Consider the following 288,358-nt stretch of genomic DNA (forward strand, 5'->3'; position numbering starts at 1 on the left):
GAATCGTGACAGGGCACTTTGGGACACCCCACCAGCAACAGCAATCACCCCCTAGTAGCTACCCGAGGCCAAGAGGTGCAGTGAGCAGAGCACTTGCACATGTGTGGGGATAGAGCAGCTGCGCATTGTCTGGCGTTCTAGCTGAGGTTTCAGCAGATCAATACTCTCTAAGATAACTGCGCTCCTCAGTCTGTATTTATCATAAATCTCGTCTTCAGTTTGTTGAAATAGTGTCTGCCTGGTTCGGTATATCCTCTCCTGTCTCTGTCTGTTCCTCCTCTGCTGGGCAGCCTGGACTCTCCTCCTCCATGCAGTCACATAAAGTGCAGCCATTTTGAGAAACCATGATGCCTTCTGGGTCTGATTTTCAACTTTGGTTCTGGTTACCACCTGTTTGGAATCAGTGCTAATCTGGGTGTGCAAAATGGGCTTTTTGCGACTACTCACAATTTGCAACTGCATTGTGCATTCGGTTTGTGATTTCTTAATTGTGAGTCATAATTTCAAGTCGCAATTTTTGTGAGTCGCTAATGGGTCGCAGCGCTATTTGGGACTCCAAAATGGCATTGGAACATATCATTTTGCTTTTTGCGAGGTCGCAAATAGCGCTGCGACCGATTTGCGACTCGCAAAACTTTCTTACATGTGGCCCTATATGTTTATGGGTAGTTAGAGCACAAACACATACTTCTTCATTGCGAAAGTATCTCATCCCTTTTTCCATGTCGGCATTCCATCTTTTTGCAAGGAGAGGGTGGGTGGGGATCCTGGGGTGCTGGGGTTTCATAAACTGCTTTTTTTAAATTTCAGTGATTAAGGGGGAATTTTTCCTTTTCCTTTGTTGAAGCCATGTTAGACCCAATAGCCGTAGGTTGGTCTTTCCCTAACTTTTTGCATGCCTTCCTCCATTTTACTTACCTTGTTTTTGCTGGCTTTAGGGCTCTAGGCACTTCACCACTTGTGACCAATGCTAAAGTGTTTGTGTTCTCTCTCCTAAACATGGTAATATTGGTTCATACCCAATTGGTATATGTTATTTACTTATAAGTCCCTAGTAAAGTGCACTACATGTGCACAGGGCCTGGTAAGGAAGTGCTACTACTGCGCCTGCTGCACTGAGTGTGCCATACACATAAGTAGCCCGTAATCATGTCTCAAGCCTGCTATTGTAAGGCCTGTCTGTGCAGTTTGCTGCCACTTCGATTTGGAATGTAAAACTACTTGCCAAGCCTGAAACTCTCCTTTTAATACATATACATCACCTCTATGGTGGCAACTAGGTAGCCCACAGGGAAAAGTTTAAGTTCTGCATATCCTGGTAGTGAAAAACTCCCAAATTAGTTTTCCACTACTGTGAGACCTTCTCCTCTCATATGTTAGCATTGGGAATTCCTGAATGTACTGTGACATTGTAATTCCTGATCAGAAAGGAGTAGCTGCATCATGTTTCATATCTTTAGAATGGTACTGATAAATCCTCTTCAATGGTAAAGGTGGATTGTTAGAAATGGAGTCTGGTTGGCAGTCATTTTGCACTCTGTCCAAGCAGGGACCCTCAGTCTAGTCAGGGTAAGGGAGTTACACTCCTAAGACAACCCCTGCTCACTCCCTGGGTAGCTTGGCACAAGCAGTCAGGCTTTCCTCAAAGGCAATGTTTACATTTTTAGTGCCAACACACACAGTAATATAGTGAAAACACTACAAGATGGACACCACACCAGTTTAGAAAAATAGGCAATATTTATCTAAATCAAACAAGACCAAAAAAAAAAAAAAAAACATAAATAGGTCAAGATTTGAATTTTCAAAGTAAAAAGAGTCTTATTCCATATAAAACAATAAAAAGGTTGATATTACACAAAGTACCTAGTTTGTGTCAAAAATAAAGCTGCATGGGCGAGCGTGCATCGGAAAAGTCAGCAGCCCGCAGGTGGAGCATCGATTTCAACCGTGAAGCGGATGGCGCATCGTTTTTTAGCCGCGTTGCAGGTGGTGCATCAAAATTTTACCCGCACGGTTTCTGTGTATGGACTTCAGTCACCACAGTGCAGGTCAGAAGTCTCAGCAGAGAGTCCAGGTACTGGCAGAGGAAGTCTTTGATGGTCCTGAGACTGCAAAACAGGAGGCAAGCTCTGTCCAAGCGCTTGGAGATTCTTCACAAGCAGGAATATACCACATAGCCCAGTCTTTGTCCTCTTTCAGGCAGAAGCATCAACTGCAGGTCAACCCAGCAAAGCACAGTCACAGGCAAAGGGGCAGTACCCCTCCTCCAGCTCTTCAGCTCTTCTCCTTGGCAGAGGTTCCTCTTGGTTCCAGAAGTAATCTGAAAATCTGGGGGTTGGCGTCCACTACTTGTACCCTTTTCTGCCTTTGAAGTAGGCAAACTTCAAAGGAAAGTCTCTGTTGTTCACAAGATCCTGCCTTGTCCAGGCCTGGCCCCAGACACACACCAGGGGGTAAGAGCCAGCAATGTGTGAGGGCAGGTGTAGTGAATCCTACTTCATTTTAATGGGATAACAGGAGTTAGCTTAGCCTTTGGCTTTCAGACTCGTGCCCCCGTCACCCAGTGACTTTTAACCTACTTAGCTTGCTCTGTCTTAGCACATTTAATTATTTATTTTTTCTAAAATGGCTGCCTTGTTTAGAGTTAGGCCACTTGTTATGAGTTACATTATTAGTGTCACCACGCTAAGGCGTCAAGAACAAGCACCAAAGACAAAGAAACAGTAGATGTTCACACTTAGGGATTTTCCCTCTCCATACTTTCGAGGGCTTGTTTATATTAATTGCCGTCCCAAGCATGTCTGTTATCTATTGTTTGGGAACACACCTACGTCAGGGGTTCTTGAAGATCTGTATAAATATATCGCACTTTAGACAGATAATCAGAGGGGTTCCCACCAGAGGGCATCGCCACCATCGCTGATATCGATGTTGCAGTCGTCTTGAAGCTGACCCAGTCTTCGTGTCCCTGCGGAGTCTGAGATAGAGACCTCATTCCAAGGTAACGAGGGTTGGGGGCTCCTCTCATGGACATGGCATTGGCAGATTAGGTTTAACAAACCCAGCACTCCTTTAGGTAGGAGGTTAGGCTTTTCACATTAGGGTATTAGGGCATATTACATCTCATATGTATTTTCTATGCATTGCAAAATGGTGGGGGTCTTTGTGATAATGACTTTTGTCTTTCTATTCTGTTACTTGCATTATTCATTATCCTAATCATTGCAGCCCATGCAACTTATGGCAAATTGCAGTTATGTTGAATAATAACTATTAAAACTTTACTACATCTTTGTCATTACCTGTGTTTGTATGAGAAACAAGATATCTGTGAGAAAGGGGTAATCTCTGCTTAATCACGACACTCCCTGAGATGTCTTACTCTCGAGTCCATGCGTAAAGGCTGCCACAAATCACCTTTTAATATTGTGTTTCTGGTGAGGTGCTGCTAGTGAGCCGGTAAGGTTGGGACAACAGTTGTGACTTCTTTTAGGAAAGATGTAGTTGCCTATAAACAAAAGTACTGTCATCCTTTAACCAGCAGTCTTGCCTGAAGCAAGAGTCCAAACTACGACACAGGGACAGCCCATTCAGGTGTAAGAGACCACTCTTCCCTCCACTCTAGCTCAGATGGCTCATCAGGATATGCAGTCTACACCCCAGCTCCCTTTGTGTCGCTGTCTAGAGGAGATTCACCTACAGCCCAACTGTCAATCTAACCCAGACAGGGAATACACAAGCAGGCAGAGTCACAGAATGGTTTAAGCAAGAAAATGCCCACTTTCTAAAAGTGGCATTTTCAAACTAACAATCTAAAAACCACCTTCACTAAAATATGTATTTTTAAATTGTGATTTCAGAGACCCCAGACTCCTTATCTCTATCTGCTCTCAAAGGGAAACTGCACTTTAAGGATATTTAAAGGCAGCCCCCATGTTAACCTATGCAAGATATAGGCCTTGCAACAGTGAAAACCGAATTTGGCAGTATTTCACTGTTAGGACATATTAAACACATCAGTACATACCCCACCTTTAACATACACTGCACCTTGCCCATGGGGCTACCTACGGCCTATCTTAGGGGTGGCTTACATGCATAAAAAGGGAAGGTTTGGGCTTGGCAAGTGGGTACACTTGCCAGGGCAAATTGGCAGGTTAGAACGGCACACACAGACACTGCAGTCGCAGGTCTGAGCCATGTTCACAGATCTACTCATGTGTGTGGCACAATCAGTGCTGCAGGCCCACTAGTAGCATTTGATTTACAGGCCCTAGGCACCTCTAGTGCACTTTACTAGGGACTTACTAGGAAACCAAATATGTCAATCAAGGAAAAGCCAATTGCACATACAATTTACACAGGGAAAACTTGCACTTTAGCACTGGTCAGCAGTGATAAAGTGCCCAGAGTACCAAAAATAGTAAAAAAAAGAGTCCAGCACACAGTTAAAACATGGGAAGCACAGGCAAAAAAAAATGGAAGAGGCCACGCCAAGGATGCAAGGTCTAACATGGATTTAAGAATTAACACGTTTAGAAAGTGGGTAGTTCTCTGCTATTACTGCTCTGTGTGCCTTACAGCCTGCCACCAATTCACATCTAGGGTGGGTGACAGCTACACATTGTGTATTCTCTCTAGACAGCAACCACCACAGGCAGGGTGGGTATGACAGAGAACTCACTTGCATTTATCTGCATTCTGACAGCTCTTCCTGGCAGAAAGAAAGAAATGACACTTATAACTAAATAGGGAAATCTTGCCCCCACACAAAGGGTTGATTACCCCTATTGATAATCTGGAGTTAGGGCTGAGAAGAAAGGACCTCTGTGCAATTCAAAGACCGTTCTTTGAATTCTGCCCCGCATCAAAGGCATAAGTCGGTATAAGTACTGGGTCTCTGACCCCACCAAATCAGACACTTCTGGACCTACAACTGGACTCTGTCAGAAGAAATGCTGTGCTGCAACAAAGACTGTTACTCTGGTGGACTGCTGACCTGGAAGGAATGCTATTATGCTGTACTGCCCTGCTGACTGCTGCTCTCTTACATTGCTGAAAGAGAGTTGGACTCTGCCATACACTACAAGTGATTTCCAAGGGTTTGTTGGCTTGCCTCCTGCTGCTTGAGACTCAGGGATATCAAAGTCTCTACACCTGTTCCTGTGCCTGGTTCACTGGAAGTGGACCCAGATACTTGCATCACGAAAATCAATGCATCTCCTGTCTGCGTGTAGCAGAACCGGCACATCAACCTGGTTGTGGAGTAGAATTGACGCATTGCTCTGGGAACCAACGCTTTGCCTTGAGGGCCTGATGCATCCGAACCGTTCTTTGCAAGCGTAGCAGCCTATAGAGATCAGCGCATGGAGAAACCTGGGGCATCGCCCTTCAGAACCAGCACATCGGAACTCCAGCACTTGTCTTCGGAACCGACACATCACCCTCACTGCGCTGGACAAATCGATGCATCTCACCACGCATCTTGCTGTTGCGACTAAGAAAGGCATTTTGTTCCACTGGGCCTGCATGGGTCTTGTAGCCCGCCTGCACTCCATTACAGTTGGCCTGAACTTTGACTTTGCCCCGGCCCAGCATGACTTGAAATAACCCCTAAAAGCGCTATTTGCCTCTAAGTGCTATTTTACATCTTTTCTCTGAAAAATTCATATTTCAATTGCTACATATTGAATGTTTGTCGTTCTGGTCTTATTTAATTATTAAATATTAATCTATTTTTGTAACCTGGTGTGGAGGCTTACCTTCTGGTAGCTTGGCACAGAGCAGGCAGGTTTAACTTAGAAAGAAATGTGTAAAGTATTTGTGAAATAATTCATAGAGTAATACAAAAATTACTCCACACCAGTTTAGGAAAATAGCTAATATTTATCTGAATAAAATAAGACCAAAACAACAATAATCCAATATGCACAAGTCAATATATCAATTTTTAAAGGTTTAAATAGGTCTTAATCCACAAGAATCAGTGGTTGTATCCTTTCAATACACAGTACCTGGGATGTGTCAAAAATAACGACGTAGAGGGCCACAGAGGAGGATATACGTCAGAAAGGAAATCGATGCATTGGTTGTTCTGGTGCAGCGCAGGCAATGCGTCATTTATTTCTGTGTGGCAAAGTGATAAAGTGATGCGTCAATTTACGGGAGCGCAGCCTTGGTTCCTAACTGTGATGCACGGATATTCTGACACCCAGGGACTATGCGTGCAAAATCCAAAGCACGCTGATAGGATGGAGCAGGAGCTGAGTTGATTCAGTAGATGTGGCGACTTTTCAGCTGCGAGGAAGGCACTGCATTCATTTTTTCAGGCATTGCATCGATTTTCAGATGTGCTGTATTTTCTCTCTTTGGTGACGTTTTTGATGGCCCTGAGATGTCAGAACAGGAGGCAAGATCAGTCCAAGCCCTTGGAGAGCACTTGTGGGGGAAGGCATAGTCATCCCAGCAGAGTCAGGGACCATCAGGCACCAGGAGAGCAGTCCTTCCAGCAAAGCAGTCAAGATGAGTCCTTTGGGCAGCACAGCAGTTCTTCTGACAGAGTCCAGTTGTAGCTCCAGACGTGTCTGGTTTGGTGGGGTCAGAGGCCCAATATATATACCCAAATGTGCCTTTGAAGTGGAAGAAACTTTAAAGAGTGGTTTTGAAGTGCAGAAGCTTCCCTTTCAACCCAGCCCTCTCTGCCAGGAGATCTGTGGCGGGTGATCAGTTCTTTGTGCAATGTCAGGCCACTAGCCTTTGAAGTGTAAGAGCACCTGTACCCTTCCTGCCCAGGAAGACCCATCAGTATGCAAATTAATGCAGATGCAGCTGAGAGTCCTGTGTTTATGGCTGTGTAGGTGGAATGCACAAGAGGAGCTGTCATCCATCCCAGACTACACGTGGATTGGAGACAGGCTGTAAGGCACAGATAGTAGTAAGTGCAGAAAAATGCCTACTTTCTGAAAGTGGAATTTCCGAAATAGTAATGGTAAATCCAACTTCACCAGTAAACAGGATTTATCACTACCATTCCAACCATACCAAACATGCCAATGCCACTCAGAAATTACCACTTAAAAGTATATAAAGGATTTTCCAGTGCTGGTCTATGAGAGGAGCAGGCTTCACAGTACTGAAAAACGTCTTTGGGAGTTTTTCACTACCAAGACTTGTAAAACGTATAAGTATATGTCCTATCTTTTACTTACATAGCATCCTGCCCTATGGGTTACCTAGGGCCTACCTTAGGGGTGGCATATATGTAATAAAATGGGATTTTAAAGTTTGGCATGTAGTCGAAGTGGTAGTGAAACTACACACACAGGCCTGGCAATGGCAGAACTGAGACATAGTGAAGGGGCTACTTATGTAGGTGGCACGATCAGTGCTGCAGGCTCACTAATAGCATTTAATTAACAGGCCCTGGGCATAGCTAGTGCACTTTGCTAGGGACTGATAGGTAAATTAAATATGCCATTTGGGTATGAGCCAATGTTACCATGTTTAGGGGAGACAGCACAAGCACTTTAGCACTGGTTAGCAGTGGTAAAGTCTGCAGTATCCGAAAGCAGCAAAAACAAGGTCAGAAAAATGGAGGTAGGCAGGCAAAAAGTCTGGGGGATGACCACCCTAAGGTTGTCAGAACTAATATGTGTGTCCCCCCAGCTGACAATGGTGAGAACTACCCAGCCCCTTGGGAGTTCTATTCACTAAGGCTGAACAATCTGGAGAGATCACTAGCATTGGCATGGTCTGTCCTGGGGCGATGTTCCTCCATAAAGTCCCTTCCCTGTATTCCCTGGAAGGAGATGGACCACCTCAACTACTTGGGATTTTCACCCCTTATCTGCATGAGCATCTGAGGGGTCTGTGGTCAATCTGAAATTGGAATTGAGTCTCAAACAATTAGGGTTGCAATTTATTCAGTGCCCAGACCACAGCAAAAGCTTCTCTCACAATGGCACTCCACCTCTGTTCTTCTGGAAGTAACCTTCTAGTAATCAGGGCTACTGGGTGGTCTAGGCCCTCCTCATTCAGCTGTGCTAATACGGCCTCTAGGTCATGCTCTGAAACATCTGTTTGCGCTATGAATTCCTTGAAGAAATCAGAGGCCCCGTGCACAGGTACTGTGCACATGGCTTTCTTGAGAGAGTCAAAGGCTTTCTGACAAGCCTCTGTCCAGATTACCAATCCCCTCCCTAGGACTGGTAATATGCAGAAGTCAACGCTATACTAAAGAAACCATTGGCAGACCCCAACGAACTCAACCAATACCAACCAAGAATTATCCTCACATCTGGAATGGAACTTCCTACTCAACTCCTCCCAATCCAGATTCCGCAGCAACCACAGCACCAAGATAGCCCTCAACCAGCTACCAATGACATCTGAGCCCTACTCGACAGAGTAGAAATTGCAGCTATGATCCTCCTAGACCTCATGGGCAGCCCTCAATACGGCTTCCCACCCCACACTCATCACAGGGCTGAAAAACATAGGCATCCAAGGAGTCGCATCCTGAAAGTTGCAAAAAAAACTCTGCGAAATTCCGCAGAACTCTGTGAAAGGGTGGAAGCACGCTTGTCCACCTCTTTGTGATACTTTTTCAGGCCAGTATTTTGCTCAGCGTAAACAGTGCCATACGATCCTCATGGGCACTGCCATTTTGTTTTGCCAGCTTTCTGTTCTCTGCATGACTCAATACTCCCCCAATCCCACTCATCCACCCGTCATCTACCTTATTTTTTATCAGTGTGTTTTTGTGTTTGTGTATTGTACATTTTATTTTTACTTTTTCCGTGTCTTTTTGTGCTTTTTTGTTTTCCCTTTCTACTTCCGTAGTTCTTATTTTCTGCTTCTCTGTTCTCTTACTTCGCTCCTTCCTAGTTCCTATTCCTTCCTATCCAGCGCCATGTTGGAAGAGCAGCAACAGGCAGGTGGTAGCACCAGTGCAGTTGCCACAAGCAACAAAGGGGTGCAGCCCGCCCCCTTTTTTATGAGGTGGAGGTGGCCCCACTTGTTTCTTATGGGCAGCGCCAACTCCTCTCCATGCTGGCAGCAGGCCTTGGAGGGTTACCCCCTGTGGGAACATTGGGGGTTATTCTAACTTTGGAGGAGGTGTTAATCCGTCCCAAAAGTGACGGAAAAGTGACGGATTTACCACCAGCCGTATTACGAGTCCATTATATCCTATGGAACTCGTAATACGGCTGGTGGTATATCCGTCACTTTACCGTCACTTTTGGGACGGATTAACACTCCTCCAAAGTTAGAATAACCCCCATTGTCTGCTGTGGGGGGGAATGCGCCGGTGTATGCGTGGGAGTGCTGGGATCCAGAGCACTACGCAGCAGCTGACGCACCACTGGACCAACGTACTCAATAGGAAACAGGACCTGCTCAGCCTGCTTGGCATCAAGTTTGTGGGGCTCATTGAGTAGTTATTTATTTTGTGTTCTAAAATGCTAATATTTATTTTTTCAAATAGCATGCTGCTCACGCGCAGAGTTATGTTTATGTTATGAATATTATGTGATGCAGTTTAAGCTAGCCATGTGCTTGACGCTACCTAATCGTAATTGTCAGTGCTTGCTTCGGCTGATTATTAAAGAAGTCATGCAGACTCCTCTGTCCTGTCACTGAGATGGTGGTAGTAGAAATATCAGTGAGTTAGTGTTCTCCGTGCCTTTCTTTATGTAGCTCATCCAGTTCCAATCTCCCAGTGATGTGCAGTATGCATGTATACATTGAAAAGGGAGGCTGAGTTGGACCTTTTAAGGAGTTTGGGAAGTAAAGATCATTTGTTGCTATGCATTAGTAGTTCAAAATGTAGTTTAGTAAATTAGGAATAGGGCTTAGGTTTAGGAAGTTAGGAATTCGTCAACTCAATACTAGTACTAGTACTGATTTATTAAAGCACAATGCACTTGTGTTTGACTGTTAAAATATTTTTGGGGAGATTAATTGTCTCACATATCTATTTTTTTGTCTTCTTTAGGTGGGTGAAGGAGGTAAAGGGGCTGCAATCATCGGTGCTGCAACAGTTAGAACTGCCACCACCACCCCCATCAGTGTGCCACAGCCGTGGCTGATAGTTCTGTTGGCCCCAGTAAGTCATGTTATTAATATATCCCTAACATTTATCTCTCCCCACTATAAGAATAGTTTGCTTTGTTTATTTTTCCATACTCTTCTTTATCTTGTTATCCCTGCATTATCCTTTTTTTCTAATTCATGTTTCTGTAGCTGACTTCCTACTGTTTTTAGTACTAGTATGTACCTTTATTCTGCTTTGTTAGTAAGCTTTCCTTCTCCCCTTATATATCTTGTGGTACTGTTGGACTAAGAGAACAGAGTTTTGGTACTCTACTGTGAAGAGTGCAGGTCCAAGGAGGCCATTATTCAATATACATGTTTGTTGAGAAGGCTTTTTTTTCTTGCTCATGCTAAAACAGTTAAAACAAGGGAGTGGCCAGGGTCATGGTGGATCCCTCCATGTTCTTTTTCTTTTTTTTTTTAATTACTTTATTGTCATTTAGAAAGTTATTACATACAATATGTCCGGAGCAATTAGGTATATGAAATATCGCATTATAATATTGACAACATTCTTTCATGACATTTTAGTAACTCTTAAACTGAAAAATTCCAGACCGAGTCACCCCTTATATATTATAGGATGCAGCTTCCTCCTGGCCGTGCCCTCCCTATTATTTGTGTCGTTGGAAATGTACCTCCTATTTTTCCCACCCCTTGTTTCAATCATTAATTATGTGGAAGCATTGATACATGGAAGTCTAGCTGGGTCTCAGAAGTAGTCTATGCATGAACCGAGGCTAGTTGTAGTGTGCTCTTGCCACCGTGGGTCTAAATGTAGTAATGTTTGGGTCATGCCCGCTCTGGCCTTCAATACCTCCTCTGCCCTCGCATCTGTCCTAGTTTTTCTCAGGTGTCCCTCCTCTGTAGCTGCCTATTCCAAGAGATCCTTTCTCCAGTCTATGGCTCTCAGGGGTGAGGGCTGGTCCAGCGTACGGCAATGCGTCATTTACCCACCTCTAAACCCAGGATCGTATAACGTCTAGTGAGTTTCCTTTTGTCGTTGACCGGCAGGTGGCACGATATATGTGTGTAATGAATCACCTTCGCCCCGCCATATGCACGGGTGTGGTCATAGTGCAGATCGGATCCAGTGCTTTAGGTAATGTAGGCCATAATTGGCAGGCTGTGGCAGATATTTTGGCATATTGAAGAAATGCCCCCTTCCTAAGTGAAAGCTCGTTTGTGCCTCCTGAAAGGACACAAAGCTGCCTTCAGGGTAGAGGCCTGCCAACATTATGCAGCTCTACTCCTCCCATTTATCCGTTGTCATCACTTGGGCTATACGCCTGAACTGAGGGATTATCCATGCATCTAACTCTAAGGCAAAGTAGACTCGTTTCAGGACTGTTCTTAAGGCCTATTAAATTCGGGAAGTGTTTGGGTATTCCTGTTCCCAGCAACAAGAGTTCACCTAGTTGGTGACTCCCCCGTGATCCCTCCAGGAGACGTCTCTCCCAGTTCCACTCCCCATCTAACCAGGGTATGGCATGTTGGAGGTGAGCTGCAAAGTAGTAGAGCTCCAGGTCTAGGACGCCCAATCCACCCCCAGCCCATTCTCGTTTCAGCTCCAGGCTGACCCAACATCTTTTACCCTGCCATAAAAGCTCTACTAAGATATTGCCCAGCTCTCGGAATACTCCCCTTGGAATTTCAAAGAAGGAGCCTTGCATTATGTAGAGACCTGTGGGCAAGAAGACTATCTTTACGAGTGCCACTTTCCCCATTAGGGACAACCCGACGGTGTTCCAAAAGTGCATGGAAGATCGCAGTCCCATCAGGACTCTCTCGCCCCCCCATGGTTGTGTTATCCTTCATTTATACAGTATACCAGCAGTTACCATGACAGTGCAGCACCATAGGAAAGTATGAGATCCCATTACATTTACCAACCAAGACCATGGCCCTCATTACGACCCTGGTGGCCGGCGGTACACCAGCGGTAACACCGCCAACAGGCTGGTGGTGTACTGCCAGTGGATTATGATTGTGGTGCATTAGCCACGGCCATACCGCTGGCCCCTTCAACAAACCGGCAGGCTTCCGCCTGGCAGTCATAATTCCCAGGGCAGCTGTGCAAGCACTGCTGCCCTGGGGATTATGAGTCCCAAACCGCCAGCCTGTCCATGGCAGAAAGGCTAGCGTTAAGGGGGACTCGGGTACCCATGGGGGCCCCTGCACTGCTCATGCACTTGGCATGGGCAGTGCAGGGGCCCCCAGGCACAGCCCTATAGCGCATTTCACTGCCCGAATTTCAGGCAGTGAAATGCGCGACGGGTGCTGCTGCACCGCTGCACGTCAACATTACCGCCGGCTCTATTATGAGCTGGCTGCAATGTTTGTGTGACTTTTCTGCTGGGCCAGCGGACGGAAACACTGTTTCCGTCCGCTGCCCCAGCAGAAAAGTCATAATAGGGAGCCACAAATACCGCCCGCACTGACAGTATAGTGGCACCCGCGGCTTCGCCGGTCTTCTAGTAAAACCACTGAAGTCGTAATGAGGGCCCATATGTTATTTATTGACCATTATTTCACTCCTTAATTGCACTTTAATGACTCACAGTAATCATAGTTCTGCCCCTCCTCCATGAAAAGTTTTTTGTTTGCTTGACCACCTGGCTTTTCTAACATTGTCAACCAACAGACCACCCAAAGTGATAGCTTTGATAGAAGATACTGCTAAATGAACTGTAGTGAGGTACTGCGGTTGTATTTTGTTAAGAATATAATAAGGGGAGCCATGTCTGGCATTTGAAATCAGATGTGTATTTTTTTTCTAGCCACGCAGACCACCAATGCCAGGGCTTGTGGCAGCATCAGTGCATCAGATGCTGCCAAAGTGGCGGTTCATGGGGGAGTCCAAGTGGTGCCAGGGATGGTTGGTGGTAAGTCACATTGCTTGCTTCTTGAAAAATTGCATATACTCACTGTATTTGTTAAGCGAGGCAGCTATCCCACCCATCATCAATCATCACCATCATGCCTGTGGAATTTTGCCATCTGTGACCTAACTGCAGCATGGTTCAATTTGTCACTGCAGCATTGGCTGTGCAATGTGCATCTTCTTCAGTTAATGTGGCATTTACAATGTTTTCAATGCATTACAAACCGAAAATAAGGTGTTTTCCCATTGCACACTCAGTCACTTCCTTGCACTTCACACATTTATTCTTTCCTAAGATTTGTCCCAGCCTACCAAAAAAAAAAAATGGATAAAAAAGTAAAATTATACTGTATAAATGCCAAATTAGGGGGTGCAGCTGCTTTCTTCTCAAAATGTACCGAAGTCCATCGTGGGTACCTGGCTGAAGCAGTCCGGTTAGGTAAAAAGGAGTATTGTGCTGCTTTCGCTTTTCATGCAGGAGAAGAGACGGCCTGTGGATTGAAAAACAGTAATGATATTGTAGAGTCAAGGAGAATGACAGAAGGTAAGCTATATGAGGAGTGTACCAAGAGACAGAGCAAGGACATAGGCTGCTGCAATCAATCACACATGAGTCATCCTGATTTAGAGTGAGATGTAGGAGCAATTTTACATTCAATACCAGACAAGTAGCTGCATATATCTGGCTGATCAGTCTCACAACTGCCATAACATTTACCCAAGTGCATCCATCATGTCTCCAGTTATAGCTCGCCCTGACCACAACCACATAATAGAGGAGTTTGACATTTATTTGGGCCAGCACAGTACTTAGCATTTCCCAAATCAATGCACCTTTCTCCAGTCCACAGGGCTGAATAGGCCTCTTCGAGTCATCATCGTGTTGGTTAGGTTTTCCTTTAAAGCAGATGACTTCTACCTTCTGACTGTTGAGGTAGTCCCGCCCAAAGTCACACTCTGAGTAACAAATCAGTCCGACTCCTGACCCACATGAGATTGAGAGCGAAAGACCTTTATTTTACTGTTGTGGATAAACAAGAGCTAAAGAATTGGAGTGTTTTGTGCAAATTTGTATTGGTTAACTAAACTGACTAGTCTGGTCTCTGAAGAACCAAAAAAAAGTACAGCAAGGAGTGGACCATGCAAGTAAATCTAACTAAGTGTGAAATGGCCAATCACCTTCAGCAAAATCAATCACCCATCAGCCCCCAAACATTGCAAACTGTCAAACTCAAGTTTACAAATTACTAGTTGAATACCCTCTTTCACTGTCTGCCATCACATAAATCATCAATCATCACCCACAGTCACTCAATAATACATAACTTATTGGTGCAAGAGTTCCCTGTTCCAGTCTAAGAATGGTGGTACACAACTGCATCTCCTTCTTTGATGGAAGCAACACATTGGCAATTTGACAGTCTTGTAAATGAAATAATCTTTACTGGGGGAAGCCCAGCCAGGAATGTAAAAAAAGGAAGGATCGGTAGGGGACAGAGGCAGGCATTGTCTCCCAAGTCCTTGAAGGGAATGGGGAGGCTTCTTCACTGTACACTGGTCCAACTCCAATCTGGCCATACATGTGCATAAAATGGTGGGGCTGCATAAATCAAACACAAACAAAATATATAATGTTCTACTAGTTATATTCATTATTTCTTTTGGCAAAGCAGTTTGATGGTAACCTGAAAGTTATATGGTGGCCTCCTCAGTCAGGGAACTACGGTTCATCCTCAAACAAAGGGGGCACGCCCAGAAGTTGATCTGGTAACACACTTAAATCTGACTAATTGCCATCATCTTCCTCCACCCCATGTGGTGTTTCCGGAACAGTGCAATTGTGTGGTATGAAATGTTGGTTCATTTTAATCATGGTCAATCTCTCCACATTTTGAGATGGGAGACTGGTTCTTCTGACTGTGACAACTGCCCCAGTTGCACTGAAAACGTGCTCAGCAGACCTGCTGCTGCTACCTCTACCTTTGCTGGGTCGAACTGAGAGTCTCCTGACTCTCAGTTTGAGGCCCTCCTCCATCCCACAGGCTCATCCCTGCACCTCATGCCTGGTGGTCTAGTGGCCTTCACAAGTAAGTATTTATTTTTCTCTGTCACTCTTTTACTCTTGCTTTTTCTGCCTTTTTCTCTATCATCTCTGGATTTTCCTCTATTCCTTTTTTCCTTTCTCCCCTCTTTCCTCTGTCCCCCTCACCCGCGAAGCACCTTTCCTGCCCTCCCACCTCCCAGCTGACTGCTTTCCCCACCCCCTCCCCTTCTTAATGGCAGCCGCGCACAGCGAGTGTGCCGCTCGCACGCCGAAGGTGCGTCAAAGGCAAGCCCGTCCACGCCTGGACCTTGCCCAGTGCCAGGAACCCCAGATCTCCGTAAAGCCACCCCTTGGACTGCCTCCGTAAAAACTCAGAGACCGCTGCAACTGGTGCACCATCTCCCCCAAGGACCTTTCACCTGCACGAACTGCAACTTCAGCGCCAGCCTCAACAAGCCGAAGGTACTCTCCGCACACAAAGATACCAACAGCCTCCACAACCCCATTAACTGCCTGGTCCTGAACATCTGCTCCCTCCACAAACATGCCACCGAACTCTGGGACTCGATCAACATCACCCAACAGGACATCGCCTTGCTTACTCACTCCTGGACCAACCCCACCTCGGGCCCAGACATCACCGTTGCCGTTCCTGACAGTTACAGCATCCTAAGGAGGGCCGACCCTCCTGCCCGGGTGGAGGACTCGCTATCATACATAAGTCCTCACTATGTGTCAAGGCTGTCCCAGAAGACCACTGCACCACCATGGAATACCTTCACTTCCTGGTCCACTCCAACCACAACTTCTCCATCCGCGGCACCCTGGTGTACAGGCCATCCGGACCCCGCCGATCTTTCATAGACAATGTCGTAGACATCGCTACCCCCCAGGCCCTGGCGTCAGTAGACTACCTCCTCCTCGGCGACCGGAACTTCCACCTCGAGGACCGCACCGACCCAAACACCACCACTCTACTCGACAACCTCACCACCCTCAGCCTCAGACAGCTGGTCTCCGCACACACACACATCGCAGGACACACACTGGACCCCATCTTCACCTCAAGCAACCAGATCACCATCGAGACCATCTCCACCAAAGACTGGACCGACCACTGCTGCATACACTTCACAAACACCGCACCTAGCAGCCGCACCCGCACCTCCTGGACCCCACTGGGAAATGGAACAAAATCACCAACGAGCAACTCACCTCATTGTTCACCAAATCCCTCCTACCCCCCTCCAATGACGCCAACACAGCAGCACGCAATCTCAATGCATGGATCACCAAATGCGCAGACACTCTAGCCCCTCTCCGGCTGACCTCAGCCAAACGCGTACCTAAGAAAGCCAGCTGGTTCACCACTGAACTCCAAGAATTAAAGCGTACCCACAGATGTATAGAGAAAAAATGGAGGAACAGCCAAACCAGCGAAGACCTCGCCTTATTCAGAGCCGCAACCGCCGACCACCGATGAAAAATCAAGAACGCAAGGAAGAACGCACTCTGGGAGTGCATCAACTGCTCCACACACAACTCTAAGGAACTCTTCTCAGTCATCAATGAGTTCACAGATCCCCCCTCCGAAGTCACCAACATCCCCCCGTCACAGGACCTCTGCAGCAAACTCACCTCCTTTTTCCACCACAAGATCCAGGACATCTACAACAGCATCCTGGCACTGGAACCTGTGACAGACCCGCCCCCCCCAGAACACACCCAGATTATTGATAGCTGGTCCACGCTCACCACAGAGGAAACAGTCAACATCTTGAACAGAACCCACTCGGAGCCCTCTTGGGCCCCTGCCCACACCACATACATCAGAGCCAGCACATCCATCACCCCCGACCTCCGTAACACAATCAACTGCTCCATCAACACGGGCCCCTTCCCGAGGACTGGAAACACACCGAAATACACCCTCTCCAGAAGAAACCTTTGGCCAACACATCAAAAGAATTTCTAGCCTATCTCGCTGCTACCCTACTCCGCCAAAGTACTATAGAAAGCAATCAACGCACAACTACGGAATTTCATTGAGGCCAACAACTCCCTGGACAGCGCCCAGTCCGGCTTCCGCAACAACCACAGCACGGAAACAGTCCTCCTGGCAGCCTCCGACAACATCCGATTACTCCTAGACTGCGCTCACACCACAGCACTCACACTCCTCGACCTCTCAGCAGCATTCAACATGGTCTCCCACAGCACTCTGCTCACCAGACTCCACAAAATAGGAATCCGCAGAAGAGCCCTGGAATGGATCTACTCCTTCCTCTCCGGGAGGACACAGAGGGTAAGACTCCCACCCTACACTTCCAGACCCACAGGAGTCAACTGCAGAGTCCCCCAAGGATCCTCACTGAGTCCCACACTGTTCAACATATACATGGCCGCTCTTGTTGCCAGCTTCAGAAACCACGGTATGAACATCGTGTCATATGCCGATGACACACAACTCATCATTTCCCTCCCCAAAGACCCGGACACGGCCAAAAGGAACTTCCACTCAGGGATGGAAGCCATTGCCACCAGGATGAGAGAAAGCTGCCTCAAGCTCACCTCTGACAAGACTGAGCTCATCATCTTCAGAAACGCCACTTCACCTTGGGACAACTCTTGCTGGCCCACATCCCTCCTCCCCCCCCGCACCGACTGAGCACGCCCGCAACTTAGGAATCATCCTCGACTCCTCTCTATCCATGACCCGCCAGGTAAACTCTGTCGCCTCCTCCTGCTGGCACACACTCCTCCTGCTGGCACACACTCCGCAAACTTTGGAAGATCTTCAGATGGATCCCAGCTGATTGTCGCAGGACAGTCACCCACGCCTTAGTCACTAGCAAGCTCAACTACGGCAACGCGCTCTATGCTGCCACCTCAACAAGGAACATCTAAAAACTTCAACTCATCCAGAACGCCGCTGTTAGACTCATTCTGGACCTGGACCTCCCTCACCGAGAACACATCTGTCAACACCTGAGGACCCTCCAGTGACGAGAAGTTAATCACCTTCAAGCTTCTCACCCATACGTACAAGGCCATACACAACAAAGGACCAGCCTACCTGCACCACCGCGTCTTCTTCCACATCCCCTCCAGATCCCTCCACTCCACCCAGATGGCACTAGCCACCACCTCTCGCATCCACAAAACCACCGCCGGAGGACGATCTTTCACCTACACTGCAGCAAAGAGCTGGAACAACCTCCCCCTGCACTTCAGACAATGCCCGTCGCTCACCATCTTAAGGGAGAACCTCAAGACATAGCTCTTCGGATGAGGCCTCCAATCCTCCTCCCCCTCTCATTGCCTTGAGACCCTTACGGGTGAGTAGTTGCGCTTTGCAAATACTGATTGATTGATTGATTGAGCAGACACACTGGCTACTGGACAAGCTAGATACTTTATTTCTAGCCTGCTGAGCTCTGGCCATTGGTGCATCTTTCCATGCCAGTAGACCAATGGGTTTAGATCTATATAGACCACTTTTGGGTCATCCAGATAGACCTAGAACATCCTCTGAATGGTCATCGGTGCTGCCACTTGCTCGCCCTCTTTTGCCTTCGCCTCTGCATTTTACTTAACCCTGCCACTTGAAATCAAGCCATTACAGGGGTTGGTTCCGATTCTTCTGTTGTTGTTGCCAGTGTTCTTGCTGCTGGTGTTGGCTGCTGTGAAACAACAGCACTGCCCTTTCTGGAGTTTGAAGGCTGCAAGCCAGAACATTTGCCATGGACTCTAACTTCCAGTCGTTCTTCCAGGTCTCCCTCTTGTTCAACAATCTACGTCTTGTATAGTGAAGCATCACATTGGAAGTAAATTGGGAAGTATTTTTTGTACAGTGGATTAAGTATTGTGGCATGATTTGGAGGACACAATGGCCCTCATTCCAACAATTGCAGTAAGTGCCGCCTACCTCCATGCTGACTGCTGCCAACACACCGTGACCATGGCGGTATACCGCTACGGGTATTATGACCCACACAGAGAAATCCGCCACTATACAGACACCCACACAAGTCTGCCAGACCAAAGGTCAGTGATAAACTGGCGGTACCAAAACCCACACTGTTGTGCCAATAGAAATACGCCCACAGCATCATGATCCACGAATCACCGCAGCGGTCATTCAACCGCGGTAAACCATTGGTGGTACACACCGCCACGCTCAAAATACACACACATACAAAACAACACCACATTGTACAATTCAAAATACACACACCTCACACACATATACACACCACACCCACACACCCACACCAATATAAAACACCCACCCACAATGCCTACAACCCTTTACGACCCAAACATTTTGGCAAGTGAGAGAGAGACAAGCCAGGAGCACCCACTGAATCTGAGCCACAAAACACCATCACCCATACACCATCCACGCACCTCACAGCACACACCCCAACACATCACCCCACACACCCTCACACATATCACTCACATTACACCCATGGCACTACAAAGACACCCCAGGTTCTCAGAGGAGGAGCTAAGGGTCATGTTGGAGCCGAGGTAGAGCCACAGCTATTCGGATCACAGGTGCTGCAGATGTCCATTGCTAGGAAGATGGAGCTATGGTGGAGAGTCGTGGATATGGTCAACGCTGTGGGATAGCATCTCAGAACAAGAGATGACTTCAGGAAGAGGTGGAATGACCTACTGAGGAAGGTGCGTTCGTTGGTAGCAAGACACCAGGTAGCTGTACAGAGGACTGGCGGTGGACCTCCACCTCCTCCCCCACAACTAACAACATGGAGGAGCAAGTCTTGGTGATCATACATCCTGAGGGCCTGGCAGGAGTAGCAGGAGGACTGGACTCTTATAAGTAAAATCTTTACTACTTTATTCTGCACCCTACCTGCATGCCATCACAAACAACAACCCCTACCCTCACCCCCATCACACCACCACCTCACATATACCCCACCATCACAACCCACCCATCCCGATACCAAGCCCTGCATACAACACCAATGCATGGACCCCCATCACAGACCTGCGTGGACACCCATCACCAAAGCATGCACACTAGTGACAATCACTTAGCCAAACCAAGCTCAACTCACACAAGCCAAAGCTGCCTTGCTAATAACAACCATAGAGGGAAACCTATCCATGCACAAGATGGCACACGCAGATACAAAAACACTGCATTTACGTCCCCACAGGACCCCCACTCAACGTCACCGGAGATGAGGTGCCAGCCACATCCAGTCCCCCCGAAGAGGCCCACAGTGATGACAGAAGCTCTGCACGCCTGGATCACGATGACCAACCTGGTCCATCAGGGACCTCTGGACAGTCAGTTACCCAGCCACAGTCACAACCCACCACAGAGCCTCTCCCTCAGGAAAAACCACCACAGCACCCACCCAGCGGGCCCATCCCTTAGTCCCCAGGACACGTCAATCAGCAGTGTGTCCACCACTACAGGGACCCCAGGCAACCCCACAAACACAGGACGACCAGGGACCTGGGTCAGTGGCAGTGGGCACACGGTTCAGGGGACAGAGGCACAGGACAACAGGGAAGCTGGTAGGACTGCTGTGTGATAGGGGGAGGACAGGCCCACGGAACCCACTCTCCACTAGGCACTTACCAACATCCTGGGAGCATACCACCATTCCCAGGAGACCATGGGCCAGATACTGGCCAAGCTGCAGAAGACCCAGTGGCTGCAGGTGGGACAGTACCTGGGGATCAGGGAGGACCTGAGGGACATCCACACCACCCTGGTCACCATTGCAGGGGTGCTGGCAGACATGGCCAACACCATGACGGAGGCAGTGGCACAACAACGGGCCCCTGACACTAGCCAAGCCAAAGAACAGCCCTCCACCTCTGCCGCCGCTAGTGGACAGGAGGCCCCGCCACAGGAACAACAGGCCACCAGCACCCCACCCCCTGCAGAAGGAGAACCACCTTGCAAACGGTCCCTGCGATCCAGGCAGAAGCCAGAGAACATTGCCAAGACCCTTGCCAGGAAATGAGAATCTCCTGATTGTCACCCTTCTGTCCCACTCTGTCACCCTGTCCACCTTGAACTGTCATTGCTCCACTTCCTATGCCCCGTGGACAATGCACCTGGGATACAAATAGAATGGACTCTATCCTGGACTTTCCTCCATCATCAACCCAGCCCATTTCAATACCCCCTACACTTATTAGCACATAAATAAACACCCTTGGAACAAATTCAAGTATTGAGTCTGTGAATTCTATGACAAATGTATTAGTTTCACAAACTGTAAACATTGCAATTCAAATGGACTGTAATATTTACATAGGTATGACCTGCAGTGGGCAGCAGTAAACACACCAGGAGCCAGAGTGGGGCACAGAAATATGAGAATAGAGATGCCAAAGGGTACAGTAAGTGGCCATAGAAATAGGGAAATCAGGCTGCCATGCTCAATGTCAAACACAAAACTGCAATGGAAGATTAAGTTACAGTGTCTTACCTGTGTGTCACTGGAAGTACTGTTGAATTAGTATACTTCTGTTGTCCACATCTTCTTCCTCTGCCTCCTGTTCGTCACTGTCCACAGGCTCCACCACTGCCACATGACCATCCCCAGGCTCATCCTCCTGCAGAAAAGGCACCTGGCGTCTCAAGGCCAGGTTGTGCAACATGCAACGATGATCTGGCACACCTTCTTGGGTGAGTAGTACAGGGATCCACCTGTCAGATGGAGGCACCGGAATCTGGCCTTCAGGAGGCCAAAGGTTCTCTCAATGATCCTCCTTGTTCGCCCATATGCCTCATTATAACGTTCCTCTGCCCTTGTCCTGGCATTCCTCACTGGGGTCAGTAGCCATGAGAGGTTGGGGTAACCAGAGACACCTGCAAATATTCGAGGGATACCTGTTAGCCACACACACTCACCCTTAGGGCCAAACCCACACCCATATACCTACATCAACTGGGTGGGGACCATGGGCTGACCTATTAGCCACACCCTGTGCCTCTGGAGTTGAGACATCACATGTGGAATGCTGCTATTCCTCAAGATAAAGGCATTATGCACAGAGCCAGGATACTTGGCATTGACATGGGAGATGTACTGGTCTGCCAAACACACCATCTGCACATTCAGAGAGTGAAAGCTTTTCCTATTTCTAAGCATTTGTTCATTTCTCCACGGGGGGCGACAAATGCAATATGTGTAACATCAATGGCACCAATGATGTTGGGGATATGTCCTAGTGCATATAAGTCAGCCTTCACTATGGCCAAATCCTCCACCTGGGGGAATATCATGTAGCTGCGCATGTCAGCACGTTTGAGAACATTGGCTGAGACATCCCTGATGCCATGGCAACTGTCGCTTGGAAGGAACCACTTGCCAGGAAATGGAGCACTGACAGGATCTGCACTAGAAGGGGGATACCAGTAGGCTGGCGGATAGCTGCAATCAGGTCTGGCTCCAATTGGGCACACAGTTCTTGGATTTTGGCCCTATCAAGTCTGTAGGTCAGGATAATGTGCCTGTCCTCCATTGTTGCCAGGTCCACCAGGGGTCTGTACACAGGGGTATGTCTCCATCTCCTATTCATCCTCAGCGGTTGAACTCTAGTGGTGAGCAGAAGGTCATATTCACACATATGTCAATATTAATATGCATTTCTTCATTTACAGAAACAGTATGTGAACTCGAGAGTCAGTTGATGTGCCAATGTCTGCTGTGACGCAGTTAGGTGCCATGGCCCCCTGAAATAGCGGCTGCCTGACCTGTGAGGAGAGACAAGTCGAAATGAGGTAATCCCGCTGGCATTGTGCGTCATTGAGGTCGGCGGTCGATGACCACCTCGCAGCATCGAATTCGTTATTATTGGGCCCTATTGGTTCGAGGAGCCAATGGCGATGTATGCCGGCGTAGCCGGTATGCACTACCACGGACGTGACCACCATTTTCTATCTGTTCACTCGCTACCTGACCTTCAACAGGAAAGGACATACACTACAAGTGCAGCTGTGGCCTGTGTCTAGAAGCAACAATGGTTTGAGTGTCTGGGGAAAGGGCCCACGCCTTCACTTCAGAGGAGTTGGAGAGACTAGTGGATGGTGTCCTACCCCAGTACACTTTACTCTGTGGTCCTCCAGACAAACAGGTGAGTACACTGTGAACATGATGCGTGGCCCATGAATGTATGGATTGCTGTGTGTGTAAGCCCGGTTGGTGGGTCTGAGGGGTCCTGGGCAGAGTGCTGCATGAATGGTGGGGAATGTATGTGCGTAAGGGGATGGGACGTATATGGTGGGCCAGGAGTATGGCAGTCCGGACGGTATGACTAATCCCTTTTCTGCTCTATTTTTGCTGCAGGTCAGCGCACATCAGAAAAAGGGTATTTGGCATGCCATCGTCAAGGAGGTGCGGACCCTGGGGATCTTTGACAGGCGGAGCACCCACTGCCGCAAACTGTGGGAGGAACTGCGCTGCTGGGCAAGGAAGACGGCGGAGGCCCAGCTGGGGCTGGCCTTCCAACGAGGAAGGGGTGTCCGTCGCACCCTGACCTCCCTGATGTTCCGCATCCTGGCAGTGGCCTATCCGGAGTCAGATGGGCGCTTGAAGGCATCACAGCAGCCACAAGGGGGTAAGTACAGATTCAGAATCATGACTTTGCATGCGTTAAGGTTTTACCTGGGTGGGGGATGTGGGCTGTGGGTGCCCCTAGGCCAGGGCGAACATTGCAGGGTATGTTCAATGATGGGCAAGATCGGATGCACTCCAATCCCAATAGTGTTAGTGGGCATGTACTACTGGGCAGGGTCCTGTGGGTTTCAGGTGTGCAGCTAATGGCGTTAGGCATTGTACCCCATGGGCTGGTGACTAGTATTGTAACTGGTAGTGCATGGCCTAGTGCATAGGGCTGTTCCCTGTGTGTTGTGTACGCCAACTGTAGTGTTGTTGCTGTCATTGACCACGTGTATCCTCTGTCTCTCCCCCCCCTTTTTGTCTTGTCACCTTGACCTTCTGTGCATTAGCATCATCTGGCAGAGGAGCAGAGGCACCGGCGACGGAAGGAGCTGCATCCCACATGGGCCTGGAGGCCGAATCCACCAACGGTGAGGGCACTAGTGGGTCGGAGGGCGAGGGGAGTACCACGACGGAGACAGGAGGAGACACTACCAACAGTGACTCCTCCTCCGATGGAAGCTCCTTGGCGGTGGCGGACACCTCTGTGCCCACCCCAACAACAGGTACAGCCGCCACTCCCATACCAGCAACGCACTCCCAGCAGCCCCTCAGCGTGTTTCCCGTGCCTGCTCACCCAGGAGGGTGGGCAACTCCTTTGCCCCAGGCACCTCAGGCCCTGCCCCAGTCAGCTCTGCTGCCTTCAGTGAGGAGGCTATTGACCTCCTGAGATCCCTCTCTGTTGGGCAGTCAACCATACTGAACGCCATCCAGGGTGTAGCAGGGCATTTGCAACAAACAAATGCATCCCTGGAGGGCATTCACTCTGGCGTGGTGGCCCAACAGAGAGCATTCCAGGCTCTGGCCTCTGCACTGATGGTAGCCATTGTCCCTGTCTCCAGCCTCCCCCCTCCAATTTCCTCTACCCAGTCCCAATCCCCTCAACCCCAGGCTATCCCAAGCACACCTTCAGACCAGCAATCACCCAAATCAACACACAGAAGTGGTTCAGGCAAACACAAGCACCACACTTCATCTCACAGGCACTCACACAAACACCATCCCCATGCAGACACATCAACATCCACTGCCTCCACTGTGTCCCCCTCCTCCTCTTCGTCCACCCCCTCCCAGTAGCGTCTCCACTCACACCTGCATGTACTACATCCTCACCTACTGCCTCCATCACCAGCACACCTATCATTACATGCCCCTTACTGGCAATCACCACCCCCACATCCATGCACATGTCCCCTGTGTCCTCTCCCACTGTGTCTGTGACCCCTCCTCCCAAAGTACACAAACGCCAGCACACACACACCCAATAGGCATCCACCTCACAACAGCATCCAGCCCATGCACCTGCACCCAAACACAGCAGACTGACACCTCCTACAACCACTCCCTCTTCCTCCACTCCCAAACCTTCACCCTCTTCCCACCCCAGTGTCCCTAAGAAGCTTTTCCTCGCCACCACTGACCTATTCCCTCCCCCCGTCCTTCACCTTTAGCCAGGGTGGCCAGGACCCAGCCCAGCACCTCAGCCACCCAGTTCATGGCCACTGTGGTTTCTGCAGCTGTGAGAGGCTCCAAGGAGGCACCCATCGGCCCAGCCAGTGTGCCAGCAACACCTGCCAAGGCCAAGAAGGGTCCACCACCTGGCAAGGGCAAGAAGGGGACAGCAGCCAGCAAGGGGAAGGAGGCACAACCAGCCAGCAAGGGCAAGTCAAAGACTCCAGCTGGCAGAGGCAAGGAGGCACCACCATCTGCCAAGAGCAGGAAGGGGCACAGAACACCAGCCATGGCACTTCAGCCGTCTGAGGCTGCAGGTGAAGGCCTGGAGGCTACCACCACAACTGCCAGCACCGCCACCTGCACCGTGGCCAGCACCGCAACTTGCACTGCAGCCAGCACCGCCACCTGCACCGCGGGCAGCACCGCCACCTGCACCGTGGCAAGGACCTCCACCTGCCCCGCCGCCAGCAGCACCACTGCCAGCATCAGCAGCCCCAGTGGGCAGCCATCCAAAGCTGCAGCTGAAGGCCTGGAGGCTACCACCACCACTGCCTGCACCGCCACCTGCAGCGCAACTGGCATACACTGAGCAGCCGTCACCACCGGAGAGCAGTGTGTAGTGGTGACTAGATGGGCTGCTGTGCGTCCTGGCCCCTGCAAAACCTGTCAATGTGACACCTAGGTGAGAGACTGTGACCCTGCACTCCAAAAGATCTGCATCACAGGGCTCACTGGCCCCTCCAGAACGAGTGGAAGAAGGCATCCACTCAGCCCTCCCTTGCCAGGATGAAGCACACTGGGCACAAGGCCCCATCCAGAACTAGTGGAAGAAGGCAGCACAAAGGTACTCTCGTAATAAAAAATGATTTATAAAAATGAGGTAGCACTCTCAGAAGTCCATGAAAATAAACAGGACATAAACAATAAAGGCGCTAGGACAGCAGTCCATTGTGTGGGTCTATGCCCATAACTTGCCTCTAAATGTCACTGCCAAAATAAACCTTCTCTGGAAGGGCCATCTATGTGGCAGAGTGCAGGCTCCCTAATGATGTCACTGGGAGGGGGGATATTTGGGTTTGAGAGTGGTGGGTTTGTGTTTGGAGGGGTGGGTTTGCATTTGGGAGGGGTGGGTAGGAATTTAGAAGATCTACTAAGATCTTGTCCAGCTCTCGGAATACTCCCCTTGGAATTTCAAAGTAGGAGCCTTGCATTATATAGAGACCTCTGGGCAAGAAGACTATCTTCACGAGTGCCACTTTCCCCATTAGGGACAACCCGACGGTGTTCCAAAAGCGCATGGAAGATCGCAGTCCCATCAGGACTCTCTCGGCCCCCCCATGGTTGTGTTATCATTCATTTATACAGTATACCAGCAGTTGCCATGCAGTGCAACTCCATAGGAAAGTATGAGATCCCATTACATTTACCGACCAAGACCATGGGCCTCATTACGACCCTGGCCGCCGGCGGTACACCAGCGGTAACACCGCCAACAGGCTGGTGGTGTACCGCCAGTGGATTATGACTGTGGTGCATTAGCCACGGCCATACCGCCAGCCCCTCCAACAAACCGCCAGGCTTCTGCCTGGTAGTCATAATCCCCATCTGCCAGCCTGTCCATGGCAGAAAGGCTGGCGGTAAGGGGGACTTGGGGTTCCCCTGGGGGCCCCTGCACTGCTCATGCACTTGGCATGGGCAGTGCAGGGGCCCCCAGGCACAGCCCTATAGCACCTTTCACTGTCTGAATTTCAGGCAGTGAAATGCGCGACCGGTGCTGCTGCACCAGCTGCACATCAACATTGCCGCAGGCTCTATTATGAGCCAGCTGCAATGTTGATGTGACTTTTCTGCTGGGCCAGCGGATGGAAACACTGTTTCCGTCCGCTGCCCCAGCAGAAAAGTCATAATAGGGAGCCACAAATACCGCCAGCACTGGCAGTATAGTGGCACCCGCGTCTTCGGTGGTCTTCTAGAAACACCGCCAAAGTCGTAATGAGGGCCCATATGTCATTTATTGACCATTATTTCACTCCTTCATTGCACTTTAATGACTCAGAGTAATCAAAGCTCTGCCCCTCCTCCATGAAAAGTTTTTTGCTTGCTTGACCACCTGGCTTTTCTAACATTGTCAACCAACAGACCACCCAAAGTGATAGCTTTGATAGAAGATACTGCTAAATGAACTGTAGTGAGGTACTGCGGTTGTATTTTGTTAAGAATACAATAAGGGGAGCCGTGTCTGGCATTTGAAATCAAATGTGTAAGTTTTTTTCTAGCCACGCAGACCACCAATGCCAGGGCTAGTGGCAGCATCAGTGCATCAGATGCTGCCAAAGAGGCGGTTCATGGGGGAGTCCAAGTGGTGCCAGGGATGGTTGGTGGTAAGTCACATTACTTGCTTCTTGACAAATTGAGTATACTCACTGTATTTGTTAAACGAGGCAGCTATCACACCCATCATCAATCATCACCATCATGCCTGTGGAATTTTGCCATCTGTGACCTAACTGCAGCATGGTTCAATTTGTTACTGCAGCGTTGGCTGTGCAATGTGCATCTTCTTCAGTTAATGTGGCATTTACAATGTTTTCAATGCATTACAAACCAAAAATAAGGTGTTTTTCCCATTCCACACTCAGTCACATCCTTGCACTTCACACATTTATTCTTTCATAAGATTTGTCCCAGCCTACCAAAAAAAAACAAAATCGTTAAAAAAGTAAAATGACACTGTATAAATGCCAAATTAGGGGGTGCAGCTGCATTCTTCTCAAAATATACCGAAGTCCATCTTGGGTACCTGGCTGAAGCAGTCCGGTTAGGTAAAAAGGAGTATTGTGCTGCTTTCGCTTTTCATGCAGGAGAAGAGACGGCCTGTGGATTGCAAAACAGTAATGATATTGTAGAGTCAAGGAGAATGACAGAAGGTAAGCTATATGAGGAGTGTACCAAAAGGCAGAGCAAGGACATAGGCTGCTGCAATCAATCACACATGAGTCATCATGATTTATAGTGAGATGTAGGAGCAATTTTACATTCAATACCAGACAAGTAGCTGCATATACCTGGCTGATCAGTCTCACAACTGCCATAACATTTACCCAAGTGCAACCATTATCTCTCCAGTTATAGCTCGCCCTGACTGCAACCACATAATAGAGGAGTTTGACATTTATTTGGGCCAGCACACTACTTAGCATTTCCCAAATCAATGCACCTTTCTCCAGTCCACAGGGCTGAGTAGGCCTCTTTGAGTCATCATCGTGTTGGTTAGGTTTTCCTTTAAAGCAGATGACTTCTACCTTCTGACTGTTGAGGTAGTCCTGCCCAAAGTCACCCTCTGAGTAACAAATCAGTCAGACTCCCGACCTACATGAGATTGAGAGCGAAAGACCTTTATTTTACTGTTGTGGATAAACAAGAGCTAAAGAATTGGAATGTTTTGTGCAAATTTGTATTGGTTAACTAAACTGACTAGTCTGGTCTCTGAAGAACCAAAAAAGTACAGCAAGGAGTGGACCATGCAAGTAAATCTAACTAAGTGTGAAATGGCCAATCACCTTCAGCAAAATCAATCACCCATCAGCCCCCAAACATTGCATATTATCAAATTCAAGTTTACAACTTACTAGTTGAATACCCTCTCTCACTGTCTACCACCACATAAATCATCACCCACAATCACTCAATACTACATAACTTATTGGTGCAAGAGTTACCTGTTCCAGTCTAAGAATGGTGGTACACAACTGCATCTCCTTCTTTGATGGAAGCAACACATTGGCAATTTGACAGTTTTGTAAATGAAATAATCTTTACTGGGTGAAGCCCTGCCAGGAATGTAAAAAAAGTAAGGATCGCTGGGGGACAGAGGCAGGCATTTTCTCCCAAGTCCTTGAAGGGAATGGGGAGGCTTCTTCACTGTACACTGGTCCAACTCCAATCCGGCCATACATGTGCATAAAATGGTGGGGATGCATAAATCAAACACAAACAAAATATATAATGTTCTACTAGTTATATTCACATTTTTTTTGGCAAAGCAGTTTGATGGTAACCTGAAAGTTATATGGTGGCCTCCTCAGTCAGGGAAGTACGGTTCATCCTCAAACAAAGGGGGCACGCCCAGAAGTTAATCAGGTAACACACTTAAATCTGACTAATTGCCATCATCTTCCTCCACCCCCTGTGGTGTTTCAGGAATGGTGCAATTGTGTGGTATGAAATGTTGGTTCATTTTAATCATGGTCAATCTCGCCACATTTTGAGATGGGAGACTGGTTCTTCTGACTGTGACACCCCAGTTGCACTGAACACATGCTCAGCAGACCTGCTGCTGCTGCCTCTACCTTTGCTGGGTCGAACTGAGAGTCTCCTGACTCTCAGTTCTCTCAGTTCGAGGCCCTCCTCCATCCCGCAGCCTCATCCCTGCACCTCATCCCTGGTGGTCTAGTGGCCATCACAAGTAAGTATTTCTTTCTCTCTGTCACTCTTTCACTCTTGCTTTTTCTGCCTTTTTCTCTATCATCTCTTTATTTTCCTCTATTCCTTTTTTCCTTTCTCCCCTCTTTCCTCTGCCCCCCTCCACTGCGAAGCACTTTTCCTGCAATCCCACCTCCCAGCTGACTGCTTTCCCCACCCTCTCCCCATCTTAATGGCAGCCGAGCACAGCGGGTGTGCCGCTCGCACCCCGAAGGTGCGCCAAAGGCAAGCCCGTCTGCGCCTGGACCTTGCCCAGTGCCAGGAACCCTGTATCTCCGTTAAGCCACCCCTTGGACTGCCTCCGTAACAACTCCGAGACCGCTGCAACTGCTGCACCATCTCCCCCAAGCACACCCACGGACCTTTCACCTGTACGAACTGCAACTTCAGCGCCAGCCTCAACAAGCCGAAGGTACTTTCCGCACATAAAGATACCAGCAACCTCCACAACCCCATTAACTGCCTGGTCCTGAACATCTGCTCCCTCCACAAACATGCCACCGAACTCTGGGACTTGATCAACACCACCCAACAGGACATCGCCTTCCTTACTCACACCTGGACCAACCCCACCTAGGGTCAAGACATCGCCGTTGCCGTTCCTGACGGTTACAGCATCCTAAGGAGGGTCAACCCTCCTGCCCGGTGGAGGACTCGCCATCATACATAAGTCCTCACTACGTGTCAAGGCCATCCCAGATGACCACTGCACCACCATGGAACACCTTCACTTCCTGGTCCACTCCAACCACAACTCCTCCATCCGCGGCACCCTGGTGTACAGGCCATCCGGACCCAGCCGAGCTTTCATAGACAATGTCGTAGACATCGCTACCCCCCAGGCCCTGGCGTCAGTAGACTACCTCCTCCTCTGCGACCTGAACTTCCACCTCGAGGACCGCACCGACCCAAACACCACCACTCTACTCGACAACCTTACCACCCCCGGCCTCAGACAGCTGGTCTCCGCACCCAGACACATCGCAGGACACACACTGGACCCCATCTTCACCTCAAGCAACCGGATCACCATTGAGACCATCTCCACCACAGACTGGACCGACCACTGCTGCATACACTTCACAATCACCACACCTCGCAGCCGCACCCGCACCTCCAGGACCCCCGTGGGAAATGGAACAAAATCACTAGAGCAACTCACCTCATTGTTCACCAAATCCCTCCTACGCCCCTCCGATGACGCCAACACAGCAGAACGCAATCTCAATGCAAGGATCACCAAATGTGCAGACACTCTAGCCCCTCTCCGGCTGACATCGGCCAAACACGTACCTAAGACAGCCAGCTGGTTCACCACTGAACTCCAAGAATTCAAGCGTACCCACTGACGTTTAGAGAAAAAATGGAGGAACAGCCAAACCAGCGAAGACCTCCCCTTATTCAGAGCCACAACCGCCGACCAGCGACGAAAGATCAAGAACGCAAGGAAGAACGCACTCTGGGAGTGCATCAACTGCTCCGCACACAACTCTAAGGAACTCTTCTCAGTCATCAACGAGTTCACAGATCCCCCCTCCGAAGTCACCAGCATCCCCCCGTCACAGGACCTCTGCAGCAAACTCACCTCCTTTTTCACCACAAGATCCATAACATCTACAACAGCATCCTGGTACTGAAACCTGTGACAGACCCGCCACCCAGAACACACCCAGATTATCCATAGCTGGTCCACGCTCACCACAGAGGAAACAGTCAACATCTTGAACAGAACCCACTCAGAGCCCTCTTGTGCCCCTGCCCACACCACATATATCAGAGCCAGCACATCCATCGCCCCCGAGCTCCGTAACACAATCAACTGCTCCATCAACACGGGCCCCTTCCCCGAGGACTGGAAACACAACGAAATACACCCTCTCCAGAAGAAACCTTTGGCCAACACATCAAAACTAAAGAATTTCCAGCCTATCTCGCTGCTACCCTACTCCGCCAAAGTACTAGAGAAAGCAATCAACGCACAACTACGGAATTTCATTGAGTCCAACAACTCCCTGGACAGCGCACAGTCCGGCTTCCGCAACAACCACAGCACGGAAACAATCCTCCTGGCAGCCTTCGACAACATCTGATTACTTCTAGACTGCGCTCACACCACAGCACTCACACTCCTCGACCTCTCAGCAGCATTCGACATGGTCTCCCACAGCACTCTGCTCACCAGACTCCAAAAAATAGGAATCTGCAGAAGAGCCCTGGAATGGGTCTACTCCTTCCTCTCCGGGAGGACACAGATGGTCAGTCTCCCACCCTACACCTCCAGACCCACAGGAGTCAATTGCAGAGTCCCCCAAGGATCCTCACTGAGTCCTACACTGTTCAACATATACATGGCCCCTCTTGTTGCCAGCTTCAGAAACCACGGTATGAACATCGTGTCATATGCCGATGACACACAACTCATCATTTCCTCACCAAAGACCCGGACACTGCCAAAATGAACTTCCACTCAGGAATGGAAGCCGTTGCCACCAGGATGAGAGAAAGCTGCATCAAGCTCACCTCTGACAAGACTGAGCTCATCATCTTTAGAAACGCCACTTCACCTTGGGACAACTCCTGCTGGCCCACATCCCTCAGCCCCCCTGCACTGACTGAGCACGCCCGCAACTTAGGAATCATCCTCGACTCCTCTCTATCCATAACCCGCCAGGTAGACTCTCTCGCCTCCTCCTGCTGGCACACACTCCACAAACTTTGGAAGATCTTCAGATGGATCCCAACTGATTGTCGCAGGACAGTAACCCACGCCTTAGTCACTAGCAAGCTCGACTACGGCAACGCGCTCTATGCTGGCACCTCAACTAGGAACATCATAAAAACTTAAACTCATCCAGAACGCCGCCGCCAGACTCATTCTGGACCTCCCTCACCGAGAACACATCTGTCAACACCCGAGGACCCTCCACTGACTACCGGTCGAGAAGTGAATCACCTTCAAGCTTCTCACCCATATGTACAAGGCCATACACAACACAGGACCAGCCTACCTGCACCACCGCGTCTTCTATCACATCCCCGCCAGATCCCTCCACTCCACACAGATGGCACTGGCCACCACCTCTCGCATCCACAACACCACAGCCGGAGGACGATCTTTCACCTACACTGCAGCAAAGAGCTGGAACAACCTCCCCCTGCACTTCAGACAAAGCCCGTCGCTCACCATCTTCAGGAAGAACATCAAGACATAGCTCTTCGGATGAGGCCTCCAATCCTCCTCCCTCTCTCAGCGCCTTGAGACCCTTACGGGTGAGTAGCAACGCTTTGCAAATACTGATTGATTGATTGATTGAGCAGGCACACTGGCTACTGGACAAGCTAGATACTTTATTGCTAGCCTGCTGAGCTCTGGCCATTGGTGCATCTTTCCATGCCAGTAGACCAATTGGTTTAGATCCATATAGACCACTTTTGGGTCATCCAGATAGACCTAGAACATCCTCTGAATGGTCATTGGTGCTGCCACTTGCTCACCCTCTTTTGCCTTCGCCTCTGCATTTTACTTAAGCCCTGCCACTTGAAATCAAGCCATTACAGGGGTTGGTTCCGATTCTTCTGTTGTTGTTGTTGCCAGTGTTCTTGCTGCTGGTGTTGGCTGCTGTGAAACAACAGCACTGCCCTTTCTGGAGTTTGAAGGCTGCAAGCCAGAACTTCTGCCATAGACTCTAACTTCCAGTCGTTCTTCCAGGTCACCCTCTTGTTCAACAATCTTTTTCTTGTATAGTGAAGCATCACATTGGAATGAAATTGGGAAGTATTTTTTGTACTGTGGATTAAGTATTGTGGCATGATTTGGAGGACACAATGGCTCTCATTACAACAATGGCGGTAAGTGCTGCCTACCGCCATGCTGACTGCAGCCAACACACCGTGACTGTGGCGGTATACCACTACGGGTATTATGACCTACACAGAGAAATCCGGCACTATACAGACACCGACACAAGTCTGCCAGACCAAAGGTCAGTGATAAACTGGCGGTACCAAAACCCACACCGTTGCGCCAACAGAAATACGCCCACAGCATCATGACCCACGAATCACTGCGGCGGTCATTCAACAGCGGTAAACCATTGGCGGTACACACCGCCACGCTCAAAATACACGCACACATACAAAACAACACCACATTGTACAATTCAAAATACACACATAACACACCACACCCACACACTCACACCAATATAAAACACACACCCACAATACCCACAACCCTTTACGACCCAAACATTTTGGCAAGTGAGAGAGAGACAAGCCAGGAGCACCCACTGAATCTGAGCCACAAAACACCATCACCAATACGCCATCCACGCACCTCACAGCACACACCCCAACACATCGCCCCACACACCCTCACACATATCACTCACATTACACCCATGGCACTACAAAGACACCCCAGGTTCTCAGAGCAGGAGCTAAGGATCATGGTGGAGCTGAGATAGAGCCACAGCTATTCGAATCACAGGTGCAGCAGATGTCCATTGCTAGGAAGATGGAGCTATGGCGGAGAGTCGTGGATAGGGTCAATGCTGTGGGATAGCACCTCAGAACAAGAGATGACTTCAGGAAGAGGTGGAACGACCTACGGGGGAAGGTGCGTTCCGTGGTAGCAAGACACCAGGTAGCTGTACAGAGGACTGGCGGTGGACCTCCACCTCCTCCACCACAACTAACAACATGGAGGAGCAAGTCTTGGTGATCATACATCCTGAGGGCCTGGCAGGAGTAGCAGGAGGACTGGACTCATTTAAGTCAAATATTTACTACTTTATCCCGCACCCTACCTGCATGCCATCACAAACAACAACCCCTACCCTCACCCCCATCACACCACCACCTCACATATACCCCATCATCACAACCCACCCATCCCAATACCAAGCCCTGCATGCAACACCAATGCATGGACCCCCATCACAGACCTGCATGGACACCCATCTCCAAAGCATGCACACTAGTGACAATCACTTAGCCAAACCAAGCTCAACTCACACAAGCCAAAGCTGCCTTGCTAATAACAACCATAGAGGGAAACCTATCCATGCACAAGATGGCACACGCAGATACAATAACACTGCATTTACGTCCCCACAGGACCCCCACTCAGCGTCACCAGAGATGAGGTGCCAGCCACATCCAGTCCCCCCCGAAGAGGCCCACAGTGATGACAGCAGCTCTGCATGCCTGGATCACAATGACCAACCTGGCCCATCAGGGACTTCTGGACAGTCAGTTACCCAGCCACAGTCCCAACCCACCACAGAGCCTCCCCCTCAGGAAAAACCACCACTGCACCCACCCAGCGGGCCCATCCCTCAGTTCCCAGGACACGTCAATCAGCAGTTTGTCCACCACTACAGGGACCCCAGGCAACCCCACAAACACAGGACGACCAGGGACCTGGGTCAGTGGCAGTGGGCTCACGGTTCAGGGGACAGAGGCACAGGACAACAGGGAAGCTGGGAGGACTGCTGTGCGACAGGGGGAGGACAGGCCTAGGGAACCCACTCTCCACTAGGCACTTACCAACATCTTGGGAGCATACCTCCATTCCCAGGTAACCATGGGCCACATACTGGCCAAGCTGCAGGAGACCCAGCGACTGCAGGTGGGACAGTACGTGTGGATCAGGCAGGACCTGTGGGACATCCACACCACCCTGGTCACCATTGCAGGGGTGCTGGCAGACATGGCCAACACCATGACGGAGGCAGTGGCACACCAACGGGCCCCTGACACTAGCCAAACCAAAAAACAGCCCTCCACCTCTGCCGCCGCTAGTGGACAGGAGGCCCCGCCACAGGAACAACAGGCCACCAGAACCCCACCCCCTGCAGAAGGAGAACCACCTCGCAAATGGTCCCTGCGAACCAGGTGGAAGCCAGAGAACATTGCCAAGACCCCTGCCAGGAAATAAGACTCTCCTGATTGTCACCCTTCTGTCCCACTCTGTCACCCTGTCCACCTTGAACTGTCATTGCTCCACTTCCTATGCCCCCTTGGACAATGCACCTGGGATAGAAATAGAATCGACTCTACCCTGGACTTTCCTCCATCAACAACCCAGCCCATTTCAATACCCCCTACACTTATTAGCACATAAGTAAACACCCTTGGAACAAATTCAAGTATTGAGTCTGTGATTTCTATGACAAGTGTATTAGTTTCACAAACTGTAAACATTGCAATTCAAATGTACTGTAATATTTACATAGGTATGACCTGCAGTGGGCAGCAGTAAACACACCAGGAGCCAGAGTGGGGCACAAAAATATGAAAATAGAGATGCCAAAGGGTACATTAAGTGGCCATAGAAATAGGGAAATCAGGCTGCCATGTTCAATGTCAAACACAAAACTGCAATGGAAGGTGAAGTTACAGTGTCTTACCTGTGTATCACTGGACGTACTGTTGAATTAATGTACTTCTGTTGTCCACATCTTCTTCCTCTGCCTCCTGTTCGTCACTGTCCACAGGCTCCACCGCTGCCACACAACCATCCCCAGGCTCATCGTCCTGCAGAAAAGGCACCTGGCGTCTCAAGGCCAGGTTGTGCAACATGCAACATGCAACATGCAACATGCAACGATGATCTGGCACACCTTCTTGGGTGAGTAGTTCAGGGATCCACCTGTCAGATGGAGGCACCGGAATCTGGCCTTCAGGAGGCCAAAGGTTCTCTCAATGATCCTCCTTGTTCGCCCATGTGCCTCATTATAACGTTCCTCTGCCCTGGCAGTCCTCACTGGGGTCAGTAGCCATGAGAGGTTGGGATAACCAGAGTCACATGCAAATATTCAAGGGATACCTGTTAGCCACACACTCACCCTTAGGGCCAAACCCACACCCATATACCCACACCAACTGGGTGGGGACCATGGGCTCACCTATTAGCCACACCCTGTGCCTCTGGAGTTGAGACATCACATATGGAATGCTGCTATTTCTAAAGATAAAGGCATTATGCACAGAGCCAGGATACTTGGCATTGACATGGGAGATGTACTGGTCTGCCAAACACACCATCTGCACATTCAGAGAGTGAAAGCTTTTCCTATTTCTAAGCATTTGTTCATTTCTCCGGGGGGGGGGTGCAAATGCAATGTGTACCATCAATGGCACCAATGATGTTGGGGATATGTCCTAGTGCATAAAAGTCAGCCTTCACTGTGGCCAAATCCTCCACCTGGGGGAATACCATGTAGTTGCGCATGTGTTTCAGCAGGGCAGACAACACTCTGGTCAGCACGTTTGAGAACATTGGCTGAGACATCCCTGATGCCATGGCCACTGTCGCTTGGAAGGAACCACTTGCCAGGAAATGGAGCACTGACATGATCTGCACTAGAGGGGGGATACCTGTGGGCTGGCGGATAGCTGAAATCAGGTCTGGCTCCAATTGGGCACACAGTTCTTGGATTGTGGCCCTATCAAGTCTGTAGGTCAGGATAATGTGCCTGTCCTCCATTGTCGCCAGGTCCACCAGGGGTCTGTACACTGGGGTTTGTCTCCATCTCCTATTCATCCTCAGCGGTTGAACTCTAGCGTGAAAAACGGTGAGCAGAGGGTCATATTCACACATATGTCAATATTAATATGCATTTCTTCATTTACAGAAACAGTATGTGAACTTGAGAGTCAGTTGATGTGCCAATGTCTTAGGTGCCATGGCCTGTGCCCCCCTGAAATGGTGGCTGCCTGATCTGTGAGGAGAGACAAGTGGAAATGAGGCTATCCCGCTGGCATTGTGAGCCATTGCGGTCGGCAGTCAATGACCGCCTCGCAACATCGTATTCGTTATCATTGGGCCCTATTGGTTTGAGGAGCCAATGGCAATGTATGCCGGCGTAGCCGGTATACACCGTTGCGGACGTGACCACCATTTTCTCTCTGTTCACTCACTTGCTACCTGACCTTCAACAGGAGAGGACATACACTACAAGTGCTGCTGTGACCTGTGTCTGGAAGCGACAATGGTTTGAGTGTCTGGGGAAAGGGCCCCCGCCTTCACTTCAGAGGAGTTGGAGAGTCTAATGGATGGGGTCCTACCCCAGTACACTTTACTCTGTTGTCCTCCAAACAAACAGGTGAGTACACTGTGAGCATGATGTTTGGCCCATGAATGTATGGATTGCTGTGTGTGTAAGCTCTGTGGGTGGGTCTGAGGGGTCCTGGGCAGAGTGCTGCATGTATGGTGGAGAATGTATGTGCGTAAGGGGATCGGAGGCATATGATGGGCCATGAGTATGGCAGTCCGGACGGTATGACTAATCCCTTTTCTGCTGTATTTTGTCTGCAGGTCAGCGCCCATCAGAAAAAGGATATTTGGCGTGCCATCACCAAGGAGGTGCAGACCCTGGGGGTGTTTGACAGGCGGAGCACCCACTGCCGCAAATGGTGGGAGGAACTGTGCGCTGGGCAAGGAAGACGGCGGAGGCCCAGCTGGGGCTGGCCTTCCAACGAGGAAGGGGTGCCCGTCGTACCCTGACCTCCCTGATGTTCTGCATCCTGGCGGTGGCCTATCAGGAATTGGATGGGCGCTTGAAGGCATTACAGCAGCCACAAGGGGGTGAGTACAGATTCAGAATCATGACTTTGCGTACGTTAAGGTTTGATCTGGGAGGGGGATGTTGGCTGTGGGTGCCCCTAGGCCAGGGCGAACATTGCAGGGTATGTTCAATGATGGGCAAGATCGGATGCACTCCAACCCCAATAGTGTTAGTGGGCATGTACTACTGGGCAGGGTCCTGTGGGTTTCAGGTGTGCAGCTAATGGCGTTAGGCATTGTACCCCATGGGCTGGTGACTAGTATTGTAACTGGTAGTGCATGGCCTAGTGCTTAGGGCTGTTCCCTGTGTGTTGTGTACGCCAATGGTAGTGTTGTTGCTGTCATTGACCACGTGTATCCTCTGTCTCTCCCCCCCTTTTTGTCTTGTCACCTTGTCCTTCTGTGCATTAGCATCATCTGGCAGAGGAGCAGAGGCACCGGTGACGGAAGGAGCTGCATCCCACATGGGCCTGGAGGACAAATCCACCGACAGTGAGGGCACTAGTGGGACGGAGGGCGAGGGGAGCACCACGATGGAGACAGGAGGGGACACTACCAACAGCGACTCCTCCTCCGATGGAAGCTCCTTGGCGGTGGTGGACACCTCTGTGCCCACCCCAACAACAGGTACAGCCGCCACCCCCATACCAGCACCGAACTCCCAGCAGCCCCTCAGCGTGTTTCCCGTTCCTGCTCACCCAGGAGGGTGGGCATCTTCTTCGCCCCAGGCACCTCAGGCCCTGCCCCAGTCAGCTCTGCTGCCCTCAGTGAGGAGGCTATTGACCTCCTGAGATCCCTCTCTGTTGGGCAGTCAACCATACTGAATGCCATCCAGGGTGTAGCAGGGCATTTGCAACAAACAAATGCATACCTGGAGGGCATTCACTCTGGCGTGGCGGCCCAACAGAGAGCATTCCAGGCTCTGGCCTCTACACTGATGGTAGCCATTGTCCCTGTCTCCAGCCTCCCCCCTCCAACTTCCTCTACTCAGTCCCAATCCCCTCAACCCCAGCCTGTCCCAAGCACACCTTCAGACCAGCAATCACCCAGATCAACACACAGAAGTGGTTCAGGCAAACACAAGCACCACACTTCATCTCACAGGCACTCACACAAGCACCATCCCCATGCAGACACACCAACATCCACTGCCTCCACTGTGTCCCCCTCCTCCTCTTCGTCTACCCCCTCCCAGTAGCGTCTCCACTCACACCTGCATGTACTACATCCTCATCCACTGCCTCCATCACCAGCACACCTATCACTACACGCCCCTTACTGGCAATCACCACCACCACATCCATGCACACGTCCCCTGTGTCCTCTCCCACTGTATCTGTGACCCCTCCTCCCAAAGTACACAAATGCCAGCACACACACACCCAATAGGCATCCACCTCACAACAGCATCCAGCCCATGCACCTGCACCCAAACACAGCAGACTGACACCTCCTACAACCACTCCCTCTTCCTCCACTCCCAAACCTTCAGCCTCTTCCCACCCCAGTGTCCCTAAGAAGCTTTTCCTTGCCACCACTGACCTATTCCCTCCCCTCCCGTCCTTCACCTCGGGCCAGGGTGGCCAGAACCCAGCCCAGCACCTCAGCCACCCAGTCCACGGCCACTGTGGTTTCTGCAGCTGTGAGAGGCTCCAAGGAGGCACCCATCAGCCCAGCCACTGTGCCAGCAAAACCTGCCAAGGCCAAGAAGGGTCCACCACCTGGCAAGGGCAAGAAGGGGACAGCAGCCAGCAAGGGAAGGAGGCACAACCAGCCAGCAAGGGCAAGTCAAAGACTCCATCTGGCAGATGCAAGGAGGCACCACCATCTGCCAAGAGCAGGAAGGGGCACAGAATACCAGCCATGGCACTTCAGCCGTCCCAGGCTGCAGGTGAAGGCCTGGAGGCTACCACCACTACAGCCAGCACTGCCACCTGCACCGTGGCCAGCACCGCCACCTGCCCCGTCACTAGCAGCACCACTGCCAGCAGCAGCAGCCCCAGTGGGCAGCCATCCAAGGCTGCAGGTGAAGGCCTGGAGGCTACCACCACCACTGCCTGCACCGCCACCTGCAGCGCAACTGGCATACACTGAGCAGCCGTCACCACCGGAGAGCAGAGTGTAGTGGTGACTACATGGGCTGCTGTGCATTCTGGCCCCCTGCAAAACCTGTCAATGTGACACCTAGGTGAGAGACTGTGACCCTGCACTTCAAAAGATCTGCATCACAGGGTGCAATGGCCCCTCCAGAACCAGTGGAAGAAGGCATCCACTCAGCCCCTCCTTGCCAGGATGAAGCACACTGGGCACAAGGCCCCCTCCAGAACCAGTGGAAGAAGGCATCCACTCAACCCCTCCTTGCCAGGATGAAGCACACTGGGCACAAGGCCCCCTCCAGAACCAATGGAAGAAGACATCCACTCTGCCCCTCCTTGCCAGGATGAAGCACACTGGGCACAAGGCCCCCTCCAGAACCAGTGGAAGAAGGCATCCTCTCAGCCCCTCGTTGCCAGGATGAAGCACACTGGGCACAAGGCCCCCTCAAGAACCAGTGGAAGAAGGCATCCACTCAGCCCCTTCTTGCCAGGATGAAACACACTGGGCACAAAGTCCCCTCCAGAACCAGTGGAAGAAGTCATCCACTAGAGAGACTGTGGGTGTGCACTCCCCAGGACCAACCATTGGGCAAACCACCCACTTGAGAGACTGAGGCTTTGCACTCCCAGGACCAGGCAGTGGGCAAACCACCCACTAGGGAGACTGTGGGCTTGCACTCCCCAGGACCAAATAGTAGGCAAACCACCCACTTGAGAGACTGGTGCCTTGCACTCCCAGGACCAAGCAGTGGGCACACCACCCACTTGAGAGTCTGTGGCCTTGCACTCCCCAGGACCAAGCAGTGGGCAAACCACCCACTTGAGAGATTGTGGCTTTGTGGCTTTGCACTCTCCAGGACCAAGCAGTGGGCATGGAGCCCCCTCCATGACCAGTGGCATTGTACCATCTTCCGGCTGTGGTGCCCACCCATTTCCCCGTCCCCCTGAGGTGCCTGTGTGTTTTCAACCTGATGCCCCTGCAGTGTTCTCTCCATATTGAGGCCTTGGCCTATGTGTTTTGGCCCAGTGGGCCACGGACATGTTTGAGTGGGCATTGTCCCTCCTTTTGTATCTATTGTATATATTGTACATACTGTTTTTTCTTTATGAACATATCTCTTAAAATTACTAATATTACACTCATTTTACTCCATTCCTTTTGTCCTTGCATTATTCCAGAGGATTAGGGGGTGTATATGTAATGTTGTTGCATGTGTTTGTGTGTGTAGTGTTGGGAGTGAGGGTGGGGGTGGGGGTGTTGCGTGTGTGTGCCACTCTCTTTTTCCTCCCCCTCCCCTGTGTGCTAGGTGCAGTACTCACCATGGTCTTTCTCGCTGGTGTTTATGTTCCTGGTGTATGAGAAGGTATACCAGCCTGGGGAACACCTGCAGTTCGGGCTCCATGGCATTGAGGTTCTTCCTTGAGTGTCGAGAGGTGAGTCGTTTCCCTTCTGTTTTCTGTTTCCGCTGTGCTTTTGATGACATTGGTACTGCCCCGGAAAAGCTGGCGGATGGGCGGGTTGTAATGCAGTGGGGGGTACATTGTCTTCCACCTGGCTGTTTGAGGTTACCGCTGCTCTGTTTGTTGCTACCACCGTAGCGATCGGAGTGTTAAAGTGGCTGCATGTGTTGGCTGTTTCCGCCGTGGTCATCATTTCCATTTTTGTTACCGCCGGCATGTTGGCGGTATTACTGCTGCTTTATCACCGACCGCCAGGGTTGTAATGAGGGCAAATGTCTCTTTGCAGCGTTGGATTAACAGTTAAGCAAAGGATTAAGCTCTCAACCAACTCAAGCGCTTCTCTCTTGCCATTCACAGGGCAAACCTTTGCAACACTTTTTTTAACTAGCCTTCTCGCAGATGCAACAACAGGATAGCTTGGCTCAGCATACTGTCCTTTTTGCTGGCTTCCCATATAAAAACCTCAAAAGGAAGAAGAATCTGTATCAAGCATTTGACTAGGCCCCATTTGTCCAAATCCATGGTCATGCTTTTCACAAGTGCATTCCCTCCTCATTGAAAGCCATCGTCATTAATTGGTTTGTATTGCTCAAACAAATGTTTCAATGTGTAATAGGTGAGTTACAGCGTGGTGGCACCTCCTATATGAGTGCTTTAACTTGTACTCATTACTCTGTTAGCATGCTGAATGATCCTCAACTGCTTCTGGGATTTAAAAGAATAGTTGAAATGAGTGCAGATGAGCACGCACATGGTCCTGCAATCAACCTTTTGACTGAAACGCTGTCCGACACCATGACATTCTGCGCACCTTATTTAGATGAGCATAGACAAAAGACTGCCGATGGCCCGCTGTCACCGCCAAGAATCTCTGCCCATGTCAAGAGCACCATAGGCTAAAGCGGCTGATGGCGGGACGCTAGTCCCTCTTTAACACCAAGCCAATCATGATATGCATTCCCATTGATGCACCTGTGGCAGCTAAACCTCCACACCAGAGTTTGGGATGGCTAAAAGGAAGAAACTTGCCTTTTTTCCACTTTCCTCATTTCTTGTCACCATGAACTAGATCATACAAGTCCTGCCATTGCTGCTGCTCCTGGAGCAAAAATAAAATAAAAACGTAATTTCCGGAACAGAAGTTAATTCAGTCATGCCTGTTATCCTCAGAATTATTGCTGTACAGAAGCACTGGACTTGTGCATGTGTAAAACTTTTTGGCAAACAACCCCATAAAGATGTGCAATTCCAATGTGTGTAATGTTGTACTTGTATCATAACACACCTCAAGATATAATTAGCACACACCAATCATGAACTGCCTTCATGGCAATGAACACCTACACAAAAGGTCACAGCAGTCACAAATAGAAATGTGTCCACACATGTCTGTGTAATAATTCCTCAATAAAATCAAAATCATTAACTGAAATAGTATACCTAATAGAAATTACACAATTCCATGATGATGTAGCAATTCCACTACAACATACTACAAGGGGGTGTACATAGAATGTACTACCAATCTTACCTTTAAACTTCAAACATGGCAGAGGTGTGTGATGGTCACATGTCCCCTTGGTGTGTGAAATATATCACAACCATTAGATGTCACTGAACTGTAAGGTGCCAGGTTCCCTGTGTAATGCATAGGTGCATATCAATGACACATCGTGTAAAAATAAACACACATGCATTCTCCATTCAGAATAACAGAAACACATTTAATTTTGGTGTAAGTGTCCAGTAACAAGATGAATGCTTGCACCAAAATAAACATGTGCATCACAAATGTACAACATTAGTGTATGCATTTGAAAGAAAATAACTAACATGCACAAACTGTGCTGGTCACTGTCACAAATGAGAGTAAGTGCATGGCACACACATTAGCAGAAATAACATTATCAGCAAACAATTAGAAACAACCATTAAATAAGGCCAGCACAAAGGTACTCTCATAATAAAAAATGATTTATAAAAATGAGGTAGCTCTCTCAGAAGTCCATGAAAATAAACAGGACATAAACAATAAAGGCGCTAGGACAGCAGTCCATTGTGTGGGTCTATGCCCATCACTTCCCTCTAAATGTCACTGCCAAAATAAACCTTCTCTGGAAGGGCCATCTATGTGGCAGAGTGCAGGCACCCTAATGATGTCACTGGGAGGAGGGATCCTTGGTTTGAGAGTGGTGGGTTTGTGTTTGGTGGGGTGGGTTTGCATTTGGGAGGGGTGGGTAGGAATTTAGAAGGGGTGGTTTGGAATATGGAAGGGGTGGAAAGATGTTTAGGAGGGATTGATTTACAGTTGGAAAGGGTAGGTTGGGATGTGGAAGGGGTGGTTTGGCATGTGTAAGGGGTGAAAAGACATTTGGGAGGAATGGTTTGGGATGTGGAAGGGATCAGGGCCAGGAAGAAGGTCTTCTTTGGGAAACTGGGTAGGATGATTGGCAGAGAGTTTGGATTGGGAGGTAGAGAGAGTGAAAGTGTCTGATGTGCATGTGTCTGTTGAAGGTGTGGGTGCCTGAGGGTCTGGTGTATGTGCTGTATGTTTTGCTTTGTGTTTCTTACTCAGTTCTGTTGGGTGGGTGGGTGAGTGTGGGTGTTTGTGTTCAGTATATGTGTGTGTGGATGTGCCTCTTGTGAAGGTGGTCTGTGTTGTTGTGGTGCCTGTGGATGTGCTGGTGGTGTGTGTGGGTGTTGATGCAGTAGTGGGTATGGTGTTTGCGGGCGTGCTGGTGGTGAATGTGGATGTCTGTGCCATGGTGGGTGTGGTGTCTACAGGTGTGCTGGTGGTTTGTGTGGGTGGGTGTGTGTGCGTGTCATAGTGGTTGTGGTGCCTGTGGGTATGCTTGTGGTAGTGGTGGTGGGGTGTATGGTGTCTGCATGTGTGTGTCTGTGTTTCTTGCTATGCCTGTGTGAGGATGTGCTGCTTGTGGTCATTGTATTAGGTGTGTGCAAATATCTGAGCGTACTTGGGATAGGGCTGGGTGGAGGGATTTTGGATTTGGAAGGGGTGGTAGCCTGGGCACGAGGTTGGGGTGGGTGGGAGTCAGTGCTTAAAGAGGAGGCCGGACCCTGGAATGATTGCTGTAGGCCAGACAGGCCAACGTGAAAGCCATCCAGGTAAGGCAGTATCTGGTTATTCTGGCCGGCCAATGCTGGATGGCATTCAGTAATGCAGTCTGGCCTATAGCGATAATCCTTAATAGATCTACAGCCTCCTGATTCAGCTCAGCCTAGGACACTGGGGCCATGAGGGTGCCTGCAGCAAAGGTGATGCCATCCCTTTTAGTTGGGGTGGCTATGGCCAACTGGGGTGGGAGCAAGAAGGATGGTGGAGATTGGAACTTGGGTGTAAGATGATGATGCAGGTGTAACAGTCTCTCCAGGGTCCACCACCACTAAACACTGATCTTCATTGGAAGCCTCAGAAGAAGATGTAGAGTCACTCATGGCCTCCGAACCAGTCCCCTCAACCTCCGTGCCATTGGCTCCCTCAGTGTCCATGGTGTCCAATCCCGAGCCACAGTGGCCAGCTTCCTCCCCACCACTGTGCCGCTGTCACCTTCGTCTTGTCCAGACGATGCTGAAAAAGCAGATACAACAGTTCAAGGGTATCTGTGCAAATACAATTAGATATGAACTTCAATCACATATTGGTTCTAGGAGTCTAGAAATTTCCAATGCTAGCACCTATATCGTGTATGCCTTTGGCTCTTATCCAGTTGTAGTCCCCTCCATGACAAAGGGCTTTCGACAGCATGAGTAAACACATGGGCCTTGAGACATTTCTAACTCGCTACAGAATGGGGATAAAATACATTCACATTTCCAAAAGAGCCATGTGTTGATCTGGAAATTGACTTCTCAAGATGGGATTCCACAACATCTATGTGAAGTAACCTTCCATTTGCAAACGTCCCTTTAAGAATCAAATTTCTCACCATCATTGATTTCTCATCTGGACAGAGATAAGAACACTAAAATCTTGTTTGGGAGACATGTAACTCACCAATGTGGACACACTCCTTTCTCTTGCAATCAATATAACTTGGCATACTATTTTATGTTATTTCACACAGACTGGCTTCCATGCATTTGTGAAGGTCTAAGGCATCATGTGAACCTGCCACTGTCCACATGAACTGACTAGAAATGTGCTGTACAAACAGGTTTCAAACATGTTCCAGATAAGAAATAATGCCACTGTACAAGTTTCCAGTCCTTTTCAAGCAGATGCTCATTATCATATCACCAACATACCATTGTCAAGTGTGATACATCAACTGCATCATAAATGCACAGTTTGCCATGTCACCAGTAATAGAGCCTACATTACCTACTCAATATGTGATGGAGCATCACACCTGACCCACTCATAAAATGGGGCATGTTTGGTCAAACTGTCCCTCATGACATAGAGGAAATGCAGTTAACTCTTTGTTCGCATGCAGCAATGTGTCTGCTCAAAACAGTACTTGACTTGTAATGAGGAATCTAGTGGCAACCTTTAGCACAGAGCAATGCACCAGACACAGCATAAGACACTGTCTGATTAACTTATACCTCCAGAAATCCTCATGTGTGTTGGATGTGTTTCAACCGTCATGTTGATGCCATACAACATTGCTGGAAATTAAAAAGGTTGAAAAACAAAAATAGCTACAGACAATAACTTAACAGCTTTGATGCAGCTATTGGGCCCTCAACTGCCCATCAAGCTCTGGGTAGGAGGGGTAAGGATGCAGGCCTTTAGCGGGGTCAGGCGTGGCGCACCCGCTTGGATTATTGGGAGGACTGCCCGAGCTCGCCTTCTGCAGACCTCCCACCTCTTCTGACAATGCAAGGTGCACCACTTATGGACCCCCAGGGTACACACCTTCTTAGCAATGACCTTCCATATGTCCTGCTTTTGATGGGAGTTGACCTGTATGGGTGATCGATAATACAAGAGAAGTTTTGAGTGATTTGGTTTGTCTGTAGTGCTGGGGCACAATTTTGTTGCATCACTCAGATGCACTCACCAAACAGTAAGTTCATAATTTCCTAAAACATTTAGAGGTTCCTGGAAAATACTGATTTGCAGTGATCGTTTGCGCACTCTCAATACTTTCTAGCTCCTCACTGTACCAATTCAGGCCCAAAACGTTATGAAGGCCAGGGCTATGGAACATGTCCTGTTGTGAGACTCACTCCTGATTAATCACAATCATTGTGAGCTACTAAAGGCTAAACAACCTATACAATCCTTGCACATAACCCCAAACATAGCTGCACTGGCTTTATACCTGAACTACTAAGAGTCAGAACCAATGGTTTGCATCCCATACTGTGACTAAGGGCAACTGTTTGTCATCGATGTCATGGATTTGGGCGATCTATGAACAACTGTGTGTGTAGGAATGGGACAAACTTGTATGAATGATTGAGTGCCTGTGGCATTTGAACTTGCAGCACAGGAAATTACTTTCTCTATATGTGACACAATGACATGTAAAAAACCATACAAAGCTTACTATTCCACAATGTGGTTTGCAATCCCACTTGACAGAACAGCATCAGACAACTCCATAACTTTAAATCATTTTCATCCACTTAACATCACTATTATTTTTAAATTGGTAAGGGGCCTACAGTTTGTTAGATGAAACTGGAATTGTGAGTTACATGGAAAGATATATCCTTTCAAGTCATTGTACATTTCCATGCACAGACATTTCTAACAGTGGCAAATAACAATCTGTCCCAAGCTAAATCTTTCAGTCCACTACACTCAAATCCCAACACCTCACCAGTGAAACAAAAGGGACAAATTAGGCTGTGGACAAAATATGAACCAGTTAGTTAGTCAAACATTTCCCAAGCCGATTTGCACCTGTTCCTGTCACCTGCTTTGCCTGGCATTGTGGCTCCCAGAGGTCAGTAACAGCAGCAAAAAACAAGGAGGTCTTGTTAGCTGCAGTCTTAGGAGGAAAGTGAGCTTTTTTTCAATAAGCCATGCACAAGTACACTGTGGACGCGATCCATAACGGTGATGGATACAGCCATTGGCTTTTGTGCATAGCCATCACACAGGTATGCATAAGGCAGGATCTGTCATGGACGGTACCACCCCTTACACTGTCAACTTCCGCAGACCGTCATCGGGAAGCCAATGTCCTGCTGGCAAGGTAAGGCAGCCACCATTTTAGGGTTTGAAGCTGTGAATTTTTCAATTGTTAGTGTGTCACCAGCACTGAAAATGGAGGCTAGTATATTTACAAATGTTTTATATGAATGACACTGTTCTTGGCAAGATATGACACAATAAAACGTGAACTGTGACTCTGCTTGACATCGATAGTGCTGCAGGAGAAGTAATACCTTCGTTGACGGTATTTAATAAACGTGTTTAGAAACAATTATGTGCAACTAATACATTTCAAATGGATTATTTGCACATAATTAAAAAAAAAAATGAAAAAATGAGGCTAGATGTATTATGACATTCCTAATGTTGCCAGGAGTTAAGACCAATACTTTAGATGTGAGTTGACCATCAAAGTATGGTGTGACCATTTAAGCTGATATTTTCTTTTCCATACATGCAGACCTTTGAACCCACACATTGGCATGTCACAACGGCCTCAGGTCTTCTAGCCCTTTCCAGAACTTGCCACCATGGAGGAAAGAGATGTAATAAAAAAATTGGCTAAATAGGTTAACTTTCCTGAATTTATCTCACCAGCAGGAGCCTGATCTCCTACCTCACAATAGGAAAACAAAAACAATGATACCAATAGTCAAACTGAAAGCAGTACTTCATTATGTGGCCACTGGCTCTTTTCAATACACTGTGGCAGTATCTGGGGGCATGTCCAAACCAACTTTCAGTGGGGTGCTACAGTCCTTGTTTCTTTGAGGAGATACATCAACAGCTACATCCAGTTCCCACAACAACAGGATTTAGCCACCGTGAAGGGAGAATTTTATGCTTTGGGTGGACTACCACGTGGTTAGAGCAACAGTTAGCACGCATATTGCCTTGGCGCCACCACATGTAAGTGAACAAGTCTACCACAATCGGAAGAACTTCCATTCCATCAATGTGCAAATTGTCTGCTTACTGGATTTATGCATCTCAAGTGTGTGTGTACCGGCTTTCCTGGGTCAACACATGACTCATTTGTACTACAAAACGCACCATACCCCTGCAGATGCCACAACCTGGACCTGAGAAGGCCTGGCATGTTAGTAAGTACCATATGACATGAGGATGGTTTGCTTTTATCCATGTTTAGGAAGGTACCATGGCTTGATATGATATTAATGTTTTGATATGTTGCTTCCATGTAGGAGACTCATCTTATCCTAACAGACCATGGTTGTTAGCGCCGCTGAGAAAGCCAACAATGCAAGGGGAAGTCCTCTTCAGTGAGGCCCATGGTAGAACATGGAGGCCAGTGGATCGGGCTTTTGGGCTCCTTAAGCCCAGGTTTAGGGGCCTGGACAAGACCCATAAAGCTTTCCTCTACCCACCTGATAAGGTGTGCCAAATCACGGTTGCCTGCTGCATGCTTCACAGCATCACCCTGTGACAGAACATCCCAATAATCGTAGAGGCGGGAGACCATGAAGAGCCACTGGGTGAGGATGTTGAAGTGCCCAGTGAAGATGACAGTGGTGAAGAAGAAGGAATTGAGCTATGTCAAGATGTGATTGACCACTTCTCCAACCTGAATGTACGTTTTGCTTTACATATTGTAATCTCCAATGCGAGTGCAACATGTGACATAGAGAACATATCAGTCTGCAATGGTAATTTGGTGGGGGTGGTCAATTCAGGAAAGTCTAAGGCAAAGATGTTAGTGGATTGGAGTTTCCCTACACTGACTACTGTGGTGATTGACATAGATTAAATTTGCTTCTGCTACATATGTGTGTCCTAACTTGTCATTTAAATCAATTTTAATATGTGAAATCATAAATTGTCCCTTGTTATTCTGTTTCAGGGTCCTTCGCCATGTCATCTTCATTTGGACATTTCAAAGTTGTGACATTTACAATGACATTTTGCTGTTGCAAAGTACAAGTGAATAAGTGTGGATCCTGTGACAGACACCTATTTGGGATGGACAGATCTTATACAGTGCTACTTGCACTGGGGTAGAATGGAAGATCAGGAGAATGTATTAGACCTGTTGTCTGTGTGATGGTGCCATCAAGGCAATATGTGCCACTTAACTTGCTCAAACCACATGTATATGTCAAGCCATAGCATACTGTTCTTCCTTCGCATTGGCTAAATCTTTAATTTGTGTTCAGTGGAGGTAGCTGTTGATGTGTCTCCTCATAGTTGCTAAAACTTTTTTAGTACACCACTGAATGGCGGTTGTGCCATTGCACTGGATACTGCCACAGTGTCCCCTAATGGTCATGTGGCCTCAATTTGTGCTACTGTTATGATGTAGACAATGGTGTTATTGACTATTGTGAGGTCAGAATGTATGGCTCTAACTGAGATCATGCAGCAATGCTAATTTGCAAAATTTATTTTGATCCCATGCACTATTCCATTTATTCCATGGTGTCAAGGTTGTGGAGCGTCCACCCCTGAATGGCACAGACTATTGCGGTGAAGGATTGTTTGTGAAATTCAGCTCAGATTTCATCTAAGACTTGTTACCTAAACATGTATGTTACCAATACATTTGGATTGTGCTTTGTTTTGTTTGAATGAAAAGGGAAATATGTTACGACTTTGTCAGATCTAATTTCACTTTGCAAATAATTTTTCAAAACATTTGACAAAATGATGGTAGAAGACAGACATGAAAAATGAAATGACACAATAAATGCTAAACAATCTTGTAATTTGTGTCCAAATCATTTATTTGCATGTCACAGAGGAAACGAAAGGTGTATTAAATAATGAGAAACATGAACTGAAAAAATAATTTCTATCATGGTGGATGAAAGTATAGTAGTAGAGTCAAAAACAGTTTGAAGTCCAATATACAAAATACAACTGTCCTCAAAAAAGGTCAATGTGTCCCTGAAAATGTCAACAGAGTGAATGCTATTCACAGCCTTGAGGAAATTAGCATCTGCATCTCTTGGAGGTGGTAGTGGGGATCTTGCCATCCTCTCCTGGTGGTTTGAATGACTGTCCCCTCTGGGGAGCAGGGGATACTGGTGCAGGGACTAGGTGAGAAGAGCAGGCTCCTCTTGTGGCATGGCCTCCCTGTCTGTGACTGGCAGTGGTATACGTAGGCCAGATATAAAAGGACCACAGAAAGGGGAAGATGGTATGGGAAAAGTCCTGCACATATGATGATAGATGTCAAAAAGCACCACAGTCAGAAAGCTCATTTTGTTGTTGTGAATACGTATTTCCAACATGAGCTCCCTCTTCACCTCCTTGATCTCTTGGAGATCATTGACAACCTGGCCCATCAACTCTTGAGACTGTTGTACTGCTCCCAAGACTTGGTCTATTGTGGTCTGGCTGATAAAGATATGAGTGGCCTCACTTTCCTGGCCCACTGATTCCCTCTAACGACACCTACTCCCACTACCCTGTGCCCTGAGGCAGTGTGCCCCATCCCAATTGGTCCTGGCACAACAGAGGCAGTGTTGTTGTCTCACTAGCAGCTGGGACAGTAAAGCACAATATTGGTGAAAGTTCCTCGTTACACAGGAAGTAGAGGTATCCGTTGGCTGAGGTGTAGTTGCTGTTGGGGTGGGAGGGTTAGGTGTGGGCCGAGTGCGACTTACTTGAGCTGTCTTGCCAGACAGACTAGATGGACCAGCTGGCTCCTGATCATCCGGACTTACAGGAGTGTGGTCCTCACTGAAGATTGCTCCTGGTCTGGAGTGGAGGTTTCTTGGATGGCAAACGGTGGTACATTTGCTTGGAGGGTTGGACTTGAGAAGGATGCAGATAATATGTAATTAATATCGAGTTTGTGTATCACATGTGTCTTTACCTATAAATGAGACAACCTAAAAAAGTAAAAACAGACTGATAGACTGATTAGGCCTTTGTGTGATTTTCATTGTTTTACACATGCAAGGCTGATTTATACAGATGCCAATTCCAGTGATTGAGGTGTCTTGAAATGCAAATGTGTTAATTCTGAATTATACATTACATGTAGTAGTCATCCAATCCAACACAGTGGTGAGTAGATTAGAGTACTGTACCATTCCAAGAGCTAGCAGGCTACAAAACATTTGAAAAACTGTGACTCAACTTAGTATTGAAACTGTCCTTGGTCATATTATATGGACAGTGCAAAGTAAATTGTGTGCAGATACTACTTCTATTTAGCATGCCACATCACATTGTAGGAAATCTTGGATTCAACAGACCATGAATTATGTGAGCATTGACATCACTTCATTGTAGCTATGAGAAGGTCTCAACCTGCTTGAGATACACAAGTGACATTTTCATCCATAGCATGACATGGTGACTGTCAAATGCACACATTTTTTATATGCATGCAGTTGTGGAAGTAAAGGAAAGTGGAGCAACATAACATTGCACTATTGTTTTTTGGATACAAAAGCAGGGCATCAGGGTAGTCGTAGTCATCTGTTGACACCATAGACAATACTTGTTTTAAAAGTGAGTTACACATATCTAGTTCAATGACTATAGTGGAGATGAACACACATTTACAACATGTACACACATGAGTATGATGTGCATAGGTGAAAATACCACTTAGAAACACTATGGTGGTCAATACAACCCTGGCCGTCGGTGTGAAAGCGGCAGTAAAACCGCCAACAGGCCGGCGGTAAAAAAAATGGAATCACGACCGTGGCAGAAACCGTCAACATAGACAGCTACTTTAACACTCCGACCGCCACGGCGGTACAAACAAACACTGCAGCGGTAACCGCCAACAGACAAGCGAAGGACAATGTACTGCCCACACTATTACAACCCACCAATCCAACACCTTTTCCGGGGCGGATTCACCGTGAACAAAAACACAGCGGAAACAGGACTTCGAAGGGAAAACCTCTACACACCCCACGAGGAACCAGGACGCCATGGAACCGGAACTCCAGATTCTCCCTGCCTTTATCTTCCTGTTCCTCTACCAGGAGCACGAACGCCGGCGGCGAAGACCACGGTGAGTACTGCACCTATGACACAGGGGAGGGGGAGGGAAAAAACAGTGACACACACATGCAACACCCCCACCCCCACCCTCACCCACTACAACACACACACTAATACATATTGATACATTATAGTTACACCCCCTAACCCCCCCTGGAAGAATGCAAGGACAAAATAACAAGGACAAAAGGAAATGAGTCGAATAATTGTGATATATTCAATTACATAAATCAAAAATATTTACAATATTTACAAATATATACATTTATACTATATACAATTATATACACCAAGAACACAAGTCCAAGGGATTCCACCATCATAGTCCGTGGATCTCTGAGCCCAAAAGGCCCACACTCAATACCCGAACAAGACTGAGAGAACACTGCAGGGGCATCAGATAGGAATAAAACAGGCACCTCAGGGGGAAGGGAAGGGTGGGCACCTCAGCCGGTTGAGTGCACGACGCCAGATCCACGAGGGGCCTAAATGCCCACTGTTCAATCCTGGGGAGTGCAAAGCCACAGTCTCTCAAGTCTCTACAGTGGGTGGCTTGCCCACTGTTCAATCCTGGGGAGTGCAAAGCCACAGTCTCTCAAGTCTCTACAGTGGGTGGGTTGCCCACTGTTCAATCCTGGGCAGTGCAAAGCCACAGTCTCTCAAGTCTCTACAGTGGGTGGTTTGCCCACTGTTCAGTCATGGGGAGTGCAGAGCCATAGTCTCTCAAGTCTCTACAGTGGGTGGGTTGCCCACTGTTCAATCCTGGGGAGTGCAAAGCCACAGTCTCTCAAGTGGATAACAGTCTCCACTGGTTCTGGAGGGGGCTTGGTGTCCAGAGTGCTTCATCCTGCCAAGGACTGAGGGAATGGATGTGATACTCCACTGGTTCTGGAGGGGGCTTGGTGCCCAGAGTGCTTCATCCTGCCCGTGGCGGACTCAGTAGCGTCGAAATCATTGGCGCTCACTGGCCTGCGGTGCTGCTGGCGGCGGTGTCCTGGGCAGCGGTTCAGCTGGTGGCGGTCTTGTCCTGGCCTGCGGTGCTGCTGGCGGCGGTGTCCTGGGCAGCGGTTCAGCTGGTGGTGGTCTTGTCCTGGCCTGCGGTGCTGCTGGCAGCGGTGTCCTGGGCAGCGGTTCAGCTGCTGGCGGTCTTGTCCTGGCCTGTGGTGCTTCTGGCGGCGATGTCCTGGGTAGCGGGGCTGCTGCTGGCCATCCTGTCTTGGGCAGCGTGGCTGATGCTGGTGGTCTTCTCTTGGGCAGCGGGCTGCTGCTGGCGGTCTTCTCTTGGGCCCCGCTGCCCAAGAGAAGACTACCAGCAGCAGCCCCGCTGCTGGCGGTCTTCTCCTGGGCAGTGTGGCTGCTGCTGGCGGTCTTCGCCTGGGCAGCTGGGCTGCTGGTGGTCTTGTCCGCCGTGCTGATCTTCCCAGACCTGCCGGTTTTAATGTGCCACTTCCCCACCTTGGATGGTGTCCCAGCTGTCTCCACACTCCCAACTGTACCCCTGGGAGCGCCTTTGGTGGCTGGTTTCTTTCCCCTCTCCCGCTGGGCACTGGCCAATTTTTTATGCTTGACAGGTGGGGGACTGTCCATGCTGTGGCTCCTTGCCACACTGGCTGCCCTGCTGCCTGGTGCACTCCATAATCCGGGGACTACTGGCACCACTGGTCCCGCCGATGTTGTGGCTGAGGTGCTAGGTTGGGACCTGGAGAGTCGGCCCTAGGAGACTGAAGGGGTGGGGGAGGTGTGGGAAAGAGGTCAAGGCTGGCCAGGAAAAGTTTCTTAGGAACACTGGGACGGATAGCTGGAGGGGGTTGGGAGTGGAGGAAGATATTGTGGTCGTAGGAGGTGTATGTTTGGTGACTTTGGGTGAAAGTGCATGGCTGGAGGCTGTCGTGAGGTGGATGGCTGTTGGGTGGGTGTGTGGCTGCGTTTGTGTACCTTGGGAGGTGGCCTCACAGACACACTGGGAGAGGACACAGGGGATGTGTGAATGGTAGTGGGGGTGGTGACTGCACGTGAGCGGGGTGTGGTGGTGGGTGTGCTGGTGATGGACGTAGTGGCTGAGGATGTAGTGCATGCAGGTGTGAGTGGAGACAAGACAGGGAGGGAGGAGGGAGATGAGGAGGAGGGGGACACAGTGGAGGCAGTGGATGTTGGTGTGTCTGCATGTGTCTGATGCTTGCGTGAGTGCCTGTGGGATGTGCGGTGCTTATATTTGCCAGAGCTTCCCTTTTGTGTTGAGGTGTATGCATGCTGGTCTGATGGTGTGCTTGGGATAGGCTGAGGAACAGGGGTGTGGGTCTGGGTGGAGGAAGTTGGAGGGGGGGCTAGAGACAGGGACAATGGCTGCCATCAGTGCTGAGGCCAGAGTCTGAAAAGCTCGCTGAAGGGCTGCCTGACCAGAGTAAATGCCCTCCAGGTGTGCATTGGTTTGTTGCAACTGCCTCTCTACACCCTGGATGGCATTCGAAATGGTAGAATGCCCAACAGTGAGGGACCTGAGGAGGTCAATGGCCTCCTCACTGAGGGCAGCAGGGGTGACTGGGGCAGGGCCTGAGGTGCCTGTGGCAAAGGTGATGCCCACCCTCCCCGGTGTGCGGGCACGGGGAAAACGCTGAGGGGCTGCTGGTAGGGGGGGTGGCGGCTGTACCTGTAGATGCTGGGGGCACAGATGGGGCCGCCACCGCAAGGGAGCTCGCATCAGAGGAGGAGTCCGTATCGCTGGTGTCAGCTCCTGTCCCCGCTGTGGAGCTCCCCTCGCCCTCCGTCCCACTGATGAATTCAGACTCCATAGTGTCCCCCTCCAGGGCCATGTGGGATGCAGCTCCCTCCTGCTCCGGTGTCACTGCTCCTCCGTCTGATGATGGTAATGCACACAAGAACAGGGAGACCACAAAAAGTGGGGGGGAGACAGAATAAAGACATGTTGAGTGCATGCAATACCGCTATCATTGGCGGACACGACAGACACAGAAGCCCCCTTCACTACGCCGCGCACTTGGAGTCCACTATTCAATCCCTGGGACATGGCTTACAAGGCAATGGCCGATTTCTGCACACATGGATTTCACAGGAGCCTGACTAGGTGTAGTTGGCACTGTACACAGGTGGGGTGCCACAGGGCCTGCGTGAAGAAGGGACCTTGCCTACTAAACTCGCCCTGGCCTACGGGAACCCACAGCCCACCTCCCCCACCCAGACACCTGCAATGCGCGCTGAAACAGCAGAATGAGAGTGTACTCACCCCCTTGTTGCTGTGTGATGCCCTCAAGTGCCCATCCAACTCCGGGTACGCCACCGCCAGGATCCTGAACATCAGGGGGGTCATGGTGCGACAGGCACCCTTCCCACGTTAGGAGGCCATCCCCAGCTGGGCCTCCGCCGTCTTCTTGCTCCAGCGGCGAATGTCCTCCCATCTTTTCCAGCAGTGGGTGCTCCGTCTGTGGTAGACCCCCAGGTCCGGACTTCCTTGGCGATGGCACGCCAAATGTCCTTCTTCTGGTGGGCACTGACCTACAGGAATTGTGCAGGGGAAAAAGAATAGTAATTACCAACTGCACCGTCACAGTCATTGGCCCGCATCCCTACCCTTGCCATGACGCACATGCACTCACCGTCGTTTCATACACGCCTCATTCTCCCCCCCCTATCTTTCATCCACCCCACTCCACACAGGCATCACCCATACAGCATGCTCAGAGTGTACTTACCTCTTTGTCTGGAGGACCGTAGAGTAGCGTGTACTGGGGGAGGAGCCCATCCACGAGTTTCTCCAACTCCTCCGATGTGAAGGCAGGGGCCCTTTCCCCAGACACACAAGCCATTGTCTCTTCCAGACTGAGGTCACAGCAGCACTTGCAGTGTAGGTCCTCTCCTGTCGAAGATCAGGTATCGAGTGATTGAACTGAGAGAAAATGGCGGTCACGTCCACGGCGGTGCGTACCGTCACCGCCGGCGTACACCATCATTGGCTCCTGGGACCCATAGGGTCCAATGTTAACCAATGCAGAATTGTGCTGCGGTCTTCAACCGCCTACCGCGACGGTGTACAACGCCAGCGCAGTTACCTCAAATCCCCTTGTCCCACCTTACATGTCAGGCAGCCGCCATTTCAGGAGGCCACATGGCATTTTTTTTTCACTGCGTCACACATACCTAGACCTTGCCTAAACACTCATACAGTCAAATTTCGATTTATTAATATTTTCAGAGTAAGCTGTGTTTACGTACCTCAGAGTTGGTTGACTCTCTGCTCGCTGTTCTCCTCCATTGCACCGTCCGCTGGGGCATGTGAGGAGATTGCGCATCCTCCGGTGTACACACCGCTGGTGGACATGTCGACAATGGAAGAGCGACATGTGATCATCATCTACAGGCTTGATCGTGCCACAATCCATGAACTGTGTGCCCAGTTGGAGCCAGATCTGATGTCAGCTATCCGCCATCCCACAGGAATCCCCCTCAAGTGCAGGTCCTGTCAGTACTCCATTTCCTAGCAATTGGGTCTTTTCAAACAACAGTGGCCATAGCATCAGGGATGTCCCAGCCTATGTTTTCCAAAGTGTTATCCAGAGTGTGGTCTGCCCTGCTGAAACACATGCGGAGCTACATCGTTTTCCCTCAGGTGGAGGATTTGCCTACAGTGAAAGGTGATTTCTATGTCCTGGGACATAGCCCCAACATCATAGGTGCCATTGATGGGACACATGTGGCCTTGGTCCCCCCCGCAGGAGTGAACAGGTGTACAGAAACCGGAAGAGTTACCATTCCATGAATGTGTAAGTGGTGTGTTTGGCAAACCAGTACATCTCCCATGTTGATGCCAAATTCCCTGGCTCAGTGCATGACGCTTACATCCTGCGGAATAGCAGCATACCTTATGTGATGGGGCAACTCCAGAGGCACCGGGTGTGGCTAATAGGTGAGGACAAGGACCCAATACAGTGGGAATAGTTGTCTGGGTCTGTGGATGTCCCTATGAGTTAGTGTGTGTCTAACAGTTGTCCCTCGCCATTTTCAGGAGACTCTGGTTACCCCAACCTGTCATGGCTACTGATCCCAGTGAGGAATCCCAGGACAAGGGCAGAGGAAAGCTACAATGAGGCCCATGGGCGAACTAGGAGGATTGTAGAGCGGACCTTCGGCCTCCTGAAGGCCAGGTTCCGGTGCCTCCATATGACAGGTGGTTCCCTATTCTACTCACCAAAGAAGGTGTGCCAGATCATTGTGGCCTGCTGTATGCCTCACAACTTGGCTTTGCGACGACAGGTGCCTTTTCTGCAGGAGGATGGTCCAGATGGAGGTGTTGTGGCAGCTGTGGAGCCTGTGGAAAGTGAAGACGAGGATGCAGAAGAAGAGGACATCGACAACAGGAACACGGTGATCCTGCAATACTTCCAGTGAGACACATGTAAGAAGACAACACTGCCTGCTACATCTAATTTAAATCTACTACCTCTCTACTGTCTGTCCTTTTCACCCAGTGTATGGTCACTGAGTTGTCACTTTCCCTTACGATTTCACAGATGTGGGTCCCACTGTGTGACATCTGCTTTGTTTCCTCATGGACTAGAGCTGGGTGACATAGGTATGTTGACATCACATTTGAAAGAGCATTTTGCCACTGTAATTGCTAATACACTATTTCGAAATCACAGACAGACTCCAGATTGTTTCGTGCTTTATGGTTGTTTATTTTAGTGCTCAATATTGGAGGGGATTGTAAAATGGTGAGGGGTGATGGTGGAGGAATGTTCATGACAGAGTCCAGTCTATTAGTCTCACAGGTGCATTGTCCAAAGGGGCATAGGAAGTGGAGCTAGTGCAGTTTAAGGATGGACAGGGTGACAAGGTGGGACAACAGGATGACAATCAGGGCGGTCTAATTTCTTGGCTGGGGTCTTGGCATCATTCTCTGTCTTTGTCCTGGATCTCAGGGACCGTTTGCGGGGTGGTTCTCCACCCGCAGGGGGTGGGGTGCTGGTGTGGTGGTCCTGTGACGGTGCCTCCTGTCCACTAGCGCAGGCGGAGGTGGTGGGCAGTTCATCATCCAGGCTAGGGTCAGGGGCCCCTTGTTGTGCCACAGTGTCCCTCCTGGTGTTGACGAGTTCCTTCAGCACCCCTACAATGGTGCCCAGGGTGGAATTGATGGATTTGAGTTCCTCCCTGAACCCCAGATCCTGTTCCTCCTGCAGCCCCTGGGTCTCCTGAAACTTGGCCAGTACCGTTGCCATCGTCTCCTGGGAATGGTGGTAGGCTCCCATGATGTTGGAGAGGGCCTTGTGGAGAATGGGTTCCCTGGGCATGTCCTCCCCCTGTCGCACAGCAGCCCTCTCAGTTTCCCTGTTTCCCTGGGCCTCTGTCCCCTGAACCATGTGCCCACTGCCACTGCCCCCAGGTCCCTGTCATTGTTGGGGTGGTGGGTTAGCCTGGGTTCCCTGTAGTGGTGGACACACTGCTGCTTGATGTGTCCTGGGGACAGAGGTATGGGCCCGCTGGGTGGGTGCTGTGCTGGTGTTTCCAGAGGGGGGAAGGTCTGTAGTCGCTTGTGCCAGTGTGAGGGGAACCAACTGTCCTGAGGTCCCAGATGGGCCGGGCTGGTCATCTAGATCCAGTTGGACAGAGCTGCTGTCATCACTGTAGGCCTCTTCTGTGGGTTTAGTGGACATGTCTGGACCCTCCTGTCCGGTGACATTGGGTAGGGGTCCTGCAGGGGTGAAAAAGCATGATTATTGCATCTGTGTGTGCCATGGTGTGCAATGGGTGGCTGACCGTGTACCCCAGTGCTTGCATTCCTGTGTAGGACCTTGTGTGAGGATGGCTTAGGGGGGTGTAGGGGTATGTGCAGTGCCCATGCTTTGGTGCTGGGTGTACATGCTTTGGTGCTGCATGCAGGGCTTGGGTTTGGGATGTGTGGTTTGTGATATTGGGACATGTGTGAGGAGTTGGAGTGATGGGGGTGCGGGCAAGGGTGAGGGTATGTGATGGCATGCAGGTAGGGTGGGGTATGAAGTAGTAAAGATTTGTCTTACCAGAGTCTATTCCTCCAGCTGCTCCTGCGAGGCCCTCAGGGTGCAGTTTAGCCAAGACCTGCTCCTCCCATGATGTTAGTTATGGGGGAGGAGGTGGGGGTCCGCCGGCAGTCCTCCGTATCATAATGTGGTGTCTGGAGACCACGGAACGCACATTCCCCCGTAGGTCGTTCCACCTCTTCCTGATGTCATCCCTATTTCATGGGTGCTGTCCCACTGCGTTGACCCTGTCCACAATTCTTCGCCATTGCTCCATCTTCCTAGCTATGGAGGTGTGCTGCACCTGTGATCCGAATAGCTGTGGCTCTACCCGGATGATTTCCTCCACCATGACCCTGAGCTCCTCCTCGGAGAACCTGGGGTGTCTTTGCGGTGCCATGGGGTGGTGTGGGTGACGTGTGGGGTGGTGTGTGTTGTGATGTGTGTGGTGATATTTAGAGGTGTTTTGTGTGAGGTTCATGGATGTTATGTGGGTGATGGTGTTGAGTGCCTGTGGATGCAAGTTTGTAGATAGTGGTGTCTCTCTCTGGCCTCCAGTCGCAATTGTGGTCATAGGGGTTTGTGGGTGATGTAGGTGTGTGTTTTATATTGTATTGGGTGTGTGGGAGTGGTGTGTGTATGTGTATCAGGTGTGTGTATTTTGATTTGTCCAGTGTGGATGTGTTTTGTAAATGTGTGTGTATTTTGTAAATGTGTGTGTACTGCCAATGGAATACTGCGGTTGAAAGACCGCCACGTGGATTCGTGGGTCGTGATAGTGTGAGCGTATTCTTGTTGGTGTGACGGTGTCGGTTTTGTTATCGACAGTTTATCACTGACTTTTGGTGTGGCGGACTTGTGTGGGTGTCTGGATTTTGGCGGATTCCGGGCTTTAGGTCATAATGGCCGTGGTGGAATTCCGTGGCCGCGGCGGTGTGTTGGCGGTCTTCTGCACGGCGGTAAGCGGCTTTTACTGCCAATGTTGTAATGACCCCCTATATCTGCCTTTGTAAATGGATAGACTTTTGTACCTGTTTTTGGGAGAACAACAACATATATTGATAGAAAGCAAGGGACTGAGCAAATGCAAGGGATGATTCATGGGGTACAACACACAATGTGACAAAACATATTGCACATTGTTAACAAGAGAGATAAACTATGATGCTAGTAATTGGTATGAAGCAAGATACTTTGTGGTGTCAAGTTTAGATATATCTGTTTTGCTAAGGGTGTTGAACCATTCTAAACATCTAACTTAAGAGCTGGACTCCATTTCTGATTATTGAGACATTGCTAAATTCAAGTTACCAGACTCCACTCCACCAGGGATTCCAGTCAAGCCTTCAGGGTGTAGGATCTGCAAGACCATTCACCTACACTTGCATACACACATTCACTCACACGCATCCATATTCACATTCACTTCAGCACTCATACACGCATTCAACTACACATGCACACACCCATCCAAACATGCATACATACACCCATCCAAAGACGCATGCATACACCCATTCCAACATGCATAAAAACACCCATCCAAACACATATACACACACCCATACATACACGCATACACACACCCATACATACACGCAGACAAAAACCCACTCACACACGCACACACAACACCCCCCGCCCTCCAACCCCCCTCTCCTGTCAGATGATCAACTTACCTGGCCCGGGGAGGAGGTAGTCCGGCAGGGAACAGGAAGGGGCGCTTCCCCCTCCTGCAGCACCCCGCCATTAGGACACCACCTCGCTGTATTATTGCACATAATATGGTGGGCGGTGTCCTTCTGGCGGGGCAGGTGGTGGAACCACCCCGGCACCTCCACCCACCAGCACAACTACTGATGGTTTTCCGGAAATCCAGCAGTACCTGTAATATGGTGGGTGAAAGACCGCCAGCGCTGCGGTCTTCTGGCGCCCGCGGCTTTGGCAGTTCTCAAAGAAGACTGCCAAAGTCATAACGACCACCATAGTGCCTAAAGTTCACAAGCACATCACAGGGCAACTATCACCTATACCTAATTTTAAATGTTTAATTGCACCAACTAAAAAAGTCACCAGCAATGCTTCTCCTGCCCTAGAAGATACCAAGATGGTGAAATACCTGAACATTTAACTATAACACATAATGAGGACTCTTTCCTTTTATATGACAACCTAAACAATGAGAAATTAATCCTAATATTCTCCACTGCAAATAACTTACTAAAACTAAACCATTGTCACACCCGGATAATGGATGGGACCATTAAAATGTGTCTCAAATTATTCATTCAGATATATACCATAGATGATGAATATCAAAACAGAACTATCCCTTTCATATACCCTCTACCACCAAATCAACAAAGCAGCGCTTACTACAAACTCTTAAACCACATGAAACATAAAATAACTACTACCCACAAACATAATCATAGAATTTGAACAAGCCACCATTCAGACCAATTAAATAAATTACCCTCACACAGCCATTCACAAATGCTACTATCATTTTGATCAAAGCATTTGGAGACATCGCCAACAATCTGCACTAAGTATAGAACATGCTACATATAGCTAATTTGCCTTTGACATTAAAAAAATGACAGCACTAGCCTAGTGCCCTGTCACAGAGGAAGTTAACCACTGCGATTTAGTAACTGGAAGCCCTTTCAACCAACAAAACAAAGACAAACTAAGCCCCCTAATGGATTATTTTGAAGACACTTGTGTTGGCAGATTGCATTGAGTCAGCCACAGACGCCAACACAAGTTACAAATATCATGGTGGAATGCCCACAACAGCACCTTGGCACAGGAAGCCAAAACAAACAACACAGTGGAATGATGCACAATGCCTTCCAATCCATACTAGAAAGAACCAAACCTACACTCTATAAATTAAGTATTGCAAAAACAGCACAACTACCAAAACTATGAATGGAGCAATCTGTTAACCATATAGCACCTAAACAAGCCAAAAGAATGTGTGACATGCTACAATTTAAAGTCAAACTCTTCATAAACAACAAAGGAGTTGATTACTTAGAAATAATAGCCAAAAGCACATTTTAAAATAAATAGTAACCTACAAAAGCCCCCCAAAAATGGTCACAAAATCTAAACCAAAAAGACAAATAATTTTATAAGAATTATTTTAGAAATTGGGTCTCTAGTGGGCAGAGATATACACCCTTGTCCAAGTAGCGACCACAATACTAGTCAGCATAAGTCACAACACCATCCAATTTTATCCTGTGCTCACCTTTATGGTGCTTGACACAGAGCAGGTAGGCTTAACTTAGAAGGCAATGTGTAAAGTATTTGTGCAACAACTCATACAGTAACACAGTACAAACACCACAAAAATACACCACACAGGCTTAGAAAAATAGATAATATTTATCTGAATAAAATAAGACTAAAAAAAATCATAAATCCAATATGCACAAGTTGAGATATCACTTTTTCAAGGTTTAAATGAGTCTCAATCATTAAGGAATCAGTGGTTATTTCCTTGTAAAACACAGTACCTGGGATGCATAAAAATGACAATGCACGGGGGCTGCAGAGGTGGTGATGCGTTGAAAAATAAGGCGCTGCATCGGATTTTCTGGTGCGGCACAGACTATGGCGGTCATTACAACATTGGCGGTAAAAGCCGCTTACCGCCGTGCAGAAGACCGCCAACACACCACAGCGGAATTCTGCCACGGCCATTATGACGCACTGCTCAGAATCTGCCAAAATTAAGACACCCACACAAGTCCGCCACACCAAAGGTCAGTGATAAACTGGCGAAAACAAAACCTCCACCGTCTCACCAACAGAAATACACCCACACTATCACGACACACGAATCCACGCAGTGGTCTTTCAACCGTGGTATTCCATTGCGGTACACACCGCCGCGTTTAAAATACACACACATTTACAAAACACAGCCACATTGGACAATTCGAAACACACACACCTGATACACATACACACACCACACCCACACACCCAATACAATATAAAACACACACCCACATCACCCACAAACCCCTACGACCAAAATCCCGAACGAAGGCCAGAGAGAGACACCACAAACAACTAGCAAGCATCCACAGGCACACAATACCATCACCCACAGAACTTCCACGCACTTCACACAACACACCACTAAATATCACCCCACACATCACTACATACACCACCCCACACATCACCCACACCACCCCATGGCACGGCAAAGACACCCCAGGTTCTCTGAGGAGGTGCTCAGGGTCATGGTGGAGGAAATCGTCTGGGTAGAGCCACAGCTATTCGGATCACAGGTGCAGCACACCTCCATAGCTAGGAAGATGGAGCTATGGCGCAGAATAGTGGACAGGTTCAACGCAGTGGGACAGCACCCAAGAAATCGGGATGACATCAGGAAGAGGTGGAACGACCTACGGGGGAAGGTGTGTTCCGTGGTCTCAAGACACCACCTTGCGGTTCAGCGGACTGGCGGCGGACCCCCACCTCCTCCCCCACAACTAACAACATGGGAGGAGCAGGTCTTGGCGATTCTGCATCCTGAGGGCCTCGCAGGAGTAGATGGAGGACTGGACTCTAGTAAGTCAAAGCTTTACTATTACAGACCCCACCCTACCTGCATGCCATCACATACCCTCACCCCATCACACCTACTCCTCACAAATGTTCCACTATCACAACCTACACATCCCAACACCAAGACCTGCATGCAACAACAAACCATGGACACCCATCACCAAAGCATGCCCACTGCACATACCCATACACCACCCTAAACCATCATCACACAAGGTCCTACACAGGAATGCAAGCACTGGGGTACACGGACACCCACCCATTGCACACCATGGCACACACAGATGTAATAAACATCCTTTTATACCCCTGCAGGACCCCTACCCAACGTCACCGGACAGGAGGGTCCACACATGTCCACACCACCAACAGAAGAGGCCCACAGTGATGACAGCAGCTCTGTCCAACTGGATCTAGATGACCAGCCCGGCCCATCAGGGACCTCTGGACAGTCGGTTCCCCTGACACAGTAACATGCCACCACAGAGCTTCCCCCCTCTGGAAACACCAGCACAGCACCTGCCCAGCGGGCCCATACCTCCGTCCCGAGGACACGTCAATCAGCAGTGTGTCCACCACTACAGGGAACCCAGGCTAGCCCACCACCCCAACAACAACAGGGACCTGGGGGCAGTGGTAGTGGGCACACGGTCCACGGGACGGAGGCCCAGGAACACAGGGGAACTGGGAGGGCTGCTGTGCGACAGGGGGAGGACAGGCCCAGGGAACCCACTCTCCACGAGGCCCTCTCCTCCATCATGGGAGCCTACCACCACTCCCAGGAGACGATGGCAACAGTACTGGCCAAGTTTCAGGAGACCCAGCGGCTGCAGGAGGAATAGTATTTGGGCTTCAGGGAGGAACTCAGAACCATCAATTCCACCCTGGGCACCATCGTAGAGGTGCTGAAGGAGGTACTCAAGACCAGGAGGGACACTGTGGCACAACAAGGGGCCCCTGACACTAGCATGGACGATGAACTGCCCATCACCTCCGCCGGCGCTAGTGGACAGGAGGCACCGCCACAGGACCACCACACCAGCACCCCACCCCCTGCAGAGGTAGAACCACCCCGCAAACGGTCCCTGAGATCCAGGACAAAGACAGAGAACGATGCCAAGACCCCTGCCAAGAAATGAGACCACCCTAAATGTCATCCTTCTGTCCCACTTTGTCACCCTGTCCATCCTTAAACTGCCCCAGCTCCACTTCCTATGCCCATTTGGGCAATGCACCTGTGACACTAATAGATTGGACTCTGCCATGGACATTCCTCCACCATCAACCCTCACCATTTTGCAACCCCCTCCAATATTGAGCACTTAAATAAACACCCTTGAAGCACAAAACAATCTGGAGTCAGTCTGTGATTTCGGAATAGTGTATTAGCAATTACTGTGGCAAAATGCTCTTTCAATTGTAATGTCAACATACCTATGTCACACAGCTGTAATCCATGAGGAATCAAAGCAGATGTCACACAGTGGGACCCACATCTGTGAAATCGTAAGGGAAAGTGACAACTCAGTGACCATACACTGGGTGAAAACGACATACAGTAGAGAGGTAGTAGTGTTAAAGTACATGTAGTAGGCAGGTTTGTATTCTTACCTGTGTCTCACTGGAAATATTGCTGGATCACCGAGTTCCTGTTGTCCATGTCCTCTTCTTCTGCTTCCTCGTCTTCACTGTCCACAGGCTCCACAGCTGCAACAACACCGCCATCTTGACCATCCTCCTGCAGAAAAGGCACCTGTCGTTGCAAAGCCAAGTTGTGAAGCGTACAGCAGGCCACAATGATCTGGCACACCTTCTTTGGTGAGTAGAATAGGGATCCACCTGTCATATGGAGGCACCTGAACCTGGCCTTCAGGAGGGCGAAGGTCCGCTCTATTATCCGCCGAGTTCGCCCATGGGCCTCATTGTAGCCTATCTCTGCCCTTGTCTTTGGATTCCTCACTGGGGTCAGTAGCCATGACAGGTTGGGGTAATCAGAGTCACCTGCAAATGGCGAGGGACAACTGTTAGACACGCACTAACCTGTAGGGATATCCCCAGACAACCATTCCCACTGACTTGCTTCCAGGTGCTCACCTAATAGCCACACACGGTGCTTCTGGAGTTGACCCATCACATAAGGGATGCTGCTATTCTGCAGGATGTAAGCGTCATGCACTGAGCCAGGGAATTTGACATTAACATGGGAGATGTACTGGTCGGCCAAACACACCATCTGCACATTCATGGAATGATAACTTTTCCAGTTTCTGTACACCTGTACACTCCTGCGGGGGAAGGGACAAAAGCCACATGGGTCCCATCAACGGCACCTATGATGTTGGGGATATGTCCCAGGGTATAGAAGTCCCCTTTCACTGTAGGCAAATCCTCCATCTGAGGGAAACCGATGTAGCTCTGCATGTGTTTCAGCAGGGCAGACAACACTGTGGACAACACGTTGGAAAACATAGGCTGGGACATCCCTGATGTTATGGCCACTGTTGTTTGAAATGACCCACTTGCAAGGAAATGGAGTACTGACAGCACCTGCACTTGAGGGGGGATTCCTGTGGGATGGTGGATAGCTGACATCAGGTCTGGCTCCAACTGGGCACACAGTTCCTGGATTGTGGCACGGTCAAGCCTGTAGGTGATGATCACATGTCTTTCCTCCATTGTCGACAGGTCCACCAGCGGTCTGTACACTGGAGGATGCCGCCATCTCCTCACATGTCCCAGCGGACGGTGCCTATGAAGGACAACAGTGACCACAGAGTCAAACAACTCAGAGGTACGTAAACACAGCTTACACCGAACACGAATCATAATCCGATATTTGGCCTGTATGTGTGTTGAGGCTAGGCCTAGGTATGTGTGACACAGTTAAAAATTAAGCCATGTGGGCCCCTGAAATGGCGGCTGTCTGACCTGTAATGTGGGACAATGGGATGTGAGGTAACGGCGTGGCGTTGTACACCGTCGCGGTAGGCGGTCGAAGACCGCAGCGCAATCCTGCATTGGTTAACATTGGACCCTATGGGTCCCAGGAGCCAATGACGATGTACGCCGGCGGTGACGGTACGCACCGCTACGGACGTGACCGGCATTTTCTATCTGTTCAATCACTCGATACCTGATCTTCGACAGGAGAGGACCTACACTGCAAGTCCTTCTGTGACCTCGGTCTGGAAGAGACAATGGCTCGTGCGACTGCGGAAAGGGCCCCTGCTTTCACATCGGAGGAGTTGGAGAAACTTGTGGATGGGGTTCTCCCCCAGTACACGCTACTCTACTGTCCTCCAGACAAACAGGTAAATACACTGGGAGCATGCTGTATGGGCTATGCCTGTGTGGAGTGGGGTGGATGAAAGATGGGGGGGGAGATTGAGGCGTGCATGAAACGACGTGAGTGCATGTGCATCATGGCAAGGGTAGGGATGGGGGCCAATGACTGTGACGGTGCATTTGGTAATAACTTTTCTTTTCCACCTGTACAATTCCTGTAGGTCAGCGCCCACCAGAAAAAAGTTATTTGGCGTGCCCTAGGCCAGGGCGAGTTTAGGAGGCAAGGTCCCCTTATGCTGGCAGAGCCTGTGGCACCCCACCCCACCTGTGTACAGTGCCAAGTACACCTAGTCAGGCTCCTGTGAAATAGATGTGCGCAGATGTCGTCCATAGCCTTGTAGGCCATGTCCCAGGGATTGAACAGTGGAGGCCAAGTGCTCGCGTAGTGCAGGGGGCTTCTGTGTCTGTCGTGCCCGCCAACGGAAGTGGTAATGCATGCACTCAAAATGTCTTTCTTCTGTCGTCCACCCACTTTTTGTGGTCTCCCTGTTCTTGTGTGAATTAGCATCTTCAGGCGGAGGAGCAGAGGCAATAGAGCAGGAGGGAGCTGCATCCCACATGGCCCTGGAGGGCGAGACAACGGAGCCGGAGTACACCAGTGGGACAGAGGGCGAGGGGAGCTCCACGGCGGGGACAGGAGCTGACACCAGTGACACGGACTCGTCCTCTGATGGGAGCTCCCTTGTGGTGGCGGCAACATCTGTGCCCCCGCATCTACAGGTACAGCCACCACCCCCCCTACCAGCAGTGCCCTCCCAGCAGCCCCTCAGCCTTTGCCCCGTGCCCGCTCACCCAGGAGGGTGTGCATCACCTTCGCCCCAGGCACTTCAGGCCCTGCCCCAGTCACCCCTGCTGCCCTCAGTGAGGAGGCCATTGACCTCCTCAGGTCCCTCACTATTGGGCAGTCTACCATTTTGAATGCCATCCAGGGTGTAGAAAGGCAGTTGCAACAAACAAATGCATTCCTGGAGGGCATTCATTCTGGTCAGGCGGCCCTTCAGTGAGCTTTTCAGACTCTGGACTCAGCACTGATGGCAGCCATTGTCCCTGTCTCTAGCCTCCCCCCTACAACTTCCTCCACCCATACCCAATCCCCTGTACCTCAGCCTATCCCAAGCACACCTTCAGACCAACATGCACACACCTCAACACACAAGGGAAGCTGAGGCAAACATAAGCACCACACATCCCACAGGCACTCACACAAGCATCACACACATGCAGACACACCAACATCCACTGCCTCCACTGTGTCCTCCTCCTTCTCGTCTCCCTCCTCCCTCCCAGTCTTGTCTACACTCACACCTGCAGGCACTACATCTACAGCCACTACTGCCATCACCAGCACACACACCACCACACCCCACTCACGTGCAGTCACCACCCCCACTGCCATTCACACTTCCCCTGTGTCCTCTCCCAGTGTGTCTGTGACGTCACCTCCCAAGATACACAAACGCAGGCACACACCCACCCAACAGCCATCCACCTCACAACAGCCTCCAGCGCATGCACCTTCACCCAAAGTCACCAAACCAACAACTCCTACAACCACAACCTCTTCCTCCACTCCAAAACCCCCTCCAGCTACCCATCCCAGTGTTTCCCAAAAACTTTTCCTGTCCAACCTTGACCTCTTTCCCACACCTCCCCCACCCCATCTGCCTCCTAGGGCCCGACTCTCCAGGTCCCAACTTAGCACCTCAGCCACAACATCTCCGGGACCAGTGGTGCCTGTAATCACCGGAATCTGGAGTGCACCGGCCACCAGGGCAGCCAGTGTGGCACGTAACCACAGCACGGACAGTCCCCCACCTGTGAAGCATCTAAAGTTGGCCAGTGCCCTGCGGGAGAGGGGGAAGACTCCAGCCACCAAAGTCGCTCACAGACGTACAGGTGGGAGTGTGGAGTCAGCTGCGACACCTTCCAAGGTGGGGAAGGGCCACAAGAAAGTCAGCAGGTCTGGGAAGAGCATCACGGCGGAGAAGACCGCCATCATCCCCACTGCCCAGGAGTCCACCGCCATCATCCCCGCTGCCAAGGAGCCCACCGTCAGCACCTGCCCTGCTGCCCAAGAGGCCACCACCAGCACCTGCCCTGCTGCCCAAGAGGCCACTGCCAGCACCAGCCCCGCTGGGCCAGAGAGGACCGCCAGCACCAACCCCACTGGGCCAGAGAGGACCGCTAGCACCAGCCCCGCTGGGCCAGACAGGACCGCCAGCACCAACCCCGCTGGGCCAGAGAGGACCACCAGCAACTGAGTCACTGCAAAGGACACCGCCGCCACAAGCACCGCGGAACAGGGCACTGCAGCCACAAGCACTGCTGAACAGGGCACCGCCGCCACAAGCACCACTGAACAGGGCACCGCCGCCACAAGCACCGCTGAACAGGGCACCGCCGCCACAAGCACCGCTGGCCCATGAGCGCAAAGGGCACTGATGCTACTGAGTCCATCACAAGCAGGATGAAGCACTCTGGGCACCATGCCCCCTCCAGAACCAGTGCAGAGATGCATCCACTACCTCAGTCCTTAGCAGGATGAACCACTCTGGGCACCATGCCCCCTCCAGAACCAGTGGGGATTTACATCCACTACCTCAGTCCTTAGCAGGATGAAGCAATTGGGCACCATGCCCCCTCCAGAACCAGTAGAGACTGTCATCCACTACCTCAGTCCTTAGCAGGATGAAGCACTCTGGGCACCATGCCCCCTCCAGAACCAGTGAAGACTGTCATCCACTTGTGAGACTGTGGCTTTGCACTCCCCAGGATGGAACAGTGGGCAACCCACCCACTGTAGAGACTTGAGAGACTGTGGCTTTGCACTCCCCAGTATTGAACAGTGGGCAACCCACCCACTGTAGGGACTTGAGAGACTGTGGCTTTGCACTCCCCAGGATGGAACAGTGGGCAACCCACCCACTGTAGAGACTTGAGAGACTGTGGCTTTGCACTCCCCAGGATGGAACAGTGGGCAACCCACCCACTGTAGAGACTTGAGAGACTGTGGCTTTGCACTCCCCAGGATGGAACAGTGGGCAACCCACGCACTGTAGAGACTTGAGAGACTGTGGCTTTGCACTCCCCAGGATGGAACAGTGGGCATGTGGCCCTCTCGTGGATTTGGCGTCGTGCACTCAACCGGCTGAGGTGCCCCCCCATTTCCCTCTCCCGGATGTGCCTGTTTTCTTGCTCTATGATGCCCCTGCAGTGTTCTCTCAGTCATTGTCGGGGATCTTGTGTGGGCCTCGCCCATACCGTGTGGGCCCAGTGTTAAACGGACTTCATTGGAGCACTACCTGGACTACTAAGCTTGGTTTATATTTTGTTTATAGTGTATATATCTATTTTTGCGTACTTGATTTTAATATATTACAATGGTTACAATAATTTTCTTTTGTCTTTGCATTCTTCCGGGGGGTTGGGGGGTGTAACTATAATGTATAATGCTGTATTAGTGTGTGTGTTGTCGTGGGTGAGGGTGGGGGTGGGGGTGTTGCGTGTGTGTGTCCCTGTTTTTTCCCTCCCCCCTCCCCTGTGTCGTAGGTGCAGTACTCATTCTTGTCTTCGCCTCCGGCATTCGTGCTCCTGGTAGAGGAGCAAGAAGATAAGGGCTGGCAGGACGTGCAGCTCTGGTTCCATGGCGTTCGGATTCCTCGTGGGGTGTGTAGAGGTGAGTGTTTTCCCTTCGAAGTCCTGTTTCCACCACGTTTTTGTCTGCGGTAAATCCGCCCCGGAAAAGGTGGCGGATTGGTAGGTTGTGATACTGTGGGTGGTACTTTGTCCTCCGCCTGTCTGTTGGCGGCGACCACCAAGCTGTTTGTTTGTACCGCCGTGGAGGTCGGAGTGTTAAAGTGGCTGTCTTTGTTGGCGGTTTCCGCCACAGTCGTAATTGCAATTTTTTTACCGCCGGCCTGTTGGCGGTCTTACCGTCGCTTTAACACCGTCCGCCAGGGTTGTAATGACCACCTATGTGTCATTTCTTTCCATGCTGCAAGATGATGTGTCGATTTTCAGGAGCGCAGCCTTGCTTCCTCACTGCAATGTGGGGATATTTTGACGCCCAGGGATGATACATTGAAAATTCTGGACGCTCTGGTAGAAAGGAGAAGATGCTTTGTTGATCTGGTTGGTGATGCAGTGAAATTTCAGCCACGAGGCAGGTGCTGCATCTATTTCCAGTTGTGAGTTTGGCACTGCGTTGTTCAGGTCGGCAGTGTGGCGATTTTTTCAGGCCCTGAGAATTCAGAAGCAGGAAGCAAGCTTAATCCAAGTCCTTAGAGAGCACTTGTGGAGGGCAACAGAGTCCTTTCAGCAGAGTCAGGATCACCAGGCAGCGGGACAACAAGCAGGAAAGCAGTCCTTCAGCAAAGCAGTCCAGATGAGTCCTTTGAGCAGCCAGGAAGTCTCTCTGACAGAGTCCAGGTGTATGTCCAGAAGTGTTTCATTTGGTGGGGTTAGAGACCCAGTATATATACCCAAAATTGCCTTTGAAGTGGGGGAAATGTCAATGAGTGATATTGAAGTGCACAGGTTCTCCTTTCAGCCCAGTCTGCCATGATCCCTGTGAGGGGTTACCAGTCTTTTGCATGAGGGCAGGGCACTGGCCTTTGAAGTGTAAGGGAAAGCCTCACCACCCTTCATGCTCAGGGAGACCCATTCAGTATGTTGATGAATGCAGATGTGACTGAGTGTCCTGTGTTGATTGTTGTCTGGGTGGAATGCACTAGGGGAGCTGTTAACCAGCACAGACCAGATGTGAATTGAAGACAGGGCTATAAGGCACAGAGGGTAGTAAGTGCAGAGAAATGCCCACTTTTTAAATAATATTAATATATAATAATATATAATAATAGTAATATTGAATCCAACTCCACCAGTTAGCAGGATTTTCTATTACCATTCCCGCAATACTAACCATGACAGGGCTACTCCTTCCAGATCAGAATCTACCACTTAAAAGTATATGAGGGCAGTTCTAATGCTAGTATATGAGAGGAGCAGGCCTCACATTAGTGGAAAACGGATTTGTGAGTTTTTCACTACCAGGACATGTAAAACGCATAAGTACATCTCCTGCCTTTTATCTACATAGCCCCTGCCCCTATGGGATACTTAGGGTGTACCTTATGGGTGACCTATATGTAGAAAAAGGGGAGTTTAAGGCTTGGCAAGTAGCTTTAAATGCCAAGTCGAAATGGCAGTGAAACTGCAAACACAGGCCTTGCAATGGCAGGCCTGAGACATGGTTAAGTGGCTACATATGTGGGTAGCACAATCAGTGCTGCAGGCCCACCAGTAGCATGTAATTTACAGGCTCAGGGCACAGGTAGTGCATTTTACTAGGGACTTACAGGTAAATTAAATATGCCAATTGGGTAGGAACCAATGTTATCATGTTTAGAGGAGAGAGCATATGCACTTTGGCACTGGTCAGCAGTGGTAACGAGTGCAGAGTCCTAAAACCAGCAAAAACAGATTCAGAAAAATGGAGGGAGGCAGGCAAAAAGTTGGGGGATGATCACTCTAAGGATGTCAGGTCTAGCACATACTATTTGATTACATCAGTCTAGACGTTAACTAGAACCCCAATATTAAATAAGACTGAGATAATGAAAAAAAACAATCTTAGAAACCTGAAGAAAGAAATCATAGCTAAATTGTATGGTTTATTACAAACCAAAAGAAATTTCCTTAAAAAACAGGTAACTCCCAATGGCCATTGGACACGTTCGTTGACAACACCCTGTAAAATAAACACGAAAACCTACCCACTAAACACATACCATTCCCAAAAATACCCATATGTAACACTTAATCATCATAAAATACATAACGTAACATATCATGGCATAAAGAAACAATACTAAAACAGTGTACAAAAAGTGCATATTAGTAAAAAACTCTGTTATTAATACAAATAAATGTTCGATAACCCACACTTTCCCCCATAGCCCCATAACCTCAAAACCCAATGAACAGCAGCACCTTACTGCAACCTGAATCCCAGGAAATAGACTAAGAATGACAGAAACGGAATACAAAATAAAAGGTAACAGTAAAAAGAAATGGCCTCTAAAGAATGAAACTAATAAAAGATGACCTTCATCTGCAAAGATTCCTATTAAGAAATTATAAAGTGCAACATTTAACAACCAATTTGCGATTCCTTAACATGAATGTACAACAATGGATTTAATAAAAGCACACCAACTTTTAACAAATGCAATTGTAATTTGGGAACTGATCTACATACTTGTAGGTTGGTTCTCAACAAACAGAATTAAAGGTTTGTCGCAATTCGACCTACCTTATTATTATACATGAAGTAGGTCATACGTTGTGTCCCCCTATGATTGGCTACATGCACTGGCATGGTGGCCTGTTGGGGTCAGCAGACCACCATGACTGTGATTGATTTAAATAAAGCAATCTTTATTTTTTTAACACAGTCCATTTTCCTTAACAAATGAAAAATTACACAAACCTTTTTCATGAGAAAACCAACTCCAGTTTAGACCAAATTGGAGAAATTGTTGAGCGTTGAAGGGTGACATTTACTATTTACACTCCAATCTATACAAATTTGAGAAGGTGTTGAAAACTAAAGGTGTGGCATTTGCTATTCCTATTCCAATCTATACCAATTTAGGGAAATGTTGGACACTAAAGGGGGGACTTTTGCTGTCCACACTCCAATTTATGCCAATCTGGGGAAGTGCTGGACGGTACAATGGTGAGATTTACTATTCCCACTCCAACTTATTCAAATCTGAGGAAGGTGTTGGACACCAATGGGGTTACATTTACTATTCCCACTCTAATAAAAAAATAGAGGAAAATGTTGGAGTCTAAAGGGGTGATATTGTCTGTTTCCACTCCATTCTCTACCAATTTGAGGAAGATGTTGGACACTAAAGGGGTGACAGTTACTATTCCCACTCAAATTTATGCCAATTGGAAGAAGGTGTTAGACACTAAAGGGATGACAGTTATTGTTCCCACTCCAATCTAAAACATTTTATGCAAGATACAAAAAACTAAAAAAAAACTACAAAATATATATTTACACAATCATTACTTCATACTCACACAAAATGTAGGATATATAAAATACAGTTTACTTTAAAAACACACTAACCAAAACTACAAACCAATATATTCATACTTAAACCTTTAAATATAAAATGTTAACACTATTAATCATGAAGATGTTTTTAAATTATTAACTACCGTTCATAAATGTTAAAAGATTTAAAAAAATCAAAAAAAAAATCCAACATTAACAATCATAAAATTAAAAAAATCTAGAACATAAATATTTTAAAAAGTTACCATTACAATATAATTCCCAACACAAAAATGTGAAAAATGTTTTATTAATAATGATTTTAAACAAATTAAAATTTTAATTTTTTATGGACATTTTTTAAAATAATAATTCACTTTCTAATACTTTTGAAATGTAATGTTTTTAATGTTATTTTATTATTTCCAATAAAGTAAATATTTTACAATTATAATGAATATATTTACAAAATAATAAAAATATATTATTTAAAACGTATTATGGTAACAAAACAAAGGTATCAATTTTATATTTTTAAGGTGCATATAATGAACAGAATTAACATTAAATTTAATTTGAAATATCTACTTTATAAAAACCTTCCTACACTTATCCTCAAAAAACCCAATGGCCCACTACTAAAAAGAATTATAAATCCATTCTTTTTATACATTACAACTAAGAACACACATTTCAACAGTCCCATTATGAATAATCTTACTAAAAACACAAATTAAAAAATATAATAAGGCGGTAGAATAAAACCCAATACAATAAATTACATACAGACTAATACTTAAAAATGATATTACATACAATGTTTTCTAAATCAATGTTTTTCACAACAAGATTAAAAACAACACTTAAAACAATATTGTTACCTTTGATATTCCTGTCGACAAACTTTTTGACATCCCAATACTCTTGACACAATGTTTTTACATAACAATATTTTTTTCTGATATTTTGTCCAAACACCCACTAAACAAAGACAAATCTAAAGTAATGGCTTGAACAAGTGAGGGAGTAGAGATGTCATAGGCACCTCTGAGTTATATTGGCAAAATACATTTATAATGTACCTCGGTATAGAACTCAATGATGATCTGAACAAATCCTTCAAAAATAGTGAACTAATTACATTAAAGAAAGTATTGCAGATAATGCAAAGCTGGTCCACACATTTTCAATGTTGGTAGGGGTGAATCGAAACTGTTGAAATTATGATCACTCCAATGATTAACTATTTGATCTCTATGATTCTGATCTCAGGCTCAAAAATCATCTTCTGCACATCAAATAATCTTTTTAACAAATTCCCTTGGAATATCAAAAGACCACCTATTTCTTTGAAAAAATTAAGACTACCCAAAAACCTGGGATGTGTCAGATTATGTCAGGAATAAGGCAATGCGCGGTCCAGGTCCCACCCGAAACTCCGCTGCACGGCTCTGTGGCGCTTTATGCACACCACTTGTCATCCCCTCTTGTTCCAAAGGTGGCCATCAGCGTCGTCTGCCCTGAGGCAAAGCTCATAGAGCTGCAGGTTCAAGACATTGGTGGACAAGATGCACTTGTCAGTGCTATTCCATGAAGGGACTACAATTCCCATGTTTTTAGAGGCAGCAGCCATCTTGGGGTGTGGCAGGCCTATAAAGCCCAGCCACACCCAAGCACGTTGCACACTATTTTGAAGACTTCAATGCAGTCAGACCTCGTGGGGGTTCCTCTGAAGAAGAGCAGATTTCCTGTATGGCAGATGGACAGCAAATCGGAGTACCTTTGTTTCCATGGTGAATTCAGATACGAGTACGCAGTACTCGTAGCGGTAAGGTCTAGATTTGCCAAATCTTGAAGGGAGTTGTACTTCCAAAAGGTAAAGTGCCCCTTAGCACAACGAGCAAAGCGTTTTCAGTTTTCAGAGTAAAGCCGCCTTAGCGCGACGATTAAAGCGCTTCAGAGCACAGAAGTAAAGCGCCTCTTAGTACAACGATTAAAGCGCTTCAGCCACATGAGGAAAGAATCCTTGGCACGGTAATTACAGCGCTTCAGTCCACATGAGTAAAGCGTCCTTGGCAAGTTAATTAAAGCGCTTCTGTCCACATGAGGAAAGCGGCCTTGGCACGGTAATTAAAGCGCTTCAGTCCACATGAGGAAAGCAGCCTTGGCACGGTAATTAAAGTGCTTCAGTCCACATGCGGAAAGCGGTCTTGGCACGGTAATTAAAGCGCTTCATTCGACATGAGTAAAGCACCCTTGGCACAACAATCAAAGTGCTTCAGTCCACATGAGTAAAGCGCCCCTTGGCACAACAATCAAAGCGCTTCAGTCCACATGAGTAAAGCGCCCCTTGGCACAACAATCAAAACGCTTCAGTCCACATGAGTAAATAAAGCGCCCCTTGGCACAACAATCAAAATGCTTCAGTCCACATGAGTAAAGCGCCCTTGGCACAGCAATCAAAGCACTTCAGTTCACATGAGTAAAGCGCCTTGGGCACAGCAATCAAAGCGCTCCAGTCTACATGAGTAACGCGCTCTTGGCGTGGCAATCAAAGCGCTTCAGTCCACATAAGGAAAGCGCCCTTGGCACAGCAATCAAAGCGCTTCAATCCACATGCATAAAAAGCCCTTGGCACAACAATCAAAGTGATCCAGGCCACATGAGTAAGGCTCCCTTTAGCATAACGAGCTGAGTGCTTCAGATGAAATAAATGAAAGCGCTATCTGGCATAAGGAACAAAGCGCTTCAAGTTCAATGAGTAAAAACTTTCCTGCCTTATAGTTGTGACTGTGAAAGTATTTTTGGAGATAAACGAATTATAGTTTTCATTGTTTTTCAGAAAGCATAATACGTGAAAAGCATATTTATTGCTTTGAGATTTTCTAGGTCATGATCAAAGGTTTATGTTATGAATGCATAGATGTTACAGGATTGATATTCAGAGTATGATCATAATCAAAAGCTCTTGCCATCTCTTGATTCTGAGGTTCTAGTTTGTTCTTGTTCCACGATTCAAAGAAAGGGTTTTGCCCTCACTTCAAAAGGGATCTCCATCTGATATCTCGGAGACGCATTTAGTCAAGAGTCTCTTGATGAGTTATACTGCTATGAATGAGTAAGTGCATATTTATTCTAACCTTTTCTTTTCAGATCTCTCTCCCTGCTGATCCCTACCCTAATTCCCTTATCCCCGACTGGCTTCATCTAACTCTGTGCTATAATAGCTTTCTGAGTTGGTGACGCCAGGAGGTGGGCCTTTTTTTCATCAACGTGCAGATCCTGAGGAAAGGACACTGTGACAGAATAGTGAGCCCACGAGTTTATACTTCTCTCTTGGTCTGTACGTGAGCTGTGCAAGATGGCCACCTTAGATACCCTTATGCAAGTAGTCACTCAGATGCAAAGGGATTTGACAGACTCAAAAAATGTTACAGCTGATTTAGTTACTAAAGTAACTCCATTAGAGAGTAAGGTGGATGGTTCTGAATCTGAGTCTCATCCTACGCCTTCCGCACCTACTAACATAGCTGTGAATGTGCCGACACAGATTCTTTTAGCTGCACCAGAGGTTTTCTGAGGACCCCAATAAGGTTCAAATTTTTCTCACACAGGTGGAACAACATTTTCCGTGTCGGCCCAGTGTCTTTCCAGACGTACAATCTAGAATTGCATTCCTTATATCATATCTGAATGGTGATGCAGCTACTTGGGCAGTGCCATTAGTCCGATTAGACAGTCCTCTTTTATATAACTGGCGTCGTTTTGTAGAAGAATTTGTAAAGGTATTTGACAGGCGCGCAATAACTATGTCTGCAGACAAAGAGTTACTAGAATTACATCAAGGAAATAAAGATTTGATAACATATTTGTCACACTTCAATCGGTTAATAGTGGAACCGCTTGGCCTGAGGAAAAAAGGTCAGCAGTATTTTATCAAGGGCTAAAAGATGAACTAAAAGGTGTATTGGCCCAAGTTGAACCACAACCGGAAACTTGCACTGATTTAATTAATCTGACCCTACGGATAGATCACAGACTCTCTGAAAGAAAAGGAGTAAGGAAAAAATGGGAAAAACCCAACTGGCGAATGGAAAGGTCCAGACACCTTCAATTGTCTTCAGATCCTATGATAGAACCAATGGATATCGGAACTGTTCGCCCATCATTGACCAAAGAAGAGAAAGACATGCGACGAAAAAATGTCAGTGTCTATATTGTGGAAAAAAGGGTCATTTGGTAAATGAATGTCAAAAGAAACCCAAAAGTAAAATTGATCCAACATTTGTGACAAAGAAAAAGATAGCGGTTGCTTTGGAAAATTCACAGGAAAACTAAAGTGCCCAAGAAAAAAACGAAGGGGACCTCTTGGGCAAATTGACAATCCCTTCAGTGTGCTCTTGCACAAATCGTTATGTCAAGCATTTTCGAATTTTTGTACAAATGACTGTGCAGGGAAAAAGACATAATGTACAAGTTCTAATTGATTCAGGGGCAACACGAAATTTTGTGGACCAACAAACTGCACTAGACTTGCATATACCCAGTGTCAAGAAGAAGGTTCCAGAAGTTGTTTATGCAGTTGATGGTAGTAAGTTGGCAGGAGGTCCCGTCACTAAACAAACCTCACGAATACAAATGATTTGCAAATATGATGAGAATCAGAACCACTGTGAGATAATTCGCTTTGATATAAGCCAAGCCCCCAATATGGTTTTATCTTAGGAATGCCATGGTTAATGTTACACAATCCATGCATAGAGTGGCACAACCAGGTTTTGCGTTTTTCTTCTTCCTCTTGTGCAAAAAAATGTTTTCAATCAAGTCGAAACAAAGAAGGAAATCTCCAACACTCTATTGCTACTGCAGTTGAGGAGGAAATTGATGTGCCATCACAGCAATCAAAATATACTGACATTTTCTGTAAAAAGAAAGTGAGCTCCTTACCACCTCACAGGCGGTACGATTGTCCGATCGACCTTGCACCTGGCGGCAATATACCAAATTGTAGAATCTATGCACTATCAGAGAAAAAAATCAAGTCCTACGAGAATACCTTGATCAATGTTTAGCCAACAAGCTAATTCGGCCATCACAATCTCTAGTGGCTTCTCCACTGTTTTTTGTACCTAAAGCTAATGGCAATTTTAGGCCTTGTTTTGACTTTAGAGTGATCAATAAGATCACAGCTAAAAATATGCATCCACTACCTCTCATACCAGTCTTGTTAGACCAGGTAAAATCTGCCGTTATTTATACCAAACTTGACTTACGAGGTGCTTATCACCTGGTTCGAGTTCGAGAGGGAGATGAGTGGAAAACAGCTTTTAAGGCTCGTTATGGCCTCTTTGAGTATCTAGTGATGCTGTTTGGTCTATATAATGCCCCAGCAGCCTTTCAATATTTCCTAAACGATGTTCTGAGAGAATATCTAGACATCTTTGTCATCGTTTATATTGATGATATATTGATTTATTCAAACTCTGAAGATATACATGAAGAACATGTTAAAAAGGTATTACAAACTCTACAAAAACATAATTTGTTTAGCAAATTAAGTAAATGTGAGTTCCATAACAAAGAAGTTGAATTTCTAGGAGTCATTTTAACACCTGACGGCATGCAAATGATTGAAAGAAAAATTCAAGCTGTATCCGAATGGCCCACATCAAGATTAGTACATGATATTCAATGTTTTTGGGTTTTGCACATTTTTATCGACGCTTCATCCATCACGTCTCCCAAAAGGTGGCACCAATCACCAAATTGATAAGGAAAAAGGCAGCCTTCAACTGGTCCCAAGAGACAGAGGAAGCATTTCAAGATTTGAAAAAGGCCTTTACTACCGCTCACATTCTAGCTCACCCCAATGTGGAGGAACTATTCATTGTGGAAGCCGATGCATCCGATGTTGCGGTTGGGGCCATCCTGTCCCAACGTCATCGAGAAACTGGACAATTACACCCAATAGCATATGCGTCAAGAAAATTGAATGAAGCGAAACAGAATTACACAACAGCAGAAAAAGAATTACTAGCAATTCGTAATGCTTTTAAAGAATGGAGACATTATCTATTGGGAGCAAAACACACCATAACTGTATATTATGATCACAGGAATTTACAATTTATGAGTTCTGCCAGACTAACTCCTAGACAACTAAGATGGATGTTATTCTTTACAGAATTTGATTTCATAGTGACTATTAGACCAGGAGTAGATAATCGTGTCTAGACAAGATTCTTCAATCACACATACTGAACAAAAACCCATGCCTATTATAACGCTTTCAAAAGTGTTGTGTTTAGCAGTAGCCGAGAAATTCTTTGATCTCATTCGCAATCATTTTCACATCACCAAGTGGCAAGAGTGGTTACAACAAGACACCAAAAGCTCCATTCAACAAGGCTTACCTCTACGTGAATCTCAAATATTCCTGCCTACTGTGGAGTTAAGAGAGACAGCTTTTCATTGGTTACACAGTAATCCTCTGGCAGGTCACCAGGTCCTCAAAAAACAATCGAACTCATGAAAAGGTAATTTTGGTGGCCTACATTAGTTCACGACCTTAAGCAAATGCTTCAATCATGTGAAGTATGTGCAAGATGTAAAAGGGAACATAGCAAGCCCAAAGGTCTACTGATACTTCTACCCGTTCCCAATCATCCATGGGAACATATCTCTATGGATTTTATTACTGGTCTTCCTCAAATAAAACAATTTACAACCATTCTAGTGGTGGTGGACAGTCTTGCCAAGTATGCTCACTTCATTGCCTGTAAAGGGCTCCCAACCTCTGACACCTTAGCAACTATCATCTTAGAAAATATAGTTCACCTTCACGGACTTCCAAGAGTTTTCCTCTCTGATAGAGAAACACAATTTTCTGCACGTTTTTGGCAACAATGGTGCAAGGCTTTACAAATTGATTCGACTTTATCTACTAGTTATCATCCACAAACGGATGGTCAAATAGAGAGACTAAACCAAACTCTGAAACAATATTTATGATGTTACGCAACAAAGTCTCCTAAAACCTGGCTGGGTCTTTTGTGGCTTGCAGAACTGGCTTATAATAACTCTCACCACTCTTCAATAAACTCAACTCCTTTCTATGGTTTATATGGGCGTCATCCGTACATTTTGCCAGTTACGTTACCTGCCTCTACTCAAACCACTCCAGCAGTCATGGACATGCTAACACACATGAAAAAAAGTACATTCACAATTGCAAACAAATCTTCATCAAGCTAAGAAAAAGTATAAAATGCAATATGACAACAAACACCAGCCTGGTCCTCAGTATACAAACAAAGATAGAGTTTAGTTATCCACAAAAAACTTTGTATTAAAAAATAAAAATATGTTTTATCCAAAATTCATAGGGCCCTATGAAGTACTACGACAAGTAAACCCAGTGACATATAAACTAAAATTACCATTGTCTTTGAAAATTCATCAGTTGTTTCACACTTCGCTTCTTAAACCTGCTTCGCCCTCAAACATCATACAACCTGCTCCTCTATTAATCCAAGGTCATTGGGAGTATGAGGTGTGATCTATTTTAAACTCTAGATATAGGGGGTCTTCCCTTTGGTACTTGGTGTCCTGGAAAGGATACAGACCGGAAAATGACTCTTGAGAATCTGCAAGACATGTTCATGCACCACGTTTGGTGCGACGATTTAACCTCCTCCATCCTTATAAACCGGGCCCTGGACCGCACTTGGGAGAGGGGTGTAATGTCAGGAATGAGGCCATGCACAGTCCAGGTCCCGCCCGAAACTCTGCTGCACGGCTCTGCAGCGCTTTATGCACACCACTTGTCATCCCCTCTTGTTCCAAAGGTGGCCATCAGCGTCGTCTGCCCTGTGGCAAAACTCATAGAGCTGCAGGTTCAGGACATTGGTGGACAAGATGCACTTATCAGTGCTATTCCATGAAGGGACTACAATTCACATGTTTTTAGAGGCAGCAGCCATCTTGGGATGTGGCAGGCCTATAAAGCCCAGCTACACCCAAGCACGTTGCTCACTATTTTGAAGGCTTCATTGCAGTCAGACCTCGTGGGGGTTCCTCTGAAGAAGAGCAGATTTCCTGCATGGCAGATGGACGGCAAATCGGAGTACCTTTATTTCCATGGTGAATTCAGATACGAGTAGGCCGTACTCGTAGAGGTACGGTCTAGATGAGCCAAATCTTGAAGGGAGTTGTTCTTCCAAAAGGTAAAGCGCCCCTTAGCACAACGAGCAAAGCGTTTTCAGTTTTCAGAGTAAAGCCGCCTTAGCGCGACGATTAAAGTGCTTCAGAGCACAAAAATAAAGCACCTCTTAGTACAACGATTAAAGCGCTTCATCCCACATGAGGAAAGTATCCTTGGCATGGTAATTACAACGCTTCAGTCCACATGAGTAAAGCGTCCTTGGCACGTTAATTAAAGCACTTCAGTCCACATGAGGAAAGCGGCCTTGGCACGGTAATTAAAGCACTTCAGCCCACATGAGGAAAGTATCCTTGGCACAGTAATTACAGCGCTTCAATCCACATGAGGAAAGCAGCCTTGGCACGGTAATTAAACCGCTTCAGTCCACATGAGGAAAGCGGCCTTGGCACAGTAATTAAAGCGCTTCAGTCCACATGCGGAAAGCGGTCTTGGCACAGTAATTAAAGCGCTTCAGTCCACATGAGTAAAGCGCCCTTGGCACAACAATCAAAGCGCTTCAGTCCACATGAGTAAAGCGCCCCTTGGCACAACAATCAAAGCGCTTCAGTCCACATGAATAAAGCGCCCCTTGGCACAGCAATCAAAGTGCTTCAGTCCACATGAGTGAAGCGCTCTTGGCGCGGCAATCAAATCGTTTCAGTCCACATAAGGAAAGCGCCCTTGGCACAGCAATCAAAGCGCTTCAATCCACATGCATAAAAAGTCCTTGGCACAACAATCAAAGTGTTCCAGGCCACATGAGTAAGGCGCCCCTTAGCATAATGAGCGGAGCGGAGCGCTTCAGATGAAACAAATGAAAGCGCTATCTGGCATAAGGAACAAAGCGCTTCAAGTTCAATGAGTAAAAACTTTCCTGCCTTATAGTTGTGAATGCAAAAGTATTTTTGGAGATAAAAAAATTATAGTTTTCATTGTTTTTTGGAAAGCATAATACGTGAAAAGCATATTTAATTATTTGAGATTTTCTATGTCATGATCAAAGGTTTATGTTCTGAATGCATAGATGTTACAGGATTGATATTCAGAGTATGATGATGGTCCAAAGCTCTTGCCATCTCTTGATTCTGAGGTTGTAGTTTGTTCTTGTTCCATGATTCAAAGAAGGGGTTTTGTCCTCACTTCAAAAGGGGTCTCCATCTGATATCTCGGAGACGCATTTAGTCAAGAGCCTATTGATGAGTTATACTCCTATGAATGAGTAAGTGCATATTTCTTCTAACCTTTTCTTTTCAGATCTCTCTCCCTGCTGATCCCTTCCCTAATTCCCTTCCCCCCGAATGGCTTCATCATAACTCTGTGCTACAATAGCTTTCTGAGTTGGTGACGCTGGAGCTGGGCCTTTTGTTCAGCAACGTGCAGATCCCGAGGAAAGGACACTGTGACAGATTAGTTGACTTCTTATTACATCACAAAGCCTTTATCTTCAAGCACAGTTCTAAATGGCTACTCCAACCAGACCAATAGCAACCAATATAGTTAGATGGAGAACCTCAGATTTTACAAAAGTCCAAGCTATTTTCTAAACTTCTTCTTACATGCATATCTGGTATTCCACTTCTTGGGATGGTTTCCGAGGAGGTGGTAGAACTGATGATGTCCTTGACGGTGATGGTGATTCCGCTACAGGGCTTTTATTGTTTGCCCTCTCTAGCAAACTAGCTGCGAGGTATAGCTGTAAGAATGTCAGGGGTCAATGCTGGGTTCAGGCAGCTCTCTGTGGGGTACAGCAGGTCTAATTGCGGTCCTGTAGTAGGTCCCAGACCTCTGTGATGTGTTTGATGAAAGAAGGGGTGCTTTGGAACATTCACAACAGTTTGCAGTGTTGTGCTGGTGAGTGTGAGGGTCAGGTGTTGGGTGCTTCGGTGCAGGGGTGGTGAGCAATGGTTGTTGGAGAGTGCATGAGAAACTACAGGTGGCACATGAGAATGTCCCTTCAGTGCTGTGTGGTGCAGCACAACAGCAGTGCAATGAGCGGCAGCTGGTATGAGGAGCATGGAGGTTCACAGCAGTGTAGCAGTGGGTGGAGGGAAGATCAGGGTTCCTGGCTTACCTTTTGTTTGCCAGCATCAGGCCTGCTGCATAAGTAAACTGAATCCTTGCTGCAACTGCTGTTCAGTGGATCCTACAAGGACCTACTTCTCTGGTGCCAAGAAGCTTTATAACCTATTGATGACCCCCAATAGATAGAGACACTTAAGGAAAATTCAAACATTTACCCCTATATTAGGGAGTTTGGGGCTGAATGTTAACACTATCCCTGAAGTTTCACATTTTAAGGGCTTATATTTTAATGCAAGATCCCTCCCCGGAAACTCCATGGAAATATGCCAAACTATCAATAGTGCCAAACCAGACTTAGGGCCTAATTTAGAACTCAGCGGACCGGTTACTCCATCACGATGGTGACAGATATCCGGTCCACTGAAATCAAAATTACCATAGAAGATAATGGGACTTAGATTTCAGCTGATGGGATATACATCGCTGTTGTGACAGAGTAACCCATCTGCTGAGTTCTAAATCAGGCCCTTAGTCTTCATCACTGAAACTTGGATTAGCAGCTGTGTGCTACCCGCGGTATCATTAGCAGTGCCAGCCAGATATAGGATTTTAAAGTGTGATAGAGAAAGCAGACAAGGAGGGGCATCACACTTATTTTTAAGGACTCTTACCTCTGCACAGTACAGTGCAAAACCCGATGGGAAACTGCGAGGTCCTGGTTTTCAAGCTTTCATATAACTCCTCTGTGTTACTAGGCAGAGCCATTCTTTATAGGCCACCTGGCTACAGCTCCCAGCTGGCAACTAAGTTATTTGTTTGGCTGTCCCCTTTGATTTTAAAATATGATCATTTTTTTGTAAATGGTGATTTTAACCTTCACTTTGAAAATACAGAAGACTCTTATGCAGAATGTTGGAGAGTGAGAAACAGATTCTACAGTTAAAGCAATGGATAAAGGCCCAACTCATAGGGCAGAGCATACACTAGATTTGATATTCTCCAATATTGATACAGTTAGGACTCACAACATTGACCCAATACACTGGTCAGATCACTTCCTCATCAATTTTTTTTATGCTGCTAGAGGGCAGGGCAACTACCTCAGCTCCACTCCAGTCCTGAAGAGACCCTAGAGGAAAATTGCTCCTGAGTCCTTTTTAAGTCATTCCTGTCCCCCAGAGTTCAGAGATAGCACTCCTCTTGAAATATATCTTGAATATTTTACCTCAGCCATGATTAGGGCATTTGATGAGTGTGCCCCTTGGAAGTTAGGAAACTCATCAATATCATCCACATCAGAGTATTGGTATTATAATTAACTTAGGCTAAAAAAGAAAAAAATTTAAAGCATTAGAGCACTTATGGCTGCCTTTCAACGGCATTGAAGATTGATTGGCTTACAGATCTGAGCTGAAGGCTTATCATAAACTGCTTAGGAAAGCAAAAAAAGAATACATTGTAAGGGGTTAGGAGGAAAGCAGTAGCTCTGCGAGAGAACTGTTTAAAATTGTAATGGAATTATCCCACACCATAAGTCTGAATCAAACAATTAATGCATCGGCCAATTGATGCAAAAATATGGCTTCCTTTTTAATAATAAAATCTATGCGACCTTTAAGGCCCAACCACTTTTAGAGATCTATTTCAAGCATTTTAGCCCGCACAAAAGAGCTGTGGCCCATTTCAGAAATTTTAAATTTTTTAATTCAGTTCAAGTTGAAAAAAACATATTAGAAGTGAAATCTGTATCTCTTTTATTCTTGTCCCCATTTCATCTTTTCTTGTTTGGCCTCTATATTAAGTAATTTCCTGACCCAGATCTTTAAATTTGTCTTTGATCAATGCTGAACATCCTGCTAGTTGGAAGAAGGCCCTGATTCTTCCTTTGGCAAAGAATGTAGGATGGATGTTTCCATCCTGCCTAACTATTGCCCAATCTCGCTATTACCTTATATTTCAATGGTATTTGAAAGGATAGTTAATGCACAGCTGACACATTTTTTGGAAAGTGGTAACTTATTGGATTCGACTCAAACAAGCTTTAGAGACAGAATTAATACTGAGTCTACTTTGTTGGCTCGGCTGGATAGCATTAGATAAGAAGTTGATCACAGGAAGGCTGTGATTGTGATCCTGTTGGATCTGTACTCAGTTTTTACATGGTATCGAATAGCCTTTTAATTAAGAGATTACATGAGACTGGTGCGCATTCAAAAACTCTGCAATGGCTTGGATCTTTCTTGAATAAAAGATCTCAGTCAGTTCAGATGGACTCTCTTAGGTCTAACCCAAAAAGTCCAAATGTGGGGTCCCTCAGGGCTCCCCTCTCAGCCCTACTTTGTCTAATGTCTATGTCACGTCCTTAGCCGGTCTCATCAAAGCTTAAATGTTTGAGATCTGCTCATATGAGATGATACCTGGCTCTTTATTTCTGTAGGGGAGAGACATAGGGAGACCAGGATAATCCCACGGGATGGAAGTAGTGACTTGGAAGCAATTGCATTGCTTAAACCTTAACATGGAGAAGATGGAGATTGTACTCTTTGGTGAAGCTCACGCTATTTGGGATGTTTTGTGGTACCCGTCGTCCCTGGGTACTGCACCAGAACCAAGGAGAGTAGCTAAGAACCTTGGATTTTTAAAAGGTAATTCTCTCTCCATGCAGGATCTGGTGAATGCCACCAGTGGTAAAGCTTTGGCATGCTCAGACTACTGGGAAAGCTCTTCTGCTGGATTCCAGTGGAAGGGTGAAGAACAGTTGTTCAGGCATTGATTATGAGCAGGCTGGATTATGGTAATAATTTATGTGTTTGAATGACTGATTTTCAGTTTACTTCTTTTACAATTCATTCAAAATGCAGCAGCCAGACTCATTTGTAATAGTGACCAAAACAGTTCAGCCACCCTCTGTTTGAATTCACTTCACTGGTGTTAATATCGTATCCATAAATGCACACGCCAACAAGACACCTTTATAGACAAACACATTTTCATACACATTCAAATCACCCCTGTTGGATTCCATTGTCATGAACTCTCCTTCAACCCCAGCAAGTTGGTCAGTGGTCAGGCAGGCTCTGTGGCCTAGGCCTGAAGGTTAATGACTGACACTTTGCTGACAGGCAAACACACAAGCTTAGATCAGATGCCACAGATAGGCAGCAACACTATAATGGTCCCCAGAGATTGGCCCCTATAAAGCACAAATGACCAGAGGGAAACATGGATTCCCAAAACGCCTTAAAGTTAGATGCCACATGTAGTTAGGTACACTTAGTCAATCAGGGCACAGCACACGCAGTGACCACGTTCCACTCAGGCCGTACATTTGGACATGTACTCACTGACCAACATAGTGTCCACGCCAGGTCGAGGCCCACCTGCATTCCCTATCTGCAAATCGTATCTAGGACTCATTGTCAAATGTTCACAATTTTTACCAGGGAAATAATGTTTTATGTGTTTATTGCTCCCAGAGAAATGCATAAAACGTGGTTTGTTTCAAAGTTCTATGAAAGACAGTCCTCAGACCCCAGTTCTGTAAGTGCTCTCCTGGCTGCCATGTTTAATTAAACAAACCGTTTCCTCTTTTGTCCGATACCTCCTGTCTTTTGTTTTTCAAGGTAAATTCGAGCAACATTGGCTTCCTGTATAGAAGAGAGCTAAATTAAAGCTGTTGTGCCATGTTCATAAGGCACTGCATGATTTTGGGCCTGCTATTCTGTGTGGCAGAGTGGCTTTTAAACAAGCTTCCATGAGCACTTAGCTCTGCAAGCATAGCACTGGGTAATGCTAAGCATATGAGGAAACCCAGAATGGGCGGCTGTACTTTCTCTTATCTAGCCGTCATACATTGGAATTCGCTGCCTATGGATCTTCATCTTACCTCGGGCCGCCTTAGGTTTCAATAGAGATTGAAGACCTGGATATTCCCTCTTTAACTGGTTGTGGGACAGGATTCAATGTTGCAACAGATCCAGCCCTCTAGGATGAGTGTTGTGCTCAACAAATACTATAGGTAGATAAATAAATAAATAAATAAATAAATTAGGAGGAGGGGAGAACAGAGGACAAGGGATAGGGCTGCGAGAGATGCTTGGGAGGAAAACAGCAGGAAAAGACTGGGAAGTGAAACAAAGAAAGAACGTGGAAAAAAACCGAAAAAGTAGCAAAATGGAAAGAAATCAGAAAAGAGAAAAAGTGCAAGGAGAAAAACAAGCAGAAAAGACCAAAGTGGCGGTGAGAAGCAAGCAGAATTTGAGTACGATTGGAAAAGAAAAAAACAGGCAGAAATAAGCAAGAGTCGCAAGCAGAATGGGGCTCGGGGAAGCTGACCATAGGGACCATAGGGAGGTCTGCCCCCGGGATAATTTGGGGATCATAGCAGTCAAGTGACTGCTAATGTTTTTGGGCTTGTTTGGGCTATAGTATGGCCCAGAGGTTTAAAATCTGGCAATTATAGGTAACCAGACACCACTTTATAGTGGTAACACGGTGGTTGGTATTAGGTCCCAGAGTAGTTTTTGGTGCATAAAGGATAGTGTTTTTTTTTTTCAAACATAAGCTTTATTCGGTCACATATAACCATCAAAGCATAGAAAAAGAAGAATCACAACAATCAAGAAAGTTTGTATACATAATGAATAAATCAATAAAAAATTTAAGAACAACAGTCACTAAAAGATAAAGTTTGTAAAAAAACGAGTATATGCAAGGAACTTGTTAACTGCACAAATTAATAATGGGGAAGTGTTTCTCATCAGCATTCTAAGTGCAACTTTACAGTGTCTTAAGCCCAGGTTCCTGCAAACTGGGTGAATCCATTTCCGCCAAGCCAGACCAGAGGCTGGGCAAATAAACATAAAATGTGCAACAGTTTTGGATGCACAATTGCGACTAGGGCATAAATCAAGTATAAGTGATGGTCGCCAATTACCGGTAAAAGACTTTAACGGTAAGCACCCATATCTAAAACGGGCATACAAACTTTTGCATAATAGATCAGGGATTAAATCCAGATAAGGTTCGAACTGAGGATACCATTTAAAATCAAGAAATTGTGTTGCCAATCGACCATGTAAGGTACATAAGAGGTAGTTATTCCTAAAATGGGACCAGTAAGCTGATTTCAAGTGTTGCTTCTGATCCCTCCCTAATTTGTGGGGATACTTCCAAAAGTCCCCAAGTCCCAAAGTATAAAACCACTTCGAAACAAACTTGAGCCAAGGAATAGACACTGCATTGGGTCTGCCTAAGATGTCTAGCAGGGATTCCTTTTAAACAGCAAGCTCAGGGGTAGTCCAAATGCGCGCCCAAAATAGTAAAGGTCTTAAAGCTATTACATCAGAGATACAGGAAAACCCAAAGTCCAGGAAAACCAGAATCAATGGTGTACTGCGAGGGCATGCAAGAAGAGTTCTTACAAAATTATTTTCACCTACAGACAATTTGCTAACATTAGAAGGTCCCCAGACCATAGGTCGCCACACCTTGGGCCTTTGCTAAATAAGTCTTGATAGCCGGAGAAACAGCTTTCACAGTGGTGGTATTGTAAAAGCGCAGGATGGCACCTGATCTATGCTGAAGAAGTGCAACGCTCTTGCCAATCTGGGCCTCCCACTGCATATTATTTGTAACTCTTACTCCAAGATAGTCTATTGAACGTACCTTACTTAAGGGAACCCCATCTAATGCAATAGTGCATCTCCTATCAGGGCCCATGCTTAATATCATCAATTTAGTTTTACTGGCTTTAAGTTCCAATCTATGGTCCACACAGAAAGCACTAAACCTGCCCACCAGGATCTGAAGACCCATAGGGGTTTTGGAAATGAAAAGGGAGTCGTCAGCAAATAATAAAATAGGAATATTTTGGTTATTCAAGGAGGGGGCATCATTTTGACAGGCAGACACAGCATGCACCACCTCGTTGATGAACAAGGTAAAAAGGGTAGGTGCAAGGACACATCCCTGTCGCACCCCCGCCGAATATCTATACGATCAGTTAACTCTCCCTGGCTGCCCCATCTCACCTGGAAGTAAATATTCTCATGCAGCCGTTGTATTAGGTGTACTTTATTCTCTGGGATGCCGATTTTATGCAAAACTTCCCATAACTTCCCTCTAGGGACTAGGCCAAAGGCAGATCTTAGATCCACAAAGGCAACATATAAAATTTGTTTTGCCAAGACAACATATTTCCAGAATAGGAGGGTCAACCTAAAAACCTGATCCATCGTACTAATTTTTGGATGAAAACCAGCCTGGAGAGGAGACAGTACTTGATTGTCATGAACCCAATCCAAAAGCCTATCCAGTAACTGCTTTGCAAATTCTTTTTGAAGGTTATCAATAAGGCTGATTGTCTGTAATTAGCGGGCGAACCCACATCGGCCTTTTTATTCATGGGAATTATTTCCGTCCCACGCCAAGTTTCAGGGATAGGACCTCCTGCTGCTATAGCATTTGATAACGTATTTACGTACCAGGACCAAATAACAGGTTCAGATGTGAACAAGTCCCCCGGTATCTTGTCAGGGCCTTGTGCCGTAGCTGATTTTAAGGAGTTAATTGCAGCTTAGATAGCGTTATTTAGTGCCCTTTGCCTGTCTAATTTTGAGTAAGATGATAGTGTGGAATGTTGGCTGACAAGAAAGTCTCTCAAGCGTTGCGACTATCAGGAGAGGCTGAGCAGCAGGGGTCATGGTGGCGCTAATTGCCTGTTCGCCACTGTGCCAGACCCCCGCAATAGCAGAAGAAGAGGTAAGGGAGCGCTCCAGACTACGGAGCGCAGTCCTGAAAGCACGGGTGGAAGGCTGGGGGGCAGAGCCGGTGTCTGGGTGGTCTGCTCGGCTGGAGTAGGCCGTCAGCATGTGAGGCACTAACAGAAAGTTTAGGGGACAGGGAGACTCATCTCTTTCATAAGCTCAGTGGTGGCCCGTGTGAGGCAGGAGTGGAGCGAGCGGTGGGGGTGGCCACGACAAACACATGCACCTATGCAGGAAAGGAGAATAGATTGAGCTATGTTGGGCCAGAAACCCTCAGGCAGCCGCAAGAGGGAAGCCAGTGTGGATGATGCAGGGAAGGGAGCACCTGAGGGCTAAGGAGGGCTCTAAAGAGGAGGAATACGAGATAGCCAAGCAACCTAAGGTCCCCTTGACAAAAGAGAATTGGATAGCAGCCTTTCTAATTTATGCCAGTGCTTTTAGTGTGAAAAACAGCCTGAGTGGTGTGAAGGGCTTTTTAACTATATGGACACAATATGAAAGGTGTAGAAAAATTATGGGGGCTATGCTTGGGCCCAATATGATGACAAGTTTCTGGCACATATGACACTGGATCCCAAGGTGGGGAAGTAGACTCAGACCTTTGGCACCATACAATTGACCCCTCCAAATTCGGCAAGACAATCTATACGGCCTGCTGGCTGCCTATTGTGTATTGGCCCCTTCAAGGTCGCCCCACCCAGGGAGGAGTGGGGGCAGCTGGCAAAGGACAGGGTGGGCAGATAGATGCCTGCTGGGATTTTTACGAGGGCTTATTTACCAGGAAGTATTGCAAGTTCTGTCATGAATGTTCACAATGTGCTGGCAGGAATGTCCTTGTCAATTGGCAAAGAACCAGGAGGACACTCCAGTAATTCATGGGGGCAGGGGCAGCAGCAACTCAAGGGGTGTCAAGGGGATGAGGACGTGTCTGAGATCTTGCCATGGTTTCCACCAAAGCCTGAGAACTCAAGGGCTGGACTTGTGAAGCTTTTGTTTCAGGATGTCCTTGATGACAGACTCTGTCCCTTTAAACAAAGGACTATCCCGTAAGTCAAGGGGCATGGCTGGAAGGTGAAAACTGGAACATCATAGAGGAGAAGAGTGAAAAACCTGATGAGGAAAGTCTTGAAGAGCCCCGGAGACTCACGTCAGAAGAGCAGATTCGCTGTTGGCGGATATCAGGGATGGAAGCGTTGCACCCTGGACAGGTGGACACGGATGGAGAAGATGTCCTAACCCACCAACCGAACGACGGAGTACCCCGCTGGTCGGACGCCATTGCCAGCTATGCTCCAGGAGGAGCATAGCTTTCACAGGTGAGTACGGGGGCACAAGTCTGGGGAGGGGTCAACAAACCATATAGTAAACCGCCTTAAAAAAAGCAGGTGGAGGGTGGCATCCCCACATTCACTTAATTTGCTTTTCGTTCTTTTTGCACATTTGTTTTTTCCCTTTCCTCATGGACACACCAGTCCTCTGCATGGGTTACAGGCCGGTGTGAAAGGGATCACAAGTGGCAAACTGACTGAAGGCTTTGAGCTCTGGGAAATTAGAAGTATTAGGTGTTGTTCACTAACTATCCTCACACAAATAACTAGGTGCGGGCAAGTATGAAGGCTTTCTCCCACAAAACGCCATAGGATATACTACGTGCCTTTTTTATCTTACACTGAGGAAACAGGCAGGCGTCAACCTTCAAATCTTACCTGAGAGGTGAAGAAGCAGGTGGAGGACCGGCCATTACCATAGTAGAGCTGACATATTTAAAGACCACTCATTTTACATACCTTAAATAAATCACCTCTGTGAAGAAGTGAAGAATCTCCAGTACCTCATTGCTCTAATACCTAGCAGCAATATAGCTATAAAGCTTACAAGGGGCCACCAGGCACTCAACAGCACTGTCAGGCATCCGGGTTCATGGGCAGATGAGGGGCCCAAGGGCCTAGGGCTGATACACCCATTAAACTAGATTGTTTGAAGCTTTGGCTGACACTCTACAATCAGAAGGACAATGGCAGGTTGTTGAGGGAGGGGTTTGCATGGGTGCTCTGATTGGGGTACCAAGGGCCGAGGGTGTGCAGGTGGGTGAATAATCTTAAATCAGTCAGCAACTTCTCACACATGGTAAAAGATAACTTGTCGAAGGTGATACAGGAGGGGAGGAGTGCCGGGTCATTTGAAGACTGGCCCATGGTGGATTTAAGTGTGTCCCCTATCAGTGTGGTTAAAAAAAAAAAAAAAAGGTCAGTTCAGGCTAATTCAACACCTGTTATGGCCAAAGCATGCCTCCGTTAATGATTTCATCCCTGAGGATCAGGCATAGGGAAAATATCCTTCAGTGGACGTGACTCTGGCCATAGTTGAGGAAGTAGGTCGAGGGGTGCATGCAGCAAATGGCAGCGTCAAGTCAGTTTTCCTCTTGCTCCCAGTCCACTCAGACAACTTTCAGCTGTTAGACATTCAATTCAAAGGCCAAATTTATGTTGCCAAAGCGCTACAAATGGGGTGCTCAATCTCATGTGCCCTATTTGAACATTTTAGTACATTCCGCCAATGAGTGTTTCCATGGTGCATGGGTCACACACATGTAACACATTGGGGGTCATTCTGACCCTGGCGGTCTTGGACCGCCAGGGCAAGAATGACGGAAGCACCACCAACAGGCTGGCGGTGCTTCATTCCCTATTCTGACCGCGGCGGTAAAGCCGCGGTCGCACCGCCGGGGCCGGCGGTTTCCCGCCGATTTTCCCCCGGCGGTGATAATCCGCCAGGGCAGCGCTGCAAGCAGCGCTGCCCTGGGGATTATGACCCCCTTACCCCCAGCCTGTCTCTGGCGGTTTACATCGCCAGGAAGAGGCTGGCGGTAAGGGGTGTCCTGGGGCCCCTGGGGGCCCCTGCACTGCCCATGCCACTGGCATGGGCAGTGCAGGGGCCCCCTAACAGGGCCCCGGCCTGCTTTTCACTGTCTGCATGGCAGACAGTGAAAAGCGCGACGGGTGCAACTGCACCCGTCGCACGGCCGCAACACCGCCGGCTCCATTAGGAGCCGGCTCCTGTGTTGCGGCCTCATTCCCGCTGCACCGGCGGGCGCAAACATGGTTAGTGCCCGCCGGCCCAGCGGGAATGTTGGAATGGGGGCCGCGTTATTGCGGCCGCATGGCGGCCGCATGGCGGTTCCAACCAAAGTTGGAATGACCCGCATTATCTTGGTGACTTTGTTTTAGTGGGGAAACCTGGTTCAAGAGACTACCAGCAGATGCTGTTACGTTTTCAGGAACTCATGAGGGATCTGGTGGTGCTGTTGGCTCCAGAGAAGACAGTCAGGCCCAATAAGGTATTGTCTTTCTTGGGCATTGAAATCGATCTGGGGGCAATAGAATCCTGCCTACCAGTAGAGAAAAAATAGACAATGCAATTGCTGTTGGATGCAATGTTAGCAAATGACAGTCAAGTAGGTGCTGTTGCGGCTTTTGAAATTTTAGCTGGAGGGTGGTGATGCAGGGAGGACATTTTTTAGGAGGTTGGGGATGTCATTGTCTGGCTCGCTGTTACAAATCACCATGTCAGATTGTCAGCAGGGACTAAGGAGGACTTGAGAATTTGGCACATGTTTTAAGAATTTTTTAAGAGAGTGCCGTTACTGCCCACATCTTTTAAGAATTTGTTTAACAGAGTACCGTTACTGGCAATGACAGAATTTGAGAGGGATGAACAGATCTACTCTGACATTGTGGGAGGGATAGGCTTTGGGCTCTCCTGGCAGGTAAAATGGTGTGCAGAGGAATGGCCCCCAGAATAAAAGTATGGAGCAGAGAATAGCCTTCTTAGAATTTTTTCTCCTTGTAGTGACTGGGTCATTGTGGGCGGAACAGTTAGCGCACAAGAAAGTTCTATTTCGCATTGACAACATGGCAGTGGTCCAGGTAGTGAACCAGCAATAAGCAAGGAATGCGTAAGTGTTGAAATTGCTGCAGGCTTTTGTATTTAAGTTTCTGAAATTTGACGTTATGTTTAAAGCACCACATGTACCAGGTGTGGACAATGATATTGTGGATGCTTTGACTCGTTCACAATTGGGTAGATTCCATGGACTGGCCACAGAGGCAACAGAGTCAAGAACGGGATGCTACAGGAGCTATGGACAGAAGGTGACAGAGGAGGCTACAGCTAGTGATAGAGTCAGTGGCCTTGTCGATGAGACAGGCTTATAGTCAGGCTTGGGTGGAGTTTTTAGATAGTGAATCTCAGAGGAGGAAGGATGCTTGGGCCCAGACAGAATGTGTGTTCAGTTCTTGTTGAGTTTGATTGAGAAAGGATAGTCCAGGGTCGTGATTGCAGGTAAACTAGCTGGCATTACCTTTATGGAGAAGCTTCTTTGGGACTACACCCCATCATTAGGGGAGCTGGGAAAGCGGATGTTGAAAAGGTGGGCCAGGGAGTCTGGTTGTGCAGGGGCAAAGAGAAAGCCCCTGACATGGGGCCTAATTTGTGAAGTGATCAAAAGACTAAGGCCCTCATTACAACCCTGGCGGACGGTGTTAAAGTGGCGGTAAAACCGCCAACAGGCCGGGGGTAAAAAAAATGGGATCACAACCATGGAGGAAACCGCCAACACAGACAGCCACTTTAACACTCCGACAACTGCTTGGTCCTGGGGAGTGCAAAGCCACAGTCTCTCAAGTAGGTGGTTTGCCCACTACTTGGTCCTGGGGAGTGCAAAGCCACAGTCTTGCAAGTCCCTCAAGTGGGTGATTTGCCCACTGCTTGGTCCTGGGGAGTGCAAAGCCAGTCTCTCAAATTCCTCAAGTGGGTGGTTTGCCCACTGCTCGGTCCTGGGGAGTGCAAGGCCACAGTCTCTCAAGTCTCTCAAGTGGGTGGTTTGCCCACTGCTTGGTCCTGGGGAGTGCAAAGCCACAGTCTTTCAAGTTCCTCAAGTGGGTGGTTTGCCCACTGCTTGGTCCTGGGGAGTGCAAGGCCACAGTCTCTCAAGTGGATGGCTTCTTCTACTGGTTCTGCATGGAGCTTGGTGCCCAGAGTGCTTCATCCTGCCAAGGATAGGGTGAGTGGATGCCTTAATCCACTGGTTCTAGAGGGGGCTTGGTGCCCAGAATGCTTCATCCTGCCGAGGATAAGGTGAGTGGATGCTTTAATCCTCTGGTTCTGGAGGGGGCATTGTGCCCAGAGTGCTACATCCTGCCAAGGAAAGGGTGAGTGGATGCCTTACTCCACTGGTTCTGGAGGGGGCTTGATGCTCAGTGATGCAGTACTTGGGGTGTGCCAGTACACATTCCCTCACCTGGGTGTCTGATGCACGAGATTTGCAGGGAACAGGTAGCATGATAGTTCATGGAGGCAGGGCTAGACTCTATCCTGTGGCAGCTAAGGCTGCTAAGTGGTGGTAGTGCGGGGCTGGTGGGGGTGCTGCCAGTGGTGGTAGGCTCCAGCCCGTCTCCTGCAGCCTCGGACGGCCGCCCACTGGGGCTGCTGCTGCTGGTAGTGGTCCCACTGTCAGCGGTGCAGGTGGCGGTGCTTGCAGCGGTGCTGCGGCGGGGCTGCTGGCCGTGCTGGCCGTGGTGCTTATGCCGGTGCTGCCAGTGGTGGACGGAGGCTCCAACCCTACTCCTGCAGCCTCGGACTGCTGCCCACTGGGGATGCTGCTGCTGACAGTAGTGGTGGCAGCGGCGGTGCAGGTGGTGGTGCAGGTGGCGGTGCAGGTGGCGGTGCTTGCAGCGGGGCTGCTGGCGGTGCTGCACGCGGTGCAGGTGGGGGGGCTGGCGGTTCTGCTGGTGGGCACCACGGCTTCACCAGCATCCTCCGTCGGTTGAAGTTCCTTGCCTTCAATTTTCTTCCCCTTCCTCACCTTGGCAGATGCTGTTGTGTCCTTGGCTCTGTCAGCTGGATGTTTGGAGGAGGCCTTGCTGGGTGGGTCGTGCTCCTTGCCCTTGCTGCATGCTGGCCACTTCTTCACCTTGGCAGGTGGTGGAATGGTTTGATCTTTTGCAGGGGTTGATGGTTCACTGGCTTTCCTGATGGGTGCCCCCTTTGAGCCTCTGGGAGTTGCAGGTTCCACATTGGACGGCGACTTGGTGGCTGAGGTGCTGGGCTGGGTTCTGGACACCCTGGCCCGAGGGGAAGGCTGGGGGGGGGTAGGGAACAGGTCAAAGTTTTCCAGGAAATGTTTTTTAGACAAACTGGGGTGGGAAGAGGGAGATGGTTTGGGAGTGGAGGAAGAGGGAGTGGTTGTAGGAGCTGTCTGTCTGCTGGGTTTGGGTGAAGGTGCATGGCTGGATGCTGTTGTGAGGTGGATGGCTGTTGGATGGGTGGGTTCTTGTGTTTGTGTACTTTGGGAGGAGGGGTCACAGACACACTGGGAGAGGACACAGGGGACGTGTGTATGGTTGTGGGGATGGTGACTGCTCGTGAGGGGTGTGTTCTGATGGGTGTGCTGGTGATGGAGGTACTGGATGAGGATGTAGTGCATGCAGGTGTGAGTGGAGATGCTACTGGGAGGGAGGTGGTTGATGAGGAAGAGGGGAACACAGTGGAGGCAGTGGATGCTGGTGTGTCTGTATGGGTATGGTGCTTGTGTGAGTGCCTGTGGGATGATGTGTGGTATTTGTGGTTGCCTGAGCCACTTCTGTGTGTTGATTTGGGTGATTGCTGGTCTGAAGGTGTGCTTGGGATAGGCTGGGGTTGAGGGGATTGGGACTGGGTAGAGGAAGTTGGAGGGGGGAGGCTAGACACAGGGATAACGGCTACCATCAGTGCTGAGGCCAAAGCCTGAAATGCTCCCTGTTGGGCTGCCACTCCAGAGTGAATGCCCTCCAGGTGTGCATTTATTTGTTGCAAATGCGTCTCGACATCCTGGATGGCATTCAGAATGGTTGACTGCCCAACAGTGAGGGATCTCAGGAGGTCAATAGCCTCCTGACTGAGGGCCGCAGGGCTGACTGGGGCAGGGCCTGAGGTGCCTGGGGCAAAGAAGATGCCCCCCTCCTGGGTGAGTGGGCACGGGAAACACGCTGAGGGGATGCTGGGAGGGCGGTGCTGGTAGGGGGGTGGCGGCTGTACCTGTTGATGGGGTGGGCACAGAGGTGTCCGCCAGGGAGCTTCCATCGGAGGATGAGTCGCTGTCTGTGGTCTCCCCTCCTGTCCCCGTCATGGTGCTCCCCTCGCCCTCTGTCCCACTGGTGCCCTCACCCTCAGTGGATTCAGATTCCAGGCCCATGTGGGATGCAGCTCCCTCCGTCGCCGGTGCCTCTGCTCCTCCGCCAGATGATGCTAATGCACACAAGGACAGGGTGACAAAACAAAAAAGGGGGGGAGAGACAGAGGATACACTTAGTCAATACCAGCAACAACACTACCGTTGGCGTACACAACTCACAGGGAACAGCCCTATGCAGTAGGCCATGCCCGACCAGTTACTGAGATAGTCACCAGCCCATGGGGTACAATGCCTAACGCCATCAGCTGCACCCCAGAAACCCAAAGGACCCTGTCCAGTAGAAGATGCCCACTTACACTATTGGGGTAGGTGTGCTTCACAGCCTGCCCAACAAGTGACCTACCCTGCCATCTTTGCCCTGGCCTAGGGTGACCCATGGCCCCCACCCCCACCCCGGTAACTCTTAACGCATGTACAGAAGGAGTCAGATTCAGTACCCCATTGTGGCTGCTGTGATGCCTTCAAGTGCCCATCCAACTCCGGATAGGCCACCGCCAGGATTCGGAACATCAGGGGTGTCATGGTGCGATGGGCACCCCTTCCTCGATGGGAGGCCAGCCCTAGCTGGGCCTCTGCCATCTTCTTTGCCTAGCAGTCGCAGGTCCTCCCAGCTCTTGCGACAGTGGGTGCTCCGCCTGTCAAAGACCCCCAGGGTCTGCACCTCCTTGGCGATGGCATGCCAAATACCCTTCTTCTGGTGGGCGCTGACCTGCTGAACAAATACAGCAGAAAAGGGAATTAATCACCTGTCCGGACCGTCACACTCATGGCCCACAAGATCCCTCCCATCCCCTGACGCACATACATTGACCACCTTACATGCAGAACTCTGACCAGTACGCCTCTGCCCCCTACATGTAGCTTACACACACAGCACTCCATACATTCATGGCCCACGCATCATCCTCACAATGTACTCACCTGTTTGTCTGGAGGAACGTAGAGTAACGTGTACTGGGGTAGGACCCCATCCACCAGTTTCTCCAACTTCTCCGCAGTGAAGGCAGGTGCCCTTTCCCAAGACACATGAGCCATTGTCGCTTCCAGACACAGGTCACAGCAGCACTTGCAGTGTAGGTCCTCTCCTGTTGATGGCCAGATAGCAAGTGAGTGGATATATAGAAAATAGTGGTCACGTCCGCGGTGGTGCGTACCGTGACCAACCGGCGTATATAGCCATTGGCTCCTGGAGCCCATAGGGCCCAATGATAACCAATGCGAAGTTGGGCGGCGGTCATCGACCGCCTACCGCAACGGCGCACAGCGCCAACGCAATTACCTCATTTCCACTTGTCACTCCTCACATGTCAGGCATCTGCCATTTCAGGGGGCCACAGGGCCTGGCACCTAACTGCGTCACAGCAGACATTGGCACAGCAACTGATTTTCTGATTCATATTTTGTTTCTGTAAAGTAAATAAATCAGCATTAGTGCAATAGATGTGGGAATAAGACCCTCTGCTCACCATTCTCTTCCATAGACTTCAACCGCTGAAGCAGAATATGAGATGGCGGCATCCTCCGGTGTACAGACCCCTGGTGGACCTTGCAACAATGGAGGACAGACACATTATCATTACCTACAGACTTGATCGTGCCACAATCTAGGAACTGTGTGCCCATTCGGAGCCAGACCTGATGTCAGCTATCCGGCAGCCCACTGGTATCCCCCCTCTAGTGCAAGTCCTGTCAGTGCTCCATTTCCTGGCAAGTGGTTCCTTCCAAACAACATTGGCCATGGCATCAGGGATGTCTCAGCCAATGTTCTCTAACATTTTGATCAGAGTGTTGTCCGCCCTGCTGAAACACATGCACAGCTACATCGTGTTCCCCCAGGTGGTAGATTTGGCCCAGTGAAAGCTGACTTTTATGCCCTGGGACATATCCCCAACATCATAGGTGCCATTGATGGTACACATGTGGCATTTGTCCCCCCGCAGAAATGAGCAAGTTTTCAGAAATAGGAAAAGCTATCACTCTATGAAAGTGCAGATGGTGTGTTTGGCGGACCAGTACATCTCCCATGTGAATGCCAAATACCCTGGCTCTGTGCATGATGCCTTTATCTTGAGGAATAGCAGCATCCCATATGTGATGGCCAACTCCAGAGGCACCGGGTGTGGCTAATAGGTGAGCCCAAGGTCCCCACACAGATTAAGTAGGTGTCTGGGTATGGGGTTGTCCCTAAGGGTGAGTGTGTGTCTAACAGGTATCCCTCAATATTTGCAGGAAACTCTGGTTACCCCAACCTCTCATGGCTACTGACCCCAGTGAGAAATGCCAGGACAAGGACAGAGGAACGTCACAATGAGGCACATGGATGTATAAGGTGGATTATAGAAAGGACCTTCGGCCTCCTGAAGGCCAGATTCCGGTGCCTCCATCTGACAGGTGGAGCCCTGTACTACTCACCCAAGAAGGTGTGCCAGATCATCGTTGCATGTTGCATGTTGCACAACCTGGCCTTGAGACGCCAGGTGCCTTTTCTGCAGGCGGATGAGCCTGGAGATGGTCTTGTGGCATGGGTGGAGCCTGTGGACAGTGAGGAAGAAGAGGCAGAGGAAGAAGATGTTGACATAATTCAGCAATACTTCCAGTGACACACAGGTAAGACATTGAACGTTCAATTTACATTTCAGTTAACTGTTGGACATTGTTCAAGGCAGCCTCTTACCCTATGTCTCTGGCCACTGACTGTACCCTTTGCCATCTCTATTTTCAGATCCTGTGCCCCACTCCGGCTCCTGCTATGTGTGCTGCTGCCCATCCAAAGGTCTCTAAAAAGTATATTTCACTGTACATTTGAGTTGCTATGCTTTGATTATGTTTTACTAATACATTTGTAAATCATTTGACAGACTTCAGATTTGTATTTGTTCCAAGGGTGTTTATTTAGGTGCTCATAAGTAGAGGGGGATGTGCAATGGGCTTGGGTAATGGTGGAGGAAGGTCTAGTTAGAGTCCAGTCTCTTGGTATCACAGGTGCATTGTCCAAGGGGGCATGGGAAGTGGAGCAATGGCAGTTCAAGGTGGACAGGGTAACAGAGTGGGACAGAAGGGTGACAATCAGGAGAGTCTTATTTCCTGGCGGGGTCTTGGCATTGTCTCTGTCTTCTGCCTGGATCGCAGGGAGCGTTTGCAGGGTGGTTCTCCTTCTGCAGGGGGTGGGGTGCTGGTGGCCTGTTGTTCCTGTGGCAGTGACTCATGTCCACTAGCGCCGGCGGAGGTGGAAGGCTGTTCATCAGCTTGGCTAGTGTCAGGGGCCTGTTGTTGTGCCACTGCCTCCCTCATGGTCTTGGCCATGTCAGCCAGCACCCCTGCAATGGTGACCAGGATGGTGTAGATGTTTGTTAGGTCATCCCTGATCCCCAGGTACTGTCCCTCCTGCAGCTACTGGGTCTCCTGCAGCTTGGCCAGTATCTGGCCCATGGTCTCCTGGGAATGGTGGTATGCTCCCAGGATGTTAGAGAGTGCATCGTGGAGAGTGGGTTCCCTGGGCCTGTCCTCCCCCTGTCGCACAGCAGTCCTCCCAGCTTCCCTGTTGTCCTGTGCCTCTGTCCCCTGATCCGTGTGCCCACTGCCACTGACCCGAAGTTCATGACCGTCCTGTGTTTGTGGGGTTTTCTGGGATCCCTGTAGTGGTGGACACACTGCTGATTGACGTGTCCTGGGGACAGAGGGATGGGCCCGCTGGGTGGGTGCTGTGCTGGTGTTTCCTGAGGGGGGAGGCTCTGTGGTGGTTTGGGACTGTGGCAGAGGAACCGACTGTCCAGAGGTTCCTGATGGGCCAGGTTGGTCATCCTGATCCAGGCGTGCAGAGCTGCTGTCGTCACTGTGGGCCTCTTTGGGGGGGGACTGGATGTAGCTGGGACCTCCTCTCCGATGACGTTGAGTAGGGGTCCTGAGGGGATGCAAATGCATTGTTAATGTATCTGTGTGTGCCCTCTTGTGCATGGGTGTGTTTCCCTTTATGGTTGTGTTTTCCCTGTCAGCTTGGCCTTGTGTTCATGGTGGTTTTGTGGACTGGGTGAGTCTCTGTGATGCACATGCTGTGGTGATGGGTGTCCATGCAGGTCTGTGATGGGTGTCCATGCATTGGTGTAACATGCAGGGCTTGGATTTGGGATGGATGGGTTGTGATAGTGCGGTATATGTGAGGTGGTGAGGTGATGGGGTGAGGGTAGGGGTAGGTGTTTGTGATGGCATGCTGGTAGGGTGGGGGGATAAAGTAGTTAAGATTTGACTTACCAGAGTCCAGTCCTCCTGGTACTCCTGCGAGGCCCTCAGGATGCATTATTGCCAAGACTTGCTCCTCCCGTGTTGTTAGTTGTGGGGGAGGAGGTGGGGGTCTACTGCCAGTCCTCTGCACAGCTACCTGGTGTCTAGAAACCACAGACCGCACCTTTCCCCATAGGTCGTTCCACCTCTTCCTGATGTCATTCCTTGTTCTTGAGTGCTGTCCCACGACGTTGACCCTGTCCACGATTCTCTGCCATAGCTCCATCTTCCTCGCAATGGACGTCTGCTGCACCTGTGATCCTAATAGCTGCGGCTCTACCCGGATGATTTCCGCCACCATGACCCTTAGCTCCTCCTCTGAAAACCTGGGGTTTCTTTGGGGTGCCATGGTTGTGGTGTGAGTATATGTGTGAGGGTGTGTTGTGTGAGTTGCGTGGATGGTGTATGGCTGATGGTGTTCTGTTCCTCTGATTGAGTGGGTGCTGCCTTGTGTCGCTCTCAGTTAGCAATATATTTTTTGTCATGCAAGGGGTTGTGGGTAATGTGGGTGTGTGTTTTGTATTGGATTGGGAGTGTTCTTGTGGTGTGTGTATGTGTGTCAGGTGTGTGTAGTTTGAATTGTCCAATGTGGTGGTGTTTTGTAAAGGTGTGTGTATTTTGAGCGCGGCGGTGTGTACCGCCAATGGTTTACCGCGGATGAAAGACCACCGCTGTGATTCGTGGGTCATGATACTGTGGGCGCATTCCTATTGGCGTAATGGTGTGGGTTTGGATATCGCCAGTTTATTACTGACCTTTGGTGTGGCGGGCTTGTGTGTGTGTCTGTATAGTGGCGGGTTTCTCAGTGTGGGTCATAATACCCGTGGCGGAATACCGCCAGGGTCACGGTATGCTGGCGGCCAACAGCACAGCGGTAGGTGGCATTTACCGCCAGGGTTGTAATGAGGGCCTAACTGGGATCTGCCAAGTGAGGATGAAAAGGTTTTGTTACAACCCTGATGACTTAGGTGTTTTTTGGGGAATTTTGAGTGTTTGAGCTCTTGGGGTGTTAAGGGTTTGGGGGTCCTTTTGGAGGAGGTAAGCCCGTGCGAGGCAGCCAAATAAGTTTGGCTACAAAAGTCAAAAATGGATCAGAGAGGTCAGGGTAGATCTGTCCTTCTGTGAAGGTACTCCGTGGTCAGTTTTTGCCAGGTAAAGTGGGCTACCTCCCTGAGGGCAAGGTCTTCATTTGCAGTAGGTAGTGTTTTTCGGCATATTGGCGGTAAGCCGGTGTTGGCATTTCATCTATTGGCTGTATTGAAGAAAGGTCTGCATATGTGAGAGTGGATGCAAAGGGCTATGGGACACGTTCGTTCTGCATAGAGATAGCAACAGAGGCGGGTAGATGGGATTGGAGTAGGGAATACATCACAGGCTTGGATAGATGGGCATCTGACTGTTTCCAGCATTATGTGAGGGGGAGATGAATTGTTCAATCATTTCCATCTTTCCAATTATTATTGTTGGTTCAGTTCAAGGCCCAGAGGTCATGGGATTATCGTTGTGGATAGTAGGGCATTCACTCCCAAAGAGGGCCGAAATACAGGCGTGATAGAACAGCCGCGGCTCAAATTGGGTCTTGACCCAAACATGTTTAAAGTTCACAGGCATGGCAGAGGGGGCATGAGATGGAAGGAACTTGTACCCTGTTTGAATCGGTTAATGATGGGAGGAAAGCGCCCTGATATATTAGTGGTTCATTTAAGTGACAATTATCTAGTGGCACTGTTGAGAGCGATGAAGTATAATTTAAGGGAGATACAAAGGCAGTGGTCGAGGGCCCACATTATGGGGTCAGAGTTCATACTGAGGAGAGTTTGGCATGGGGCCACTAAGCCAGCAGCTTCAAAGAAGGCGAGGAGGAAGATTAATAGAGTGATGAGGGCCTTTTACAGGGAGAGAGGTATCAGTAGAATTGAAGATGCAGACTTGAGGTATGATGAGTTGGAACTTTTTCGCAGTGACGGAATTCATCTTTCGTTCTATGGCTTGGATTTATATTTGTTGCAGGTATGGGAAGTAGTGGCTAGTGTATTGAACGTGCTTTAGTGATCAGTGGGAAAAAGAGGGGTGGGGGCAGAAAAAGTAATGTCAGGGCTTTTTATGGGTGGCAGTTTGCAGAGACGTTAACATGGGTTAGCTAAGCTTATTGTTGTTGAGTGCGGCAATATGGGCTGGAAGGAAATGGGTAGACAAGCTCACGCCTTGACGAGGCAGGAAATGTAAAGTTCATTAAGAAGTTAAGTTATTTAGAGGTTATTAGTCACAGTAAATCTGTATGGGAGGTTAAAGGTCTCAATTGCTGAAGTTCAGCCCAAGAGGAGGTAGAGACTTGCAGGTTTCAGTTTTTGTGGGGGAGGAACATTTATGGGTGGGTAGTAGTTTAAAATAGGTAACATATTTGTGTAGTGGGGTTAAAGTTTTGTAAGGCAAAAGACCAAGGGTTTATATATGTAATGTGAACCTGTTTCAATGAAAGCAGCTTTATTCATACAAATCCAGTGTCAGTGGTCTGTGCTGCTCCCCCTCTTCCCCTAATGAGTGACATTGGCAAGCAGAGCTGAGCGAGTGTGGTAAATGAGAAAACAAAGCGGAAACAAGCTTGATAAAGGAGAAAAGCAGTGGCATAGAAAAAGGCAATAAGAAACAGTGGCAAAAAGCAAAAACAAATTTCAAAGAGAGATGGAGCAGGAGAGAGAGCAACAGAAGGAGTAAAAGAAGAAGAGAGGCAGGACTCTTGGACTCACTGGAGCGGACCTGTAAGGGCCTTGGCTAGATGGAGGACCAGACATAGGTAAGTCTTAGGGGTTTAGAAGGTTCCTGCTTGTAGGCTGAACTTACTTGGGTGTGCTCTGGCTTCAGCCACCGTCCCCAACTCCACTGCTGGTACAGCACCTGGTAAGATAAGAAAACAGGGAAACACCTTAGATGGGAAGATGGACAAAGAAAAAGGCCACCGGTGAATGCACAGCAAGAAGGGAGAGTTTAGCATGCTGATGTATGTGTGCTTTTCCAAAATTCAGGCTAACTGCCACAGCAGGAGTAGGAATCTGGAAGATGTTTCTGACATAGAAATTGCTGAGGAACATGACCCTGAAAGAGCGAAGAAGGATAGAAACTTTAAGTCAAGGCTACAGCACTCGGTGGGGGTGGTAACAAAGCAGACCCAGCAGCCACAGCCAAGCAGCCGAGAAGTGCTGCTACCAAGGGAGAGAAAAGGCCAGCAGGATTTGCCACTCCTCAGTCGGGAATCATCATGGTCCTATGACTAATCGTGACTTGCCAGGTGGGTGACTACATGGTGGCCCTAGGCACCACCTCAAGCTCACAGCACCCTAACAGCCTCAAGGGAGTCTGAGCACCTGGGAGGAGAGAGAGGGGCTGCGCATAGCTCAGGAGTGTAAGGGGACAAATTGTGAATGAGATTGGATGAATTTCATTTCAGTGGGATTTTCCTTTTCTCTTGTGTTTGGTTTCCCACCTGCATTCTTTACCACATGAGCCTGACAACAAAGCCCTAAAATATAGAGCTCCCAATGGGGAAGAGGCACCTTCATTTTCGTTTACTTCACTTGCCCACAAGAGAGTCAGTCTACATGAGTCTTGCGATATTCTAAAGCCTAAGTACAGGAGCCGTATCTACTGTTCCATTGAGAATCTGGAATAAAGAAAAGCCATGGGGCAAAGCTGTATAGTTTTCTTTAAACTGGTTATTTTCGAATTCGAAGGACCCTCTATACCTTCCTATTTTTTTCCCCTTTTTATAAGGTACAGTGACATCAGATGGCTCCTGGGCTTTCCTACCTCTGGAGCAAGTATATGGAAAAAGAAAGAAAATAGATTAGTGGAAACCACTATCCCTACAATACTTACCAAATATGTGCAAGAGTCTGTCTACACCCTAAAGGACACATTTACGGTTTTGTGGTGCAGCAAGTTACTTTGCTGCTCTCCCCTGTGTCACAGGAAAAGAGCAGGAATGCCCTGTATGTATGGCTTATGGAGCATTCCTGTCCTTTCACCATGCACTGGTGGCATTTCAGCAGCCTAGCGCCAATACAGGCACCCTTGCATCATGGTACAAGGGAGCCTGCATTGCGAAAAAAAAATCCCTGAGGCAATTTTCCTCTTTCTATGTGTGCTGTACAACGCAGCATACATAGAAAGAGGAAAAAAAGAGGAGAAATAAAGATATTTCTCCTAGTTGCACCTCCCCTGCGGAGGCGTAAGGTTTTGGCACATCCCCAGGTTTACAAGGTCTTGTAAATCTGGGGATGCATCAAAATTCATGGTAGTAGCTTGTGAACACCCACCACAACTATAATGGATTTTGACGCATCCCCAGGGCAGTCACACATTGTAGCGACTTACACTGCATTGCACTACTCCAGATTTTTGAGGTCACTCAAAGTCACACAAAGTTGCTTTGCATAACCTTGTTAATCTGACTGAGCGCCTTTAGTCACGCATGTACTGATTTGTGTGGTGTAAGCGTGACGCAAGGCTATCATAAGGATGGGCCTAAGTTACTATCTGTTTTGCTGAAATTGAAACTACCTCACTGTACCACTTCATGGCGTGTTATCTCGATCCTCCTTGAACACACGTAATACTGTTTAATAAAAAGTATTTGTGATCTGTGTTGTACGAGACTCTAATTCTCTTCAGCCCACATGAGGTCTATGGTTTGTTCAGCTTTTTTTACTCTTAGAGACCTAAAAAACAAATCCTACCCTATTTGGATAAAATACCTCATAAAGGTATAGTCAGCTCTCTAGCCAGTTACTCAATTCCAAGCTCAACTGTGCCAAAGCCATACTGGAGGTCTTCTTGAATGCAAAAGCAAACGGCTTCAGTTTGTGCAAAAAAATGACAGCTAGGCTATTCCTGAATATAAAAAAAAGTCAGAAAGCATCAAAAACACGGTACATCTTCTTTGGTCCAGCGCATGAATGGGGCACCTTTAAACTGGCTTATGTACTATTTAGATGTTTGTAGAGCACAGCTCCAGTGGACTTCCAAGATAAAGTGGCAGCCACTTTATCTTGCAAGTCCACAGGAGCTGTGCTCTACAAACATTTAAATAGTACATAAGCCACATTGGACAATTCAAACTACACACACCTGACACACATACACACACCACACCCACACACCCACACCACTATAAAACACCCACCCACACTACCCACAACCCTTTACCATTACAAACAATTGCAACGAGATAGACACCACAACCACAAACAAGACCAGAGGCACACATCTCCATCACCCTACACACCCTCACCCACACTACTCACACAACACCCATGGCACCACAACAACACCCCAGATTCTCTGAGGAGGAGCTAAGGGTCATGGTGGAGGAAACCATCCGGGTAGAGCCACAGTATTTGGAGCACAGGTGCAGCAGATATTCATTTGCTAGGAAGATGGAGCTATGGCAGAGGACCCCCACCTCCTCCCTCACAACTTACAACATAGGAGGAGAAAGTCTTGGCAATCATGCATTCCGAGTGCCTGGCAGGAGTATAGGGAGGACTGGACTCTGGTAAGTCAACTATTTACTACTTTCACCCCCCTACCTGCAAGCCATCACATACCCCCACCCTCACCCTTACTCCCATCACTCCACCACCTCCCAAACACCCCACCATCACAACCCACTCATCCAAATGCCAAGCCCTGCATGCACCACCAATGCATGGACACCACTCACAGACCTGCATGGACACCTATCACTAAAGCATGCGCACTAGAGACAATCAGCTATCCCACCAGATACCAACTCACACAAGTTAGAGCTGCCGGGGCAATTACAACCATAGAGGGCAACACACTGGAGCACAATATGTCACACACAGAAACAATGACACTGCATTTACATCCCCACAGGTATCCCAGCCAATGTCACCAGAGAAGAGGTGCAAGCACTATCCAGTCCCCCCACAGAAGAGGCCCACAGAGATGACAGCAACTCTGCTCGCCTTGATCTGGATGAACAACCTGGCCCATCAGGGACCTCCGGACAGTCGGTTTCTCAGGCACAGTCACAAACCACCACAGAGCCTCCCTCCTCAGGAAACACCACCAAAGCACCCACCCAGCGTACCCATACCTCTCTCCCAAGGACACCTCAGTCAGCAGTGTGTCCACCTCTACAGGGATCCCAGTGCACACCTCATACTCAAGACAATCAGAGACCTAGGGCTAGTGGCAGAGGCACAGGACAACCAGGAAGCTGGGAGGACTGCTGTGCGCCGGGGAGGACAGGCCCAGGGAACTCACTCTCCAGGAGGCACTCACTGAGATCCTGGGAGCATACCAACATTCCCAGGATACCCTGGGCCAGATCATGGACAACGTGCAGGAGAACAGGTGGCTGCAGGAGGGACAGTACCAGGGGATCAGGGAGGACTTGAAGGCCATTATCAACACCCTGGTCTCCATTGCAGAGGTGCTGGCAGACATGGCCAACATTATGAGGGAGGCAGTTGTACAACAGCAGGCCCCCGCCACTAGCCAGACTACTGAACTGCCCTCCACCTCCACTGCTGCTAGTGGACAGGAGATTCCACCACAGGACCAACAGGCCACCAGCACCCCTCCTCCTGCAGAAGGAGAACCACCCTGAAAATGTTCCCTGTGATCCAGGCAAAAGCCAGAGACTATTGCTAAGACCCCCACCAGGAAATGAGACTCTCCTGATTGTCACCTTATTGTTCCACTGTGTCACCCTGTCCACCTTGAACTGCCATTGCTCCCCTTCCTATGCCCCCTTGGACAATGCACCTGTGCTACAAATAGACTAGAACTATAAACTTTCCTCCATCATCACCCTAGCTCAGTGTACATCTCCCTTTTCTTCTTAGCACTGCAATAAACACACTTTGAAAAAATACAAGTATGGAGTATGTCAAATGATTTAAGTATGTATCATTTAACAAGGTTCAAACATTGCAAATCAACTGAACAATAATGTGCACATATACACATGTAGTTGGCTGCAGTGAACACTCCAGAAGCGATAGTGGGGCACTAACATCTGCAAAAAGAGTTGCCAAAGGGTACAGTGAGTGGGCATAGAAGTGGGAAATCATAGCCTGCCAGTGGCAATGTTATACAAAAAAATGACAATGAAATGTGAAGTTACACTGTCTTACCTGTGTGTCATTGGAAGTATTGTCTAATCACTGCAGTTCTGTTGTCCTCATCCTCATCCTCCGCTTCCTCATCCTCACTGTCCACAGGGTCCACTGCTGCCACACGGTCATCTCCAGGCTCCTCCTCCTGCAGAAAAGGCACATGGCATCTCAAGGCAAGGTTATGCAACATGCAGCATGCCATAATTATCTGGCAGACCTTCTTGGGTGAGTAGCACAGGGATCCACCTGTTACATGGAGGCACCACAACCTGGCCTTTCTGGAAGCCAAAGGTATGTTAAATGATCCTTCTTGTTCACCCATGTGCCTCTTTGTAACCTTCCTCTGCCCTCGTCCTGGGATACCACACAGGGGTCAGTAGCCATGATAGGTTGGGGTGATCAAAGCCACCTGCAAATATCAAGGGACAACATTTAGCCACACACTAACCCTTATGGCCCACACAATACCCATACACCAACATCCACTGGGTGGGAACCAGGGCTCATCTATTAGCCACACCCTGTGCCTCTGTAGTTGGGCCATCACATTTGGGATGCTGCAATTCCTCAGGATAAAGGCATCATGCACAGACCCAGGATACTTAGCACTGACGTGGGAGATGTACCGGTCCGCTAGGCACACCATCGGGACATTCATTGAGTGAAAACTTTTTTGATTTCTGAAGACCTGTTCATTTTGCCAGGAGGGGGACAAATACAATTTGTGTTCCATCAATTGCCCCAATGATGTTGAGGATATGTCCCATTGCATAGAAGTCTGCCTTCACTGTGGCCAAATCCTCCACCTGGGGGAAAACAATGTAGCTGCACATGGGTTTAATCAGGGCAGCCAACACTCCTGTCAGCACAATTGAGAACATTAGCGGCGACATTCCTGCTGCCAAGCCCACTGTCACTTGGAAAGAACCAGTTGCCAGGAAATGGAGCACAGATAGGACTTACACAAGAGGTGGGATCCCAGTGGGGTGACAGATAGCAGATATCAGGTCAAGCTCCAGGTGGGCACACAGCTCCGTGATTGTGGCCCTGTCAAGTCTGTAGGTGGGGATAATGTGCCTGTCCTCCATTGTTGCCAAGTCTACCAGGGGTCTGTACACAGGGGTATGTCTCCATCTCCTATTTATCCGCAGCGTTTGCAATCTATGGGGCAAAAGAATGAGGAGCCGGTCATAAACTTTTCATTGTAGCCACTATAGTACAATGCATGATGTTAATTTGAAATGTATAAGTTAATTTGTCCTGTATGAACAATTGTGAACTGTGACCCAGTTATAATCCAGGGCTTGCCTCCCCCCGAAATGGCGTCCGTCTGTCCTGTATGGAGGGACAGGTGGAAGTGAGCTAATTCCACTGATGTTGTGTGCCGTTGCAGGAGGCGGTCGGGAACCGCCGTGCAATTCCTCATTGGATAGTATTGGCCCCTATGGGATACAGTGGCCAATGGTGATGTAAGCCGGCGGTGACGGTATGCACCGCCGTGGATGTCACTGACATTTTCAATCTGTTCACTCACTTGCTAGCTGACCTTCAACATGAGAGGACCTACACTGCATGTGCTGCTGTGACCTGAGTCTGGAACCTACCATGGCCTGTGTGACTGGGGAAAGGGCCCCTGCCTTCACCTCGGCGGAGTTGGAGAGACTAGTGGATAGGGTCCTATCCCAGTACGGACTGCTGTATGGGCCTCCAGACCAACAGGTGAGTACACTGTGAGCACGATGCATGGGGCATGAAGTATGGAGTGGTGTGTGTGTGAAGGCCTCGTGTGGGGGGGTTGGCCGATGTACCCTGGGGGGTGTGCAGCTTGTGTGCTGGGCCATGTCTGTGAAAATGAGGATGGGAAGTGGTATGGTGGGCCATGAGTGTAACAGGCAGGACGGTCTGACTAATACCTTTACCTGTGTGAATTTCCTCTTCAGGTCAGCGCCCATCAAATGAAGGGTATATGGCGTGCCATCAGTATGGACGTGCGGACCCTGGGGGTCTACGGCAGGAGTAGCACCCACAGTTGGAAACGGTGTGAGGACCTGAGACGCTGGGCACGGAAGACGGCGGAGGCCCAGCTGGGGATGGCCTCCCAATGAGGAAGGGGTGCCCGTCGAACCCTGACCCCCCCTGATGGCCCGCATTCTGGCAGTGGCCTATCCGGAGCTGGATGGGTGCTTGAGGGCATCACAGCAGCCACAAGGGGGTGAGTACACTGCCCATCATTCCTACTTACGCCTGGTGGGGTGGTATCCGGGTGGGGGATGTGTTTCTGTGGGTGCCCCTAAGCCAGGCCAGGCCTGACATTGCAGAATAGGTCCCATGTTGGGCAGGGTTCTGATGTGATATTCCTCCAACCTAGTTAGTAGGCATCCACTACTGGACAGGGCTGTGTGGGTCCCAGGTATGCTTCAGTTGGCGGTATGTGTCCCTCCCCATGCCCTGGTGACTAGCATTGTTACTGGTAGTGCATTGCATAGTGCGTAGGGCTGTTCCTTGTGTGTGAGTGTGCTGTGTACGCCAATGGTGGTGTTGGTGCAGCCATTGACCAAGTGTATCCTTAGTCTCTCCCCCCATTTTTGTTTTGTCATCCTGTCCTTATGTGCATTAGCATCATCTGGCGGAGAAGCAGAGGCACCGACTTTGGAGGGAGCTGCATCCCACAGGACCCAGGAGTCAGAGTCCACTGACACTGAGGGCACCAGTGGGACATAGGGCAAGGCGAGCACCACGGCGGAGACTGGAGGGGACAGTTCAGACACGGATACCTCCTCCGATGGAAGCTCACTGGCGGTGGCAGACACCTCTGTGCCCACCCCAGCTACAGCCACCACCCCTGTACCCTCCTCCTTCTCCACCTTCCTCCCAGTTCTGTCTACACTCACACCTGCATGCACTACATCCTCATCCATTACCGCCATCACCAGCACACCTATCAGAACACACACCTCACTGGCAGACACCACAGCCATGCACACGTCCCACGTGTCATCTACCACTGTGTCTGTGCCCCCACTCCCAAGGTACATAAACGCAAGCACTCAGGCACCCAACAGCAATTCATCTCACAACAGCATTCAGCCCATGCACCTGCACCCAAACAAAGCAGACAGACACCTCCTAAAACCACTCCCTCTGCCTCCACTCCCAAACTTTTTCCACTTCCCACCCCAATGCCCCTAAGCAGTTTTCCTCTCCACCATTGACCTCTTCCCCACCCTTCTTCCCCCCACCCGGGTGGCTAAAACCCAGGCAAGCACCTCAGCCACCAAGTCCACAGGCCCAGTAGTGTCCACAGCAATTCGTGCTGGAAAAGAATCCCAGGCACCAGGCAGCCTCACCGAAAGGGTGCCTGCCCCAAGTGCTGCCCAGAAGGGCAAAGGGCCATCCCCAGCTGCTGCCCTGAATGGCAAGGTGCCACCCCCAGCTGCTGCCAGGAAGGGGAGGAGCCATCACCAGCTGCTGGCAGGAAGGGCAAGGAGCCATCCTCAGCTGCTGCCAGGCTGCCAGGAAGGGCAAGGAGCCATCCCCAGCTGCTGCCAGGAAGGGCAAGGGGCCTGCACCAGCAGGCAGAAAGGACAAGGGTGTCAACATTAGGGCGGTGCGTGCTCTACGGGCGACTAGAATGCAAAAACCCAGCACTTTCAAGATAACGTAATTTATCCATTGTGCTGATATGCTGTTGTTTAACCTTTTGCATTGCAGAGTTTAATCCTGAAGACTTATTTTCAAGATGCTTATAAATACTGTTAATTTGCAATGTATTGCCGCAGGCTTTCAGAGTGTGTCAGGGTGTGGTCCCTTTCCAGGGCCTTCTAGAAGCTTTCCCTGCAGCATGCCTGGGTGTGGTTTGTGGGCTGGGACAAGACTCTATATAAGGGAGCCAGCCAAGCTCCACGTGCCCACTATTCAGAGGTCCCGGTGCAGAGCAGCAGCAACTTCCTGAGCTCCTGTTCCGGAGGCCTACTTTGATCTTCCAGGCCTTGCCCTTTCACTTTGTTGGTGATTCTTGATCAGGGCGGTAAGACGGAGGTCGGGCTGGGCCCCCGATTCCGTTCTCGAAAGCTTTCGAGTTCTTGGGCCTAATTAGCATGTATAACAGTTTTGCTCTTGTGCGTGTGAATGTGCGTTTGGTGTTTCATGGCATTTACATGCTGACACTCGAATCGGCAAGACGCTCGATTCTTTGCTCGTGTACAACTCTTGATATTCATTGTGCGCTACCATTTTATGGCATTTACAAGGTAGTACTCGAATCGGTAAGTCGCGCGATTAATTTCTTGTGCTTAATCCGTGTTACTCATTGTTCGCTACCATTTCATGGCATTTACAAGGTAGTATTCGAATTGGCAAGACGCGTGATTCATTTCTTGTGCTTAATTCATGTTGTTCATGGTACGCTATTATTTCATGTCATTCACATGGTGGCATTCGAATCGGCAAGACGTGCAATAAATTTTTTGTGCTTAATTCATGTTATTCATTGTGCGCTACCATTTCATAACATTCACATGGTGGCATTCGAATCGGCAAGACGGGTGATTAATTTCTTGTGCTTAATTCATGTTATTCATTGTGCGCTACCATTTCATGGCATTCACATGGTGGCATTCGAATCGGCAAGACGCGCGATTCATTTCTTGTGCTTAATTCATGAATATTCAGTGTGCGCTACCATTTCATGGCATTCACATGGTAGCATTCGAATCGGCAAAACGCACAATTCATCTCTTGTGCTTAATTCATGATATTCATTGTGTGTTACCATTTCCTGGCATTTACGTGGTGACATTCGAATCGGCAAGGCGCGTAATTAATTTCTTGTGATGAACTCATGTTATTCATTGTGCGCTACCATTTCGTGGCATTCACATGGTGGTAGTCGAATCAGTAAGACGCGCGATTCATTTCTTGTGCTTAACTCATGATGTTCATTGTGCGCTACCATTGCATGGCATTTACTTGGTGGCCTTCGAAACGGCAAGATGCGCAATTCAGTTCTTGTGCCTAACTCAAGTTATTCATTGTGCACAACCATTTCATGGCATTTACAAATTCTTGTGGAAATCCGCAATGTGCGCAATTCATGTTCCTGCATTCTAAGAAACTGAAGTGCTAGTATTCTAGATGTTGTATTGTATATGTATAAAAAGTCCCTTAAGAACAATTCCTATGGTGTTATAGAATGTATTCAGATTATTTTCTTGTCTTTATGCAAAAGACTATGCTTTTTAAAAAAAATGTAATTCTAGAAGGTTCAGATGTTTCTAATCCATGTGTAACATTTCATTGAGAAGTTCATTGAAAAGTTGTATTTATCCTTTTTGATTTCTTCACAGGTAACCAGACATCTTGAGGCCTAGTTATTTAGTCCATGCTTAAGTTATCCATGTTTCCAGTATGACAATGCTTAGAATCATAGTCTAGTAATGATTAATATGATATAATCTTGATATTGTGTGTTTTAACCTTTTGCTTCCTACAGGTCTCCTTCCCAGCTGTTCCCTACCTAATCCCCTTTTCCCCACTTGGACTCTCTTAGACTCTGTGACATTCTAATCAGAGTATTGGAGCTGTCTTGTGGTGGACGTGTTTGGAACGTGCACAGACCCCGAGGATCTGGTGACTCTGACAAAGGGGCTTGGTGCTGGGACTCAGTCAGACCCCCCGCCACCAATCATGGTGGTGCAGCTATCCGAGGCTGCAGGGATGGGCAGGAGCTTCCCCCCACCACCACCACTAGCAGCAGCAGCACCACCACCACCACCAGTATTGGGCAGCCGTCCGAGGCTGCAGGGGATGGGCAGGAGCTTCCCCCCACCACAACCACCAGCAGTTGGCAGCCGTCCGAGACTGCAGAGGATGGGCAGGAGCTTCCCCCCACTATCACCAGCAGCAACACCACCACCACCAGCAGTGGGCAGCCGTCCGAGGCTGCAGGGGATTGGCAGGAGCTTCCCCCCACCAGCAGCAGCGGCACCACCAGCAGCACCAGTAGGAAGCCGTCCGAGGCTGTAGGGGATGGGCTGGAGCCTCCCCCCAGCATCAGCATCAGCAGCACCACCACTGAGCAGCTGTCACCGCCGGTGGACAGTCCATAGTCCTGCATACATGGGCTGTTGTGCGGCCTGCCCCCTGCAAATCCTGTGGGGATGACACACACCTGAGAGACTGTGACCTTGCACTCCCCAAGATCTGCATCATGGGGCTCAATGACCCTCCAGAACCAGTGGACATGACACCCACTCACCCCATCCTCTACAAGATGAAGATCACGGTGCACGATGCCCCCTCCAGCACCAGTGGGTATGACACCCACTCACCCCATCCTCCCCAGGATGAAGATCACAGGGCATGATGCCCCCTCCAGAACCAGTGGGTATAGCACCCACTTGAGAGACTGTGGCCTTGCACTCCCCAGGACCGAGCAGTCGGCAAATCACCCACTTGAGAGACTGTGGCATTGCACTACCAAGGACAAAGCAGTGGGCAAATCACCCACTTGAGAGACTGTGGCCTTGCACTCCCCAGGACAAAGCAGTGGGCAAATCACCCACTTGAGAGACAGTGACCTTGCCCTTCCCAGGACCAAGCGCAGGGCATGTTGCCCCCTCCAGGACCAGTGGTGTTGTTCCATCTGCCGGCTGAGGTGCCCCCCGTTCCCCGTCCCTATGAGGTACCTGCCTATCTTTGAACTAATGCCCCTGCAGTGTTCTCTCCATGTTGTTGCTGGAGACAAGTGGGGCCTTGGACTTTGTCATGTGGCCCTGTGACCCACGCACATTAAGGACTGGGCAGTGTCCCTTGATTTGTACATATGTATATACTTTTAGATTGGATGTACGTATTTCTATTGTATTTATATTATTACACTCACTTTCATCTATTCCTGTGGTCCGTACATTATTCCTGAGGGGCATGGGGTAAATATGTTTACTTACTGCATCTGATTGTGTGTATGGTGTTGGGGTGGGGGTGTGTTGCGTGTGTGTGTCACTCTCTTTTTCCTCCTTCCCTCCCTCCCCTGTGTGCTAGGTGGCTGTATTCACCGTGGTTGTCTTTGCTGTCGTTGGTGTTCGTGGTAGAGCAGGACGTAGAAAATAATTGGGAAGATCTGAAGTTCAGGCTCCATATCGGCGTGGTTCTTCCCTGAGTCTCCAATGGTGAGTCGTTTCCCTTCTGTGCAGTGTTTCCGCCAGGCTTTTGATGTTGTTGGTAACGCCCCGAAAAAGGTGGTGAATTGGGCTGTCATAATACGGTGGGTGGAACATTGACTTCCGCCTGGCTGTAGGCAGCTTCCGCCGTGGTGCCTGCTGATTCCGCCCTGGCGGTCGGTGTGGTAAAGTGGCTGTCTGTCTGAGCTCTTTCCGCCATGGTCATAATTTGGCAGTATTTACCACCAGCCTGTGGGCGGTATTACCGCCACTTTTTCACTGACCGCCAGGGTTGTAATGAGGGCCCATGAGCCAAAACATCACTCTGCCTGATTATAAACGTTTCCTAATGTTTACCAACAATCATTATTGTATCAGTCATTGTAAATACAAGTCACTACTGGGCTAAATCATTGTGTTAGTAAGGGCATGTCTTCATGGACATAGTGGAAAGACTTGTTAATGACTCATTGGCCCTTAATCCTGTGTACTGGTCACATTCAATTAATTGTAACTATAGTAGTCATTCTTTTCCTCTTTGTGTTCCACTTATTCAAAAAGATGGCGGTAATGGTGTGCATGAACCTTGAATATATTTCAGATATCACATCAAGACTGTAGTGTTCATGGTGTTAACATCCCTTTACCTATTTGTCAACAGAAAAATATAAAATCAAATGTCCAAGTAAATGTCCTAAGCTTTTTTCAAAATCCAATTATTCATAACAACCGTTGGCACTCCATTTAATGATTAACATTGCTTCAGTACTTCATAAACAGGGTGAGGGCAATATCAACAATTCATCTTCCCTTAATTTGCCAATATATATTTCCAATGAAGTGTCATAGAATAATCACATCGTCCGACAAACAAAGAATGAAAGAAAGTTGGTGATGTGAGGAAAAAGGTGAAGAAACAAAATGCTAAAAACAAATATTAGATCAAACAAAATGAAGTCTGATCATTTCAAATTGTTGTGTGGATGTGATGTACGTGGTCTAATATTCCTTTAATAACTGTACTGCTATATCTTCATCATGATTTAAACTGTAAAGAATAAAGCTATTGATATCAGTTCTGTGGCACAGGGCAGCATAATAAGGTTACTTGCTGCGCTGTTATGACCCATGGTGTTCATTCATTCAAGATGTGTTGCAAGACTGTGGGTAGATGGAATACTGCAGAACATCACTGGGAGACATCATGTAACAAAACATAAATAATTAGAACCTGAACTCTTGGAAATTTAGAGGACTGGTCTCTGTTGCGAAGTGGCATAAGGTGGTGGTATACTTGAAAAGGGGAGTGGAGCACAGGGCATGCCTGTAAGAGACACACTTCTCAGGTCAGGAGATTGCTAGGCTGCATTGTAGATGCCATGTTATACAGTACCTACTAATTAAGTAGGACTGTGCAAAATCAACATAAAAGTATAGGGATTCAGTCCGTCTATACTATCAGGAAATGTTGATACGGTTCCTAGCTAGCTGATAACGCCCCATTGTAACTCCGAAACATAACAGGGTAACAGGTGGTATCAGATTCCCTGGGAAATCGTGGAAACAGATCTACCCTTTTGCTGTCACACTGCATACCCAAAATTAGACTAAAGAGATAAGTGGAAATGTTGTTTTTACAGTTACTGCAGCAATCATTTTCTTGTGTAAAAAAACATGAGCTGCGATTATTAGACAAATGAGAAAAAGCATGATATCCAGCATTACAAAAATGATGAAAAAGAGAAACAGTTGAACCGTGATAACATTATGTTGATAAACTCCTATCTGTTCCTAAATGCAATATCAAGAGCATAGTAGGAAGACTCTCTGCCAGATCAATTGTCAGACTAGATCACTCCACTCCACCAGTACCAGTGGCACAGTCCATAAAAATGGCTAGGGGTTTTTTCAGCTGGGACAATAAATGGGAACTGATAGATATCTGAAGGTTACACCATGGTGAAACCAGGGATTATTTGTTCTGTTCTAATATACATGATGTACACAGACGCATTGACAGGGTATTATGTTCTAGACAACTGGGACCATCACTGGTGAGGTCACAATATCTGGGGAGACGATATTGGATCATAAACCCTTCATAGTGACATGGCGGGTGGGGTAACTCACATCACTGGTACCTAACTGGAGACTGCAGTCTAGCACCTTGACCGACCCCCATTCCGAGAATCCCTATGTAGGGCTATTACTGAATATTTTGCACTGAATGAACAAACATCCTCTGCACTTATAGAATTGGAGGCCTTTAAAGTGGTTGTGAGAGGGCACTGCTTGGACAAAGCCACATGGATATAGAAAGAACTAGATGATGAACTGATACAAATGGACAGGACGATACATGAGTTAATTGGCGGTGGCTGAAAATCCATATGCTAAAAAACAACTGGATGATAGTAAAGTGGAATACACAAAACATATTACCAAGCTCAGATGTCACCACATTAGAGAATATATAACCAGAGTAGGGCAAACCAGAGAGACTCTCCGATACTAAATAACCAGATGCCCAACTTGACCACCCTCTGAAAGAAGTTCATTTGCGCCATTATCAACTTCTCATTTGTCTTTTTGTTTTTAGCATCACATCTGTCATTACAATGCTTCATGTATGCAAGTATTTTTCTAACAATTTAACTTGCCAACAAATCACACTTTACTGAACATGAATACGATTCTCCTGATGCCATCACAAAACAAATGGATAAACAGATCCCGATACGCCCACCTGCAAGCCTGTAACATCACACTCTTGCTACCCAGAGAGCTAAGTGTGGAAAGGGTTGTACTTGGGCCAACTTGCAGAGCCATGGCAGCACTGATGAGAGGACACCAGTGGCAACTGACCTAAACCTTCATGGTTGAGGTCCAATGGCACCTGTCTGTGCCTACTCTGTATTCAGTTTTGAGTATTGAAAGCCATTTACATTTTCAAAATGATGTTGGGTCAAATGGCTCGTTGTGTGCTAAATCTATACATTACCCAAAGTCCATTTATTGTCTCCTATGTTATATGATCTTCTGGTGATTTGTGTTGTTTTTAATTTCTATGGACAGGTTAACCTCCTGTAATACACCTTCAATGAAATGAATGCTACACTACAGTACTGTTAACCCCTTCTGTGCCGCGGACATAGTGGTTACGTTCCGCGGCACAGTGCTCCTGTGCCGAGGACGTAACCATTACGTCCTCGGCACGGAGCCTGGAGGGAGCGCTAGCGCTCCCTCCATTGGGTTCCCCCGCAAGGCGGGGATGGAAGGGTAAGACTTTCCCCTTCCACACCCTCACCCCACAAGCCCCCCACTCCCCTGTAATGACGTCAGCGCGCAAGCGCAAACCCACTGCCGATCGCACTGGAAGCCATTTGCTTCCAGTGCAAGGAAAGGAGAAACAGGTGAGTTTCTCCTCCGGCGGGTGGGGGTTTGGGACAAAGAGGCACTGGGGGAAAGGAAAGGCTTTTCCTTTCCCCTTGTGTCTCTTTGAGCATTCTTGCTGCCCGATCGCATTGCGATCGGGCAGCAGGAATGCCCACTAGACACCAGGGATTTTTTTATTTAAAAATGTTTAAGCGTTTGGGAGAGGCCCCTTGGGCAAGGGTCGCTCCCATTTGGGGGCATGTTTATGTTGGCCATTTCTGCACCCCTTGGCGGCAGATTGGCCTATTATTTTTCCACTAGCCTCCAGGGATTTTTTTTGTTTTTTGTTGTTTCAGATGTTTACGTGTTTGGGAGCGGCCCCTTGGGCAAGGGTCGCTCCCATTTGGAGGCATGTTTATTGTGGCCATTTCTGCCCCCCTTGGGGGCAGATCGGCCGATTATTTTTAGGCCGATCTGCCCCCTATGGGGGCAGAATCTACTAGACGCCAGGGATTATTTTATTTTTATTTGCTGTGAAATGTTGTCATGTTTGGGAGCGGCCCCTTGGGCAAGGGTCGCTCCCATTTGTGGGGCATGTTTGTGTGGCCATTTCTGCTGCCCTTGGGGGCAGATCGGTCTAATATTTTTAGGCCGATCTGCCCCCAAGAGGGGCAGAAGTCACTTAGACACCAGGGATAGTGTGTGTGTGTGTGTGTTAGTGGAGGGGAGGCAACCCCTTGGGCAAGGGTCACCCCCCTTCGGGGGCACGTGTACCAAGGCCATTTCTGCCCCCATTGGGCACAGATTGGCCTATTATTTTTAGGCTCATCTGCCCCCAAGGGGGGCAAAAACCACTAGAACACCAGGGATTTTTTTTTATATGTTTATTTATGTGGGGGGGGGTGGGGCGTCCCCTTGGGCAAGGGGCACCCCCCAAGGGGGGCATTGAACTGTTGGCCATTTCTGCCCCTCTTGGGGGCAGATGGGCCTATTTTTATTTAGGCCCATCTGCCCCCAAGGGGGACAGAAGCCACTTAGACACCAGGGATAGTGTGTGTGTGTGTATGTGTATTAGTGGAGGGGGGCGGCCCCTTGGGCAAGGGTCGCCCCCCCCCTTTTGGGGTCACGTGTACCAAAGCCATTTCTGCCCCCAAGGGGGGCAGAATCCACTAGAACACCAGGGATTTTTTTAAATATGTTTATTTATGTGGGGGGCGTCCCCTTGGGCAAGGGGTGCCCCCCCCAAGGGGGGCATTGAACTGTTGGCCATTTCTACCCCCCTTGGGGGAAGATGGGCCTATTTGTTTTAGGCCCCTCTTCCCCCAAGGGGGGCAGAAGCCACGTAGGCACCTGGGATAGTGTGTGTGTGTGGTTTGTTTTTTGTTTGGGTGTGGGCCCTTGGGCAAGGGTCGCTCCCCCTGGGGACACACTACTAAAGGTATTTTCTGCCCTCCTTGGGGCAGATAGGCCTATTTTTTAGTAGGCCCATCTGCCCCTATGGCAGAATCCACTTAGGCACCAATTTCTAAGTGCTTGATGGTGGGATGTTTGTCAACTGACGAAGTATTTGCATTTGTGATAATTGTTTTCCTCCTTTTTGTTCTAGTTCAAGGCTTTTGCTTTCTTTGCTGTGGCTCCTTGCGGTTTTGGCAGTGGTTGACCTGCGGTTTGCATAGTTGCATGTTTTAGGTAAGTAAAAACTATTTACTCCAAAGGAGTATTGTTGCCATGCATGAATTACATGTTTGTAGGTGGTGTACTAAATGCAAGTTTGTGTGAAATTGTCCTTAAATTTGTGCACAATGATATTTGTGTTGTCTTATTTCTAATTTGCTTTTCTTTCTTTCTTTTTAGTGGGATATCATTGGTGATTGCTGTGTCTGTGCAGAGTAGTTGCTGGTGATTCAAGCATTTTCAGGAAAGTGAGCGGTATAGTTTTTGAGTTTATAACTCTTACTAATAAAGCTATACTTTATTACTTATCTTACACAGTGCTGGTTGTTGGTGGTGCATTTGTCCAGTTAATTTTCGTAGGAAAGATCATGGCTAGCCGCAGGATGACCGCTCAGCAGGTGGTTGGTATGCTTTTTGAGTCATTGACTGATCATGACTATGAGACGGACTCTGCATCTGAGGCAGAGGAGGAAGTGAGGGATTCTGGCAGTGAAGTTTCTGTCGGAGAGGAATCTTCTGATGAGGAAGCCACACTGAGTGCAGATGAAGGGCCAGTTTCAGAGGAGGACACTGATGTGCCATTAGTGCAGCAACCTGGGACTGAAAGGTTTCCCGTTAGAAGACCTGTACTCTGAGTTGCCCCAAACATGGAGCAGCCAGAGTTGCCTGCCTTTACTGGTCTCCCGGGGTGTAGAGTCAATACTGAGAACTTTTTGCCTGTCAATTTCTTTGAGCGATTTGTGGATGATGTGTTTTTGGAAGAGATTGTTGAGCAGACTAATTTGTATGCAGAGCAGTATTTGAGGGACAAAGCTGCTAGACTTAGGCCACACTCTAGAGCTGCCCAGTGGATTCCCACAAATTTGGAGGAGATGAAAAGGTTTTTAGGTTTGACTCTTTTGATGGGGTTGATAAGGAAGCCATCACTGGCTTCTTATTGGTCTACTAGTCCCTTGATGGCAACAGCTATATTTCCTGCAACAATGAGTCGTAATCGGTATTTGCTTCTTCTTAGGATGCTGCATTTTATTGACAATGCATTAGCCTTGCCACGAGATCACCCTGATTCTGACCGTCTTTTTAAGATTAGGCCTGTCCTTGATAGTTTTGTAGATCGGTTTTCAAAGGTCTATGTTCCAGGCAAAGAAATAGCTGTGGACGAGTCTTTGGTCCTCTTCAAGGGTCGTTTGGTTTTTAGGCAGTACATTCCTAGCAAGAGGGCACGATGTGGAATTAAATTGTATATGCTGTCTGAAAGTAGTACAGGATATGTGTATAATTTCCGTTTCTACACTAGTAGGGATTCCAATATTGACCCCCCTGGTTGTCCTCCCACTTTTGGAGTTACTGAGAAAATTGTTTGGGAACTTGGTAGACGACTGTTCAACAAAGGTCACCATTTGTATGTAGATAACTTTTACACTGGAGTGCAGTTGTTCAAGGAATTGTTTAGAGTGGACACTGTTGCTTGTGGCACAATTCATTGTAACCGGAAAGGCTATCCAAAGGAGCTTGTCTGTAAAAAAACTTGAGAGGGGACAGTGCAATGCCTTGCGGAATGATGAGCTGCTAGCTTTGAAGTTTTCAGACAGGAGGGATGTCTACATGCTAAGTACCATCCATGATGAGAGTACTTCTCCCGTGACTGTTTGGGGCCAGGTTGCTGAAGTGCACAAACCTGTGTGCATTTTAGATTATAATAAGCACATGGGAGGTGTAGATAGAGTTGATCAAAGGTTGGAACCTTATACTGCTATTCGTAAGTCTTACTTTTGGTATAAGAAGTTAGCAATTCACCTCTTCCACTTAGCAACCTTTAATGCTTTTATTGTGTTTAAGGATAGGTCTCCAGAGTCAAAGATGACATTTGTGAAATTTCAGGAGTCAGTGATAGAGAGCCTTATTGTGGTGGAACAGGCCAGAGTTCCTAGAGAAGCAGTGGTGGAGGATGTGGATAGATTGAAAGATCGCCACTTTGCTGAGCACATTCCTCCCACACCCAAAAAATACTTTCCAGCTAAGAAATGTAGAGTGTGTTTTCAAAGAGGTATCCAGAGAGAGACTCAAATGTACTGCCCAGATTGTCTTTCAAAGCCTGGGCTGTGTGTGGGTGGTTGTTTTAAGAATTACCACACCCAGAAGAATTACTGGGAACAACCATGAGTGTAAACTCATGTCTGTTTTGTATTTTCATGTGTTCAGTTTCATGGTTAGCATTTCTGTCATGTACTTAGTTAGAGCTTTTGTGTTTGTAGTTTTGCAATTATTTCTAATTAGTTAGGGGTTTCTTTGTTTAAAAACAACAAAAAACAAAAAAGTGATGCCATTGTGTGTGGAGTGGGGCTTGGCTGAGGGTGTACATAGTGTACATATTGACTTGCTGTTGGCTACTGCAACTTACTGCCAGCCAAACACCAGTCCACATACTCCCATCAGCTGGTGTGATTGTTGTATCAGGCATGTGGGCGTATGTAAGTGATGGGCCCTTGAGTGGCGCTGTCTGTCGATGCAAGTGTTGTAATGTGCTGGGCCCGTGGCTGGCGGCGTGAATGGTCTTGTGCATGTCATGTATGAAAGGTGTGTGAATGGACTGTAAAGCGGTTGTTGCCTTGCCGTGGCTTTACATCTCACAAGATGTGAGTCATTGATTCAGTTTTTTGGCCTTTCAGTTATTAACAGTGCACTTCATTTTTGTGAAATCTCTTGTTAATAAAATTTGATCCACTGAACCATCACTCACCCTCGTGTCAAATCCAACCAGTATGTGTGGTAAAAATGACAAAACCTGCTACGCTGTAATCAGGGTTCTCAGCACACCTGTGACACGCTAGGTGCCTCAGGTGGGACCCCGATGATGAAGCATGCCACCAGCTTGGTTCCTGGGTGAGGGGTCTTTTTCACATAACCTAAGTGCGTTTCTTTTCACAATTCTAGTGTTTGGCACATCACAGACATATGTGGACACATCTAAATGATATATTACAAAACTACCTGTGTTTGGGGGGGAGGGGCACCTATGTTTTTGGTCCTGGGTGCGGCCTTCATCTACGGAAACCTACCAAACCCAGACATTTTTTAAAACTAAACACCCCAAGGAGTCCAGGGAGGTGTGGCTTGCGTGGATCCCCCAAAATTTCTTACCCAGACTCCTCTGCAAACCTCAAAATTTGCTTTAAAAAGTATATTTTCCTCACTTTTGTTTGTATGATCACGCTCTAGCACAAAATTCCTACTCCCCAGCATTCCCCTCAGTCTCCCAAGTAAAATGACGCCTCACTTGTGTGTGTCCCCAAAGCAGAGTCAGCCTAAAGATGTATAAAAGAAGAATATGTCCTTATCAACTCGCTGTGCTATCCCCTCTATTTCTACAAGTTTTTGGCCTTATTCTGTGGCTCCTCTCAGATTCTAGAACTTTCTGTTACCGAAATGTGAGGAAAATGTGTTTTTTTAGCCAAATTTTGAGGTTTGCAAAGGATTCTGGGTAACAGAACCTGGTCAGAGCCCCACAAGTCACCCCATCTTGGATTCCCCCTAGATCTCTAGTTTTAAAAAATGCACAGGTTTGGTAGGTTTCCCTAGGTGCCGTATGAGCTAGAGGCCAAAATCTACAGGTAGGCACTTTGCAAAAAACACCTCTGTTTTCTGTCAAAAAATGTGACGTGTCCATGTTGTGTTTTGGGGCATTTCCTGTCGCAGGCGCTAGGCCTACCCACACAAGTGAGGTATCATTTTTATCGGGAGACTTGCAGAAACATAGAATAGCAAAACAAGTGTTATTGCCCCTTGTCTTTTTCTAAATTTTTTCCTTCCAAATATAAGAGAGTGTGTAAAAAAGACGTCTATTTGAGAAATGCCCTGTAATTCACATGCTAGTATGGGCACTATACCACTGCTCCTCAACACCTTATCTTGTGCCCATTTTGGAAATACAAAGGTTTTTCTTTATAGCTATTTTTCACTCTTTATATTTCAGCAAATAAATTGCTGTATACCCGGTATAGAATGAAAACCCACTGCAGGGTGCAGCTCATTTATTGGCTCTGGGTACCTAGAGATGTTGATGAACCTACAAGCCATATATATCCCCGCAACCAGAAGAGTCCAGCAGATGTAACGGTATATTGCTTTCAAAAGTCTGACATTGCAGGAAAAGGTTACAGAGTAAATCGTAGAGAAAAATTGCAGTTTTTTTCACCTCAATTTCAATATTTATTTTTTTCAGTTGTTATTTTCTGTAGGAAACCCTTGTAGGATCTACACAAATTACCCCTTGCTGAATTCAGAATTTTGTCTACTTTTCAGAAATGTTTCGGTTTCTGGGATCCAGCATGGTTTCATGCCCATTTTTGTCACTGACTGGAAGGAGGCTGAAAGCACAAAAAATCGTAAAAATGGGGTATGTCCCAGTAAAATGCCAAAATTGTGTTGAGAAATTGGGTTTTATGATTCAAGTCTGTCTGTTCCTGAAAGCTGGGTAGCTGGTGATTTTAGCACCACAACCCCTTTGTTGATGCCATTTTCAGGGAAAACACCACAAGCCTTCTTCTGCAGCCCCTTTTTCCCATTTTTTTGAAAAAAACAAACTTTTCACTGTATTTTGGCTAATTTCTTGGCCTCCATCTGGGAAACCCACAAAGTCTGGGTACCGCTAGAATCCCTAGGATGTTGGGAAAAAGGGACGCAAATTTGGCGTGGGTAGCTTATCTGAACAAAACGTTATGAGGGCCTAAGTGCAAACTGCCCCAAATAGCCAAAAACAGGTTCGGCACAGGAGGGGGAAAAGGCCTGGCAGCGAAGGGGTTAAAAACAAAGTGTACCACCTTAAGTTGTTTTTTAACCTAACGAAAGGTAGCTAGCTAGTTTAAAATTGAAATGTAAGGCCTGTTTTAAAGTCCAATTGCAGAAGCAACAACTAAATCCAAATGATAATCAGCCAGTGGAATTTCCCCAACCATGCTAAATTCCACAAATGTACCTTCTAGAAATTGGTGGTGTACAGTTTGTGTCTATTTCTACATCAGGTGCCATCAAACAAATACATTCCTTATAGTTTAAGTGGTGTGAAAGACCCTTTGCATCCCTTTGAACCAGAATTCACGAAGGACATTCTTTTGGGTCCACTATGGTCACATTTTGAATTAATACATTTGCAGTGAGAGCTTCCTGATCTGTGTGAGGTGGGTGTGAGAAAGTAGCCTCTTTCTAGCCTTGTTACCCCCACTTTTGGCCTGTTTGTGAGTATATGTCAGGGTGTTTTCGCTGTCTCCCTGGGATCCTGCTAGCCAGGGCCCAGTGCTCATAGTGAAAACCCTATGTTGTCAGTATGTTTGTTATGTGTCACTGGGACCCTACTAGCCAGGACCCCAGTGCTCATGAGTTTGTGGCCTATATGTATGTGTTCCCTGTGTGATGTCTAACTGTCTCACTGAGGCTCTGCTAACCAGAACCTCAGTGGTTATGCTCTCTCTGCTTTCCAAATTTGTCACTAACAGGCTAGTGACTAAATTTACCAATTCACATTGGCATACTGCTACACCCATATAATTCCCTAGTATATGTTACTGAGGTATCCAGGGTATTGGGGTTCCAGGAGATCCCTATGGGCTGCAGCATTTCTTTTGCCACCCATAGGGAGCTCTGACAATTCTTACACAGGCCTGCCACTGCAGCATGAGTGAAATAACGTCCACGTTATTTCACAGCCATTCACCACTGCACTTAAGTAACTTATAACTCACCTATATGTCTAACCTTCACCTAGTGAAGGTTGGGTGCAAAGTTACTTAGTGTGTGGGCACCCTGGCACTAGCCAAGGTGCCCCCACATCGTTCAGGGCAAATTCCCCGGACTTTGTGAGTGCGGGGACACCATTACACACGTGCACTGTACATAGGTCACTACCTATGTACAGCGTCACAGTGGTAACTCCGAACATGGCCATGTAACATGTCTAAGATCATGGAATTGTCACCCCAATTCCATTCTGGCATTGGGGGGACAATTCCATGATCCCCTGGGTCTCTAGCACAGAACCCGGGTACTGCCAAACTTCCTTTCTGGGGTCTCCACTGCAGCTGCTACTGCTGCCAACCCCTCAGACAGGTTTCTGCCCTCCTGGGGTCCAGGCAGCCCTGGCCCAGGAAGGCAGAACAAAGGACTTCCTCTGAGAGAGGGTGAAACACCCTCTCCCTTTGGAAATAGGTGTGAGGGCTGGGGAGGAATAGCCTCCCCCAGCCTCTGGAAATGCTTTGATGGGCACAGATGGTGCCCATCTCTGCATAAGCCAGTCTACACCGGTTCAGGGATCCCCCAGCCCTACTCTGGCGCGAAACTGGACAAAGGAAAGGGGAGTGACCTCTCCCCTGACCTGCACCTCTCAGGGGAGGTGCCCAGAGCTCCTCCAGTGTGTCCCAGACCTCTGCCATCTTGGAAACAGAGGTGTCTGTGGCACACTGGACTGCTCTGAGTGGCCAGTGCCAGCAGGTGACGTCAGAGGTTCCTTCTGATAAGCTCTTACCTCTCTTGGTAGCCAATCCTCCTTCCCAGGTAGCCAACCCTCCTTTTCTGGCTATTTAGGGTCTCTGCTTTGGGGATCTCACCAGATAACGAATGCAAGAGCTCACCAGAGTTCCTCTGCATCTCCCTCTTTACCTTCTGCCAAAGGATTGACCGCTGACTGCTCAGGATGCCTACAAAACCTCAACAAAGTAGCAAGATGACTACTAGCAACCTTGTATCGCTTCATCCTGCCGTCTTTCTCGACTGTTTCCAGGTGGTGCATGTTCTGGGGGTAGCCTGTCTCCTCTCTGTACCAGGAGCTCTGAAGAAATCTCCCGTGGGTCAACGGAATCTTCCCCCTGCAACCGTAGGCACCAAAAGACTGCATCTCTGGTCCTCTGGGTCCCCTCTCAGCACAACGAGCGTGGTCCCTGGAACTCAGCAACTCTGTCCAAGTGACTCCCACAGCCCAGTGACTCTTCAGTCCAAGTTTGGTGGAGGTAAGTCCTTGCCTCCCCATGCTAGACTGCATTGCTGGGTACCGCGTGATTTGCAGCTGCTCCGGCTCCTGTGCACTCTTCCAGGATTTCCTTTATGCACAGCCAAGCCTGGGTCCCCGATACTCCTTCCTGCAGTGCACAACCTTCTGAGTTGTCCTCCGGCATCGTGGGACTCCCTTTTGTGACTTCGGGTGGACTCCGGTTCACTTTTCTTCTAAGTGCCTGTTCAGGTATTTCTGCGGGTGCTGCCTGCTTCTGTTAGGGCTCCCTGACTTGCTGGGTGCCCCCCTCTGTCTCCTCCTCCAAGTGGCGACATCCTGGTCCCTCCTGGGCCACAGCAGCACCCAAAAACCCTAACCGCAACCATTGCAGCTAGCAAGGCTTGTTTGCAGGCTTTCTGCGTGGGAACAACTCTGCAAGCTTCATCGCGACGTGTGACATCCATCCTCCAAAGGGGAAGTTCCTAGTCCTCTTCTTTCTTGCAGAACTCCAAGCTTCTTCCAACAGGTGGCAGCTTCCTTGCACCCTCAGCTGGCATTCCCTGGGCTCCTGCCCACTCGCGACACTGTTGCGACTATTGGACTTGGTCCCCTTGTCTTACAGGTAGTCAGTTCCGGAAATCCACTGTTGTTGCATTGCTGGTGTTTGTTCTTCCTGCAGAATCCCCCTATCATGACTTCTGTGCTCTCTGGGGGTATTAGGTGCACTTTACACCTACCTTTCGGGATCTTGGGGTGGGCTATTTTTCTAACCCTCACTGTTTTCTTACAGTCCCAGCAACCATCTACAAGCTCACATAGGTTTGGGGTCCATTCGTGGTTCGCATTCCACTTTTGGAGTATATGGTTTGTGTTGCCCCTATACCTATGTGCTCCTATTGTAATCTACTGTAACTTTACATTGCTTGCATTACTTTTCTTGCTATTACCTGCATAATTTTGGTTTGTGTACATATATCTTGTGTATATATCTTATCCTCATACTGAGGGTACTCACTGAGATACTTTTGGCATATTGTCATAAAAATAAAGTACCTTTATTTTTAGTACTTCTGTGTATTGTGTTTTCTTATGATATTGTGCATATGACACCAGTGGTATAGTAGGAGCTTTACATGTCTCCTAGTTCAGCATAAGCTGCTTTGCCATAGCTACCTTCTATCAGCCTAAGCTGCTAGAAACACCTCTTCTACACTAATAATGGATAACTGGACCTGGCACAAGGTGTAAGTACCTCTGGTACCCACTACAAGCCAGGCCTGCCTCCTACAGTGGGTGGAGCCACAACACTTTTGACAGCTGCCACACTGAAGGAACTATTAGTTAAGTTCCAATTGCATACACATTGTGCATCTGTGATTAAACAAACAGCCCTATTTCACATACACAGTGTTCATGCAACTTATGTGAAAAGACAGTGACTATGGTTTTTTCGCACTAAGGAAACTGAATGCATCAGCACTGAAGGAAGTCTCCACACCCATGCTTTCCTCCTTTACTGTATTACACTGACAATCAGGCTGTCAACTTCAACCAATGAGAGGAAGAGGAGGTGACCTTGTGGGAACAGTCATGAGTCCCTACCTACTACTACCTCTGTTGTTTTGTTCCTTGGTATGTATGCTAGTTACCTGCCTCCAAGTCTTGTTCTTTGTTTGGCACTGGTGCTGTATTGGAACCTAGGATCTGAAAGAGGAGGGCATCCTTCTGGAACCTCCCTTTCCTTAGGGCTCAGAATGGCCATACTTTCATATGTCGAGACCCCCCGCTCCTTTCCCGCTCCCTCACTCCCTCAAAGTGACCGATGCACTCTCCTTGTAGAACTGTGGCAGACCAAGATAACAGTTGTGAGCAGATTAGTTAGGGAGAGGAAGAATCACGAGAAATCATATGTACATGCATGCGAGTGAGTTTGTGTTTGTGTGTGTGCGCACCTCTGTCTGTGCATACATGTGTGCTCATGAATGTGTATGTGTCTGTAATCAATCATATATGTCTGTGTGCATGTTCCAGTTTTATGATGAAGCAGGTCCCTGGCCCAATAGTTGCACTGTGTGGCATATTGAGGTAAATAAAGTCACATGATGACATTAGCTGGCATTTGATAAAGACATCATGGCTTTGTGAAGCATGTTGTGTTGATGAATTAGGGAACCTTGGACACATCATTGGTAACACCGTGTGACATTGCATGGCATGTAGGGAAAAAAGGAACATTACCCTGCATCTGTAGATACCTGGGGCACATCATGGCATTGACCTATGTTTGAACAGCTTATGGACATCCTAGAATATAAGGTATATTTGGCCATACTCACCACCTTGGAGGCAAATCAGAAGCAGACAGACAGTGTTATTCAAACATCACCATGTACATTATTCAAAGGAGAAAGTCTGAGAGATTGGAAGGCATCCAGCAACCTCAATATGCGTTACCAAGCTTCTGCAGTAACCATAAAGGGGAGATCTGTATCTTTACTGAGTACCTAAGACGTGGTAAGGCAGAAAATGTGAATCCCAGAAAGATGCTATATGTTACAAATCACATGGGTTACATGCTTAAAGCCTTTGTCTTTGCTCTAAAGTACATCTTTGCTCTGTGTAGCACTCCCTACCTTCCCTCTGGTCTGGAAAACCTCTATTTGCCAAGTCATTCTACCTCATCAATCCCATTGTCCTTCCATAACCCATTGTGGTACTGATAGTGTGATGTGACACCAGTGCACTGCAGCAGTGTGTGTACAGTACCACAGCCTAGGTCATTCTCAGTGCTTTTATCCATGAAATTGATGAACAAAACAGAGTTAGAAATCCTGTGTAATTAACTAATTACTTACCAGTAATCTTCATTACCCTTAGAATAGTCCTCTGTGTCATAGTAATATACAGCCTCAAATGTTCTTTGTGTAGCTACCTACACAGTTTTTCCCACTCAGACTCTCTTAAAGGATATCCAACTGGTTTAAGACTATATTCAAGAACAGAAGGATCTTACAGAAATTCCTCAGTTACTTTCTGGTATATCATTTGATTTCCTCTGGTCTTTGTCCACCTCTGCAGGTGCGTCATTTGGTACCAGCTGTTGTTATGGCTTTGAATATGGAAGCTTAAATAAAGCCTCTTTTTAGATAAGTGGCAAAAACCGGTATCAGAAAATTGTTTTCTACCCATAGTTCATCATGGTTACCAGATAGAAGTTTATTATTCTCTACCTACCTGAATTGTACTTTTTCAGACTCCAAAACCCAAAACACCTTGAAAGAGTCAAGCGACCCACCAAGGGGTTTATGCCATTGTACAGAAGGAAGCAATACTTCCAGTTCTAGGTCTTGAAAAAATTAAAGGGTGCTAAAGGAGGACAGAAGATATCTTCTAGTATTTGACTTGAAGAATGTAAACAAGGTTGCAAAACATTTCACTATTAAAATGATCTCTTTTTGGGGGGTAATTCCGTTGATCTCAAAAGGGGATCTGCTACTGAGGCTGGATCTAAAGGATGTTTAATTTTATGTCCCAATACATTCAAGTTCCTAGAGACTTATCAGGTAGGTGGTAGGGAAAAAACATTTCCAGTTCAGAATGTTACCTTTCGATCTCTCCTCCTCCACAAGAGTGCAAAACCTACTTCAATTGTACTCTTCCCCTGCTTGACATTGGAATGATTCCAGGGGCTGATGGCATCATGCAGAGTGGTGGTATCTTGGCCCGGTCATCACCTGAAGCTACTGGTCCAGCATGTTCTAACTCACTGTTCCCCAGCCATCCTACCATCCTAGACTATCAATTAGAAATTCCAGTCTCTAAGGAAATAATTAAAGACCTCTGTGGTGTAGAAGTGGTGCATTTGCCCCAGAACCTTTAAAATGTGGTACCAATGATACAACCTCTTCCGCAAATTTTAACAACAGATGCGAGCCAGTGGTGTTGGTTTTTAACAATATTAGACATGAAATTCAGGGCACCTGGTCTCATTCATAATCCTTCAATTCTTCAAATTTGCAGGAGTGGGCAGCAATCAGGAGAGCTCCCCAGGGTTTTGCAAGCTCCCTGATCAGCAAAACAGTTGCTATGGGGACAGAAGGTCAGGTTTCAAAGCCCTAAATAAACAAGCAGGCAGAGGGGCAGGAAATCTCAGACCTTTGCTAGTTTAGCTACTGACATCTTTCTTTGGGTGGAAGTCAATCATTTGGTGAATCGAGCCATGTATGTTCCAGGGGCATTCAGGTGTTCAATCTCCAGGCAGACTTAGTCGGACTATGCCTTCATTACTAGAGTTTCACCTCAGCCTTCAAGCACTTCAGATTATGACAGACCATTTTGTTCACCCCACTCTTGATCTATTTGCATCTCCAATTAATGTGCTTTGTCCTCATTTCCATGCAGGGGGGTGGTGCCAGGAAGCTTGGGTGGAATCCCTTGGCCTCAGGAGATATTATATGCTTTTCCACTAATTTCCCTGCTCCTGAGGATGCTTCAGAGGATTCGGAGGGGTGGGGTTTATGGTGCTCACTATAGCCTTTCTTTTGCCCAAGAGGCCTTCGTTTTCATTGCTGGATCAACTATTGACAGATCTTTGCCTCACCCTACCATTCAATCCAGATCCTCTACAGTTTCCATCTCTCACGTCCAGGCGGCTCCATCAGAAGAGACTGATGGCCCTGAGATCCAGATCGTTGGGCTGCAACAGCTAGTATGTTTCAGAGAAGTAGCCTGTGACATCCAAGCCCGAAGAAATGATTCAATCTGCCAGCACATGCCAAACATTGAAGACATTTCTGTTTCTTGCATTCAGATGTAGCTGTGAACCGGTTTCGGGTGATCTAATTAAGATTTTAGATTTCTTAAGGGTCAGATTTGCTAAGGGTTTAGCACTCTCGACTTTATTCTCTTAGTGGGCAGCCACCGGGTCATGCAGGATTTCTAGAAGGAATCTGTCTGTTATTGTTCCTTAAAGGTCTTCAGTAAAGAAAAGAGCTTTTCCTTCTCAGATTCCTTCTTGGGACCTTTTTGCTACTTTGGAGGGCTTGCAAAAGGACCCCTTTCAACATTTTGACCAGGTCGTAATTTCTTGATAATGTCCAAAGTAGCCCTTCTGGTTGCGATAACCTCGATATGAAGATTAGGCGATCTAACCTCCTAATTAAAATCCTATCTGTACATGAAATTCACCCAATGCAGCCCTGTGACCAGATCTAAGATTTAAACAGAGAATTCAACATTGTTTCCATATTTCCCAGGAATTCATTATTCCCGTTTTTCAGCCTTCGGATAATGCTCCTTAAACCCCGATGTAAAGACAGCCTTGTTATTTGTATAAAACAAAATCTGCCAGGGCTGCTCACTCACTATTTGTCTCTAGTGGGGCAGGTGCAAAGGTAGGAAAGCCTCAACTGTCACGAGCAGTAAGCAGGTAAGGCTGCCAATACCTCAGGCCCGAGTATGTACGGGGTTAGAGCATGGGGCTGGAAAAGCCAGGAATATCCTAGCAAGATCAACCAGATTGCTAACGACGTCTTGTGCTGAGGCAAAGAGTGTATCACTTCAAGAGATTTGTAGGGCAGCCACATTGGTCAATACTAATACCTTACCTTTTTTCACATTACAAATTGGATTTGTTCTCAAAAGACAAAGACAATTTTGGTGCATCTGTGTTAAAAACAGCACGATGATAAGGGCAAATGTATCGGCAATAAGCTAATTACTTACCGGAAGTCTGCATTATATTAGCTTAGCAACAACAGGAAGTGGGAGTGGAGGGGAGGGACATTTGTACCTATTGCTTTAGTAAGGAAGTAAAAGAACCCTTGGGTAGCAGTTCCTGTATGGTGGCAGGACAGCCTCATATGTGAGCACCATGACGAGGAGGTAAAGGACACCAGCTAGAAAGGCTGGCATTGCTTTCCGAGGTATTCTCTTTTAATAAGAAGCGTGGCCGATTGAAGCAACAAATCGGCATGGTTTTGTATTATCCTATATAAAGGTGGAATGTGCGGAATTGTGAATCATTGTTGTAGAGATCTCAATTATTGGTTTCACGTAGTTTGTGCAATTTCTTTTTCTGTATGCTTACACTTTTTTGCAAAAGAATCGCTCCTGGGCGGCTTAGTCTACCACAAAATGTCTGACTGCAACTGTGAAAAAGATGTGCACCACATTCGCAGTGCTGGCACCATACACTGTAGGACTTTAGATACCTGCAATGACGATATATTGACCTGGCATTTAATGCATATTTTGTATGCAATTTTCACAAAGCTCGGCGATAAGTGAAATTCCTTTTATGTCCACAATCCTCACGAGAATTACTTCTATTACACGTGAAAAAAATGCCATGGTTTCCCCCAAACCTCGGCATATGTTCTGGCCAATATGTTCCTTTACTGGCGAGTTGGACTGATTTACAAACGTCGCTCCACTTCTGTAGTGGCACAGACACCTGCATTCATGTTTAAAAAGTCCACTTGTGCCATGTTGTGCAGTTTAGCTTAAGCATTACCATTCTAGTGATGCTGCACGCACCAGAGGACTCCCATAGATGGAGAGTACTAGTACTCGGCCTCCTCTCTCCATCGATACAGTACATAAACCCACTTCTGAGTCATGGAGCCCAAGGTCTGCCTGAGTTTGAGTGGAAATTGGTTGTGAGATCCAGTGATTTCATAGGGATATCCCGTTGAAATCAAAGAAGAGGAAGTACTTTGAGAGGGCGAAGAAGGTTATAGTCTGAGTGAGCCCATTCAAGTTTATGCATTTCGCTTTATTGGAGGGTGAAGATGAGCACAAGGCAGGGCTGCACAGGGGAGCCAAAAGCAGCCCTGGCAAAAATGCTTAAAGCAGCCTCCTGCCTTCACCTCCTGGCAATGTTATCAGACCAAAATATTATATTTAAAGTATCATCCTGCAAACGATTCGTAGCAGAATATTATCAGAACAAATGTATGAATTAGGTAAGATTTGGGGCTAGGGTGAGGTTCAGTGCTAAGACCATGCTCAGGGCTAGAGCTAGGCTAAGTGCTAGGGCTAGGCTCAGTGCTAGGAATAGGTGCGGGGATAAAGCTACGTTTAGTGCTAAGGTTAGATCTAGGGCTGGGATTAGGTACAGGGCTTGGGTTAGGTTCAGGTCTAGGGTTAAGATGAGGGTTAAATTTAGGTTCAAGGATAATGCTAGGTTCTGAGCTAGGTTTAGCTTCAGGGCTTGGGTTAGGCTCAAAGATAAAATTAGGACTAAGGACAGAGATAAAGCTATGGGTTTCGGGCTAGGGTTAGGGCCAGGATGCTGTTACACTTTCACTGTCTGCAATAAATGTTCCCATTATATTGTCTATATTTGCGTGGTATATATTTCTAAAAAAATGATATTATCACGTGGTATAAATGTAGACAATATTTTGGTAAAATAGATAGAGCATACCCTTAAAAATAATATTTTTGTGTTACGCTGAACACAGTCAGACAATAGTTTTGTGGTCCGTAGAAGGGTGTAGAACAGTGGGGGTCATAGCTGGGCTTGCTAACCAAAGGGCAACAGAAGGAGATTTGTTTGTGGACCTAATGGGCTGTAAACTGAGCGAGAACTGCTAACCATCGCAGGTGGAAGCATGATTGGTGTATCATCTGGAACTTGATAGAGTGAGTATGGACCCCTCAACTGGAGGTCCCCTGGTAGATCCATTCAGAGTCCAGACTGATATGTTGGGTGTAGATGATCTGATCCCGTCACAGGCTCATTGGTGCGTCTTATATTCTGGGGCTTGTGCTTTCACTGTATTGTGTAGGAAGAAGTGTTAACCCAATCTCAGGTATGAACAGAGGGCTCTATGTGGGTAGAATGCATGGAGAGGCTGGTCACAGGAGTCACAGAGGTTGTCTGATCTTGGTAGGGCTTGTGAATAATAGAACTAAAAAAGGCAAACATTTATCTAGACTGTGTTGTGCCTTCTCTTGGACTATGTATTTTAGTAACTTCACATAGTAAAAATCGATAATACAGTTTTCTACTTTCAGCAAACCCCATTGGTGCCTCAGGCAACAGGCACAAATGAAAACATCAAGCTGCAACTATAAATAATACAGTAGCTGTAAAAGATGTGTTTTGCTACACCTCCCCTCAATTTCGCCTTTAGGCATAGTGATCTGCTGCCTAGCAGAAACACCAGGAGGAGAGCAGGGCACTCTTTGGTAGTTACGATTAAAGATCTGTGGAAGTAACAGAAATCTTCAGGAATTATTGCTCTGCTGTTGGTATATAAACACAAATGTGAAGCTAATTAAGGTGTGCATGCCTATTATATATATCATCTAGATTCACCTACAATGATGAAAGTAGCTTGCATGTCCCTGCATGTAGGCATGAGGACGTTCAGGGCTGGAGGTCCAGCTTAATGTTTAGTGTGACTAATGAGCAGGGCAGTGGTGCTCCAAACAAGATTGCTCTAGATTCCCTTCACTGAAGGTAAGACTCGCAGTCATTATGGAGTGCCAGCTCTGTCCGGACCAAAGTTGTGTTTGTGCAGAGTACATGCTGCATGATATTATGCGGGCAACAAAGCCAGAAGGCCACAAACCCCTGCTGGCCTACAGAAATGGCAACAATTTAGATTATTGGGAATAATTTCCCTTGGGGTCACAGCATCCTTTGCTATGCAATCATGGTACAATGTTGCTACAGTCAAGAGTTCTTTTAGATCTTTTGCTGCTTAAAGTATTGTCTTGATGGACATTATATAGACAAAGAAGTATGTTCAAATTCCTGCTGTTGGTGAAAACGAACATTGAACAATACCCTTGAATATTTATTTGAATTCTTAAAACTGGAGTTGTAAGTATACATTGAATGTCATGTACATGGTGTTAGAGTTCTAAGTCTAGAGTTCTGGTCATTTACCGGTCTAAAGAAGCCATCAAGAAATTATAACTAATCTTTCACAAGATGACATACAGTGATGAAACTTGTGATAAATATTCAAAACTAAGGGAAAAGAGATATAGCGTGTTTGAGGTTTTAGGCATTACCTGTTTTATATTGAAGTACAGCAAGTTTGTTCAACAGAGATATTCTAAGGTGTATCAATTCACAAAAATCCTTTCACAATTACAACTATTCTTAGCACTTTCAATGGCGACTTATTTAAGATATTTCCTGGTGTTGTAGAGCTCCACTACACGTTGCAGACCTCCTTGAGAAACAGAAAGGAAAAGGCGTATAGTGGAGTCCTGTGCCTATTTTCTCTCTTACTCCATTTACTTTTCTGCGCTTCTGCCACTGCCCCTCATATCTTTGTATAGGAAAGTCACTGGTGGGGTTAGTGAGAGGCAGAATAGTGCATCACTTTGCCTGGATCCTGTTCACAAGGTTTGTGCAACCTGGCAGGGGCCAAGTGCTATAGTCATGATTAGAAAATTGTCTATGTAACACTGCCTCCTGTTTTGTCATACGTATGCATTGTGCACGAGGACATGGTGTTGTGAGAGGTAGATTTACAGCTATTTCGTGCTTTGGTGTGTCATCATATCCATCTCATGTTGCACCTTAATACATATTTATAACAAAAGAGTGTCCTGTGGATCAGTTGTTGATAGCTGACTGTTGGGTTGTTCATGTGACATATATCTGGCTAACCCGCCCAGAGCTCTTCGGCCAGCGCTGCTGTGGCGATGCACTGATGATGCACTTGGAGCCCGTTTTGCATTTTAAGATTCATTTTCAAATAATTACTGGCTTCCCATATTTAAGAATAGGGGTATGCTGCTATTATGAGTGACAACTCTGCCCATTCAAGTAAGAGACATGTTTTTAATTCATCCAAGGCCTGACAAGTTTTTTTTTACTTTGGGAGCTTACCCTGATTTTTGTTCAAAGTACGCCAGGTACATTTTCATCATCCTGTCCAAGCTGTGGTTTGAGAACCATCACAAAGATCATGCAAGTGTGTGTTCGGGCATCAGACCTAGTGCTGAAGAGGAGATCAGGCATCTTTTCAAAGGCAAGTGTTTCATTTACCTGTTATTCCATTAAAATTAAAATCGTTAATACTCAGTCAGTCAAAATAGTTTATTTTGGGAACAATGCCCATAAAACATAAACTACATGAATGAAACAAAAGTATATACAATATAAAACTAAAGTGCATAGTGCGAAGATAAAATACATCAAAACAGCCTGAAATATTCCATAGTGATCAGCTTGTAAAATAACACAAGCAATTTGCCACAGCAATTACAACATCAACATCATTCATGTAAAATAGGACACAATTAATTGCAACGATATGAAATATACAAACATAAACATGTGTTGAAAATAATTTTGGTGATAAAATGGACGACTACGCTTCGATTACCTAACAAGACGCCATCTAAAATGACTATAATAAAACCCCTGTAGCTTTCCTTATACGCCTCACTGCTATAAACTGGCATCCAAGGTTAAGAGCCATCGGGGTACTATCAGATTTTAAAATCCTGTATGCTTCCGCATGATGTCTCATGCCTAGGGTTACACATAGCGGCCTTATCCAGGACCTCCTAGGTTTGACATATGCTGAGCAGAAAAAAAGTAGATGTCCAACATCCTCAATACAATCAATGTGAAATGGACAATTCTGTGATTTCTAAGTAGCGGAATCCCACTTATGCATACATTTATTTACAAGCAGGGTGCCAAGTCTAAATATGATTAGCAGCGTAACTGCTATTGGAGGAACGAAAGCACCCATATACAATTCAGATGCAGTAACAGATTTAAAAAGCATAAATTCCTCCAACAGACCACTTGACTTTGCATTGCAATAGCAGGACTCCATTATAGAAGCCCACAATTTCTCTTTTACAATTAACTTAGAGTTAAAATGAATTTAGCTGAAATATGTCCAAGCCTAGTAGGTTCAAATGTGTGTTTGATGTCTTAAACCAATGGGATAGAGGTACTGTTAGAAATGGGGTCATTTGGTAAACACCCTTGTCCAAGTAGGGACCACAATCCTAGTCAGGGTAAGTCACACGCAATCCAAATTATCCTGTGCCCACCCTCTGGTAGCTTGGCACTGAGCAGCCAGGCATAACGTAGAAGGCAATGTGTAAAGTATTTGTGCAATAAATCATACATTAAAACAGTGAAAACACCACAAAAATATTGTACATTTATGTGGTTAAAATAAGGTCAAAATGATAAAGATTCAATAAGCACAATTTGAGATATCACTTTTGCAAGATTAAAAAGAGTGTTGAATCTTAAAAATCAACAGTTGTCTCTTGATTACACAAAGTACCTGGTTTGCGTAAAAAACAACACGCATGGAGACCGCAGAGGAGAAGATGCGTGGAAAAATATGGTGTGCGTTGAATTTTCTGATATGGCACAGACGATGCGTAGTTACTTTCCATGCAGCAAGGGGTTGTGTCATTTTTTGGCACGCAGTCTTGGTTCCTCACTATGATGTGAGGATCTTTTTGATGCCCAGGGACGATGTGGAAAAATCCGGGGTGCACTGGAAGAAGTCACAGGCGTTGCGATGATCCGGTAGGGAGATACATAGAATTTTCTGTTGCACGGCAGGCGCTGCATTGATTTTCCACTCGGGGAATCGACTGCGCTGTTCCGGTTCAGCTGTGCATCAGTCCGGAAGGGCTGTGTGTAGAATTTTTGGTCGTAAGGCAGGCGCTGCATTGAATCTCCACTTGGGAAGTTGGGTTGCATCATTCCGGTTCGGCTGTGCGGGATTTCTTTGTCGCAAGTCGGCTGTGCGTTGTTTCTGGCAGGCTGTGCGTCGATTTTCATCGCACAAGGCGTGTCCTGAAGAGATGAAATCTTTTTGGCCCTGAGACTTCAGAAAACAGAAAGCAAGCTCAATCTAAGCCCTTGGAGAGCACTTCTCAGCAAAGTCAGAGGTCAGCAGGGTAGCAGGGCAACAGTAGGGCAGCAGTCCTTCTCAACAAAGCAGTCCAGATGAGTCCCTTGGGCAGCTAGGTAGCTCCTCTTGACAGGTTGCAGGTTCAGGTCCAGAAGTGTCTGAGTTTGTGGGGTCAGGGACCCAGTTTATATACCCAAAAATGCCTTTGAAGTGGGGAAGACTTCAAAGAGTGGTTTTGAAGTGCAAAAGTTCCCCTTTCAGTACAGGTCTGTCTGCCAGGGCCCCATTAGGGGGTTTGGCAGTCCATTGTGTGAGGGCAGGCCACGAGCCTTTGAGATGTAAGCGTCACCCTTCCAGCCCAGGAAGACCCATTCAGTATGCAGATGAGTGCAGGTGTGACTGAGCATCCTGTGTTTGCGGTTGTCTGGGTGAAATGAACAAGGAAGCTATCAACCAGCCCAGCCCAGACGTTGATTGGAGACAGGCTGTAAGGCACAGATGGCTTTTAAGTGAAGAAAAATGCTCATTCTCTAAAAGTGGCAATTCTAAAATAGTAATATAAAATCCAACCTCACCAATTAGCAGGATTTTCTATTACCATTCTGGCCATACTAAATATGGCCTGGTTACCCCTTTCTGATCAAAATCTATCACTCAAACAGTATACTGGGGCAGGGCTAATACTAGCCTATGAATGGAGCAGGCCTCACAGTAGTGGAAAACGAATTTAGGAGTTTTCAACTACCAGGACATGTAAAACACATAAGTACATGTTCTACCTTTGACTAAAGTTTGTGGGTGACCCTGCAGAGAGGCCATTTCCAACAAGTACTATTCCCTAAACGTAGTACTTCCTCAACTGCAGTCCTGTATATAGCCAGTGCCGGGATTGACCATAAAATAATCCAGTAAAGTAATGATCTCAACTTCACATAATCCCTATTCGTTTAAGGCCAGTTTCATAAAACAAGAGGACAGACTGCATACTTTTTGTAAGGCAAAACAATGATTTACTAAAACAATTTTCTTTAACCGACGGCCCATGTGTTCTCCGTAGTCCTGCCCCATAGAAGGCAGCTGGCTGCAGTTTAGCTCTGTAAATTTTGTTAACTGTGGACCCTGATTTAGGTGTAGAAGCTTTAAACGGTTTAGTGACTGAGGTTGCACCGTGGAGTAAGGTGAGTTTGGATTTTAAAATATGCGCCTTCCATTTAGAGGATTTATCAAACCTTACCCTCAAGTAGTTGAAGTGGTCCACCTGCTGGAGTTCTGTTCCACACATGAGGAACTCCCGATTAAAAGGTTTATGAGGATTTAAAATCATAATCTTGGTTTTGAAAGTGTTAACTTCCAAATCTCAGGCGTCACAGTACTCCAAAAAGCTATTCATTAGGCTCTGCAACCCCCTTGGAGTACGAGACAGTAGTACAGTGCTGTCTGCAAATAATAAAGCAGGTGTAGGAAGTCCACCCAATTTTGGGCAATCATGGACACCTTTTAGTAGATAACCCACCATATCATTAATGTAAAGGTAGAACAGGGTTGGAGCAAGAACTAATCCCTGTCATACCCCATGCACAATGGGTAAAAACTCAGTTAGCTACCCCCTTTCTCCCCACCTTACCTGGGCAAAGGTCTTATCATGAAATCTGATTAAGATATCTAATAGACATGGTTTAATACCCATGCTAGCAAATGCTAACCACAAGAGACATCTCAGGACCAAATCAAAAGCGGCCCTCAGATCAACAAAAGCAATATACAAATAATCTTTCAACAGAGCCACATACCATCTATGGACCCGGGATGTTACTTTGTGGACAATGGCTGGGGAGAGGGCTCTTCGGAGGAAAGATAGAAGGGACATTTGATGAAGACCCATATCTGGACTATGGGCAAAGATTCTAGCTAACTGGGAACACCCGGGCCATGATAGACTCAGAGCAGGAAGCCCCGGTTACTTCAGAAAACAACTCCTGAGACCCTGGATTGGATAGGGGGTTCTGGAGGGGGGCTGGCAATGGTTGAATAGATAGATGGCAATGACCAATGGAACTCACTGGGACGTACCTGAAAATACTGACAATGCTATCTCTCCTGCCTTCCACTGGGCATATGGCAATCACCCCCATCCTACTATGAGAGAAGAGTGTGATGGTTTGATTCTCATCAATACAACAGCTTTTCTGACCAGTTTCCCTCCCGACTGACCTTATGTTACCAGGACATACTGGTTGTTTCCAGGTTTTATTTGTGTAACCCATCTCTCTTGGGTAGGTTGGCAAAACATTACTGGAGATACACTGGTGAGTAGGGACACCTATTCTCTGGGAATTGGTCTGAGATGTTCCCCTCCACCTCACGATGCCTCTTTCAGAATAATCACCCAGACTAGATATGTACACACACCATAGGACCATAGGACCCAGACTGAATATTGGTCAAGATAACATAGATTGGCAAGAGCAGACTCCTTGTATCTGAATGAACACAACTGGAACACCAAGTATATCAATCATATGAATGACTGCCCAAAAGGTTATGTGGGATACCTCGATCCACTATAAGATATAGTAACTGTTAACTTGTGTTAGACCTGACAGCCTTAGGGTGGTAACCCCTAACTTTTTGCCTGCCTCCCTCCACCTTTTAGATACTGGTTTTGATGGTTTTAAGACTCTGCGCACTTTACCACTGCTAACCAGTGCTAAAGTGCATATGCTCTCTCCCTTTAAACATGGTAACATTGGATCATACCCAATTGGACTATTTAATTTACTTATAAGTCCCTAGTAGAGTGCATTATATGTTCCCAGGGCCTGTAGATTAAATGCTACTAGTGGGCCTGCAGCACTGATTGTGCCACCCACCTAAGTAGCCCCTTAACCTTGTCTCAGGCCTGCCATTCCAAGGCCTGTGTGTGCAGTTTCACTGCCATTTCGACTTGGCATTTAAAAGTACTTGCCAAGCCTAAAACTCCCCTTTTTCTACATATAAGACACCCCTAAGGTATGCCCTAGGTACCCCATATGGCATGGTGCTGTGTAGGCAAGAGGGAGGACATGTACCTGTGTAGTTTACGTGTCCTGGTAGTGTAAAACTCCTAAATTTGTTTTTACACTGCTGTGAGGCCTGCTCCCTTCATAGGCTAACCTTGGGGCTACCCTCATACATTGTTTGAGTGGTAGCTGCTGATCTGAAAGGAGTAGGAAGGTCATATTTAGTATGACCAGAATGGTGATACAAAATCCTGCTGACTGGTGAAGTTGCATTTAATATTACTATTTTAGAAATGCCACTTTTAGAAAGTGAGCATTTCTCTGCGCTTAAATGTTTGTCTTACAATCCATGTCTGGCTGGGTTTAGTTGACAGCTCCTTTGTGCATTCACTCAGACACACCCCAAACACAGGATACTCAGCCATAAAAAACAAAGATACCAGGTATCCATTAACACTTCACATGATGCTATCTCATTCTGAGGATGCGTGCATCTGGTTTCAGGGGGTGGATTATGTACCCCCTCACCAGAGAGGAGGAAACAGGGAGTCAATTCTACGCCAGAACGAGGCAACATGGATTTGTCGCCTGCGAGCGGTTGAAATGGGCCACAACACAGATAATGAATTACACTATTTCTTATAACTTGTGTATCCTTGAAGCAATAGATGATAGAAGCTTTAAATTGGTTGAATACTATGTCCCTTGGCCCATGTAATTATCCGCCTAATGGTCTTATTATACTTGAAATTTTAATTTTGTTAAAAATTTACAATAATTATTTCGAGATATATTGTATTAATACTATAGTTGTATTTATATTTTGCCTTCTAAATAGTGAGATATGATTTTTCATTTCTGACTGGATTGATATCTAGGATTGAACATGGACAGCTTTCTGTTGTAATTTATTCTAAATTACTTTAATGTATTGGTACTTTGGGTTTTTAATATTGCCAGTACGCTGTGCTGCTTAACGGTTAATTTGGTTTGTACTATAGTTATTATTTTATTTTGATATTTCAATATTAGGTATTCTTTCTGGTATCAGGTAATCTCTCTGTTCACTAAATGTACAAAGTTTGTGAATAATCAGTTGACACATGTGTGTATTTATTGAAAGGAACATTTGGAATTGTGGAATTATTATATTGTATAACTGCGGTGACAAACTATTCTGTTAGTTTGTCTGTATATTGAGAGATATTTTTGTCCCTACACACTTCAAGATGGCCACAGTTCTTATTGATCCCCTGGCTTAGTGAATACAGCAATTAACATTCAGGGGGCGCACTTATGTATTTATTGTAATGAATATGTGGTTTTATGTGAATTAACATAAGGGCATGACCTTGGCGAAAAATTACCTTATTCCATTTGGACATTGCGTAAATTTATGTTTCTTGCACACTCCAAGATGGCCGCCGCGATTAACACCAATCTTGATGAGGCACATCTTTCGACACATGTGACTTTCTTTCCGGGTCGAGACGGCCTGTTCAGTGATTATCTGCACCTGAATATGCTGATACTGGCGGTATATTTAAACCCTGGCTGCCCCGTGGGATTTGGTTTGTCTTTTGCAATCACTCTAGCGATCCACGTTTGGGATGTACCACGAAACTTTGCCGATGATGAGAGTTTGAGAAAAAGAGGAAGAAAATAAAGAGAAGATTTATCATACTTTTACTTCAAACAGACTCGATTTTTATATACAGGATATGTTTATTCAAAAAGTGGTGCACTACCATTATTCTTTATGAATGGGTTTTTCCCTCTTTTTTTTTTACAAAAGGCGTACACCGTAACAGCAGGTGTTTGGTTTAGGTGCACACAGGAAATAATACAATACTTGTTTTGGATTTAGCTGGAGATATATTGGGACAGGTGTGCACTCTATGAGCTTGCTGCGTTTTTGGTTTGGAAGATTAATTTAAATATTTCTGTGCCTTACAATCCACGTCTGGCTGGGTTTAGTTGAAAGCTCCCTTGTGAATTCACTCAGACACACCCCAAACACAGGATACTCAGCCTCACTTGCATACATCTGCATTTTGAATGGGTCTTCCTGGGCTGGGAGGATAGAGGGCCTGACACTTGGATGTAAAAGGGCAGTAGCCTGCCCTCACACAAAGGACTGGCACACCCCCTACTGGGACCCTGCAGACAAGATTGAAATGAAAGGGGAGCTTGTGCACTTCTAAGCCACTCTTTGAAGTCTACCCCACTTCAAAGGCACATTTGGGTATTTAAACAGGGCCTCTGCCCCTACCAACTCAGACACAGCCTGGAGAAGAAAGCTGAACCAGAACCTGCATCCTGCCAAGAAAAACTGCCTGTCTGCTCAAAGGACTCACCTGTCTACTTTCTGTGAAGGACTGCTGCCTTGCTGTTGCACTGCTGCCTCGCTGCTCTCTGGCTGTGGTGAAGAAGTGCTCTCCAAGGGCTTAGATAGAGCTTGCCTCCTGTTCCCTGAAGTCTCAGGACCAAAAAGACTTAATCGCACGCCGGGGGAACGAGAAGATCGACGCAGCGCCAGCATAGCGACCGGAAATTTGATGCATGGCCCACGGAATCGACGCACAGTGGAGCCAGGACAACGCAGCCCGACTTCCACAGAGGAATCGACACAGCGCCTGCAGTGCAGTCGAAAATTCAAAGCAACGCCCACCGCATCAACGCAGCTCCTGTGACTTCGTCCTGTCAGCGCAGAAGATGCACGCATTGTCCTCCGGGTGTCAGAAAATCCCGCAACCCAAAGAGGATCTATGACTGAGAGCCGGAAATCGATGCACAGCCGTCCCTGCGTGAAAACAAAATGACGCATTGCCGTGTGCGGCCCGAGAAATTGACGCACACCCCTCTGTTTCCATGCATCTCCTCCTCTGCAGTTCCTTGCGGAGATTTTGCACGCAAACCAGGTACTTTGTGCTTGAAAGAGACTTTGTTTGCTTTTAAAAGACTTAAGACACTTTGGCGGTCATTCTGGTTACCGCCGAATGACCGCCCCGAGGTCAAAAGACCGCGGCGGCCATTCCAACTTTCCCGCTGGGCCGGCGGGCGACCGCCAAAAGGCCGCCCGCCGGCCCAGCGGGAAAGCCCCTGCAACGAGGAAGCCGGCTCCGAATGGAGCCGGCGGAGTTGCAGGGGTGCGACGGGTGCAGTGGCACCCGTCGCGATTTTCACTGTCTGCAAAGCAGACAGTGAAAATCTGTATGGGGCCCTGTTAGGGGGCCCCTGCACTGCCCATGCCAGTGGCATGGGCAGTGCAGGGGCCCCCAGGGGCCCCACGACACCCGTTCCCGCCATCCTGGTTCTGGCGGTGAAAACCACCAGAAACAGGCTGGCGGGAAGGGGGTCGGAATCCCCATGGTGGCGCTGCAAGCAGCGCCGCCATGGAGGATTCCCTGGGCCAGGGGAAAACCGACGGGAAACCGCTGGTTCCCCTTTTCTGACCGCGGCTTTACCGCTGTGTTCAGAATAGCCCAGGTAGCACCGCCAGCCTGTTGGCGGTGCTTCCGTCATCCGCGACCCTGGCGGTTTTGTACCGCCAGGGTCGGAATGACTCCCTTTATATCACTTTTACAGTGATATCTCAACATATACTCATTGCATTTTAATTGTTTTGACCTGCATCTTATCAGATAAATGTTATGTATTTTTCTAAACACTGTGTGGTGTATTTTTGTGGTGCTATATGGTGTTATTTTATGATTTATTGCACAAATACTTTACACATTACCTTCTAAGTTATGTCTGACTGCTCAGGGCCAAGCTACCAGAGAGTGGGCACAGGATACTTTGGATTGTGTGTGACTTACCCTGACTAGAGTGAGGGTCCTTGCTTGGACAGGGGGTAACCTGACTGCCAACCAAAGACCCAATTTCTAACATTGGTGATCAGCGGTGAGGATAGAACTTGTATTTGTGCAGTGACATACAGTAGCTAAGTATTTCACTACCTACCCACAGTTGAAGGTCAACTTGATTTATTATCTTTTTCTGCAATTTCATTTTTTCCTGACAATTTTTAACTAAAATCCTCATTCAACATGCCTCCAGATGGGTCTCAAGCAGGAGAAGAAGATTTTGATCTGGCCATGCTGGAGACCTACACTGTTAAACAGCTTAGGGGGTTCTGCAGGGATATGGGTTTACCTGCCCAGAAAGCCTCCAGAAAGGAGGAATTCCAAATGGCGCCGAGGGCCTGGGCAGAAGCCCATTCTGATGAGAATGTTTAGGAGGAGGGTCCAGAGGATGGCCCCTAGGAGGATTTTTTGCCATCACTGGATGAAGTTACCAATGCAATTGTGCCCCCTGCCAAACCAGGGAGCAGTGTCTCTGATCAAGGCCTGACCGCAGAGGAAAGGAGAGAGAAGAGAGAGTTTCAATTGCAAATGGCAAGGTTGAAAATTGAGGCTCAAAAGGAGGAAAGGAGGGCAGAGAGAGAAGCAGAACAAGCTGAAGCTGAAAGAGCAGCCAAGCAGATGGAAGCTGAGAGAGCTGAAGCTGCAGCCGAGAGAGCCTTGGCTGAGAAGAAACTTTTGTTGGCTCATGAATTGAGTCTCAAGGAGCTGGAAATCAAGGTGAGACAGTCTGAGTCCAGCAGTGATGCTGGCTGCATACATGCAGGACCTGTTGGGGAGAAAAAGGTTTGTACACCCAAGAATGTGGTGCCAAGTTTTGTGGTGGGAGATGACATTGACAAGTGGTTGGCTGCCTATGAAGTTGCACTAAGGGCCCATGGGACCTCTGAGGAGCGATGGGGGTGGCCTTGTGGTTCTTTGTACCAGCAGTGGGGAGGGACATACTTCTTACACTAGCTCCACATGATCAGAATGTCTATGCACCCATGAAAGCTGCTTTACTGGCCAAGTTTGGGCTGACCCTTGAGAAATACCATCAGAGGTTTAGGGACAGCACCAAACTTTCCACACAAACGTGGGTAGATTGTTTTGATTTCTCCAATAAGGCACTGAATGGATGGGTGAGAGGCAGCAGTGAAGTATTACAAAGGGATTTGATTCGGAGAGAGCATATGCTTAGTTTTCCTTTTACAGAGTTGTGCCAGCACTTAGTAGATAGTAAGCTGACTGATCTCAGGAAGCTTGCTGAGGAGGCGGACCTCTGGGTTAGCACCAGAGTGTCCAAGAAGGCATCTGGGGGGGACACCCACCACGGTGGTCAGGGTTCTCAACAGAAGAAAGAGGGGGAAGAAAAACCTAAGGATAAGGAACTCTCAAAAGGCTCCCAAAACAATTCCCAAGGGGGAGGTGGTAATCATTCCTCTTCTAGAATTAGGACGAAACCAGGGTTCTTTGACAAGAAGTTAGGGAAGTTCATCCCCAAATGCTTAGAGTGCTACCAGCATGGACACTCTAAGGGTGACTCCCAATGTTCCAAGAGAGCACAGTCCACCACTAGACAGACACCTGGGTTGGCTAGTGTAGCGCTCGGGGGGAGATAGTCAGAGTTAGCTTTGGGTGGCAGACAGAGGTGTCCCTAGTATCCCTGGGAGATAGAGAGATGGTGCCTAAAGACCACATGCCTGCCAATACTTCAAAGTATACGCAGTAGGCCACCATTGATGGGCAAAGGGTGGAGGCTCTGCGTGATACAGGAGCCAGTATGACTACTGTCAAGAGTCAGCTGGTGTCAGCAGAGCAGATCATCCCTAATACATTCCAGGAGGTCATAGTTGTTGACAGTCATGAGAGTCACCTACTGGTGACTCTGGTTCCCTTTGAGTGGGGGGTCTCTGGTACTCTGAAAGTAGCTGTGAGTCCTGCCATGCCTGTAGATTGTCTGTTAGGCAATGATCTTGAGCATACTGCCAGGAAGGAGGTAGAGCTCAGATCCCACCTGGAGATGTTAGGTTTGCCTGAGTCGGTCTGCATGACCACAAGGTCCATGGCTCCCCAGGAAGGGAGTTAAGGGCGCCTGGAGCCTGGTACAATGGCCCAGACAGCTGCAAAGAGGAAGAGTAAGAGGCACTGGAAACCCACCTCAGATGTTGCCATGGTGGTGGACGGGGCCCCTGAGGAGGAGGAGGTCCCTGAGCCAACTGGAGAGGACATAGCTGACCTGGGAAACCTGCCTGAACTTGCTGGCTGGCAAGAAGAGGGTAGGCCAACCAGGGCTGAATTCTGCAAAGTGCAGAAGGAGTGCCCCACCCTTGAGGGTCTGAGGCAACAGGCCACAGCCCAAGCAGCTGGTGAAGCCTCTGGCGATCACCATATCTACTGGGAAAATGATCTCCTTCACAGTGAGCCTAAGGTTCCGGCCATTGGGGCAGCAGGTGTGCTGGTGGTCCCCCAGTGTTACCGGGCCTTCCTACTGGGTCTGGCTCACAACATCCCCCTGGCAGGACATTTGGGCCAAGACAAGACCTTTGCCAGGTTTGTCACCCACTTCCATTGGCCTAGAAAGTGGGTAGCCTCAGATAATTTCTGCAGGGCCTGCCCCACCTGCCAGGCTAGTTGGAGGACAGGGAAAAGGCTTAAAGCCCCCCTGATCCCACTCCCCGTTGTTGGCATCCCCTTTGAAAGGGAGGGCATCAACGTCATTGGTCCCTTGAGCCCCAAAACTGCCTTGGGCAATAGGTTTATCCTGGGTTTTATGGACCACGCCACCAGCTATCCAGAGGCAATCCCTCTGAGAACAGTGACTGCACAGGTGGTGACCCGAGCCCTGATGGGAATATTCATCCTTGTGGGATTCCCTAAGGAAGTTGTGTCTGACAGAGGCACAAACTTCATGTCTGCGTACATGAAGTCCATGTGGGATGAGTGTGGGTGACCTACCGGTTTACCACCCCTTATGATCCTCAATCCAATGGGCTTGTTGAAAGATTCAACAAGACCCTTAAAAGCATGATTTGTGGCCTACCTGAGGCCATGAGGTGTAAGTGGGACGTCCTCTCGCCATGCTGGCTGTTTGGTTATAGAGAGGTGCCCCAGAAAGGGGTGGGGTTCAGCCCCTTTGAGCTTCTCTATAGTCACCCTGTCAGGGGACCGCTAAGCATAGTCAAGGAGGGCTGGGAGTAAGCTCCCAAACACCTCCCCAGGATGTGGTCAGCTACAAGCTGGCCCCCCGCAACCAAACCCAAAGCTTTTGGAAGGAGGCCAAGAGTAACCTTGAGGTCAGTCAAGAGGTGATGAAGGAGTGGTACGACCAGAAGGCCACTCTGGTTGAGTTCTCACCTGGAGACAAGGTTTGGGTAATGGAGCCAGTAGAGCCAGGACCACTGGTCTGGCCCATTTGAGATCAAGGAGCGGAAGGGGGAGGCCACTTATCTAGTGGACCTCAAGACGCTAGTCACCCCCTTAGGGTTCTCCATCATAACCAACTCTGAGGTCAATATGCTCCTTGTGAGAGATGAGGGCATGGAAGAGGAGAGTGAACCTCACCCCGACTGCCTCTCTGCCAAAGAAGTTGATGGGTCAGTGGAGGGTGTCAATCTCTCTGACTTCCTGACTCTAGATCAGAGAGGAGACTGCTATGAGTTGTTGGAGCAGTTCTCTTCCCTGTTTTCCCTTACTCCTGGGCTCACCCATCTGTGTGTCCATGACATTGACATGGGAGACACTCCCCCTGTAAAGAACAACATTTACAGGTTGTCAGATAAGGTGAAGGCCAGCATCAAGGAGGAGGTATCCAAGATGTTGGCCCTGGGGGTTATTGAAAAGTCCAGCAGTCCCTGGGCGAGGCCTGTGGTGCTGGTACCTAAGGCTGCTGCCCCCGGTGCAAAGCCAGAACTCCTGTTCTGTGTGGACTACTGGGGTCTCAACTCATTCACACAGACTGACGCTCACCCCATCCCCCGAGCTGATGAGCTTGTTGACAGGCCAGCTGCTGCCAAGTTCCTGAGTACTTTTGATCTCACACAAGGGTACTGGCAGATAGCCTTGACTGAGGGGGCTAAAGAGAGATCTGCATTTTCCACTCCTGATGGCCATTACCAGTTCTGGGTGATGCCCTTTGGGTTGAAAAATGCCCCGCTACCTTCCAGCGGTTGGTTAACGGGGTCCTAGCTGGCAAGGATGCCTACTAGGCAGCCTATCTAGATGACATAGCTGTCTATAGTTCCAGCTGGGAGGAACACCTGCTCCACCTCAAGGATGTGCTTCAGGCTCTGGGCAGGGTTCCGTGGTGTACTTGGGACACTCAGTAGGTGGTGGCAAGGTGCAGCCACTCCAGGCCAAGATTGAAACTATCAAGGCCAGGCAACCACCCAGAACATAGACCGAACTGAGAGCCTTCTTAGGCCTCACTGGATACTACCATAGGTTTGTCAAGGGATACGGTACCATTGTGTCACCCTTAAACAGGGCCTCTGCCCCTACCAACTCAGACACTTCCTGGAAAAGAAACTGGAACCAGAACCTGTATCCTGCAAAGAAGAATTGCCTGTCTGCTCAAAGGACTCGCCTGTCTGCTTTCTGTGAAGGACTGCTGCCTTGCTGTTGCCCTGCTACCGTGCTACTCTCTGGCTGTGCTCTCCAAGGGCTTGGATAAAGCTTGCTTCCTGTTCCCTGAATTCTCAGGACTAAAAAGACTTCATCTCTACAAGAAGGACTCCTTGTGCGGCGAAATTCAACACACAGCCTGCCAGAAGCGACACACAAAAAATGTCACTGCGTGCTGAACTGGAATGGCGCAGGCCGACTTCGCAACAAGAAGATCGACGCAGCACCAGCGTAGCGACCAGAAATTCGTTGCACATCCCACCGAATCGACGCACCGCCGAGTCGGAACGACGCAGCCCGACTTCCACAGAGGAATCGATGCAGCGCCTGCCGTGCGGTAGAAAATTCGATGCAACGCCCACAGAATCGACGCAGCTCCTGTGACATCATCCTCCAGCACAGGGAATCAACGCATCGTCCCCGGGGCATCCGAAAACCCCGCAACCCGAAGAGGATCCACAACGAGCATGGGAAATCAACGCTTAGCCATCCCTGCGTGAAAACTAAATGATGCATCGCCTTGAGCGGCCCGAGCAATCGACGCACACCCCTTTGTTTCCACGCATCTCCTCCTCTGCAGTTCCTTGCGGAGATTTTGCACGCGAACCAGTTACTTTGTGCTTGAAAGAGACTTTTTTGCTTTTATACGACTTAAGACACTTTATATCACTTTTACAGTGATATCTCAACATATACTTATTGCATTTTAATCGTTTTGACCTGCATCTTATCAGATAAATATTATGTATTTTTCTAAATACTGTGTGGTGTATTTTTGTGGTGTTATTGTATGATTTATTACACAAATACTTTACACATTGCCTTCTAAGTTAAGCCTGACTGCTCAGTGCTAGGCTACCAGAGGGTGGGCACAGGATAATTTGGATTGTGTGTGACTTACCCTGACTAGAGTGAGGGTCCTTGCTTGGACAGGGGGTAACCTGACTGCCAACCAAAGACCCAATTTCTAACAAGAATTATCTATTAGTGGTGTAAAACAAAGGTGTAATACAGTGAAATGTATAACTGTGGATAAGAGCGTGCATCCAGGGCCAACAATTGGAGTATCAATGGTGTAATAAAAATCTGAGAAGGTATTATCCAAAGTTCATCAGGGCCTCTTTTTGGATTTGAGACCAAAGATGCGTTTAGTCAGAGGTCTTGTGACTGCCATTTCCTGTTGCTTATGTTGCATTATAATGTAAGGCCTATAGGTGTCCCCAGCAATGTATGCATGTATTAAGATGTTTTACTTTACTATCTTTGCTTGATATAGCTTGAAAGATTACTATTTCTACTTTTTAACTGGGCACCCTTTTTCTCAGTGGAAGGATTATACATTTGCCATACTTTGTGGGGCAGGAGTAATTATGGTATATAAGTTTGTATTTCGACATGTTGTGGTTCTGTAGTGAGAATATATATTGTAAACTGCACTGTAAGTGTTTGGTGTGCATTAGAGCTGTATGCATTACTGGTTGTGATTGAGAGCACACTGTGGGCCAGATTTAAGGAAAAATTGACTGTGCACGTGGCTGTGACAAGTTTGGCAGCATCATGCACCATCATTTTCACAAAGTAGGGATGTGCTGTATTCAATAGAATACAGTGCATTCCTGTGTTTCCCCCTGCACTGGTGCTGAATTTGCTTATGTGTGACAACGCAGCAACCCTTGCGCCATTTTGCAAGGATGGCTGCATTGAGAGGGATATTGGTTTTGTCCAGGAAGAAACGTCTTCCTGCACGAAAACAATCTTAAATGGTGATTTGCACTTTCTATGTGTGCTGCAAAATGCAGCACACATAGAAAGAGTAAAAAAACAGGAGAAATTAAAGCATTTCTCCTCATTGCACCCTTCTAACGCCACCCCTGGGGTGGCATTAGATTTTGGCGCTGCCTCAGGTTTACAAAACTCATAAATCTGGGGCAGTGTCAAAATGCAATGGGTGTTGCTGTGGCACGCCCACAGCAACACCCATTGCACCCCACTTCCACACAAAGTGCTGCGTGTGAAGGGGGTGTATTTACAAGGGGGTGTTAAGCCACAAAAAGTGGCTTAACGGCACCTTGTAAATACGGTGCAGTGCTTAGCACCACTGGAGTGTCACTAAAAGTGGCGCTCCAGTGGCACTAAAAGCTCTTAAATATGCCCTTGTGTATCTGTAGCAGTTGAGTATATGTGTGAGAGCACTTTGTGAAAAAATTACACAGTTGGACTACCTGCTGTCTAAGAACACAATGTAGGGCTCATGGATAGGTATTAAAGTATGTTGTGGACCAGTTTCAGTTTGGGTACTGGGTGAGTGTCAAAGCACATTTTGGAACAGTAAATTAATAGTTTGGCTATTGGATGTGTTTAATAACATGTTGTAATCCAGTAGGAGTTAAACTACTGGGTGCGCATCAGAGCAGACTGTGGACCATTAGCAATTGGGCTATTGGTTGTCTGTTGCAGCACATTGTGTATGAATATCAGGCTATTGCGTGTCTAGTTATGTTGCGCATGGAGTGTGTGGTATTCATCTGTGTAATAACTGAGTTATGAGTTATCTTATTGTGTTGTGGAGGGTTGTGTCATTCAGAGGTGTCACGCATGCTTTGGTTGTTAAAATAATTTCTAATATTCTTCTAATTTCCCACTGGTCTACAAAATATATGTCTTTCATTGTTGGCTTATATGTGGGAGTCCTTGTCGTGTTTTATTGTATTTAAAGGAGGAGGTTTAATTAATTTTATGTGTTGAGATCAGTACATTCACTTTGTTGTTGCATTGTGGCGGGAGAGAGTTATAACATGAACTGCCAGGCCAGGTCCTTCCTGAACCAGAACACAAGCATCCCAGGACTGGTTTCACCCTTATAAGGGCTCATCAACCAAGAATAACTTTGTTCTAGTGGCACAGTGAGTGCAGAACCCACATCTAGACACAGACGTCACACTCAGGCAACAAAAACAAGGTGGTGAATGGAATACTTGAATTCATCACAACCACTGGCAATTGCTTGGGCGGCATCCCAATCCATAATTTTTTGCTCACCTCTGTTTAAACTGAGCCGTATGCAGATTATGGCCTGATTTAGATCTTGGCAGATGGAATATTCCATCACAAACGTGACGGATATCCTGTTCTTTGTATTACGATCTCCATAGGATACAATGGGATCATAATAGGGCGAACGGGATGTCAGTCATCTAAGTCAGGTCCTTAGTCTTAACCATGCCCAAAGGGGAACAGTCCAGCCTGAACTGCTGGGTCAGGTCTGCCATGTACTAGAATACAAGCAAACCAGTATCGGGTTCACCCTTATTATGGTTTATCCGCCAAGTATAGCTTGGTTCCAGTGGCACAATTAGCACTGGATTTTTTATTTATATATTTATTGTTCAGTTAATTAAAACCATAACAATTTTACCAAATTGCATGATAAAAACACCCTGATAAAAAATAAAAGAATATGCTTTTTAATACAAAAAAATGAAATGTAAATTGGTAAGTCAGAAAAAGAGGGACGGAGTCCCTGAAATAAAGAAAAAAGAAATGTCTCGCTTAAAAATGGGAGCTGGAAGATATATAGGTCGGTAGCACTTCAGTTTATTACTGCCCTGGAGCTTAAGATATGTCATGGGTACTTATGAGTCTTCCAGGGTGTGCGACTGCCCGACCCACTAGAGCTAAGAATCTGAACATCACTTTTTTGCATGACGTGTTTCAAGAATTTTATGAACTTACAGTTTAGCTGGGGGTGATGGGGATTGAAGCAGGCTATTATGGCTCCCCAGCAGGTCCTAATAGCTCTGTCAGTGAACATACTCTTGAGTAGTCTCTTTCGAAGGTCTAACAAACCCGGACAGATGCAGATTGTGTGTATTAGATCTTCCTTTTGGCATGCACAGTGCCTTCACTGCTGCGAGATGATGTCCTTCCACGACGGAGCATTGGCCAACATTGGCAGGTTGCCTAACCGCATTGTCATGAGATTGTATTTCATGTGCAGTGCAAACGTTGTGAAGAGATAGGCAGCCGGTTCACGTTTAACATAGTACTTTATGGTCATCCATGCATGTGACCGGGCACTAAATTTGGCTTTATCTTCTATGAATGAAAGCAGTTTAGTGGCCTTAGGATCCCTTCTGGAGAAAGATTTGTATGTCGGGACTGCCTCCCACAAGTCCTTAAGTCGTAGTTGGACAATTGATGATCAAAGGTACTTGTTGTAGGCTGAGTACTGGTCATGTTCTACTGCCTGCCAGAGAGTCTCGTTCAATTTGTCTGCTGAGTGACTGATTTTGTACCAAGTTTTAACCACCTCTGCTCTTGCGTCCAAGTTTTGCCGTACAAATCCAAATTCAAGGCGGACCTGCAAAGTTTGAGCACTTGACAGTCTTTGTCTTCTTGTGGCAGCTCTTCTATGTCCATTTTTAGGGTTAATGAGAAGTAAACTGCTAGACCCCCTATTGGTCTTCTGTACTGCTTGTGCTGGACTGCATTTATTTCAAAGGACGTGAAACTCGACAGTGGAAAAACCTGTTGCGACCAGGTTTCCTGGAGTGCAATTATATCCATATTGTGCCAGGCTTTAGGTAGGGAGCCTGTTTCCAACAATGACTGAGCACCTGCTATGTTCCAGGATAGAAGACTTAGATGTTTTTGGTCTGGGCAAGCCTGTGGTGGCACTGGTTCTCATGCGAGGCGAGGTGCATTAAGGGCCACCGGCAGCCACTCCCATCTGGCTTCGGCAAGTGCTGTTTGGATTTGAGTCGGTGATTTCTTCAGTTGCCAAGAAGCATGGGGGAAACACCTAAGGTGCCTCTCAAGACTGTTGTGGGTTTTTCATACGCTACCGTGGGAGCGTTAGAGCTTAAGAATGGATACAGATATCTGTCAAGCTCTGGCCTTATTATCGGAATCCCCCAGATCTCAAAGCGTGAAGCAAACACCAGAATATGATCTACTATTTCTGCTGATTCCCAGGTTGTTAGGGTGGCTTCTGGGCAGTTGTTGTCCTTGGCTGGTTGAAATTCTACAGTTGTTAGATCTGCAGACAGGGTATTGAGCTCAGGAATTGCTTTAAGGAGCCTCATGATGTTCCCTCTATTCTTGGATGTCATTGTTCCCCTGAGAGGTATAGTGTGGTTGAAACTGCAGCTTAAGTGGGAATCCCTTGTGCATTGATGGCAGTGATTGCCGAGGAGATGCATTATGTGCAAGTACCATCCTTGGTATTTTGTGGTGCACAGGAAGGCGTGGACGAGGAGTGGAACCTTCCGAGATGAATGCCCTGTCAGATTTTGCTGGACCTTGAAATTACGGACTTTGATTCCCACGGAAGGGAGTGACTGTATGCGTGGGTGAGTCTTGCCGTTGCGTGGTGGCAAGTTTTTCCACAGCTGAGCAGCTTTGGATACCTGCGTTTACTATTAGCCTACTGTTTGAAGGATGACCAGTTACTTGTTTTGATGGGTTGGTTCTTGGGGGATCGGCGTTGGTGGGTTGATGCCCTTGGCCAGATGTGTAGCCTTTAGATCTGGCATTAGTTCGTTGGTCACGTTTCCTCTCTTGGGTGGGAGGACTATGTGATATTATTGTGATTGCATCACTTGGCATCAGATGAGAGACTGGGAGGGAATTGTGGGCCTGGAGCGATATTTGTCCCAGCTGCGGTCTGTGATTGGTTGAGTTCTGTTGGGCCAGTTGGCCAGTTTGGTCTGAATGAGATTATAAGGTAGAACTTGCCCTTTTATGGCAGGGTTGGGTTGTTTGTCAATATTATCTTGGTCACTGATCCTGCAGTTTGAAGTAGTATCATGTGTTTCTGGCGGAGTTGCTCGGGATTGGGGGTGAGCTGTTAATTGCTTTTGATCCTCTTGCAAACCTGTTGCTCCCCACGCGTGATGGTAGACTGATGACAGCTTACTCTTGATCTTAAGTTGGTTCGCTTTGGGGAAAGAGGTATCGTCTGACATTTAGGCTGACACAGATGAATCTGCCTGGTCGGACGAGCCGCTACAGAACAGTGTGCTGGTGTCTTTGTCAGCCTTCATTGGGGCTGCATTGGCAGGTTGTTTAGTGAAGATGGAATATATCTTTTTACATGTCCTGTCATTCTGATCAAGTTGCTTCTTCCTGGCTTTCCTTAAGTGTTTGCATTGTGTTTTCGTTAGATTTGAATGGGAGGTTTCATTGCTGAACCAGATTTGCCCTTCTGGTACAATTTCCTTGAGAGATGACTCAGAGGTGGGGTTGGCATGAATGGAACGTATTTGTTAGCCAGAGATCGGCTCGTGTTGGCTGGAGTTCACCTCTAGTTTTTGGGTAGAGCTTATAGTTGGCCATGTCATTATTACTTCCTGATGTCTGGCGGAATGCAAAAATTTTAAAATAGGTGACATAATGGGGGTCATTCTGACCCCGGCCGGCGGCGGAAGCCGCCGGCCTGGCTGGAACCGCCAGAATACCGCTGCGCGGTCAAAAGACCGCCGCGGGTATTCTGGGTTTCCCGCTGGGCTGGCGGGCGACCGCCAGAAGGCCGCCCGCCAGCCCAGCGGGAAACACCCTTCCATGAGGATGCCGGCTCCGAATGGAGCCGGCGGAGTGGAAGGGGTGCGACGGGTGCAGTTGCACCCGTCGCGATTTTCAGTGTCTGCATGGCAGACACTGAAAATCTTTGTGGGGCCCTGTTATGGGGGCCCCTGCAGTGCCCATGCCATTGGCCCCCAGGGGCCCCACAACACCCCATACCGCCATTCTGTTCCTGGCATGGGCACTGCAGGGGCCCCCAGGGGCCCCACGACACCCCATACCGCCATTCTGTTCCTGGCGGCTTATGGCGGTATGGGGGTCGGAATCCCCATGGCGGTGCAGCAAGCTGCGCCGCCATGGAGGGTTCCCCAGGGCAGTGGGAAACCGGCGGTACACCACCGGTTTTCCATTTCTGACCAGAATGCCCATGGGAGCACCGCCAGCCTGTTGGCGGTGCTCCCGCGGTCGTTGGCCCTGGCGGATTTTACCGCCAGGGTCAGAATGACCCCCAATATCTGGAAGTATTCCTGCAATTGGCTTGGCCATCAGGTTCATTATGTCAATCTGTGTGTCCAGCTTGTCCAACTGGAAATTTAGGACTTCAATGGATGATTTCAGGGTTGCAAGTAGGCTTTCCCACCACAACGGGACAGTTGGTTCTTGGTTGTCTACTTGATCAAGTGCTTGTGTTTGATCTTTCCCTGTAGTTTGGTTGTGCTTCCGCAAAGGGAAAGACTTTTGCTGATGGTTTGGTGGGCGCGGCCCCTTGCTGTCCTACCTAGGTGTGCCCTGCGTTAGGTGGTAAACTGTGGGGATCCTTTATCAGGGGATGACTGTGTGTCCCTGGGCAGGAGGGTTGCCCGTGTGTGAACCTCTTTAAATCTGTCAGAGGATAATGAGACAATCTTTATTTTTATTAGTCGGTCTATGAGTATTAATACCTGAAGCTGGACTTTCCGAGTGATTTGAGGGGTGGATGTCCTCAGTATGGAGGATTTTGACTTCTAATGCCTGTATCAAGTCGACATTGTTTGAGATGGAAAGAGATCAGGACCAAAGTTTGTCTGTATGCGGGCTGTGCAAAGGCTGTTTTACTGGGTTTGCCACTGAAGGGCTGAGTACTGTGGGAGTCTGAACAGAAACATGCATTGAGGAAAGTAAATAAAAAATTTTTTTGTCATTATGAAAGACCGGTGAACTTGAGCTACTGTTTATAGAGTTTTTACAGGGCCAAATGTGGCGTGATTGGGTGATAGGAAGTCTTGATCTTGTTTGGCTGCAAATAGATTTGTAGATTTAAACGGTGACATTAACATTTGATGTTAGTCACTTACACCACTTGTTTCCAGTGTGGTGCTCCTCTTGATTGGGATAATCGGACTGGGAAGTGCAGAGGCGTCGTCTGAGATAGTGTATATTGCGGCCATTGGGTCCTTCAAGAAAGGGAACAGCTTTAAAGACCCGGTTCTTAGCGGAGGCTCCAACTCAGTCGCTGCCTCCTGGAGGGAGCTTCAAGGTGGACTTCTTCCGTGGCTTGGTTGCAATTTGCTGCCAGTTCTTGCCGGATCTCATGCTCCGACTCTTAGGCTCTACTGATGGAATTTCAGAGTTGTTTGAAAGTAGATTGACATAAACAGATCAGAGAAGGTCTAAAGAGGAGGAGGTGAGGATCAGAGGAGGGGAGCCAAACCTGGCCACAAGCCACCCCAAGGCCTGGCTTGGCCGCTTCTGTGGTACGGGGCTCAACCTACTAATAGGGGGGCCTAATGCCGCCCGTGCCCTGCTTGGTCACCTCAGCTACAGCTGCTGCCTGCTGTTGCTATTGCTGTTGCTATTGCTGTGCTGCTCAGTAGAGTGGTCAGTAAGTGCTTGGTGAGTGCTTTGTAAGATGGTAAGATGCATGGTGACTATGCCAAGTGTTGTGCGCGTACGCAGGTGTATTTATATGTTTGATTGTGAAGACAGTAGCTCACTCGGCTCTTCTCTTTCTGAACGTCTTCTGGGTTTTCCTAAAATTAGACCTTGGGGTGATCTGCGCTGCTCCTGCTCCGCCTATCCTCCCTGGCTACCCCTTTAGCCGGTGAGCTGGTGGGAGGGGCATGAGCATGCGGGAGCTGGCACGAGAACAGAAAATCAATGTAGCCAAATAGAGACAAAGCCAAGGTTCAAGGTTCGATGTTCAACAAGCCTATGTGAGGCTTGGTGATTATGCCAGGTATTGTGCCAGGTATTGTACCGCGTACGCAGGTGTATTAATGTATCTGTTTGTGACGATAGTGGCTCTCCCGGCTCTTCTCTTTCAGGATGTCTTCTGGGCATCTTCTGGGTGTCTTCTAGATTTTCCTAAAATTTAGACCTTGGGGTGTTCCGAGCTGTTCCTGCGCCACCTCTCCTCGCTAACTACCCACTTTGTCTGTGGGGGGGGGGAGGTGGGAGGGACAGAAGCATGCAGGAGCTGGATCAGTAATTAGTAGAATCAGTGTGATCAAACAGAGACAAAGCCAAGGTTCAAGGTTTGATGTTCAACAAGCCTGTGTGAGGCTGACAAGTAGAGTGTTAAAAGCAAGCTGGTTTAAGTTAGTTAGTTTGTAACTGGTTTTATTGAGGAAGGAGGCAAGACGACAGTGAGCGTTGGCAGCAGCAGCTGCTGGCCCCAAGCCCCAAACACCAAACACCAAACACAAGCACCAGCACTGGCAGCACCAAACACAAGTACCAGCACTGGCAGCACCACCAATGCCAGTACCGGTAGGGTTGGGGGCAGTCAGGAGGGCAGTCAGGCTGGCGGTGGACCGGCACGTCAACAGTCTCCCCGCTCTCCTGCTCAGTGGAGTCAATGCGGGGGTCAGTGCCACCAAGCCCGTGGCCACTGTGACTCACCCGTTCGTGTTCATCCACTTTCTCCCGTCACTGCGGTGCTGCTGTGTCTCTGGGTGACCTAGGAAGCAGATGGTGGAGAGGATGCTGAACGGCATACGACCTGCTGCGAGCCACAAGCAGCTGGTGCCTCTTCCTCCTACACTATGCGCTAAGTTCTCCGTCCATCGGCTACGTTCTCTGTCCGTCCAGTAATATTTGCTAGCGTCTGATGATTGATATCTTCCCACGTACATTAAGATAGCACTGGATCCTCGTATGTGCATACCCACCATACTTAGGGCAACAAAAACAAGGTGATGGATGAAATGTTGAGTTGATCTCAACAACTTGCAGTCACTTGGGGCAACATCCCAATCCATTGTATTTCACGCACCATGACACCTAGGTTTGGACCCATCCATATGCAAATCAGTCTTGACCCATGTTAGACCTGACAGCTTTAGGGTGGTCATCCTCCCAACATTTTGGCTGCCTCCCTCCATTTTTCTCACTCTGTTTTTGCTGGCTTTAGGACTGCACACTTTACCACTGCTGATCAGTGCTAAAGTGCATATGCTTTCTCCCCTAAACATGGTAACAATGGTTCCTACCCAATTGGCACATTTAATTTACCTCTAAGTCCCTAGTAAAATGCACTAAATGTGCCTAAGGCCTGTAAATTAAATGCTACTTGTGGGCCCGCAGCACCAATGTCTCAGGCCTGCCATTGCAAGGTCTGTGTCTGTGTAGTTTCACTGTCACTACAACTTGGCATTTAAAGGTACTTGCCAAGCCTTAAACTCCCCTTTTTCAACATATAAGTCACTCCTAAGATAGTCCCTAGGTAACCCATAAGGCAGGGTGCTATGTCAGTAAAAGGTTGAACATGTACTTATGTATTTTTCACATGTCCTGGTAGTTGAAAACTCCTAAATTCGTTTTCCACTACTGTGAGGACTGTTCCGTTCATAGGCTAGTATTAGAAGTGCCCACATATACTTTTGAGTGGTAGCTTCTGAGCTGGAACCGCTGTCATACTTAGTAATGCCAGAATGGTAATAGAAATTCCTGCTTACTGGTGAAGTTGGATTTAATACTACTATTTTAGAAATGTCGCTTTTAGAAAATGGGCATTTCTCTGCACTTACTGCCATCTCTGCCTTACAGCCTGTCTCCAATTCACGTCTGGTCTGTGCTGTTTCATAGCACCCCCCTTGTGCATTCCACCCAGACAACCATAGACACAGGACACTCAGTCACACCTGCATTTATCTGCATACTGAATGGGTCTCGCTGGGCAGGAAGGGTGGAGGGGCTCCCTCTTACATTTCAAAGACCAGTGGCCTGCCCTCACACAAAGGACTGATAACCTCCCACAGGGATCCTGGCAGACAGGACTGTGCTTAAAGGGGAACTTGTGCACTTCAAAACCACTCTTTGAAGATTCCCCCACTTCAAAGGCATTTTGGGGTATTTAAACTCGGTCTCTGACCCCACCAGATCAGACACTTCTGGATCTATACCTGAACACTGTCAGAGGAACTGCCTGTCCAAACTACGCATCTGGACTGCTTTGCTGAGAAGGACTGTTTCCCTGCTGTTGCCCTACTGCCTGCTGGCCTTTGACTTTGCTGAAAGGACTCTGCCTTCCCCAAAGGTGCTCTCCAATGGCCTGGATTGAGCTTACCTCCTGTTCTGAAGTCTACGGGAAAGCCAAGACAGGAACGACTTCAGCGACACTAACCCCAACACTGCAGCCTGCCCCGTTCCGTGGACATCACGCAATGAACGTGGCCTGCAATGCAAGTCCGACGTTGCAGTGACGCCTCTGATGTCACGCAGTGTGATCACAACACTGCGAAGTCGACTCATCACATCTTGACCGACTAGATTCATTGACCCCGCCGGGTCACAGGGAACCAACACCTCGCCACCGATGCCGCACCAGCTCCCTCTGCAACTGGATGGAACTGACACTCGCCTCCCCTGCCTTGCAGTACGGAACTGACACCTCACCTCCCCGGACGCTGTAAGGGAATGACGCCGCACCGGCTCCAGCAGCGCTTTATCACCACAACTCTGTGTGACTTCTTTGTTCTTTGTTTCCAAAGGTACTGTGCCTGGGGGTCGGTGTAACTCAGTGACCAGCACGTATGGCGTCATTGGGAATGACTCCATCAACGATGCTGTGATAGCCCCAGTTAGAACTATTGAGTTCTAGGCACCTTAGTGGGATTTAGGCCCTCATTACAACCTGGCGGTTGGTGTAAAAGTGGTGGTGATACCGCCAACAGGCTGGCAGTAATTACCGCCAAATTATGACCATGGCGGATAGATCTCAGATAGACAGCCACTTTACCACACTGACCGCCAGGGCGGAAACAACAGGTACCAGAGCGGTAGCCGCCTACAGCCAGGTCCCCCCACCATATTACAAGAACACAATCCCCCATCATTTGAGGGCAGTACAAATGACATCAAAAGCCTGACGGAAAATGAGCTCAGAAGTGAAAGGACTCACGATTGGAGATACAGGGAACAACCATGCCGCCACGCCATGGAGCCCGAGCTGCAGGTCTTCCCCATGATCTTCTACGTTCTGCTCTACCACGAACACCAACGACGGCAAAGACGACAACGGTGAGTACAGCCACCTAGCACACAAGAGAATGGGGGAGGAAAAAGAGAATGACACACACACAAGCACAACACACACCTCATACACACACCATACACACAACCAGATGCATAAGAAAACTAGTTATTCCCCCTAAATCAACTGAATAATGCAAGGACAAAATTAATTTACTAAAGTGAGTGTAATAAGATCAACACAGTATAAAAACAACTTAGCCAATGTTACAGATATTTACAATTGTACAGTTCCAGGGACACTGCCCAGGCCTCAGTTTGCGTGGGCCACAGGGCCACAGGCCAAAATCCAAGGCCCCACTCATCACCTGCAGCAACACAGAGAGAACACTGCAGGGACATCAGTTAGTAAATAGGCAGGCCCCTCAGGGAGACGGGGGACGGGGAGGTCACCTCAGCCGGGGGATGGAACAAGACCACTGGTTTTGGAGGGGGCAACATGCCCTGTGCTTGGTCCTGGGGAGTGCAAGACCACAGTCTCTCAGGTGGGTGACTTGCCCACTTGCTCTGGAAGGGGCAACATGCCCTGTGCTTGGTCCTGGAGAGTGCATGGCCACAGTCTCTCAAGTGGGTGACTTGCCCCCTTGCTCTGGAGGGGGCAACATGCACTGTGCTTGGTCCTGGGGAGTGCAAGGCCACAGTCTCTCAAGTGGTTGTCTTACCCACTGGTTCTGGAGGGGGCATCATGCCCTGTTCTCTTGATCCTGGGGAGACTGGAGTTGGTGGGTGTGTTACCCACTGGTTCTGGAGGGGGCATCGTGCCCTGTGCTCTTGATCCTGGGGAGTGCAAGATCAGTCTCTCAGGTGGGTGTGATACCCACTGGATTTGCAGGGGGCAGGCCGCACAGCAGCCCATGGATGCAGGACTGCATACCGTCCGCCCGCGGTGACGGCTGCTCAGTGGTGGTAGTGGTGCTACTGCAGCCGCTGGTGGAGGAAAAGCTCCAGCGCATCCCCTGCAGCCTCGGAAGGCTGCCCACTGGTGGTGGTGGTGCTGCTGTTGCTGGTGGGGGGAGGCTCCAGCCCATCTCCAGCAGCATTGGATGGCTGCCCACTGGTGGTGGTGGTGCTGCTGCTGCTGGTGGGAGGAGGGACCAGCCCATCCCCTGCAGCATCGGATGGCTGCCCACTGGTGGTGGTGGTGCTGCTGGTGGGGGGAACCTCCAGCCCATTCCCTGCAGCCTCGAATGGCTGCACAATCATGGTTGGTAGTGGGGGCTCCGTCTGAGTTCCAGCCCCAGGCCCCTTGCCCTTCCTGCCTGCTGGTGCTGGCTCCCTGCTCCTCCTGGCAGCAGCTGGGGCAGGCTCCTTGGTCTTCTTGGCAGCAGCTGGGGCAGGCCCCTTGGTCTTCTTGGCAGCAGCTGTGCCCTGGATCCTTGGCCTTCCTGGCAGCAGCTGGTTCAGGCTCCTTACCCTTGAGGCTGCCTGGTGCAGGCTTCTGTGCAGGCTCCTGCACCCTCAAGACATGTGCCCTGGATCCTTTCCCACCACTAGTGGGTGTGGTGACTACTGGGTCCTTGGACTGGGTGGCTTAGGGTGCTTGGCTGGGTTTTGGCCAACCTAGCCAGACGTGCAGGATGGGGGGGAGGTGTAGGGAAGAGGTCAATGGTGGATAGGAAAACCTTTTTTCTGGACATTGTGGTGGGAGGAGGGAGAAAGTTTGGTAGTAGAGGAGGAGGGAAGGGTTGTAGGAGGTGTCTGCTGATTTTGGGTGCAGGTGCATGGGGTGAATGATGTTGTTGTGTTTGTGTGCTTTAGGGGGACAGACACAGTGGGAGAGGACACAGGGAACCTGTACATGGCTGTTGTAGAGGTGTCTGCCAGTGAGGTATGTGTTCTGCTAGGTGTGGTGGTGATGCTGGTAGTGGATGATGGTGTAGTGCATGCCAGTGTGAGTGCTGACAGAACTGGGAGGGAGGTGGAGGAGGAGGAGGAGTAGACAGTAGAAATTATGGATGTTGGTATGTCTGCATCTGGATGGTGTTTGTGTGAGTGCCTGCGGGATGAAGTGTGGTGCTTGTGTTTGCCTGTGCCACTCTTGTGTATTGTCTTGTGTGCATGCTTGTCTGCCTGTGTGCTTGGGATAAGTTGTGGTTGAGGTGTATGGGTTTGGGAAGAGGAAGTTGGAGGGGGGAGGGTGGAAACAGGGACAATGGCTGCCATCAGCGAGGAGGCCAGAGCCTGGATCGATCTCTGTTGGGCCGCCAAGCCAGTGTGAATGCCCTCCAAGAATGCATTAGTCTGTTGCATCTGGGCTACCAGCCCTTGGATGGCATTCACAATGGTTGACAGCCCTACAGAGATGGATCTCAGGAGGTCAATAGCCGCCTCACTCAGGGCAGCATGACTCACTGGGGCAGGGCCTGGGGTGCCTGGGGCAAAAGAGATGCCAACCCTCCTGGGTGAGCGGGCACGGGCAACTCACTGAGGGGCTGCTGGCAGGGTGGTGCTGGTACGGGGGTGGCGGCTGTACCTGTAGCTGGGGAGGTCACAGAGGTGTCCACCACCACCAGGGAGCTTCCATCGGAGGAGGTATCTGTGTCTGAACTTTCCCCTCCAGTCTCCCCCGTGGTGCTCCCCTTGCCCTCCATCCCACTGGTGCCCTCACCGTCGGTGGACTCTGCCTCCTGGGTCCTGTGGGATGCATTTCCCTCCCTTGCCGGTGCCTCTGCTCCTCCGCCAGATGATGCTAATGCACATAAGGACAGGGTGACAAAACAAAAAGAGAGGCAAAGGGGAGAGACAAAGGATACACTTGGTCAGTGGCTGCACCAACCCCACCGTTGGCGTACACAGCACACTCACACACAGGGTATAGGCTTACGCACTATGCATTGCACTACCAGTGATATTGCTAACCACCAAGGCATGGGGAGGGGCACACACCGGCAAATCCAGCACACCTGGGACTCAGGCAGCCTTGACCAGTAGTGGATGCCTACGAGCTAGGTAGCAGGATTATCCCTTCTGGACCCTTACCACCAGGAGCCCTATGCTGCAATGTCAGGCCTGGCGTAGGGGCACCCACTGACACACATCCCCCACCTGGATACCACCCTACCATGCATAGGTTGTAATGATGGGCACTGTACTCACCCCCTTGTGGCTACTGTGATGCCCTCAAGCGCCCATTCAGCTCAGATTAGGCCACCGCCAGTATGCAGGCCATCAGGGGGGTCAGGGATCGACGGGCACCCCTTCCTCGTTGGGAGGCCATCCCCAGCTGGGCCTCCGCCGTCTTCCGTTCCCAGCGTCTCAGGTCCTCCCACCAATTCTGACAGTGGGTGCTGCGCCTGCCGCAGACCCCCAGGGTCCGCACGTCCTTGCCGATATACCCTTCTTTTGATGGGTGCTGACCTGCAGAGGAAATACACACAGGAAAATTTAACTAGTCAAACAGTCCTGCCTGTTACACTTATGGCCCACCATACCCCTTCACATCTCCATTTACACACACATGGCCCAGCACACAACCTGCACACCACCCAGGGGACATCCACCCACCCCCCTTACATGAGGCCTTCACACACCACTCCGTGCATTCATGCCACATGCATCGTACCCACAGTTGGTCTGGAGGCCCATACAGTAGTCCGTACTGGGGTAGGACCCCATCCGCCAGTCTCTCCAACTCCGCCTAAGTGAAGGCAGGAGCCCTTCCCCCAGTCACACGGGCCATGGTAGGTTCCAGACACAGGTCACAGCAGCACATGCGGTGTAGGTCCTCTCCTGTTGAAGGTCAGGTAGCAAGTGAGGAATCAGATAGAAAATGGCGGTCACGTCCACGGCGCTGCATACTGTCACCATTGGCGTACATCACCATTGGCCACTGTAACCCATAGGGCCCAATGTTAACTAATGAGGAGTTGCACTGCGGTTCCCGACCGCCTCCCGCAACGGAGCACAACGTCAGCGGAATTACCTCACTTCCAGCTGTCCCTCCACACAGAACAGGTGGATGCCTTTTCAGGGGTGGGGGCAGGCCCTGGTAAATTACTGCGTCACTGTTTAAATTTGGACATACAGGACACTTCTCACTGTCCCATTACAAATTGTAAGCTTGCATCGTACTGTTGTTGCCCCATTGTTCAGTTTGTGACCGGCTCCTCACTCTTTTGTCCCTTAGATTGCTACAGCTGCAGATGAATAGGAGATGGAGACATACCCCCGTGTACAGACTGTAGGAGGCTGTCCTGGTTTGTAGTGGGTACCTTGGGTACTTACACCTTATACCAGGTCCAGTTATCCCTTATTAGTGAAGTAGTAGTGTTCTAGCAGCTCAGGCTGATATAGGTAGCTATAGCAGAGCAGCTTAGGCTGAACTAGGAGACATGCAAAGCTCATGCAGTACCACTTATAGTTACACAGTACTTGTACACAATACTCAGTGTAATCAAAAATAAAGGTATTTATTTGGGTGACACAGTACCAAAAATATCTTAGAGACAATACTCCTTCTGGAGGTAAGTGTTATACACTAGACACCAAAATTAGACAAGTAAATAGTCATTGAACAATGCAAACAGTAGGAAATCCTATAGATTGCAAAGGGAGAAAATGAGTCTAGAGGCAACACAAACCATATACTGAAAAAGTGGAATGTGAATCACGAATTCCCCCTAGACAAGTGTAGTGTGTTCAGAACCACTGGAAGAGAAAGAATACAGTAAAGGTAAGTAATTTACCCCACCCCAGAGCCCAGAAAAGCAGGAGTAAAGTACTGCAAGTTTCCTTATGACATACTACACATCGTTTTGGGGATTTTGCAGCAGCCAACCAAGTCTGCAAAGAACAACTGCTGGATTATTGTACCTGAAGACCTGCAAATGAAGGGGACCAAGTCTAGAAGTCGAAAGAAGTTCCATGAAGGACAGGAGCCCATGCCAACCCAGAAGAGGGTGCAAAAGAAGAGTCCATCGTTAGTCAAAGACTGCAGAATTGCACCCTAGGAAGATTCCAGTGGGTTCATGCATGATGCAAAAGATGTGCCATTGTGTGAATATTCTTGCAGATGAGATTTCGAGTAGGAAGTCGCCAACAAGCCTTGGCTACACAAAAAGTTAATTTTTCATCGAAATGGCGCTTGATGGAGCCAGGCGGGACTTGGGGGCCTCAACTCTGTGTGGGGAAGAAGAGGGGGCTCTCAGCACTTTAGAGAGCCCTCAGGATGCCAGCCAGCAGCCCCAGAAGCCGCAGGATCCAGGTTCAAAGGAGGCACAAAATGCAGTTGATACAGAACAAAAAAAAAAGGTCCCACGCCACCGGAGAACAACTCAGCCAGTTGAGCGTCTCAGGGTGGAGTGCTGGGGACCTGAGCCAGGCTGTGCACAAAGGAATTTTGCAAAGAGTGCACAGAGGCCTCGGGAGGTGAAGAAGACACAGTACACAGGGTACCATAGTTCTCGGGGAAGGCAATGTCTTACCTCCTCCAAATTACGTCAGCAGGACCTCAGGACAGTCTGTGTCAATGATGTCCACCCTCTGTGTCCTTAGGAGCATGCTCATGCTGTGAGAGGAGTCCCAGTGTACCGGTCGTCGCCTTCGAAGGTGTCTGCTTGGAGCAGGGGAGTGACTCCTTCACTCCACAGGAGATTTCTTCAGTCCCTCTGGTGCAGGATGAAGACAGGGGCTCCCCAGAGCATACACACCATGGAAACTGTTGCAGTTGCTGACTTGGAGCTTAGGTTGCTGAAGAAAAGCATCTCTTGTTGGCACTTTGTTACAGTTACAGCGTTTCTTGGAGCAGGCTGCAGTTGATCCGAGGTCAGATGAGTCTAAAGTTGTTGCAGAGGATTCCTGAAGGAAACTTGCAAGCAGAATCTGAAGAGAACCCACAGGAGAGACCCTAAATAGCCCTGAGAGGGGGAATGGCAACCTTATCAGCTAAGGACCTATCAGGAGGGGTCTCTGATGTCACCTGCTGGCACTGGCCACTCAGAGGCCTCCAGAGTGCCCCCACACCTTGCAAAGCAAGATGGCTGAAGTCTGGGACACACTGGAGGAGCCCTGGGCACCACCCCTGGGGTGGTGATGGACAGGGGAGTGATCACTCCCCTTTCCTTTGTCTAGTTTCCCACCAGAGCAGGGGACAAGGGGTCCCTGAACCGGTGTAGACTGGTTTATGCCAGGAGGGCACATCTGTGCCCTTCAAAAGCATTTCCAGAGGCTGGGGGCGGCTACCCCTACCTAACCTGTAACACCTATTTCCAAAGGGAGAGGGTGTAACACTGCTCTCAGAGGAAATGCTTTGTTCTGCCTTCCTGGAACTGGGCTGTCCGGACCTCAGGAGGGCAGAACCCTGTCTGTGAGGTGGCAGCAGCTGTAACTGCAGTGCAAGCTTCAGAGAGCTGGTTTGGCAGTACTGGGGGTCCATGGTGGAGCCCCCAGGATGCATGGAATACCAGATTTGGAATGGGGGACAATTCGATGATCTTAGACATGTTACATGGCCATATTCGGAGTTACCATTGTGAAGCTATATATAGGTATTGACCTATATGTAGTGCACATGTGTAATGGCGTCCCAGCACTCACAAAGTCCGGGGAAATGGTCCTGAACTATATGGGGGCACCTTTGCTAGTGTGAGGGTGCACTCACACTTAGTAACTTTGCACCTAAACTTCAGCAAGTGAAGGTTAGATATATAGGTGACTTATAAGTTACTTACGTGCAGGGAAAATGGCTGTGAAATAGTGTGTGCACTATTTCATGCAGGCTACAATGGCAGTCCTGTGTAAGGATTTGTCTGAGCTCCCTATGTGTGGCAAAAGAAATGCTGCAGCCCATATGGATATCCTGGAACCCCAATGCCCTGGGTACCTAGGTACCACATACTAGGGACTTATAAGGGGGGGCCCAGTGTGCCATTTGAAATTGGTAAATGAAGTCACTGGCCTACAGTGACAAATGTAAAAGCAGAGAGAGCATAAGCACTGAGGTTCTGATTATCAGAGCCTCACTGACACAGTTAGGCACTACACAGGCATACACATTAGGCCATAAACTATGAGCACTGGGGTCCTGGATAGCAGGATCCCAGTGAGACAGGCAAAATATACTGGCATATAGGTTTCTATCTATGAGCACTGGGGTCCTGGCTAGCAGGATCCCAGTGGCACAGTAAAAACACACTGACACACACTCACAAACAGGCCAAAAGTGGGGGTAACCATGCTAGAAAGAGGCTACTTTCTCATACAGACCCCTGGTGGACTTGGCAACAATGGAGGACAGGCACATCATCCTCACCTATAGACTTGACAGGGCCACAATCAAAGAGCTGTGTGCCCAATTGGAGCCTGACCTGATGTCTGTTATCCATCACCCCACTGGGATCCCCCCTCTTGTGCAAGTTCTATCAGTGCTCCATTTCCTGGCAACTGGTTCTTTCCAAGTGACAGGGGGCTTAACAGCAGGAATATTATAGCCAATGTTCTCAATAGTGCTGACCAGAGTGTTGGCTGCCCTGATTAAACACATGTGCAGCAACATTGTATTTCCCCAGGTGGAAGATTTGGCCACAGTGAAGGCTGACTTCTGTGCAATGGGACATATCCCCAACATAATTGGGGCGATTGATGGAACACATATTGTTTTTGTCCCCCCCACCCGTCAAAAGGAACAGGTGTACAGAAATCATAAGAGTTTCCACTCAATGAATGTACAGATGGTGTGCTTGGCTGACCAGTACATCTTCCATGTCAATGCTAAGTATCCTGAGTCGGTGCATGATGCCTTTTTTTTTCCTGAGGAATAGCAGCATCCCAAATGCGATGGGCCAACTGAGCCCTGATCCCCACCCAGCAGATGTTGGTGTATGGGTATGGTGTGGGCCATATGGGATAGTGTGTGGCTAAATATTGTCCATCAATATTTGTAGGTGACTCTGGTTACCCCAACCTATCATGGCTACTGACCCCTGTGAGGAATGCCAGGAGAAGGGCAGACAAATGTTACAATGAGGCACATGGGTGAACCAGAAGGATCATAGAAAGAACCTTTGGCCTCCTGAAGGCCTGGTTTTGGTGCCTCCATCTAACAGGTGGATCCCTGTGCTATTCACACAAGAAGGTCTGCCAGATAATAGTGGCATGCTGCATGTTGCACAACATTGCCCTGAGACGCCATGTCCGTTTTCTGCAGGAGGAGGAGGCTGGAGATGGCCGTGTGGCAGCAGTGGACCCTGTGGACAGTGAGGATGAGGGGCAGAGGATGAGGTTGAGGACAACAGAACAGCAGTGATCAGACAATATTTCCAATGACACACAGGTAAGACAGTGTTACTTCACATTTCATTGTCATTATTTTGTCATTCTTTGGCACTAGCATGCTGTTATTTCCCCCTTCTATGCCCACTTACTGTACCCTTTGGCAATTCATTTTTCAGATGTTGGTGCCTCACAATAGCTCCGGGTGTGATCACTGATGCCAACTACAGGTCTTTCATATGTGCTCATTTACTGTAAAGTTGAATTGTAATGTTTGTACATGGTTAAACGTATAAATACTTTTAAAAAATGTCATACTCCATACTTCAATTTTTTCCAAGGGTGTTTATTGAAGTGCTAAGATATTGAGGGGCAAGTGCAATGGGATGGGGTGATGATGTAGGAAAGTCCAGGGTATATTTTCAGTCTGTAGCACAGGTGCATTGTCCATGGGGACATAGGAAGGGTAGCAATGGCAGTTGAAGGTGGACAGGGTGACAGAGTGGGACACCAGGGTGACAATCAGGAGAGTCTCATTTCCTGGCGGGGGTCTTGGCAATAGTCTCTGGCTTCTGCCTGGATCGCAGGGAACGTTTGCGGGATGGTTCTCCTTCTGCAGGGAGAGGGTTGCTGGTGGCCTCTGAGTCCTGTGGCAGGGCCTCCTGTCCACTAGCAGCAGCTGAGGTGGAAGGCAGTTCAGATGTCTGGCTAGTGGCAGGGGCCCGCTGTTGTGAGACTGCCTCCCTCATTATATTGGCCATGTCTGCTAGCACCCCTTCTATGGAGACCAGGGTGGTGTTGTTGGCCTGCAAGTCCTCCCTGATCCCCTAGTACTGTCCCTCCTGCAGCTGCCTGTTCTCCTGCACATTGTAGAGGATCTGGCCCATCGTGTCCTGGGAATGTTGGTATGCTCCTAGGATCTCTGCAAGTGCCTCCTGGAGAGTCGGTTCTCTGGGCCTGTCCTCCCCCTGGCGCACAGCACTCCTCCCAGTTTCCCTGTTGTCCAGTGCCTCTGTCCCCTGAACCGTGTGCCCACTGCCACTGACCCCAGGTCCCTGATTGTCATGGGTTTGAGGTGTGGCATGGGGTCCCTGTAGAGGTAGACACACTGCTGATTGACGTGTCCTAGGGACAGAGGTGTGGGTATGCTGGGTGGGTGCTGTGGTGGTGTTTCCAGATGGGGGAGGCTCTGTGGTTGTCTGTGACTGGGCTTGGGTAACCGACTGTCCAGAGGTCCCTGATGGGCTAGGTTGGTCATCCATATCCAGGCGACCAGAGTTGCTGTCATCAGTGTGAGCCTCTTCAGTTGGGAGACTGGATATTGCTGGCACCTTCTGTCCGGTGGCATTGGCTGGGATACCTGTGTGGATGTAAGTGATGTGTTAATGTTTCTGTGTCTGACATATTGTGCATCTTGGCTTGCCCTCTTTGGTTGTATTTTCCCTGGCAGCTTCTACTTGTGTAAGTTGGTATGTGGTGGGCTAGCTTATGCTCTCTAGTGTGCATGCTTTAGTGATAGGTGTCCATGCAGGGCTGTGAGTGGTGTCCATGCATTGGTATGGCATGCAGAGCTTGGCATTGGGATGAGTGAGATGTGATGGTGGGGTGTGTGGGAGGTGGTGGAGTGATGGTAGTGAGGTTGAGGGTGGGGTATGTGATGGCAGGCAGGTAGGGGGGTGATAGTAGTAAAGAGTAGACTTACCAGAGTCCAGTCCTCCTCCTACTCCAGCCAGGTCCTCAGGATGCATGATTGCCAAGGCTTGCTCCTCCCATGCTGTGAGTTGTGGGGAGTAGGTGTGGGTCCACCACCAGTCCTCTGTACAGCGAGTTGGTGTCTTGCTGCAATGGAACATACCTTCCCCCGTAGGTCGTTCTACCTCTTCCTGATGTCATCCCTAGTCCTTGTGTGCTGTCCCACAGCGTTGACCCTGTCCACGATCCTCCACCATAGCTCCATCTTCCCAGCTATCGATATCAGCTGCACCTGTGCTCCAAATAGCTGAGGCTCTACCCTGATGATTACCTCCACCATGACCCTTAGCTCCTCCTCTGAGAATCGTTGGTGTCTTTGTGGTGCCATGGGTGTTGTGTGAGGTGTGTAGGTGAGGGTGTGTAGGGTAATGTGTTGGAGTGTGTGTTGTGGGGTACGTGAGTGGTGTATAGGTGTGAGTGGTGTGTGGCTCTGGCTGTGTCAGTGGTCTTGCTGTCTCTCTCTGGTGGCAATTGTTTGTAATGGTAAAGGGCTGTGGGTAATGTGGGTGTGTGTTTTATAGTGGTGTGAGTGTGTGGGTGTGGTATGTGTATGGGTGTCAGGTGTGTGTTGTTTGAATTGTCCAATGTGGTGTTTTGTTTGTGTGTGTGTATTTTGAGCGTGGCGGTATGTATTGCCAATGGTTTACCGCCATTGATTGTCTGCCGTGGTGATCTGTGGGTCATAATGTGGTGGACGTTGTTCTGTTGGCTTAACGGTGTAGGTTTTGATAACACCAGTTTATCACTGACCTTTGGTGTGGCTGAATTGTGTATGTGGCTGAATAGTGACAGATTGGTGTGTTTGTGTCATAACATAGTGAACGGATATCCGCAGCGGCGGTATGTTGGCGGCAGTCAGCGTGGCGGTAAGTGGGATTTACCGCAAATGTCAGAATGAGGGCCTTAACCTTTAAAAATTCATACATTTGCTTGTGAACATTGGACTTTCATTGTTTTTACCTGATGTTAACCAGATAAATATTACCTATTTTTCTAAACCTGTGTGGTGTATTTCTGTGGTGTTTTCACTGTGTTGCTGTATGATTTATTGCACAAATATTTTACACATTCCCTTCTAAGTTAAGCCTGACCTTGACTTGGATTGTGGTCCTTACTTAGACAAGGGTGTATACCTCTGCCACCTAGAGACCCAATTTCTAACAACCCTGCTCTAATCTGTACAGTCCAGCCCAAACTTCCAGGCCAGGTCCTCCCTGAACCACAACACAAGCAACCCAGAACCGATTTCGCCCTTATTAGAACTCAAACTGATCAGCTAAATACAGCTTGGCTCCTGTGTAACAGTGAGAATGGGACCCACATCTGTGCATACCCATCATACTCAGGGCAACAAAAGCAAGGTGATACATGGAATGCTTGAATTAAACTCAACCACTAGCAATCGCTTGGCCCGCATCCCAGTCCACCATTTTTCACCCATCATGCTGCCACAGTTTTGGACCGATCCGTATGGAAATCTGTCTTCACCCTGCTCTAAAGAGAAAAGTCCAGCCAGAACTGCCAAGCTAGGTCCTCCCTCTGAACCAGAACACAAGTAATCCAGGACCAGTTTCACTCTTATTAGGGCTAATCAGCCAAGTTTAGCTTGTTTACAGTGGGACAGTGAGCATGGGACCCACCTCTCGGCATACTTGTCACCCTTAGGACAACAGAAACAATGTGATGGATAGAACGCTTGAATTAATAATCTCAACCACTGTCAATCTCTTCAGTGCATTCCATGCATGCACTCCACACCAGGCCTCTGCATTTATGAGGTCAGAAGAGCAACCAATTTATTTCTATTATTAAGAATTTTTATAAAGACCTAGGCATTGTGTTAACGTGCTTGTGAGTTGGGTGAAAGGAAACACAATTACAGGGTGGGGAGAATAAAGTGCAGATGGAAGCATATTTCACCAGGTCTGCCATTCTTCAATTGCCACCTCTGTTCTGTGGTGTTCGTGGTAGAATGAACATTTGAAAACTTCCTTTTATCAATGGGTTTCCGCACTGCATGTAATTTAATTTGGAATCCAAGTTCTGACTCAGGTCATTCAAGAAAATAATTCCTTGCATGCCCATTGATCATCCTTTGTGCTGTCCTTTTGCATGATGGGTGGTAATTCAGAAAGGGGCTTATGTTGGTGCAAGATTCTGCAGGCATTTGCACCTATTATACTTTATGATGGTGCACAATTCCCGAAATTGTATTCTGGCATTTAGAGGAAGCCGGAGGAGTGCTTGACCGCTTGCGCTGGTTAAGGTAAAGTCTAGCAGCGTGGTTATGAAGTCTTTGTAGCCTAACAATGGGTGTTTTTTGAGAAGCCGGTGTAGAAGATAGTGCAGTAGTCTGAATAGTAAGGACAAGAATTTGCTTCAATTTGACTCCGTGATGTGTGTCGAAGAGTTTGTGGATTTTTTGAAGGAGAGAGAACTGTATGCTTCCAATGACAGAAGAAAAACTGCTCAGAAATTTCACTTACACTCACTTTGTTTAGGCCTGTTTTACATACATTGGGGTTCCCCGTGCACTATTTGATGCATGGAACCGCTTCCTGTACTCCTTCCGGTTTAAGTATGGCGCGGGAAGCTGAAAAACTGGCTTCAAAAGGCTTAGGCCCGTATTTATACTTTTTGACGCTAAACTGCGCTAACGCAGTTTAGCGTAAAAAAATTTTGCGCCGGCTAACGCCATTCTGAAGCACCATGCGGGCGCCGTATTTATTGAATGGCGTTAGCCGGCGCAAGCAGACCAGCGCTGCCTGGTGTGCGTGGAAAAAAACCACGTACACCAGGCAGCGCCGGCGTTGGGGAAAATGGCGTTAGGGCGTCTTAAAAATGGCGCAAGTCAGGTTGACGCTAAAAAATCGTCTTAACCCGATTTGCGCCATTTTAAACGACGCCCAGACGCCATTTACATGACTCCTGTCTTAGTAAAGACAGGAGTCATGCCCCCTTGCACAATGGCCATGCCCAGGGGACTTCTGTCCCCTGGGCATGGTCATTGGGCATTGTGGCATGTAGGGGGGCACAAATCAGGCCCCCCTATGCCAAAAAAAAATGTTTAAAAAAAAAAATGTATACTTACCTGAACTTACCTGAATGTCCCTGGGGTGGGTCCCTCCATCCTTGGGTGTCCTCCTGGGGTGGGCAAGGGTGGCAGGGGGGGTCCCTGGGGGCATGGGAGGGCAGCTGTGGGCTCATTTTGAGCCCACAGGTCCCTTAACGCCTACCCTGACCCAGGCGTTAAAAAGTGGCGCAAATGCGGGGTTTTTTGACCCGACCACTCCCGGGCGTGATTTTTGCCAGGGAGTATAAATACGACGCATTTGCGTCGCCGTCATTTTTTTAGACGGGAACGCCTTCCTTGCATCTCATTAACTCAAGGAAGACGTTCACGCTAAAAAATGACGCTATTTGCCCATACTTTGGCGCTAGACGCGTCTAACGCCAAAGTATAAATATGGCGTTAGTTTTGCGCCGAATTTGCGTCGAAAAAAACGACGCTAATTCGGCGCAAACGGAGTATAAATATGCCCCTTAGAGTTGAACGGAGTTCAAGAATAATACATTTTGGCTGTGCAGAACTCGTAATCATGCCTGAACAACATGAAACATACGACCTAAACATTGATTACATCTTCGTGTGATCTGCATCGTCTCCGTCGTTGGGGGTTTTGTGTGTTTACCCTTCACCTCAAATTAACCTTTGTATATATATATAATCGCCAGGTTCTGAATACAATGCCTGGAAAGGCAGCGCATTTCAGGAATCAGTCCTGCCGAACTACACTCGTCTACTTGAATTTCTTTTCTTGGCGCTAACTGCCCGCTAGTTCAACGTCCACCATTAGTAACGGTGCCCAACGTTCATATGAAAACTGAGTACTGGAGCGAACCTCTAGGAAACTAAATTCATTCCGGCTACGAGCTCTAGAGTAATTTGGAGATGCTGGTTACGTCGCCAGAAGCGGTACGTAGTTTGTTCCAACTGATGTCATCTGCTCGTATAAAGGCAATATTTAACGAGACGCCTTCATATATTTGCTTTGCCTCCTTCCCGGTGCCCCTTGCACCTGACATATCAAACCAAACAGCTAAGACAACTCAGGAAAATAATTAGAATTGCTTAAGTCGTGCCTACGTGCAATTTGAGCACTGAAGGCACATACTATATCAACACGTAAAAAGGAAAGGAAGCCTGTCTTTATCGGCGAAAGCTTAACAGCTCGTGTTCGCATTTGGCTCATGCGGTGACCTTGGGTAACTTGCGTCTTGGCACATGGGATTTCGCAGCTCTTTCCCTGAATGGATTCACGATGAGGTAATGCTATTCAGAAGTGGCTGAGCAATGAAACATCACATTGAGACAGAGAATTTAGATATCTTGGCCACTCTTCCAATCTCTGTAATTATATTTAACTGAGCTAATGGATTCACTAACTTCAGCTCCTTGCAATCCTGCTAGAAGATAAAGTGCACAAATTCCCAGCCTTAACGCGTACTAAGCTGCCGCTCGAAAATGAGCGCAGCCACACCGAAAAGACCTGGAGCACGTGTGATCTGCACGATTACTGGCAACGAGATAGCAGGGAAACTGCAACAACCTAACCTAGTATTTGCTAATCTGAAGCACACAACTGAAGCATTACTTTTGCCACTCTGTATCTTGATATGCTCGTCACTTCTAGTACATTAGTGATGACACTCAAAATCCCCGTGTGGCATGATTTTCCAAGGCGCTCGTGCTCACACTCTGCTCACACTCTCCACCTTTACCAATGACTATAAGGTCAATTACCATGGCTGGTTCCTGACTGTGTTTCCCAGCAGAGGAGCTTGTGTGTGGATGCACCCTGCAGTCAGGCATTGCACTGCATAAAGAATGCTATGGAAGTTTCTTTGAAATGCCCTGTCAGCAAAAGTGGCCTACAACGTGGCTAAGGAGTGGCGTGGACACATTCTCACTTCCACCCCATCCACTTGCATACTCCCAACAATCCACTCACACATGTGCACATATACACCCACCAATCAGAAGCACATGGACACGCACATGGACACGCACGCACCCATTCACTGAACCCACTCACCACCTCTTTTGATGGCTTGATGAGTGAGTGTCAGGCTGAACAAAGGCCATCTTAACGGACAGTCAACATGTTCGGGGCAGGCAGCTAGGCTCTTTAAATATGTGAATGAGGAGGTGCCTGACAGCCTGAGCCAAACTTTCCCAGGCTAAAGTTATCAAAGCACTGAGGGCATGACCTCATCAGCCCTGCAAAGCACTCTGAGGTCATCCACCTCATGATGATCGACTCATTTAGCTAGAAACACACTGAGATGGCATGATGGGTGAAAAATAATTGATTTAGATAGGGTCTCAAGTGATCGCCAACAGCTGAGTTTAGTTCAAGTATTCCATCCTTCACTTTGTTTTTTGATGCCCTAAGTGGGACGGGTATTTCTACACGTGGACCCCTTTCCCACTGGGCCACTGGAATCAAGCTATACCTGGTTGATGAGCCCATAACAAGGGTGAAACTGGTCCTGGGTTGATTGTATTCCAGTTCAGGGAGGACCTGGCCTGACAGTTTAGGTTGGACTGTTACCATCAAGAGGAGGGACAAGACTGATTTGCATATGGCTGGGTCCAAACTGAGGTAGCATAATAAGCGAAAAACAGTGGATTGGGATGCAGCCCAAGCAACTGCCATTGGCTGAGATTAATTCAGGCATTCTATCCATCACTTTGTTGTTTTTGCATATGACACCCTTAGTACACTGGGTAGGCTCAGATGTGGGTCCCAGACTCAGTATGCCACTGGAACCAAGTTATGCCTGGCTGAAGAACCCTAACTAGGGTGAAACCAGTCCTAGGTTCCAGGTGCTCCAGTTCAGGGAGGACTTGGCCTGGTAGATCAGGCTGGACTGTTCCCATGAGGAGCAGGGTCAAGGCTGGTTTGCATATGGTTAGTTTAAAACTGAGATGACATGTTGGGTGAAAAATGTGAATTGGGATACGGCCCAGAACAACTGCCAGTGCCTAAGATTAATTTGAGCATTCCATCCATCACCTTGCTGTTTTTGCATTTGATGCCCTAAGTGCCCTGAGTATGCCCAGACTTGGGTCCGGTCTCCCTGTGCCACTGGAAGCAAGCTATATGTGATTGAAGAGCCCTAACTAGGGCAAAAGAGGACCTAGGTCACTTACGTTCTTGTTCCGGAAGGATCTGGCATGGAAGTGTTGGATAGACTGTCCCCATGAGTGGCAAAGTCAAGACTAAGGGCCTTATTATGAGGTTGGCAGTCTTAAGACCGCCAGCCTTGCAGTGGCAATCAGGACAGCCGCTGCTGAGGTGGTCCGACCACCAAATTAAGATCTGGGTGGTTAGACCGCCAGAACCATTGGGATCCATTATCCAGACAGCCTGGTGGTGGTGGAGATTACAATTACCCAGGGTGGCGCTGCATGCAACGCCACCCTGCTGATTATTACCTTTTTCTCCAATTGCAACCCGCACCGCTGTCAGCCCATCAGGAAATTCTGGCGGGGACGACGGGAGGTTGGCGGTCAGACCGCCGTGGTGGTCCGACAGCCACTGTGAGGCTGGCAGTCTTTGGACCACCAGTCTCGTAATCTGACCCTCTATCAGCTTTCCTGATAGAAAAAGTTATTTCTGACCATCTTGTCTCATAGAGATTGACCCCTCTTGTACATGATAGTGAATTTGTTTTCAATAAGCTTACCCAAAGTGGGATCACTATTTAGAATTTTCCAATTATTCTGGAGTATTAAATTCACTCTTTTTGATTCACCATCAAAGGTCATAATCATTTTCACTTTGCGATAATCTTCTCTATCGTAGTTGGCAGACTCTGACACAGGATAGTTTTGCTGTCTTCAGCAGAGACTCGTTCTTTGGCACATTTCAAGCCATGATTATGGTAATTATACTATGACTGTATAGAATACCCTCCTTTCCAAAATAGCACCACCCTCTCCTACTTTAACAGTCCAGAGGTATTTTTAATGTCAGTGTGTGCTACAATTGAGAATGCCTGCATCAACTGTCTTGCTTTAAGATGAGTGGGCATATAATACATTAGACATTTTTCATACACTTTGGGTAGTGTATGTAAAGCAGGGTAGTAGTACATGTTGGCAGCCAGACACGGAGGGTGTAGGACTGGAGGATTTGGAGTAAATGACAAGTAAACTATCCTGCCCAGGTTTTTTTCCAGGGTGAGTCAGAGGTTTGCTTGGGCTGATCTAAGAAATGCCATTAGGCTAGTCTGCTTTTAGGAGTGTTTGTGTTCCTTTTTGACTTTATGTTGGTAATACAGTACTCATTGAGGTGCATTATATATCGGAAGACTGACAGCGCAAAGATAGCTAAAAGGTATGAATCCAGGGAATCAGAAAAATCATTTGTTGGAAGCAAACAAAGTGCAGGACAGAGAACTAAGGTTTCATGATGCTGTAACAGCGCAGCACAGCACAGCATGATACCAGCAAAACCATATGTCCTTTCTATTCCCTTCCACCCATTCATTATTTTTCAGATTCCTTGTTGCCAGGTCTCTCCATTTTGACAAAAATTCGATTAACATTGAACGCTTGACTACTTGGTTTTTAAAATAACAAATAAACCTTTCCAAGTGATACTATTTAGATAGAAAATAGATACGATAACCTAACATTAGTGAGGTATTGGCTTTGTAATGTGGGCAAATGGTTACTTACATATATGCACTATGTTTTTGCCTAAATCTAGTAGTAATCCAGGCTCCTAACGAGGGAGCAGAGGAGGAGACCACGATCCTATGATGGGTGAAGGAGAGATGGTTGGGTTAAGTGATAAGTAATTTTCTTTTCTAAATTACAACTATTGGATTTGTTAAAGTATTGCATGCTTTCTTCCATACCCAGTTATCACTCCTGTTATAAATTATCCAACATCCTATATTCCTGTCTCATCCTCTCTTGAATTGGTGCCCTGTACCCATTCACTTACCACCTCCCCCATTCTTCCTATCAAAGCCAACCCCAAAATTACAAACCCATCTCAGCATGTGCTATATTTTTCCCACACTTTCTGCCTAAGTATATACTTTTTGGGACTTCCATTACTGTTTCATCCCGTATCTTGTATTAATCTTACATCTGAGCCTACCAGTACATGTTGAATCTGACACCCAACAAGTCCATAGCCAAACCTTCATCAAGTTCAAGCCCTGTAATGGTTATAACTTACCTTACCCTAAACATCCTGGTGCCAAGAGTAAATGTTTTTGTAGAACAAAATATGGGGTGGAGGGTGTAGTGTGGGGCTCAGGGCCTCATTACGAGTCTGGTGGTCTTAGGACCACCAAACTCACAGTAGCGGTCAGACAGCCACACTCCTGGCAGTCCGACAGCCAGTTTACGACCCTGGTGGTTGGACTGCCAGAAAACCGCCGCCACCGCCAGGAACATGGTTCCTGATGGGGTGGCAGCAGTCAGATTCGTGGTCAGCCACGGTGGTGCTGAGTTCAGCGCCTCATGTTGATTCTGAGTCCTCTGTCTGCCAGCCTTTTACATATATATATATGTCATTTAATTCATTTATTAACAGTAGCACACATTGAGTGTTTGTTGCAAGTCCTACCTCTTGAAATCACTTCAACTTTGTATCGTTTTTCATACAAAGCAAATCTTTTCTGTGATTATGGTGGTGCTCATGGATTATTTCATATCACACTCTGCTTAGGTGAAGTATGTATGAGAAACGTCTTGGCCCTGTGACCAGGAATCACACCGAAAAAATGTCTAAAGGCACTAGGTGACTAGCAATGTGCTTGCATTGTACAACCATTCATGTATTCAGTTCTTCTTTTCTTTTGACCATCAAACTACTCCTGCCTGAGAACTTGCCCTGAAGGCTCACTCCCCCTTCATAAAATGGAGGCATTTGCAGCGAAGTATTACCGGCTGGTGATCCTCGAGGAGGAAGAGGCAGCAGCCACCATTGCATCTGGCTTCCAGCCGCAGAGACCATTACAACGTTATTGCCACCACAGAGAGCTGAGGTTCCCAACCACCCATGTGCACCAACACCATCACCACCAACAACACCATCTACTTCTGATCTCCTCCATAAAATCACTCAGGACCTTGAAGAACTGAAGAAGGGCCAGCAGGACCTTTTGAAAAGAATGGAAGCTGTGGAGGCCCATTTTTTATAGGAAGGGAGAGAGTGGGACTGTTGTTGTGGTAGGTGAGGGTGGAACCAGCTAGGGACAGGGTAGTTTGGTTGGACTGTTAGTGTGTTGTTTTTAAGAGTATGGGGTGGACCTGTTGTGGGAAGAAAGTGTGGTAAAGAGAATTGGGGAATGGTGACAGGTACTTGTTTTTTATGTTATTCAGGTTTCTTGAGTGAGGGGTGGGCCAGTTGTGGGAGGAGAGGGTGAAAGTTATTTTAGTTATTAATACGTGGGTTACTTTTTACTTTAATATCTGTCTTTGTATTACTAGTTAATGTAACATCACTTTTAATTAAACAGGAAGTACTACAAACATTATGACAAAAACATGTCCTCCGCACCTGTCTCATTACAAACCAATTGTCACATACATCCCAAGGCCTAAACACAAAACTGACTATGGCCACACAAGCCTCTCACTCTTTATAGCTTGATCAGGGTGCGCTGCACCCATTCTTTATGCAGTTATATTTGTATACTAATTACTTTCTGTCCTTGCCCAACCCTCTGTAACTAGTGGCCGCTAATGTCAGCATACACCATAACAACAATCTCTTCTTCTTTCTTACTAGTATAGATAAAGTGATGTCTGCCACTTCTCCCAATTCCCTCATACTTCACTTTGGAGTTTTCCAAAGGCTCTTTCTAATTCATCAAAGGAAAAACAAGGTTCTTCGTATTCTAAGTGATGCTGGCAAGGTGAACTAGTCAAATGATTCTTGTTATACACTACAGGCAGCTAGCCTAAAAGAAAATACAGACTGAGTGGGTAATCGAAGATTGAGACCAGCATGACAGCACAAATAGCAAAAAATTCATTGGGTATAGGCTTTGCAACATTGTTGTATTTACGTCTCTGCACTATGATGTCCCTTTCATGTCTGGGTAGGTGGGGTGAGCAAATGTGTACATTTTGGTAAGAACCTCATAGATACTTTATTTTTACTTTCGTTAACTCAAGTCCATCATGGGCTTAAGTTAACAAAAGGAAATATAAAGTATTTATATCACAGTAAAATGTGAAAGGCAAGTATTAATGCAGCATGATCCTCCCAAACATAACATTATCATTATTTTACTAGACCCTCCCAGCCACCACAACATGAATCATTTGTCATTGCTCATTGGTGCAAGTAAGTTAGCTGCTCCAATTGTCCATTTACCTCTGTGTGTACCTTCTCCATGGAACATAATCAGTCTTTTAAATCTTCATTGTGAGAAAACTGGGCTGATTGCAGATGCCCTCTCACGTTTTGCCCTCATTTTACCTGATACTGGTGTTTTCTTACCCTGATTGTGCCCTGGGCAATGTTAACTGGTCCCAGGGCCAGTGCTCTATTTAAAATGGTATATGCAAATTAGGCAAAATTATAATTTGCCCCAGTATATGGTAGGGCATGTAGGTTTAGGGACCGCAGGGTAGTTAGGGCACCCCTGGGTACACCAAAGTGTTGTCTGGTGTCATTGTAAAAGCAGGCTTGCCTTGCAGGCCTACTTTTAAATTAAAGTTAACCTCGAATTCGACTTTGGAATTAAATGTACTTCCAAAGTCCTAAACTACCAAATATTTACATATAAGTAACCCCTAAGGTCTGTCCTAGGTGTTCCAAGGGTCTGGAGCAGTGTAAATATAAGAAGGGACTTGATAAAAGATGTTTTATAAGCCCATTTGAAAGGAAACAGCCAGATTTGTTTTTCGCCATTGCAATGCATAAGCTCCATGGGCTAACATTGGGAGGCCTTATTTAAAATTTATTAAGTCTAATTTCCACTAGAAAAGAGCTGACTCTGTCAAGTTAGGTATCAAATTAAAAGTTACAATAAATCCAACAACTTGCCAAGGCTGGATGTATTATAAATAGCACAGAAAAAGAGTTTTAGTAGTCTTTCTCAAAGTTATCAAAATAAGCCCTGTAGTGTCCTTTCCTGTTTGGTCAGTCGCTGGCAGCCTGAGCGAGGTTGCCTTAATGAGTTGTGAATTGGCCTGGGCTGAAACAAAGGAAGCATCTGGTGGGAGAACTGTTGCAGCAGATGGCAGAGCAGGATGAGGGTAGAATGGCCAAACTGACCACAATGGCCAAAAGGAGGAAAAGCCACCTGGGACAGAGACTGGACCTCCTGCATTTCTTGTTCTTCCAGCTAGATGAGAGCCCCAGTAATTAGATTAGGTGAGGGACTGGAAGGGGTGTGCTAGGGAAACATAGCCACACAAGTGGGTGGGCTCAGCCAGCAACAACCTCCAAGGAGAGATTTTCTCCATGTTGTATTTTTAAAGAATGTTGCTTTCTGGGATTTAATTTTTCCCACACTTCTTAGGAAATGGTCACCCCAAAGGGTGATGCCCTGCACCTCAGTGGTCAGGGGCAACCCTCTGCTTGCCAACCCAGGAGCAAGGATAAATATGGCACAGCTGCCCAGCGATTCAGATCCCTGCTGAAAAAGCTACTGGGGAAGAAGGACTGCCCTGCTGAACCCCTCATCCTGAAGGACTGCACCCACAAGGACTGCACCCACTCCACACTCTGAATTTCACCAAAAGGATTCTGCAACTCCAGGAGTAGAATAAGCTAGAGGGACAAAGATGCTGACCAGAGTCCCCTGCGTGAAGTCCTGCATCAAGACCTGCAAGAAGAGCCCAGCTGACCAGTATCCAGTGGCTATTTAAAGATGCTGATCAGGCTCATTCAGGGAACTGTAGTCCCAACTTCCAAGGAGCAACTCAGAGCATCTGGAACCTGAGATCATGTTTGTGGACACCTCAAGAACCCAAAAAGGACTTTTGAAAGAAGATCCAAAAGTTTGGAGAAACTTAAAAAAAACCTCAATAAGTGGACAGACCCGACGTCGTGAGTCAAGCTGGCTACCATCAACCGCGACCTGGTCTGTATTTCAGGTTTGTCCCACTGAAAGCTCCGGTTCTCCAGACTTCCAGGGTTTGACCAGAGGCTCGCGGAAAGGCAATCCAATGATGTGACATCCAAATCAGTTTGCTAGAGAGAACCACACGACACAGAGGAAAAGAAGCTCCAGAAAAAATTCTGAGTGCTAAGGTAAAACTTTGACCGAAGCCTGCCACTCAGTGTTTCCGAGCAGGGTTCCATGTCATTCAGTCTCAGCTTTCAACTTTGCCCTTATTGAGCCCGACCAGATGTCCCCAGTTGTCACTTTTTGTTTTTAGGCACTAGAAAGCATTTTTTTTACATTTAGGCCCTAATTTCCACCTCAGCGGTCTTTTTAAAGACCGCCGAGGTACCTCCGTGCAGAAGACCGCCAGTGCAGGCGATTTTCCGTGCAGCGTATTATGACTGCTGGCAGCCCTCCGTCCTTTTTTGGATGGAGAACGGCCAGCAGCCATACTGGCGGTCGGTGGGGAAGTGGAGGCTGCTCCACCTCCACCGCTCGTCATCAGAACACCGCCCACCGAATCACGTCCCATGATTCGGTGTGGCGGTGTTCTGGTGACGGGGTGCTGGCGGCGGAGCAGCCCCCATGGATCCCGTCCACTCCCGGAGGATTAACAGGCAAGGTAAGTTGATCATCCGTTAGGGGAGGGGGTTGTTGTGTGTTGTATGCGTGCATGGGGGTGTGCGTGTGAGTATGTAGAGGAGGGTTGTGAGTGCGTGTATGCATGTGGGGGTGTGTTGTGTGTATGGGAAATGTGTGCGGGTCGGTCTGTGTGCATGTCTGTTTGTATGTGTGCGGGTATGTGTTGTTGTAGTGTATGTGTGCCTGTAGGGGCGTGTGTATGTGCATGCTGGGGTGGGGGTGGGGAGGGTGTGTGTGTATGTGCATGTTGGGGGTAGGGGTGGGGGTGGGGAGGGGGGTCCTGCCACCTTTGGGGGGTTAGTGGTGTGGGGGGAGGACTCGGGGTAGGAGAGGGGGGGGTGGGGGAGACCCCTATCAGTACCAGGGAAGGAATTCTCTGGCACTGATAGTGCCTACCGCCATGGATTTCGTGGCGGTTCCAAACCACCCGAAATCCATGGCAGTATGCAGGGTCCTGATACCGCCGCCGGTCTGGTGACAGCCGCCTCCAGCCCAGCGGTTGTCACCACCCTGGCGGTCGGAGTGGAGAAGTGGCGGATGACCATGGCGGTAACCGCCATGGTCATTATTCCATTTTTTTTTTTCGCCGGCCTGTTGGCGGTTTTACCGCCACTTCTCCCCTGTCCACCAGGGTCGTAATGAGGGCCTTAATCTTTAAAACCTTATATCTCCGTTTCGCTACATTGGATTTTTGTCATTTGTGTGTCATTTTAAAGATATAAGTATTTGCTATTTTTATAAATTGGTGTCGGATTTGTATTGTGTGTTGTGTTTCACTTGTTTACTGTTTTGTTGATATCAAGGGGCATATTTACAAGCCCATTGCACCACCTTCTGTCGCCCTAGAGTCATTTGTATTATGCTAATGCGGCGCTAAGGTGGCTTTTTCTCCACACCAGATTTACCGTATTTAAATACAGCACAACTATGGTGTCATTTGGTGATAGTAGGGGGAACGCAAGAAAAGTGGAGCATAGTGACAGATGCGCCACTTCCTTGTAAATCTGTCCCTTAATGCTTTACACACCTGTCTCCTAAGTTAAGCCTAACTACTCGTGGGCCCAGCTACTAAGGGTTGAGCAAAGATTAATTTATTGAGACCTTGACTGGACCTAGTGGAGGATTGTGGCCTATGGCTGAGTGTAGGTACCTACCTACCCTTACTAATAATCCACTTTCCAACATTCTCTGGTAACCCAGCATGGAAATTAAATAAAGGGTACGGATGAGAGACATCTTCTTGATCTTATTAGAAAATGGAGGCTTCTATAGCATCAGTCTGTCACCATTTGATAATTTCAAAGACTACAGTTTAACTGAAAGTTGAATTAGTCTTTCTCAGCTCTTTAAAGCAGATCTCCCATATTTATCTTTTATTAGTCAGGAAAGTAGAGTTTGTCCCCAAACTTAGGGGGTTCGTACAGAGGGTAATCACTCAGCAAACGTAAGATGTCAGACCAATTGCCCTTGTCATCCTTGTTTTTTCCGGCAGCACTATAATAATTTGGAATGAAGTGTTTCTTCACTTTAATCATCACCAGTCTCTCGTTGCTTTGAGACAAGAGATTGGTCCTTCCAACTGTGACAACTATACCAAGAGCACTGAAGACACGCTCCAAAGAAACACTGGCTACTGCACATGCTAGTTACTTTATTGCCAGGCCGGTTAGCTCTGGCCACTGTGCCCTCTTCATTATCAATAGGTCAATGGGTCTTGTTTCAAATACACCTTACCTAGCCATCCAGTTAATCTTGGATCATCTAATAAATTGACACTGGTGCTGCCACTTGCTGTGTCTGCCTTGCCTGCACCTCTGCACTTGACGTAAGTCCTTCTGCATGAAACTAGCCCACTGCAAAGGTTGGCAGTGAACGTGAAGTGGTTGTGGGTTTTGGAGTAGTTGGCCAAGGTGTTGTTTGCTGCTGCAGATTACGAGCCAACAGTACTGCCTTCTCAGGACCTTGATTGCTGCACTTCAGAACTTCTGGCCTGCGCTTGAATTTGCAGTCATTCTTCTTGATCACTTGCCTTACCGACAATTCAACTCTTGCAAACAAAGACATCTGTTTCTCTAAAAGGAATGAAAGTGGCTAGCACTTTTTTGTATCATAGATCCAGTGGCACAGGTGTAGTTTTTGGAGGACACAATGGCCCTCATTCCAACATTGACGGGCGGCGGAGGCCGCCCGTCAATGTTGCGCGTCAGGAATACCGCTCCGCGGTCCAGAGACCGCGGAGGGTATTCCAAGTTTTCCCCTGGGCTGGCGGGCGGCCGCCGAAAGGCCGCCCGCCAGCCCAGGGGAAAACGACCTTCCCACCATGAAGCCGGCTCGTAATCGAGCCGGCGGAGTGGGAAGGTGCGACGGGTGCTACTGCACCCGTCGCGTATTTCACTGTCTGCTATGCAGACAGTGAAATACATTTTGGGGCCCTCTTACGGGGGCCCGCGACTCCCCCTCCCGCCATCCGGTTCCCGGCGGGAGAACCGCCAGGAACTGGATGGCGGGAGGGGGAGTCGGAATCCCCAAGCCGGCGCAGCAAGCTGCGCCGGCTTGGAGGATTCCTTGGGGGCAGCGGGAAACCGGCGGGAAACCGGCGGGAAACCGGCGGGAAACCGGCGGGAAACCGGCAGGAGACCGGAGGGAAACCGGCAGGAGACCGCCGGTTTCCCTTCTCTGACCGCGGCTAAGCCGCCGCGGTCAGAATGCCCCGCGGGGCACCGCCGGCCTGTCGGCGGTGCCACCGCGTCCCGCGGCCCTGGCGGAAGTAATCCGCCAGGGTCGTAATGACCACCAATATCTTTTTGCAACCTTTGATTAGTGTTTAAGCAAAAGAATGATCTATTGACCAAAGAAGCTGCTTCTTCAGTGACATTGGTGAAAGATTGTTCCAAATTTTGCAAATGATCCTGTAGTAGATGCTACGGTGGTATTGCTTGGCTCATGGTTTTGTCCTCCTTGCTGACTTCCCATGTCATAATCTCAAAAGGAAGAAGCTTTGTATCAGGCAGTCTAGAAGCCTTTTTATCTTCCTCTTTTGCCATGGCTTTAGCAGTTGTGTCCCTTCTTCTTTCAGTTACATAATCATTGAAAGATTTGTGCTGTTCAAACAGATGTTGCAGCTTATAGTATGTTCAGTTCTAACATGTTGGCAGCTTCTCCATGTGGGCTTTTACCAATACTTTATTAACATGCTGAATGAGCCTTATTAGAACTGGGGTTTCTGGGTGTCAGGGTATGCACCCTCATATAAACAGGAACCACCACTTCTGGTCAGGGTGAGCTAGTTACTCACTTAGAGATAACCTGTGCTCACCATCTGGTAGCTTGGCACAGAGCAGTCAGGCTTATCTAAAGAGGAAATTTGTAAAGTGTTTGTGCAACACACACAGTAACAGAATGAAAACACCACAATAAGACCCCATACCGGTTTAGGAAAACAGGGAAAATGTATCTATAAATAGCACTAAGAAGTTACTAGCGGTTGAAGGGTTACCTGAGGTCATGAGGGACTGGTGAAAATCCAAAGTTCAGGCTGATCGTGATGGAGGGTAGGCTGGTTACAGAATCCACGCAGGGTCTGCTGAAAAAGTACAGTGGATGGAACAAGGAGCGAAGGCGATGAGCCAATATTTGCCATACAGTTTGGTCACTGTATCATTGGGCCTCGCAGTTGGGTCGCGCATCGGCGTCAAAGTCTGTTGAGATTAATACAATGCGTGCCCCGCAGGCTGTGGATCTGCTGTCACAAACAGCATCTGCGTCGGCATGAAAGGGGTGATGTGTTGGTTCCAGCCAGTGCAGTGGTCATGATTAGTCAGTTCTTAGAAAAAAGCAGCTGCAAACCCCACTTCTGAGGCCCAGTACTGGAGAGTGCACATCAGGCAAGGGTAGGACTCACAGATGGCAGAGTCCAGCACCACCAGGAGAGTTTCAGGCAGTCTTTGATGTCCCTAAAACTGCAGAAGAACAGGGGGCAAGCCCTTAGAGTCACTCTGGGTTCAAGTGAGATGGGTCCAGTCTTTGTCCTCAGCAGGGCAGAGATCAGCAGGCAGCAAGGCAGTTCAGCAAAACAGAGAAGCAGTCCTTCAGAACTGTCAGTCCAGGCAGAGTGGCAGCCATTGCGATACAGCAGTCTTAGCTCCAGAAGAGTTCTTCCCAGGTCCAGTTGTGTGCTGGTTTGGTAAGGTCACAGACACAGCTCTTATGCTCAAATGTGCCTTTGAAGTTGGGGGTGACTTTAAAGAAGGGACTTTGATGCACACAGAACCCTTTCTTCCTGGCCCTGGCTCCAGACAGCCAATAGGGGGTAATCAGTCCTTTTTGTGGGGACAGGCACTTCCCTATTCAAGTGTAAGTGTTAGCTGCCCTCCATCCTTCATGCCCAAGAAGGCCCATCAAAATGCAGATGACTGTAGATGAGTCCTTTGTCACACCCACCCATCCTGTGTTTGTGGGAGTCTAGAGGGAATGCACAAAGTGTAGCTGTCACCTATTCAAAACACACTTCAAGGCACATAGAGCAGTAAGAGCAGACAAATGCTCACTTGAAAGAACAAAAAAACCAAATGGATTTAGGCCCAGATCTGTGACTGGAGTGAATGTTTGACATTGCTCAGCATTCCCTCCATCATCTGTTGTTTGTGCATTTGTCGCTCTAACTGGGAAGGGTATACTCGAATGTGGATTACATGCTCCATATGCCACCAGATTCAAGCTAGCCTGGCTGATGAGGTACCGAATCTGGTACCAGGATGCTTGATTCCAGTTCAGGGAGGACCTGGCCTGGCAGTTTGGGCTGGACTGTTCCGATGGGGAGGAGAATCTAGACTGATTTGTATATGGCTGGGTCCAAAGTGCAATGGCGTGGTGTCCAAACAAAAGACAGATTTAAGTCCAGATCTGTGACTGGAGGTGTTCAGCATGACACCCATCATCAGTTCTTTTTGCATTTGTCGCCCTAAGTGGGAAGGGTATGCCCAGATGTGGGTCCCATGCTCATTATGCCACCAAATTCGAGCCAGCCTGGCTGATGAGGGATAATACTCCAAAACCAGTCCCAGTATGTTTGTTTCTGGTCTAAGGAGGACCTGGCCTGACAGTTCACACTGGAATGTTCCTATGGAGATTTGTACATGGCTGGATCTAAACTGGAATGGTGTGGCACGCAAAAAATGATGGAGTTAGGCCCAGATCAGTGACGGGGGGAATATTTGACATTATTCAGCATTGCGTCAGTCATCTATTCTTTTTGCATTTGTCAGCCTAAGTGGGAAGGGTATGCCCAGACATGGGTCCCATGCTCATTATGCCATCAGATTCAAGCTAGCCTGGCTGATGGGGGGGCTGATGCTCAGAAACCTTTCCCAGGATGCTTGTTTCCATTCTGGGGAGGTCCTGGCCTGGCAGTTCGAGCTGGACTGTTCCCATGAGGAGCAGGGTCAAGAATGATTTGGATATGGCTGGGTCGAATTGGAATGGCCTGGTTATAAAAAAACTAAGAATTTAGCCGCAGATCTGTGACTCGGGGTAAATGTTTGACATTGTTTGGCATTCAGCCCATCATCTGTTCTCTTTGCACTTTCTAAAAGTGGCATTTCTAAAAGAGTAATGTTAATTCAGACTCTATCAGTACAGAGGACGTATCATTACCATTCCAATGATATGACATGACAAAGCTACTCCTTTCTGATCAGGAATAACAGCTTAAAGGTATTAAGGAATTCCTGATGCTGGCCTAGGAGAGGAATGGGCCTCACATTAGAGAAAAACAAATTTGGGATTTTGTCACTACTAGGTCATGTAAAACTAAAAAGTACATATGCTGCCTTTTACTTACATAGCACCCTGCCCTATGGGCTATCTAGGGCTACCTCAAGGGTTACTTACATGTAATAAAAGGGGAATTTAGGGTTTTAAATGCCAATTCAAAGTGTCAGTGAAACTGCACACACAGGCTCTGTAGTGGCATGCGTGAGGCATGTTTAAAGGGCTACTAAGTGCTTGACAAACCAGTGCTGCAGGCCCACTAGTAGCATTTAATTGATAGGCCCTGAGCACATGGTATACCACTTTACAAATGACTTACATGTAAATTAAATATGCCAGTTACAGATACAGCAATGTTACCATGTTTTTGGTAGATGCACATGCACTTTAGCACTTGTCAGCAGTGGTAAAGTGCTTAGAGTCCTAAAGCCAACAAAAAGATACAGCAAAACCAGGAGGTGAAAGGCAAAATATCTGGGGGAAGACCACCCTAAGGATGCCAGGTCTAACAATCTCAACTGAATCTAGGCTTTGAACGAATGACTAAAATGAGAACATCTTCTTCAGCAAGTGACCAGCTTATTGCCGATTATATATTCTTTTTTAAGAAACGTTCTGCACAATTAGTGGATGCAATACATTAGAAACATGACTTTGCAATATCCACTGCCATCCTCACTGTCAATGGCAACAAATCCAACTGTGAGACTTCTTGGCTGAAGCCATTCATTGCTCTAGGTATTATACTTTTCCAAGATGTTGGCAGCTGTATGTGAATTCTCCATAGCAAGCAACGCAACTGTAGCATACTTCAAAAATGCCCAGAAAAGCATCATCAAGGGTAGGGACAGCAACTCGCCTTTGCTTCCCTCCCTGGAATGACATCCAGAGCCATATTTATGGCCTGGTTTGCAGCATGGTGCAAGAGTGGCACAAACCTTAAGTGGGATTTATGAAGCCATACAAGGCCACCTAGCATACCCCGCATGGCTTCATAAATCTAGAGTAATGTCACGCAGCGCAAATCACTGCGTTACACTACACTGCACCATGGAGGCATTTCCATGGGTATTCCCATGCAACATCCATGGATTTTGATGCACTGCAAGATTTACAAGAACTTATACTGGAAATGTGCCAAAAAGATACTCCTCCCCACAAGAGGAATAACGAGGAGAAATAGGTTTATTTCTCCTGGTATTTCCCTCTTTCTATGTGTGCTGCATTCTGCAGCACATAGAAAGAGGAAAAAGCCTTTCTGGATTGATTTTGTGCAGGATGGTATCACTTTCTGCACAAAAACAATCCTGCATGCAAGGCAGGCACTCTTGTACAATGGTCCAAGAATGCCTGCGTTTGCGTTAGGCTACCAAAAGAGCATCAGCCCAGAGGGAAAGGCCAGGAATGCATTGTATTGGAAAAACGCAGCACATTCCTGCCCTTTCCCTGTGGCGCAGGGCAGTGCAGAAAGGTGACATACTATGCTGCTCTGTGTCACAAAGCTCAAAAACAACAGCCCCAGTATACGGTAATGTGCATGTAATCTGACAACTGGTCCACATGCCTGTCGTGAGGTGGATGGACTGAACAGTTCTCTGCTTTATAGCATTGCAAGCCAGTTCATGATGCAGCACTGGCATGTCATCTTTAGCAAAAAGAGGTCTGGCTTAGAACCTTCCATTTTGGGTAGAGTGTCTCCACTAATTCACAAAACCATTTTTGTTCACAAAAGGAGAAAGGAGGTCAAGTCCAAACATTTTGTGACTACTTCCCACTGTATAAATTAACTTTCTCATGGGTTCAGTAGAACAGTGACTCCATTGTAAACATAGCCTTGATATTTGGTTGTGTGACTGTCTTCTTTGTGATACCTCAGGTAGTAGTGGCCTATGGATGAGCACGTAGGCTGCTTTGGTGTTTTGGGGTGACACTATACCTCTGTACTTTGTGCCATTCTGAGGTTTTTGCTGGTGATGATTGCACACTGTATGTGAGGTGCAGGGCTGCTATGCTTGCTGCTGAAATACCCCTCTTCTTCCTCACCCCGAACTCCTCATATGAGATGCACTTCTTCTCCCTCACTGCCAGCAGCTATGTTTTGCACACAATTGTGCTGGTTGTTCAGATGGACCAATTGTTCCCCGGTGCCCGACACTTGGCTCAACACAACAATTTTGTTTTGCAAACTGAGTATTCTGGTATGTGCGCACCATTCGGCCTGAGTGCAAAGAAGTCCCAAACTGGGGAGGATAGATTTCTTATGATGCCAACACCTGAAGAACTCATTCAGGTGGAACTAGATGATTGGATAGTTTCATTCCTTTGCTGGGCTGCCATTAAAGGTAAAAAAAAACTGCCCTACATTGCATACCATTTCCATAGGAACGAGAAACACATATGTAAATGGACACCTCCCTTGGAACAGCTAACTTGTACCAATGAATAATATCAAATGCAGATTCATGTGAAGTGCTAATAAACTCAACTTGATGTGCAATGCTGGGGGGGGGGGGGGCATTCTGGATGAATGCTTGGTATCCATGTTGTTGTGTCTTGCAGTGACTCAAAACAGAACCTTTCTGGCTCCCTGAAGATTCGGTATCAGTATGACGAAATCACTAGAATAGAATGTAATGAAAATTTGGTTTAGCATGTGGGAGTGCAGAGAAATACAGATGTGTGATTTACAGCTCCATGTGTGGCCTAGTCATTCAGTGGGTACCAGGCTGGGAAGGATACTACAACTGGTAATGAGATAGGGGATAAGTAACCTCCAGAAGAAAGATTTTTCTGGAGAGTTTGCCTTAGGCAAAGCAAACTGCTCGTGCTTGACACGTGTGCCTTCGTCATAGTGCCAAGTCGAAGGTTGGCATATGCGGAGTCAAAGCACAACTCCAGCCGGTTTGAAGCATGTGAATGGAAAAAGCCTTCACGGAAAATCTATGGATCGTTGTTCAAGAAGCTACAAACAAGATCCTACAAAAAGGTACTGTGCTGCATGCAAAATAAAGTTATAAAGTATACAGAGCGTTAACAAAATGAGGTTTACAAAACGCTAATAAAGATAATTATCATTTATTAAATAACGCTGCAAACAGAAGTGATGCAAGGCAGAGCTCAACCAGGAGTTAAAAAATGCAAATTAAAGTGTAGAAAGTAAGAAATAAATGACTCACCTAGCACGCTAAAGAGAGTCATCATGCCATAACAGTCACTGAACTAGCTCAAGGAGAGGTACTCTGGGCTGTGCTTGCACAGCTGTCCGTACCAAAAGCGTTTGCTCATCAAGCTGCTCAGCGGGGCTCAGAACAACTTCAAAGGTGTTCCAAGAGGAAAAGGGTTGAATACAACAGTTGAATCTGTGAAGTTTGAAGATGGCAACTAAGAAAGAAGATACCATTCCCATTAAAATAAAAACACTATCCTGAGACTCGCAAGTCAAAAGACTTTAAAGAGGATTTGCATAAACATGATTATTCAACAGTGCCAGGTAGTGAGCTACTCTCAATGTCAGTGAGTTCCACATTGATGTACAATACTGCCACCTTTCTAAAACCACCACCACCATTCGATACAGCCAAAAAGCAAAATATTTGCGGTAGATGGTCTGCTTGGGTAGAGACATTTGATTATTTCATAGATGCACTTGTGGAGACTGTAGGAAAGTACCCTCTTTTTGCCATGGTTACCCCCATTTTCTGCCTGATGTCAGTGTCCTTGACTGTGTTCACTGGGATCCTGCTAACCAGGACCCCAGTGATTATGCTCTCTCTCTTCTAAATGTTGTTGTTGCATACTGGTAACCTAGTATTTCACCCACAATCGGCATACTTGTGCTCCCTTATAAGTCCCTAGTATATGGTACCTAGGTACCTAGGGCATTGGGGTTCCATTGGGGTTTGCAGCATATCTTTTGCTACCCATAGGGAGTCCCTGCAAAGGCTTCTGCAGGACTGCCATTGTAGCCTGCATGAAAAGGTTCTTGCACCCTTTCATTGCCATTTACACTGCAACAGGTCACTTATAAGTCACCCCTCTAGCAGGCCCTCCAGCCATGAGGGCAGGGTGCAGAGTATCTGAGTGTGAGGGCACCTCTGCACTAGCAGAAGTGCCCCCACGACCTCCAAGTCCATTTTCCCAGACTTGGTGAGTGCGGGGACGCCATTTTACATGTGTACTGGACATAGGTCACTACCTATGTCCAGATACATAAAGGTAACTCAAAACATAGGCATGTTTGGTATCAAACATGTTGGAATCATACCCCAAGGCTTTTGCAAGCATTGGTTTCATGATTCCATGCACTCTGGGGGCTCCTTAGAAGACCCCCAGTATTGCCATTACAGCCTTCTGAGGTTTTCCAGCAGCCCCAGCTTCTGCCACCTCTCAGACAGGTTTATGCCCTCCTGGTGCTTGAGCATCTCAAGCCCAGGAAGGCAGAACAAAGGATTTCCTTTGGAAGAGGTTTGTTACACCCTCTCCCTTTGGAAATATGTCTTACAGGCTTGGGAGGGGTAGCTTCCCCAAGCCACTGGAAATGCTTTGAAGGGCACATTTGGTGCCCTCCTTAGATAATCCAGTCTACACCGGTTCAGGGAACACCAGTCCATGCTCTGGTGCGAAACTGGCCAAAGGAAAGGGGAGTGACTACTGCCTTGTCCATCACCACCTCAGGGGTGGTGCTCAGAGCTCCTCCAGAGGGTCCCTCGGTTTTGCCATCTTGGATTCCAAGTTGGCAGGGAACTCTGGGAGCATCTCAGTGGCCAGAGCACTCCCCTGATGGGTGCTTACCTTATTAGCTGACTAATCCCCCTTTGAGGACAATTTAGGGTCTCTCTTTTGGGTGGTTCTTCAGATTCGGATTGTAAGACTCCAGCAGGAATCCTCTGCATCCTCTACTTCACCTTCTCACCAAAGAAACTGCATCTGGACCCTCCAGGAACTCTACAAACTGCAACAAAGAAGCAAAGAAGAGCGAAGGAATCTCCCTTGGAGTGAAGGAGTCACTCCCCTGATTCAGCAGGCACCTCTCTGCATCAACAACCGGCTGTGTGGATCCCCTCTCATGACAAGCTGCATAGATCCTGCATCACAGGTGGTGGACTGTAGTGGTCCCAATGGTCCTGATGTCCTACTGTCCAACTTAGGAGGAGGTAAGAGCTTGCCTCCCCACCAAGACAGTACCCACGTGCACTGTGTGTTTTGCAGTTGCCAAGGGATGTTGGCATCCTTCCACAAAGTTCTTCATGCACCATGCAGCTGTGACCCCCAGCACTTTATCCTGCGACGCACATCTTCCTGAGTGCTTCTCCAGTGGCCTGGGAGCCTTTGTTGTAGTGCTGCATGGGCCTCCTTTTGCACCTCCTTTGTCACCATGCTGTGGGACTCCTGTGCACACTGCCTGGGCTTCTGTGTGCTCTCTGAGTTGCTGAGTCCCCCCTCTGACTTCCCTTCCTGGGTAGAGTCCACCAGGTCCCTCCCGGTCCCAGGCAGCGCCATTTTCTGCTAACCATGAGCATTGCGTGTGCCAAGGCTTGTTGGTGGGCACAAGGCATCGTAAACCAGACTGCAATCTTCCATCCGGTGTGGGACATCATCTGCACCAACCAGGAACCCACGTCCGTCTTCTTGGGTGCAGTACTGACTGTTCCTATTCACCAGCGGTTCTTCTTTTGCACCTTCATCTGGGTTAGCAGGGGCTCCTTCTCTCACTGGATTCTTCTGTGCTTCTTGGACTTGGTCCCCTTCTTCCACAGGTCTTCAGGTCCAGGAATCCACTGTTGGTGTCTTGCAACTCACTTCTCACTTCTTTCTCACGTTTCTGTGTGTTCCAGGAAAGTTACTGTGTTTTAATCCTGCTTTCCTGGGCACTGGGGCTGGGTTCTAGTACTCACCTTTGGTGTTTTCTAGTACTGCCGGCAACTCTCTACACACTACACTTGCCTAGGTGGGAAACCGACATTCACATTCCACTTTCTTACTATATGGTTTGTGTTCCCCCAGGCCCATGTCTAACTATTGTGATTTTCACTAATTGCACTGTTTTCTAACTGTTTTTATGCCTATTTCTGTATACTAGTGTATATCATTTGTGTATTACTTACCTCCAAAGGGAGTATAGTCTCTGTGGTATTTTTGGTATTTGTGTCACCAAAATAAAGTACCTTTATTTTTGCAACACTGAGTATTTTCTTTCATGTGTGTGAGTGCTGTATGACTACAGTGGCATTACATGAGCTTTGCATGTCTCCTAGATAAGCCTTGGCTGCTCAGCTACAGCTACCTCTAGAGAGCCTGGCTTCTAGACACTGCCTACGTTCCACAAATAAGGGATAACTGGGCCTGGTATAAGGTGTATGTACAATAGGTACCCACTACAAACCAGGCCAGCCTCCTACAATATCTCAAAAAGCTTGCTGGTGATGGTGTGGAAGAAGTCATAATAAAAATGCCAAGAATTTATGAAGAAGTCACATACCGTCAGATTAAGAATGCAGTGAATGACAAGTTTAATCCAGTACTAAACATCAATAAGGAATAATGGGGGTCATTCTGACTTTGGCAGGCGGCGGAGGCCGCCCGCCAAAGTCCCGCCGTCAGAATTCCGCTGCGCAGTCAAAAGACCGCCGCGGTAATTCTGAGTTTCCCGCTGGGTGGGCAGGCGACCGCCAGAAGGCCGCCCGCCCGCCCAGCGGGAAACCCCCTTCCACGAGGATGCCGGCTCCGAATGGAGCCGGCAGAGTGGAAAGGGTGCGACGGGTGCAGTTGCACCCGTCGCGATTTTCAGTGTCTGCTATGCAGACACTGAAAATCTTGGTGGGGCCCTGTTAGGGGGCCCCTGCAGTGCCCATGCCATTGGCATGGGCACTGCAGGGGCCCCCAGGGGCCCCACGACACCCGTTACCGCCAGCCAGGTTCTGGCGGTCAAAACCGCCAGAACCAGGCTGGCGGTAAGGGGGTCGGAATCCCCATGGCGGCGCTGCCTTCAGCGCCGCCATGGAGGATTCCTCAGGCCAGGGGAAAACCGGCGGGAAACCAGCGGTTTCCCTTTTCTGACCGCGGCTTTACCGCCGCGGTCAGAATTGGACTGGATGCACCGCCAGCCTGTTGGCGGTGCATCCGCGGTCCCCGGCCCTGGCGGTCCATGACCGCCAGGGTCGAATGACCCCCAATATGTTTTCAGTCAGGCGTCAAATACTTCGTGAAACAATTGATGAATCTGAGGAAAGACTCAACGCACTCATCAAACACTGTAAGTTCAATGAATTAATGATGAAGAAGCCATGCGGCTTAGAATGATTGATGGATACTTGTCTGATTCTTTCAGCCAAGGAATGCTGAGAGAAACTCTTAGTCTGGAGTGAGTGTTGATGGCTGGCAGAGCTGAGGAGAAGCTGCCAACATGGAGGCCAGAGGTTCCCAGAGTGAGTCAGTCATGAGTATGAAAAGTAAGTCAAAACAAAAGACTGAAGGATACAAAGTGATGTCTACACACAAAAAGTTGTGTTTCAGGTGTGGATTTGTGCTTCCACATGAAGGAAAGTACCCCGTCATTGGTCAAATATGCAAAGGTTGTGATACAGAGAACAATTTTGTGTTACTGTCCAGAACAAAGGAAAAAAGTAAGTGCATCACACCGTGAAGACAAAATGGGTGCCAGAACGTCTAGAAGCAATGTTTGACATGCCCTTAACATCAAGCGGTGACATCAGTTGAAGCAAATTGATACTAAATGAAGTTGATCATCTAAATCATTGTCAAATAGTTCCTCCACCTCAATAAGTGAAAGTTAAGAAAGTGACTGCGCTACGTCAATGCTTACGTAAAAAAAACGTGCACAGGTTGGGCTGGTCGCCTGTGAGGAGAAAAGTCAGTCAAAGACACTTCGACGTGTCAAAGCAATTAAATCATATACACACTGTCCAAAGATTATATTGAAATTAAATGGATGTTCAATAACTTTCATTATCGATAGCGGTGCATCGATAAATATAATGCCTGAAGAACAGCACAATGAACTGTCTCAGTTACTGCGGCTTACGCCGTCAAAGACCAATGTGTATATGTGGGTTGCATCAATTATGATGACGAGTCGAGGATAATTTATAGTGACAGTGAGACATAAGAAAACAGAAGTACAAGCACCGATCCATGTGCTTCAAGGTACAGCAGCAAGTGCCTGCTTGCTCAGTTTCAACAAGGATGCTGACATGGGACTAATTTCAGTTAATTACAACATGAATGCTCATCACGAAATAGTAAGTCAATTACCTTTGTTATTTCATGGTGTAGGAAAGCTTGAGACTATGAAAGTAAAATTGCATATTAATGTAGATATTCTGTGGGTGGAGTGGACATGTCTGGAACCTCCTGTCCAGTGACGTTGGCTAGGGGTCCTGCAGGGGTGTAAAGGCATGATTATTGCATCTGTGTGTGCCATGGTGTGCAATGGGTGGGTGACCCTGTACCCCAGTGCTTCCATTCATGTGTAGGACCTTGTGTGCTAATTGTTTAGGGGTCTGTGTGGGTATGTGTAGTGGCCATGCATTGGTGATGTGTGGCCATGCTTTGTTGCTGCATGCAGGGCCTGGTGTTGGGATGTGTGGTTTGTGATAGTGGGACATCTGTGAGGAGTTGGAGTGATGGGGGTGAGGGCGGGGGTATTTGATAGCATGCAGGTAGGGTGGGGGATGTAATAGTAAAGATTTGACTTACCGGAGTCCATTCCTCCTGCTACTCCTGCGAGGCCCTCAGGATGCAGTATAGCCAAGACCTGCTCCTCCCATGTTGTTAGTTGTGGGGGAGGAGGTAGTGGTCCGCCGCCAGTCCTCTGAACCGCGATGTGGTGTCTTGAGACCACGGAACGCACCTTCCCCCGTAGGTCGTTCCACCTCTTCCTGATGTCATCCTGTGTTCTTGGATGCTGTCCCACTGCGTTGACCCTGTCCACGATTCTGCGCCATAGCTCCATCTTCCTAGCTATGATGGTGTGCTGCACCTGTGATCTGAATAGCTGTGGCTCTACCCGGATGATTTTCTCCACTATGACCCTGAGCTCCTCCTCAGAAAACTTGGGGTGTCTTTGCGGTGCCATGGAATGGTGTGGGTGATGTGTGAGGTGGTGTGTGTTGTGATGTGTGGGGTGATGTTTAAGGGTGTGTGGTGTTTTGTGCGTGGATGTGTATGTGTGATAGTGTTGTGTGCCTCTGTATGCTGGTGTTGTCTTTGCTGTGCTGTCTCTCTGGCCTTCGTCAGCATTTATGGTAGCAAGGGTTTGTGGGTAATGTGGGTGTGTGTTTTATATTGTATTGGGTGTGTGGGAGTGGTGTGTGTATGTGTATCAGGTGGGTGTATTTGGAATTGTCCAATGTGGTAGTGGTTTGTAGATGTGTGTGTATTTTGAGAGCGGCGGTGTGTACCACCAATGGAATACCGCGGTTGAGAGACCGCCGCGTGGATTCGTGGGTCATGATAGTGTGGGCATATTACTGTTGGCGTGACGGTGGAGGTTTTGTTATTGCCAGTTTATCATTGACCTTTCGTGTGGCGAACTTGTGTGGGTGTCTAGATTTTGGCAGATTCCGAGCTGTGGGTCATAATACCTGTGGCGGAATTCCGCGGCGGTGTATTGGCGGTCTTCTGCAAGGCGGTAAGTGGCATTTACCGCCAATGTTGTAATGAGGGCCATAGTTTTAATAAGTCATCTGCTTCACAATTTTTCAAAGATGTCATGCGAACGCATCATACAACCTGTTGCGATTTCATTCAACTATAGTGATGACATGTTAGTTTTTGAGCTATAGAGAAGGAGCAAGATGAAGTACTTACACAAGGACCCCATTAGTGTCCTTATTTCTGAACAGGTATATTTATCATGGTGAACCCGCAACGGGTAGCAATTGCAGTAACATTTGAGCTCCCCTCACAGCACATTTGCTAGCGAATGGCCGCTGTAGGGGGCTGGCCTGGTTTGTAGTGGGTTCCTAAGATACTTACACCTTATGCTAGGTCCACTTATCCTTTATTAGTGAAATGTAGTCAGTGTCTAGAAGCCAGGCTCTCTTGGGGGAGTGCAGATGAGCAACTAAGGCCTAACTAGGAGACATGCAAAGCTCATGCAATACCACTGTAGACACACAGTACTCATACACATGAAAGAAAATACTCAGTGTTACAAAAATAAAGTTACTTTATTTTGGTGCCACAAATGTCCAAAATACCTTAGAGACTATACTCCCTTAGGAGGTCAGTAATATAGACAATATAGACACTAGGTTGCAGAAATAGCTGTAAAAACAGTTAGAAAACAGTGCAAAGAGTGAAAATCACAATAGTTAGAAATGGGCCTAGGGGGAACACAAACCATATACTAAGATAGTGGAATACGAAAGTTGGTTTCCTACCCAGGCAAGTGTAGTGTGTAGAGGGGCACTGGCAGTGTATGAAAACACCAAAGGTAAGTAATAGAAACCAACCCAGAACCCAGGAAAGCAGGACTAAATCACAGTAACTTTCCAGAACACACCAGAACACGTTATAGAAGATTATGGAAGAACCAGAAGAGACTGCAAGACACCAACAATGGATTCCTGGACCTGGTGACCTGTGGAAGAAGGGGACCAAGTCCAAGAAGCACTGAAGAGTCCGGGGAGAACAGGAGCCATTGCTAACCCGGATGAAGGTGCTAAAGGAGAACCACTGGTGGATAAGAACAGTCAGTACTGCACCCAAGAAGAAAGATGCGGGTTCCTGGTTGGTGCAGATGATGTCACACGCCGGATGGATGATTGCAGTTTGGTTTGCTTCTCTGGAGTCCACCAACAAGCCTTAGCACATGCAAAGCTCATGGTTAGTGGAAAATGTTGCTGCCCGGGAACAGGAGGGACCCAGTGGCCTCTACCCAGGAGGGGGAGACAGAGGGGGCTCTCAGAAACTCAGAGAACCCTCATAAGACCAGGCAGCCTGCACAGAAGTCCCACAGCACAGGGACAAAGAAGGTGCAAAAGGAGACCCATACAGTACTTCACAAAGGGATCCCACACAGCCGGAGAACTACGCAGGGGGCTGTGCATTGCAGGAAGGAGTGCTGTGGGCCTGAGCTGCACGGTGCATGAAGAACTTTGTGGAAGGATGCCAACAAGCCTTGGCAACTGCACAACATGTGGTGCAAGGGGTACTGTCTTGCGTGGGGAGGAAAGCTATTACCTCCATGAAAGTTGGACAGCTGGACTTCAGGCATGTTGGGACCACTTCAGTCTACCACCTGTGTTGCTGTTGCTGGCAGGAGTTGAAGATACAATGTTTCAGAAGTTATCTTTGCTTCTTTGTTACATTTTGTAGAGTTCCTGGAGGGTCCAGATGCGGTTTTGTCGGTAGAAGGTGAAGTAAAGGATGCAGAGGATTCCTGCTGAAGTCTTGCAATCTGAATCTAAAGAACCACCCAAGAGAGAGACCCTAACTAGCCCGGAAAAGGGGATTAGTCAGCTCCATAGGTAAGCACCTCTCAAGAGAGCTCTGATGTCACCTGCTGGCACTGGCCACTCAGATGCACCCAAAGTGCCCTGCCAACTTGGAATCCAAGATGGTAAAACCCAGGGACACACTGGAGGAGCTCTGAGCACCACCCCTGGGGTGGTGATGGAAAGGGGTGTGGGCACTCCAACTTCCTTTGTCCAGTTTCACGCGGCCTGGGGGTCCCTGAACTGGTGTAGACTGGATTATGCAAGGAAGGCACCATCTGTGCCCTTCAAAGCATTTCCAGAGGCTCTGGGAGGGTACCACTCCCATGTCTGTAACACCTATTTCCAAAGGGAGAGGGTGTAAACCCCTCTCCCAAAGGAAATCCTTTGTTCTGCCTTCTTGGGCTCAAGCTGCTCAAGCAACAGGATGGCAGAAACCTGTCTGTGAGGTGGCAGCAGCTGGGGCTGCCTGGAAAACCTCAGAAGGCTGTAATGGCAGTACAGGGGTCCTCTAAGGACCCCAGGATGCATGGAATCATACAACCGAAGCTTGCAAAAGCCTTGGGGTATGATTCCAACATGTTTGATACCAAACATGGCCATATTCAGAGTTACCATTGTGAAGCTGTACATAGGTAGTGACCTATGTACAGTGCACGCGTAAAATGGCGTCCCCCCACTGATGAAGGGCGGAAAAAGGGTCCTGGATGACATGGGGGCATCTCTGCTAGTGCAGGGGTGCCATCACACACAGGTGCTCTGCACCCAGCCTTCAGAGTTGGAAGGCCTGGTATATGGGTGACTTGTAAGTGACCTGGTGCAGTGTAAATGGCTGTGGAAGAGTGCATGCACCATTTCACACATGCTGCAATGGCAGTCCTTTAGAAGCCTTTGCATGGGCTACCTAAGGGTGGCAAAAAAAATACTGCAGCCCCTAGGGATACCCTGGAACCCAAAAGCCCTGGGAACTTAAGTACCACATATTAGGGACTTATAAGAGGTGACCAGTATTCCAATTTGGGATGAAATACTGGATTACCAGTAGGCAGTGACACATGTTAGAGAGAGAGAGCATAAGCACTGATGTCCTGGTTAGCAGGATCCCAGTGACACAGTCAAACACACTGACCTCAGGACATCAGGCAGAAATTGGGGGTAAAATGCCAAGGAAAGGGTACTTTCCTACACAACCCTCCCCCCCCAAGCAAGGGACAGTAAGGCTAACCTTGCCCAGATGAGTCTTCACTGTCTAAGTGGAAATATCTGGAGAGTCCATCTGCATTGGAGTGGTTACTCCCAGGTCTATGTTCCACCATAAAGTCCATTCCTTGTAGGGAAATGGACCACCTCTAGAGTTTAGGGTTTTTCCCTTTCATTTGTTTTAACCATAAGAGAGGTTTGTGGTCTGTCTGAACTATGAAGTGAGTACCAAAGAGGTATGGCCTCAGCTTCTTCAGGGCCCAGATCATAGCAAAGGCCTCCCTCTCTGTGGCTGATCAACACTTTTCTCTAGGGGTCACCCTTCTACTAATAAAAGCAACAGGTTTATCCTGGCCCTCTGAATTAAGTTGTGATAGCACAGACCTAACCCCTACCTCTGAAGTATCTGTTTGGACAATAAACTACCTTGAATAGTTTGGGCTTTTTAGGACAGGTGCAGTACACGTAGCCTGCTTAAGCTCCTCAAAAGCTTTCTGACAGCTAGCTGTCCACAATACCTTTTTATACATCTTCTTGGATGTGAGTTCATTAAGTGGGGCAACAATGGAGCCATAATCCTTAATAAATCTCCTGTAATACCCAATGACACCAAGAAAGACTCTGACCTGGGTCTGTGTTCTGGGGGAGACCAGCCTAAAATAGTCTGGATCTTCCCCTGCAGTGGTTCAATCTGGTCCCCACTAACTAGGTGTCCCAGGTACACCACCTTCCCCTGCCCTACCTGGCACTTTGAAGCCTTGATAGTGAGGCCTGCCTTTTGCAGGTCCTCCAAAACTTTCCAGAGGTGGACCAGGTGGTCATCCGAGGTGGAGCTGAATACAGCAATATCATCAAGATATGTTGCACTGAAAGCTTACTGACCTTGGAGGACTGTGTTCACCAGCCTCTGAAAAGTGGCAGGTGCATTCTTCAAATCAAAGAGCATAACAGTGAACTGATAATGCCCTCCAATGGTAGAGAAAGCAGTTTTAGGTTTAGTTTAGTCTTCTGATAGCTTCATCTGCCAATACCCTGCAGTCAAGTCAAAAGTGCTGAGATACTTCGCAGATGCCAGTGTATCTCTAATCTCATCTGCCCTGGGTATAGGGTGAGCATCAGTCTCAGTGACTGTGTTGAGCCCTCTATAATCTACAACAAAAACAAATTTCCTTTTTCTCATTCTGGGAATGAGACTTGAGTACTAGCACCACTGGGCTGGCCCAGCTGCTATCTGAGTGCTTAATCACTCGTAAGTTCAACATTTTCTGAAGCTCAGACTTAATGCAGTCCCTGACATGGTCAGGCTGTCTATAAATCTTACTTTTGACAGGTAAACGGTCTCCAGTATCTATGGTGTGCTCTCATCAAGTGGTCTGACCAGGTGCCAGGGAGAAAAGTTCAGAAAATTGTCCTAGGAGGTTCACACAGTCCTTCTTCTGCTCTTCAGAAAGACAGTCTGCAAGAATAACTCCTTCCACTGAGCCATCAGCTGCAGCGTTGGAGAAGAGATCAGGGAGAGGGTCACTCTCATCTTCCTTTTCCTCATCAGTGACCATGAGTAGGGTTAAGTCAGCCCTATCATAGTAGGGTTTCAGGCAGTTCACATGAAGTACCCTATGAGGACTTCCGGGAGTGCCAAGGTCCACTAAATAAATGACCTCACCCCTTTTTTCCACTAGCAGATGTGGGTCACTCCATGTGTCCTGGAGTGCTCTTGGTGCCACAGTCTCCAGTACCCGCACCTTCTGTCCTGGTTGGTACACCTGCAGGACAGCCTTCTGGTCATACCATTGTTTTTTCAACTCCTGGCTTGCCTGAAGGATTTTAGTGGCCTTTTTCATGTACTCAGCCATTCTCGATCTTAGGCAAAGTACACAATCCACTATATCTTGTTAGGGGGGCTTCAAGGGTTGCTCCCACTCATCCATCGCAAGAGTTAATTGACCCCTAACAGGGTGACCAAAAAGGAGTTCAAATGGGCTGTAGCCCACTCCCTTCTGGGGTACCTCCTTGTAGGCAAAAAGGAGGCAAGGTAATAGGACATCCCATCTCCATCTGAGCCTTTTAGATAGTCCCATAAGCATACCTTTGAGAGTTTTATTAAATCGCTCAACCAACCCATTTTTCTGGGGATGGTAAGGTGTGGTGAACTTGTAGGTTACACAACACTCTTTCCACATTGCTTTCAGGTATGCAGACACAAAGTTACTACCTCTGTCTGACACTACCTCTTTTAGGAAGCCCACTCTGGAAAATATTCCCAGGAGGGCCTTTGCCACTGCAGGAGCTGTAGTGGTCCTCAGAGGAATTGCTTCTGGATATCTAGTGGCATGGTCCACTACCACCAAGATAAACCTATTGGCAGAAGCAGTAGTAGGGTCAAGGGGGCAACTATGTCAACCCCTGCCCTTTCTAAGGGCACCCCGAACACTAGCAGTGGGATCAAGAGGGCCTTTGGGGTGCCACCAGTCTTACCACTGGCTTAGCAAGTGACACAAGAGCGATAAGCCTCTTTTGTGTCTTCTGACATATGAGGCCAGTGAAAGTGAGGGACCAGTCTGTCCCAGGTTTTGTTTTGCCCCAAGTGTCCAGCAAGGGGAATGTCATGTGCTAGTGTCAGAAGAAACTCTCTATACTGCAAGGAAATGACCAGTCTCCTGGTAGCACCAGGTTTTGGGTCCCTTGCCTCTGTATAAAGGAGATTATTTTACCAGTACACTCTGTGAGAGTCCCTGACATCTCCTGCTTCCTGTTTGAAAGTGTGGGCCAGGTCTACTGTGCCATACTCAACTCCTCCCTGGCAGGCCTCCCTGCACCCAAGAGCTCAGCTGTGTCAGCCTAAAGCTCCTCCGGTTTAGGTTTTGACATGAAGTTGACTCCTCCTCTTGAAAAGGGGAATCTTCAGTGGAGGGAGGGATAGGGGATAAGAATGTACCCTTTATACCCCTAGTTTTTGGGAAAACTTGGTCCATTGTTCCAGGATCCAAGTTTCCATGTCCTTTTTGCTTTTTGGCCTGAGCCTTAGTCAATGCAAAGATATGCCCAGGAATGTCCAGCATTGCTGCATGAGCCTCCAACTCCACCTCAGCCCAAGCTGAGGTTTCCAAATCATTGCCCAGTCGACACTCTACAGGTAGGTCAGTGGATACCACAACTTTCTTTGGACTAGTAACCCCCCAAGTTGAGATTCAGAACAGCCATGGGGTGGCTAACAGTGTTATTATAGGTGTCAGTCACTTGGTACTGATGACCAAGTAGGTTTTGCTCAGGGGCTACCTGTTTTTCCATCACCATTGTGACACTGGCACCTGTGTCCCTGTAGGCCTCAATCTGAACACCATTTATCATAGACTGTTGCCTGTACTTATCGATGTTAAGGGGACAAGCAACAAGGGAGGCAAGGTCAACGCCACCATCAGAGACTAAAACAATCTCAGTGGTTTCTCTAACTAAACCAATCCCCACCACACCACCCAGAGTGAGCCCTTCTACACCTTTGGACTGGTTATTTGTAGTGTTTTTCCCACCTCCACTGCTATTACTAGGGGCACCAGTGGAAGCAGTGGGCGTTGTGGTAGTGGGAGCTTTGGTGTTTTTCTTGGGACAAGTGCTGTCACTTGCCTACTGGCCTTTGTTTTTACAGATGTAACACCCAGGCTTTATATTCTCTTGGTTGGAAGAGGAATTAGGCCCAACCTCAGAGGATTTTTGTGGGCCTAATGAAGACTCTTGCGTTTTATCTTTGTCCACAACTTTGTCATGTCACCTAGCATCCTTCTTGTCTTCGTCACCCCAGGTCTGAGCTTTTCTGCGCACCCTTTTTCTGACCCATTTGTCTGCCTTCTTTCCCAAACTTGGGGAGAGGTCATATCTGAGTCTACCAAGTAGTGGTGCAACAAATCAGACACACAGTTATTCAGAATAGGCGTTCTCAAAATTAGATTATGAAGACCCTCATAGTCAAATACTTTGGTGCAATGTAACCAACCTTCTAAAGCCTTCAAAGAACAGTCCACAAAGTCTATCCAATCTTATGAAGACACTTTTCTGGTTTCTCTGAACTCAATTCTCTATTGTTCAGTGGTTAAGCCAAATCCATCCAAAAGTACAGTTTTAAGAATACCATAGTTTTCTGAGTCTTCTTCTCTGACAGTGAGAAGTCTATCCCTCCCCTTGCCAGAAAAGGACAACCACAGAATAGCAGCCCACTGCCCTTGAGGGACTCTCTGAACTTTGCAGGCCCTCTCAAGTACAGCAAACCACTTATAGATGTCATCCCCCTCCTTGTAAGGGAGAACAATTGTAAGCAGAGTCAAAGGTATTCTCCCTAACACCATAATTCCTGAAACTGCTGCTGCTGTCACCATGGGGAACTAACCTCAACCCCTGCCTCTCTCTCTCCACAGCCAAGGCCTCCCTCTCTAGTGCTAGCTGTTGCTGCTGCAGCCTCAGCCTTGCTTCATCAAGTCTCAGTTTCCTGAGCTTCCTGTCTATGGAGTCATCACCTAGAGTTGAACCCTGGGATCCCTCAGAAACTGAGGTGATATGAGAGTGGGCAGAGGTAGATCTTTCCCTAGCCTTGCTAACCCTGGTAACCTGACCTCTAGTTGTGAAGAGAACCCTCCCAGAGTGACAACCCTTTCCACTGCCAGCTACAATAGATGGCTTGCTAGGGGGAAGATCTTACGAAGCGCCCTCCCCTTAATCTTCAGGATGGTTCCCTGACTCTAAGGGTGTAGAATCTTCCTCCTCTTCCTAATCCTTGTTACCAGTCTGTTCCTGGTCATCCCGAAGAAGGAAGCTTAAAAGAAAATGCTTGTTAGGATTCCTCCCTACATCTAAGCTTCTTTCTGAGCAAAGCCCCTTCAGTTCTTACAAGGTCATGCCCTCATAGGGAGCACCCAAGACCTCCGAGCTAGGCCCAGCAGTAGATATAGGCCCTCATTACAACCCCGGCAGTAAATGCCACCTACCGCCGTGCTGACGGTTGCCAACATACTGTGACCACGACGGTATTCTGCTTCGGGTATTATGACCCACACTAAGAAATCCAATACTATACAGACACCCACACAAGTTCACCACAACAAAGATCAGTGATAAACTGGTGATAGCAAAACTCACGCCATTATGCCAACAGGAATACGCCCACAGTATCATGACCCATGAATCACCACAGCGGTCTTTCAACCGATGTAAACCATTGGCGGTACACACCGCTGCGCTCAAAATACACACACACTTACAAAACTATACCACATTGGACAATTCAAACCACACACACCTGACACACATACACACACCACACCTACACACCCAATCCAACATAAAACACACACCCACATTACCCACAACCCCTTACAGCAAAAGAAAAGATAGCAAGCAGACAGAGACAAGCCAGGAGCACCAACTCAAACAGAGTCACAAAACATCATAACCCATAAACAATCCACACACCTCACATCATCCCACACATCCTCACACATATCACTCATTCCACATCCATGGCACCCCAAAGACACCCCAGGTTCTCAGAGGAGGAGCTAAGGGTCATGGTGGAGGAAATCAGCTATTCGGATCACAGGTGCAGAAGACGCCCATTGCTAGGAAGATGGAGCTATGGTGGAGAATTGTGGACTGGGTCAACGCCATGGGACAGCACCCAAGAACAAGGGATGACATCAGGAAGAGATGGAACGACCTACGGGGAAAGGTACGTTTTGTGGTTGCAAGACACCAATTAGCCATACAGAGGACTGGTGGTGCACCCCCACCTCCTCCCCCACAACTAACAACATGGGAGGAGCAAGTCTTGGTGATCATGCATCATGAGGGCCTCACAGGAGTAGCAGGAGGACTGGACTCTGGTAAGTCAAACCTTTACTACTTTATCCCTCCCCTACAAGCATGCCATCACAAAGTCCTACCCCTACCCTCACCCCCATCACTCCACCACCTCACATGTACCCCACTATCACAACCCACCCATCCCAATACCAAGCCCTGCATGCCACAACAATCCATGGACCCCATTACAGACCTGCATGGACACCCATCTCCACAGCATGCCCAATAGAGAGAATCACCAGGCACACAAGGCAAAGCTGAAAGGGAAATCACTATCATACAGGGAAACACACCCATGCACAAGATGGCACACGCACATACAATAACACTGCATTTGCATCCCCAGAGGATCCCTACTCAACGTCACCGGAGAGGAGGTGCCAGCAACATCCAGTCCATCCCCCCCAGAAGAGGCCCACAGTGATGACAGCAGCTCTGTACTCCTGGATCAGGATGACCAACCTGGCCCATCAGGGACCTCCGGACAGTCGGTTAACCTGCCACAGTCCCACACCACCACAGAGCCTCCCCCCTCAGGAAACACCACCACAGCACCCACCCAGTGGGCCCATGCCACCGTCCTCAGGACATGTCAATCAGTAGTGTGTCCACCACTACAGGGACCCCAGGCAACCCCACAAACACTTGATGATCAGGGACCTGGGGTCACACGGTTCAGGGGACAGAGGCTCAGGACAACAGGGAAGCTGGGAGGACTGCTGTGCGACAGGGGGAGGACAGACCCAGGGAACCCACTCTCCACGAGGCACTCACAAACATCCTGGGAGCATATCACCATACCCAGGAGACGAAGGGCCAGATAATGGCCAAGTTGCAGGAGACCCAGCGGCTGCAGGAGGGACAGTACCTGGGGATCAGGGATGACCTAAAAAAATTCTACACCATCCTGGTCACCATTGCAGGGGTTCTGGGTGACATGGCCAACACCATGAGGGAGGCAGTGACACGACAACGGGCCCCTGACACTAGCCACATAGAAGAATAGCCCTCCACCTCCGCCGGTGCTAGTGGACAAGAGGCCCCGCCACTGGAACAACAGGCCAACAGCACCCTACCACCTGCAGAAGGAGAACCAACCTGCAAACGGTCCCTGCGATCCAGGCAGAAGCCAGAGAACATTGCCAAGACCCCCGCCAGGAAATAAGACATTCCGATTGTCACCCTTCTGTCCCACTCTGCCACCCTGTCCACCTTGAACTGCCATTGCTCTACTTCCTATGCCCCTTTGGACAATGCACCTGTGATACCATGAGACTGGACACTACCCTGGACTTTCCTCCACCATCACCCCAGTCCATTGCACCTCCCCCTCTACTTATGAGCACTTAAATAAACACCCTTGGAACAAATACAAATCTGGAGTCTGTCAAATGATTCAAATATGTACTAGTACAATATCCTCAAAGCACAGCAAGTCATATGTACAGTAAAATTTACATTGGAATGACCTTTAGTGGGCAGTAGTAAACACACATCAGAAGCCAGAGTGGGCCACAGAGATCTGAAAATAGAGATGCCAAAGGGTACAGTAAGTGGCCATGTACATAGGGAAATGAAAAGTTAAGTGAAGTTACAGTGTCTTACCTGTGTGTCACTGGAAGTACTGTTGAATTATATTACTTCTGTTGTCCACATCTTCTTACTCTGCCTCCTCTTCCTCACTGTCCACAGGCTCCACCGCTGCCACAAGACCATCTCCAGGCTCATCCCCATGCAGAAAAGGCACCTGGTGTCTCAAGGCCAGGTTGTGCAACATGCAACGATGATCTGGCACACCTTCTTGGGTGAGTAGTACAGGGATCCGCTGTCAGTTGGAGGCACCGGAATCTGGCCTTCAGGAGGCTGAAGGTTCTTTCATTAATCCATCTTGTTCACCCATGTGCCTCATTGTAACATTCCTCTGCCCTTGTCCTGGCATTCTTCACTGGGGTCAGTAGCCATGAGAGGTTGGGGTAACCAGTCACCTGTCGAAGGACAACTGTTAGACACACACTAACCCCTAGGGACCACCCGATACCCAGACACCTACTTATACTGAGTGGGGACTTTGGGCTCACCCATTAGCCACACCCGGTGCCTCTGGAGTTGGCCCATCACATATGGGATGCTGCTATTCCTCAAGATAAAGGCGTCATACACAGAGCCAGGATACTTGGCATTCACATGGGAGATGTACTGGTCCGCCAAACACACCATCTGTACATTCATAGAGTGATAGCTTTTTCTATTCCTGAAAACGTGTTCATTTTTCCGGGGGGGTGGAGGAGGGGGGGGAAATGCCACATGTGTACCGTCAATGGCACCAGTGATGTTAGAGATATGTCCCAGGGCATAAAAGTCAGCTTTCACTGTGGCCAAATCCTCCATCTGGGGGAAAGCGAAGTAGCTGTGCATGTATTTCAGCAGGGCTGACAACACTCTGGTCAACACGTTGGAGAACATTGGCTGAGACATCCCTGATGCCATGGCCACTGTTGTTTGGAAGGAAGCACTTGCCGGGAAATGGAGCACTGACAGGACCTGCACTAGAGGGGGGATACCTGTGGGCTGGTGGATAGCTGAAATCAGGTCTGGCTCCAATTGAGCACACAGTTCTTGGATTGTGGCCCGATCAAGTCTGTATGTTATGATAATGTGTCTGTTTTCCATTGTCGCAAGGTCCACCAGGGGTCTATACACAGGAGGATGTCGCCATCTAATATTCAGCCTTGCGATTGAAGCCTATGGAAGAAAACGGTGAGCAGAGGGTCATATTCACACATCTATGACTAATGATGCAAATGTTTCCTTTACAGAACCAGTATGTGAATCAGAAAATCAGTAGCTATGCCAATGTCTGCTGTGACGCAGTTAGGTGCCATGCCTTGTACCCCCCTGAAATGGTGGATGCCTCACCTGTGAGGAGGGACAAGTGAAAATTAGGTAATTCCGCTGGCGTTGTGTGCCGTTGCAATAGGCGGTCGAAGACCACTGCGCATCTTTGCATTGGTTATCATTGGGCCCTATGGGTTCTAGGAGCCAATGGCGATGTACACCGGTGGTGACGGTACGCACCGCCGTGGACGTGACCGCCATTTTCTATTTGTTCACTCACTTGCTACCTGACCTTCAACAAGAGAGGACCTACACTGCAAGTGCTGCTGTGACCTGTGTTTGGAAGCGACAATGGCTCATGTGTCTTGGGAAAGTGCCCCCACCTTCATTGCGGAGGAGTTGGAGAAACTGGTGGATGGGGTCAGACTCCAGTACGAGTTACTCTATGGTCATCCAGACAAACAGGTGAGTACACTGTGAGAATGATGCGTCGGTCATGAATGGTTGGAGTGCTGTGTGTGTAAGCCACATGTGGGGGGTGCTGAGGCGTCCTGGCCAGAGTGCTGCATGTATGGTGGTCAATGTATGTGCATCAGGGGATGGGAAGGATATGGTGGGCCATGAGTGTGACGGTCCGGACGGTTGACTAATTCCCTTTTCTGCTGTCTTTTCCATGCAGGTCAGTGCTTACTAGAAAAAGGGTATTTGGTGTGCCATCGCCAAGGAGGTGCGGACCCGGGGGTCTCTGACAGGTGGAGCACCCACTGCCGCAAACAGTGGGAGGACCTGGGCCGCTGGGCAAAGAAGACGGCGGAGGCCCAGCTGGGGCTGGCCTCCCAATGAGGAAGGGGTGCCCATCGCACCATGACCCCCCTGATGTGCCACATCCTGGCGGGGGCCTATCCGGAGCTAGATGGGAGCTTGAAGGCATCACAGCAGCCACAAGGGGATGAGTAAAGATTCTGAATCCTGACTTTGCGCGTGGTAAGGGTTACCTGGGTGGGGGATGTGGGCTGTGGGTGCCCCTAGGCCATGGCAAAGATGGCAGGGTAGCTCCCTTGTTGGGCAGGTTCTGATGGTGTTAGTGGGCATCTACTACTGGGCAGGGTCCTGTGGGTTTCAGGTGTGCAGCTATTGTTGATAGGCATTGTACCCCATGGGTTGGTGACTATCTTAGTAAGTGGTAGTGCATGGCCTAGTGCATAGGGCTGCTCCTTGTGTGTTGTGTACACCAACGGTGGTGGTGTTGCTGGCATTGACCAAGTGTGTCCTCTGTCTCTCCCCCCCTTTATGTTTTGTCACCCTGTCCTTATGTGCATTAGCATCATCTGGCGGAGGAGCAGGGGCACCGGTGAAGGAGGGAGCTGCATCCCACATGGGCATGGAGGCCCAATCCACCGACGGTGAGGGAACCAGTGGGACGGAGGGCGAGGGGAGCACCACTACGGGGACAGGACGGGACACCACAGACAGCGACTCCTCCTCAGTTGGAAGCTCCCTGGCGGTGTCAGACACCTCTGTGCCCACCCCAACAACAGGTACAGCCACCACCCCCCATACCAGCACCGCCCTCCCAGTAGCCCCTCAGTGTGTGTCCTGTGCCCGCTCACCCAGGAGGGTGGGCATCTCCTTTACCCCAGGCACCTCAGGCCCTGCCCTAGTCAGCCCTGCTGCCCTCAGTAAGGAGGCTATTGACCTCCTGAGATCCCTCACTGTTGGACAGTCAACCATTCTGAATGCCATCCAAGGTGTTGAGAGGCATTTGCAACAAACAAATGCATACTTGGAGGGCATTCACTCTGGCGTGGCGGCCCAACAGAGAGCATTTCAGGCTCTGGCCTCCGCACTGATGGCAGCCCTTGTCCCTGACTCTAGCCTCCCCCCTCAAACTTCATCTACCCAGTCCCAATCCCCTCAACCCCAGCCTATCCCAAGCACACCTTCAGACCAGCATTCACCCAAATCACCACACAAAAGTGGCTCAGGCAAACACAAGCACCACACTTCATCTCACAGACACTCAGACAAGCACCATCCACATGCAGACACACCTACATCCACTGCCTCCAATGTGTCCCCCTTCTCCTCGTCATCCACCTCCCTCCCAGTAGCACCTCCACTCACACCTGCATGCACTACATCCTCATCCACTACCTCCAGCACGCTTATCTCTACACACCCCTCACTGGCAGTCACCACCCCACATCCATGCACACGTCCCCTGTGTCCTCTCCCAGTGTGTCAGTGATCCATCCTCCCAAAATACACAAACGCAAGCACCCACCCACCCAACAGCCATCCACCTCACAACAACATCCAGCCCATGCACATGCACCCAAACACAGCAGAAAGACACCTCCTACAACCACTCCCTCTTCCTCCACTCCCAAACCCTCTCCCTCTTCCCGCCCCAGTGTCTCTAAGAAGATTTTTCTGGCAAACATTGACCTCTTCCCTATCTCTCCCCACCCACTGTCCTTCCCCTTGGGCGAGGGTGTCCAGAACCCAGCCCAGCACCTCAGCCACCAAGTTGATGTCCGCTGTGGTTCCTGCAGCTAACGAGGCTCAAAGGGGGCACCTTCAGCCCAGCCAGTGTGCCACCAACACCTGCCAAGGACACAACCATTCCACCACCTGCCAAGGTGAAGAGGGGGATAGCATGCAGCAAGGGGAAGGAGCACCAACCACCCAGCAAGGCCACCTCAAAGACTCCAGCTGCAAGACCCAAGGTGACACCACCATCTACCAAGGTGAGGTAGGGGCAGAAAACACCAGGCAAGGCACTTCAGCCATTGGAAGCTGCAGGTGAAGGCCAGATGGCTACCAGCACAACCGCCTGCACCATCACCTGCACCGCGGCCAGCACCGCCAGCAGCCCCGCCGCTAGCACCGGCACCTGCACCGCCACCTGCACCGATGACAGTAGCATCACTACCAGCAGCCTCAGTGGGCTGCCGTCCGAGTCTGCAGGAGGAGGGCTGGAGCCTCCCACCACCACTGGCAGCACCCCCCCCAACACTACCACCAGTGTGCAGTCTCAGCCGCCGCAGGATGGAGTCTAGCCCTGCCTCCGTGGACTATCATGCAGCCTGGTCCCTGCAAATCTCATGCCCCAGGTGAGGGACTGTGAACTGCCACACCCTAAGTGTTACATAACTGGACACAAGGCCCCCTCCAGAACCAGTGGAGATATGCATCCACTCTCCCAATCCTTGGCAGGATGAAGCAGACTGGGCACAAATCCCCCTCCAGAACCAGTGGAGATATGCATCCACTCACTCAATCCTTGGCAGGATGAGCAGACTGGGCACAAAGCCACCTCCAGAACCAGTGGAGTTATGCATCCACTTGAGATACTGTGGGTTTGCACTCCCCAGGACCAAGCAGTGGGCAACCGACCCACTTGAGAGACTGTGGCTTTGCACTCACCAGGACCAAGCAGTAGGCAAGCCACCCACTTGAGAGACTGTGGCTTTGCACTCCCCAGTACCAAGCAGTGGACATGGAGCCCTCTCGAGGAGCAGTGGTGTTACTCCATCTTCCGGCTGAGGTGTCCCCCCTTCCCCATCCCCCTGAGGTGCCTGTGTGTTTTCGACCTGATGCCCCTGCAGTGTTCTCTCCGTATTGAGGCAGGAGTCAAGTGTGGGCTTGGCCCATGATTTTTGGCCCAGTGCCCCACGGACATTTTGAATGGATAATGTACCGCCTTATGTACATATTGTATATTTTTGTCAATACCGTTTCTATTTATTACGTATATCTGCCTGTTTCTGAAATATCACTGATTTAACTCTATTTCTTTTGTCCTTACGTTCTGCCAGGGGTTTACGGGGTGTAAATGTAATGTTGATGCATGTGTTGGTGTGTACGGTGTTGTGGATCAGAAGGGGAGTGGGGGTGTTGCTTGTGTGTGTCACTCTCTTTTTCCTCCCCCCTCCCTGTAAACTAGGTGCAGTACTCACCGGGGTCGTCGCCGCCGCCTTTCGTATTCCTGGTAGATGAGGAGGTAGACCAGCATGGGCGGGACCTGCAGCTCAGGCTCCATGGTGTCCTGGTTCTTCGTTTGTGTCGAGCAGTGAGTGGTTTCCCTTCAAAGTCCTGTTTCCACCGTGCTTTTGATGGCATTGGTACCGCCCTGGAAAAGCTGGCAGATAGCCATGTTGTGATGGGGTGGGCGGTACATTGTCTTCGGCCTGTCTGTTGGCGGTTACTGCTACGACGTTTGTTGCCACCGCCGTGGCGGTCGGAGTGTTAATGTGGCTGGCTGTGTTGGCGGTTTCCACCATGGTCGTGATCCCATTTTTTTTTAATGCCAGACTGCTCGCTGTATTACTGCTGCTTTAACACCGACCGCCAGGGTTGTAATGAGGGCCATAGTGTAGTAAATGTTAGAGTAGTGTAAGTAAAAAAGAAAAAACTATTCTACCTAACCCCTAGTCTCTTAGAAAGGAAAGTAAGAGACTAGATCCTGTAACTAGCTATATGTATGTATAGCTCTAGGTATAGAGTACAATTTCCTGTGTAAAGCACCGGCGATAGAGTGATAAGGCAATTGCAAGTACTTATCCCACCGCTGCACCACCAATGTAGGAGGCTGGCCTGGTTTGTAGTGGGTACCTAAGGTACTTAAACGTTATACCTGGTCCAGTTTTCCCTTACTAGTGAAATGTAGTCAGGTTCTAGAAGCCAGGCTCTCTAGGGGTAGTATGGAGGAGCAGCAAAGCCTAACTCGGAGACATGCAAAGCTCATGCAATATTACTGTCGACACACAGTATTCACACACATGAAAGAAAATACTCAGTGTTACAAAAATAAAGGTACTTTATTTTGGTGACACAAATGCCAACAATACCTTAGAGACTTTACTCCCTTATGAGGTAAGTAATATACACAGTACATACACTAGGCTGCAGAAATAACTGTAAAAACTGTTAGAAAACAGTGCAAAGAGTAAAAATCACAATAGTTAGAAATGGGTCTGTGGGAACACAATTCATATACTAATATAGTGGAATTCGAAAGTCAGTTTCCCACCTAGGCAAGTGTAGTGTGTAGAGGGGTGCTGGGAGTGTAAGAAAACACCAAAGGTAAGTTATAGAACCCACCCCAGAGCCCAGGAAAGCAGGAGTAAATCACAGTAACTTTCCTAGAACACACCAGAACATGTGATCGATGATAATGCAAGAACCAGAAGAGACTGCAAGACACCAACAATGGATTCCTGGACCTGAAGACCTGTGGAAGATGGGTACCAAGTCCAAAAACTACTGAAGAGTCCAGGAACAGAAGCCATTGCTAACCCGGAGGAAGGTGCTAAAGGAGTACCACTGGTAAAGAAGAACAGTCAGTAATGCGCCCAAGAAGATGGATGCGGGTTCCTGGTTGGTGCAGATGATGTCACACGCTGAATGGATGATTGCAGTCTGGTTTGTGTCACTGGGCTCCACCAACGAGCCTTGGCACACTCACAGCTCGTGGTTAGCAGAAAATGGTGCTGCCCAGGACCAGGAGGGACCCAGTGACCTCTACCCAGGAGGGGGAGACAGAGGGAGCTATAAGCAACTCAGAGAGCCCTCAGAAGACCAGACAGGGTGCACAGGAGTCCCACAGCACAGGGACAAAGAAGGTGCAAAAGGAGGCCCATGCAGCACTTCACAAAGGATCCCACGCTGCAGGAGAACCACGCAGGAGGCTGTGCATCGCAGGAAGGAGTGCTGGGGACCGGAGCTGCACGGTGCATGAAGAACTTTGTGGAAGGATGCCAACAAGCATTGGCAACTGCAAAACACGCGGTGCAAGGGGTTTCTGTCTTACAAGGGGAGGCAAGCTTTTACATCCATCAAAGTTTGACAGCTGGACTTCAGGACAGTAAGGACCACTTCAGTCTATCTCCCATGTTGGTGGATCCACACACTTGTTCAAGAGAGGAGACTCAAGCCACTGGTCGTCGCTGCAGAGGGGTGCCTGCTGAGGCAGGGAAGTGACTCCTTCACTTCAACCCCTCCCATGCCTGTAACACCTATTTCCAAAAGGAGAGGGTGTAACATGCCTCTCCCAAAGGAAATCCTTTGTTCTGCCTTCCTGGGCTCGAGCTGCTCAGGCAACAGGAGGGCAGAAACCTATCTGTGAGGTGGCATCAGCTGGGGCTGCCTGGAAAACCTCAGAAGGCTGTAATGGCAGTACGGGGGGTCCTCTTAGGATCCCCCAGAGTGCATGGAATCATACAACCAAAATGCTTGCAAAAGCCTTAGGGTATGATTCCAACATGTTTGATACCAAACATGGCCATATTCGTGGTTACCATTGTGAAGCTGTACATAGGTTGTGACCTATGTACAGTGCACGCATAAAATGGCGTCGCACACTCATGAAGTCAGGGAAAATGGTCCTGGATGATGTGGGGGCACTACTGGTAATGCAAGGGTCCCCTCACACACAGGTACTCCGCACCCAGTCTTCAGGGTTGGAAGGCCTGGTATATGGGTGACTTATAAGTGACCTGGTGCAGTGTAATAGTGTGAAAGGGTGCATGAACCATTTCACACAGGCTGCAATGGCATTCCTGTAGAAGCCTTTGCATGGGCTCCCTACGGGTGGGTAAATAAATGATGCAGCCCATAGGGATCCCCTGGAGCCCCAGTGCCCTGGGTACCTAAGTACATTATACTAGAGACTCATAAAGTGTGACCAGTATGCCAATTTGGGATGAAATACTGGGTTACCAGTATACAGTGACAACATTTAGAGGAGAGAGAGCATAAGCACTGGGATTCAGGTTAGCAGGATCCCAGTGACACAGTCAAACACACTGACATCAGACAGAAATTGGAGGTAACATGCCAAAAAGAGGGCACTTTCCTACAGCCTCACAGCTCAGGGGGGTCCTGTAACATTTGTTTTTGAGGCTCATCTAGGAAACCTAACAGAAATATATATCTCTTGGGTCACTTTTCCAGCAGTCAATGGGAACACTAACACGTTTCATCATTACACATCTGCTAACATACCTGCACAATACAGAGCATATGCATATTTAGAGATACCTCTATCCTTTCAAGACCATTACACAATACTACACATGAGGTGAGGTCCTCTGAGCAATGATGGTCCTACCTGGCCTTTATTTGCCACATTTCCACCGCATCGTGATGTAGCCACCTCAGCGGTAGCTGAAGTTCACTGCTAGTATATTGAGCTTATAGCGATATATAGATTATTAGTACAGCTTGTAATGCAAACATTAAATACTAACCCAGCATGCGCTGCTCCAGTGCAACCTCATGCAGTCACACCAGGCATTAATCCTGTGACTGTACATTCGATCATGGGTACAATACCAGTCAAACAAGAAGAAATTCCTTTTGGTTAGCTCAAAAAATAAATCCGATGTAAGCAGTTTTTCCTCATACGGGACCTCAGGATAAACATAGAATTTTTACTATGTGTTTGCCATTTGGGATGGTTCCCACAGTAGATAACTGCAGTACTTGGGGCACAGTATTTGCCAAACTCTATACTTCCACACACAGTACACCAACACTTGCTGATCTTCCGGAAGTGTTAAAACCAATTCAAGATGAATGCGGGGCTGACCCGGCCCTAGATTTGGGGATGCAATTAATGGGCAATTTTGTCACTGTATCTTCAATAATATTAAGTAATCTTAAAGGGGAAGCAGTTGCACTAGCATTGCCCATGCATCTGCCAGATGTTCCTGTACAGAATCAAGAACGTGAGCTGCCAAAGATTATTGCCAAGACCTACTCTAGTATTGGTTGAGATAGTCAGGGAGCCAGACCTACTAAACCACAATTACAGGGAAAACCCAATAAGGATTCTACTAAGCAGGCACCTGAGGGTTCTAAAAAACACTGAGAGAAATAAAAACAAACATCTAAAAAAAGAAAGGGGAGAATCTCCCCATTCGGAGACCCCTCAAAATCACTAAAATCTTAGAAATAGAGATAATATAAAAACGCCTGATAATAATTAATATACTGATACATGCCAATCTCGTTCCTTTCAGGACTCACCGGATAAACACAGTGCGAGAGATGGGCCATCAGAGCAGTGAACTGAGTACGTGAAACTGAGAAAGGAGTCTCAAGGCTTGTCAGAAGTTTCTGCTAAGAAAGAAGAGAAAGTTCCCCAAAAAACCTCAATTCAGAAAGAAAAAAATGGCAGCAATTTCTATACGATATGCCACTCAGGATGAGAGCTTTACTGAACACAGAAAATCGGTACTGGCCCTGTAAGACAGCGAAGCAGAGGTCCATAATTTGTCCATAATCTCCCAAATGCAGAAGAAGTAATTGAACCCTCTTTCTCTCCCCTTTTTCCTCGGCAAAGGCGCAGGCACCCACATTATATTGCAACCATGTGGGGTGGGATAAAGATCCTGCCTCCCATATAAAACAAATTAGATCCAACCACAACCTCAACCCCAATATCCAATAAAGCATGAAGCTAGAGCACCCGTGGGGGACATCCTCACACAGCTAGAGTACCAGGGTGAAATTGAACCCTGTCTCACAAATGAACAACCTGTTGTTCCCTGTAGCTAAACCAGACCAGTCACATAGAATAGTCTTATACTACAGACATTTAAAGACCACAGAAAGTAAAGTTGCGCTCGCCAGGAGGCATATCGGCAACTTCATGACTCAAGTGCTATAAACGATTTACTTTCTTTGTTAGAAATGATTTGTCGAGAATGCCAATAGTCAAGTAGAGCTGATAATTTCTGTTGTATTTCTGCTGTTGGATTAGAAGTAAGTCGTTTATAGCACTTTGAGTCTTGAAGTTGCCGATATGCCTCCTTGCGAGCGCAACTTTACTTTCTGTGGTCTTCTACGCATCACAATGTCTACAAGGGGGGCAACCTACCCCTGCGTCTACGTCAAGAGGAAAGCCGGATGATCATTCATTATGATACTGTTATCTATGGCCTAAATAAGGACCATGAGTGGCATTATTGGTTGATGTGAAGAGCCTGATGAACTCTCTATTTTTTCCTCTTTTTCTGTTTCGCTTTATACCCTGCCTGGTTTTCTTTTTAATTTGCCTTTCCATAGGGAGGAACTATCCCCTGGGAATAGCATTGTGGTGCCAACATAGTAACTCTTTATATAAGACATAGTAATATCTAGATATTTGTCCCTCAGTTTCCTTGCTATTTATCCTCCAATTATTATTATTTTTCTAATATTTAATCTTCATTTTTTTCATTTTCCTCTTCTTTTCCATTACACCAAGGAGGTAGTATTCACACCCCCAGTTTGTAGATTTTTTAATTACATTTTTCTTCGTTCTTTGGCTTTTTGTTAATAATTCTTCGCCTTCACCTAATTGCTCGTAGTCATAATAAAAGGATGCCTTTTTCCTTTCCAAAATGGCGCCGTCGCGTTATGGCCTTTAACGGCGATGCCATTACCCAACTTAGTTTAACTGTTTCTTAGTCCTTCTTCGGTGCTCATGCCATCAACACTGAAGAAGGACTACCGCTAATAAAAAATGGAGCCTTTTCCCCGGCGCGTCCCCCGAGAAGAGGCGATGGACGCGTCGGAACTGTGAACACTGCTTGCTCCTTATAACTTAGGTAAGGATCTAGCCTTCTTTTTGACCCGCATTTTACACGTTTCAAGGGGGCATGGTAGCCAGTTTGCCCTGCATATAATCTTTACAAGTTACAGGTCGATAATATTTACTTTTATCAGGCATACTTACCTTCCTAGATTCTCCCAAAGCCAGGGGCAACTCGCCATACTAATTGAAATACTGAATTTTGTTCCTGATTTTGAACTAAACACAGCAATGTGCTATTTTGGAACGCATTAATCATCTTGGGACTTGTTGTGATGCTTTGGCCTAATATAATGGGCATGCATCTGCCATTATTTGGATAACATCGCGTATCTTGAATTGTTTGTATAGTTAAAGTCACGTATTTCAGATATTTGTCATATATCTCATGCACAGATCCTCTATAATTACTGTGGCAATTAGCCTGAAGAACTATGCTTTCAAATAACGTGGTATGTAATTTTCACTTGCTAAGCTCCAAACTCTAATCTACACATACTGTTATTCTTCTCCTTTAATTTCTTATTGGCATAATAACGAATTACTGTTCAGTGCAGGCATAAACTCACACGACTGATAATTCCCCATTAAAATATCGAATATCGATATATATTCCTTACTAATGTGTTGTTTTCTTCTATCTACACTTCTGTAATACTCTCTAGGACTTATAATGTACCTCCCATCCTACAATGTAAGGATCTATATCTCACAAATTGAGGGTGCTACCTTTTCCTTCTAGTGACCCCTATGTAGGGGATACTCACCTTCTCTTAAGAGAGCACAGCAAATGCGATGCATGACCCTTCTTCACACACTCAGGGTATTCACCCTCTCGGTGTCACTTTTATTTACACTGAGCTCTATCCCGAGCCTTAAACCATTTCTTTTTCTCAGCCTTGAGAAAGCCCTGGCGTATTCGCAGTGTGGGGCGAAACACGTGTTGGCTGAAACTCCGATGGACTTTGAAATTCAACTTTGGAATACACCACTTCTCCTTAATAAAAGTGTGCTGAACTGGACATAAGAGACTCATTTCTTGCATTTTCCACTTTTGAACTGTTGCAACCAACGGTTGAAAAACTATATCTTTATTGTGGGACCTTAGCAACCAGTAAGTAGCGCATTATACAGAGACGTCTGTGGTCTTGGGGAAGATCCTCCTCAGCTGAAAAGGGAGCACTTAATTAGGCTGTAGGTTGTTCGATCTTGAACTATTAAAAGGACTTTTCTCCCCACTTGGTGTTCCATCTGTATTACTCACTACACAATGGCCCTCATTGCAACCCTGGCGGTCGGTGTTAAAGCGGCGGTAATACCGCCAACAGGCTGGCGGTTAAAAAAATGGGATTTGGACTATGGTGGATACCGCTATCCAAGACCACCACTTTAACACACCGACCGCCAGGGTGGGAATGGCTGCTGGGCTGGAGACTTTGGTCTCCAGCCCGGCGGCCGTCACAATCCCACCCTCGAGGTTACGACCCGGCCTACCGCCATGGTTTTTGTGCCAAACACTGCCACGAAAACCATGGCGGTAGGCACTATCAGTGCCAGGGAAACCCTTTCCTGGCACTGATAGGGGTCTCCCCCGCCCCCTCCCAAGAGAACTATCCCACCCTCCCCCTCCCTCTCCTGCCCCCGCACATATAAACACCCACATGCGCACCCATGCATACCCACCACCACCTATGCATGCACACACACATACCCACACACCACAACACACACCAACATACCTTGTCACACACATGCATTCACAACACACAACACTCACAATCACCCGTTAACACATGCATCCTACGCGACTCACACCCGCATGCACGCATACCAACACATACACCCCCCCACACATACACACAACAACCCCCACCCCCCTCTCCGGTTGGAGAACCCGACTTACCTGCTTGCAGGGGGTCCTCCGGCTGGAGACGGTCCGCGGCGCTGCTGTCAGCAGCAGCGTCCGCCAGCAAAACACCACCAGGTCGTATCATTGCTCATGATACAGTTGGCGGTGTTTTGCTGGCGTGGCGGTGCTGCTGTCAGCAGCGCCACCTTACCGTCGTCCGCTGCCATGACTGTCGCCGGTGTTCCGCCAGCATTCTGGCTGAATACTGTCAGCGGTCATGATACGCGTAGACGGCTGGTAGCCACGGCGGTGGTATGTAGGCGGCTGTCGCCATGGCGGTAGGCAGTCAATACCGCCAATGTTGGAATGAGGGGCAATATGTCTAATGCCATAAATATTCTTCAGAATGCTAGACAAGCATTAAAATTACACCTAGTAGTGCATGGCTTAACAGATGAGTGCGGGGATGTCACATTCATAGTAGAAGCTAATGAAGCTTACCAAGCAGAAACATTTTACACATGGGTCACCTTTCCTGAGGAAGACCAAAGATCACAAACATTCCACACATACAGAATATACCACAACCGTACTGATCATACCAGTATCTTGAAATATCAATCACTGCGCAATTTATAGATTGAAATAGTAAAACTATATAGACGACTTGTTCAGTTCGTAATGCAAACTCTGAACACTACATCGGCACGTCCAGCACTACCAGCACCTGCTGGATATCAATTGGCTACTACTGGGATTAATCCACAAACAGTACATTCCATTATGGGTCAAGTGCCCACAGAACAAGAGAAAATCCCGTTCTGGATAGCCCAGAAAACAAATTAGCTGTATGCTGTGTTTTCCCATACAGGACCACAGGAAAATTATAGAATTCTTACAATGTGCTTGCCCTTCGGGATGGTTCTCTCAGTGGATGACTGTGCCACATGGGGTACAGTCATCGCTGCAATATACGCTACCACACATTGTACCCCGACACTTGCCAATTTACCGGAAGTGTTAAAACAAATTCAGAATGAGCATGGGGCTGCACCAGTTCTAGATCTGTGGATGAAACAAATGCGTACCTTTGACGCAGTCTCCTCAATAATACTGAGTAACATTAAAGGGGAAGTGGTAGCACCGGCTATTCACCAGCGGCTCCAGGAAGTTCCACAGTTGGACCAGGAAAAAGAGCCACCAAAAAATATTTCCGACACCTACACCAGTGTAAGACAGGATAGTTTGGCAGCCAAGCCGAAAAAGCCTGAAATACAAAGTACCACCCCTAAGGAAGGGACTAAACAAGCACTGGATGGTTCTAAAAAGCACTGGTATAAACAAAAACAGAATAAAGGCAGATGAAGTCAGAGAGCATATTCTCCACATCCGGAGAACTTCGACAGGAGATATAGGCCCTCATTATGACCCTAGCAGTAAATCCAGCTTACTGCCACGCTGACGGCTGCCAACTTACTGCGGCAGCGGATATCCGTTCACCCTATTATGACACACACACACACCAGTCTGACAGAATTCAGCCACAGACACAAATCAGCCAGCCCAAAAGTCAGTGATAAAGTGGCAGTATCAAAACCCACTCCGTTACACCAACAGAACAACGCTCCCCACATTATTACTCACAAATGATCACCTTGGACATTCAATGGCAGTAAACCATTGTCGGTACATACCGCCGCGCTAACAATGGACACCCAAAGACAAAACAACACCACATTGGACAATTCAAACAACACACACCTGACACCCATACACACACCACACCCACACCACTATAAAACACACACCCACATTACCCACAACCCCTTACGAATCCAAATCATTGGCATGAGATTGACATCAAGATCACTGACACAACTACATATACACACCACATACACCCATACATCAGTCACGCACCCAACTTCACACACCCGAACACATTAACCAACACACCCTCACCAACACACATCACATAACACCCATGGCACCACAAAGGCACCCCCGTTTCACTGAGTAGGAGTTAAGGGTCATGGTGGAGGAAATCATCAGGGTAGAGCCACAGCTATTTGGAGCACAGGTGCAGAAGATATCAATAGCCAGGAAGATGGAGCTTTGGTGGAGAATCGTGGACAGAGTCAACGCCGTGGGACAGCACCCCAGAACAAGGGACGACATCAGGAAGAGGTGAAAGGTACGTTCCATTGCAGCAAGACACCAGCTCGCTATCCAGAGGACTGGCGGTGGACCCCCACCTCCTCCCCCACAACTTACAGCAGGGGAGGAGCAGGTCTTGGCAATACTGCATCCTGAGGGCCTGGCCGGAGTCGGAGGAGGACCGGACTCTGGTAAGTCAACTCTCTACTATTATCACCCCCCTACCTGCATGCTATCACATACCCTCACTCCTATCACTCCACTACATCCCACACACTCCACCATCACATCGCACAAATCCCAGTGCCAAGCCCTGCATGCTGTACCAATGCATGGACACCCCTCACAACCCTGCATGGACAGTCATCACTAAAGCATGCACAGCATAGATAACTAACAATCTCACCATACACCAACATATACAAGTAAAAGCTGGCAGGGCAACACCAACCATAGAGGGGAAGCCAGGGATGTACAATATGCCATACACATGAAGCATAATACATCATTTACATCCCCACAGGTACCCAAGCCAATGTCACCGGAGAGAAGGGGCCAGCACTATCCAGTCCCCCAACTGAAGAGGCCCACAGTGATGACATTAACTCTAGTCTTCAGGATATGGACGTTCTACCTGCCCCATCAGGGACCACTGGACAGCCGGTTACCCAAGCCCAGTCACAAACCACCACAGAGCCTCCCCGATCAGGAACCAACATCACAGCACCTACTCAGCTCCCCAAACTTCTGTCCCCAGGACACGTCAATCAGCAGTGTGCCCACCTGTACAGGGACCCCAGGCCACACGTCGCACTCAAGACAATCAGGGACCTGGGGTCAGTGGCAGTGGGCACACTGTTCAGGGGACAGAGGCACAGGCCAACAGGGACACTGGGAGGAGTGCTGTGCACCAGGGAGAGGCCAGGACCAAGGATCGACTCTCCAGGAGGCACTCTCCGAGATCCTGGGAGCCTATCAACATTCCCAGGATATAATGGGCCAGATCCTAGACAATGTGCTCCACAACAGCCGGCTGCAGGAGGGACAGTACCAGGGGATCAGGGAGGACTTGCAGGCCATCAACAACACCGTGATCTCCATAGCAGGAGTGCTGGTAGACATAGCCAACATTATGAGGGAGGCAGTGCCACACCAGTGGGCCCCTGCCACTAGCCAGTCATCTGAACAGCCCTTCACTCCCGCTACCGCAAGTGGCCAGGAGGCCCCGCCACAGGACTCACAGGCCACCAGCACCCCTCCCCCTGCAGAAGGTGAACCACCCCACAAATGTTCCCTGCGATCCAGACAGAAGCCAGAGACACTTGCCAAGACCCCACCTGGAAATGAGACTCTCCTGATTGTCCCCCTTGTGTCTCACTCTGTCACCCTGTCCACCTTGAACTGCCATTGCTCCCCTTCCTATGCCCCATTGACAATGCACCTGTGCTACAAACAGACTGGAATAATACCCTGGACTTTCCTCTATCATTACCCCATCCCATTGCACTTCCCCCTCTATATAGTAGCACTATAATAAACACCCTTTGATAAAAATCAATTTTAAGTATGTCATGTATTTCAAATATGTATTGATTGAAACAGGTACAGCCATTGAAACAAACTGTACAGAGAATGAGCGTAGAATTAATAACTTGTAGCTGGCTGTTGTGGTCACACCAGTGGTATTTGTCAAATCACCAACATCTGCAAAATGAATAGTCAGAGGGAACAGTAAGTAGGCATAGAAGTGGAAAATACCAGCATGCCAATGTCACACAGAATTCAACCAAAGTCATTGAAATGTAAAGTTGCACTGTCTCACCTGTGTGTCATTGTAAGTACTGACAGATTAAAATTAAAGATGTTCTTTTGTCCACATCCTCATCCTCTGCCTCCTCATCCTCACTGTCCACAGGGGCCACTGCTGCCATCCATCTACAGTCTCCTCCTCCTGCAGAAAAGGAACATGCCGTCTGAGGGCCAGGTTGTTCAACTTACAGAATGCCACCACTACCTGGCAGAACTTCTTGGGTGAGTAACACAGGGATCCACCTGTTAGATGGAGGCACCGGAACCTGACCTTCAGGAGGCCAAAGGTCCTTTCAATGATCCTTCTTGTTCGCCCATATGCCTCATTATAATTTTCTTCTGACCTTGTCCTGGCATTCTTCACAGGGGTCAGCAGCCATGATAGGTTTGGGTAACCAGTCACCTGCAAATATTGAGGGACATCATTTAGCCACACACTATCCCATATGGCCAACACCATAGCCATACACCAACATATACTGGGTGGGAACCAGGGCTCACCTATTAGCCTGTGCCTCTGTAGTTGGGCCATCACATTTGAGATGCTGCTATTCCTTAGGACAAAGGCATCATGCACCGACCCAGGATACTTAGCATTGACGTGGGGATATATTGGTCCGTCAAGCACACCATCTGCATATTCATAGAAAGGAAACTCTTACGATTCCTGAACACCTGTTCATTCTGGCGGGGGGAGGGCAAATGCAATATGTGTTCCGTCAACGCCCCAATTATATTGGGGATATGTCCTATTGCATAAAACTCGGCCTTCACAGTGGCCAAATCCTCAACCTGGGGGAATGCTGTTTAGCTGCACATGTGTTTTATCAGGGCAGACAACACCCTAGTCAGCACTATTGAGAACATTGGCTGTGATATTCCTGCTGCCAAGCCCACTGTCACTTGGAAAGAACCAGTTGCCAGGAAATGGAGAACTGATAGCACTTACACAAGAGGAGGGATCCCAGTGGGATGACGGATAGCAGATATCAGGTCAGGCTCCAATTGGGCACACAACTCTGTGATTGTGACCATGTCCAGTCTATAGGTGAGTATTATGTGCCTGTCCTCCAGTGTAGCCAAGTCCACCAGGGGTCTATACACGCATGTATGTCTCCATCTCCTATTCATCCACAGCAGTAGGAATCTAAGGGACAAAAGAGTGAGGAGGCTGTCACAAACTGAACAATGGAGCCACAACAGTAGTCTGCAATCTGTAAACATGTTATGGGACAGTATGTTTTGTCAAGTATGTGCCTATTTATCCCGTGACACAGCCTTATTCCATAGGCCTGCCCCCCCTGAAATGGCATCCGCCTGTCCTGTGTGGAGGGAGAGGTGGGAGTGAGGTAATGCCGCTGACGTTGTGCACCTTGGCGGGAGGCGGTCAGAACAGAAATTCTTCATTGGTTAATATTGGGCCCTATAGGGTCCAGTGGCCAATGGTGATCTACACCGGCGGAGACAGGTTGCACCGCCGCAGACGTGACTGCCATTTTCTTTCTGATTTGTCACTTGTTTCCTGACCTTCCATAGGAGAGGACCTACACTGCATGTGCTGCTGTGACCTGTGTCTGGATCCTACCATGGCCCGTGTGACGGTGGAAAGGGCCCCAACCATCACTTCAGAGGAATTAGAGAGATTGGTGTTTGGGGTCCTACCCCAGTACGGACTGCTGTATGGGCCTCCAGACCAACAGGTGACTACACTGTGGGCACAATGCATGTGGCATGAATGTATGGAGGTGTGTGTGAAGGCATCGTGTAAGGGGGGAGGGATGTCCTCTTGGCTGGGTATATGTTGAGTGTTGGATTATGTGTGTGCCAATAGAGATGGAAACGAGTATGGAGGGTCATTCGTGCTACAGGCTGGATTGTATTGCTAATGGTGTTCTCCTGTCTGTATTGCCTCTGCAGGTTAGCGCCCATCAGAAGAAGGGTATATGGCATGCCATCACCAAGGAGGTGCAGACCCTGGGGGTCTATGGCAAGCGGAGTACCCACTGTCGGAAACAGTGGGAGGACTTGAGATGCTGGGCAGGGAAGACCGCGGAGGCCCAGCTGGGGATGGCCTCCCAATAAGGAAGGGGTGCCACCCGTCGAACCCTGACCCCCCTGATGGCCCGCATACTGGCAGTGGCCTATCCAGAGCTGGATGGGCGCTAGAGGGTATCACAGCAGCCACAAGGGGGTGAGTACAGTGGTCATCATTGAAGGAAACGGCTGGAGGGGTAGTATCCGGGTGGTGGGTGTGTGCCAGTGGGTGCCCCTAGGCCAGGTCAGACATAGCAGTGTAGGTCCTTTGGTGGCTAAGGATCCTAAGGGGAAATACTGCCTACCTAGCTTGTTAGCATACACTACTGGTCAGGGCTGCGTGGGTCCAAGGTGTGCTGCAGTTGGCGGTGTGTGCTCCTCCTCATGCCTTGGTGGCTAGCAATATCACTGGTAGTGCAATGCATAGTGCGTAGGCCTGTTCCCTGGGTGTGAGGGTGCTGTGTACACCAATGGTGCAGTCATTGACCCAGTGTATCCTTTGTCTCTCTTCCCCCCTTTCTTGTTTTGTCATCCTGTCCTTTGTGCATTAGTATCATCTGGCGGAGGAGCAGAGGCACCAGCGACGGAGGGAGCTGCATCCTAAAGGACCCTGGAGGAAGATTCCATCAACGCTGAGGGCACCAATGGGACGGAGGGCGAGGGGAGCACCATTTGGAGACTGGAGGGGACAATACAGACTCTGATACCTCCTCCAATGGGAGCTCGTTGGTCGTGGCTGACACCTTTGTGACCACCCCAGCTACAGGTACAGCTGCCGCCCCCGTACTAGCACAGCCCTCCCAGCAGCCCCTCAGCGAGTTTCCCATGCCCGCTCAACCAGGAGGGTGGGCATATCCTTTGCCCCAGACACCTTAGGCCTAGGCCCTGCCCCAGTGAGTCCTGAGTGATGAGGCTATTGACCTCCTGAGATTAATCTCTGTAGGGAAATCAACCATTGTGAGTACCATCCAGGGGCTGTCACCTCAGATGCAGCAATCTAATGCATTCCTGGAGGGCATTCACAGTGGCCTGGCAGCCCAACAGAGATCGATCCAGGCTCTGGCCTCCTCTCTGATGGCAGCCATTGTCCCTGTTTCAACCATCCCCCCTCCAACCACCACTTCGCAGTCCCATTCTCCTCAACCCCAACCCATCCCAAGCACACAGCCAGATGAACATGCACACAGGACAACACCCAAGAGTGTCACAGGCAAACACAAGCACCACACTTCATCCCACAGGCACTCACACAAACACCATTCATTTGCAGACACTGCAACATCCACTATTTCCACTGTCTCCACCTCCTCCTCCACCTCCCACCCAGTTACGTCCACACTCGCACCTGTATGCACTCCATCATCGTCCACTATCTGCATCATCACCACACCAAGCAGAACACACACCTCACTGGCAGACACCTCCACAACATCCATGCACACGTTCCCTGTGTCCTCTCCCACCGTGTCTGTCCCCCTCATAAAGTACACAAACACAAGCACTCAGACACCCAACAGCCATCCACCTCAGAACAGCATACAACCCATGCATCTGCACCCAAATCCAGCAGACAAACACCTCCATCAACCACTCCCTCATCCTCCACACACATTACATATTTCTCTTCCTGCCCCAGTGTCCCTAAAAATCTTTTCCTTTCCACCATTGACCTCTTCCCTACCCCCCCCCCCATCCTGCACGTATGGCCAGGGTATCAAGAAACCAGCCAAGCACCTCAGATAAATAGTCCACGGGCCAAGTTTCATCAGCACCTACATATGGTGGAAAGGATGCCAGGCCACAAATACTGAAGGGGAAGGAGCCTCCGCCAGCAAGCAAAAAGGGGAAGGTGCCTGCACCAGCCAGCAAAAAGGGGAAGGAACCTGCACCAGCCAGCAAGAAGGGGAAGGAGCCTGCCCCAGCCAACAAAAAGGGGAAGGAGCCTGCACCAGCCTGCAAGAAGGGGAAGGAGCCTGCACCAGCCAGCAAAAAAGGTAAGGAGCCTGCACCAGGCAGCAAGAAAGGTAAGGAGCCTGCACCAGCAGCTGTCACAGAGCCCCCACCGCCAGCTGGGGTTGTGCAGCCATCAGTGAGTGCAGGGGCTGAGCATAAGCCTCCCACAACCACCACCACCACAGTGCAGCCATCGGAGGGTGCAGGGGCTGAGCAGGAGCCTCCAGCTACTACCACCACAGTGCAGCAATCACTGCTGGCGGATGCCATATGATTCAGCCTCCATGGGTTGCTGTGCGGCCTGCCTCTACCAGAACCAGTGGGCAAGTCACCCACTTGAGAGACTTTGGCCTTGCACACCCCAGGACAGAGTAATGGGAATGTTGCCCCCTCCAGAACCAGTGAGCAAGTCACCCACTCCAGAAACTGTGGCCCATCACTCCCCAGGTCAAAGCACAGGGCATGTTGCCCCTCCAGAACCAGTGGGCAAGTCACCCACTCCAGAAACTGTGGCCCATCACTCTCCAGGACAAAGCACAGGACATGTTGCCCCCTCCAGAAGCAGTGGGCAAGTCACCCACTCCAGAGACTTTGGCCTTGCACTCCCCAGGACAGAGTAATGGGAATGTTGTCCCCTCCAGAACCAGTGAGCAAGTCACCCACTCCAGAAACTGTGGCCCATCACTCCCCAGGACAAAGCACAGGGCATGTTGCCCCTCCAGAACCAGTGGGCAAGTCACCCACTCCAGAAACTGTGGCCCATCACTCTCCACGGATAGACGTAGCGAGAGAGGGAGCCGTCCTGGTCGACATCCTGAATACGTGAAACAGAAGAAAGACTCACCACAGTCTGCAGACAAAAAAGAAGACAAGTCCCCACAACAAAAGCCACAGTTTAAAAAGGAAAAGGTGGCAGCACTGTCAATTAAAAATGCCAGTACACTTAAGAACATTGCTGAAGAACAAGACGTGGGCAGTGACACAGATAGACAGCACAGAAGAGGTCATCATATGTCGCCAGAGTCTAAAAGATCGCCTGGATGCGACAGCAACTAGCGATTTTATTGCAGTTGAGACTAGGGACGGACGCATCCTCCCAACCGACAGAGTCTATGATTTAAAAATACAAATTGAGGGAGACGTAGAGCGCACCATTGGTGTGATATTCTGGGATGAACTTATTTGTGATATCCTACTGGCCAAAAGGGACTGGCCACCAGAGCACGTCAGTAAGCTCCCACATGGGGAAGATGTCATTTTGCCTTATTTCTCTGATCTTGTTCCAGAAGCGGTAAAACAAGTCTAGGCTGTCAACTGGGCTTTTGCATAGGCACCTGCGTTATACCGCAACCGTCTAGGTTGGGACAAGGATTCTTCTTGTCATGTAATACCTATCAGGTCTACATCCCAATCTCAACCACGATATCCTGTTAAAAACAAAGCAAAAGCTCCAGTGAGGAAGATCCTCACTCAGCTCGAGTACCAGGGTGCAACTGAGCCCTGCGTGTCTGCAATGAATAACCCATTATTCACCATTACAAAACCCGACCATTCATACAGAATAGTCTTAGATAACAGATATTTAAACAGTCATACATGCACATATGCTATACAAAATTTGCATAGCACAGCATTAATTAACAAAATAGTGAGTAAAAAATACAAAACATCCTTGAATATCTCAAACGTTTTTTTCTGCCAAAACCTAGCACACGAATGTCAGGACCCGAGTGCATTTTCATTTGGCTCACAGAAATGCTTCTACTGTTTGCCCCAAGGCTACAAGAACAGTCCAGGGCTGTTCTCAGCCCGTGTAACATCAATATTATATGACATTGATCCAGAGGGATTATTTTACATGGAAGACATCTATCTCACAGATGACCACCTCAACATTCATCTTGCCAGGGTCGATGGGATCGTTTTAGGATTCGCAGCCCTTGGCTACAAATTTAATTTTAGGAAAACAAAAATAGCCTTCCTCAGAGTATTGTTCCTGGGATACGAGCTATCAAACGAGAGCAAGAGCCTGGCCCCACACTTTCTAGAAAAATGTGCTCAACTCCAACCACCAAATACAATCAAGAAACTACAGTCTTTATTTGGTTTCTTCAATTTTGGCAGAACATACATTCCTGACTATGCACAACATATCAAGCCACTTTACGACTTAATACGTCCTGATTTTTCAAGCAGACACTGGACAGTTGAACACACGCACATTCTTAGGGAATTGCAACAGGACATGCCAGACGCAAAACACGTACACACCCATGATAACAAAACAAATTTGGTCATCAGAGTAATTGCTGGTGCCATTGGCTTCACTTATGTCACCTTTAACGAGGGCGACATGGTGCCCATAGCATATAAATCTCATCTATACTCTAATGCAGAACAACATTTTGCAACCACAGAAAGAATTCTTACTGCAGTTCGGATGGTTGTCATCAAGGAGAGGCCACTGCTCAAGGGAAACACATCATTGTCATTATCCTGGTGCCAGCCTTAGATGGTGTAACCAAAGCAAGCATTCCTAACGTTAAAGCATTACATCCATGCTGGATTCAGTGGGCAACCTCTGTGACTGCCACCAATGTAGATTACATCTTTGATCCCAAACTTTAGACACAAGAATTTCTCCAATACGAACAGGAGCACCCCGCACTTCAAGACATTTGGCACTTGACAGATACCATGCTGTCATTTACACTGATGATTCAGCACAATCAGCTGTAGATACCAAAAATCAATACTCAGCCGCTTGCAGGATGGTGTATTCCACCCTCACGATACCTACATGCAGACCCGAAGAAACTGCACAGCCCAGCTGACTGAACTCAAAGACCTTATACTAGCGCTAAAACACACAGAGCCAGGACTACTAACTTTAGTTGTCTGTGATACATACTACTATGTGCAATCATACAATGATTATATTAATCATTGGAAGTTTAACGGGTTTGGAGGATCCAAAGAAAACACCATAAAACACAGAACTCTGTGGGGAAGGGTGGCTGATATTAAGGATAAGCTACTGTGTGTCCATGTAGTGCATACATTGGGGCACCAACCTGTAGGAGTACACGTTATCAGCAACACTTTGGCTGATGATGCAGCCACCTCTGCAGTAGCTACGGCTACTGTGGCTGCAGTGACTCTTTCTCAGATGAGATTGGAAAATGAAATTCTGACTGCCGTCAAAGCGTCGGCTAAAGGCAAGCCCATTCCAAAAGCATACCGAACAAAATACTCATATCACCTCAGTGCACAGAATGTTGCTTATGCAACAATTCATGGGGTTGGAGCAATTGCCAACCAAGACCAGAGATTAGGGGCCAGATGTAGCAACATTTAGAATTGTGACCTGAAAATTGCGAGTCAAAAAGACCCGCAAATTGCGAGTCAGAGCGACTCGCAATTTGCGAGTTGCAATTCTGAATGTTGGATGGTGTCCCTGACACCATCTGCGATTCGTTAGGGGGTCGCTAATGCCCACCTCATGAATAATCATGAGGTGGGTCGCAATTTTCGACCCGCTTGCAAATGGCAACCCTCACAAGGATGGTGGCCTGCGGAGGACATCAGACCACCATGTCTGTGACTGCTTTTTAATAAAGCAGTTTTTTTTTGTAATGCAGCCCGTTTTCCTTGAAGGAAAACGAGCTGCATTACAAAAACGAAAAATTTAACGTTTTCGTTTCATTTTTTCGCAGATGTTTGCAGTGCCATTCACAACGGTGAAGGGGTCCCATAGGGACCCCTTCCCTTTTGCGAATGGGTCAGCACCCATTTGAAATGGGTGCTAACTGCGATTTGTTTGCGACCACGTTCGCGGTCCCCAAACAACCCTACATTGCACTGGGAGTCGCAATTAGGAAGGGAACCAGGTTACCGAATCGCAAAACGGGGTTTGTGCATCGCAATGTGCTTTTTGCAGATCGCAAACAGCCAAATTCGCTGTTTGCGACGTGCAAAAAGCTTTGTACATGTGGCCACAAATCTCATAAAAGCAGCACATGTGGGTGTTGCAACTGCTCATGCTGGTATCTCAGCCACAATGACATTCTTGAAGAAAAGCTTCTGGTGGTCAGGTCTATACAAACAGATAAAGCAATACGTCCTTTGTTGTGACATTTGCCAGCAAATTAAGGAGTCCAGCATCAAAGGCCCACCCCAGGCATCCCTCTTAGTGTCCAACAGGTCACTTCAATGTGTGTGCCTGGATCATTGTGGTACGCTTCAAACATATGGTGCATACAAATACATCTTAGTCGCTGTCGATTCTTGTTCTAGATTCCTTTGAGTGTAGCCTCAGTGGTCAGCTGGCGTTCTGTTATAAAAGACTTGCTGATCTTTATCAGTACATATGTGATTGCAGCATTCCATTCGGACCAGGGCCCTGCCTTTGCCTCTAAGGCATTCAGGGACACCGTGGGGACGATGGGTGTTGAACTCCATTACTCCTCACCATACCATCGGGAGGGAAATGTGGTCATGGAGAGGAGGAATAGAGATCTAAAGCAGTTCTTAAGAGCTGGAGTATTAAGTTCCGGCTGCAGTGGCCTTCATCACCTACATGGGGTCCAGAGAGTACTGAACAATCTTCCAAGAAGGTCCTTGGGGGGAACGCACTCCCTATGAGGTTCTCTTTGGGATACCTATGGATGTCCCAGATCTTGATGGCCTTGGTATGGTGGCAGCAGATATACCATTTGACATAAATGAACACCTCACTGTCTAACACAAGCTTCAGCAATTTCATGATGATAATTCATTCATCAGTGCTGCCATCTTATGAGTAAGGGGTTTACCAACAACTTCTACTGGCTGGATTCCTAAAGTTGGGGATCTGGTTCGTGAGAAGTTTGCTGTGAAGAAGTAATTCGGCCCGTCTTTCAGAGCACCGGTCCCAGTCCTGTGAATACAAGGTACCAGAACTGTCATCTTGCCACCGCTGTCAGGCTCCAAAGCTAAAAAATACATCTCCATTGACGACATCAAACTCAATCATGTGGCGATCCTGCATAGTAGTCCCAGAGGTCCCTGGGGTAGTTCCCGGTCCCCTCTCACTACTCAACAGGACATACCGCTTCAAAGAAGAAATAACAACACTTCTGACTACACAAGCATGTCCAACAATGCTACAAATTCCTCCTCGACCATGAGAAGGGCAGAAAATGAGCTCTTGCTGATTCCTGTTACCACCTCAATGATATCACCTGTCCAAGATGTGGCTGTCTTCTATTCCAACACAACACAGGCTGACAACATTGTCTACTATGAGCCTCCATGTGAAGTGGATCCATCCACCGGTAATGCACCCGCTTCTGTGTTTGCAGAGACTGTTTCTGGTTACTTCATCGACATTGATGACTTTTCTTCAGCTTCATCCACTCCTGTGATTAAAACTGTTTCAAAGACACTTAAGCTGTACATATGGCTTAAAAATAATTATTTAATTCACCCATGGAATTATCTATGGTTATGCTTGACATTATTTGCATTTTTCCTATGGATTGGTTTTGTGACTGTTTTATTCCTGCTTATAAATGATCATTACCTTCCTGAATGCTCCTCTGTTGAGCCTGTGGATGAAGCCTTAACTCTATATCATTCTTCACATAAGGTCTGAGGAGACTTGTCCCTTTTGAACATTTCAGCTGTACCAATTCCTGATGGGACTGTGTGGGATAAAGTTTCATTTGATATATACAGGCCTACCAAGGTCAATCAAATTCCATATGTTTTCAAAATATCTATGGCTGATGTAATTACACCTGGTGTTGTGTCTGATGATTGTGATGTCCAGACAGTTGATTCTATGTTAACTGAAATGAAGGACTATTCAGTATTTGAAAGTGATGATGTGTATTCCAATACAAAGACTTATGGGGAAATGTTCTGCTATAACAACTGGGGACATTACTACCTGTACTGCGCAACTAGACACAGATCAGTATTCAATTACACACAGTGGGAACACTGTTCAACTCCACCTGTGGGGAGCCCCAAACACTATGCAGATAAATGTACATATTTTTCTGGGCATGACACATTGGTGTATATGGTCATATTGCTTCAACTTACCACCTTCAAAAATTAGGAAAGTTTTTGCTGACACAAACCGATTTATTCAGATTCCTTTGTTTCACTCTTGCAGTTAAAGGTTACGAATACTGGGAAAACACTATTGATGTAAAGAGTGTATGGGGAACACACGATTGGCAAATACAGGGTAGAAAAGCTTTATTTAGAGCCTGCTTATTCCTGTGCAAATGATATTTTTAAATGAAACCATTCAACAGACATCCTATCTGGGGTTAACAAAAATTAAGAAAATGAGTGCGCCCAGTTTCCCCACACCATTCGTACTCACAGAGGCCTACCCACATAACCCTACTAGACCTGGTAAACAGAAAGCCTTACATGGGCGTATGGTAAACTAGTAGGAAAGATTAACTGAAGAATTCATCCTAAAACGGGGTAATCAATCCACCCGTTAGAAGTGAAACTTAATTTCAGAGTTTATTCAGAGTAATCGTAAAAGATAATAATGCGCGAAAACATTGAAAACAAACAATCTATTTCCAACAACTGCTAAAACAAATACATCAATTTATACACAAATACTTAAATTGAAATGACATTAGTCTGCCATTGTATCTATGTTTAATAGGCATTGTTATCTCCAATTGGTCCTGATGAGGCCCAGAAGGGATGGGGCCGAAACACGTCGACAATAGGATCTTGTGAGGTTGCAATAAATATTAAGGAACTAAAGACTATTCCACATATTATCTCAAAATGAGAAGGAATAACGTCTATAAATGAGATATGTGTCCTTTTGAGAGCAACCATCACTGTTTTGTGGATTTATGCGTAATATAAATAGATAACCACACTGTGAATCAAATTTTTTGGAGAACAACAATCAGTTTTTCTTTCCTTCTAGCTTACCATATGTCCATGTAAGGCTAGTAGTTTCCCCATACCAGCAAAATTTAATAACTGGCAATCCTTCCTGAATGTCACAGAGGAAGAACTAGATGCAAAGGTTCAGGCTGGTACCTATGACTCTTCACTTTCCATTCCCGGCGGTTAGTTTGTATGGCCAATAGACACAAATATGTGTCAGGCAATTGTTTTTAATTCTTCAGGGGGTTTAAAAATTAGCCAGCCAGACACGGGTTTAGTTACAACATACAGTGTGGGTAAACTGTGCCAACAGTGGGTGCAGACCAACATGTTAGCCGCAGTTAAGGAACATCTAAACCCTCTTTCTGAAGATATAGACTTACAGGACCTCTTGTTAGGTTCAAGGAAGCCACGCTCTAAAAGATTCATCTATACCACATATAATGAGATCTGGAAGCTCTCCAGATAGAATCTGCTGCATTTTTAAGGCAGATAGACAAAGGAAATTTAGAAAAGGCTTTGGCTGTTGTCGACAACGGCATGAACACCTTGTCCAACAGGATTTATTCCGTAACAAATATGGGACCTCATCACAACCATGGCGGTTGGTGTTAAAGTGGCGGTAATACCGCCAACAGGCCAGCGGTAAAAAAAAATGGAATGACGACCACGGCGGAAACCGCCATCATAGACAGCAACTTCAACACTCCGACGGCCACGGTGGTAGCAAAAAACACCACGGCGGTCACCGCCAACAGACAGGCGGAAGACAATGTACCGCCCACCCCATCACAACCTGCCAATCCGCCAGCTTTTCCAGGGTGGTACCAACGCCATCAAAAGCACAGCAGAAACAGTGTTCTGAAGGGAAACCACTCACCTTTCGACATTCAACGAAGAACCAGGACACCATGGAGCCCGAACTACAGGTCCTGCCGATGCTGGTGTATCTGCTAATACACCAGGAACACCAAAGACGGTGGCGGCGACGACTGCGGTAAGTACTGCACCTAGCACACAGGGGAGGGGAGGAGGAAAAAAGAGTGACACACACACGCAACACGCAACACCCCCACCCCCACCCCCGCCCTCACCCACAACACCATACACACAAACACATGCAACAACAGTACATTTACCCCTCGTAACCCCCTGGAAGAATGCAAGGACAAAAGGAATTGAGTCAAATCTTTCATATATTGGAAATAGGCAGATAAAGTAAACGATTGGAAAAAACAGTATATGCAAATATTTACAATATGTACAGAAGGCCATACACTGTCCTTTGCAAATGTCCATGGCCCATTGGGCAAAAAAATCATGGGCGAAGCCCACACTTGGCTCCTGCCTCAAAACGGAGAGAACACTGCAGGGACATCAGGTCGAAAACACACAGGCACCTCAGGGTGAATGGGGGGCATCTCAGCCGGAAAATGGTACTACGCCACTGCTCCTGGAGGGGGGCTCCATGCCCACTGCGATGTCCTGGGGAGTGCAAAGCCGCAGTCTTTCAAGTGGGTGGTTTGCCCACTGCTTGGTCCTGGGGAGTGCAAGGCCGCAGTCTTTCAAGTGGGTGGTTTGCCCACTGCTTGGTCCTGGGGAGTGTAAGGCCACAGTCTCTCTAGTGGGTGGTTTGCCCACTGCTTGGTCTTGGGGAGTGCAAAGCCACAGTCTCTCAAGTGGGTGGCTTGCCCACTGCTTGGTCCTCGGGAGTGCAAAGCCACAGACTCTCCAGTGGATGTCTACTCCACTGGTTCTGGAGGGGGCTTTCTGCCCAGTGTGCTTCATCCTGTCAAGGAAAGTGATAGTGGATGCATATCTCCACTGGTTCTGGAGGGGGCTTTGTGCCCATTGTGCTTCCTCCTGCCAAGGAAAGTGATAGTGGATGCATATCTCCACTGGTTCTGGAGGGTGCTTTGTGCCCAGTGTGCTTCATCCTGCCAAGGAAAGTGATAATGGATGCATATCTCCACTGGTTCTGGAGGGTGCCTTGTGTCCAGTGATCTTGACACCCTGGCCCGAGGAGAAGGACGGGGGGAGGCATAGGGAAGACATCAAGGTTTGGAAGGAAAAGTTTTTTTAGACACACTGGGACGGGACGATGGAGAAGGTGTGGGAGTGGAGGAAGAGGGAGTGGTTGTAGGAGGTGTACGTCTGCTGAGTTTGGGTGAAGGTGCATGGGCTGGATGCTGTTGTGAGGTGAATGGCTGTTGGGTGGGTGGGTGCTTGCGTTTGTGTACTTTGGGAGGAGGGGTCACAGACACACTGGGAGAGGACACAGAGGACATGTGCATGGTTGTGGGGGTGATGACTGCACGTGAGGTCTGTGTTGTGATGGGCGTGCTGGTGATGGAGGTAGTGGATGAAGATGAAGTGCATGCAGGTGTGAGTGGAGACGGTACTGGGAGGGGGTGGACGACTAGGAGGAGGGGGATACAGTGGAAGCAGTGGATGTTGTTGTGTCTGCATGGGGATGGTGCTTATGCGAGTGCCTGTGAGATGCAGTGTGGTGCTTGTGTTTGCCTGAGCCACGTCTGTGTGTTGATTTGTGTGATTGCTGGTCTGAGGGTGTGCTTGGGATAGGCTGGGGTTGTGGGAATTGGGACTGGGTAGAGGAAGTTGGAGGGGGGAGGCTGGACACAGGGACAATGGCTGCCATCAGTGCTGATGCCACAGCCTGAAATGCTCTCTGTTGGGTAGCCACGCCAGAGAGAATGCCCTCCAGGTATGCATTTGTTTGTTGCAAATGCCTCTCAACACCCTGGATAGCATTCAGAATGGTTGACTGCCCAACAGTGAGGGATCTCAGGAGATCAATAGCCTCCTCACTCAGGGCAGCAGGCCTGACTGGGGCAGGGCCTGAAGTGCCTCGGGCAAAGGAGATGCCCGTCCTCCTGGGTGAGCGGGCATGGGAAACATGCTGAGGGGAAGCTGGGAGGGCAGTGCTGGTGGGGGGGTAGTGGCTGTACCTGTTGTTGGGGTGGGCACAGGAGTGTCTGCCACCGCCAGGGAGCTTCCATCGGAGGAGGAGTTGCTGTCACTGGTCTCCCCTCCTGTCCCCATCGTGGAGTTCCCCTCGCCCTCCATCCCAATGGTGCCGTCAGCCTCCGTGGATTCGGCCTCCAGGCCCATATGGGATGCGGCTCCCTCCTTCGCCAGTGCCTCTGCTTCTCCGCCAAATGATGCTAATGCACAAAAGGACAGGGTGACAAAACAAAAAGGGGGGAGAGACAGAGGATACACTTGGTCAATGCCAGCAACAACACTACCGTTGGCGTACACAACACACAGGGAGCTGCCCTATGCACTAGGCCATGCCCAAACCCACACTTAGGAAGTCACCAGCCCATGGGGTACAATGCCTGACACCAGCATCTGCACACCTTACACCCACAGGACCTTGCCCAGTAGTAGATGCCCACTAACACCATTGGGTTTGGAGTGCTTCAGAGCCTGCACACAAGGGACCTACCCTGCCATGATCACCCTGTGCTAGGGGCACCCACAGCCCACATCCCCCACTCAGCTAGCTCCTACAGCGCGCAAAGTCAGGATTCAGAATCTGTACTCACCCCTTTGTGGCTGCTGTGATGCCCTCAAGCGCCCATCCAACTCCGGATATGGCACCGCCAGGATGCGGAACATCAGGGGGGTCACGGAGCGACGGGCACCCCTTCCACATTGGGCCCCCGCCGTTTTCTTGGTCCAGCGGCGCAGGTCCTCCCATCTCTTGCAGCAGTGGGTGCTCAGGCTGTGATAGACCCCCAGGGTCCGCACCTCCTTGGCAATGGCATGCCAAACACCCTTTTTCTGGTGGGCACTGACCTAGAGGGAAAAGACAGCAGAAAAGGAAATTACTCAGCCGTCCGGACCAGCATACTCATTGCCCCCCAGTTCCCACCCATGCCCTGACGCACATACACTGACCACCTCTCATGCAGCACTCAGGCCAGGACGCCTCAGCAACCCCCAACATGTGGCTTACATCCACACCACTCCAAACATGCATTGCCCACACATCATGCTCACAGTGTTCTCACCTGTTTGTCTGGAGGACCGTAGAGTAATGTGTACTGTGGTAGGACCCCATCCACCAGTTTCTCCAACTGCTCTGCAGTGAAGGCAGGGGCCATTTCCCCAGACACTCTAGCCATTGTCGCTTCTAGACTCACGTCACAGCAGCACTTGCAGTGTAGGTCCACTCCTGTTGAGGGTTATCTAGCAAGTGAGTGAATAGTTAGAAAATGGCGGTGACGTCTGCAGCGGTGCGTACCGTCACCGCCGGCGTACATCGCCATTGGCTTCTGGAACCCATAGGGCCCAATGATAACCAATGCGAAGTTGCGCGGCGGTCATCGACCGCCTACCACGATGGAGCCAGCGCACTTACCTCATTTCCACTTGTCCCTTATCACAGGTCAGGCAGCCACCATTTCAGGGGGGCACATGGCATGGCACCTAACTGCGTCGCAGCAGACATTGGCCCATCAACTGACTCTCGACTTCATATACTGCTTCTGTGACCTAATTTCAGCAACAGTTGTGCATTCTATGTGGAAATATGACCTTCTGTTCACCTTTCTCCTCCATAGGCTACAACTGCTGAGGCAGGTGATGAGATGGCGGCATCCTCCGGTGTACAGACCCCTGGTGGACCTGTCGACAATGGAGGACAGACACATTATCATCACATACAGACTTGATCGTGCCACAATCCAAGAACTGTGTGCCCAATTGGAGCCAGACCTGATATCAGCTATTGGCCAGCCCACAAGAATACCTCTTCTGGTGCAGGTTCTGTCAGTGCTACATTTCCTGGCAAGTGCTTCTTTTCAACCTACAGTAGCCATGGCATCAGGGATGTCTCAGCCAATGTTCTCCAACGTGTTGTCCAGAGTGCTGTCTGCCCTGCTAAACTACATGCGCAGATACATCATGTTCCCCCAGGTGGATGATTTGGCCACAGTAAAAGCTGACTTTTATGCCCTGGGACATATCCCCAACATCATTGGTGCCAGTGATAGTACACATGTGGCATTTGTCCCCCCCCCCCGGAGAAATGAACAGGTTTACAGGAATAGAAAAAGCTATCGCTCGATGAATGTGCAGATGGTGTGTTTGGCGGACCAGTACATCTCCCATGTGAATGCCAAATATCCTGGCGCTGTGCATGACGCCTATATCATAATAGCAGCATCCCTTATGTGATGGGTCAACCCCAGAGGCACTGGGTGTGGCTAATAGGTGAGCCCAAGGTCCCCACCCAGTATAAGTTGGTGTCTGGGTATGGGGTTGTCCCTAAGGGTTAGTGTGTGTCTAACAGTTGTCCCTTGATATTTACAGGTGACTCTGGTCACCCCAACCTCCCATGGCTACTGACCCCAGTGAAGAATCCCAGGACAAGGGCAGAGTAACGTTACAATGAGGCACATGGGCGTTCAAGGAGGATTCATGAAAGGACCGTTGGCCTCCTAAAGGCCAGGTTCCAGTGCCTCCATCTGACAGGTGGATCCCTGTACTACTCACTGAAGAAGGTGTGCCAGATTATTTTGGCATGATGTATGTTGCACAACCTGGCCTTGAGACGTCAGGTGCCTTTTCTGCAGGAGGATGAGCCTGGAAATGGTCTTGTGGCAGCTGTGGAGCCTGTGGACAGTGAGGAAGAGGAGGCAGATGAAGAAGATGTGGACAACAGAACAAACATTATACAACAGTACTTCCAGTAACACACAGGTAAGAGACTGTAACTCAACTTTACTTTTCAGTAATCTTTTGGATATTGTACATGGTAGCCTCTTACCCTCTATGGACACAGACTGTACCCTTTGGATTCTCTATTTTCAGATCTGTGTGCCCCATTTTGGCTCCTGCTATATGTACTGCTGCCCACCAAAGGTCATCCTGTAGTATATTTCCCTGAACATATACGTTGCAATGCTTTGATGTTCTACTAATGCATTTCTCAAATCATTACACTGACTCCAGTATGGTATTTGTTTCAAGGGTGTTTATTTTTGTGCCAATAAGTATGGGGGTATGTGCAAGGGGCTGGGGTGATGGTGGAGGAATGTCCAGTTAGAGTCCAGTCTCTTGGTATCACAGGTGCATTGTCCAATGGGACATAGGAAGGGGAATAATGGCAGTTCAAGGTGGACAGGGTGACAGAGTGGGACAGAAGGGTGACAATCAGGAGAGTCTTATTTCCTGGCAGGGGTCTTGGCAATGTCCTCTCTTTTCTGCCTAGATCGCAGGGAACGTTTGCGGGGTGATTCTCCTTCTGCAGGGGGTGGGGTGCTGGTGGCCTGTTGGTTCTGTGGCGGTGCCTCCTGTCCACTAGCGCCGGCGGAGGTGGAAGGCTGTTCCTCAGTTTGACTAGTGTCAGGCGCCCTTTGTTGTCCCACTGCCTCCCTCATGGTCTTGCCCATGTGAGCCAGCACCCCTACAATGGTGACCAGGATGGTGTAAATGTTTGGTAGGTCCTCCCTGATCCAGAGGTACTGCCCCTCCTGCAGTCGCTGGGTCTCCTGTAAGTTGGCCAGTACCTGGCCCATGGTCTTCTGGGCTCTACCCGGATGATTTCCTCCACCGTGACCCTTAGCTCCTCCTCAGAAAACCTGGGGTGTGTTTGGGGTGCCATGGATGTGATGTGAGTGATATGTGTGAGGATGTGTGGGGTGATGTGTTGTGGTGTATGCTGTGATGTGCGTGAATGGTGGATGGGTGATGGTGTTTTGTGCCTCTGATTGAGTGGGTGCTCCTGGCTTGTCTCTCTCAGTTGGCTATCTTTTTTTGTTGTTGTAAGGGGTTGTGGGTAATGTGGGTGTTTGTTTTCTAGTGGTGTGAGTGTGTGGGTGTGGTGTGTGTATGTGAGTTTGAATTGTCCAATGTGGTGTAGTTTTGTTTGAGTGTGTGTATTTTGAGCCTGTTGGTGTGTACCGCCAATGGTTTACCGCGGTTGATAGACCGCTGCGTTGATTCGTGGGTCGTGATACTGTGGGTGTATTTCTGTTGGCTTAACGGTGTGGGTTTTGCTATCGCCAGTTTATCACTGACCTTTGGTCTGGCGGACTTGTGTGGGTGTCTGTATTGTGGAGGTATTCTATGTGTGGGTCATAATACCCGCGGGGGATTACCGCCGCGGTCACCATATGTTGGTGGCCGTCAGCACGAGAGTAGGCAGCATACTGTTGTCTGCATTTGATATTATTCAGACAGACATGTCCCTTTTACACCATGGACAAAGTCAGCTGCGTTCCATCATGCAGTTAGGTTGGACCTTACACACACTGAAAAACAGCCACGTTCCATGGAAGTATATTAATGGTAGTGACTTGTTTGCTGCTTTTAATTTATCCAAGGACCAACAGGCAATGGCTAAAAGGAAAGCGAGTTTCACCATGCTTCACATAGAAAAGTTAAAGAAGTTGCCTTTTACAGTTGCAGAAAGTCCATCAACAGTTTGGCTCTTACATGGCATTATAAATCTTCCCATGTCCACTTTTCGTTTTTCAAAGTGCCTAACACATCTTACTGTGGGCAGATACGAGCGGCTAGGCGATAGCTATATTAAAGAACAGTGGGAGTTGCCCATTGATTACAAATGTTTAAACGGCAAAACAGAGGTCTTTCTTAGCGGAAGCAAAATCAAGACTACTGTTAGTCATTCAATGATCTGCAAACAGTTGTCCCTTCATGGCCTTTGCACTGCGGGGGTCACAAACTTGGCCTGTTTTCTGAAGGGTACTCCCGTCCTTTTGATTCATTCAGCATTTCATATACTTTCGAATGGAAGTTATGTGGTGCTGAATGATCAAATCTGATGCGGTATGCGACCAGGAATTGCCTATGCCATTTCAGTCTCTAAGATCGTTACATGTTGCAGACATGTTTTATCCCTCCCCCACACAAGAGATCAGAGTAGCAGAAATGTGGCCTCACATTGATACTACTAATGTAAATTATGACAAGCTGAGCAGACTAAAGGCGCTACTGTTTCAAAAACATGTTGTGTTGACATCGGCTAGAGAGACGTATGCTCTCCAGATAGCAAGATTATCAGCCGAGATAAAATCCCTGTTAAATACCAATTTACCCAAGTACTTTGGAGAGCTGGTATCCAGAATTTTCAACGCTTCAAGCACGACGGGGATTGTCCAATTCTTTAAGGCTGTCGGGTCTAGATTCACGTCCATCTTCCAGACTGTCTTCGGAGTCATTTCTTTAGCTATTCATTCACTCTTTTCAAGTGTCTTTGGTGGCTGTCCTATAATTTTGGCATTAATAGGTGGAATACTACTGCTGTTGGTTCTGATTCGCAGTGGTTGTGCCTTTCCAGCTAAGCGGAGTAATGGAGCCACTACCACCAGCCCAGCTGGGCCGTGAATGCATGGTTCTTTTCTTTGATGCTTCGTTGCTGGAAGAGTTGGAGCGTGACTAGTCATTGTCATTCAGACAAGTTCTATGGTGCGTGCAGCCAGTCTTTTGCTGCGTGTGGTGCCTCTTCAATCATTTGCCTACTGTGTGCCTTGCTGTTACGCCAGTTGCTCCTGTGGACCAAGAACTGTTGATGTTCCCGATGAGGGCTCATTCACGGTCATGTCCCTTGAGACTAAGGCTGATTTGCGGGGCCACTTATGAGCCGCCCTTGAAGGATCTGGCTCTCTTTGGCGCTGTGGAGAGTACCGCCCCTGCAGGAGGTCCTGCACATGAGACTGATAAGCACTACTGTTACGTTGATCCATCTACCTATCCTGTCATCGATCTAACATCCAACGATGTGGCCTCCTTTCTCAGGGCTTTTCCATTTAATGACTTTGCAGACAGATTATGACTACTGTTAAATAGATTTGATGATTGGCTTATCTCACTAAATTCATGGATTGCCTTTTAATTTTGGCCTGCTGTGCTTGTCATGGTTGACATTATGGCCCTCATAATGACATTGGCGGTGACTGTTAAAGTGGCGTTAATACTGCCACCAGCCTGGCAGTAATTACCGCCGAATTATGATCATAGTGGTGATCCCTCCCATAGACAGCCAATGTACCACACCAACTGCCAGGGCGTTAACACCTCTGACCACGGCGGTAGCCATCAACAGCCAGGCGGAAGTCAAGGTACCACCCACCATATTTTGACATAGCAAACCGCCAGGATTTCCGGGGCGGTACCAATGCCATCAAAAGCCTGATGGAAACACTGCACACAAGACAAAAGACTCACCTTTAGGGACACAGAGGAGACCACCACCGCTATGGAACCGGAACTTCAAGTCTTCCCGATACTCTTCTATGCCATGGCCCTCCTGGAACACCAACGCCGACTAAGACAATGACAGTGAGTACAGCCGCCTAGCACACAAGGGTGGGAGAGAGGGAGGAAAAGGAGAGGGACACACACATTGAGAATTAATGAACACTGTAATTTGATGCAAGCAACCACCATATTGTCCATTCCAAACCAAATGCAAGAGTTAATGTCCAGTAAAGGCCAATGGCCATTCCAAATTACAAAAGGCCCACATGGCCACAGTCCAAGCCCCAACTTGATTCTTGACACAATCCGGAATCCACTGTGCAAGGGCATCATGGAAATGGTCAGGCACTTCAGGGGGAAGGGAGATCAGGGTCCTCCTCAGCTGAAGTGGGGAACAGGCTCACTGGTTCTGGAGGTGGCTTCTTGCCCAATTGCCTCTGGTGGGGAGTATAAGGCATAGGAAGAAGGGCGAAGGTATGATTAAAAATATACATTTTTAATCTTGGCCTGTACCCTGTTTCTGACTCATTAAAGTGATGCTTTAAGGTTCAGAGCCAATTTTATTTTATTCTCACTCTCCTTCACTCCCCTTTTTCCAATTTTTTGTCAGTTCTTGTTGCAGACCTCCATTTGGCAATTGGCCAACAGTTAAGTACCACCCTTATTTTTGGGCGGTCCGCCAGACATTGCAGCACCGGTCTGACGTGGAGATAGCCCAATGATGAAACCTGTTACCCTATTGGGTCCTTGAGGGCTCTCCTGGAATCAATCATACCTTCGCCCTTCTTCCTATACATTATATAGGTTTTTTTGATCCTTTGGAACAGTGCACTGAGTATATATAACAGGTTAATTTGGGAGACCGTGTACTGGACCAACAATCTCCCTGTCCCTCGTTTGTATGTAGTAGGGGAGTATAAGGCCACAGTCTCTGAAGTGGGGAACATGCCCACTGGTTCTGAAGGGGGCTCCTTGCCCAATTGTCTCTGGTAGGGAGTGTAAGGCCACAGTCTCTGAAGTGGATAACATGCCCACTGGTTCTGGAGGGGGGTCCTTGCCCAATTGTCTCTGGTGGGGAGTATAAGGCCACAGCCTCTGAAGTTTGGGGCATGCCCACTGGTTCTGGAGGGGGCTTTTTGCACAATAGTCCCTGGAGGGTGGCCTACATGCCCTCTGCTGGAGGTGATGGCTGCTGTGCCTCTGCTGTTGGAGAGGGCTGCTGTGCCTCTGCTGGAGGTGAGGGCTCCTTGCCCACTGCTGGTGGAGGTGTAACTCTCGCTGCCTCTGCTGGAGGTGAGGGCTCCTTGCCCACTGCTGGTGAAGGGGTAACCCTGGCTACCCCTGCTGGAGCTGGGGGCTCCTTGCCCTCTGCTGGTCGAGGGGGCCTCTTGCCTCTCTTTGGTGGTTGAGTAGGGATCTTCCCTTTCTTTGGTGGTGCAGTGGGAACCTTCCCTTTCTTTGGAGGTGGAGGGGGATCCATGTGTCCCCTCTTTGGACGGGTCCCTTGGCCTTTGACATGTCACTTGTGTCCTTGCCTCCAGGACTAGGAGGTGCCTCCACTGTCCCCGTCTCATGTCCCTTGGTTTTCACCACCCTAGTCCTCCCTTTCTGAGGCAGAGGCGTGCTCACACAAGGGAAGGGCAGCCGTCAGACTCTGGGGCCCCTTTGTGCCAGCAGCTGATAATTTGATGGGAGCAGTGGCAGACTGTTTGGCTGAGGTGCTGTGCAGGGTCGTTGGGACCCTGCACTTACGGGCATGACGGGGGGTGGAGGGAAAGGAAGAGGTCAGGGTGTGCAAGGGAAAGCTTCTTAGGGATGTTGGGGTGGGATGTGGGAGGAGGGATGGGAGTGGAGGTTGAGGCAGTGGTTGTGAGAGGTGTACGTCTGCTGGACTTGGGTGCAGGTGCATGGGCAGTGTGCGTGTGTGAGGTGGATGGTTGTTGGGAGTCTGAGTACGTGCGTTTGTGTCTCTTAGGAGGGGCAGACAGGATGGGAGAGGACAAAAGGGGCACATGGATGGATGTTGTGGAGGTGCCTGCAAGTGAGGTGTGTGTTCTGCTTGATGTGGTTATGGTGGTGGTGGCTGTTGATGCAGTGCATGCAGGTGTGAGTGTGAATGTGACTGTGAGGGAAGAGGAGGAGGAGGGGGAGACAGTGGAGGCAGTGGATGTTGTTGTGTGTGCAACTGTCTGTTGTTTGTGTGAGTGCTTGTGGCCTGAAGTGTGCTCCCTGTGTTTGACTGTGCTACTCTTGTGTGATGTTTTGTGTGCATGTTTGTCTGTATGTGTGCATCGAATGGGTTGGGGTTGAGGAGACTGGGACTGGGAAGTGGTAGTTGGAGGGGGGACGATAGGAACAGGGACACTGGCTGCCAGCAGAGAGGAGGCCAGAGCCTGAAACGATCTCTGTAGGGCCACCAACCCACAGTGGATGCCCTCCAGGAACACATTGGATTGCTGCATCTGGGATGCCAGCCGTTGGATGGATCTCAGGATGTCATTAGCCTCCTCACTGAGGTCATCAGGTCTCACTGCGTCAGGGCCTGAGGTGCCTGGGCCAAAGGAGATGCCCACCCTCCTGTGTGAGAGGGCATCAGCAACTCAGTGGGAGGCTACTGGGAGAGCGGTGCTGGTACAGGGGTGGCAGCTGTACCTGTAGCTGGGGTGGTTCCAGAGGTGTCCGCCACCACCAGGGAGCTCCCATCGGAGGAGGAATCAGAGTCAGTGTTGTGACCTCCTGTCTCTGCCATGGTGTTCCCCTCACCTTCTGTCACACTGGTGCCCTCGGTGTCAGTGGACTCTGCCTCCTGGGTCCTGTGGGATGCAGCTCCCTCAGTCGCCAGTGACCCTGCTCCTCCTTCAGATGATTCTAATGAACACATGGACAGGATGACAGAAGGAAATAGGGGGGAGGAGTAAATTACAGCACCAACACCACAGATGGCATGCACATTACCATCACACACAGGAATCAGAATTGAACACTAAGAATCTCAGTGGCATTCTATTGGCTAGGTACCACAGCAAGATGTGAGCCAATCACCGCCAACTGCACCCCTCCTGGGACCCACTAAGCCCTGTCTGACATGGTATGCCACTTAGCAAGGTTACAAGATTTTGCTATACACACATTTATGTTGAGCTGGACCACGCAGACAGGCCTGAGCTGGCATTAAGGGGCACCCACTAAATGAAACCCACCACCAGGATCCCATGTCAGCCAACAAAAATGGTCGTCATGCTCACTGTACTCACCCACTGGTGGCTACTGTGCTGCCCTCAAGCGCCCATCTAGCTCTGGGTAGGCCACCAGCAGTATGCTGGCCATCAGAGGGGTCAGGGTCCGACGGGCACCCCAACGTCGTTGGGAGGCAATCCCCAGCTGGGCCTCCGCGGTCTTCCAGGCCCAGCGTTTCAGGTTCTCCCACCTTTTCCTGCAGTGGGTACTCCGTCTGCTATAGACTCCCAGGGTCCGCACCTCCTTGGCGATGGTACGTCACAATCCCTTCTTCTGATGGGAGCTGACCTGCAGAGGTAATACAGACAGGAAGACACCCTTAACCATACAATCCAGCCTGTCACACATATGGCCCACAAATTGCATTTCCATCTCAATTGGCACACACATCACCACGAAGCCCTGCATGTACACTACCACCAGACATACCCACCATGCAAATGACACACTGCCGGCACACAAATCTTCATGCAACCTTGTTGCATGCATCGTCCCCATGGTGTACTCACCTGTTGGTCTGGAGGCCCATACAGCTATCCATAAAGGTGTAGGACCCCATCCACCAGGCGCTCCAACCCCTCCGAAGTGAAGGCAGGGGCCCTTTCCTCGTCACACTGGCCATGGCAGGATCCAGACACAGGTCACAGCAGCACACAAAGTATAGGTGTTGTCCTGTGGAAAGTCAGGAATCAAGTGCTGGTGATCTCCATTGGACACTGTACTCCATAGAACCCCATTTTATCCAATGAGGAATAGCACAGAGGTGCAAGACCGCCTTCCGTCGTGATGCCCAATGCTGGTGGAGTTACATCACTTCCACCTGTCCATACTTACAGGACAGGTGGTCGCCATTTTATTGTGGTGGACAACAATCAGAAATTGGAAACTGTGTCATTGCTGTGAATTGTACATACATTGCCATTCACATTATTCAATTACATACATGCTCATTTACACTGTGAGGAATAGGAGGAGGAGGCAAGACCCCGTATACAGACCCCTTGTGAACTTGGCTACAATGGAGGACAGGTATATAATACTGACCTATAGACTGGACAGGGCCACAATCACAGAGCTGTGTACTCAATTGGAACCTGATCTGATATCAGCTATCCGTCATCCCACTGGGATCCCCCCTCTTGTGCAAGTTATATCAGTGCTCCATTTCCTGGCAACTAGTTTTTTCCAAGTGACAGTGGGCTTGGCAGCAGGAATATCACAGCCAATGTTCTCAATAGTGCTGGCAAGGGTTTTGTCTGCCTTGCTCAAACACAACTTTCCCCCAAGTGGAAGGTTTAGCCACTGAGAAGGCTGGATTCTATGCAATGGGGCATATTCCTAATATTATTGGGGTGTTTGACGGAACACATATCACATTTGTCCCCCCCGCCACAATGAACAGGTGTTCAGGAATCGGAAGAGTTTCCGCTTACTCAATGTGCAAATGGTGTGCCTGGCGGACCAGTACAGCTCCCACGCCACTGCCAAGTATCCTGGGTTGGTGCATGACTTTTTCGTCCTGGGGAATAGCAGCATCCCATATTTGATGGCACTATTACATTGGCACAGGGTGTGGCTTATAGGTGAGCCTGAGTCCCCACCCAATATATGTCAGTGTATGACTTCTGGAGTCATCCCCCATATCACTGTGTAAGGCTAATATTTGTCCCTCAATTCTTGCAGGTGACTCTGGCTACCCAAACCGGTCATGGCTCCTGACCCCTGTGAGGAATGCCAGGACTGGGGCTTAGAATCAGTATAATTATACACATGCGTGAACCAGGTGAATCACAGAACATACCTTCGGCCTCCTGAAGGCCAGGTTCAGATGCCTCCATCTGACAGGTGGATCCCTGTGCTACTCCCCTGAGAAGGTCTGCCAGACAGTTGTAGTATGCTACATGTTACACAACCTGACCCTCAGGCAACACATGTATTATCTACAGGAGATTGGAAATTCTTCTGTGGCAGCTGTGGACACTGAGGACAGTGAGGATCAGGAGGCAGATGATGAGGATGTGGACAACAGAACATCAGTACTACAGCAGTACTTCCAATGACACACAGGTGAGACATTGGAACTGACCATTCCTCTAATTATTTATGTTTTCAGTGAGCTGTAGCAGGATGGCAGACACTTCCTTTGCATCTCAACTGACTGCCACCTATGCCTTCTCAATATGCAGATGTTGGTGTTATTACAACTGTGTACTGATGTGATGGCTACAGACAGGTACAGGTCATTATTTGTATGCTATACCAAAGTTCATATCAATTGCACAAGAGGTAACTGTTAACATAATTGCACATTTTCATCACATCAAGCACAATCACTCAAGTTGTGTTCAAGGGTGTTTATTATAGTGAACTTTATAGAAGGAATAGTGCAATGGAATGGGGTGATGGTAGAGGTAAGTCCAGGGTATTGGTCCAGTCTGTTTGTAGCACAGGTCCAGTGTCCAAGGGGCCATATTATTGGGAACAATGGCAGTTCAAAGTGGACAAGGTGAGATAGTGGAACACAAGGGGGCCATTAAGGAGGGTCTCATTTCCTGGCAGTGGTCTTGGTCTTGGCAAGTGTCTCTGGCATCTGTCTGGGTCGCAGGGAACGTTTGAAGGGTAGTTCACCTTCTGCAGGGGGAGGGTTGCTGGTAGCCTGTGGGTCCTGTGGCAGGGCCTCCTGTCCACTACCTGCAGCAGATGTGGTGGGCTGTTCAGTTGACTAGCTAGTGAAAGGGGCCCGCAGATGTGCTGTATATTCCCTCATGTTGTTGGCCATATCAGCCAGCACCCTTGCTATGGAGACCATGGTGGTGTTGAGGGCCTGCAAATCTTTCCCGATCTCCTGATGGTGTACCTCCTGCAGCTGCTGGTTCTCCTGCATGTTGATAAGAATCTGGCACATATTGTTCTGGGATTGTTGGTAAGCCCCCAGGACATTAGTGAGTGCTTCCTACACAGTCATTTCCCTGGGCTTGTCCTCCCCCTGGCCCACAGCTGTCCTCCGAGTGTCGCTGTCCCACTGTGGCTCTATCCCCTCAACGGTCCGCCCACTGCCAGTGACCCCAGAACCCTGATTGTCTTGGCTGTGAGGTGTGGACTAGGGTGGGGACGTTGGGTGGGTGCTGTGGTTTTGGATACTAAGGGGGGATGCCCTGTGGTGGAATGGGAGTAGGCTGGGGTGGCCGACTGACAGTGGTCCCTGATGGGTCAGGTAGTTCATCCAGATCCAGAAATCCAGAGATACTGTCATCACTGGGGGCATCTTCTGTTGGGGGACTAGATAGTTGTGGTACCTCCTCAGTGCCGGGATTGGCTGGGGTACCTGTGGGGATGTAAGTGATGTATTATGCTTCATGTCTGTGACATATTCCACATCCCTAGCTTCCCCTATATCATTGCTGTTGCCCTGCCACCTTTGTTTGTGTATGGTGATGCATTGTGGGATTGTTTGTTCTCCATGCTGTGCATGCATTGGTGGTGGGTGTACATGCAGGGCTGGGAGGGCTGTACATGCATTGGTGTGGCATGCAGGGCTTGGCATTGGGGTTAGGCAAATGTGTAGGTGCACTGTGTGGGGTGGATTGGAGTGATGGGAGTTAGGGTTAGGAGGTGAGATCGCATGCAGGTATGGGGGGGTGATAGGTTGTAAATATTCACTCACCAGTGTCCAGTCCTCCAGCTACTCCAGTGAGTCCCTCAGGATGCAGGATTGCAAGACTTGTTCCTCCTATGTTGTCAGCTGTGGGGAAGAAGGTAGGGGTTCACCGCCAGTCCTCTGGATGGCAAGCTGGTGCCTAGCTTCCATGGAACGTACCTTCCCCCGTAAGTTGTTCCAGCTCTTCATGATGTCATCCATTGTTCTTGGATGCTGTCCCACGGAGATCACCCTGTCCACGATTCTCCCCCATAGGTCTATCTTTCTAGCAATAGATATTTCCTGTACCTGTGCTCCAATCAGCTGTGACTCTACCCTGACTATTTCCTCCACCATGACCCACAACTCCTCATATGTGAAGCAGGGTGCCTTTGTGGGGATATGGGTGTTGTGTGGTGTGTGTTGTGCAGTGGGTGTTGAATAATGTGGTGGGGTGTGGGGTGCGTGACGGATAAATGGGTGTTTGTGGTGTGTGTAGTTGTTGCTGTGATTTGCATGGTTATCTCTGGGCTATTTTTCATGTTTGCAAAGGATTGTGGATAATGTGGGTGTGATTTATAGTGCTGTGGGTGGGTGTGTGTGGTGAGTGTATCAGTGTCAGGTGTGTGATTTTAGTTTTGGGTAATGTTGTAGTGTTTAGTTTTTGGGTGGCCATTCTGACCACACCGGTGTGTACCGCCAATGGTTTACTGCCGTTGAATGTCGGCTGTGGTGATTTGTGGGTCATTTTGTGGTGGGCATTGTTTTGTTGGCATAACTGTATGTTAAACGGACAGTTTAACATTAACCTTTGGTCTGTCGGATATTTGTTTGTGGCAGTATGCAGTCGGTTTAGTGAGTGTGTTTCACAATATGGCAAATGTCTCTTTGCCGCCACAATGTCATGTTGGCGGCCGTCACTGCGGCGGTAAGCGGCATTTACTGCCAATGTCATAATGAGGGCCTATATTTCTCTGCATGTTTTTAGCTATTTTTTAACATGTTTTGAAATACGATTTTTTAGCTAGTCTTTAATGATTTCAGCTTGTTTTAGCCCAGAGCATTCTTAGCTTCGATTCATTCACCTTCACTGGTGTCATCCTATGGCGTCATACTTGTTACGGCAATGGGGAGGGTGTAGTGAAGCCTATCTTGTTTTAGTGGGAAGCAGGAGTTAGCTTAGCCTTATGGCTTGCAGACTTGTGCCCCTGTCACCCAGTTACCTTTACTCTACTTAGTTTGCTCAGTTTTAGCACAATTATTTAATTATATCCTTCCAAGATGGCTGCCTTGTTTCGAGTTAGGCCAGTGTTTAGTTTCACGTTATCAGTACCACCGCGCCAAGGCGTCACTATCAAACAAGAAAGATAAACAAATTGTAGGTATTCACATTAGGTACTTTCCATCTTTGCACCTTTGAGGGAATGATTTAGATACATTGCTGCCCCAAGCATGTCTTGTTATATATTATTTGGGAACAGACCTACATCAGGGGCCCGATCAGATCTGTATAAGTACATCTCACACAGACAGGTAGTCAGAGCGATTCCGACCAGATGCCATCGCTGCTATCGATGCTGCATGACACATTGACGCTGACCCAGTTTTCTTGTCCCCATGGAATCTGATCTAGAGACCTCATTCCAAGGTAACGAGGGTTGGGGGGCTCTTCTCATGGTCATGGCATTGACAGATTAGGTTTAACATGCCTAGCTCTCTTTAGGTTAGAGGATAGGTTCACCATATTAGGGTATTAGGACATATTTTATATTTTGTGTCAATTCATGTTATTGCAAGATGGTGAAGGTCTTTGTACTAATGACTCTCGTCTTCACAATTCTGTTTCTTGCACTTTTCATTATCCTGATCATTGCAGCCCATGCACCTTATTGTAGATTGCAGTCTTGATAATAAAACCTATTGAAAACTTTACTGCATCGTCTTCATTGCCTGTGTGTTTGATTGAGACATGTTGCTCATGTGAGAAAAGGGTAATCTCTGTTTAACCACAACCCCCCTAAGATGTCGCACTTTTGAGTCCATGCGTAAAGGCTGCCACAAATCACCTTTTACTGTTTGAGTTTTTGGTTTGGTGCTGCTTGTGAGCCCGGAGGGTTGGGATGACAGTTGCGACTTGTTGTAGGATTGGCATAGTCGCCTGCAAACATAAGTATTGTCATCCGTAAACCAGCAGTCTTGCCTAGAGCAAGAGTCAAACTATGACATAGGCACTAAACATCAGTACTCCACAGCCTGCGTGGTTGTAAGTGGCTCCATGAAGGATGATGTATTCCATCCACAACACACTTACACTCAGACCTTAGGGGACTGCACTGCACAACTTGCAGAGCTCAAGGATCTGTTGATGGCACTGGAAAACACAGATCCATGACAATTAACATTAATCATCTATGATTTGTATTACGGTGTCCAGTCCTCGAGTGAATATCTGCATTACTGGTTCCAAAGGGATACCCTGCCAAATATTCCTACCGCATATCTAGCCTCAATACTGTCCTAGTAACAATACCAGGGGTGGGTAATCGTGTGATCCCCAACCAAGATCAAAGACCTGAGTTGATTAAAGCAGCACATGAGGGAGTTGCCTCTGCCCATGCTGGTGCGGCGGCTACTATTTCACTGCTACAAGCATGTTAATGGTGGGCAGGTCTCTAGAACAGACCAAGCAGTATGTCATTTGTGGTGACATCTGTCAGCAAATAAAAGGGTCCACCATTAAACGCCCACCGCAGACATCTGTCCTAATTTCAACAAACCTTTACAATGTATGTACCTGGATCATTGTGGTCCCCTGACACCTGATGGTGCATACAAATACATCTTAGTCCCTGTTGACTCATACTTCAGATTTCTATGGGTATGGGCACAACGATCGGCTGATGCTCGAATTGTCATTAAAGACTTGCAAGTCTTTATCAGCACATATGTAGTTGTGGCTTTCCACTCGGACCAGGGCCCTGCTTTCACCTAAAGAGCATTCAGGGACACCATGGTATTGTTAGGGGTCCAGCTGCATTACTCGTCTCCATATCATTCAGAGAGAAACAGTGTTTTGAATCAGAGAATCTGGGATTTAAAGCAATCCTTGACAGCTGAAGTATTAGGCACAGGTCGTAGTTGGCTTAATTACCTGTATGGAGCACTTAACAATCTGCCCAGAAGGTCCCTGGGATGGCATGCCCCATATGAATGCCTGTTCACTACACAAATGTATGTTCCAGATCTTGATGGTACTGGCGCGGAGGTGGAAGATACACCTTTTGACATAACTGAACGCGTCACTGTCTTGCAGGACTTCAGTTCGGTGATGACAACCCATCTGCCAGTGCTGCCTCCTTGTGAGTAAGGGATCAACCAATAACACCTACCGGCTGGATTCCAAAAGTTGGGGATCTAGTGTGTGAAAAGATTACTGTGAATAAGGAGTTCAGACCTTCATATCGTGCACCAGTTCCAGTCCTGGGAATATACGGTACCAGAACTGTAATTCTACCCCCCTGCCTGGTTCTAAAGTAAACTTTTTGTCTCCATCGACAATGTTAAGCTACACCATATGGCTCATCCTGCACAGAAGACCTAGAGGAGTCCTGGGTAGTCGCCAACTCCCTATCACTGCAGACCAGGATGTTCCTTTACAGGTTTTGAGCAGCAACGCTGACACCTCTCCGAGCTTGGGGAGGGTGGAAAATGATCTTTCATTAGTCCCACTAACTTCTTCTGTGACACGAAATGTTAACAATTTTGAGAGATTTTACTCAAATTCAACTCAAACGGATGGAATAGTCTACTATGAACCACCAAGGGAGACTACTGTCAGCTCTCCTCTTCCAAGTATGGCTCCAGGTTTTACACGAACTGCTTCTGGATATTTTGCTGATGTGAATAACACTTTTTCAGACTCATCTGTCTCTTCTGCAACAAGACTGTCAAGAGCACATAAGCTGATAAATTGGCTCAAAATTAACTATTTCATTCTTCCATGGAACTATCTATGGCTCTTCTTAACTGTGCTTGCCTTCCTTAATTAGTTTGGGTTTGTCAATGTCTTTTTCCTACTAATGTATGGTCATTACCTTACTGAACGCTCTACATTTGAACTAGTGGATGAGGTCCTAAAACCACATTTTTCCTCCCATAAAGTCAGCCGAGACTTGTCTCTAGTGAACATGTCAGCTAAATCAATTCCTGATGGGATTATTTGGGATAAAGAATATTTTTATATATATGGCCCGACGGAGGTTTATCAAATTCCATATGTATCTAAACTTTCAATGAATTATGTAATAACACCTGGAGTTGTTTCTGATGATTGGGATTTAAAAATAGTTGATTCTATGCTATCTGAATTAGAATATTTTACTGTATTTAAAAGTGAAGATTTTATGAATCAAAAGAAAATTATGGTGAAATGTTCTGTTACAGTTATTATGGACATCTTTACATTCACAGCGCAAGTACCCCGAAGACTATTTTTAATTACACACAATGGGAACATTGTGCAACTCTGCCAATAGGGAGTTCGAAAACATACTTTCAAAGGTTTGCATATTTTTCTAGGCGCAATGTTAAAAATGCTGAGTTATATTATTTTAAATTACGAGTGATAGAAACGCAACAAATCTTATTAACTGATACAAAATTGATTTATTCTGATTCCTTTGTTTCCCGGTTGGCTAGAGACGACTATGAATATTGGCTGAAGTTGATTGATTTGAAAAGTGTAGGGGAACAAAAAATTAGCAAATAAAAGGAAAGGAAACTTTATTTAGAGCATGTCTGATACCTGTAAAAATGATATTTTTAAATTAAACTGTAGAAGAGACAACTTGTTTAGGCTTGGCAAAAATTAAGGATTTGTATGCGCCCAGTATCCCTGCCCCTGCAAAATTTTATAAATGGCAAAAATACATGAATGCAACTGAAGATCAGCTGGATGGGTGGATCCAAAAAGGAACATTTAACACATCACTTTCACTTCCGGGTGGGTGGCTATTGTGGCCAGTGGACAAAAATGGTTGTCATGCACGTTTTGTAAACTCCATGTGGGGTTTTAGAACAAATAGACCAGACCCTCACTATGTATCATCAGAACATTCGGGTATAATAACAACATAAAGTGGTTGAAAAAGTTCCTCACTAGATGCTGGTAAAGAACACCTCAGTCTCCTGTCTAACAACACAGACTTGCAGGACTTCCTGTTAGCCCCCGGAAGAGAATGTAAAAATCACTTATTATATGCAGTTTATAATGCAATTTGGAAACTTTCTCAATAAGAAGCTGCTGCCCGGTTAAGGCAAATAGACCAGGAACATTTTCAGACAGATTTAGCCATTGTAGATAATGGGATTAACACCTTGTCTGACCTTGTATGCACTTTAAACAACTATGGGGCATATTTATATTCTGTTTGCGCCGAATGTGCATCAAAACATTTGACGCAAACCGTGCACCATATTTAAACTTTGAGCCCGCGGACGTCAAAATTCCTCTGTGTGCGTCATTTTTTGGATGCCTTAAACAGCCTTGCATTAATGACATGCAAGGTAGGCATTCCTGCCCAAAAAATTACTTTAAGGCCTGCGCGCCTTATTTATACTCCTGCGTCATTTTGATGCACAGGAGGGGGTGGGCCTTAAAAAACGGCGCACAGCCTGATGTGCGCTGTTTTTTAACGCCTGGGTGAGGGCAGGCGTTAAGGGAGCTGTGGGCTCACTTCCATGGTCTCTGACCATGGAAGGAGTCCAGAGGTGCCCTTCCCTGCCCCCAGGGACACCCCCTGCCACCCTCACTCACCCCCGGAGGACACCCATGGATGGGGGGTTCCATCCCAGGTAAGTACAGGTAAGTTGAGGTAAGTATTATTATTTTTTTTAAATGGCATAGGGGGGCCTAATTTGGGCCCCCTACATGCCACTGTGCCCAATGGCCATGCCCAGGGGACACAAGTCCCCTGGGCATGGCCATTGGGCAAGGGGGCATGACTCCTGTCTTTGCTAAGACAGGAGTCATTTCAATGGGGGTTGTGCGTCAAAAAATGGCGCAAGTCCGGTTTGAGGCATGATTTTTGCCTCAAACCTGACTTGCACCATTTTTTGACGCACAACCCCCATTTTCCCCTATGCCGGCGCTGCCTGGTTTGAGTCATTTTTTTTACTCTGACCAGTCCGCAGTGCCGGCTAACGTCATTCCTTAAATAAGGCGCCCGCATGGCGAGTAGGAATGGTGTTAGCTGGCCGTAAACTTTTTGACGCAAACCAGCACCCTCGCTGGTTTGTGTCAAAAAGTATAAATATGGGCCATTGTTTCTTCTGCAATAGACATTGTGCAAAGTGACATGTCATTCTTACAAAATGGACAGAGTCAGCTAAGGTCTATTATGCAGCGGGGTTGGATACTGCAGACATTGAAATCTGGTTGCTTTCCCTAGCAACATTTCAGCCTAAGGGATGTCTTTTCTCCATTTAATTTGATGTGCAACAACAAATAATGGCTAAGAAGGAAGTAACATGTTATTTGGAATATCAAGAAGTTAGAAAAGTTGCCTTTTACTGTGGCTGAAATACCATCTGCTGAATGGTTAATACACATGGCTATGAATTTGCCTACTTGAACATTGCCATTCACGTCCTGTTTGAAACACATTCCAGTAGGCAGATATGAAAGGCTAGGAGATAGCTATGTTCATGAGATGTGGGAGCTTCCCTTCTTGCACAAATCTCTCAATGGCATGAAAGAGGTATTTCTTAGCAGCAGTGAATGCAAGACTTCTGTGAGACATTCAATGGTTTGTGAGCAGCTGTCCTTGAATGGGGCATGTAACACTTTGGCAGCAAACTAAGCTGGCTATTGGAAGGGAGTTTCAGTCCCTTGATTAGACCTGCATTCCAGGTGCTCTCTAATGGAAGCTATGTGCTTCTTAACAGTGAGAGCTGTTGTGAATTGCAACCCGGGATTGCTTGCATTGCTCCGATCTCCCAAATTGTCACCTGTTGCAGGAATGTTCTTTTTCCACCAACACAACAGGCAAAAGTAGCAGATATTTGGGCTCACATAGCTACTTCAAATGTGAATTTTGAGAAGGTGAGCAGACTAAAGGCTTTATTGTTTCAAAAACATGTGGCGCTGACATTTGCACTCAAGACCTATGCGCTCCAAGTGTGCGAGGTCATCTGCAGAAATACAGTCCCTTTTAAATACAAACTCTCCAAGACACTTTGGTGAACTTGCAGGAGGAATTATTAACACGCCCAGTACTACTGGGATTGTACATTTCCTTAAGGCTGTTGGTTTTGGTTTCGTTAACACCTTCTCCTCTATCTATGGCTTAATACTTTCTGTCATACACTCCATATTTTTGAGTATTTTCAGGGGATTTCTGATTACTTTGGCTATAAAAGGTGGCATCTGGCATCTTGCTGTTGCTATTTTTTATTTGCAGTGGCTGTTTCATCTCAACAAGGAGGACTGATGGTGCTTCCACCAGCGCAACCGTGTCATGACCGCATGATGCAGTATTTTGGAGCACAGCTCCAAGAAGAAGTGGAGTGCAACTGGTCTATGTCATTTAGACCGGTTTTGGATTGTGTGCACCCCGTGTTTCGATGCTTCTGGTGCCTTTTCAGATGTGCACTGAACGTTTGTCTTTCTACGTGGTACTTACTTTCATTGGAGGATGATCTGTTGATGTTCTCACTGAGGTCTCATTACCTGACATGCACATTTAGGGTGCATTTGCTACGGGAAGACCTCTAGGAGCTGCCCTTCATGGATCACGCAGCTCGTGACTCAAAATCGGGCACAACATCGGAATGCTGCTGCCTCAGCAAGGAGCTCAGGCTTTGCAACATGAGTGCTCTTTAGGACCAATCTGGTCACATTACCACCTGCTGTGTTTTAACTTGTCACAATTGAAGTTTATGTATAGATGTTTAATGCATTGCACTTTAAATGTTTTTTAAATAAGGAACTAGGCTGCTTTACCACTTCTGAACCGTCAAGGGGAGGGTATTGTATAGCCATTTTAGTGCTGTCCCTTGGCATGTTATTTTAGCAACTAGGCCTGCTGACTGTGCCCTTTATCTTAGTAACATTTTATTTTGCTTCATTCCACTCTTTGAGAATCAGCCACATTTGTGGTGGTGTTTTATTTTCTTTATCTAATTGTTCTTTTGCCTCGGAAAGCATTACTTTTTTAGCACAATATTCTTTTCACTCTGTGCTTTGCTCAATGCTGTAGTGAGATATAATTGTTAGCACAAGTGGTACACTGTGGTGGTCATTCTGACCCTGGCGGTCTTTGACCGCCAGGGCGGAGGACCGCGGGAGCACCGCCGACAGGCCGGCGGTGCTCCAATGGGGATTCCGACCGCGGCGGTAAAGCCGCGGTCGGACCGGCACCACTGGCGGGGTCCCGCCAGTGTACCGCGGCCCCATTGAATCCTCCGCGGCGGCGCAGCTTGCTGCACCGCCGCGGGGATTCCGACCCCCCCTACCGCCATCCAGATCCCGGCGGTCGGACCGCCGAGATCCGGATGGCGGTAGGGGGGGTCGCGGGGCCCCTGGGGGCCCCTGCAGTGCCCATGCCACTGGCATGGGCATTGCAGGGGCCCCCGTAAGAGGGCCCCTACATGTATTTCACTGTCTGCTGCGCAGACAGTGAAATACGCGACGGGTGCAACTGCACCCGTCGCACAGCTTCCACTCCGCCGGCTCGATTCCGAGCCGGCTTCATCGTGGAAGCCTCTTTCCCGCTGGGCTGGCTGGCGGTCTGAAGGCGACCGCCCGCCAGCCCAGCGGGAAAGTCAGAATTACCGCCGCGGTCTTTCGACCGCGGAACGGTAACCTGACGGCGGGACTTTGGCGGGCGGCCTCCGCCGCCCGCCAAGGTCAGAATGAGGGCCTGTGTCTCTAACATTCACAGAAACACTTGTATCCTTACGTAGGGACATTTCTCTGGACATCAGCTGTTTTATTAGACAATATTTTCCCTGTCCCATTAAAGTTAGAAGGAGGTTCTAGACAGATGACCTCAACTGCATGCTGATTGACTTTGTTACAGCTGCTTGCTGAGATTATCAATTCCCTGGCCTACCGGCGAATGGTGTCTCTATAGACAACAGGCATCCTTGCTACTGTCATATTCAGGTATGGGGGATGATGTCTTACTGGGGGGGGGATCCTGAAAGGCGAGTTAGGGCCTATCATGCTGTGCTCTAACATAGCATAGGTAGGAATTGCATATAGTGTGCATAATGACAGTATGGTGGGACTTTTCCTGTATTTCACTTCCTTTGTCACCATTTTGCTTATACTATGTTTCATCATTCTCATTATTGCATTTCAAGCCATTTTATCGAAGATGCAGCTGTCCCATTAAAGTTAGAAGGAGGTTCCAGCCAGATGACCTCAATTGCATGCTGATTGACTTCGTTACAGCTGCTTGCTGAGATTATCGATTCCCTGGCCTACCTGGGAATGGTGTCTGTATAGACAACAGGCTTCCTTGCTACTGTCATATTCAGGTATGGGGGATGATGTCTTACTGGGGCGGATCCTGAAGGGCGAATTAGGGCCTATCATGCTGTGCTCTAAAGTAGCATAGGTAGGAATTGCATATGGTATGCATAATGACAGTATGATGGGACTTTTCCAATATTTCACGTCCCTTGTCACCATTGTGCTTCTAATATGTTTCGTCATTCTCATTATTGCATTTCAAGAAATTTTATCTAAGATGCAGCTGATTCAATAAATCTTATTGAACTATTTTTTGCCTCTGTTCGTCTCTGCATGTGACTGAGAGAAAGGATGAGATCTGATCCACAATTTCCCTGAGATGTCATTATGTCTTGCCCCCATTTGCCACAAATCATCACTACTCTTGGCCAGAGATAAGGTGCTGCTAGCTGGCCAAAAACAGATTAGGCCGACAATTGTCACTTGATGTGAGGCTTGACTCAGTTCCCCACAATTCAGGTGATGCTGCCGCCCGATTCAATAAGCTTCATTGGGATAATGCAACCCCACGCAACACAAGTTTGACAAATGCTGAACCCCGACAATATCTTTCAATGGTATGTTCTTTTCTTGGAATGGCCAATTACTGTTAAAGATACACAAAGGACATTGCCACAGTTAGTCCTCCATTAAGAGAGTTAACCAAGAAAAATGTTTCTTTTAAATTGTCATTGGAATGTTAAAAAAGTTTCAAGAGAATAAACATAGCATTGAAAATGCTATGGAAGTGGCATACTTCAATCCAAAGCTTCATACAGAGATCATGGACAATGCTAGCCCAGTTGGGTTAGGCGCTGTAGTTGCACAGCATAACCGAGTGCCCAAATGATAAATGACATAGTGTGGCCTTTGCTAGTAGAAGTTTGTCTCAAACACAACGTGCTTACTCACAGTCTGAGAAGAAGAGGTTGGCTGTGGTATGGGGTTGCAAGCATTTCCATGTGTTCCTGCACGGAAAGCCTTTTATGCTGGTGACTGATTACCATGCTTTGCTAATCATCTTTTGCAATCCAAAAGCCAAGATGCCGCCTAAAATTGAATGATGGGGACTAACATTACACGAGTATGCATGTGTAAGTGTGAATCGACCTGGAAAGGATCAAAAACCTGCTGACTACTTTTCAAGAGTGCCTATCCAAGGTCATACTACTCCATCCAAGATGCCTGAGGCCTACATCAATTTTATTGTCAAGTCCAGTACACCAGCTGCTGTGTTGTTAGCCCAGATTGTCACTGCCACGAGTCATGATAGTGACCTGCTGAAGGTAAAAGACATAACTAGACACCAGTCATGGAATAAACACATTCGACCTTTCATGGTGAATATCAAAAGTAGAAAAACATCAAAGATGTATTGTCCATAACTCAGGAAGGTGTTATATTGTGAGGATCAAGGATCCTGCTTCCGGAGAGTCTACAACAAAAGGTGATCAAAGTGGCTCACAAAGGACATTGTGGCATTGTTGCTACAAAGAGAGCTCTCCGAGACCGAGTTTAGTTTCCATACCAAGAGGAAAGAGTCGAAAAGGAACTCAAGGTCTGTCACATATGCAATTGCCTGTCAACCAAAGCTATTCAACATACTCTGAACATGTCAGCTCTCCCTAAAGATTCCTGGGAGAGAACAGCCATCTACTTCTTTGGTCCACTTGTTAATGGACATCATTTAATGCTGATTATAGATGAATATTTATATTTTCCTGTGGTTGAAGATCTTCCACCCACGACACGACACATGAGCGAGTAATCGAAAAACGTAAACATTTGGAGCATATCTGCCCAAGATAATAGTCGTAAATGCCCTTTGTGAATTCCCAAAGTCATAAACTTAGACTTTTGGTCTAAGTTTAGACCAAACATCTAAGTTCAACTTTGTTAATCGTGCCCATGATTCGTACAAGGGACTTGGTTCACAAAGAGAAAATGAAAGTTTATGCAGATAAGAGGTGACATGAAAAAGAACTCTCATTCAGAAAAGGAAATTTGGTGATCGCTCAACAGATATGCAAAAGAAATGTCACGGGGTCCTTTCCTCGGGATCTGCACGTTGCTGAACAAAAGGTCCACCTCCCAGCGTCACCAACTCAGAAAGCTATTATAGCACAGAATTATGGTGAAGCCAGTCAAGGAGAAGAGAATTTAGGGAAGGGAACAGCAGGGAGAGAGCTCTGAAAAGGAAAGGTTAGAACAATATGCATTTACGCATTCATAGAAAAACGTAAATCATTCATTGACTAAATGTGTCTCTGAGATATCAGGTGGAGACATCCTCTAAAATGGGGGCAAACACGACCTCAGATTCAAGAGATGGCAAGAACATTGAACTATGATTTTACACAGAATATAAATCCTGTAATATATATAATATCCAACATTAGGATGCAAATGCAGTATTCAAGAACCGTTTCCTAAGTATGCAGAGTGAAGAAAGAAATCGGAAAGAAAAATTATTATATGCTGCAATTTAGGCATGCTAAATATAAATGAACATGATTAGGAAATATCCCCAAAAGTAATACTGAGACATCAAGTCACCAGGTCCCCAATGACCAAATTCAGTATCTCACCTATCGTGTACGTGAATATCCATCATCAAGAAAGGCAACGACCGCGGTCGAAATCCCCCCGCGGCGTCCTCTGTATCAATAATTAATCTCGAACGTCGAACTAACGGAGGAGGATTGAAATTTAAAGCCTCCGCGCGTTGGTAGTGAAGTAATAGAAAATGGACTAACCCATAAGTATGGGCGCCATCTTAGAAAAGGAGAGAAGGACCAGCCTTCAACAGGACACGAGAGGAAAAGAAGGACTATCTCCCGTAATGGGCGCCATTTTGGAACTGCATATACCCCGAGCTTGATGTATGCTAATAATCGGTATATACAACAAATACATAACGAGTAAATAAGTATCCTCCCAAATTCTTATTAGCCTAAGTCATGCAATCCAGCAATAACTGTAAGGAATTCCTTAAGTTGCATACCGCCACCATCCGTGTCAAGATAATGGCCTATGGGGAGAACTCCTTCCCCCAAGATATCTGGTTGTAACCATAATTGTTTATTACCACATCTAACAAGATATATGTAGGTGAAGTAGTAGTATCCCTCGCACAGCCCAACTGAATAGATTAATACGAAAAACCCAGAGGTCTATACGTGAGTGTTTGGTGTGAAAGGAGAAAGGGGAAAAGTACACGTGAACGTGTCATGCCCCACTCATATTATGTATAGACAACACACTGTCAAGTATACCTAAAACATATAAATTACACCATGGTTTGGATTACAAACAAGCAAACCTGAGACAGTTAATGATGATCTACCATTGCATTACTATGTATTCCTGTTCTAACACAATATATGTATCTGATCTCTCCAAATGAGTATTTATGCATGCCGCAAATACAGAGTATATGTCCCTCTGAGTTGGGCACCAGTCAGTATAATCAATTCACATAGCATTTGACCCAGTGACTTGTGTATAGATGAGACACAATATAATCAAAAGACTACACTTGCAGTAGGTTTCATGAATAACATATGCTTAATGAACTTAGTCAGTCAGAATGAGAGGAGAGTAGATTGTAAAGATGATGCATAAATATCCGTGATCATTCTTATGTTCCCAAATAGTATTCCATTTCAAAGTTGGTATTGAGACCCTCCTCCACCGCTCTGAGTTTCAAAATCCAATAACATTCTTTTCTCCTGAGGGCTAGTTCCCTATTGCCACCTCTGGGGTCTCTATTTACCTGATCAAATCCAAAGAATTCAAAACCAACAATGTTTTTTTGTTTTGGACAGTGTCGCATATGGTTTACTATAGGGTATCTCTCGTCACCTTGTCTCAAAGCTCTGAAATGTTCACTCGCCCTAACTCTGAGTGGTCTGATAGTACTGCCTACATAGTATAGGCCACAATTGCACATGATCATGTAGATGACAAAATTACTATCACATGTAATATTGTGGTTAATGTTGTATGGCGTCCCAGTACAGCTGGTGAATGTGGAGATGCCTGACTTGGCCCATCTACACATTCCACAATGTCCACACTTAAAGAAACCCTTTCCACGGCTGGTAAGCCAGTTAGTCTGAGTTGGTTTACAGCGAAAATTAGAACATAGCAAATTTTTAAGAGTTCTACCTCTTCTATACGTAAACAGTGGGGTAGCCGGGATCACTTTTTTCAGAGTAGGATCTGCTATTAGAATAGACCAATGTCTGTTCATACATTTACGTAATAAAGTAGCCGTTTTTGTGAAATTCACAATACAGCGGATACCATTATCCTTAGTTCTCAATTTTTGACCCAGTGTGTCTGATCTGGACAGACGTAAAGCCCTATTCCGAGCTTTGTCTATCACCTTAGTGGAGTATCCCCGTGCTTTGAATCTCATGCTCATATCTTGTATACATAGGCCAAAATCTTCCTCAAGACTACAATTGCGCCTCGCCCTAACCATCTCACCATAAGGTATCGCATTAATTTGATGAACTGGATGTGCGCTCTTTGCGTGTAGGATAGAGTTACAGGAAGTACTCTTTCTGTAAAGACGACTTTCTATTTTGTTGTTGCAAATCAGAAGTTCCACGTCAAGAAAGGCAATGTTAGTCACACTCCGTTCAGAAGTAAAGTGAATGTTATACTCATTATTATTTAAATAGTTAATGAAGTTGTCAAGTTCTTGTGAGTCGCCAGTCCAGATCATCAAACAATCATCGATATATCTGCCCCAATAGAGTATATCAGAGATCCATTTACTACCCTCTTTACTCCAGATCATATTTTGCTCAAACATTCCCATAAAGAGATTCGCATAGGCCGGTTAGAATTTGGATCCCATAGCGACACCTTGCTTTTGGCGATACCAATCATTTTTAAATAAAAATACATTATTGTTTAAGATCAGATCTACCATTTTTATTAGCATTTGGGTATGGCCATATAGGTTCGCCGGTCTTTTGTAGAGGAAGAGACGTAGTGCCTCCTTTCCTTGTTCATGGTTAATGCTGGTATAAAGGGAGGTGACATCTAGTGTAACTAAAATCATCCCTGGTTCCCATGTTATGTCCATGAGTATGCTGAGAATATGTTTCGTATCCTTAATATAGGAAGGTAAGTTTCCTACACAAGGCTGTAAAAAAATGTCAACATATTCCGACAGTCTCTCAGTTGGACCATCGATGCCTGAAACAATAGGCCTGCCAGGAGGGGAAGTGAGACTCTTATGTACTTTAGGTAGTATATATATACAAGGGTTCCTGGGTCTGTGAATACGAAGATACATATACTCATCTTCTTTTAAAAGTGATTGAGTAAAACAGTCATGTAGAAATTTATTGATTTTATTCGTAAGTGCGGGGATAGGGTCTGATATCATCTTTTCATAACAGGTCACATCCCCTAGTTGCCTATAAATCTCCTGATCATAATCTGAGGTGTTCATTACTACAATATTACCCCCCTTGTCTGCCTCTCTTATGGTAATCTCCCCATTGGTACGTAATAGTCTCAAGTTAGTCATTTCCTTTTGGGTGAGGTTCTGATGCCAAATATAATGGCGACTGTCATTCTTTGATTCTAGTTTATTAAAATCACGCCAGACCATTCTGAAAAAGGTTTCTATACAGTTATCCCTATTAAGGGTTGGTGTCCACATTGATTTGCTTTTTAAACCACTAGGCAGTGAGTCTGATGGGATATCTAGATCCGATAAAATTCGAGTTATAGTGGTAGGATCCTGTTCGCAGTCCGCTATAGACAATAGAGTGGCCGTGTCTTGAACATCCTTAATGGACAACTGTTGGTCTTCATTGAGACCATCCAGGGAGATGATGTTGTCCCTGTTGTCAGAATGATTCGCAAAATATTTTTTCAGTTTTAGACGTCTAATAAATTTGAAAAAATCAATTTTCGTATTTTGAAAGTCTCCAAACTCTCCTGGACATAGAAAAACGTAAATCATTCATTGACTAAATGTGTCTCTGAGATATCAGGTGGAGACATCCTCTAAAATGGGGGCAAACACGACCTCAGATTCAAGAGATGGCAAGAACATTGAACTATGATTTTACACAGAATATAAATCCTGTAACATCTATGTATTCACACCATAAACCTTTGAACATGACTTAGAAAATCTCAAAGACTTAAATGTTTTTTCATATCTTAAGTTATTCAAAGATCAATGAAAACTTTGATTAGTTTCATCTCCAAAATACTTTCACATTCATAATAATAACTGACAAAAACTTTTTACTAATCAAAACCTAAAGCGCCTTACTTAATAACACCAGGAAGCACTTTTTATCTGGGAACTGAAACACCTTGAATTACTTGTGCACATAATGCATTTTCTCTGTGAACTGAAACGCTTTGAATTACTAAGCCAAAAGAGCGTTTTACATCTGCGAACAGAAAGCACCATGAATTACATGTGCACCAAGCACGTTATCTCTGTGAACTGAATCGCTTTGAATCACTGAGCCAAAAGAGCGCTTCACATCTGTGAACAGAAACACCAATAATTACATGTGCATTAAGCGCGTTATCTCTGTGAACTGAATCGCTTTGAATCACTGAGCCAAAAGCGCGCTTTACATCTGTGAATGGAAACACAAAGAATTACTTGTGCACTATGTGCGTTATCTCTGTGAACTGAATCGTTTTGAATAGCTGAGCCAAAAGAGCGCTTTACATCTGTGAACGGAAACACCATGAATTACATGTTCACTAAGCGCGTTATCTCTGTGAACTGAAACACTTTGAATTCACTGAGCCAAAAGAGCGCTTTACATCTATGAACTGAAAAAACATGAATCACATGCGCACAAAGCGCATTACCTCTTGGAAGTATTAACTTCCTCCAAACTTGGATTCAGCAAGGCCTTACCAATATGAGTACGACCTACTCGTTTTTGGATGCACCATAGACTCTGGTTAGACTATACTCTGCAATTCAGAAACTCTGGACTTTTCCAGAGAAACCTCCACGAGGTCTGGCTGCATCGAAGTCGTCAAAATAGTGAGCAACGTGCTTGGATGTGGCATGGCTTTATAGGCCTGCCTCACCCCAAGATGGCCTGTGCCTCTAAAAACATGGGAAATGTAGTCCTTTTATAGGATAACACTGATAACTGCAACTTGACCACCAATGCCCTGAACCTGCAGCTACGTGAGCTTTACCACATGGCAGACGACGCTGATGGCCATTCTTGGAACAAGCGGGGATGACCAGTGGTGCGCATAAAGCGCAGCAGAGTTGCGCAGCGGAATTTTGGGTGAGACCTGGACCGCGCCTGGCCTTATTGCTGACATTACACCCCTCTCCCAAGCGTGGTCCAGGGCCTGGTTTGGTAGAATGGAGGAGGTGAAATCGTCGCACCAAACGTGGTGCATGGACATGTCTTGCGGGTTCCCAAGAGACATTTCCCGGTCCGTATCCTTTCCAGGACACCAAGTACCAAAGGGAAGAACCCCTAAATTTAGAATCTAGAATAGCTCGCACCTCATACTCCCAATGACCCTGAACTAATAGAGGAGCAGGTTGCGTGACGCTTGAGGGTGAAGCTGTTTTAAGAAGCGAAGTGTGAAACACTGGATGAATTTTCAAAGACGACAGTAATTTTAGCTTATATGTTACTGGGTTCACTTGTCATATTACTTCATAGGGCCCGATGAATTTTGGATGAAACATATTTTTGTTTTTGAATACAAAGTTGTTTGTGGACAACCAAAGTCTATCTTTGGTTGTATACTGAGGACCAGGCTGGTGTTTTTTGTCATATTGCCTTTTATATTTTTTCTTTGCTTGACAAAGATTTTTTTGTAGTTGCACATGTAACTTTTGCATGTGTGTTAGCATGTCCTTGACTGCTGGAGTGGTTTGAGTAGATGTAGGTAATGTAACTGGCAAAATATGCGGATGACGTCCATATAAACCATAGAAAGGAGTTGAATTTATTGACGAGTGGTGAGAGTTACTGTAAGCCAGATCCAGCCATGTTGTCGGTAAACTTTGCTGCATAACATCGTAAATATTGTTTCAGAGTTCTCTCCATTTGACCATCCATTTGTGGATGATAACTAGTAGATAAAGTTGAATCAATTTTTAGAGCCTTGCACCATTGTTGCCAAAAACGTGCAGAAAATTGTGTTTCTCTATCTGAGAGGGTAAATCTTGGAAGTCCGTGAAGCCGAACTATATTTTTAAAGATGATAGTCGCTAAGGCATCGGAAGTTGGGAGTCCTTTACAGGCAATGAAATGTGCATATTTGGTAAGACTGTCTATTACCACTAGAATAGTTGTAAATTGTTTTATCTGTGGAAGATCAGTGATAAAATCCATAGAGATATGTTCCCATGGATGATTGGGACCAGGTAGAGGTATCAATAGACCTCTGGGCTTACTATGTTTGCTTTTGCATCTTGCACATACTTCAAATGATTGTAGCATTTGCTTAAGATCGTGAACGAATGTAGGCCACCAAAAATACCTTTTCATGAGTTCTTTTGTTTTTTGAGGACCTGGGTGACCTGCAAGAGGATGCTTATGTAACCAATGAAAAGATGTCTCTCTTAACTCTTCAAAATACTCGAGATTCATGGAGAGGTAAAGCCTTGTTGAATAGACCTCTTGGTGTCTTGTTGTAACCACTCTTGCCACTTAGTGATGTGAAAATTATTACGAATGAGATCGAAAGAGTTCTCAGCAGCTATTAAACACAACACTTTTGAGGGTGTTATAATAGGCATGGGTTTTTGTTCAGTAGGTGTGATTGAAGAATCTTGTCTAGATAATGCATTGGCCTTGCCATTATCTATTCCTGGTCTGAAAGTCACTATGAAATCAAATTCTGCGAAGAAGAGCATCCATCTTAGTTGTCTTGGAGTTAGTAGCCTGGCAGAACTCATAAATTGTAAATTTCTTGGATCAGAATATACAGTTATGGTGTGTTTTGCTCCCAACAGATAATGTCTCCATTCTTTAAAAGCATTACGAATTGCTAGTAATTCTTTTTCTGCTATGGTGTGATTTTGTTCTGCTTCATTCAATTTTCTTGATGCATATGCTACGGGGTGCAATTGTCCAGTTTCTCGATGACGTTGAGACAGGATGGCCCCAACAGCAAACTCAGATGCATCAGCTTCCACGATGAATGGTTCTTCCACATTAGGGTGAGGTAAAATGGAAGCGGTAGTAAAGGCCTTTTTTAAATCTTGAAATGCTTTGCTGTCTCTTGGGGCCAGTTGAAGACGTCCTTTTTTCTTAACAACTTGGTGATTGGGGCCACCTTTTGAGAGAAGTGATGGATGAGACGTCGATAAAAATTAGCAAAACCCAAAAAACACTGAATATCACGCACTGATTTAGGTGTGGGCCATTCGGGTACAGCTTGAATTTTTCTTTCAGTCATTTGCATGCCATCAGGTGTTAGAATGACTCCTAGAAATTCAACTTCTTTGGTATGAAATTCACATTTACTTAGTTTACAAAACAAATTATGTTTTTGTAGAGAGTTTAACACTTTTTTAACATGTTCTTCATGTATATCTTCAGAGTTTGAATATCATCAATGTAAACGATGACAAAGATGTCTAGATATTCTCTTAGAACCTCGTTTAAGAAATATTGAAAGGCTGCTGGGGCATTGCACAGGCCAAACAGCATCACTAAATACTCAAAAAGGCCATATTGAGTCTTAAATGCCGTTTTCCACTCATCTCCCTCTTGAATTCGAACTAGGTGATAATCAGCTCGTAAGTCAAGTTTAGTATAGATGACGGCGGATTTTACCTGGTCTAACAAGACCGGTATGAGAGGTAGTGGATATTTATTCTTAACTGTGATCTTATTAATTGCTCTAAAGTCAATACAAGGTCTCAAATCGCCATTTGCTTTTGGTCCGAAAAATAGTGGAGAAGCCGCTGGGGATCGTGATGGCCGGATAAGCTTGTTGGCTAAACATTGATCAAGGTATTCTCGTAAGACTTGATTTTCTTTCTCTGATAGAGCATAGATCCTACAATTTGGTATATTGGTGCCAGGTACAAGATCGATCTGACAATCGTACGGCCTGTGAGCTGGTAAAGAGCTTGCTTTCTTTTCACTGAAAACATCGGTGTATTCAGCATACTGTGATGATTTCCTTTTCAACTGCAGTAGCTATGGAGTGTTGAAGATTTCCTTCTTTGTTTCATTTTGATTGAAAAATGTATTTGTACAAGAAGTGGAAAAACGCAAAACCTGGTTGCACCAGTCTATGCATGGATTATGCCACATTAACCACAGCATTCCTAGGATGAAACCATATTGAGGTGCATGGATTATATCAAAACAAATTATTTCATAGTGACTCTGATTCTTCTCATCTTTACAAACCATTTGTATTCATGAGGTTTGGTTAGTAACGGGGCCTCCTGCCAACTCACTTCCATCAACTGCATACACGACTTCTGGAACCTTTTTCTTGACACTGGATATATGCAGGTCTAGAGCAGTCTGTTGGTCCACAAAATTTCCTGTTGCCCCTGAATCAATTAGAACTTGAACATTATGGCGGTCATTACAACATTGGCAGTAAAAGCCTCTTACCGCGTGCAGAAGCCCGCCAACACACCGCCGCGGAAATCCGTCACAGCTATTATGACCCACAGCACAGAATCTGCCAAAATTCAGACACCCACACAAGTCCGCCACACTAAAGGTCAGTGATAAACTGGCGCAAACAAATCCTCCACCGTCACGCCAACAGAAATACGTCCACACTATCACGACACATGAATCCACGTGGCGGTCTTTCAACCACGGTATTCCATTGGCGGTACACACCGCCGCGCTCAAAATACACACACACATACAAAACACAGCCACATTGGACAATTCAAAATACACACACCTGATACACATACACACACTACTCCCACAGACCCAATACAATATAAAACACGCACCCACATCACCCACAAACCCCTACGACCACAATTACTGAGAGAAGGCCAGAGAGAGACACCACAAACAACTACCAAGCATCCACAGGCACAAAATACCATCACCCACAGAACTTCCACGCACCTCACACAACACACTACTACATATCAGCACACTTATCACCAAACACACCACCCCACACATCACCCACACCACCCCATGGCACGGCAAAGACACCCCAGGTTCTCTGAGAAGGAGCTCAGGGTCATGGTGGAGGAAATCATCCAGGAAGAGCCACAGCTATTTGGATCACAGGTGCAGCACACCTCCATAGCTAGGAAGATGGAGCTATGGTGAAGAATAGTGGACAGGGTCAACGCAGTGGGACAGCACCCAAGAAATCGGGATGACATCAGGAAGAGGTGGAACGACCTACAGGGGAAGGTGCGTTCCATCGTCTCAAGACACCACATCGCGGTTCAGCGGACTGGCGGCGGACCCACACCTCCTCCCCCACAACTAACAACATAGGAGGAGCAAGTCTTGGCGATTCTGAATCCTGAGGGCCTCGCAGGAGTAGATGGAGGAATGGACTCTGGTAAGTCAATTCTTAACTATTACATCCCCCACCCTACTTGCATGCTATCACATACCCCCACCCTCACCCCATCACTCCAACTCCTCAGGAACAGGATGGCGGTAGGGGGTGCCGTGGGGCCCCTGGGGGCCCCTGCAGTGCCCATGCCAATGGCATGGGAACTGCAGGGGCCCCCGTAAGAGGCCCCACTTTGTATTTCAGTGTCTACTATGCAGACACTGAAATACGCGACGGGTGCCACTGCACCCGTCGCACCTTCCCACTCCGCCGGCTCAATTCTGAGCCGGCGTCCTCGTGGGAAGGATGATTTGCCCTGGGCTGGCGGGTGGCCTTTTGGCGGTCGCCCGCCAGCCCAGGGCAAATCCCAAAATACCCTCAGCGGTCTTTCGACCGCGGAGCGGTATTTTGGTGGGGGAAGTCTGGCGGGCGGCCTCCGCCGCCCGCCAGACTCAGAATCACCCCCAATGTCTTGAGTGTCTGGGGAAAGGGCCACTGCTGTCACATCGGAGGAGTTGGAGAAACTCGTGGATGGGGTCCTCCCCCAGTAGACGCTACTCTACAGTCCTCCAGACAAACAGGTAAGTACACTGGGAGCATGCTGTATGGGCTATGCCTGTGTGGAGTGGGGTGGATGAAAGATGGGGGGGAGATTGAGGCGTGCATGAAACGACGATGAATGCATGTGCCACATGGGATGGGGGCCAAAGACTGTGGCGGTGCAGTTGGTAATAAAATATCTCTTCCCCCTGTACAATTCATGTAGGTCAGCGCCCACCAGAAAAAAGATATTTGGCGTGCCATCGCCAAGGACGTCCGGACCCTGTGGGTCCACCACAGACGGAGCACCCACTGCCGGAAAAGATGGGAGAACATTCGTCGCTGGAGCAAGAACACGGCGGAGGCTCAGCTGGGGATGGCCTCCCAACGTGGGAGGAGTGCCCGTTGCACCATGACCCCCCTGATGTTCAGGATCCTGGCGGTGGCGTACCCGGAGTTGGATGGGCACTTGGGGGCATCACAGCAGCCACAAGGGGGTGAGTACATTCTCATCCTGCTGATTTTGCGCGCAGTGGAGGTGTCTGGGTGGGGGAGGTGGGCTGTGGGTTTCCCTAGGCCAGGGCGAGTTTAGTAGGCAAGGTCCCTCCGTAAGGCAGGCCATGTGGCACCCCACCCCACCTCTGTAGAGTGCCAAGTACACCTAGTCATGCCCCTGTGTCATCCATGTGTGCAGATGTCGTTCATAGCCTTGTAGGCCATGTCCCAGGGATTGAACAGTGGAGGCCAAGAGCGCGGCGTAGTGCAGGGAGCTTCTGTGTCTGTTGTGTCCGGCCAACGGTAGCGGTAATGCATGCACTCAACATGTTTTTCTTCTGTCGCCCCCCACTTTTTTGTGGTCTCCCTGTTCTTGCGTGCATAAGCATCATCAGGCGGAGGAGCAGTGGCACAGGAGCGGGAGGGAGCTGCATCCCACATGGCCCTGGAGGGTGACACTACAGAGTCGGATTTCACTAGTGGGACGGAGGGCGAGGGGAGCTCTACGGCGGGGAGAGGAGCTGACACCAGTGACACGGACTCGTCCTCTGATGGGGGCTCCCTTGTGGTGGTGGCAACATCAGGGCCCCCCGCATCTACAGGTACAGCCGCCACCCCCCCTACCAGCACCACCCTCCCAGCAGCCCCTCAGCCTTTGCCCCGTGCCCGCTCACCCAGGAGGGTGGGCATCACCTTCACCACAGGCACCTCAGGCCCTGCCCCAGTCACCCCTGCTGCCCTCAGTGAGGAGGCCATTGGCCTCCTCAGGTCCCTCACTGTTGGGCAGTCTCCCATTTTGAATGCCATCCAGGGTGTAGAAAGGCAGTTGCAACAAACAAATGCATTCCTGGAGGGCATTCATTCTGGTCAGGCGGCCCTTCAGCGAGCTTTTCAGACTCTGGCCTCAGCACTGATGGCAGCCATTGTCCCTGTGTCTAGCCTCCCCCCTCCAACTTCCTCCACCCAGACCCAATCCCCTCTACCTCAGCCTATCCCAAGCACACCTTCAGACCAGCATGCACACACGTCAACACACAATGGAAGCTCAGGCAAACATAAGCACCACACATCCCACAGGCACTCACGCAAACATCACGCACATGCCGACACACCAACATCCACTGCCTCCACTGTGTCCCCCTCCTCCTCGTCTCCCTCCTCCCTCGCTGTCTCGTCTACACTCACACCTGCATGCACTACATCTACAGTCACTACTGCCAGCACACACACCACCACACCCCGCTCACGTGCAGTCACCACCCCCACTACCATTCACACGGACCTGTGTCCTCTCCCAGTGTGTCTCTGACGCCACCTCCCAAGATACACAAATGCAGGCACACACCCACCCAACAGCCATCCACCTCACGACAGCCTGCAGCGCATGCACCTTCACCCAAAGTCACCAAACGTACACTTCCTACAACCACAACCTCTTCCTCCATTCCCAAACCCCCTCCAGCTACCCGTCCCAGTGTCTCCAAAAAGCTTTTCCTGTCCAACCTTGACCTCTTCCCCACACCTCCCACACCCCGTCCATCTCCTAGGGCCAGACTCTCCAGGTGCCAACCTAGCACCTCAGCCACAACATCTCCGGGACCAGTGGTGCCTGTAGTCACCGAAATCTGAAGTGCACCGGCCACCAGGGCTGCCAGTGTGGCACGGAGCCACAGCACGGACAGTCCCCCACCTGTCAAGAATCAAAAGTTGGCCAGTGCCCGGTGGGAGAGGGTGAAGACTCCAGCCACCAAAGCCGCTCACTGGGGTACAGGTGGGAGTGTGGAGTCAGCTGTGACACCTTCCAAGGTGGGGAAGGGCCACAAGAAACCCGGCAAGTCTAGGAAGAGCAGCACAGCGGAGAAGACCGCCATCATCCCCGCTGCCTAGGAGGCCACCGCCAGCATCTGCCCTGCTGCCCAGGAGGCCACCGCCATCACCCCCGCTGCCCAGGAGGCCACCGCCATCATCCCCGCTGCCCAGGAGGCTACTGCCAGCACCTGCCCTGCTGGCCAAGAGGCCACCGCCATCATCCTGCTGCCCTGGAGGCCACCGCCAGCACAGGCCCCGCTGGGCTAGAGAGGACCGCCAGCACAAGCCCCTCTGCGCCAGAGAGGGCTGCCAGCACAAGCCCCGCTGGGCCAGAGAGGACCGCCAGCACAAGCTCTGCTGGGCTAGAGAGGACCGCCAGCAGCTGAGTCACTGCAAAGGAGCCCGCCGCTACAAGCACCGCTGAACAGTGCACCGCCGCTACAAGCACTGCTGAACAGGGCACGCAACCTCAAGCACCGCTGCCAAGGATACCGCCGCCTGAAGCACCACTAAACAGGGCACCGCCGCTACAAGCACCGCTGAGCAGGGCCCCACCGCCTCAAGCACTGCTGAACATGGCACCGCCGCTACAAGCACCGCTGAACAGGGCACCGCCGCCTCAAGCACTGCTGCCAAGGACACCAGTGCCTCAAGCACCGCTAAACAGGGCACCGCCGCTACAAGCACCGCTGAACAGGGCACCGCCGCCACAAGCACCGCTGAACAGGGCACCGCCGCTACAAGCACCGATGAACAGGGCACTGCAGTCTCAAGCACTGCTGGCAAGGACACAGCCGCCTCAAGCACCACTGAACAGGGCACTGCCGCTACAAGCACCGCTGAACAGGACCCCGCCGCTACAAGCACCGCTGAACAGGGCACCGCCGCATCAAGCACCGCTCCCAAGGACACCGCCGCCTCAAGCACCGCTGAACAGGGCACCGCCGCTACAAGCACCGCTGAACAGGGCACTGCCGCCTCAAGCACCGCTGCTAAGGACACGCCGCCTCAAGCACCGCTGAACAGGGCACCGCCGCTACAAGCACCGCTGAACAGGGCACCGCCGCCTCAAGCACCACTGCCAAGGACACTGCCGCTACAAGCACCGCTGAACAGGGCACCGCCGCATCAAGCACCGCTCCCAAGGACACCACCGCCTCAAGCACCGCTGAACAGGGCATCGCCGCTACAAGCACCGCTGAACAGGGCACCGCCGCCTCAAGCACCGCTGCTAAGGACACCGCCGCCTCAAGCACCGCTGAACAGGTCACCGCCGCTACAAGCACCGCTGAACAGGGCACCGCCACCTCAAGTACCGCTGCCAAGGACACTGCCGCTACAAGCACCGCTGAACAGGGCACCGCCGCTACAAGCACCTCAGGCCCTTGAGCGCCAAAAGCTCTGACGCTACTGAGGCCACCACAAGCAGGATGAGGCACTCTGGGCACAAGGCCCCCTCCAGAACCAGTGGAGATTGACATCCACTACCTCTATCCTTGGCAGGATGAAGCACTCTGGGCACAATGCCCCCTCCAGAACCAGTGGAGAGATACATCCACTACCTCTGTCCTTGGCAGGATGAAGCACTATGGGCACAAGGCCCCCTCCAGAACCAGTGTAGATTGACATCCACTACCTCTGTCCTTTGCAGGATGAAGCACTCTGGGCACAAGGCCCCCTCCAGAACCAGTGGAGAGATACATCCACTATCTCTGTCCTTGGCAGGATGAAGCACTCTGGGCACAAGGCCCCCTCCAGAACCAGTGGAGACTGTTATCCACTTGAGAGACTGTGGCTTTGCACTCCCCGGGATGGAACAGTGGGCAAACCACCCACTGTATAGACTTGAGAGACTGTGGCTTTGCACTCCCCAGGATGGAACAGTGGGCAAACCACCCACTGTATAGACTTGAGAGACTGTGGCTTTGCACTCCCCAGGATGGAACAGTGGGCAAACCACCCACTGTATAGACTTGTGAGACTGTGGCTTTGCACTCCCCAGGATGGAACATTGGGCAACCCACCCACTGTAAGGACTTGAGAGACTGTGGCTTTGCACTCTCCAGGATGGAACAGTGGGCATGTGGCCCCCTCGTGGATTTGGCGTCATGCAATCAAGCGGCTGAGGTGCCCCACCTTCCCCTCCCCCTGAGGTGCCTGTTTTATTGGTATCTGATGCCCCTGCAGTGTTCTCTCCGTCATGGTCGGGGATCTTGTGTGGGCCTCACCCATACTGTGTGGGCCCAGTGTTCTACGGACTTCAATGGAGCACTACCTGTACTACTATTGTTGATGTGTATATTTGTTTATGGTGTGTATATATATTTTTGCGTACTGGATTTTAATATATTACAATGGTTAGACTAATTTTCTTTTGTCTTTGCATTCTTCCGGGGGGGTTGGTGGGTGTACCTGTAATGTATCATGCTGTATTGGTGTGTGTGTTGTGGTGGGTGAGGGTGGGGGAGATGCGTGTTGCATGTGTGTGTCCCTGTTTTTTCCTTCCCCCAACCTTGTGTCGTAGGTGCAGTACTCACTGTGGTCTTCACCGCCGGTGTTCGTGATCCTGGTAGAGGAGCAAGAAGATAAGGGCTGGCAGGATCTGCAGCTCTGGTTCCATGGCGTCCTGCTTCTTCGTGGGGTGTGTAGAGGTGAGCGTTTTCCCTTCGAAGTCCTGTATCCGCCGTGTTTTTGTCCGCGGTGAATCCCCCCCGGAAAAGGTGGCGGATTGGTAGGTTGTGATACTGTGGGCGGTACATTGTCCTCCGCCTGTCTGTTGGCGGTGACCGCCAAGCTGTTTGTTTGTACCGCCGTGGCGGTCGGAATGTTAAAGTGGCTGTCTTTGTTGGAGGTTTCCGCCACGGTTGTAATTCCATTTTTTTTTTAATGCCAGCCTGTTGGCGGTCTTACCGCCGCTTTAACACCGTCCGCCAGGGTTGTAATGACCACCAATGTCTTTTTCCCCACACAGTCATTTGTACTAAGATTCGGAAATGTTTGACATAACGCGTTGTGCAAGAGCACACTGAAGGGCTTGTCAATTTGCCCAAGAGGTCCCCTTAAATTTTTTTGGGGCACTTTAGTTTTCCTGTGAATTTTCTGAAGCAACTGCTATCTTTTTCTTTGTCACAACTGTTGGATCAATCTTGCCTTTGGGTTTCTTTTTTGCACTCTCTTATACAATTACCTTTTTATCCACAATACAAACACTGACCATTTTTTCGTGGCAAGTCCTTCTCTTATATCCATTGGTTCAATCATAGAATCTGAAGATAATTGAAAGTGTCTGGATCTTTCCATTCGCCAATTTGTTTTTTCCCATTTTTTCCTTGCTCCTTTTCTTTCCAAAAGTCTGTGATCTATTCGTAGGGTTAGATTAATGAAATCAGGCAAGTTTCTGGTTGTGGTTCAACTTGGGCCTATACATCTTTTAGTTAGTCTTTTAGCCCCTGATAAAACACTGCTGACCTTTTTTCCTCAGGCCAAGAGGTTTCCACCACTAACCGGTTGAAGTGGGACAAATACGTTATCACGTCTTTATTTCCTTGACGTAATTCTAATAACTCTTTGTCTGCAGTCATAGTGATTGCGCACCTGTCAAAAACCTTTACGAATTCTTCTACAAAGCGACGCCAGTTGTACAAAAGAGGACTGTCTAATTGGACTAATGGCACTGCCCAAGTAGCTGCATCACCATTCAGGTATGATATAAGGAATGCAATTCTAGATTGTGCATCCGGAAAAGCACTAGGCCGACATGTAAAATGTAATTCCACCTGTGTCAAAAAAATGTGAACCTTATTGGGGTCCCCAGAAAACCTCTATGGTGGAGCTAAAGGAATCTGTGTCGGCACATTCACAGCTATGTTAGTAGATACGGGAGGCGTAGGATGAGACTCAGATTCAGAACCATCTCCTTTACACTGTAACTGAGTTACTTTACTCACTAAATCAGCTGTAAAATTTTTAGAGTCTGTCAAATCCCTTTGCATCTCAGTTACTACTTGCATAAGGGTATTTAAAGTGGCCATTTTGTGTAGCCCCCATAAAGACCAAGTGGAAAGTATAAAACTCGTGGGCTCACTATTCTGTCACGGGGTCCTTTCATCAGGATTTGCACATTGCTGAACAAAAGGTCCACCTCCGGGCGTCACCAACTCAGAAAGCTATTATAGCACAGAGTTATGGTGAAGTCAGTCGGGGAAGGAAATTTAGGGAAGGGAACAGCAGGGAGAGAGATCTGAAAAGGAAAGGTTAGAACAATATGCATTTACTCATTCATAGAAAAACGTAAATTGTTTATAGACTCTTGACTAAATGCGTCTCCAAGATTTCAGGTGAAGACTTCTTCTAACATGGGGGCGAAGCCCCTTCTGAAAACACAACCTCAGATTCAAGAGATGGCAAGAACATTGAACTATGATTTTACATAGAATATCAATCCTGTAACATTTATGTATTCAAATCATAAACCTTTGATCATGACTTAGAAAATCTCAAAGACTTAAATGTTTTTTCATATCTTAAATTATTCAAAGATCAATTAAAACTTTGATTAGTTTTATCTCCAAAATACTTTCACATTCATAATAATAACTGACAAAAAGGTTTTACTAATCAAAACCTAAAGCGCCTTACTTAATAACACCAGGAAGCGCTTTTTATCTGGGAACTGAAACACCTTGAATTACTTGTGCACTTAGCACGTTTTCTCTGTGAACTGAAACGCTTTGAATTACTAAGCCAAAAGAGCGTTTTACATCTGTGAATGGAAAGCACCATGAATTACATGTGCACTAAGTGTGTTATCTCTGTGAACTGAATCGCTTTAAATCACTGAGCCAAAAGAGCGCTTTATATCTGTGAACGGAAACACCATGAATTACAGGTGCACTAAGCTCGTTATCTCTGTGAACTGAATCGCTTTGAATCACTGAGCCAAAAGAGCGCTTTACATCTGTGAACGGAAATACCATGAATTACATGTGCACTAAGCGCGCTATCGCTGTGAACTGAATCGCTTTGAATCACTGAGCCAAAAGAGCGCTTTACATCTGTGAACGGAAACACCATGAATCACGTGCACACAAAGCGCATTACCTCTTGGAAGTATTAACTTCCTCCAAACTTGGATTCAGCAAGGCCTTACCGCTATGAGTACGACCTACTCGGTTTTGGATGCACCATGGACTCTGGTTAGATGATACCCTGCCGTTCAGAAACTCTGGACTTTCCAAAGAAACCTCCACAAGGTCTGGCTGCATCGAAGTCTTCAAAATAGTGAGCAACGTGCTTGGGTGTGGCTGGGCTTTATAGGCCTGCCACACCCCAAGATGGCCACTGCCTCTAAAAACATGGGAAATGTAGTCCTTTCATAGGATAACACTGATAAGTGCATCTTGACAACCAATGCCCTGAACCTGCAGCTACGTGAGCTTTACCACAGGGCAGATGACGTTGATGGCCATTCTTGAAACAAGCGGGGATGACCAGTGGTGTGCATAAAGCGCAGCAGAGTTGTGCAGCGGAATTTTGGACGAGACCTGGACTGCGCCTGGCCTTATTGCTGACAAGAAAATCTTATGCTCCTTACGATGCTTAACCTTTCCAAGTGATGTCTACCAAAAGACATGGTGAACGCCCAGTGCCCTGGAAAAGCCTATTACCAGAGACTGTTCTCACTTCAGGCCTGTTTTTCATCAGTCTTCATCTTGAGATGGTGACAGAAAGACAGATTCTGAAAACTCAGTTACTGTTGGTGATTTCTTAACATCTTTAGCAATTTCCAACGATGAAGATGAAGGCTTACAGCTTCCAGTAACCAGATCAAGTCCACTGATCAAAGCGCCAAGAAGAATAACTGAAGAGATATGTGTACGTGCTTCTATACATAGATATTTGTGTATGTCCAATGATTTTCCAAAAAACTGTACTTTTTCATTGAACCGAAGGGGAGATGTAGTGTCTTGCATGATTTTGAGTGGAATCTTTCTGGCTTGCCGAGGACTTTGTGAAAGTGTGACGTAAAAGCTAGAATAGCATGTAATGAAAGCTTGGATTAGAATGTGGGAGTTCACAAGTACATGCAGAGCAATAAAGAGGTGATTTACAGCTCCATGTGCGGTGTAGTCATTCAGCGGGGACCAGGCTGGAGAAGACTCTACACAAATCTCACTGGGCTTTATTTGTCCTTTCATTAACTTAAGTCCAGTATATCTAGCGTCTTCTGAGACCAGTCAGTTTACCTACACTAAACTCATCCCCAAATTATTTTCATTCTCTTGTTCAAACCCACAGTTCGGTCTGCTTTGGATGAAATCTTAAAGTATCATTGAAAACAGCCAGAAGAAGGACCATTGACTAACTACTTCAAAGGGACAGAAGATGGCTCAAAGAGGCCCCTATAGAGATGAGAGAGGGTCATTAGTGATATATTACAGACTAGTGGCTCAAGTGGGAAATTGTAATTAAGTGGTTGTGGTCTGATGGTGGACACACCTAAATGTTATTGTTTAAGTGATTATTGGGTACATCAGCTAGTTCTCTGGCTATCTGGGATTGGTACAAGATTGTTTATTATGGCACAACACTGCACCAGCCTTTGCACAACAGAAAAAGTGCACCATACCATGAAGCTTTATTGCAGAAGAAAGGGCCTGTGGAAAGAAAAATAAAACTAACAATATTGGAGAGTTAAGGAAAGCATGGTACATGAGAAGCCAGAGGGCTTTTTTGTTTTTTTTACTGTGCGGGTCATTCCTAGTTTGCATTTTTCCAGTCTAGGTTACTAATGTTTAGCTACCTTAGGATGCTGAGGGGCTGCTAAAGAAAACTGTTGAATTTGGTTACTGAACAGTCATCTTCCTTCCATGACAGATGTGACGTTAGGAGCTGCTAATGGACTTGATGAATGTTGTGTTAGACTATCACCTTTCCCTAATTCTCCCTACCCATCCATTGATGAAAGGTGATATGATCAGCTGAGGTGTGTT

The sequence above is a fragment of the Pleurodeles waltl genome, chromosome 4_1 (genome assembly GCF_031143425.1).
Source record: "Pleurodeles waltl isolate 20211129_DDA chromosome 4_1, aPleWal1.hap1.20221129, whole genome shotgun sequence".
NCBI classification, from domain to species: domain Eukaryota; kingdom Metazoa; phylum Chordata; class Amphibia; order Caudata; family Salamandridae; genus Pleurodeles; species Pleurodeles waltl.